Consider the following 288,358-nt stretch of genomic DNA (forward strand, 5'->3'; position numbering starts at 1 on the left):
AGAACACAACACATCAAAATTTGTTGTATACAGCTAAAACAGTATTTGAAGGCAAATTAGTTTTCAATGTTTGAATTAGAAGGAATAAAGATTTAAAATCAATGATCTATGTTTCCACCCTAGAAACTAGAAGAGTAGCAGTTAAAGTCAGTGTAAAAAGGAAAGAAGTAAAAATAAAATAATAAATATATATATTAAATACAATAAGAATACATCATCATAATAATAGCAGAAGCCAATGAAATTTTTAAAAATCCGTAAAGAAAATTAATAAAAGTAAGAGTTGGTTCTTAGAATAATTAATAAAATTGAAAATCTCCTAGGGGCTGAACTGGCTCAGTAGATAGAACATGTGACTCTTGATCTTAGGGTTTTAAGTTTGAGACTCACACTGGGTACAGAGATTACTTAAAAATAAAATCTTTAAAGAAAATTTAAAAATTATTGAAAATCTTCTAAATAGACTTGGAAGAGTCTCCAAATTGAGAAAAAAATAAGGGATCACAAATTCTCAGCCTTAGACTTGGCCCAGCCCACCAGTGGGCCAGTTGGGGATTTTTCAATGTCTTTTTTTTGGGGGGGGTGGGGGTTACATAAACACCATGCTTTTTCTTGGGAATAAAAATTCCCCAAATTAATGTCACTCAACACAGTCTATGGTGCTGTAATAGCATAATATGCAAAATCATCTAGAAATAGGCCATATAGGGATCCCTGGGTGGCGCAGCGGTTTGGCGCCTGCCTTTGGCCCAGGGCGCGATCCTGGAGATCCGGGATCGAATCCCACATCAGGCTCCCAGTGCATGGAGCCTGCTTCTCTCTCTGCCTCTCTCTCTCGCTCTCTCTCTGTGACTATCATAAATGAATAAAAAATTAAAAAAAAAAAAAGAAATAGGCCATATAAAGTTCTGCTAGGCAACATTTAAACTGAGAAAACAAGGATCCTAAATCAGTTTAAGTATTTTTTCCTGAGTGTTTTTCTCCTTATTTTCAGAAATGAAAAACAAGAATTACAGCAAAGTGCCTCCTACCTAAAATAGACCCAAGTAAGAAACTGGAATTCAATTCTTAGAAGAAATGATCTGGGTGGTACGTTTTTAGTGTTGTTGTTTTTGTTTTGTTTAAAAAAAAATGCAATCAGCAAATGGGTTAAGAGCATTAGTTAGCATCCCAGCTCCACCACTTGCCAGCGAGGTGTCCATAAACAAGTTAATTTTTATGCGCCTCTCTTTCCTTATCTCTAAAGTAGGGATTAATATTCGTATTGTATCAATCCATAATGATGATTCAAAAAGCAAATATTTATAAGTGCTTAGAATAGTGCTTGCTCACATAAATGCTCTATCACTGCTAAATCATAAATAATATTTTAGATCACATTTACTATCATCAACAATCATTTTTAATAAAGACAAAACTTTCAAGCTTGATGTTCAAACAAAACGTTTAAATAGAAATCCAAGTTTTAAGGCTTATTATCCAAATTTGGCATAAATCTCCCTCCCTTCCAACTTTCACCCATTCTCCCCATGCTATTTCTTCCCCATCAAGCCATCCACATGCAAAAGTGTGTGCCTTGTTTTGTTGAACTGACTGTTCTTAACTCTTCTTCATCAGCCTAGGAACAAGAAAAGCAAGATTGAGGCCGCTGCTATGAAACTCTTAGGTAATAAAGTTAATAGCACTGTTTATACCTAGAGCAAAGGCAAGGTGAGCCGAGGAGAGACTTTTTTCTCCTTTGTTGAAGTCCCAGAGCACAGAGGCACCTCCTTCCTGCCAGGAAGGTTTTAGCAGGAATGATACCCATTTCGCTTTGCATAAGGACCTACTGCTTAAACTAACTAGTTGGTTAAGTTACTTAACCTTCCCTTTGCCTCTGATCCCTCATCTGCAAAAAGTAGCCATTTATAGACTAGATTGTGAGATTTAGGGTTAATACAAAGTGCCTACGTATGCATGGCAAGGCAAGAATACCAGAAATGTTAGCTATTACTGCTTTGTGGGAATAAGCCGTTTGAACTTGAGCATTGCCTCTGCTTTAGGATTTATTGCAAATAACTGCATGACTTCAAAAAAGGGAGTGCGGGGAGGTGTTGGGGGACGAGTTTGAAGCTGAGGGATCGCGGGGAGAATCTGATTGCAACAGGCGTGCAAAATCTGTTAAAAATAATAATAATCAATATTAGCATGGTACCCAGAGCAGAAAGCCAAAGGCCAGCCACGTACCTAACGTCCGCAGCAGGGCCTCGGCAAAACTTTTTTGGACCGCGGGAGAAGCTAGAAAGGGGCCGGGGCCCAGCCGGGGCCGCCCTAGAGGGAGGGAGAGTTGGCCCCGGGACCTCCGCGGCCCCAGCGCGTCTCCAGCCGGCCCCGCCCCCGCAGCCCTGCAGCCCCGCCCCGGCGCCCGGCCCCACCTCCCAGCCTCGGCCTCGGGGGCGGGGCTAGCGCGGAGGCCACACCCCATTGGCTGAGGCTGCCCGGGGGCGGGGCCAGCGCGCCCCAGTCGGGGCCCCTGCAGCTCCGCCCCCTCGCGGGGCCGCCGGCGGAGCAGCCCCGGGAGGAGGAGGCGGAGGAGGCGGAGGAGGCGGAGGAGGCGGAGGAGGCGGAGGAGGCGGAGGAGGCGGAGGAGGCGCAGGAGGAGGGAGCGTCCGCTGGGAGAAGCCCCGACTGGGGGCCATGGGGGGACAGGTGAGGCTGCCGCCTGGAGAGCCCTGCCGAGAGGGTGAGTGTCTGCCCCGAGCCCGGGGAGCCTGCATCTGGGTGGCGATGAGCCCGCGCGGGGCGGGGGGGGCGTCCCGGTACCTGCAGGGAAGGGAACGACTCCCCCGACTCCCCCGACTCCCCCGACTCGTAGCGCATCACCCGGCGGTGCCCACACGCAGGTGCCCCGCGCCAACCAGACCGACTTCCGCGGCTCCCGCTCTGGCCCAGGGGGTGGACCCTTCTAAGTGACAGCGTGCTGAGTGTCAGACGGGGAGACATCAGGGTGCTGAGGCGGATCCCCGAGACACGCCTGCCAAGGACGCTGGCTCCGGCCCCCCGCCCCCCGCCCCCCGCGGCGAGAAGTCACCGGCCGGCAGAGCGCGAGCCCCGGGGTCGGGGGGGGGGACGGTTCCCGGGGAGGGGCGTGGGACCCGCATCCCTCCTGCGCCTCCAGACGCAAACCTTTGCCGCCCTGCTGGCCTAGCGTCTGACTCGCCGCGGGGTCACTTCTTGGCTCCTTAGGACGAGGGACCAAGCGGCGGGGGGACGGGGGATGGGGACGGGGGAGGAGGACGGGGACGGGGGATGGGCACTGGGGAGGAGGACGGGGGATGGGGACGGGGGACGCGGGAGGAGGACGGGGGATGGGGACGGGGAATGGGGGACGGGGGATGGGGACGGGGGAGGGGTTCGGGGGAGGAGCAGGTCCGTTCCTGCCCGCGCGGCCGCGGCCGGGTCCTGAGAACTCGCTGGGCGAGGCCACCTGCCCTGCGCCAGGTGTTTACAACCCAGGCGGACTTTCTGGAGTCCCAGGGCAGAAGGCGCGCGGGGGCCAGAAGGAGCAGGGGCGGGAACCCCTGGGAGCCAGGAAGGGTGTGTCTCAGCCGAGGTGACAGTTTTCGCCGAGCCCGGGCGGGGGCGGATCTCAGATTTACCTGGTGCAGGACCAGGAGCGGGAGGGGTGAGGGGCGTGGCGAGAATGCCTTTCCCGAGTTGCTGGCAACTTCCCGGGTTTCCTCCCATCTTGGGCTTCTCCAGATTGTTCTTTAAAAAAAAAAAAAAAAAGATTTTATTTATTTGTTCATAAGAGATACATAGAGAGAGAGAGAGGCAGAGACCCAGGCAGAGGAGGGAGAAGCAGGCTCCGCGCAGGGAGCACCACGCGGGACTCGATCCCGCGTCTCCGCGGTCACGCCCTGGGCTGCAGGCGGCGCTAGACCGCTGGGCCACCCGGGCTGCCCCAATTGTTCTTTGATGCCTAAAAAAAAAAAGGAGGCCGGAGAGTTGGGGGGCGGGGTGGCAGTGACCTAGTCAAAACTTTGGCAGCAAGGGCGGTGCGGGGGGTGGTGGGGGACACAGGGAGAAAATGCCTGGACAATTCAGGTGCCGCTCAAAAGCTGAGGTTTGGGAACTGGTTACTAAAGCGGCTGGATCTGGAATTATTTCCTAGATAGGTTGCATGACCTTTGTCTAAATAATTCCTAAAGCAGCAAGTCAGACTGTGGTAGCCGTCCACCCTGTTTACCCAGGGATCTGTAAGTAAGGAGGCTTTGTGAATTACACTCGCTTATTCCAACTTCAGTGTTTTTCCTGCTTTACTCAATGCATTTAGTTCCAACAAGGTATACTCAGGCTCAGTGCTTAATACCTGTGATTAATTATAATTAATTGTGTGGGAAAGACAGTCCTTATCAACAGTGGGAAGAGATTAGGCTTTGGCATCGATCTCAGCTATGACTTAACCTTGGGCCTTCATCGAGATATGGGAGTAATTTGTACAGTTGTCAAATGACATGAAGCACATAGTTCAGAGCTTGACGTGGAATAAAGCCTCGATTTTTTCATTTATTTGTTCAGATGACAGGAGTCTATGTGCCAGGCACTGACGTGCGTGCGGCTGTGGAGGGATCCTCAAGATAGTCTAGGCCTAGGCTCTAGTAAGCTTCCCATGCAGAAAGAAAGAGAGAGAAAGCATGAGCGGGGGGTGGAGGGAGCAGAGGGAGAGGTAGAAGCAGATCCTCACTAAGTGAGAAGCCCCACAAGGGGGCTGGATCCCACAACCCCATGATCATGACCTGAGCCAAAGAGAGATGCTTAACCGACTGAGCGCTGCTCCCCCCCCCCCCCCCCACCGCCCAGGCACTCCAAAAGTCTGTTTCTTGGTGTATCTCTCTTCTCTTTTTACCTCCTTTGCTTGTTTGTTTTGTTGCTTAAATTCTACATATGAGTGAAACCATATGCTATTTGCCTTTCTGCAACTGACTTATTTTGCTTAGCATTATGCTCTCTAGATCCATCTATGTCATTGGAAATGGCAAGATTGCATTCTTTGTTACGGGTGAGTAATATCCCATATATATACACACACACATATATGTATACTATATATATATATATATATATATATATATATATATATATATATGCTCCATTTCTATCCATTCATCAATCAGTGGTCACTCATGCTGCTTCCATAATTTGGCTATTGTAAATAATGCTGCTATAAATATAGGGGTGTCTGTTTCCCTTTGAATTAGTGTATTTATATACTGGATTGTAGGGTAGCTCTATTTTTTACATTTTGAGGAACTTCCGTACTGTGTTCCACAGTGGCTGCACCAGTTTGCATTCCCACCAACAGCGCAAGAGGGTTCCCCTTTCTCCACATCCTGGCCAACACCTGTTGTTTCTTACGTTGTTGATTTTAGCCATTCTGACAGGCGTGTTATCTCGTAGTTTTGATTTGGATTTCCCTGATGATAAGTGATAATGAACGTCTTTTCATGTGTCTGCTGATGATCTCGATGTCCTCTTCAGAGAAATGTCTGTTCATGTCTTCTGCCTGTTTTTAACTGGATTATTTGTTTTGCAGGTGTTGAGTTTTATAAGTTCTTATCTATTTTATCTTTAACAATTGAATAACTTTAGTGATATTCAGGTTGTAAAGTATGAAAAGAGCAGCAGTTTATGTAGGAAGTCTGATGGTCAGCAGTCCTAGAATACTTGGCTTCCAAACATGTTGATAGTGGTAAGACCTTGTTTATTTATTTTTTAAGATTTATTTGTTTGAGAGAGAGACTGCAAGTGCCGGCAGGGAGAGGCAACGGGAGAAGGAGAGAGAGAGAATCCTCAAGCAGACTAGGCTTTGAGTGTGGAGCCTGACAGGGGGCTCAGTACTAGGACCCTGAGATCATGACCTGAGCTAAAATCAACAGTCGGTTGTTTAGCCAACTGAGCCACCCAGGTGCCTCAGGAAGTGACATTTTAAAGTGAGACTCATGGGACACCTGGGTGGCTCAGTATGTTAAGCATCTGCCTTTAGTTCAGGTCATGATCCTAGGGTCCTGGGATCGAGCCCCACTTTGGGTTCCCTGCTCACTGGGGAGCCTCCTTTCCCTCTCCCTCTGCCGTTCCTCCTGCTTGTGCTCTCTGGCTCACGCGCGCACGCTCTCTCTCTCTCTCTCTCTTAAATAAGTAAAATCTTTAAAAATAAATAAATAGAGACTCAATGAGGAGGGGTTAGCTCTGCCTGCAACAACCAAGGCTTTGAGGTGAGAAGGAATTTGGCCTATGAAAGGAACAGGGCAAATTAAAAAAAGAAAAACCCACAATTGTAGGGAATGTGGTTAGAGAGATACTTGGAGGCAGGATTCTGTAGGCCCTTTTTGATTGTAGTGGAGGTTTTAGATTTTTCCTAAATGAGAAGGGAAGCCATTGTAAAATTTTAGAGGGAGAAATGACAAGATTGGACCTACTAATCTAAAGATTCATTTCACCTGATCTTGCCTCCTGCTATACTTTGACCTCATCTCAGGCTATCACCCCAGTCAGCCTCAAGCACATTCTTGCCTCAGGGTTTTTGTTATACATAGCAGTGAGTTTGTCCATTTAATTAAAAAAAATTCTTTTATGCTACTTTTACTGCTTTCCATGGCACTCAACGTTTTATATAGTTATTAGTTCACTTGTTTATTTTGTTCCCCTCATTAGAATAAATATGAGAGCAGGAATTCTATTTTATTTACCATTGTATTCCCAGTTTCTAGAAAATGCCAGACAGTGCATACTCAATAATGGTTGAACTAGTGAGTAAGAAGACAGCTAATGTTATTTCAGAGAATGAGTGAGAAAGAGGTATCAATATGATGTCAGAGGTGAGCAAGCTTCAGCGCATGGAAAGCTTTTATTTATTTATTTATTTTTCATGGAAAGCTTTTAAAGAGGCCAGGATTAGTTTAGATTTTCTTATCATTGCAATGAAAAGAAACTAAGCAGAGGAGTGACATAATCTGATTCACACTGGCTGATGTTTGGAGAATACATTTCAGGAGATGTAAAGAGAGTCATTGATTTTTTTCCCTATGCTAATGGGAATAGGCAGGTGTATCAGTCAGCTATAGCTACGTAATACACAGCCCCCAACTCAGTAGCTGAAAACAATCATATATTCTTGCCTATGAGTCTGTAGGTCAGCTGGTGGTTGAATGATCTAGCCTGGGTTCACCTGGGTGTCTCTGCATCGGGCTCCTTCGTGTGGGGTGAGCTTGGATCTGCTCCATGTGTTTCATTCTGGAGCTCAGGCTGAAGGGGCAGCAGCTCCTTAGGGAAGCTCTATTCCTGAGCTAGACAGAGGCACAAGAGAGTAAATATAAGTACATAAGTGCATGTGAAGCCTGTCCTCCTATCACCTCTGTGGCTGTCCCATTGGCCACCAACTCACTTTCAGCCTTGACATCAGGGGAAAGAATAGTCTGCCCACATCAGGAGGGGTAAGGGAGTAACTATTTGCTGAATAACAAATTAAACAAAAACGTAAAATAGATGATGAGACAATGGTTTCCTCAAACTGGAAATATCTTGCAGTGGTTAAAAATGCAAGTTTATGCCATCATTGACTTCTTAGGAGTCAGCTTTCCTACCGTATGTAATAAACTGAAAAAAAATTATTATTCTCTCTCTATAGGCAAATCGTACTTGAAAAAAATTATTCAAAGTATTTCATCTTTGTATAAACATTAGTAATGACTTTTAACTGACTTTATTTGTACTTTATGTTTTTACCTTTCTGACATAAAAAGAATACTGGCCTGGGAATTGGGTTGCTGCTTGGCTGTGATTTTGACAATTATAGGGCTTTGGCAAGTCACTTAATATCTTGGCATCAGTTTCTTTAAAACGTCTTTCAACTACAAGTGCCCATGAGTTTAAATCTGGTGTATCAGCAACATTTATGAGCCACTGGGATTGTAAGTAAATTACTCTGGGAACAGAGATAGCACATGATCAAATCACAGAATTATAGAAGGCATCAATGGAATCACTGAGTCAAACTCCCTTATTTCAGAGATGAGGAAACTGAAATCAAGAAGAAATATTCAACTTGTCCATGATTATAGATAGTAACAGAGCTCAAGGTGAGGCAAGGCCTTTTATATGGACGATATGTATTAAGTTCAAACGAAGCTACTGTTTTTATGGAGTCAAAAACTGTCAAGTATCATTAGTGCATGTGTTTCATCATAACGAAGAATGTTAGCAGTGCTCCTTGTGAGAATAAGAACATCGTACATTACTCAGATATCCACCAATTGTAAAATAGGAAAATCAGTTGTGAGATCATCATCCAGTGGAGCTCTGTAGAACAGTGGGCAAAAACAAATCCTACAGCCACATGCATCAACAGTGATAAATCTCAAAAACAAGCAAGCCCCCCCCCCAAAGAATACATACTGTATAATTTACATTTTATAAAGTGCAGGAGCAAAACTAAACAATTATTTAAAGATATAGCCATAAAAGGGAAATCATTTTTTTTTAAGAAAAGGGATCTTATGCAGGAAATCAGGATAGTTATTACTTCTGAAAGGTAATATTTTATTTCTTAAACTAGGTGGTTGACACATTGGTGTATATTGAATTATGTTTCTTTATAACTGACACATACTTCCTAAATATTAATTACTCAATATTTTTTTAATTACTCAATATTTAGAAAAACTAATAATAACTATACCAAAGAAGTCATACTTGCTCCCTGGTGGCAGGAGTATAAGTTGGGACAGCCACTTGGAGGGCTATTATAGTGTCTATTAAAATAAAATATAGTGAATGTAAAAATATATATATAATGAATGTAATAGTAATAGATTTTCTCTATGTTGAATAAAGTTTAAACTCCCTGGATAATAACTTTGCTTACTAGAATCTTAAGAAGCCAACTCCACTATCTCCCGATTCCTCTGAAACCCTGTGCACACATTCTACTTCACCCATCGGTTTGTATCTGGCCTCCCATTCCACGGCCCCAACCCATCCTTGTCTCCCCCACTCCCTCCTTCAGTCACATCTGCTGTAGCACCACTCCTCAACAGTCACCCAGAACATAAAACAATTTAAGTTCTAAGGTCAAAAACTTGATACAATTTTTATTATTTTTCCTGCCATAAAACTTACAGCATTAATAGCTACTGTTTGCAATAGGAACTTACAAAATCCAACAAAGATTATTTGCTTTCCCTTATCACCCTCTGCCCCCACACCCCCTGAAAGGTTGGAAATAGTTTGCTATGTCAACAGCCTAGAAAGAATATTGTTCCACTGGAATGAGACCTTCCCACACTGTTTTCAGAGATGGAGTTTTGGAATGGTTATGTTAAATACATAATAAGTAACACCAGTGCAGTCATGGAATTCACTAGCAGGTCAAGTCAGATGTTTTCTCAGGAATGAATGTAATGGAAATTCTTACTATGAAAATCCATTCTTGGGTTTAGATGAGCTGGACAGTGACAGGAACACGATTGCTAAGGGCTGGCTTATTTGAAAATTTGCAGCAATTCTTATTAAAACAACCTGCCTGGAGATCCCTCAATGTTACTGAATATCCCTAAAGTCACATAATTCTCCTTGGAATATTTAGAAGTTTTGACTTAGAGTTTCTTCTGTACCTTTGAAACAAAGTTGATTCATTTTCAATTTATCGAAATAAGTGAAATAATAATCATGAAAAGCTTGAATTCAATTATTTTACCTTTTTAGGGACCTGAACTTTATCATTGTTTCTTAACTTTGTAAGTGGTAAATTCAGATAACTGCATAATATTTTGCCAGGGAGGCATAGGTCCAGTTACCAAAACTTTGTCCCTAAGATATCATTTGATCAAACTATCTTTTGTTGATCATATGCCTTCTTAGGATTTTTGAGATGTAAAACTAATTTTTTTCATTGCATTCTAAAATTGGAGTTGATTCATTATTCTTTGCCTTTTTTGTTTAGAATAATTCAGAGTGGGAAAATGTGCTTTTTCAAAGAAAAAATAAAACTAAAAAGAAAAAGAAAAAAATGAATTAATGTAACACGTATGTTAATTATACTTGAAATAAAATAATGGGACACCCAGGTAGTGCAGTTGGTTGAGCATCCAACAATTGATTTTGGCTCAGGTCATGATCTCAGGATCATGAGATTGAGCCTTGTGTTGGGCTTCATGCTGAGCTCGGAGTCTGCTTGAGAGTCTCTCTTCCTCTCTCTCTGCCCCTCCCACTCATGCTTTCTCTCTCTGTAAAATAAGTAAACAAATCTTTAAAAATAGAAAAGTAAAGGAAATGGATATTGGGACTTCATCAAGATAAAAAGCTTTTTGTACATCAAAGGAAACAGTTGATAAAGCCAAAAGAAAACCTACAGAATAGAAGAAGATATTTGCAAATGTTTTATCAGATAAAGGGCTAGTATCCAGATCTATAAAGCACTTATCAAGCTCAACCCCCCCAAAAACAAATAATCCAGTCAAGAAATGGGCAGAAGACATGAATAGACACTTCTCCAAAGAAGACATACAAATGGCCAACAGATACGTGAAAAAATGCTCAGCATCAGGGAAATATAGATCAAAACCAGAATGAGATACCACCTCAGACCAGTGAGAATGGCTAAAATTAGCAAGTCAGGAAGCAACAAATGTTGGAGAGGATGCAAAGAAAGGGGAACCCTCTTACACTATTGGTGGGAATACAAACTGGTGCAGCCACTGTGGAAAACAGTATGGCCATTCCCCAAAGAGTTAAAAATAAATACCCTATGACCTAGCAATTGCACTACAAGGTATTTATCTAAATGATACAAATGTAGTGATCTGAAGGGTCACCTGCACCCCAATGTTCATAGCAGCAATGTCCACAGTAGCCAGACTATGGAAGGAGCCCAGATGTCCATCAACAGATGAATGGGTAAAGAAGATGTGGTGTCTATATATATACAAAAGAATATTACTCAGCCATTAAGAAAAATGAAATCTTACCATTGGCAACAACATTAATAGAACCAGAAAGTATTTGCTAAGTGAAATAAGTCAAACAGAAAGACAATTATCATATGATCTCACTCATATGTGGAGTTTAAGAAACAAAACAAAGGATCATAGGGGAAGGGAGGGAAAAATGAAATAAGACAAAACCAGAGAGAGAGACAATCCATAAGAGACTCTTAGCTATAGGAAACAAACTGGGGGTTGCTGGAGGGGAGGTAGAGGGAGGGATGGAGTAATTGGGTGATGGGCTTTAAGGAGGGCACTCCATGAAATGAGCACTGGGTGTTATATGCAACTGATGCGTCACTAAACTCTATCTCCAGAACCCATGATACACTATATGTTAATTAATTGAATTTAAACAAAACTTTAAAAAATAAAAGGGGAAGAAAAAAGTTGAGAAGAGGGTCAGAAAATCTAGTCACAATATCACCTTGTTGACAGCTACCTTTTCAAGTGGAGAACAGATTTAAAAGTTCCTTATATTGTCTACAGTGGGTTCATTTTGCGTTTTAGGGGTTTAGATGTAAAATTCCAAGGCCTTTATAATAATGGGTCTGGTTCAGTAGATTTATATGTTTATTTGAGTCTTGGTCTAAGAAAAGCCTACCGATGTTTAATTCTTTTTTTTTTTTTTTCTTTTTACTGGATTTTATTTTGTTTAGAAGGCAGATTTGGAAAGCTAAAAAAATCATTCTTTTCAGGGAAAGTGGTACGGAAACCAAACCCACTTTTTTTCCCCAAACCCCCTTTTAAACACATCTTCTGAAATGCACTATCACCCCACCAGATGGGTTAGCTAAATCTTCTGTTACATGCCCACCGGTGGATTGCCATGCCTGGCCCTACACTCAGGCATCACGAACACTACTTTCCTGGAGCTGTGCAGATCATGTGAAGGCCGGAGGTGGGTCTCGGGGGCTGTGATGAATTAGCTGAGCCCACTTCAGGTGTAGACAGCTACATGCTACTCTTGCTACTCTCATACGTTGCTGTTTTGCTGGAACAAAGAGTCAAGCAAGTAAGGCCAGATTCTCCAATTTATAAGAGGAAGGGAGACTTTCAGGTGAAATCTCTCATTTTGAAATGATGACAACTGAACAATTTCTCAAACGCTTTTAAGAACCTGTGTGAGGGGATCCCTGGGTGGCTCAGCGGTTTGGGGCCTGCCTTTGGCCCAGGGCGTGATCCTGGAGTCCCGGGATCAAGTCCCATGTCAGGCTCCCGGCATGGGGCCTGCTTCTCCCTCCTCCTGTGTCTCTGCCTCTTTCTCTCTCTCTCTGTGTCTATCATAAATAAAAATAAATAAATAAATCTTTAAAAAAAAAAAAAAAAGAACCTGTGTGAACCAAACTGGACATGTCCACAGGCGTGTGGACCGCTGGCTGAGAACTTTCCTCCACGTGGTTAAGCGGTGTCAGTACTGTCCACTCAGGTTTCTTTCTTGCAGAAAAGGAGTACATTCAGTGTATCTTTCTTTTGTGTTTGTTGATGTTTCCTTCTTTCCCTTTTTTCCAGGCTACGTGCTGTCTCTGGTCTGCCCCAACTCCTCCCAGGCCTGGTGTGAGATCACCAATGTGTCACAGCCGGTGGCTTCTCCCATCCTCTACGAGGACCTGAACTCCAGCATAAGCAACTTGGGCATTTCTGCAAAAGTAGAAAACAAGTACAGTCTGTATGTAGGCCTGGGGCTGGCAGTAAGTTCCAGTATTTTTATTGGCTCCAGCTTCATACTGAAAAAGAAGGGCCTTTTGCAACTGGCCAAGAAGGGCGTTACCAGAGCCGGTAAGAAACGGATGCAACTAGCCAAGTCAGGCCTCGGCAGCAACTGCACAAATAATCCTGTTGTGAGACCTCAGTGCTACCGTAATAATGCTTTACTGTCTCTCTCTCAGGCCTGTCTCTGTGCTTAGCAAATCTGCCCTGCAGCTTCCAGGATTGAGCCAGCTGGGGCTCCTTTCGGGTGAAACTGAAGTTCCTGTTTCCAGAGGTTTAGAGTGTGGTATGAGTTCTTCTTTCATAGCTTTTGCGTGCAGTTTTCAGTGTTCAAGGTCAGACGCTGCCTTCCTGCTTAAAACGTCGGTGGCTTTTCTTTGCACTCAGAATAAAACCCTAACAGCCTTCAACAGTCTGTGCAGCATGGCCCTTGCAACCTCTCCAGCTGTGTCCTCTGCTACCCTCCCTGTTACCTACTTTTCTGTGGTTCCTGGAGTAGACTGAGTTCTTTGTCGCCTCAAGGTCCTTTCCCTTTGTCTGGAACTCTCTTCTCCCTGCCTTCCTTTGGCTAACTCATCCTTCAGACTTCAGCTTAGGTATCATCACCTTCGCTGGTCTTCCTCTCTGGGGAGGTGCCCCTCACCACCATCCCCGTTACTCTCTATCATGGCTCTAGGGGTTTCCTTCATGGTACCCGAAATAACCTGTCACTGTACATTTATTATTTGTTTATTGATAGTAGATGCACAAGAGCAAGAACCTTTTCCATGGGACCCAATAAATATTTCTTAAATCAATAAATGGATAGCAATAGAATTAGGTTGCTATTTATAGTGACAGTTCACATGCTGCTGAGTAACTCAGTTTGACTCCCTTTCATTAACCATGAATTTCTACTCATTCTTTTTTTTCCATTTTATTAATGTATAGTCATAAATATTTCACATGTTTATCATATACAATTTGAGGAGCTTGGACATAAGGACATACCCATGATACCATCACCATAATCAAGATAATAAACATATATAACCTCTAAAAGTTTCCTTATCTCCCTTTTTTATTTTTTGTTCATCAGAATACTTAACATGAGGGCTACTCTCCTGTATTTTTTTCTCTTTCAGACATTTCTTTTTATTTACAGCTTATGTTCAATGCAAATCAATTGTATAACATGAAACATGAGAAGTTACAATGAATCAAAGCATGAATACACAAACACAATATACAATCCAAGATAGATATCCAGCATCCAGGTGTGAAACAAAACAGAATGTTCATTCACACACACAGTAGCTTGACATCTCTCCATAGGGTTGTTTTGGTGTAGGTTCCTAAGGTGGGAAAAAAATGACTTTGGCTATCAAGACCACTGTGGCCATATTAGATATTAGAACATCTAAGCATCAGTGCATGACCATGTAAACAAAAGTCCTTACTGTGTCTATTTTTTTTTAAAGATTTTATTTATTTATTCATGAAAGACACAGAGAGAGGCAGAGACACCGGCAGAGGGAGAAGCAGTCCCCCTCCCCCCACCCCGCCCCACCGTCCCATGCGGTACTCGATCCCAGGATCCCAGGATCATGACCGGAGCCAAAGGCAGATGCTCAACCACTGAGCCACCCAAGCACCCCCAGTGTCTATTTTTTAAAAAGCTTTCTGTGCATCAAGGCAAACATTCAAGAATAGTTAAGAGATGATTTCTTTAAACGTGGCTTAAGAAGTATGGACGTGTAAAGTTCCACCTTGAAAATGAGAATAGATTTTATCTTACCTAGATATAAAGGATGGGATGTGAACAGATTCATCAGTTTTCATTTGGTTCGTTAAATCCCTAAGGCCATGAAACAGGTAATACAAAAATCTTCCATGATTGTATTTATATGCACATTAGAAGGAACTTCCAGGTGTCACTGTAAATCTTCAGTGCGTTGTTTCCACAGTCCCACCTTAATGCATATGTATTCCAGATAAAGGTTTACTTTGTTAAGCTCTCACTGTTTCTTGGGAACTGAACTCTTTCCTCTGAGATTCTGTTCATTCTTTTCAAGAATATCATAAAAGAGCTAAGTATTATTCAAAGGTTCATATAGAAAAATGACTACAAGTTGCAAACAAATGTATAAAAGTACTATTGGAGGAGATTTGCACTATCAGAAATAAAACATACTATAATGCTATCTTAATTGAAACAGTTTGGTACTGGCACTAAAAAAGATAAACAAAATAGTGAAAGACAATTGCCAAGTATATATAACAATTTAATATGCAATTTTTGAAAGCGGCATTTCAATCCACTGGAGAAAGGATGGATTATTCAATCACAAGTGTTAAGACAATTGGCAAAAATTAGAGGAAAAAAATGTAAAGAGTTCTACTTCTTACCATTCAGGAACTTAAAATGAAATGATTTTTCTCAAAAAAACTAAAAGAAGGTCTTTCTAAGCATTCAGATAAAGGAAGAATCTATTCTGTATAAAGGAAGAGACTATCTGGATTGATAAAAAAAAAAATCCTACATGGAAACACCTTAACTGAAACCAAAAAGCAAATGACATATGATATATATGGGGGGGGGGGTGTTTCCAAAATATATGACAAAGGATATTAAGACCCACAGCACAGCATATAAAGAGTGACCATAGTTGATAAGAAAAAGATTAGTACCCTAAGATAAAACAGGCAAATACATAAACAAGAAACCCACAAAATAAGAAATACAAGTGGCCAATAAACATATATAAATAATTGTTATTTTACTAGTACCAAAAAGACATACCGTCATATAACAATGAGCTCCTGGGGTTGTTGTCTACTATTTTTTTCTTTTTTTTCCTTTTTTCTTTTTCTTTTTCTTTTCTTTTTTTTTTTTTTAGGGAAAGTGAGGGCAGGGACAGAGGGAGAGAGAGAGAATCTTAAGCAGGCTTCACACCCAGCACAGAGCCGATCATGATCCTGAGATCGTGACCCCAGCTGAAATCAGGAGTCAGATGCTTGTACGCTTAACCAGCTCAGCCACTCAGGCACCCCTGTAGCCTACCATTTTCATAAAGTTTTGCTTTTTCTTTAAAAGGCCCTATATTGGTAAGGGACTTTGGGAAATAATTCGCCTTCCCAAACATTGCTGAAGGCAGTATAAATGGGTACAAACTTTCCTAAGAGCAATATGGTAAAGCTTAAAAATGTCAATGTCTTATAACCTACTAATTCCACTTCTGGAAATTTATCTTAAGATGTGAACAAGGATGCCACCTATAGTTACACACCAGAATATTTATTTAAGGTTTTTATATAACGAGAACAAATGTAGACAGTGTGCATGTGTGTGTATGTGTGTAGCTGCACACAGGTTAAGTAAATAATGATATACTAGATTTTGAAATAACATTCAACCATTAAGGACATGAGAAACTATTTATGATACATCAAGTTTTTTAAAGACAGATTGTGAAATTGTAATACTCATACTCCATTTTAATCATTTGCACATTCTGTAAGAAGAAAATCCTAAATAAACACTTTGCAAGATAATCTTCACCGCTAATACATCCTGTTTAGTTTAATTATAACAAAATCAGAGAGGTCAAATACATAGGATTGAGTGTATTAAAATTGGTGAGAAAATTCCATTTCCTATGGCAAACATAACAATGACTTTAGGTCACAGATTACAGTCCAGAGAATATAACTCTTTAAATACCTCAGGAAACCTTTTTGCCTTTTTGTCCTTGTCAGTGGATTAGAGAGAAACTCAATTTCATAATGCCAACCAAGGTAAGGAATAAGGAGAGTCCAGCTGGCTAAAGCTGGTTATTCTCTGGTTGACTATCCAAAATCTCAAGAGCTCTTATGTCAACTATCTTCTTCTTCCCTTTGAGGTCCTCATTAGGTACCGATATAATTTACAATTTATGGGTTTCTGTATTTAATTTTAACTGTAGCTGAAATAAAGTATGATATTCTGTGTCCACACCTGTGGCTGGCATAAATATGGTAAGCCTAGTGATTAAATAAAATTTTCTTGCAAATGAAAAAACTTAACTTTCTGTAGAAAGCAGTCCAAGATCTTTAGAAATGGCCAAGTAAGTAAGCTGAAGACTAGCTTTACTGAGTTGGCCTTAATGTGGGGTCTGAATGGCGTGTCTCTCGATCAGATGGGGCCCCCAGATGTGGGGCAATGATAGGGTGGAAGCCAATGGTGTGGGAGGTGAAAGGATCCACCTGAAGCAGAACAAAGGAGACAGAAGTTTATTAAATACATCTCAAGGGAGCAGCGGGCAGGACAGCAGAGGAGAGGCTGTCTGCCATGAGGTAGTGGGGGGCGGGGAGAGGGCCTGTTTTTAAGGGGGGAAGATGAGAAGATATGGGGACGTGTGGAATTCTCTCGTTTTTGGTTAACTGTGCTTAGTTGTAAGTAGCCCAATGGTCACGTGGGGCCTGTGGATGTCCTGAGGTGGGTCACCTGATGGGCCTTTTCAGGCTCAACACTGCCTGAAAGTGGCTCCACATTTAAGTATTGGCTTCTCCAACCATATTCCACGCCCTCTCCTAGTGATCAGTTTTGCGAGCATTCTCCCTCCAGTTTAGAACTTAATTGTAATTTTTATTATTTTCTTAGGACAAGGTGGACATTCTTACCTCAAGGAATGGCTCTGGTGGGCAGGATTACTCTCAAGTAAGTCCTTACTGGTGAGAATAGCGTGTGCTTGGAAAATTGATACATAAATCACCCTGGATTGTTCAAGATTGATTATCTTCCTAGGAAGGATGGCATGAAAGTCTAGAAATTTTTGTGTGGGTATAATATCTTACATATAAAATAAGTCATATATTTTTAGAATTAATTCCTCCTCTTTTCTTGCTGCACCTCCATGTTCTCGACACTGCCTTGGAATGCAAGGGGAAAAGTTAACATTTAAAATATCTTATCACCCACTTCTCCTTCGGTCTTCCTCCCCAGAGCAATTGAGGAAAATGCCTTCTTCCCACATTTCCCTGCTCTTAATTCGAATCTGTGACTATTCTTGCTGCATGTCTTCTGAGGAATGGTACATTTTCCTGGTCAGGACCAAAACATGGGTATATTAAAGTCCCCTCTGGCTGCTTAGCTCCGAACAAATGGAGAGAAGATGAAGGTTGTCAGCGCTCCCTCCTCCCAGACTTGCCCTGAGGACTATATGAGACTGTTGGATGGAGACCACTCTATGAATGCTCAGATGGCGTGCAAAGGGAAGACAGTGTTCTCTCTCTCCCAGGCATTTTTGCAGATTTCTGTCTCCTCCCCTAACTCCCCTGATTTTTCTTAAATCCCAAAGACAGGAGCTCATAAACTATAGTTTAACCTCACCACCCACTACCTGACTCCCTCTGCAGCATGAAGCCTTCCGACTCTCATTGATTCCCACACCAACTGAAACAGTTCAGGACTTGTGTGGTCCTCTTGTGCAACAGAATTGGATGACTTTAATGTTAGAATCTAAAAAGATGATAAATAAAAATATTTAGATTTAAACCTGTATAGCCCTTTCAGTTGTTTAGGTGTTTTCTGTTTTCTTACTTCATCGGAATAAAAATTGACAGGGAATGTACTGAGAAGATTCCCGATAGATATTTTGGATGATTTCTTTTTTCTCCTTTTCTCTCTCTCCTTCTTGTGTCTCCCCACCCTCTACCCGCACAATAGGATGAAGATCTAAGGAGAATGTTATGTGGCTCCATTTACAGTTTTATTCTCATCATGTACAAAGTTCATGCTAGTATTGAAGCGAGAAATAGCAGAAGTCTACGACATTAGAGATTTTGCCTAGTGACAAACATACAGCACTTCAATCCTGAAATTAATATTTTCCTGGAAAGCTGTCTGTAGAGATAAAAATATAAATAATATCAAGTATTCAAGATAGGTTCATATTTGAAGAAAATTGCCATGACTCGTCTTAGAAGAGCAGTCTCCCAATTGTTCTGTTCTGGAATCTTCTATCTGTTTCATGATATTTTCCCTAAACCTGAGTACTCCTGCAGATTTGGCCGGGGGAGAGGGAAGGCTGGGGAGCATAGCAACCAGAGGGAAAAAGAAAAAATATTCTGGTGTCTTTTATCTGTCCCAGAAGCTCTCTCTACAATGTTAGTGTCTTCTTGGCATAGGTTGCCCTCATGAAATACTACATTCTGTGGGCAAATGTACAGTTGTGACCCATAAGAATAATTTAGCTCCAAGACAAGAGTCCTGTCCTTGGAGTTTCCCTCTAGAAATCATCTCACCAAAGTCTAGAGTTCCTCAGAAAAGACAAAGATCGCAGGAGCTCATCCTTATGACTTTAAAACAGCCCTTTGGATCTCCTTGATACTTCTAAGCACATTAAGGTGCTTCTGGATCATCTACAGTTCAGAGGCGCTCGGCTGCCTGGGCCTGTGGTAGGCATTTCTGGCTATCCCCTGCCAGGTCAGTAGATCTGTGCAAAGCATTCTAATTTGCCAGCAGGTATGCTTGAGCAAATAGAATAGTTCTTTGCTTAGGCCCAAACTACCTCTAATTAGATTCTGTAGAAGTGACCAAATACGGTTTTGGTTGCGACATAACTAAATCTCTACTAGAAGTCACTTACAGCGTGTATTCATCTGTCACCCCTTTTTGCATCAGCTGAGTTCCTATCACCAGGTAATCACCGTTTAGCTACATCCCTTAGTGCCAATCCTCCCCTACCCTCCATGACAAACAACGTCAAATGGTTCCTTTTAGTGGCCCCGTCAGTATCTTTGGAACAGAAGTCCACCACTTTGCCTATGTCATTCATTTTTCTTTCCTGACAAGTCCATCTCTCACATGACTACCATGGCTTGCTTTCCAGTGGGAGCCGGAGAAGCGGCGAATTTTGCAGCTTATGCTTTTGCACCTGCCACCTTGGTCACCCCGCTGGGGGCTCTGAGTGTGCTCATAAGGTACGTGAGAAAAGAGCTCGGCTTCTGCAGAGATGTCAGGGCCATGATGAATTTAAACCACAAGAAATACGTTGCTGAGCGTATCTCAAAATATCATGCAACTCATTTGAGAAGACACAAGAAAGAGCGGTAGGAGCGGGGAATAAATTGTGTCATTGTTATTTAGAAAACCTGTGAGAGTGGTCCTGGCTTCCTGCTAACATAAAGTAATCATGTGTTATGTTTGTGTTTATTCAACTAAGTCTAGTGGGTTTTTCTCTCTCTCATCTGAACACATGACCACAGTCCATTCAGTCCTTTCTGTCGTCATAGTGGTTAACGACCATAGTGATCAGAGGACTTTGAAAAGCATAGTGTTTGGGTTAAATTTCAACTTTCACTTAAAGTCTTTCATTATTTGCTGGATAGTTATGTTTGGAGACCTTTTCGTTTCTTTTAGCCCTGGAAACAGGAATAATTTTCATATTCATAGAGTGCAGATCCCATTTTTTTTAGTTGTCTTTATTATGATCCCAAATGAATGTGTTCAATGGGCACATGAACGCTTAGAACTGAGCGACTGTGTTATTCATTGTGTTTTTCTATCTCTTTTGTCTTCATTCATTATCCACCTGTAGTAGAAAGCCTATGACCAGGCCAACCGTCTTCACCTTCTTTGTAGGACTCTTGTGAGAAATAAATGAGTCAGCACACCTAGAACACTAGGTTCCACTAGCATAGCACTATGCGTGGAACCAGAACTCTTAGTAATAGCGGTGTTTTGGCTGAGGCTAGTGTCCTTACAAGTGGCCACATGAGGATGACTCTAAGAAGGTCCCAGGTAATGGACCACGGTCTCAGGTGCACATTGGCATAGGTAATACCCTGGTGGGAGTGCCAGGGCATCAAGGGAAGGAGGCTGGTGTGCGGGAGCCACAGCAAACCTATTTGGAAGAACAGCAGGATAGCATAGTCTGGAGTCCATGGTGGTGCCAACAGAACTTCCTGGGGCCATGGCACAGTAGTGGGGACTATTGGATAAATGTAGGTATCAGGGCAGTAGCAGCTGGTAAGGAAATACTTCAATATTTTGACAACCTGCATGGTAGTGCCTTACATACTAGCTAAAGATCAGCCCTGAGCAGAGTGACTCTTCTTTAGACATGTATCTTCCTTTGAAGCTTTCATGAACACACAGATTCTCAGTCATGCCAGTAAGATGTAAAAGATCTTCCATTTTGCTTGGGTTTATGGGAGAAGATGGGGAAACTGGAAGTTAATTGAGTGGGACCTCTCTTGGGAAGATGCCATGGGTACAGAATGTCTGTTAAAACTCTTTTGATAGAAAAGCAATTAAGCAGATTTAATTGACCATTTCTGAGTATTAAGACTAATTAGGTTTTTCAGCATCCTGGGGCATATTCCGATCAGTTGATTGGCAACTGGGGTAGAGTGGCCAGTACCACAGTGTGACTTCCGAGCTGCTATGGAATCCAATGTTGATTAAATAAGAGTGATTTTATTTTCTTCTCCCAACAGTGCAATATTGTCTTCCTACTTTTTAAATGAGCACTTGAACATTCATGGGAAAATAGGCTGCATACTAAGTATATTGGGGTCAACTGTGATGGTTATCCATGCCCCACAAGAAGAGGAAGTCACTTCTTTGCATGAAATGGAAATGAAATTGAGAGACCCAGGTCTGTGATTCAACCAAAAGAAACACTCTGATTCTATTCCACTTTCTCTCCTCATCAAATGAATTTGTAATAATACTGTAAAAAGCTCTCTTCAGGCCCTGTTGTGGGTTGTGAGATGCAGTAAGGTTTGACTGGATTACAAGTCTTGTGTAAAGGTGACACACAACTTAGCATTCTATCCATGCGCGTCCTCTACACAATAAAAGGAGATGGGACTAAGAGAGGCAAAAGCATGTACTCCAACCCAAACTTTGGCCACTTTCCCCCTCTGAAAATAAAGTCATTCAGGGACACCTGGGTAGCTCAGTGGTTGAGCATCTGCCTTTGGCTCAGGTGGTGATCCCAGGGTCCTGGGATCCACCTGATCGGGTCCACATCAGGTTCCTCATGGGAAGCCTGCTTCTCCCTCTGCCTGTGTCTCTGCCTCTCTCTCTCTCTGGATCTCTCATAAATAAATAAATAAATAAATAAATAAATAAATAAATAAATAAATAAATAAAATCTTAAAAAAAAAGTCATTCGGATGATACCTGCCACGGTGTTATCTGTGAAATTCAAATGATATGTTTGTGAAAGTCCATTGTAAAATACAGAGAGCCATGCAGTAAAATGTTGTTTTGTTTTTGTTGTTCTAATTTAATCTCACTTCCCTTCCTGAAACACCTACGCTTCTAAACTCATGACTAACAAGATTTCTCAAAGATAGGATCCTATTAGCATTTTCTGAAGTCTAATTCTTTTCTCTTCCAAACAGGATTTATTTCCTTTGCTGTGATCATAACTGTGATCTCGTTAGTGCTGATTTTGATCGTGGCTCCCAAGAAGGGACAGACCAATATATTGGTCTACATTTCAATCTGTTCATTGATTGGAGCATTTTCAGTTTCTTCTGTCAAGGGCCTGGGAATTGCCATTAAGGAACTATTGGAATGGAAGCCAATTTACAAGCATCCTCTGGTCTTTGTTTTGCTGGCCGTACTTGTGCTTTCGGTGATGACACAGATTAACTATCTCAACAAGGCACTGGACACCTTTAATACAGCTCTTGTGACTCCCATTTATTACGTATTTTTCACATCCATGGTAGTAACTTGCTCTGTCATCTTATTCCAAGAATGGTACGGCATGAAAGCCGGAGATATCATCGGGACCCTGAGTGGATTCTTCACCATTATCAATGGCATCTTCCTTCTACATGCTTTTAAACACACTGACATTACCTGGAGTGACCTGACATCCACTACTCAGAAAGAAGTCCTTTCTCTGAATGGTAATGAAGACAAATATGTCTTACTAGAGAACACAGAATGTTCTACCCCAGGATTCAGTGATGACATTACCTTGTTTAGTAGGACTGATGATCAAAGTCTCTAGAAACCTTGAATTTGAACCAATATAAGATACTTGGAGAGAACAAGGAATATCTGATTTCTTGAAGAAATATTAGGAGAGCTGGCATTTTTAAAGTTCTAACTAATAATCTAGATGTGAACCCCCACCCCTACCCCCAAAAATGCCTTCCTTTTTGGCCATCAAATTTCAAAATCAAGGTTTGGATCCTTCTCCAGAAGACCTCTACTGTTTCGCATGTCTACAAACCTGAAATATTCCCTAAGCACAAAAGAAGTTAAAGAGTTACAGGAGTCTCTGAGTAATCTCTTCTGGTCATAATATTTTAGCCTCTGCCAGGTGGCTCTTCATTTCTTTGGCTGCTATTCTTAGTAATTCATAGATAAACTTAACTGTGTGCTGATAAATAGAGCATCAACCATCATTCTCTGATGAGTCATCGTCTCAAATTATTAAAACTGAGAAGTGAGATTATTGATGCTTCCCCCCCACCTTCTATAATGTCCTTCTTTCTAAACTAGATAGCTAAAGAGTAGATAGAGCATTAAAAAAAAAAATTAGGCCTGCCTTGGAAATCTGCTCCTTGGTGGACTAGAATGTGCAGGACACACAGCCCATGAAGGACTTATGAATTGTAATTTATTGCCATATGAGAAAAGTTTATTACCAATTCAAAAGAAAAGAGTGGAGGAGGGAGAGAAATAGTTAAATGAAACACAGTGGGGTTTTTTTGTTGTTTTCACAAAAACAAAGGCAAATGGATTACATTCAAGGCTTCTTTTAACTCAGACCTGAGCAATGTAAGACAAAATTGAGTTTCTGGAGAAGTCCAAGTGATTTCATGTTTGGAGTTCCTTATATTCACTTTGTCCCTTTCTCTGTTACACCAAAGGCCATTTTTCCTGTTGACAGAGAGACTTTTGTAAAAATAACTGGCACATTACTTTAAGATTATATTGTACACTTCAATTTTTCTCAAATGTCTAATCCCCAAAGGGTTAAGTTTTTCACAGACTGTTTGGAAACAATTAGAAAAATCTTTGCCAAAACCTGAATGAGTTATCATAATTGTTCTCTTGGAATTTGGCACTTTTCACGTTTATTAAGGAAATTCTAGTTAGTCACTAACCGTTTTAAAATTATACATATCCTACCACAATAAGTGGCAGATTGTCTTTTTCTGTTGAATTTCATCCTGACTATATTCTCCATATGTTTTATTGATAAGCATTTTGGGAGAATAGGAAGGAACGTTTACTTCCTAGAATACAAAATATTGAGGCCTCAGGGAATGCTACAGGAAAATAGCTTTCACATATAATTTTACCGTCTCCAAGTGCAGCAGGAATAACATTGTTGGCGGGCTTTAATGTTTGTGGACACTTACCACTCACTGATTTCATGAGAAAGAAATTACATATTTCCAGGCCAAACTTATTTCTGTTAAAACAAAAATCCTAGCCAAAAAGTTACAACATTAAGGCAAAAACAAAAACAAAAAACTCTTCAAGTTGATTTAATGTTTCTGTTCCAATATAAGATGTTATTAGTTTTGCTTGTTTGTAATCTAGCTCAAGTCCATTCCAGGTAATAATAGTAAATTCTATTATCAAGAATCCTGTTAAACTGACCTTAGCATTTCCCAGTTCTGTTGAGCTCTGACTGATGTTCCCAGGGATGTCCTGAGATGACCGTGAAGTTGCAAAGGGCTGTCAACGTCTCTTCCAGCACAGCTCGGTGTTGAGTGCACTTCAGTGCGTTCTCATTTTTGAAAATTGATAATCCATGAAAGATACATGGGTTGATACCTCAGGTCAAGTATGTGTTTACTCTGCTGATTGCCGTTTCACTTTAATTGTATATCAGATATATAAGCTATGAACTCAAGTTTGTAGGAAAAGTGTTTTTGGAAAAGGTAGTGTTTAAAAATGATAGGAATTCTTTTAAGTTTTTTTTTTTTTCTATTGAAAACTTTTACTGATTCCTCCAGGACACTTTCATAGTGAGGAAATTAATGGCATCCAACCTGAGACTGTGGTGGTTCTCCACTCCAGGGAGATCCAGTGTCAGGTATTTCTTAAATGTCACCTATTACAAAGCTTTGCCCTTGGTATATTGAGCCCAGGCTAAAGGTTCGTGGAACACAAGAACTCATGTGTATCCTGGATTGGAAAATGAACCAGTGTTGACATATATGCCCAGGAGAAAGGCTGAGAAAGATTTAACAAGTTGAAACATGTTAGAGAAACAATGAAATATTTTTAAAAATCTAAAAATCCCTACTGGGTATATGCATTGAAAAGCCAAAGTGTTATCGTAAATCTAAAACTCATAATAAAAATAAATAAATAAATAAAACAATAATTTTTCCCAAATAGGAAGATATTATCTAAGGAGGAAGAAAATGCTGGATCCCTGTATTCAGACTATGTTAGTCTTAACTCACATAGATACGTCTTTATCTCACATAGATATCTTAAGATTTATTATGTGAATATCTGCATATGGGCTATTAGGGGTTACAAAGCTGTCTTCACACAGCCAGATTGAAAGCTTTCCCTAATTCTGTGAATATCATGGTTTTATTTTAATTTTCAACATTAGGTCAATGGTCATAATTTTATTCTTAGGTCAATGGTCACTTTTAGTTCAGATTGCAGAGAATGTTCTTAAAAGTCTTTAGATTTAGCAGCATGCAATTAACACCTTTAAGAGTACTAAATGACATACATGGAAGGTATCCTGTATCATGCTTGATGTGTGAGGCACTTAATAGAATTTAGTTCTCTTTGAATCAACATTTTGATTCTTATAGTCTTATTACTAGATAAACACCGTTAGTCGCCAATTTTCATACAGTCTTCATCTTAAGTCGTGTCACATTAGCTTGTTTTAAATAATCCAGGAGAATATGAACTCCATCATTGTAACTGTCTCAACACCAAAACAAAATGAATCCAACAAAAATATTTTTCCTTACAGCCCATAAAACTGAACTGAAAATGCAATTGTCACCTTCTAACAAAACTTTGTGGAAACGTGATTTGTAGGAATACATATGAAGATACGTACTTAAGAACACTTGACTGTTTTGAATAAACTCTATAGTCTTGCAATTTTCTATTTTTCAAATGTTTATACGTACTGTTCATTTTTAAAGGTTTATGAATTTTAAATAAATGTTTCTGTATTTTTTATTTGCAATAAAATGTGGTTTAATTATGCTTGTTGGAGTTCAAGGTTTCATTTATTGAAGTTAAGTATATGTAATGGCAAAAATATCCCCATTCAGATTTGAGATTCTTTTTAAGTTTTGAGGTTAAAAAAATAATCTGCACTTAGGTTAATTTTGCTGTCATTTTCCTTGAAATAGAAATCTGTCTTTTAGAAGGAGATTCTCTACAAAACCATTTCCTGTCTAATTGATTTGGCACCTGAACCAAAGGTAGGAGAAACGGTCTTATCTTTACATGATTATATTGAACAAGACAGGTGTTCAAAGCAGTCAGTATAACGAGATCTCTCAGTTCAGAAATTTAAAAGGAGAAAGCGTTATAAAACTACTTGGCACCATTGCATTCATATTAAAGTCATATTTGCAAACTCAGCAAATTGAAGAAGCAGAGGAAGAGGGAGAAGGCATTATAAAAATATTTGGTAGCATTGCATTACTTTAAAATTTACATTTACAAACCCTCAGTGAATTTCCCTCTAGCCCCACCCTAGGGAACGGACCCCCCCCACCCCCCCCCCCGGGGGGTGGTGTGTGGCTGGCTCAGTCCCAAGAACATGAGACTCTTGATCTCTATGCTGTGAGTTTGGACCCTGGGTTGGGGGTAGAGTTTACTCAAAAAAAAAAAAAAAAAAAAAACACCTTCACGTATGGACCACATCACTATGACTTTATCAATTTTCCCTATTTTGATTTGAGCTCATGTTTAAGAACAACTCTCTCAGTTGTTTCTATGGAAATGAATGGTCTGGGGTACAAAAGTCCTCTTTCTTACGGTCTCCCATGCTCCCTCTGTCCCACCATGGTATAAATAAAGAAGTAACACGCAATTCCTTAAATCACACAGTTCCTTAGGGCCAGAATGAGGACCAAAATGCAGGCTTGCCAACACCTCGACCAACTCCATCTACTGAATGTAAGCATCTCTAAGGAGGGCCTGCTGGAGTTGGCTGTGTAGAAACACTGCTCTCAGCAAAGGGTTCATCAAATGTTCATCAAACATTTCAGTACCTGGCTTCGGTGTACAGGAAGCCTCTCAGAGGTAAGCAGAGGTAAAAGAGTCTTAAATGTTATGTATTCCACCGGCCAACGTATTTTTCTCAACTGAAAGCTCTGATTGGTTGCAAAAAACAACAGAAAGCCTTTTGCGAGAGTTGGCGGCCTGAACCACCCTTTTACCCCTTCAGCTACAAATCATGAAAGACCTCGCTTCTGGAGGGAAAAGTGCATCCCTGTAAATGCCACGTGTATGGGAGAAAACCTTTGAGTGGGAAGGCAGTTTAGTTTCCATCTGTAGAACTGCCCCTGTGGCCCAGGGGAGAGTAGGGCCTCTGCAGGCCAAGCTCTCCCAGTCCTTGAAGACAAGTGTCACACCAGCTGTCTGTACTGGGGCACTCGGAAGACCCCGTCCTCCCTGCCACCCAGGCAGGAGTAGATCCCAGCAACTACTTGACTAGGGAGAAGCCGATGCACAGGGTTGGCAGCAGAGGTAACGGAGCCGCGCTCTGACTGCCGTGTCCCTAGAATCCGCTCCCATTTTCTGCTTCTGTGATCCAGCCAGGAACTCCTGAGTGCCAGTAAACAGCACCCACGCACCCTGGCTGGGGAACTCGTGCACTGCTTTGCATGGCTTCTCCAAGGACTCAGGGACCACAGAAAGCATATCTGAGGCCCTAGTCTCTAGGGAGAAAACCTGTGGATCTTCCCTAGAATGGATTCTAGGGGAGTCCTAGAATTGAGGCTACTCCTCATGACTTGAGGCTACTCCTTGAGTTCATTGCACCTAATAAACATCCAGACGGTACAGTCAAGGACATGCATGGTCTAAGCTCAACGAAACAGATTATTTCATAGACCACAAATGGGCAAAAGAGCCCTCTGTCTGGCCCAGGAAGCCCTCCCTGTCTCTCAATGAGCTTCTGTCTTTGTTTTCACCATTCACATCTCATCATATCACTAGAAGAGTTTTAAACAAAATACACTTGGATAAAGGAGATTTCTCTTCTCCTTAACTCACGGAACCAGAAAGCTGGGTTATAATGGGCGAGCCTTGGCGGAAGCAGACACAAAAATCCCTATCAGTAGAATCAGATTTTATTTACCCCGTTACCTGGATTGAACCTAATTCCTTCTGAGTAGTCTTGCGTGCACAGGGGCAAAAGGACAAGGCTTTCTACCAGTTTGGAGTCTAAGTTCAGGATCACAAGGTGCAGGCTTTGTAACGCAGCCGCTCAATCTTTCCAGCAGCGCTGAGGTGCACTGGCAGGACGGGGAACCAGCGTCTCCAGCTCCACGACCTGGTCTTACTGGGAGAACTGGTCCGGCTTAAGGAATCCAGCGCCATTCCAGGCTCACGGAGCAGGTCCCCTGCTGGGCAGGTGCCTGCAGATTGAAGATTAGCCCACGGCCAGAGGACAAATAAAAAGCGTGGAGGAACTGGTCAAACAAGGTCAAGTGGCACAGACGCCACAGGAGTGGCCGGGCCGCCCGTGACCGGCCTGCGGGCAGCCGGCGAGCCCAGGAGCGGAGAGCCCACTCGCCCACCCGTGGGGCCCGCATCTCGGACGGGCCATGACTTAGAAGCGTCGAGAAACACCAAGGATGAGCTCTGATACCTGTAGCTACGCAGAAACACGTTCGATTTTGTCACCGAGCGCACAAGACAGCGAGGCGCCCTTCGGAGTCCCAGGTGAGCTCAGCTCGCTTGCACCTGCACCAGCTGGACCGCACAGCGCATGGTCTCCTGTGAAAAGAGCTGTCCTCAGGTCCCCCGGAGCTCACATGCAGCGGGCTCCCCCGATGGGACAGAGGAGAGCCCACCCCTAACCTGCTTCTTTAAGTTCTCCTGCAGAGCCCCCGACAGCAACGGGATCCTGTCCCCAGTGAGGGGACCCTGCAAGCTCCCCGTCTCTGGGTCTCGGTCTCTTTGCAGAAATGCATTGGGTTTCCTGGACCCCCAGCCCTGGTTGCACAGCCGCTCAGTGAGGGGACCCTGCAAGCTCCCCCCACCTCTGGGTCTCGGGCTCTGCAGAAACGCACTGGGTTTCCTGGACCCCCAGCCCCAGTTGCACAGCCGCTCAGTGAAGGGACGCGGGCGCAGGTGAGCGAAGGCCCATGTCACATCGGCAAGGGGACAGCGGCAAGGGGACAGCCTGTGGAACAGCCGTCTGCCAGCAGGCATCAAGGGGACCCCTCTCGTTCATTGTTCCACCCCTCAAAAGCCTTCGTAACAAGGCTTGACTCCGAGGAAACGCGTGCACCCACACATGAAGCATCTTACCAGGTGCGATGATTTTGGGGCCCGGCCTGCATAATTACTGACCCTGAGGAGGCTTTTAAAGATTACCCGGGACCTGGGCCCAGCCCCAGACCAATTAAATAAAACTTCTGGGGGAGGACACAGGCCACAGTGTTTGTTAAATGCTCCCCAGATTGTTTTAAAAAGCAAACAGGGCGGGGAACCACTTAGATTGAAATCTAAGACCCCACCTATTATTATTATAAGTCACATCCTGATTTCAAAGTTGTTGGGTTTTTTATTATTTATTTATTCTTCAAAGATTTTATCTATTTATACATGAGAGACACAGAGAGAGAGAGAGGCAGAGACACAGGCAGAGGGAGAAGCAGGCTCCACGCAGAGGCCCGATGCAGGACTCGATCCCAGGACCCCGGGGTCACGCCCTGAGCAGAAGGCAGACGCTCAACCACTGAGCCCCCCAGGTGTCCCCAAAGTTTTTTTTTAAGTGCTGAAATAGACCCCTACTCTATGGTTGTTTTCGATGTCTTGGGCTGATTTCAACAGTCTTTGGAGTCGGTACCTGTAGCAGGTGCGTAATCCGCACGGAGTCGGAGCGCGGAGGAGGAGCTGCCCACGGAGCCAGCTGAGCTGACCTTTCGGAATGGGCTTGGCTTTCGGTAACTGAGCACCAGGCTAGTCGTGGCTTAAAGAAATAAAGGTTCATTCGTGTCATCTAAGAAGTCTGGAGGTGGACAATTCAGAGCTGGAGCAGGGGCTCCTCCAACCCTAGGAGGGACCCAGGCTTTTCTTTCTGCGCCCCGGATGGGATTGCCAGATTTAACACAAACAACAAAAATGCAAAGACAAGCAGTTAAATTCGAATTCCAGACAAACAACAAACAAATTTAAGATGCATATGTCTCACATGAAATATTCGCGAGTACTTGCTGGGATGGCTTTCTGATGTCTGCTGACAGCTCTCGAGCCCCCCTACTCCCCTGGCCTCTTCCCCCCTCCACACCTGAGCAGGCCGACAGGCCAGGCCGGCTGCTCCCCAGCTTGGTACCAGCCGGAGGTTCGACCCACAGCACCTCCAAGCCCTTCAGCTCAGCCGCACCCCCATCACCAGGAAACTCCAAGGAGTTGCCCCATCCTGCGCCCCCAAGCTGGTTTTGGAGCTCCTGGGGATGTCCCAGCAGATGTCCCCGGCAACCTTCATCATGGGAGTCATTCACCTTTCATACCCTCTGGGTACAGGTATGGTGTCAACGGCCTCAACATCTGAACCGAATTTGGGATGGGAGGGGCCCACCCATGTCTGGGGCTGAACGTGACAGGAGAGGTAATCCCAGCATTCAGGGTTCAAAATTATCTGTTGTTGATCTGAAATTTAAGTTGGACCGGACATCCTGTATTTTATCAGGCAACCCCATCCACGGGCCCTCACCTTCACTCCTGTTTCCTCAGAGTCACTGTACCTTCAGGTCTCAAAGCCGTGCTCCAACAGGAAGGGACAAAATCTTTCCTTTCTGATGAGCCTTGGCTTTCTGTTTGGGAAGGGAGGGTCTCCCCGTGCTCCTGGCTGCATTTCATTATGTGAAGCTTGCCCGTGTAGGAACACCTGCTGCCAGAGAGCCTCGGAAGCTGCGTAATGTCCCTAACGGGCACAGTAAAGGGTTGAGGCTGGCTTTTGGAAGATAAGCCCACAGCACTACTGGGAAGTTGTCTGTTGCCATGTGTAATGGGTATATTGTCAAGACATCTTTACTTTTCCATAAGTCAGTGTCCCTCTCCCTGACTCCTGTTAGCCTGCAGGCTATGGGGGTGCAGAAGGATATGATCCAAGGAGCTGCACCTTTGACATTGGCTAGGAGCTTGTAAAAATGCAGGATTCAGGACACCCGGGTGGCTCAGCAGTTGAGCGTCTGCCTTCTGCTCAGGGCGTGACCCCGGGGTCCTGGGATCGAGTCCCGCATCGGGCTCACCGCAGGGAGCCTGCTTCTCCCTCTGCCTGTGTCTCTGCCTCTCTCTGTGTGTCTCTCGTGAATAAATGTCTTTTAAATCTGAGGTCCCACTGAATCAAAACCTGCATTTTAACAAAGTCTCCAGGCGGTTGTCTATAAAGTATAAAAACAGAGACAGAAGAACACTGCAGAAGTGAGGAAGAATGTTTTCTGAGCTATTCTCAGTCCCCCCGAGATGTGGATGGGACCCAGAAGCTTCCATATGTGCTCCAGGTGGGACTTGGAAAGCTCCTGAATTAAGACCCAGAAATGCTGTCGTGGCACCTGCCATACAAGGGAGACGACCTGCAGCCTCTGCTGCGGGCCCAGCAGCCCAGGCCCTGGGACCGTGGAAGCCACGGTGGAGCCCACGAGGGGCCACTGGGGCAGCAAGGCCGGGGGGAGGTCGAGTCAGCCAGGAAGGGCTTCTGGGCCCTGACCGCTCAGGAGAGACCACCCCGCAGGGCCACCAGCTTGGTCGCCAGTGCCAGCAGGGTGAGCAGCCAGCAGGTTGATGAGAAGGATTGTGGAGACCAGAGGGGCCAGGAGGCCCTGCTCCAATCCAAACAGGCCTCGCACCCACAGCACCAGCACAACGTCACCTTCCCGGGCTGAGAGCCCCAGTCTGCACCCAGTGGGCCGGACGGATGACTGGCGGACAGGAACCCTGACCGGCCTGGGCCTGGGCCAAATCAGTCGTTGAGTACTTTGCATATCGCCCCTGGACAAAGCCACCCCTCTGCCTTCTACACCCAGATACCACCTGGGCAGACCCAGAGGGAGGGAAAGGCAAAATCTGAGCCGCTACCCGATTCACTTATGGAGACCATTTCCATTGGCATGCCGGGCTGAAGCTAGGAGATGGAGCTGAATTGAATTTCCCCAGCATAACCCAGCACGCGGGGGAAACTGAGGCAAACCGGAGAGCTGCAGACACAATAAAGTAGCTACAGGTTGTCTGCATTTGGCAGTAGAGGGGGGGAAATTTCCATCGCCGCCAGGGACATGAGGATAATCGACTTCCTCTATTAAATACGTCTCTATCTCTATGAGTTTCTATTTTTCCGTGGACTTATTCATAGGTGTCCTTTTTCTCGAATAATCAGATGTCAATCCCTAACATAATGTATTTTGTGTTTTTCTGTACGTAAGGAGGGGGAAGGGGACGTAGAGAATTATGTGCAAGGTAGATTGTTCTGGAGAAGGACACAAGAAGAACGGGTGACTCCCTGAGGTTACCCGGTACAACCAGAGGGGAGAGCAGTCCCGGGCTGTGCGGAAATGTCCCCGAGCCCCCAGCTGCCCTGCCCGCGCGGGAAGAGCAATACACCAAAGACAGGCTTTGATTAGAAAGGCACTTAGCAAAAAAAATAAACAAAAATTAAAAAAAAAAAAAGAAAGGCACTTAGCTGTGTTGGGGAGGCCACCTGGGGGAGAGGTGCAGCGCAGAGGGCGGTGCCGGCCCGGAGGACTTTAAAGGGGTGTAGTCAGTTAGGGGAGGACAGTGGTCCCCGACGCTTCTGGCTGCCGAGTGACTCGATGGCACCAGCCGCGGAGCCTGCTCGGAGCCCCGAGGCCGGGCGAGGAGGCCTGGCCCCCCGGGCCCCGGGGCTGCGCACACCACTCCGTTCTGCGGAGGAGGCAAGGGCTGCCTGGGCAGGGCGCGGTCCGTAAAGTCGTCTGTGTGACCTGCGACAGGACAAGCATGTTGCTGGGGGATGGCCGGGCTCATCAGAAAGCTGCCAAGGTGGCTCGCAGGCCTCCGTGGCCCGGGAACGTTCGGGTCCTTTCCTCCCCAGGGCCAGTGGTGTGCAGATCCCAAAGAAAGCAAACGAGTTCCCTTACAGATCGAGGGCCTTAAGCCATGGAGCAAGGAGGGTGCTAACTTGAAGCGAGTGAGCCCTCCAGACCATGACGGGGCCGGGCTCCCCCAGAAGCCCCGAGGCCAGCAGCTTGTCAGACTCACCTCCATCTCTGGCAGATGAAGTTTCTGGAGAGGCAAGCTACTCTTCCCCCCCCCCCCCCACTGGGTCATTCCATGAATATTTATTTAACTTAACTCTGTGCTGGGCCCTTTTCTGGGACCCGGGGACGAAGCAGTGAATGAAACAGAAACACCTGACCCAGGCAGCCCCGTGGCTCCGTGGTTTAGTGTCACCTTCGGCCCCAGGCCTGATCCTGGAGACCCGGGATCGAGTCCCACGTCGGGGCCTGCTTCTCCCTCTGCCTGTGTCTCTGCCTCTCTCTCTCTGTGTGTGTGTGTCTCATGAATAAATAAATAAAATCTTAAAAAAAAAAAAAAAGAAACACCTGACCCCTGTTACCGCTGCCGAGGGTGGCGGGGGGGAGAAGGAACAGACAATAGGCTAATTAAATAAGTAGAAATATATGGTTTGTTATGTAGCGTTCAGAGGAATAGAGAACAATTGTGCAGAAAAGGGGGACAGGGAATGTCCGCAGCAGAGTTATGATGTCAAATGGGGCGATTCGAGAAAGACTTGAAGGGAGGATAACATTTGAGCAACAGCCTGCAGACCTCGAGGACGCGAGGCGGGCGTGCACGTGGAAGGAGCACCCCTAGTAACGGGGCTAGCAGGTGCAAGGCCCGGGGGTGCCAGGCCGGGCACAGGTCGGGGACCAGGTCGGGGGGCCCCAACCAGGCAGCACCTTTGCCCACACTCTCCACCTTCCGGGCGACTGGTGGGACAGCAGAGGTCCCTGCCCGGCACCTGGCCCCACAGGAAAGCATCTGCGGGGGCTCTCCTGCTTCTTCCCGGGAGCGCCCCGCGTTGCTAAGCTCTGTCTCTAACCGTGAGAAAGCTTACTCGGGATCATTTCTAGAGGTTCAAGGCCTGGGGAAAACTCTTAGCATCAGCAAATTCCCCAGTTTTCTTTTGTTTTAAAGGATGTTATTTATTTATTCATGAGAGACACACAGAGAGAGAGAGACAGAGACACAGGCAGAGGGAGAAGCAGGCCCCATGCAGGGAGCCCGACGTGGGACTCGATCCCAGGACCCCAGGATCAGGCCCTGGGCTGGAGGCAGGTGCTCAACCGCTGAGCCCCCCCAGGCGTCCCTCCCCAGTTTTCTAACCATGTGGGAGCTGCTCTAGGTCTAAGAAACCCGGATCGTGGCAGGACGGCTCCAGGTGGCGACCAAGGCCGTCGGGCCACACGGTGCACGGCAGGAAGCGGAGCCTGGGCCATGCGCGACTTTCGTGCCAGCTCTGTCCACAGCCCCGCCGCCCCGCCTGCTCCAGAGCCCACAACGGCCACCTCCGAGTGGTGGCGGGAGAACAGATCCGTCCCTGGCCCTTGTGGGAGGCTGAGCCAGCCGAAGCATTCTACTCCTCGAGCTGCAGGGATTTGTTCCAGGAGGCGTGTGGCCCTGAGCCGGTGCGAGAGACCATCGGGCTCTGGTACAAATGCTGGACGAGGATGTGTTCTCCCTTTGGACCTTTGGATGCTCTTGGGGGTCAAGGCAAAGCATGTGGTTACAGCCGCCACTTTTCATCCGGGGGTGGAGAGGGGAGGCAGCCTAAGGACCAAGCAGGGGAGCTGGAAGTATGATGATGTGGTGACTTCTGCACCCCTGGACCTCACGTCAGATGGTCCGCTAACCCCCCACTCAACCCAGCACTATTGACCTGGGGCTGCATGATTCTTCTTTGTAAGGGAAGGTGCTGTGTCCTGGTGAATGCTCAGCAGCATCCCTGGTCTCTAGACGCCAGATGCCAGGAGCGCCTCCCTACCAGGGCTGATAGTCAAAAATGCCTATCTCTCTGGGATTGGGCTTTTATTTTCCCACCTCTTGTTTTGGAAGTAGAATGGAGCCACCCTGGCCTCCCGGGAGATGTGAGGCATTCACCTCTCTCCCTCCAGCTAGCGAGGTGTGGGAGCTCTGGAGGGGAAGAGAGCCTGAAATGCTCGCCTGGAGTTGGAGCCCATGGAGGTTGGAGGGGCCCGTTGCTGTCCAGCTTCCCTTTCTGTGGCCAAACGTGGGAGTGGTTGAGACTCCACTCATCGGCCCCCATCACACTCATCATAGAAGTAGAAGGCAGGTGGAAGAGAGGTCGTGCAAACCAGAACTGAGGACCAGCCCTGACAATGCCTGGGGGAGGGGGACAGAGCCGGGTCTGAGGACGGAAGGCGCCCGGGGGGGAGGTGCACACTGGGGAATCAGCCCACAGCACCGGCCAAACTGAATCCTCAAGAGGCTTCTGTTAAAGCAACGATAAGCAGCTGGTCAGTTGTGTGTGGTCCAGCAAAGACCTTTCCAGATTCAGAGACTCAGTTCAATACAAGGGTTCTTAGCCTTTTTATGCTGCAGATCACTGTGGAAGCCTGGTGAAGCCTTTATACTCCTTCTCTGAACAAGGTCTCTAAATGCATAAAATAAAATTACATAAAATTAATAAGGGAACCAATTATATTGGAAACGTTATGAAAATATTTCCAAAACACACTTGTCCCTTAGTAATATGTCTTTTTTATTCTGTTAATTCACCAAAAGACATGTAGAACGATGGTCATAGCAGCACCTACCCTATTAGCCAAAGACTGGAAATAACCCAAATGTCCACCAAGAGTAGAACAGATAAATGATCCGTGGTGTAATTATACAGTGGAAGACTAAACAGACATGGAATTGGTAAGATATAATCATGCAACATGGATGGATTAAACACATATTAAGTGAAAGAAGCCAGGCACTAAAGCGTGCATACCACAGGATTCCACTCACAGAACGTTCAAAAAAACCCCACACCAATTAATCCGTGGTGTTGGAAATTAGGATATTGATTACTGTTGGATTAATGACTCGAAGAGGAAATGAGAATGGATTCTGAAACTCTGGAATGTACCATTTCCAGATCTGAGTGCTAGTTACGCCCATCTATTCGCTTTATGACAACTACGCCACATCCACGTGATTCGTGTACCTTATTACGAGCAAAGTGTTTGCAGCAGAACTGTATTCTTTTTCTCCCAGACCTAGGTCCACCCGGGAGGGTTTAAGGTTTGTCTTCTCCCAGCATTTGAATAGCACAGTCCCTTGACCATGTCCCAAGGTCAACCGGGAATGTTGGGTCCCAGTGCCAGGCACGTATGTTGAACACCGTGAAGATGTCTGATCTGTGAAACGGCACGTGGGCTGGGAGACCTGTGAATTGCAGGCCTGCACGACGGGTGGGAAAGCATCTTTGGTTAAAGATGAACTGCACACACCATCGCCTCGCACCAGCAGTCGTACACACTCTCTCGCGGGTGAGGAGGGACCCAAGCCTCTAGGCACATGGACAACTGGGTGGCTTCTTTGAATCTGAAGGGTGTGCATGCTCTTTCCTGTCCTGAACCCCTCTAACGAGCTGAGCAAACAGTGCTGGATCAGATGCTATCGTGTCATGTGAGTCAAATGTGTTGCCAGTGCGACCCGAGGGACCATGCATTGTACTGATAAAAAGTCTACTAAGGGGAAAAAAAATCCTATGACTGTTCTTGCCAAGTGGGTATTTACACTGAACATAGTTTATGCTTGGCTCCAAATCCTTTCCATTTTTCTGGGCTTCCCCTCTCTCCTTTGACCCCCCTGTCTTCTCTATTTCATGGCTCTCACTCACAATCAACCCCTAAGCTTCCTGCCCATTTCTTTTTTTTTTTCTTTTAAGATTTTATTTATTTATTCATGAGAGACACACAGAGAGAGAGAGAGGCAGAGACACAGGCGGAGGGAGAAACAGGCTCCACGCAGGGAGCCCGACGTGGGACTTGATCCAGGGTCTCCAGGATCACACCCTGGGCTGAAGGCAGCGCTAAACCGCTGAGCCACTCAGGGATCCCTTCCTGCCCATTTCTTATGCAGAGCTGTGTCTTGCACTCTCTCACCCCAAACCATGTAAACTATCCACAGAGAACTCCAGTTGATCAATAACTAATACGAAGATTGGTTGCAAAACGTAGTTCCCTCCCAGGAGAAGCTGTGTGAGTGCTTCTTTAAAAAAATTTTTTTTCTCATTTCCTCTTTAGTCTTTAAGAGATTTTTGTCTTTTGCCAAAGAACGCTGAATGTCTGTCTAGACAAAGACATTCCAAATTCACACATCATCTGGAGCCTCAGTTACGTACATGATGGCTCCAGTTACTCCTGCTTCTCGGTACCTCAAACTTTCTAGAAGTGTTACAACAGAAGGAAGAGAGCTTGACTACCGCCACAAACGTATGTGCGTGGACATGCCAGCGGCTGTCACCGACCTCCAGGAGTGACTCATCTCTGGACTCATTCTTGGCCTGTACTCCGTCTCCCTGCATTGCCTTGATGGCAGATGCTCTCTAGTTGACCCTAAGTTTCCAGTGTTTGGGTTCTCTGATTGTCATAGCATTTACCCTCCCCCGGCCTTGGCTTTTGCTGTTTGATAGTCCCATGCTCTCTTGCACTAAACTTCTGCATATCTTACTCGATCTAAGGTCTCAGTCATAGGAGCCTTGTCTCACCTCCCGTAGTCATGAGAGAAAGCGATATGATAGTCTCAGAAACACCACAGGGTCTCGTACAAATATTTCTGAGACCACTTCTTGCATTATCAAAAAGTTGAACATTCTCGTGCCTGGTGCTCATTATTTCAGTGCACATTGCCCAAGTACCACTGATAGTCAACAATCTCATTTTTGGAGTGGGGAAATATGACTTAAAAGCCACAACTACTACTGGCCAGTGACTTAGACCATGATGCAGGATGGATGGCATACAAACACGAGGCTGCCGTTGTGAAACCCGATGGTGAAAACATTTCTACTTTCTGCCACAACCTTCTTCCTCCAGCAATTCTGAAGCACTCACAACGATAGAGATAAATTTCCAGTCAGTCCTACAAATGATGCATGAGAAGTTAAGATTGAGTTATGACAACTGGGTATTTTATCTTGAATTCAAAACCCTGTACTTCAGAAATAATGGAATGTAGGTAATATTTGGATTTCTCGGTTTTTCCCTCACTCGTGGAAAAAAACAAGTCATCTTCTAGAAATTTACTAGACGTACTTTCTACAAGAAAAATGAGGCTTCTTACAAAATCAGACGCATAATTACAGAGAATGAACTGATGGTTTCCATAGGGAAGGGGAGGGAGGGATGGGAAAAATGGGTGAAGGGGAGTGGGAGATACAGGCTTCCAGTCTGGGAATAAATAAATCATGAGAATAAAAGGCACAGCATAGAGAACACAGACCATGATATTGTAACAGCATTCGTGGTACAGGGACAGCCGGTAGCTGCACTTGTGCTGAGCACAGCATAACATAGAGAGATGTTGAATCACTACATTGTACACCCAAAACTAATATCACATGTGTGTCAACTATACTCAAGAAAGTTTTTTAAGAATTTAACTTAAAAAAAGAGGAAACCTCCAAAATGTAGAACATTTCTTTACCTAACTGTGCAATAAGCATTCTTTTACACCATGAGAAAAACAAAAGATACACGACAGATGTTTTTTAAAAGGCTTCTGAAATTGTTCACCTCCACGGACACAAATTTTAGACTGAAATTCAGGTTCTGAACCAACCCTGACAATGGATATTACTGCAAATAGAAATGTCACCAGGGCCCGTTCAAAGAACTTTGCCTTCGCAACGCTTAAAACTGGAATGTGGTGGGGGCGCCTGGGTGGCTCAGTCCGCTAAGCATCCAACTCTCGATCTCAGCTCAGGCATTGATCTCAGGGTGAGGAGTTCAAGCCCCACGATGGGCTGGCTCCATGCCTACCTAAAACACAAAAACAAAAACAAAAAAACAAAAAACCCTGCAATACAAGAAGCTATCTCCAAAGGAATCCGGTATGGGTAAAACTGATTAGTTAAATAACATAGAGAAGATTATAAAAGACAGTTTAAGAATGTTCACATTCATGTGGTTTGTAAAGGTGCATTTTCCATAAGGATCTGTACAGCTCAAAAGCATTAAATTCTTCAGGGGAGGCTCCTTTATTTCAGGAATTAGCTGAATTTCTTTATTTCAGCAAGTCGCTGAAGTAACGAATATCACTCCTCTTCAAAAAAGAAATGTCCTCAGCCCTGTAATGGGTCAGGTCTTCATTTACCCTCAGGGGCTCTCAGGGCTATTGTCACAAAGAGCACTGAAGACTGTGATGGAGCATTTTTCCCTTTTTCGCCTTTGGGACATGAAGAACATTACAGAAAAATCAGAGTTTAGAAGCCCCTCTCAAACACCTGTGCAGAAAAATTACTGCCAGACTCATCTTAAGCCTTAAAGTTTGAAAAGTCTGTGATCTCTGCACTGTTTCCAAGAGTCAGCAGCTCTAAAGGAAGGTGTTCACCATCAGTGACCCCACACAGGATTTCCTCTTGTGATAATTTTGCAAGATGACCCTCCGGGTGGGCATTCCATTCAGGTCACCAGGTTTCTGCGATCTCCGTGAGAACCTGCAGTAGCTCAGCAAATGTGGGGCGGCTTTTAGGTTTCTGGAAAAGGGAAATAGAGATGGTTAGCTCAGCCTGAAGCTCACTCAGGAATCAGCTCTGGAATTTGCAGGCAGGGACCTGGATCAGGCTGGTTCTCCACAAAGGGAAGAGGAAGAAACCTGGGCTGACCCATGGGGTGTGATTGGTAGTTGAGTGAAAAATTCTAAGAGTAGAGAGTGCTGCCAAAATAAAATAACTTGAGCTGCAAACTCAAGCTTCCTGTGGCCATTTAAATTTAAATTAATGAAAATCACATACATTTTTAAGTTCAGTTCTCAGTCACACTAGGCACTTTTCAAACCTTCAGTAGCCAGGCATGAGCACCATAATGGATGCCACATTTCCATCATCACAGAACATTCCATTGGACCACACTGCCCTAGGGATCTAGGTGGGTGACTTGATATGCATGGGGTAAAAAGGAAGAGCTGGGAGAGAATGGACCCCCAGAGTTGCAGGCTCTCAGGCTCTGCCCACTTATTTGCTGGACTTGATCCCCTGTAGAAAGAAGGATTTCAGTCAGAAAGCAAAAGGTGTGTTTTCATAAGGGACTTTGCAGGTCCTGGAGCACACACTGTGCTGTCTTAAAGGCTCAGTCAACAAAATCCCTGGTCACGGAGACAAGGATTGGAACATTTTTCCTATTTCACCATGGGATGTGGTTTGGCTCCATGAGGAAGAAAAGATGACACTGTTGGCATCTTTAAAATCCATGGGAAATAGGGCACCTGGGTGGCTCAGTGGTCATGATCCCAGAGCCCTGGGATCGAGTCCCACGTGGGGCTCCCCGCAGGGAGCCTGCTTCTCCCTCTGCCTGTGTCTCTCCCTCTCTCTGTGTGTCTCCATGAATAAATAAAAGAAAATTAAAAAAAATAAAATCCTCAGGAAATAGGACCACTTTCGTAGCCACATTCTCACAAAGATTACTGGCAGCAGGGTTTGTGGGGAAACACCACCCCCAGTGGTTTATAAACAGAGGGCATCACAGTGAAACGCCGGGACACCTGCACCCCGATGTTCATAGCAGCAATGTCCACAACAGCCAAACTGTGGAAGGGGCCTCGGTGTCCATCGACAGATGATGGATAAAGAAGCTGTGGTCTATGTGTACAGTGGAATATTCCTCAGCCATTAGAAGCAATACCCACCATTTGCTTCAATGTGGGTGGACCTGGAGGATATTGTGCTGAGTGAAATAAGTCAATCGGAAAAGAACAAACTTATATGGTCTCATTCGTTTGGGGAATAGAAAAATTAGTGAAAGGGAATAAAGGGAAAGGAGAGAAAATGAGTGAAAATAACAGTGAGGGTGACAAAGCATGAGAGACACCTAACTCTGGGAAATGAACAAGGAGTGGTGGAAAGGGAGGTGGGTGGAGGGGTTGGCACTGGGTGACGGGCACTGAGGGGGGCACTTGCTGGGATGAGCTCTGGGTGTTATGTTAAATGTTGGCAAATTGAACTCCAATAAAAAAATTAAAAATAATTAAAAATAAAATAAACCAAAAATAAAAATAAAAAATAGGCAGAGGGCATCAATAAAAAGGTCCGAGCAGAAGGGTGTGTAAGCACACATTGGAGTTCTTGAGATCCCAGGAATAATTTCTGGAATTTTTTGAGGAAGCTCATGTTCTGCAGGTAGTAGAGCCTATGAGACACTATGTGTGTATCAGTGTGTGTGTGTGTGTGTGTGTGTGTGTGTGTGAGAGAGAGAGAGAGAGAGAGAGAGAGAGATAATATAATCACATTTGAATGTAAAGGTGCTTAAGCACCTAGGGTATTTAGATCACCTTCAAAAGTTGTAGCAAATCACCTTTTGCAAACAAATATACCAGCATAACCAAAAACAATGTTTTAATCAATGCTCTGACTACAATTTGAGACTCGACATCATTTACTCTGCCCTCCTGCCAGCCACCCATTTGCTCCCTTTTCTGTTTCCTCTCCACAGATAAATAAAATCTCAAAAAGTATTGTGTTTTGTGCACATGGACATGGATGCTGTTCCACATGCAATATGTATTTCTGAGCCACTGCGTTGTTATTGCGGAGAAGCTCTCAGGACAGCCGTTTGCTACTAATGGCTCACTTGACACTTGCCTATGTTTTCAATTAGCAATAATCGCGCCTCGGATAAACCTCATTGGCTACGATACTGCCACTGCGCAAAGCTGACACTTGCCTATGTTTTCAAGGCCCCTTGCAGAGCAGTTCATCACACGTAAGATATTTTCATACATCAAGGATCTTTATAAGATTAATACTTCTCCGGAATGTGAACAACTACATTGCTCCTGAAATATTGAGGTTTTCAGGGTTCATGGGTTGTGGATCAAGTGACTTCTTTTTCAGCCAGGAGGAAACTCCTCACCCAGGTGTGGGTTTTCTGGACAGATACTGTCAGCTAGAAAGAGAAAGCTGTCAGAAATCACAGAGGAGTCTGATACGAAGGGGAGAGGTGTGTTGAGTCTGTGCCCAGAAAAGACAGGACGCATCTGACTTTATTTTTAAGCTTGGCATTTCAAGAGGAAGAAAAACTAAACAGACACCCTTCCCTCCCCAGAGAGAATTTCCTGAGTACAAGCTCCTGGCACACTTTCTGCCTTTATTCCTAATCTATCAGGAGTCTTGAGTGCCAAAAAAAGAGATGAAACCCATTACTGTTAGCCTTGGGAAAGCAAGACAAAATACAGAGGAGTCAAGTAAATAAAAACAACACCTTTCTCTTTCAATGTGGAAGTTTACCAAACCTGATTCTACCCTTAGTGTCCACCCACCAGTTTTCAAGGGGAGTAAAACATCTCATCACTGAGGCTCCACTAACATCAAGAGTTTCCGCAAGAGCCAGTCTCAGAAAAATAAGACTTGAAAAATGTGCTGAAAAAAAAAAGAAAGAAAGAAAAAAAAGAAAGATGTGCTGAATTCCTCAGATGAAAGGAAAACAAAATGGGTTCATGACTTTGTAGTGTGAGTGTCAGATAGAAATAGCACTTCTGACCCTTAGTGGTCACTCTTCAGAAACAGACCCCTTTTCCTGCCGTGATGGAGACCTGGGGTCACATTTGACCCTCAGGTCTGTTCTCAGTTGCTGGGACTGCCAACCTACCCAGGAAAGTAGGGGACACTCACCTCATGCCAGCAGCTGTACATGACTTCATATATGGACATTGGCGCCAGTTGAGGACGGTAGAGCCTGAAGCCTTTGGAAATGGCTTCCACAACTTGCAGATTCGACTTATTTTCAAACGGCATTTTTCCTTCTGTAAAAACTTCCCACATCAAAACTCCTACACACGAAATGCATGCAAACAAGAGGTTGCTTGAAAGAACGGTTTCAAACCACAAGGCCTTATTTTCCTCTTCCAGCCTTTGAATTATAATCATCCAGAATGAGAGCAGCTCTATCTAGGAATCAGACCATGTGCGTCTCCATTTGTGAACAGGCCTGACATCTGAAAATACTCCAAGTGAAAACAAGGCCTTTCTTTTCCAGGCCTTAACTGCCTCCCCATCGAAAGAAAATGCTGCCAGTGTTTTCATTTCTAAGTATGTTCGTGTCTTCGCACCCTGAGATCAACAAGCGTCTCTTCCATCCCATAGAAAACGATGGAATTGTGCGCGCGAGCCTCTGATGCCTGCCCAGGCCAAGAGTTTACCAGCCAGTAGATGGCACTTGTTCCCCTCTTCCCACTGAAAGGTTAGACAGCTGGGTAGAGCAGACTACCTAGCAGGAGCTCCGGACCCATGTAGGTGTTCTAAAATCACTGATAGGTTGATTAGTGAGACTTCCTCAAACTCCCATTTGGACTTCATTTCATTATTCACTTATTCTAAGATGTATTACATATTGATTAGAGGTCAAGCATATGCCAGAGCCAGAAGATTCTAAGAAAGAGGCCGGTCCCTGTGCTCAGGAAGCTCACTGTCCAGAGGGAGATGGAGACAAGTGGTCAGATAAAACTCAGAAATTCTAAATTGTTCTGCAACCACTTGATGAGGTCCCTGTGTTGCTACATGTTAGTCTGATTTAACTGCTCTCCTGTAGAGCTTAAAAATCTCACCTGTCAAAACCACCAAAAGGCAGGGGAGAGCTAAAGGGATCAATAATACACACTTAACCTTATGTGGACAATAAAAAATATTCGCGCCCTTTTGAGGGTGCAGAGCTCTCTCCAAACCAAAGAAGCCATCCAGGGAGGTCTGGGCTAAAGAGAATAGATAGCTTATTGAACATTTACTGCCACCTTTTTGAAAATCAATTCAAAGAATGAACTCCGCTGGATATAGGTCTACAACATCTCTTTCTCAGTGAAGAACATTACACAATATAAACTCCAACTGACAGTTCCCAAGGAGGCCGACAACTAAATTCCACAAAATTTAAAGGTAATGAAGCAAATGCTGTTGGTGCTGCTCAGTAGTTAGAAATGAAGTTTATTAATGACATGTGAAATTCAGTGACACCTTAAGATCTATTTTCCTTGCAAGTCTCTGTGGTGTATAAAAGGTGGCTGCACCTTTTGCTAGATCAGTAGACTCTATGTTATGGCTTTACTGCCATACGTAAGTTCATTGGGAAAGGTAAGATCCAAAAGGCAGACTTATATAAGAAGGTGTCTGACACCAGTTGCCAAAGACAGCCTGGGTATGTTTAGAACACCTTAGACAGTTACATGAAGACCTTTCTAGAATGCCGCATCATGCTAAAAAATCAAAGCTTAAAAAAGATTGTCTTTTTCTTAAATCAATCTCCAACAAATGAACATCAAATTTACTCACCAAATGACCAGACATCAGATTTGCTGCTGTACTTGTTGAAATGGAAAACTTCAGGAGGGGACCACTTGATTGGGAACTTGGCTCCAGAAGAACTGATATATTCATCATCCAAAACGTACCTGAGGTCATGAGATTCAAAGCACATTGTGCTAATTCCCTCCAAATTCTACTTCATTCCAACTTCCTTCATCTACTATAAGTTCTAAAAGAGAAAGCAGGGGATGCCTGGGTGGCATCTGCCTTTGGCTCAGGACGTGATCCTGGAGTTCCAGGATCGACTCCCGCTTCGGGCTCCCACATGGAACCTGCCTCTGCCTCTGCCTATGTCTCTGCCTCTCTCTGTGTCTCTCATGAATAAATAAATAAAATCTTTAAAAATAAAATAAAAGAGAAAGCAGGGTTCCCGGGTGACGCTATTGGTGAAGTGGTCAGCTCTTGACTTTGGCTCAGGTCATGGTCTCCGGGTCATGGGATCAAGCCCCCTGTCGGGCTCCATGCTCAGTGAGGGAGTTAGCTTGAGGATTCTCTCTTCCTCTCCCTCTGTTCTTCCCCAACTCACTCAATTTCTCTCTCTCTCTCTCTCTCTCTCTCAAATAAACTCTCAAATAAATAAATGAATCTTTAAAACAGAAAGCATTTTTACCCCTGAAAATTTCTCTTCTGTTACCAAAATGGGAAAATATCATATATAGTGATTCCTCCCCAAACCAAGCCTCATTTGGGTTTGAGTCTCAGAAAACTAGAACAATTCTTCAATCCAAATCAATTTGAGTCAAGAACCCACTGATTATGTTAGTTTACAAATTCTTAATTCTGCAAAGGAGCATGCTGAGTAGTCTAACAACCAGTGTCGTAAAAAGTACATAAGAGATAAATATATATGGCAAAGAATAAAGTCAAAGTTGGATGCCTTATTTTTTTCTTCATGCATATGTGTTTTATTAGGCAGAGAAATGAGAGTATTGAACATAATACATTTAATATGAAAAATGTTCAATGCATTACCATGGCCCTATATGAAATCAGGAATAACTACCACCTCCTTTTAAAAACTACAACAATATTAAACCTCTCTCTTTTGAGAATTGTAGGCAGGAACATCAAGTATGAGATCTAGAGAGAAGAGAGCCTGGAGTGTGCAGTCTGGTATTTTTGAATTATTTATTAGTGCTTCCTCACACCCTCTTTTTTTTCCCACATCCCCTACCTCACACCACCTTTAAGTGCTTTCTTGAGCCAGAAGCCATCCTACTAAGGGGGAAAAGTAAGTAATAGAAAACAAAAGGGAAAGAGCTATTTTTCATAGCTTTTGAGTTTCAAAAGTCTAGGCTTTCCAGAGAAGGAGGAGGATGGAGCTGTTAATAAACTATTTGAGAGAATGGCTCATAAAATAAGAGTAATATCACCCCCCCACACACACTCCTGACCACCACCATTCATCCCCCTAGAAAATGACCTCTGGAGCTGGGAGGTGGGAGAGGATAAAGGAAAGGCGGAGGAGTGTTAGACATCTGTGGGTGGCTGAGGCAGGGTCTTATATAGTCTTCACTCTACCAGCACTGCCCGGCTAGCATGGCAGGCAAAGAAGTCCCCACTACAGATTGCTGGGATTTAAGAGCAAAACAGAGCCTATGCCTCTTCCCCAGGTCAAGCCCCTGGAAAAGCAAAAAAAGATTCCAGAAAACAAATAGTTGCAGATGTGCCTAAGGCAACAGGGCCTTGGATATCTCCAGGCATTTTCCTAATCATGGAGAATGATGCCAGTGCAACAGCATCTTGCAGACAGAAATTGGAGATGAGTCAGCAGCCACCTATGCAGATGTTCAGCCAAGGACAAAACAGGAAGATGGTGCCCGCAGGCTACCAGTTGTCAATGGGTAACAACAAGGACCAGACATGCCATCTCCAGTACGTGGCCCCATTAGACATACAGAATCTGAATTTGACCCTAAAATGAGTCAGAGAGAAACCCTGGGTTCACGGGCACTGAATTTTTAGCAGCCTGAAGGAAAGGGCATTGCATTGAGTTGCAGAGAATGAGGTTAGATTCTCCACACTTGAGTTGTCATCTTAAAGTCAACTGTTACCCTTGATAATAGAGTATGAAGATGACATAGAACAATCAGAGCTAAACCAATTTATTTTTTTTAATCTTTCAGAAATACACATATGTCAGAAAAGCTTTTCTCCTCAATCTTATGCATATGATGAGTAGGTCGAGACATTTCTAAAAATGTTATGACTGAGAATGACCTTTTGAAAAAAGATAAGAGTTGTCTCAAGTGTCCATTTGCCTCACAGCTAACATGGGTTTGTGTCAAATTCAAAGCAGGGCAACACACCAAGCAACCACATCAACATTTTCCTCACAGGATTAAAAAAAAGAAAAAAGAAAGAAAGCAATGCTATCAACATCTTAAATCTGTTAGGAGACAGATCTAAGATTCCCTCTTATGAGTAAACAGGAAATATTTATATATTATACCTCGTCATTCCAAAGTCCGATATTTTTACTATACTTGCAGCACTGACCAGACAATTCCTTGCTGCCTATAAAAAAAGAGAGAGAGAGAGAGAGAAGAATCCATATTTGAATATAGTTTTCTTTCAAGAGTTTCTACTCTCCTTTTCCTCAGTTTACCTGGACCCCCACACTACTTCTCTGTGTGAGCAGACATGTTTCCTTGGTAATACCCATCATGCTATATATGATCAATATATCTGCCCTCATGATGGATTGTATTGATTCTTCAAAGAAATAACAAAAAAAGTAAAAAGCAATTTTAATACTTTTCCTTTTAAAAGTTTTTTAAACCCTCTCAAGAAGGATCTTCAATAAATTGGAAGACTACAGCAAAGAGATGTTAAACTATGAATCCTGAAATTTAAAAGTGTGCATTTTTAAATATGCGGAGACCATGTATTTGATGCCAAAATAATCCATTTTCAGAGACCTTCGTCAAAGAAAATCATTGATTTGGTTATTAAGCCCTATGTAAGTCAATAGTTTTATAGATTCTGTTCTCCTCTAAGATGATATGTGCTTCAGTTAGTCCAAAAACAAAAGCAAAGAACTTAAAAATGGTAAGCCAGGAGTCAGTTTAGAAGATTTTGACAAATGCTAGCAAGGGTTTCAAAACCAAACCAAGAGCTAAGCCCTTGACAGGGGAAAGGCTCATGCTTAGCTGATATATTTTAAATGGCATGAAGGTGGATAAAATAGAACACAAAAGAAAGCAATCAAGGAAGAAACCAAGGGTAGGAGGATCTGAGAGAAGCCACTTGGAACAAATAGAATGACCAGAATTATCACTCAACTAGGTTTTGAATTCTAATCCCTGTCAGGAAATACTGACCTGCAGGGACCAGGAAAGTAAGCTAGGTGGGATTGATGCCACATTCATCCATTCAAAAATGTGTTCGATAGCTAAGATTGGGAGATTGGGAAATGTGGAGATTGGAGATTGGGAAATGTGCCTTGACGGATACAGAACAATGGTCTCAACAGCTGTGGAATGGTCTCAATGGCTGTGGAACGGTCTCAGTGGCTGTGGAATGGTCTCAATGGCTGTGGAACAGTCTCAATGGCTGCGGAATGGTCTCAATGGCTGTGGAGTGGTCTCAACGGCTGTGGAATGGTCTCAATGGTTGTGGAATGGCTATTGCTGTGAAATACAGACTATTACTATTCCATAGCAATAGTTAGCATTGCTGAGCTCTTCTATATGCCAGGTGCAATTGTAAGTACTTACACCTGTTAATTCATGTGATCCTCCCAACAAGCCCACAGGAGGAAGGTGCTGTAATTGGTGCCACTGTACTAGTTAGTGAGCTTGCCCAACATCCCACAGCTAGTAAGAAATAAAGGCAAGATTTCAACCCAGCCAGTCTACTTCTAGAGCAGTGGTTCTGAGTCGTGGCTGCCTATTGAACTCTCCAGGGCATTTGGGCTAAGACAAGCCTTAATTTTTTTTTTGTTAGGATGTAACATCCTGAGCATTTCAGAACACAATGATTTAACATTTCCAGTTCTCCTCAGGAATGCCAGGAATGCCGCTGTGATACTATTGCAACCAAATCACCTCCACATGAAAGTAGTTTCATCCCTGGATGGGAGCCAGTAGAGCTATCCGTTACTCCTGTCATCTCCAGCTCCTGGCAAGAGTGCTTGGCATGTACTGGCATTCAATATGTATTTGATTATTGGTTGAAAGGAAGAAAAGTAGAAGTTAATGAAAGAAGAGAGGGAAGGTGAGAGGAAAGAAAAGTAAATTAGTTTTGGTTAGTTGGTTATCATAGTAGTTAATTAGTTCAAGGCATATTTCGGGTAATACCTTATTTGGCCACAGCATCAATGGGCAATTAAAAATAAAGCTACATTTCCCAGAGAATCACATGAATAGGAAAGTGGTCAGAAATTAAGCCAAAGAGGGGCGCCTGGATGACTCGGTTGGTTAAGCGTGTGCCTTTGGCTCAGGTCATAGTCCTGGTGTCCTGGTATCCAGAATCGGCATGGATGGAGCCCCCATCAGGTTCCCTGCTCAGTGGGGAGCCTGCTTCTCCCTCTGGTCCTCGTCCCTCCCCTATTGTGTTCTCTCTCTCTTTCTCAAATAAATAAAAATCTTTAAAAAAAATTAAGCCAAAGATATTTTATTTTAAACACTGAAAGTCCTCAACTGTCATATTCCTCTGAATATAATGAATAAAATAATCAGTGAATTTGTATCATACTTACTAAATCCCTATGAATAAAGCAGTTCCTCTCCAGATACTCCATCCCTTCACAGATGTCCTGGCACATGCTCAGCAGCATCTCCCTCGTAAGTGCTCCCCTCCTGTCTCTGAGATAGTTCAGCAGGCAGCCGTTCTCCATAAACTCCGTCACAATGTACAGGGGCTTCTGCTGTATGCACACCCCATAGAGCTGGACTAGTCTTGAATGAGATAATTTCCTGTGGAGGAAAAAAACACACCAGTGAGCAGGTTGGCTTTTCTACACTTTCAAGTGCTCAGACTCAATGGGTGATATTCACAAACTCTATGTAATTTTCAACATCAAGATATGATAAAAATTAACCCAACCACAGAGAAAGTAGGACTGTTTCCTTTCCACTGTAGGCACTGAACAAGCGGGTCACAGAGTTCAAGCAGTAGTTCCCAAGTCACTGCAGATAAAGAATATTACGTGCTCCATATTCTATTTTTTCTGTTTGTCATCCTTGTAAGTAAGCCTTTTGCTTCCTTATTGTGCCTTCTTGCTCAGGTCTTAACAGAGCTCCTGATCCTTGAGTTTCAACTTTCCTAACTGCAGCTGCTCAGACCAAAATTCAGGACAGATTGAAGGGAAGAAACCGTGATTGGTGTATGAAGGAAAGGAAAGGAAGAAAGAAAATGAAAATTAAATTCTAAAAAATAAAGGCATTAAAAAAGAAATATTTAGATAAAGTCGGAGACTGAAAAACACTGGCCAACTTGAAACCCTGCTCTGTATTTAGCAATCACACACACACACACACACACACACACACACGCCCTTGAATATTGTCTATTAAAATACACATGGAACCTTTAGTCATCTAAAATTCCAAAGTTTATTGTTCCTTCTGAAGTATAGCATTCAGTCCCTAAAGGCCTGTTATGCCAACTAGGCATCATGGAAAACAATATTCAAGTTAGTGTTTGTAATTTTTGAAGATGTATAATAAGTCAATTTCTGTTAGTCAAAAGTAACTTGAAATGTCACCTCTTTTCATTCATAGAGGCAAAATAAAATCAATGACTCAGGGAGATTATTTATCTTAAAATAATGTATATGAGTGATCAATTGACATATTACCATATAGTTAGCATGCAAAAACACTACCAGTTTGTGGGAAAGAGGAGTTCAGAGAATCTATACATGATTTTAATCTGTAGACATATATCTTGTGTATTTTATCTGATTTATCTCTCTAGTGTATAAAGATATTTTATAAATTTGAAATTTATAAAGAAAAATTTATTTTCAGTTAAGAGAGACAATTCATATGTATACAGAATAATGGCAGGGAAATCACTCTTAACATAGAATATTGATTTGCCATGAGAAAACCGTAACACTGATACCCACGTATAAACATCTGAGAACTGAAACATTACACTGTGTTTGCTTAGCAGTATCACCGGAGTAGTGACAAGGACGGCGAAGGAACTAACAAGTACAGTGAAGGTAAGACAGTGTGACCCAATTGGGTATTCTTGGCAGATGGAGCTCAGTGTGTGTCAGCTAGGTAATTTTGTAAAGATGAATGGATTTGCAACAGGGAGTTAGAAGGAAATCCTTCTGCCTCACTTTCAAAAAACAAAAAAAAATCAGCAAAAAATAGACTGTGTTCAAACCCAAGAACACAATATGTCTATCTGAACTGACTTAAAAATAAGCCATTAGCTTCATTCTCGCCTCTGTAAACATCCAGGAGCCAATGATACTTCCACATTCTGCACGTCTTCCACCATCCTCAAAATATCATCCCTGGAAAACTGTGCCCCCAAATGCCCAATAAGGCTTGATCCTTTCAGGAATCCTCTCACCGTAACATCGGACATCTCCAATTCTTTTTTGTTTCATAGAAATTCCAGTATGGCTTCAACTTTCTCTGAAGCACGTTCTTATAACACCTATCTAATCAACACAGGAATATAATGATTTGTCTCTCCTTTAGATGTAGGAAAACTAGGGTCTGATGCAGGTGGTATCAAGGAATATAGGCCAGGGGCCACCTAGGGGCACGAGATCATCTTTGGGAAGCTGATATCACTGGAAAATTGTGTTTAGCATAACTTCCCTTGAAGCTCATTTTGTTGTAACTGACTGGAAAGGGTATTTAAATAGTACATTTGGGGTACAGGTTGAGAGTCCCAAGAGATAGCATTGCTCTGCTGTTAAAGGAGAATGGGTCCAGTTAATCCCTTCTAGTTTTTTGGTTTGTCTGTTTGTTGGTTTGCTTGTTTAGTTGACATCTGTATTTTTAGAACAGAACTAAATTTCTTTGGATAACAGAATCTAGGTAATGCCATCTGGGGTTCTCAGTTTTCACCACATTGCTGCTCCTTTAAGTGTTGAACAAATACTTAAAGAAATTTGATGGCCTTGATCTGTACCAAATTGTTGACTTGTCCTGATCCAGCCCAGATTATAGACATACACCACAGCCACTTCAGCTGAGTCGAAATGTTGATCTGGGAAATCACAGAAGTGATCCCATAGGAGCGGCGTCCAAAGGGCCACAGAAGTGACTGTTAGAACTCGGGATTCTTAAATTTTCTGAAAGCAAATGCTTTATCCTTATATCACTATTTGGACAGAATCAACATTTTTGCTTCCAGGAAAAGCCAAAGAAGGAGGAGGAGGAGGAGGAGGAGGAGGAGAGGAAGAGGAAGGGAAAGGGGAACAAGAAGGGGAAGAGGGGAAAGGGAAGAGGGGGAAGGAGAAGGGAAAGGGGAGGAAGGAGAAGGACAAGGACAAGGCGAAGGAAGGAAGGAGCCCTGAAAAGAACACGCATGCTTGTCACTTTCGTGAATTATCTCATTTAATTCACACGCTGATGCAGTGACAAGGTTACCATTATCTCCATTTTGCGGGTAAAGAAATCGAGGCTTGGCAAGGTGAAATAACTCACCCAGGTCACGCAGAGGTCAAATAATTTGCCCAGGTCACACCACTAGCTTGGACAGAGTTGTGACAGAAATCCAAGTGTGACTGCCCCAAAATCCATGTTCTTTCCATGACACCCCAATGTTGTCTGCTATTTATCTGGGTATTGCTTATACTTACATCATCACTTTAGCCTCTTCGATGAAATCCTCCTCGGACATGGAGCCTTCGCTGATGGCCTTGATAGCTACCCGGATGTGCGCTCGCCATTCGCCTAAATGGACCACCCCAAACTGACCGCTTCCAATCTCCTTTACAAAAGCCAACTCAGTGGGATCTATCTCCCACTTTTCTAGAAAAGTAAAACATCCATGTTACAAAGTAGGGAAAACTTTCAGAGCTAGAACAGATTCAGGAATTATCTAGACCTACTCTCTTCTTTTATATAGAGGTTAAAATTTTTATAAATGTAAAGGGGGCGGGTAACTGTAACCATTTTCAATACTCTCATGGTGGAATTCCGTGTGCAATTCCAGAATTCAGGTTTAAAGATACAAACTTGACTTGCTTGGAGAGGAAATTATGGATATCAGAACATTCTTGCTCTTTCCAGAGACCCCACATGAAAGGCCTTTCGAAACTAAACCTACCTACCAGAACTAGACCTGGCCCCTTCCGTCTGTATGTCCCCATCAGTTTTTGTCCTGCCAAGTAAACTTGTGAGGCAGGAACATATGGCCCTGCTTCCCCATTTCACTTCCTTCTATGCTCCTCTGCCCATTCCCACAGCTAAGGGGCTTTTCTTGCCTTAGTAGGGTCTTCTCCTTGGGGAAAAGTCTAACAAATTCATCTAATAACTATGACCAACGCTAGGGTTCTAACTTGCATGTATCTACATGTACGTTTGAAGTGAAATTTGTGTTATGGTATATATTTCCTGGAAACCAAAAGAACTTTTAAAATAACCCTCTTGGAAACACTTGTGAAGGAGCAGATCTTTCCTCTTGTAGTATGTCCTTTTCTACAGCAACATTGCCATCTGCTGGAACTTTAAATAATGCGTTTAAGAGAATTGGGACACCTGGGGGTCTCAGGGGTGGAGTGCCTGCCTTGGGCTCAGGGTGTGACCCCTAGGGTCCAGGGATGGATTCCCGCATCAGGCTCCCCCTGGGGTGCCTGTTTCTCCTTCTGCCTATGTCTCTGCCTCTCTGTGTGTGTCTCTCATGAATAAATAAAATCTCATAAATAAATAAATAAATAAATAAATAAATAAATAAATAAATAAATTGCAAAGGCTAATGACCTTCAAGCCAGCTTTGCAAAGGGCTCCCTCTCCCAATAATAGGTATGTTTTTAAAGGAACATGGGAAAATATATTCATGACTTTGATATTGGCATAAATTTATTCAGCAGAATACAACCATAAAGGAAAATATTGACAAGTGACGCTCCATCAAAATCCTGTTTGTCAAATATGCCCCATTAAGAGAGGGGAAAGGTAAGCTGCAGATTGGGCAAAGATATTTCTGAAACATGTAACCAGTAAAGCATTCCTATTCAAAATATGAAAAAAAAACTAGAAAAGGGCAGATTATATTTTTAAGGGTTACAAAACGTGAATATTTTTTCACAAAAGAGAATATCCAAATAGCCACAAAACCTATAAAAAGTTCATCATAATTATTAGTCACCAGGGATATGCAAATTCCAACCACAGAGAGATACTACTATTACACACATCAGATTGCCTACAGTGAAAACCAAAGAAAAGAACCCATGAGAATACTAAATATTGGCCAAGGCAAAGGCGTGGGGCAGCGGGAACTCCCACATGCTATTGATTGAAGTGTAATTTGGTATAAGCTTTTTTGAAAACTAAATCTGAGTGTGTACGCACTCTGTGACCTAACAATTCTACTCTCAGGTGTGTGTCCAGCATTCCTGGAGCTTAAACGTGTACTGAACTTCATCAAAAGACATGTAGGAATGTCCATAATGATATTAATTATGAGGTAAAAATTGGTTACAACCCAAATGGCCACCTAACGAAGGATGGGTAAACGGTGGCATTGTCAGGCAGTGTCGCACTACACCACAGTGGAGATGAAGCAACCACACCAACAACCATGGGTGAAGCAGAAGAAGCCAGATACAAATGCATGCTGTCTTATTCATTTCTATTAAATAGTCAAAACCAGGCAAAACTAACTGAGTTGCAGGGTTATGAGTTGTATGCCATTCTACATGTTAAAAATTGAGACGTTTATTTTTTAAAAATTTGAACAGGACCACATGTAACTTAAATAAATTGTTAATGGCAGAATTTTATTATCCACATTGTCTTTAGGGACAGAGGAATAACCCAGGACCCATAATATCCTGAATCATTCTCCCATTCCAATTAAAATAGAGCCCCTGGGGTCCTGGCACAACATAACTATGTTATCATTTTCTCAGGATTTTCTGATTCTCATTAATGAAAGAAATTTAAGGGAATCGGGTGTCCTCAAATCACAAAACAGAATTCCTTGGCTCTTATTTGTTCTCACAGTTTGCAGGTATACATCTGCTAGAAGATAGTTCGGATTAAACCTTCTACAAGTTCTATTTTCAAAAGGAGAGGACGACACTTTTAGCAGCTCTTTAAAGCAGGTTCTCTTGGAGGGCGGTCATTTCCCAGCCACCTTTGTACCGGGAGAGCAACAGCTCAAACACCCAAATAAAAATGAACTAGGGGTGGTGGAAGGGGAGGAGGGTGGGGGGTGGGGGTGAATGGGTGACAGGCACTGAGGGGGGCACTTGACGGTATGACACTGGGTGTATGTTGGCAAATTGAACACCAATAAAAAATAAATTTATTATTTAAAAAAAAGAATCCTAATTTATCAAAAGAGCTCCTGCTAACGAACAAAGGGTAGTGGATGGGGAGGTGGGCGGAGGGATGGGATGACTGGGTGGCAGGCACTGAGGGGGGCACTTGACGGGATGAGCACTATATGTTGGCAAATTGAACTCCAAATAAACATATATATTTAAAAAAAGAGCTCCTGCTAATGTGTAAGGAAATTTGAAGTCAAATTGAAACATTTCTTTCCAAAGTTGAAATTGCTGTTGCGAGATGAATGTACTTAAGTATTTCAGAAAGAGGATTTAAACTTTGAGAGGAAACCTGTCTAGGCATCTCAGAAAAGCGAAGGAGTTAAAGAATGTAGAGGGAAGTTGGGACAGGTTCTTTACGGGATTTGACATTGTACTTGGGTACGTGTGCATACATTACCATAGCTAAAACCAGCTGTGGCTGGCAAACAGCTGCCCATCAGTCCAACTGGGTAGCGGAGACGGGTCATGAGACCTGGGGAGGGAGAGAAATCAGCATTTCAAGTCTATTAATTAACATAAAAGAAAAAAAACAAATATACTAGAAGACAGTGCCAGGCTTCAAATAAATTAGGCGGAAAAATATTCTACAGTATTCTATTTACCTATTTTCCCCACTTTGCATAAAGCAACATTTGCTTATTGGACATACATTTTAAAATCCAAGAAAATTTAAAGACAAAGTAAAGACCTCACAAAATCTCAGCAGCCAGAGATGCACTGTTATCATTTTGGTGAACACCTTTGCAAAAATCTCTATATAAGTGTTTGAAAGCATATACACACCCAATGAGCTTTCACAGAAAAGTAAATGTTTTGCTGTAAACTTTTTATACTCAGTATGTCATTGATATATGTTAGTGACTATCAATAGAGCTTTAAGTTATTTCTAAGATTTCACTACTGTAAAATATGCTGTATGTTCTTGAACATAAATCTTTATGTACCTCTCAAATTACTCTCTCAGAATAAATTCCTTAAAATGTGATTTCTTGAGCAAAGCATGTATAGAAAAATTGTACTAATTCATTCAACCACCAACAGTGTTTAAGTGTACTCGTTTCATTACCCTATTTTTTGAGAGTAGTTTTGTTTAGTTTTGCTTTGTTTTATTATTATTTTTTTAATAGCGTGGTAGTGGGAAGCCTGGGTGGCTCAGCATTTGAGCGTCTGCCTTCAGCTCAGGTCATGATCCCGGAGTCCCAGGATCCAGTCCCACATCGGGCTCCCTGCAGGGAGCCTGCTTCTCCCTCTGCCTGTGTCTCTGCCTCTCTCTGTGTGTCTCATGTGAATAAAAATAAAAATAAAATAAAATAGAATGGTAGAGTAAATGAGACTTCTTTTGATTGGATCAACATGTAGTATTTTGTTACATCAATTTCAATTTAGTTCAACAAGCTTTTACTATTTATTTCTTCAACTAATGTTGATTAGGGGCCCGCTTTGTGCCGAGCACTATCTAGATGGTAGGAGACAGCAATGAAGCAGTGAATAGGACAGTGACAGTCCCTGCTCCCATAGAGCTTACATTGTAGCAGGGGAAGAGAAAATAAGTGCACACACACACACGCACACACACACAAGAAGAAGCAGAAGATGATGAGTTGCAAGCAGAGTAGATAAAATATAGCTTCCAGAGAGTGGGTGCTCAGGGAAGGCCTTTCGGACAAGATGACAGCTCTGCAGACATTAACTGACAAGGAGCCATCCTACAGAGGTCAGGAGGAAGAGCATTCTGAGCAGATGGAACAGAAAGTGCAAAGGCTGGAAGACAGAAGCAAACTTGGCCAGTATAAGAACAGAAAGAGGCATCATTAAGTGCCTATTGTGTGCAAGCCACTCTTCTAGGTAGATCTCAAATATTCTGAAGGACTAAAGATGAATAAGGTGAGGACTCTGCACACAGGGGCTCCATCTCAGTGAGAGAAGACAGGCAGAGAAAGGCAACTGCAATATAGAAGGAATAAGTCCTGTGCTGGAGATACACAAGATGCTCCAGGACATAGCACCTTACACACTTTTGGATTCAAAGTAGTCTTCTAGAAGGAAATGATATCTGAGATGAATGTGACAAATGAAGTTAAGCCCTGAAGAGAATCTATGGAAAGCACTCTAGACAGAGGTAACAGATGAGATGATACCTAGAGGTAGGAAGCAGGATGGGCTATTTAAGCAAAAGGTAAGAGATAGAAGAGGCCAGAAATTATCCTTGAGAGGTAGGTTGTATTCTGGTTACGATAGGCCTTCTAAGCCATTTTAGGGAACATTACACCATCCTGCAGGTAAGAAGGAGCCATTGAAAGTCCCCAATATAGAAGTGACATCATCAGGTTTACATTTTTGGTAGATCATTCTGGCATCAGCATAGAGGATGGATTGAAGGGAAGTCAACACTGAAGATAAGACTAGTTAAGAGGCCATTACAATTGTCTGAGTGAACAATGATTAGAACAGCACTAGGAGACAGAGGCAGGAACCTATATGAGGCATACTTGGGATATGAAACTCTTTGCACTTGATAATGAACCAGAAGTTCTAGAACAAATAGTACTAAAATTTGTCTGGAATCACAAAAGGGCCTGAATAACCAAAGCAATCTTGAGAGAGAAAAACAAAGCTGAGGTAGCACACTCCCTGACTTCCAATTATATTACAAAGCTATAGTAATGAAAACAGTATGACATTGGCACAACAACAGATTGATAGATCAATGGAACAGAATAGGAAGTCCAGAAACAAACCCAAGCTTATAGGATCAATTAATCTTTGATAAAGAAGGCAAACACCTACAATGAGGAAAAGATGGTCTCTTCAATAAATGGTGCTGGGAAAACTGGACAACTATACTGCTTTTTTTACACCATGTACACATACACACAAAATGGATTCAAGATTTAAACGTAAGACCAAAAAACATCAAACTCCTAGAAGAAAACATAGGTAGTAAGTTCTTGGACATCAGTCTAAGCAATATTTTTTTCATCTGTCTCATCAGGCAAGGTCAACAAAAGCAAAAATAGACAAACGGGACTATATCAAACTAAAACGCTTTTGCACAGTGAAGAAAACTCCCAATAAAACAAAAGGCAACCTACTTGAATGGGAGAAGATATTGGCGAATGCTATAACCAAAAAGGGGTTAATACCCAAAATACATAAATAATTCATACAACTCAATATAAAAAAATTTGAGTTTTTAAAATGGGCAGAGGACCCAAAGAGACATTTCCCCAAAGAAGATATACAGATGGTCAACAGACACATGAAACCTACTCAGCATCACTAATCATCCAATGAGATCTCACCTCACACCTATCAGAATGGCTAATATCAAGCGGACAAAAATTAACAAGTATTGACAAGGATGCATAGCAAAGACAACCCTCCCCACTGTTGGTGGGAATGCAAAATGGTGAGCCACCATGGAAAACAGGGTGGAGGTTCCTCAAAAAAATAAAAATAAAACTACCATACAATCCAAGAATTCCACTTCTGGGTATTTCTCACCAAAAAAAAAAAAAGTTTGAAAAAAAACCCCACTAATTTGAAAAGACATATGCACCCCTATGTTCATTGCTGCATTATTTAAGCAGCCAAAACACAGAAGCAAACTAAGTGTCCACTGATAGACGAAGGGATAAAGAAAATGTGGCGGGAATAATAAAATATTCTTCAGCCATAAGAAAGAATAAAGTCTTGCTGTTTACAACAATGTGGGTGGACCTGGAGGGTATTATACTAAGTGAAAAAATCCGGGAAAGAAAGACAAATACTGTATGAATTCACTTATATGTGGAATCTAAAAAAAAATGAAGCAAGCAACCAAAACAAAACTGAAACTTACTCATAGAAGCAGAACAGTCTGATGGTTGCCAAAGTGAGGCAGTTAGGGGGTGGTAGGATGGGCAAGATAGGGAAAAGGGTTTAAAAGGGACACACCTTTTAGTAGGACATACAATTTTCTTGTAGGAGATAAAACGCATAGCATAGGGAATATAGATAATAATCTGTAACGACTTTGTATGGCAAGAGATGGTAGCTAGAGTTCTCCTGGTGACCCTTCTGTGACGTATATACATGTTCAATCACTATGTTATACACCTGAATGTACTATTGTATGGCAACCACACTTAAATTAAAAAAAAAAAAAAGTTTTCAATAACTAAAGAAGGAGGAGAAGGAGGAGGGCAAGGGGAAGAGCAGGAAAGGAAGGGAGGTGAAGGGTGGGGAAGGGCAGGAGAGGAGAGGGGGGCAGAGGAGGGGAAAGACATTATCCTTTAGGAAGAGTGGAATTGTCTCTTGTGACTCCTATGTTTCCAGCCCCTGTAGCCAGCAGGATGGTGACACTCTTATCTGAGATGGGCAACAGGAAGAACAGGGAGCAGGCTGGGAGGGAAGGCAGCGGTAAGATGAAGAATTCCATTTCATCGCTGCGGTTCAGGGCCTGTGGGACTGCAAGTGCCTGGGACTCCCAGATGGAAGAGTCCTGCAAAAGGAAATGTCTAGGGCGAGGAGAGAAGAGATCGGGGACAGATTCCTGCAGCATGCCAACGTCTAAGAGTAGAAGTGAGACCCGTTGGGAAGAACTTTGAGGAATGATCTGAGTTCAAGAACAAGAAAAGGCAGTGTCAAAACATCTGGAAAGCAGGGAGCTTCAAGGGGTGACACTGCAAATAGAGCAGAGAGGGCTGAAAATACAAGAACTCAAAAGCATCACCCTGTAGGTCAATTCGGGGGCCACCCGTAAAACAGTGGGCGATGGAGGCAGAAGCCAGGTGCAGACGTTTAAAAAGCAAATGGAAAGTGAGCAAGTGGAGAAAGGGGATGTGGACACATTTTTCCAAAAGTGTCACTTGGAAGAACAATGTCTAAAGGAAGAAAGGAGGGCTTTGTGGGTTTGTTGGGCTTTGGGTTTGTTGGGGTATTTTGTTGTTGTTGTTTGTTGTTTGTTTTGTTTTGTTTTTTGGCTTTTCTAATAAGAAAGTCTTAAGCATGTTTACAGGGTAAAGGGAGAAGGTAAGAAGAAATGGACAAGCTACAGGAGAGAAAGGGTGTTGGGTGGTCTCAGCAGCAGAGGAGTGGAGGGAGCAGGGGCCTAGGCTCGTCCTGGCTACTACTGGAAGGAGGGAGGTGAGGCTGAGAGCTTGGCAGTGGGAAGACAAGGTTGAGGGAGCTCATGTCAGGTGACTTCAAATTTCTTAATAAGGTGGATGGCAAGGGGTTTGCTGATAGGGACAGTGGACAACACTGGAAGTGGGGTCTTGAGGAGAATGGTGAATGTCTGAAGAGAAAATAGGAAAAGCTACTTCACTAGTGACTGAAGACTTAGCTGAGGTTGGAGCCCTCATCGAGTTGGGATCCTATAATGCATGATCCAAACGAAGAACAAAATGAGGAATTTCTTTAAGACCCTGATACTTTCTTCTAATTTTCCAAGTTCTTGTTTGCTCAACATTTTTATTCTGTGATTCTCTACCAGTGGTTTAATGAGAGTCTATCTCTCTGATAGAAGGAAGCCTGTCACCCTCTTGGCATTGTCCTTACTTCCGGGAAAGAGATGGATTGTCATGAGCTAAATAGACCAGAAGTCAAAAAGTAGACAGGATAGTCATGGGCTCTGATTCACAGCCTCCTCTGAAACTGGACCTTCCCAAGTACCATCTAATGATAGGATGTGTCTCTTTCTGGAGGCTACAGCAGCCATTGAGTGCAGACTCTGGCGCCAGTGGGTTCAATGGCTCCAATGGTCTCAAAGAGTCCTTGAGTTCCAATCTCAGCACAAACACTTTTTAACTGTGTAATTGTGAGTACCAATCATGCCTCAGTTTCTTCATCTGTAAGATGGAAATACCAACAGCACCTACTTCATAGGATCGTTCTGAAGATTAAATAAATAAATAGACATAAAAACACTCAGAACAGGGTCTGGACCAAAGTAAGTCTTCACTAAGCATCCACTATTTTGGGGTCCCATTCCTTTCCTCTTATCATCTTTCTTTCTCATTTTCTTCTATCTTTTTTTATTTTCTTTTCTCCCTAATAAAGAGCAATTAGAGTTGGAAGGTTTTCTTCTGTTGTTATTTTGTTTTATCCAGCTTTTTCTTTTCTTCTTCTTCTTCTTCTTCTTCTTCTTCTTCTTCTTCTTCTTCTTCTTTTTGTATATAATAACCTCACACTGTCTTCTTCTTCTTTTTTTTTTTTTTAGATGTAATTTATTTATTGGACAGAGAAAGAGAGAACACCTGCAGAGGGAGGAGAAGCAGCTGAGCAAGGAGCACCAATGCAGGGCTCAATCCCATGACCCTGGGAGATGCTTAACCAACTGAGCCACCCAGATATCCCTGATCCAGTTTTATTTTTTAAGTGATCTATATGGTATTTTATACATTATAAGAATAATCATGTATGCTGTAACAAAAAATATCAAACCCTAAAGCAATCTTATAAGGCAGAATATATAATCTTCCCTTACCCCAGTGTCATTCTCCAGAGGTAAACATTAAGTTTGTAGTATGTTATAATCTTATTAGTTTGAAAATTATTACCTATACTTTAAACAAAATTTCTCTACACACACGTGTGTGTATTTTTGTTTATAAAAGTGGGACTATATTCTGAGATATTGCTTTGCACTTTTTTCTCTTTACTGAACAACTTATCATTACCATCTTCTCATGTCAGCACATCTTGATCTACGTTAGTAATTTTTTTTTAACCACACTAGCATAACCACTCTGTTTCTCAAATTTTTTCTTTGAAGGGAAGGAAAAGAGGACTGTAGAGAAAAAAAATTCAGGACTGATCTGATTCTATTTCTATCTCTAGACACAAATATGTCCTCTCTGGCCCCACTCAGACTCACTGCTACTTCCTCTCTAACCAAACTCCCAGTAACCATCTGGAATATCTATGCAGATTCATCCCATAAATGTAGAAAAACCTCCTTCGATTTACTCTTGATATTTAGAACCTGTGTAGTGGAAAAGTAGCCACTTTCCAAAAGGATTTTTTTGTAAACAACTTTTCATGAGAGAAATCTAAAAAAGTACTGTATGGCAAGAAGTCAAAATAATATGAAAAGTTACAGTAGGTTCCAAATTCTATAATGTCGCAGTTAGAAGATTCCCCGATGGCTTCAAAGTGGTCAAGGACAGGTTGAGTGAGGGCTGAAGGCTAAAGCTGTGATGGTCATTGTGGTGAAACTTTCTAGAATCCTAGATCTTTCCATAGATGATACATTTGCAAAATTATTGCTAAAGTATTGCAAACACTTGGGGAAGAGGTCAAATGATGATGCCTCTGCTTTATTTAAGTCAAATTCTGACTGTGAAAGGCTGTGTCCTCTACAGCTTTTTGTGTTCACCAAACAAGAAAGAACAGAGAAGGAGATATTTTTTAAAAAATATTTTTAATTTTTTTTCAATTTATTTATTTATGATAGTCACACACACACACACAGAGAGAGAGAGAGAGAGAGAGAGAGAGAGAGAGAGAGAGAGAGGCAGAGACACAGGCAGAGGGAGAAGCAGGCTCCATGCACCGGGAGCCCGATGTGGGATTCGATCCCAGGTCTCCAGGATCGCGCCCTGGGCCAAAGGCAGGCGCCAAACCGCTGCGCCACCCAGGGATCCCCGAGAAGGAGATATTTAAGGGTAATTTTCCTACAATTGAAGTAGAGAGCAAATTTTGGGGAGCAAAGATAAGGAGGCATGATTATTTAGGACACTTGAAATTCCATTACACTTCACCCTACATAAATTTCAAGAACTAATGCATTGATGATTACATTGCCTTTTGCTTTTCTGCCAGCTATCATTTTTCTAACCTGACAGAAATGTAAAAATCAACCTACCTCTTGTCCCCTGACTAGAAAAACAAAGAAGCATCAGTGAGGGGATCTGTTCAGAACACAAGTTGTATTTCAGGCTCTTATGCATTTCTGCAGGGGGTGGGGTATTTGCTCCTGTTCAGTGTCTGACACCAAAGATGCATTGCCTGTCTGGGGCCTGGCTCCCTGCCTCCCTTCACCTGAAGCTCCTGACTTACCTGCTGCATTGTGCTGGTGATACCAGATTAGCTCAGGGATTGATGGAAAGAGGTGTCTTTCAGCCACGTACCACTGTCCCGAGTCATTCTTTTTAATCTGATAATGTTTGATGGTAGCCTCCATATTTCTACAATCAATAAAATGTGAATTAGTAAACAAGCAAAAGATCACTCTGGAACTAAGTCAATGCGTTGAGCAATAGGATTCCACCTTTAAAACTTTTTATTCCAGTGACACTACACACTGCAGAGTGGGTTAGATTCAACTGGTGCCTCACAGCCCCTGGGTAAATTCCTTAGTTATCTTATTGGGTCCATAGATTTGAACATAACTTCAGCCAAAGTTGTCTAGCTGACAATTCCAGTGTCCAAAAATGTAGAGCCCATTAGGGACACGTATAAGCATTTGAGGAATGCCAATATCAGTTCAATGAGTGAATAAATGCACCCCAAGGGGTGTAAGGAGAAATCAAACAAAGAGGAAAACTGATAGAGGGTATATGGATGAGCAGGTTTGCTATGAACTACCAGGGCTCTAGGAAGACACAAGAGACTGTGGAACACATCTGAGAATTGTCCCACTAAAGTGCAAAGGAGCTGAGGGGTGGATCTTCTATTCCTCATTGATGGAGAGCTGCTCCTAGGGTGCTGACTCTCAGGCACTCCCAGTCTACCCAGGGGGACCATGAGTTCCCACAGCCAGAGAACATCCTCCAGCAGAAAGGCACAGAAGCTTCCTGAGTGCAGGAGAACTCTCTGCAGGAAAACCCCAAGGTAAGCCAAGGAACGTGAGGAAAGCACCGCCACTGTCTACAACTAAGCCAACTTCCTCATGGTTAGGAAAAGGAGACGGCGAAGTCACTGCCCACACACAGAGCTGGTTAGGGATACAACTTGAGAGGATCAGATGTACTAACTTCCAGGCCAGCAACCTTCCATGCTAAGATCTCTCTTTCTCTACGTGATGGTGTCTCTGTAAGAAAGACTGTCCCAAGGTGTTACCTCTAAAGTGATCAAAATCATAATTGCTTACCTTCTGGCTTTTATAAACACAGAAATTGTGTAGGATCCCAAATGTCTTGAATCTCTGACAATAAATGCACCTTCTTTAGACTGCAAAAAACAATTCATTGTACACATTTATTCCTTATTAGGAAGAAAGACAAATCTACATCTCAGGAATGAAAACCAAACCGTTACTAACTTACTATATGTGAATGAGACTGTTTTCACAAATATAGGCAATCTTATCTCCCTTATACATTAAGAAGTCACACCTCTAAAAATACATAATTGGGACAAGAATTTGTAATATATGAGTATTTTTAAAACCTCGTTCCTGGGAAGCCTGGGTGGTTCAGCAGTTGAGCACCTGACTTTGGCTCAGGGCCTGATCCCGGATTCCCAAGATCAAGTCCCACATTGGGCTCCCTGCGTGGAGCCTGCTTCTCCCTCTGCCTGTGTCTCTACCTCTCTTTCTGTGTCTCTCATGAATAAATAAATGAAATCTCAAAAATAAATAAATAAATAAAACCTCGTTCTTGATTTTTCTAAAAATAATCTGCATTTTACAATCGTGTACCCCACCATTTATTTTGGTTATTTTTAATTTTTTAAATATTTTTTTATTTATTCACGAGACACAGAAAGAGAGGCTGAGACACAGGCAGAGGGAGAAGCAGGCTTCCCACAGGGAACCCAATGTGGGACTCGATCCTGGGACCCCAGATCACACCCTGAGCCAAAGGCAGATGCTAAACCACTGAGCCACCCAGGCGTCCTCATTATTTTTGTTATATTGATCAAGATAATAGATAAACATAGCTAATGAATAGGAAGCACTCTGAGACAGATTGGCAGGTTGTATTGTGGAAGAAAAACAACACAGAAGGTAGAGTGAGGGAGGCAAGGAGAAACATATCTGGAAAAGCAGGAAGTGGGGAAAGTGAGCAGAATCCATGCTAGGGATGGAGAGAGAAGCTTTGAGAAAGTTTGGAGAGAAGAGCATTGGGAATCATCTTAGTTTCTCCAGAGTATAGGAGAGACAGGAAGAGAATTGCAGGACAGAAGAATATTATATGTTTGGTGTTAGGTTATGAGTTGGATTCCCATTGACATCCTCTGGGAAATTCCAAGAAAACTGTGGATTGTTTTCAAAGGGCGTTGAATGTTTGGTTTGTGTTAGTTGTTGATACTGTAAGAAGTTTTCATCTTTACTGAATATGTTTACACTTGTGGAGAGTGAAACACCTCAGAAGCTTGCCGAATGTGTGAAAGTTGACACTTAAGAAGTGCCAAGAAGTTAAGAACTGTCCAAACCAAACACCATGATGTGACCCTTAAAATGAACACCATACATTAAGCAGAGTCTTCTCTTTCTTCTAGATGTTCACCAAGGAACAAACCTCATTTTCCAACCAAACTTTTAAGCCAAAAAACCTCTTATAACCATTTAAAATAATAAAAATCTAGCTTTTATTGAATTCCTACCATGCACAAGGATTGTGTTATATACCATAGAGGACACAAGATGTAAAATACTAAGATATATAAAGCAAAGTTTTATGTACAGTATATAGTATGTAGTGTATATACATAGACACATATGCATCATGCATTTAGTCAAGTTGTATAAGTAGTGACCTTCTCTTCAAAGTGGAAAAAGTACAAATAGTCATGATCACAAAGCAATAAAAATGGAAATTAATAACAATCCCCAAAGGAAAAAGCTACTACTACCTGTATATTTTTAAGTTCTCTTTTATATAATTCAAGGAAATTCAAATAAAAATGAAAACATCTAGAAAATAATAAGGAAATGCCATATATTGGAAACTCTGCTATTCAGTCTTATTACTTGCATCAATAAACAAAGGAGATGCAAAGTAAATGTATCTACCTCAAGAAGTTAGGACAAAAACCAAGTCAAGTAGAAGAAAGAAATGAAAAAAGACAAAAGCAAAATAACAAATTATAAATACAAAAATATAATAGAGCTGGTAATTAAAATCAAAATCTTTTATAAAGGGAAAACAAGGAAATAGGTAAATTGCTGACCAATCTAACCAATAAATAATGTGGCTTCAAAAAGTAAGCGACAAGGATCCAGAGAAAAAATGAAAGCATCACCTTGACTCTACACGTTTGAAAACTTGAACGAAATGAGTGATTAAGTAGCAAAACATAAATTTTATCAAAATTGATTCCAGAAGATCTAGAAATGTTAATGGATCTACTACATGGGAAAATGGATACGGTTTTAAAAGAGCTACAACATTAAAAACACCACAGAGACATACTGTAATGTTGCATAATTCCAGAGCATGTGAAATAAAGAGAAGCTTCTAAATTTTTACATAAAGTGGGTTTACTATCAATACCAACAACACAGCAAAGATTGTGCACAAAACGGAAATCTACTAACAAGTTTCATGTCTGCTCAAAAATCCTAACTAAATATTAACAAACTGAATCCAGTAGCACAGCGGAAAAACAATATACTATGATCAAAAGGGATTGCAAACAAGAATACAAGAGTAATTCAATATTAGGGATTTTATTATTAGAATTCCTTCTATTAATTGATCTGAGGAGAAAAATCCCATGAACATCACATAGACATTGTAAAGGCATTGAAAAATTTCAACTTCTAGAATCAGTTTTCTTTACATTCTCAGTAAAATAGTAATATATACAACAGCCCTAATTTACATTTATTCCCCAAGTCCAACATTATGCTTTCTGTGGCACCATTCCAACTAAAATCAGGAAAAAGAAATGCCCACTGCCAGCACTGGTATTTAATACTGTTCTGAGATACCAGCTCATGCAATTAAATGAGAGGCAAAAAAATAAAAGAAAGAAAGAAAGAAACACACCAAGAAATATTGTATTAAATTGTAAACAAAAAAAAAAAAAAGCAGTTGAAATCATACTGTTTGCTGTTGATAAAATTCTACCTGAAACCCATGAGAATCAACTGAAAGACTACTAAAAAAAACTGTGAGTTCACCAAAGTCGTCAATTACAAAATTAATTCACAGAACTCAAGAGCTTTCATAAGTAAAAAAAGATATACCCATTTATAATAGCAACAACAACAAAATATGTTAAAATAAACTTACAAATAAATGTGCAAGAGCTATACGAAGAAAGCTATAAAATGCTCCTAACAGGGCACCGGGGTGGCACAATCAGTTGGGTGAACACACACTCTTGGTTTCAGCTCAAGTCATGATCTCAGAGACTTGAGATCGAGCCCTGTGCTGAGCTCCATGCTCCTCCCAGAGTCTGCTTAGAGTTCTTCTCTTCCTCTCCCTCTGCTCCTCCTGCTCCTCACCTACCACATGCTCTCTCTCAAATAAATAAATAAATCTTAATAAATAAAGTGCTCCTAAAAAATACAAAGATATTTGCGTTTTTCATTAGGTTTTCAGTCTATCCAAGATTTATTTTTGCTTGAAGTAGGGACCTAATTTTAATTTTTTCCATATAAATAATTAATATATGGGTTAAATAATTAATATATGGGTTCCAGAACAAATTGGTCCCAAAACCCCACTAATTTTTTAATGTCCAAACAATTTCCCCTAGGTTATTCTGTAAATTTAAAGGACCAGCGAGAAGCTTTTTAAAACTAGGCAAAGTAATTGTGAGATCTGCATGTATAAAATACATCTCCAGAGTATTTCTGAAAAAGAAGAGTGAGGGAGGCTAGCTGTACAAAAGAAGCCTCAGTATTTGAAATATTATAAAGGCATCACCAAAATGCACGAGCTGATTAATGAAACCAAGTAGTGAGGCCGGATGTAGTCCAACATGGGAGCTGCATTTATGATGAAAGTGGCACCTCAAATCAAATATGGAAAACATAGACACTTGGTAACCATCTAGAAAAACAATAAATCAGATCCATACCTCACTCTGCATCATGAATAATTACAAATGAATCAAATATGTATATGTAAAAAATAAAACCACTAAAGTAATAAAAAAAATAGGAATTTTTTTTCATCAGCTCAGGATGGGTAAGACAATTCTAACCTGACACAAACCCTAAAGCTTTACAAAAATTTGTATGATAAATTCAAACATATAAAACTCAAGCACTATTCACAGCAAAAAAAATAATAAATAATAAAATAAAATAATATATATATGACAGTTGAAAAACTGGGAAGAGTATTGCTACATATCACAAAGAGCTAACATCCTTAATGTCACTACGTAGTCCTACAAATTGTGAGGAAAGCATTTAAACAGAAAATTTGCAAAGGATATGAATAGACAGCTTACAGAAAAAGATAAAAATATATAAACTTTCCTATGCACAGAGATGCTTAGCACTCCTGCGAAAAGAGATGTAAATGAAACCCACACTGAGGCGAGATGTCAGAGAGCAAAGTGCCACACGTTTCATTAAATACTTGCTGGACAGGTTGTGAGGAAATGAGCTCTCTTACACTTTTAGGAGGGATGTAAATTGTACAACTCCTATAGATGGCATTTTAACACCTACCAAAATTAGAAATGTACATTCCCTTCCACCCAAAATTTCTACCTTGGGGAATTTATCCTACATATATACTCACATAAATGGGAAAAGCTGTGTAGATAGGTTACTGATGGCAGCACTGTTTTAATAGCAAAAGAGTATATACCATATAAATTCCCATGAAATTTCTTTTTTTTTTTTTGAAATTTCTTTTTTTAAAAAGATTTTATTTATTCTAGAGTGAGAAAGAGAGAGAGCACAAGAGGTGGGAGGGGATGAAGAGGAGGGTGAGAGAATCCCAAGCAGCCTCCGGGCCAAGTGCAGAGTCCCACACAGGCGATCCCAAGACCCCATGATTAAAACTAATTGGAAACCAAGAGTCCAACACTCAATGACTGAGCCACCCAAGCCCCTGTCCATTAAATTTCTTAAATAAACTGTGATATGTCCAAAGTAAGAAATACTATGCAGATGTAGACACTTTCTGTGTACTGACATGAAAAGTTTCCTTTCCAATACATGTTGCTAAGTGAAAAAAGTAATGCACACAAGAATATATATAATATGTTACCATTTGTGTAAAAATAATGATATAAGAAAATATATTTCTATTTGTGTGTGTATAAAACATCTCTGAAAGGGCACAAAATAAACTAATAATAGAAGTTTGTCTCTGGGGAAAGGAATTGGTGTCTTGGGGACAAGGATGGAAGAAAGCTCCAAAATTTTTTTATTTCTTTTTTTTAAGATTTTATTTATTTATTCATAGACACAGAGAGAGAGAGAGGCAGAGACACAGGAAGAGGGGGAAGCCGTCTCCATGCAGGGAGCCTGATGTGGGACTGGATCCTGAGTCTCCAGGATCACACCCAAGGCTGCAGGCAGCACCAAAGGCTGCCCAATTTTTTGATTTTTAAACTCTATGAACATACTGTTGAAATATGAATTCAGGGCAGCCTGGGTGGCTCAGCAGTTTAAGTGCCTGCCTTCAGCCAGGGTGTGATCCTGGAATCCTGGGATCAAGTCCCACGTCGGGCTCCCTGCATGGAGCCTGCTTCTCCCTCTGCCTGTGTCTCTGCCTCTCTCTCTCTCCCTGTGTCTATCATGAATAAATAAATAAAATCTTAAAAAAAAGAAATATGAATTGAATTAATTTATAAGATACTTCTATAAAAATTAATGCAATAAATTTGAAAATAACTATAAAGTAGGCAATTCTTCACATAAACTATCAAACATCTCAAGAAGAGAAGAAAATTAAATCAGTAGTCAAATATCTATTTGAAAAAGCAGCATGTCCATACTCTTTTTATGAGAGATATATATTACTTCAAGGAGCAAATAACTTCTATTCAATATAAACTATTTTAAATATTGGAAAAAGAGACAAAACTTCATGTCAAAAACAAAAACAAAAAACAAAAAGCTTCATGTCCCAACTCATTTTACGATGCTAATATAGCCTTTATACTAAAACTAAACAAAGAGTGTAGGAAATTAGAAGCCAGGCCTCCTTGTGAGCATAATAGGACAAATGCTAAATAAAGTATTAGAAAACTCAAACTATCAATATATATGTTTTAAATGCCTCATGAACAAGTAGGGTTCAATCCAGATATTTCTCAAAAAATAGAAAAAAAATAGAAAATACATAAATTACAAAAATATGTGAAGATATATACAGGAAAAATATGCATATTTTTTTAAAAATCCCAACACATAACACACATACACACTTTAGACAGATTAAGACCTAAATATGAAAAGCAAATCTTTAACCATTTAAAAGAAAATACAAACTTCCTTCATTACTTCAGGAGAGAGAAAAATTTATTATACTAAAAGAGGAAAAAAAGAGAGATCACAAAAATTGAGACATTTGACATTAACATATTTCAAAATTTAAAATAAGAGCAGAAAAAAAAATTTAGGGTCAAAACTCAGAAGAATATCCTGGTACATGTAACTGACAAAAGATTCAGGATATACTTTAAAAATACATATTAACCAGTTACAAACGCAAGCACGCTGTAGAAGAATGAGCAAAGGGTGTCAGCAGAGGAAGCCCGACGGCCAACACACATATGCGAGGTCACTCGACTGAATGGTTAATCAAGGAAAGTGCACATTTTTATATATTTTTATAAATATATAAAATATATTTACAGCGTCTCTGAGAATCAAAGAAAAGTATGAAGCTACCAACTGTTGGCAGGAGAGTAGGGGACCAGTCTTCCCTTTCCTTGTATGAGTACAAATTAGCACAAGTACTTTGAATCACGATTTCAAAATATCTAGTAATGTCAGATCTACGTGTAGTTTCCGACCAGGTCGTTTCTGGGCCTAAGCAGAAGAAATCCTGGCCCCTGTGTACAAGAGGACGTGTGCAAGAACGTTCTCGGCAGTGTTGCTCGTAAGGCGAAGCGGTGAGCAACAATCCGAATGTTTATCAACCAGACCTGGTTTACTCCTGTAATCAAACACGGCAGCTAAAGCAATGGGTTGGCTCCAGGTGTATCCATGGCAATTAAATGGAAGTACAATGCTTCAATCAAAATCGACACACCAAAAAAAGAAAAAAGAAAAAAAAATCGACACACCTATGATCGACCTCATGTTAGAGGTTAAAACACACAACCCCGTAGGTGGCTCACGCACCTCTGCATGAGAAAAGTATAAGCACCTGGCCATCTCACCTGTCACTAGCTTGCTCACCAGGCACCTAGTGGAGAACTTCCCTTCTCTAGCTCTGCCTCCTTGGCACAACCTCTTTGTCCGTTCCAGGCCTACTAGCGTCACTTTACAGAAGCCCACCTGCTGGCACCGTGCCAGGCGGGCCCACCTTTCCCCCCAGGCAGGTGAGATTGGCTCTGGGTCTCCCTGACTCCATGTGACCAACATACTTGCCGCGCACTGACCTCCCCCGGTGTCTTGAGCCATTACTGGCATTGACTTCTTAGCTACAGAAGCGATTCTCACTCATATTTCTAGATTTCCTCAACATCCGACGGCAGTGCAAAACGACACACATACGGCTTACCTAGTTTCTAGGTTTGACTCTACGTTTACCCACAGATCATATTTACCGGCCGTTGGAAACTGTATGCAGTTTTGTTTTGTTCTGACCTAAAAGAGCAGTTTTGATCTGAGTTTGATATGCTGGCTACCCTACTGTTCCTTTGGTTTCCAAAGAACAAAGAAAGCGCAGCCCTGGGCTTGGGTCTGTATCTGTGTCCCTTAGCCCAGGTCATGAAGACAGAGTGCAGACTGTATGGTCTGTGATGCAAGGTGCACGGGCCGGTCCCCCGCTGACTCGACTGCAAAGTGCACTTTGGGGGCACGGGGAGTTTCGGTAGGTTGGATCTGAAACCGGTTCAGGAAAAGCGCGCCTCTGAAGTTACAATGAAAGTCAGTGAAAAACACGATCTGATACTAATACATCTGGTTTACAACTTCTCGGAAAATGTGCGGTACAGAGAAAGTTGTGATCGTATTTTAGGACTGAAAAGAACAGGAAGTAATAAACCTTTTCAGTTTGGTCGTATCTTTACAATGCATATCTCTGGGAAATTTCGAAAATACACGCAGGATATTCGTGAACAAACTGAATTACCTCTTGTCTCAAAACACGTTCTGCTTGATTTCTGGTAATGTTTCTGTGGTACCACCTGCGAAAGCCGTAAAAAGTCATTTTAAAAATTTATATTCCATTTTTTCCCCAAGAAAAAAAAACCCTTGCTTTCATTTCCTTCATTTGTAAGAACTTTACTCCAGAACTGATTTCAGAAAGTTTAGTGTTTTTTAATTCTGATAGACAACAAATGTATTATTCTGTGTCATTAATTCTGCATCATACAGTTTAATTAACTATAAGCCCAATACCTTATTTATTCTATTATATCTGAATTCAACTTTCTGACACATAGTTAGCATATGATTTGGAGTGGTTTGATCCCCTAAAAATTTTCATAAAAGGTATGTGGTTAAGAAGTCATCATCTTCAAAAAAAGAATTCATCATCTTCAATAAACATTTGCCGAGCTTTGGTAGACAAACCAAAAATGGGTGAAAATTGGGTTAAAAAATGGGTAAAAAATACCCATTTCTTTCTTTGCTCTCAGGAATTTCCTATCTGCATGCTTTTATATGTGCTGTGTTACCTTTCCAAAATTAAAACCCACTCCGACCCATCTAACTCCCCCAAGAATGTCACCTTGTAGTAAAGTTAGTGGTTTAATAACTAGCATACACCTTGCTCCCAACACCCTCTTATCCTTCTGCTTGTTCATCCCTCGTTGCTAAGCTCCAGCCACACTGGAGTTTTCCTTCCTCAAATTCACCGAGCCGCTTTCTGCCTCCTCTCTTGCTGTTTCCTCTGCAGGAAACATATCATTAAATGACTTCAGAATATCAGAACCACGTATGGTAAACATAATTAAATGAGTATAATTGAAGCCTATAGTTTGGTCGGACAAGATCTAGTCAGTAAGCAAATATTGTACAGGAAAGAGAGAGGAAATGATAGAACAAAGGGGACAGAAGACAAATGGAAAAGCTTTCATTTCAAAATAAGATTTTAAAAAGGAGTTAATGTAATATTACCAGAAATGCTATTTTTGTGAACAGTGAAAGGAAAAATGCATATATAACCATACGTTGAGGTCACAGTGGGTAGGCCAGAGAGCGGCTACATGAAACTCCTACATCTGCCTCTGAGGATGGAATCTATCATATCTTGTGGATTTCGCCTTCAGTAGTAAAAGGCTGCCACTAAATTAGAATGGTCAGGTATTAAAAACACTAATGGCCTCAAGTTAAAAATGAACTTTTAAAAAGATAAGCATAGAGGATGATTATAGGTGATTCTAGATGAAGTAATTGGACTACCCATCACTGGTGGGAACAGGACTTAATTGTGATGTTGGACTGTGAATATCAGTATTTTTTAATGAATGTTCACATTGAGGGAGGGACTTTCAGAATGAGTCTGAGACCTCTTGTAGAAAGAAGAAATTCTTTCAAAATAAATGAGACAGTTAAAGACATGGGGTACTAGTTTATTTATTTATTTTTAAGATTTTATTTATTTATTCATGAGAGACACAGAGACACAAACAGAGGGAGAAGCAGGCTCCCTGTAGGGAGCCCAATACGGGACTCAATCCCGGGACCCCAGGGTCATGACCTGAGCCAAAGGCAGATGCTCAACCGCTGAGCCACCCAGCTGCCCCCAAAGGGACTAGTTTAAAGATGCTCCCACTCGCCAAGTTGTGAAATGTAGGTGCTAAAAGGAAAATAATGATTACCTCTCACTAAAATATACAACAGGCTGTGAAAAGCTTAGACTGCATAATGATACTCAGAAAGTTCATATATGAGGCACCTGGGTGGCTCGGCCTGTTGAGCGTCCAACTGTTGGTTTCGGGTCAGGTCATGATCTTGTGGATCTGCGAGATTGAGCCCCATGTGGGGCTCCGTGCTCGGCAGGGAACCTGCTTGAGATTCTCTCTATATACCCTTCCCCCTACTCATGCTCTCTCTCTCTCTCTCTCAAATAAATAAATAAAATATTTTTTTTAAAAAAGAAGTTCAAAAAAAATAAAAATAAAAAAGAAGTTCACTTAAATTGTTTTTCTCTAAATGTTTCTCACCTGCACTCACACTGGTGTTAATTGTGTTGTTTCGTACTTATTTACTGTCATGATACATAATACAAGCAAATATATTAGTTTTGCCTAAATGTAAGTTAAAAATACATCCATATGTGGATGCCATTAGAACGACTTCAAAGTAGTAAGAGGAGAACCAGAGACAAGTATATGATGAATTTAATATCCTTTAAAATAATGCAGAATTTCAACAGGCAGAAAAAAGAATAGAGGGATATGATATAGGAGAGATGGGAGCATGGTGTTTCAGAATTTCATCCGGATAAATCAGATAGTGAAAGAAGAATTTTGTGGGGTTTTTCAGTAGGTAAGGCTGCAACTCTTAGACCTAGACGACACTGATAGTAAAGCCCATACTGAATGATGTGGACAGAGGGCCTGGGGCAGGGCTGCTACTGGCGTATAAAACCATCCAGTATGTAAGGAGAGTACAAATGTCTTGTATACACGTGGGCCTCAGGTTCCCAGTCTGTCTTAGGATCAACAAGTAACAGTACCGTGGCCTTGAGACTTCAACCGAGAAACCCTATTAGATCTAAAACAGTAAATCTGTGTCTCTTTAGTCATTTTCTAATCCTGAGAAGATGGAGTCAGTATAGACATAATACAATAAATCAGGCTCAGACTTCTGTAAAATTCAGCATAAGCAATATGTTTGATATTTAAAGTATTTTTTGGAATGCCTGGGTGGCTCTATCTGTTGAGCATCTGCCTTCAGCTCGGGTCCTGATCCCGGGGTGCTGGGATGGAGGTGTCAGGCTCCCTGTTTAGAGGGGTGTCTGCTTCTCCCTCCCCCTCTGCAACTCCCCCTGCTTGTGCACTCTCTCTCACTCTTTCTCTCAAAAAAAATCTTTAAAAAAATAAAATATTATTTTAAGAGAATCTGACATATTAGGTTTTTGCCTCTGATTTTAAATGCATAATTAATTTTAAACTTATAATTGGAAGTTTAAGGGAATTTGACTTTTAAAATATTTGTATGATTAAGAGAATTTGCTTACCACATTTAAGTTTAATTTATTAGATTTCCGGGATCACATGTGGACTTACAAAAGGCTATTGAAATTGTAAATTTGCCCTGCCAGGCATGTAAAATATTTAAACAGAAAATTGAATTCATTGAGTTTATTGATGCAAGTGAAATGTTTCAGGAAATTTAATTAACTGAGCTTATAAATAGGACTGATTGTTTAAGGACACTGTCAAGTTTGAATTAAAGTGACTGTTCTTATTTTTTTAGGTTTATAAACAGACTATCAAGATTTGAAGACTTACTGAAAACCAGATTTTCATGTCGTAATGTTGATAATTTGGATATTAATTTAAAACCAAAGTAGCTGGGATGCCTGGCTCAGTAGTTGAGCACCTGCCTTCAGCTCAGGGTGTGATTCCGGGGTCTTGGGATCGAGTCTCCTCGGGCTCCCTGCATGGAGCCTGCTTCTCCCTCTGCCTATGTCTCTGCCTCTCTCTCTCTCTCTCTCTCTCTCTCTCTCTCTCTCTTTGTGTGTGTGTGTGTGTCTCTCATGAATAAATAAATAAAATATTTTTTAAAAATATAATAAAACCAAAGTAGCCATAAATATTTCCAAATATAAAGGTTCCCCTGAGTGGTCAGAAGCCTATGCTAGGACACAGCATTCCCTCCCCATTGACCCCCTGACTACCTCCTACTACCTTTAGGCCTCAAGTCACTTCCTCAGGTCTTCCCCATCCCAACATCCTCACCTCTGAGCCTTCCCCATTGATTTCTCCTAGTGTCCCATCCTGTTCCTTTATAACACCACAATTTAAAATTTTACATTTATTTGTGAATTTGAGGTTAATATTTAAAGTCTATTTCCCCATGAAGCAGAAAGTTCCATGAAAACAGGGAGTGCTTCTATGCATTCCATGTTGTATCCCGAGTACCTAGAACAGCTAATACCTGGTACACCATAAGTGGACAAGAAATACAGACTGAACAGATGAAGTGACTTGGGCTGAAGTAACTATGAAATGTGGTACATCTGTAACAGCAGGAAAACTGGAAGTGCCCTTCCTGTTAGCTTCACAGTTCTAGAATGCATCAAATATTTACTACGTCCTATATGAGATGGGTATCATAGTTCCCAGTTTTCATATCATTTACAGGTTTGTAGATATTTGGTAATTTTGCCCAGAGCCCAATACTGGTCAATGGTGATATCAGAATTTGAACCCAGATTTCCCCAATTTCTAAGCCACATTCTAGTATTTCAGTGGAGGGCAGTAATTTCTACACAGTCATTAGAATGGTGCTTGGAACATAGCAGGGGTTGATATATTTTAGTGATTTATATTGATAATTGTTATATCTATATTTTAATGAACCCCTTTAAAAAGAAACAGAAATAAAAATTAATTTTCTCACCATTAGATAATTTTAAAAGATGACTTTTACAAACAGTCAAGAAAATGAGATGATTGTTCTAAATTCAGGGTAGTTTCATTCAAACTACCCAGTATCTACAGTATGAACAAGCTCTTAAGGGCAGACTACAAGCCTCATCTAAACTAAGGAAGCAGCAAGCAAATTAATTGATAATGAAAGGAAAGAAAGTCACATTGTTGATTAGTGAGCAGAGAAAGAGACAGAGACACAGGCAGAGGGAGAAGCAGACTCCCTACAGGGAGCCCGATGCGGGACTTGATCCTAGGACCCCGGGATCATGTCCTGAGCTGAAGGCAGACTCTCAACCACTGAGCCATCCGGGTGCCCCTTAATGGGAGATTTTCAAACCAAACTTCTCCAGACAGGCCTTCAGAGAGACCTATTGTGTTGTGCAGCTTCAGTTGGGGGCAGTGGTGAGCCCTCCAAGGGGTACGCTGAAGTCACAGTAGATAATCGCGAAACTTTTCTCAGGATGGTGTGTTTGGCCACAAGGGCCTTCGTCCTACTGAGCGGAGACTAGAATTTGGGGGCAGCTGAGCTAAATGACTCAGGTCAAGAGAGGGGACATGACAAGCTGAGTGCAGGAGGAAAAAAGGGTACTGAGGAGAGAGCTTTGGGACAAGGTACAGAGTGGCTAATAGAGAGGCCTGGCAAAGTCATGTGGAGGTGTCATAGGTCCTGTAGTCATCCCTTTGCCCTCTTCAATAAAGTCTACATTATTCACCAATGCTTTTAAAGATTTATTTGAGAGAAAGAGAGGGCATGTGTGTGCATGTGAGCCGGGGGCAAAGGGGAGGGAGAGAACCCCAAGCCTACTCCCACTCAGGGCTCCATTGCACAACCTGTTAGATCATGACCTGAGCCAAAACCAAGAGTCAGGTGCTCAATGGCCTGAACCACGCAGGTGCCCCTCACCAACACTTTTAGAATTGGATTTGCTTTAGGGGAGGGATAGGCTGAGTCTGGCCACCAGGTGGGGCTTAAATTAGTGGCAAAGGCAGACAGACACCTCGGGGCTAGGAGGAAAGGGTTGGTTCTCATTCAATTGCTATTTGCAGCCTGGTTCTCTGATGTTTTAATGTTTTAATGTTTTAATGTTTTAATGTTTCAACCCGCATCACCTACCTCCTCACGCTGGAAGCCCGTGCTAGTTGCAAAGCAAGGACCTAAATTGGGGGAGGAGGCCCTCAAGTGCTCAAACAGCAAACCTGAATTTATAAGAGACTGGGCCCACTCCCAGCTTTGGCACTCTCTACATGCAAATTATCCTCACAACCTCAGTTTCTGATCAGCAGAATGAGGGGGCTAGAGGAGGCACTGCTAAGATCTCCATCTTCCAGACCTATCATTGTAACCAAAAATAGGTTTCTAAGCAGAACCTAAGCAGGGGATGCTGAAGTGAACACTCCAAAAGCTCCCCCAACTAACTACAATCATTAGCCTACTTCTCATCTTCAGCTATTTCTAAAACATTTCAAAATATGAGCCAAAATACAGTTGTGTGTCTCTATTTGCTACTCGTTAAAAAACTAAGGTCATTTTTGAAATAATTATTTCTCCATTTAGGACATAGAGTCAAACAAAAGCAAATGAGTGTTTTGTTTCCATGTGGCACTGTTAAACCAAAAAAAAAAAAAGTGGTCATACAAAACAAAAACAAAAGGAAGTTTAAGAAAAAGAAGTTTCTGAATCAACCATCCAAAGGATCAAAGATCTCTTGAATTCAAGCAGCCAAATGTGTTACTTTCTTTTCCTTTTGTAGACCCATACCAGCTTCTATATACATCAGCTGCCCAAATGTACCTGATTTTCATAGATTAACCATAGAGCATATTTCGGAGGAGACTTACTCATATATTTCTAAATTGGTTAGTTTGTTTTCAGTGACATAGTTGCTGGGGATTAAGCCTTCATTCCTACAACAAAAGACAAAGCAAAAATCAAAATGCTTGGCACATTTGCGGCATCATCGTGACAACAATCCTTTTAAAACCCCAAGGACATAGGGGGGAAGCAAATTCGTTTCACTGATTTAATTGCTAAAAAAAATAAAAATAAAATAAAATAAAAGAAGCAAAAGGGTTTTTCATTTCCATATTTAACCAGAATCTCTGTATGATAAATACTAAGATTCCAACTTACAATGGAAGTAATCTAGGATGTTTTGTGACGTCAAAATTCTTCAGAGAGGAAAGGTGGCACTTATGAGATCACAGAGGTGTCATAGTAACTGGATGAAAAAGCGCAGCAATTACAAAGACATCAACTTCATTCTTTGTAATTGCTGCAAATAGAATAGATACTTGAGTTTAGCCATGTCCCTATTATAGCAATGCTGTACAGAAATACATGAACATGCTTTCCTGGGCACAGAGAGAAGTATTTCTCTAAGACAGATACCAAGCAGGGAAATTGCTGGGTCACTAAATATGTGCCTCCCCCAGGAGATGCAGCAAATTGCCACTGAAGGGAAATATATCAATTTACACACCTGTCAGTAGGGCAGGGGTTTCTCTTTTTCTATACCTTCACCAATGAAATTTGAAATTATAAAATAACAAAAAGATCTCCATGACATTATTTGAGAAATCCAAGCAAGTTTCGGGACAGTGCATAAATCATGGTAAGAATCAGGTAAGCTAAATCTGCAAACAATAACGTATATATCAGTATGTGCATGAAAGCGCACTGAAGATTTTCCAGAAGGGTACTCACTCAGTAAGTGAGTAACGGTGCTTGGGTTTGGAGGCATTATTTATCATGGTTGCATATTATAAAAAATGATACTTACTAATTTTGAAATGAAAATTAATCAGTTTTTTTTTTTTTTTAAGTCTGAGCAATACCAACATCCACCTGCAGGAGGACAAATTACATGGTCCTGAACTACTCATACCTCTTTGCCCACTCAACAGTCTCCATCATGTTAAGTCCAAACTAAAAACTGGTAAAAGAGACAAATCAGCAGGAAAATATAACTAAAGAAAGATATTTAATCTAGATCCTTCTAATATTTAGATACTTCTAATCTCCAAATCATCACAAAGAATAGAAATCAAATGCCAGCGTTCTCTCCCAGGCAGCCCAGATCCCCCTCAGGATTGTCTACCTCGGACTCCAGTCAGGTGCTACAATCTGTTGTCAACAATGACAATCTATTGCCCCTGACATGATGAAGTCTGTTTGCATCCCAAGGTATTCTTTTACCTTTGGCAAGGACTGCAATGTTTACCTCCAAAACTAGTTACTGCAGAAATACAAAAGTTAGCGAGATACTCTTTCTATTCCCATCTTAGAACTTAACCAAAAAAAAAAAAAAAAGAAGAAGAAAAAGAAAAAGAAGAAAAAGCCGAATACTCAAAGAAAGTATCAATCAGAAAAAAGAAAAAAAAAAAAAAACCCTATATGGTAGAAATTTTTATCCCCAATTTACAAATAAAGAAGCAAAAACTCATTAAAAATAGAACTACCAGGGATCCCTGGGTGGCTCAGCGGTTTAGTGTCTGCCTTTGGGCATGATCCTGGAGTCCTGGGATCGAGTCCCTTATCGGGCTCCCTGCATGGAGCCTGCTTCTCCCTCTGCCTGTGTCTCTGTCTCTCTCTCTCTCTCTGTGTCTCTCATGAATAAATAAATAAAATCTTTTAAAAAAAATAGAACTACCATATGATCCTGCAATTCCACTTCTGCTATTTATCTAAAGAAAATGAAAACACTAACTCAAAAAGATGTGTGCACTCCCCATGCTCATTGCAGCATTATTTATAGTAGCCAAGATATGGAAACAACTTGTGTCCATTGATGGATGAATGAATAAAAGATATATACATATATATATTATATATATATATATATATATATATATATATAATCAGAATATTAGTCCTAAAACAGGAGAAAATCTTGCTATTTGCAACAATATGGTGGACCTCAAGGGCATTATGCTAAGGGGAATAAAATCAGACAAGATAAAGGCAAATACTGTATGATCTCATATATGGAATCTTAAAATTTTTTAATTAAAAAAAAATCCCAAGGGATCCCTGGGTGGCACAGCGGTTTGGCGCCTGCCTTTGGCCCAGGGCGTGATCCTGGAGACCCGGGATGGAATCCCACGTCGGGCTCCCGGTGCATGGAGCCTGCTTCTCCCTCTGCCTGTGTCTCTGCCTCTCTCTCTCTCTCTCTCTCTCTCTCTCTCTCTGTGTGTGACTGTCATAAATAAATAAAAAATTTTAAAAAAAAGAAATATAAACATTAAAAAAAAAAAAAAAATCCCAAGCTCAGAGATACAGAGCGCAGACTGGTGGTTGCCAGAGGCAGGGAGGGGAGGGTGGGTGAAATAGGTGAAGGGGGTCAAAGGTACAAAGTTTCAGATATAAAATAAGTCATGGGGATGTCATGGACCCCAGGGTGACTAGAGTCAATGACACTATATTGCATAATCAAACATTTCTAAGAGAGTAAATTGCAAAAGTTGTCATCACAAGAAAAACTTTTTGTGACTATGGGTAGTGATGGAAGTTGACTACACATATTGCGGTGATCGTTCCCTAATCTATATAAATAGCAAATGATGATGATGCATGCCTGAAACCAACATAATGTTACATGTAGGTTATACCTCAATTTAAAAAAAAAAAAAAAGAAGGAAGGAAGGAAGGAAAACTCAGGGCAAGTGGCTTGCAGAAGGACACACCACAGCAAGTAAGGGCACTGATATGTGAAGCCAGGTGGGTGCAGCTCTGTGACTGCTGAAATCAGGGTGCTGGGATGCTCTCACACATAGGAGGTGTGGGGACAGCTTCTCCTCTGTGCAGGGGGAGGGATGACAAACCGAGAGAAGTCGGGCCAAAAAAACAGATTTTATGCTTCAGGAGTCCTCAGAGGATAAAAGAAGGGGGATTTGGTGAGGACTGTGGCACCAGGCTTACCCCAAACGGTCTCTCGCCTTCCACCAGTGCGGGTTATACTTCTCCAGTATCAGGTACTCCTCTGCTCTCTTCAAAGCTAAATCACATGGCTCTCTGGGCACAAAATCATAGAGCGCCTTTACTTGGATCTTCTCTTCGGTGACCTCAGAGAGTGGGAGGGGAGGCAGAGGCTTGCGTTTGGATGGCTGCGTGTGGCCTCTGTTGGACTGCAAAAACCAAGGAGTGGTTTGTGGTACTGATGTTCTAGTAATCTGCACGAAAACAGACTAGGGACACAGTACATTTCCCTGCTGCCCCAATTCTCCCCTCACCCCACCCCGCCCCCCAGCTGCACCAAAGCAAAAACCAGAGTAGGATCAACATAGGAAATGACTACAAAACAGCTTTTGAATCCAGCAACACACTCATCATTTTGTATGTTTTCAAGATCGCAAATTGTCTTGCCAACATTGCGTTGCATTCTTTAAAAACATTTTTTTTTTAATTTAAAAAAATTTTTTTAAAAAGCTCTATGCTCAATATGGGGCTTGAACGCATGACCCTGAGATCAAGAGTCTCAGGTTCCACCGACGGAGCTAGCCAGGGGCCTCCTGAATGTTTTTTAAGCCACGATTCTTAAAATTTGATTTCCACTCCAAGAGTTTCACTTTGTTTTATGAGTTTTTCTCTCTTGAGAAAAGAAAAAGAGCCCTTCCCTTTCACAGGCTGCAAACTTGTGTTTGGGTTTATCGCGCTTCTTAAGAGCAATGTTGCCTCCAACACTGAACTGAAAATGAATCCTGGGTTCAAAGTGGCAGTAGCCAGAGTACATTTTCCCCCCATTCACTGTCTAGTTTCAAGTTCTGCCGAAACATCGCCCAGTTGGCTATTGTAACTGGTCTTTTTCTCTTGGGCTTTCCTCTAAGGCATTTATTCACGACGTGTTTATTAAGCACTTGTTACCTGCTGAGCAGGACACTAGATTCTGGGTTTGGCAGCAAACAGTACCCCGAGGAGGGCAGACCCTAAACACACAAGTCTCCTCTGTTCCTTCTCCCCCATCAAGACGATACTCACTCGCTTCTTACTTGGCAATTCCCTGAACCACAGCCTGCGATGCGGAGTGTATTTTTCTGAAAATTCTTCATCTTTGCTCAGGCTTATTTGTGTTCTTACTTGTCTGAGATTGAAAAACAACCATGTTACCAGCAATTATCTGAATTCAGGGTATCCACACGTTCACCACATTGTCATGAATCTAGTCATGAAAGCTCCTGGTGTCTTTCTAACTTTTTTCTTACTCAGGAGACCTTCCATGGGCAACTTACCACCTGGAACTGCGTTTTCCTTATTGAGGAGCTAGAGGTGCTAAGAGCATGTGGAGTTGTTATGGGATAAAATTAGGAAAACATATGTCCCATGCCCACACCAAACCTGGTGCATATTGAAGTCATAAAATGATGATCATGATCATGGAAAACTCACTCGGCAGCATGCACAGCGTTGATCATTTTACATGCATGACCTCAAATGAGATATTTGATGGTATCCATTATTAGAAGGAGACATGGGGTCGCGATTAAGAACATAAGTTTGAATCTCTGTTCTACCATTTCAAAGTGTGGCCTAGGGGAAGCAATTAGAACCTCTCTAGGCCTCTATTCCCTTGTCTGTAAAATGGAGATTATAAAAACCATAGGTGTTTTTGAGACTTTGAGACTTACTTGAGCTCAAAAATGCAAATCTTTGAGCACAGTCTTACACAGAGGACACTCCCATTAAATGCTAGCTGTCCCTATTATCACAGTACATTGCATTTATTCTATACAATGGTTTGCTAGGTGTCGAAGTGCAAGAGACCCTGATCACCTGAGGGAGACAGTCAAATGAATAAGACAGGATTCTCACCCTTAAAGGGTAAAAATTATTGAGCAGAACACAGATAGACAAAGAGCACACACAAAATAATATATTAAATACAGACCCAAGCCACATGCTGGGGGAAGGCAATGGAAGGAGCAACTCATGCCAAAGGGATCCAGGATGGGTAGGGGAAGACTTACGAAATTTGACTTATGCCTTTAGATCAGTGGGCGCTCGGCAGGGAGGACACGGGAGAGGGGTTTTCTGTGCAAAGGGAACAGGAGATCCAAAGAGACACGGAGACTCAATAGGCAATGAAGAAACTGGAGGAGTTGATTTCCAGGAAGTTGCCCTGGGAAGTAGACTTACCGCTTCTGCAAGGAACAACAGCAACAGCAACAGAAAATGGACTGGATGGTGTTATCTGAAAAGCAGATCATTGCGAGAGGCCTGTAAGTCCATGACATTGGCTAGATGAGGCTGGTGGTGCTACCCCAAAGGAGGAAATTCCCAAGGGAAATTCCCAAGGAGTGTTGGGAATTATGAAGCAGAGGCTAGGTCTTGACTCTGCCCTCCTTTACTCCAGTGGCAGATGAGAAACTGTCACAAAAGCAAAAAGAAGTTACTGGTACCCTGGCTGGTGTGGTTTCCCTTCGCAGACTCCTCTAGCCGGGTCTGGTTATGCATTTCCTCTGTCTGTGAATGGCAAGTGACCACTGTATTCGACTCTACCGTGATCACAGCTAATGTCAGCTAATAAATGTGCCAAAATATAGGATTCCGAAAGCAATGTTCTCCCGGGAAATCTGTTAGGGATTTTGAGTTAGGTCCATCACATTTCTTTTAAAAAATATTTTTAAATATTTTGTGAGTTAATATGTTGTGTTCCTTAGGACCTGGATTTCCCAGTCAGCTCTTTCTCATAAAGACGGCTGACAATGACGCAGTAAGGACGCAGAGTAGGTTAGACACGAGTTCTGAGGTTAGACAGACCTAGCTTTGGATCCTCATGGTGCTGGTTACTATATCTGGGACGAGCCCCTTTACTTCTGTAAGTCTTTCTCTTCCTGCCTGCAAAAATAGGACAATCAGATCTAACCTCTTCTAAGAGAAGCCTGAGGGAGTAGAGGTTAATCTCTAACTTTGTGGGTTTGAGGAAGTTACTGAACTGTTCTGTGTTTAAGTTTCCTTGTCTGTAAAATGGGAATAATTGGATACTTAGCCCAAAAGGCTACTGGGTGGATTAACTGAATCAATTCTTGGAAAGCACCTAGAATGATGCCAGGTATAGGGAGGAAGGTAATCGAGAAGACCTGTTATTCGTCTAGGGTTGATGAGAAGATTAAATTTGACATCATTTCAAATGTCCCAGGAAAATAGAAGAGAGTTGCAAACAGAAGACGCGCAGTACAGTCTACTCCCAAGCATCTACCCTGTGCCCCCAGAACAGGGGACCAACGGAGTTTCATCAGCCGTCATGTCAGCACCCGGTGATGTACTGCCATCTGAAGCTTAGTGCATTAACCATTAGGATACTTTAAGGTTAAGGGACCCCGGAGGGGCTCAGTGGTTGAGCGTCTCCTTCGGCTCAGGTCGTGACCCGGGGTCCTGGGGTCAAGTCCCAGGAGCCTGCTTCTCCCTCTGCCTGTGTCTCTGCCTCTCTCTCCGTGTCTCTCATGAATAAATAAATAAATAATCTTAAAAAAAAAAAAAAAGGTAAGGTAGGGAAGGAAATAAAGAGAAAAGAAGAGTACATAAAACATAGCTGCTACAATCCCCACATCTACAGCTGTCCCGAGTCCTAAGCTGGTGATCACAGATGCCTCTGTCACTATCCAGCCCATGTTCCCCTTCGCCTTTGCCAACAAAGGTAAAGAAGAAGGTGCTCTATCTGGTAGAATAATGTGCGTTCCTGTGGGATCCTTGTTTTTGGTCTTGTTTTCATGAGGCTTTTATAATTTTCCACTGGCCGGGACTATTTTGAATATTTGGAAATACAGCTGGTAAATTCTTGGAGCTCCAAAGTCCTCTTTGTCCTCTCTGTGAGGAACAAACCCAGTTCCTTCCCGGTAATCAGGATACTCATCCCAGCTGCACTGACCCCTTTCTGGTCCTATCAATTTAATGATACAAGGAATCCCAAAATGGCCAAAGGGCAGTCTCAACTTCCAGTATTCCCTAAGAAAGGGATCCTTCTCCAAACCCACCGAACCCAAGGTCACAGATAAAAAGATCAAGAGTATTCCAGTGGGTTATTAGATGAAGTGGTGAGGGGGCCACTCCTTAGTTCCCCAACTCACACACGCTGGCTACACATGTGCTGCTAGTTTAAGACATTTATTGCATCTGGGGGCACCTGGGTGGCTCAGTGGGTGATCCCAGAGTCCTGGGATCGAGTCCCACATCTGAGTCTCTGTTCAGTGGGAGCCTGCTTCTCCCTCTGCCTATGTCTCTGCCTCTCTCTCTGCCTCTCTCTGTGTGTCTCTCATAAAAAAATGAATAAATGAATGAATAAATAATAAAAATTTTTAAAAAGACATTTATTGCATCCTATAGAATACCACTCCAACAGTGCAAGATGTTACCTCCCAGATGTTATAGTAATAACCTGGCCTTTAGCAGACTCTCTGTCCTCTATCCTATTAAGCCAACTGCTTCTGAATTATGCAACATCATGGTTAAGAGTATTCAGAGAACCACCGAAGAACAAATGAAACTGAGAAAAGGCTAACAGAATGGATCCTTGTGTAGACTTCAGATTTTTATCTTCCCATTCTGTCCCCATTCCAAGGGTTTCAGCCATACCTCTCCCCGGATCTTGTCACAAATCCCCTAACCCTGTACTTTCCATGTTCCCAACTAGCAAACCAGCTTTTGGTTTTTTTTGCCATTGCCCATTAGTTGTTATAGATCAGTATCTCAGACTATCTTTTCCTAACGAAGTATAAACAAACTAAGGCATGTTTTGAAGTGCTGGGAAGATTTTATTTCAGCACCGTCTTCCAGGAGACCTATGAATGTGGCCTAGCACAATGGCTGTTTATTTCCCATTCACATGTGCTCAGGATGCAGATCTGTCTACACATCAGGCTTGTTGAGGAACTCCTCTTGCAGCCTCTTGTGTGAGTTGAAGAAGAAGCAGAAAGAACAGGTACTATGTGAAGATAAGTCACCTGCTCAAGAACTATCTTGAGCCCTCTGGATCTCCTGGGGCCCACTTTCAAATATACTGCTTCCCTATTGTAACGGATTACTGCTGTTCGTGGCTAATTTAATGGTTCATTGAATCAGATAACATTCTGTTTATGATAGGTGGTTTGAATTCCATAAATGTTTCATGATCCGTGGTTGACCATTCAGTCTTCACCAGTAGCAAGCCAGCACCTACTTTTCTAATTAAAAATAATTGTCAGCACAGTGTCAAGGCATTACTCCTAATTCCTGGGGATTGTGCTATGATTTTCATCCTGAGACTTTACAGAAGCTCCACACAGCTAGCGTTTTGCCCTTCATTCCAGGCTGCGACCAATGATAATTCCAGTAATTGACAATTGAGTTATCTTCCACAACAATGAGGTTTCCTCTAAATATGACCAAATAAATCTGAGATCCAATTTTGACTCGTTTTCCTGGGGCCACTTCTGATGCCAATTACTGTATCAGTCAGGGTTCCAATATGACACGTGACATATTTAAATTAGAATAATTTTTAAAGGGTTCATACACAGAGAAACTAATAACAAAGGTGTCGATGGGGGTAAGGGAACCACAAAGGATTATAGGAAACTGGGTCTAACAGTAGTGGAATTGTCACCATCCCTCGGTCCAAAAAAGACCAGGAAAGTGAGAGAGAGTGAAGTAGATCCAAGACCTCTTTGATAGGAGCAATGATCTGTTGGTGAGGGACACAGCCAACTCAAGGCAGCCTCACCATAACTTCCTTCCAGGACTCCCCATTAGTGTAATCCAACCAGAAGCCAGGGCTTGGAAGCATATTGATCCAACCTTTCCAAATTAAGTTCTCCAGGTGGAGAAGAAGGAATACCAAGAGACTGGGCTCACTGAGCCATCTTGGAAGCTAGCCACATATTTAATCCCTGTGGATCATCTTTCCAGGGTAATAGGATAGAAAAGAATAAAGATACTTAACACTATAATAAGTGTATGTTAGCTCCATTTCCTTTCACAGAATTTGACCTTCCAAATCTAGATCCATGCATTAGTTACTTGCCTTTCTCTGATTTGGGCTACAGAAACAGTGGTGGTCCAGTGGTAAATGTCTCATTTCACCGTGGAGACATAGTTTCAGTGCAAGCCCAGATAAAGACTCATCTCTCCTCCCACTGCTTGCTTATCACTCACCCCTGACTTCATAACTTTCTCACTTCTTTTGCCTGCACCCAGAAATCACCCATTTTCTAAGGATCATTCCAAGGTTTCTAGACATGAAAATAAAAAAAAATGACTGAGCTCCCCAAATCTGCATTATATTGTGTATTATTAGGTTTGGGGATTTCAACTGCTTCTGTCAGTTTTCTGGTAGTGTCTGCCAAATGGCCAAATGGCCAAAACGCTCCAGAAAAAGAGGGTACATTAGCCCTAAGGGGCTCTATTTTGGTGGGACTGGGTCTAATTTACATTCTGGTCAGTTGATTCCAGTATTGTTTTAGAGCCCCGTATAGATCTGTATCTAGCCAGGCCAAGAGTTGCAAAGTCAAATGTAGGTTACACAAATGAGTGAAGTGGGTCAGAGTATGGTTTAGAATGTGGCAAAAATCGCCTCTCGGCCTCTTGTCTAAGATCAAGTGTAGAATGTGGCAAAAACACTGTGGCCTCACATAGAGGTATTCACATTCAAAGTTTTAAAAAATACTTCTCCCCTCTCTGGTACCACCATTCCCCTCTCCACTGCATTCTTGCCATCAGCATATGCATATGCTGTGACTTCCCTCATTAAAAAACAAAAGAAACTACTCTTGATCTTATTTCCTTGATCATGTTTGCTCCCCATTGACAGTAAATTCTAGAAATGAGTAGTCTTTACTTGCTGCTTCCAACTTCCAGTTCTTCTCTCATTTTCTCTTAACCCATTCCAGTCAAGCTTTTGGGCCTCCCACTTCCCCCAAACTGCTGTCGTTAGGGTCACCGGTGACCTATGCACCACTCTATCCCATGGTTAATTCTTTGTCCTCAATCTTACTTGACCTCTCAGCAGCACTCGACACTCTTCTTCTCTTGATTTTCTCTTTTCTTGGTCTCTTTTGCCGCTTTCTTCTCTTCCTTCCTACCTTCTCGGCCTGCCTCAAAGCTTTTGATCTCTTCTTTTCTCTGTCATTCACTTCTTTGATTATCTCATCCCTGTCTGTGTCTTAAAAACCATCTGTCTGCTGATGCATCCAAAAGCATACCCAGTTCCACAACATTCCAGCCTTGCGTACTCAAATGCAGTCTCGTTTTCTGCACTTGGATGAGTAGTGGACACCTCCAATTCACACGAAGAAATCTGAGCTCTTTCTCTTCCTTCCTTCCCAGACTGGCTCCACCCATCCTCTCCATTTTGTCAAGAGCAATTCCATTTTTCCAGTTGCTCAGGTCAATAATCTTGGAGTCGTCCTCGACTCTTCTCTTTCTCTCAACCCTAGTCCAATCTGTCAGCAACATGTTGACTCTGCCTTAAAAAAGTATCCAAGAGTTTCTGTTTGGGATGATGAAAATGTTCTGGAGATGGATAGGGGGATGGTTGCATGATAATTCAAACGTACTTAATGCCACTGGACTGTACACTTACAAATAGTTAAAATAGTAAATTCTGTGTTATGTATATTTCACCATGGTTTAAATCTCAATCTCTCTCTCTCTCTCTCTTTCACACACACACACACACACACACACACACACACACACACACACAGAATTTTACTGCTTCTCCCACCCTTCTGTTCCTACTATGGTCTAAGCCATCATTCATCTGGATGATACCAAGAGCCTCCTGACTTCTTCCTGCTTCTGACCTAAACTCCCTATGGTTTCTTCTCAGCATAGCGGCCAAAGTAATTAATTTAAAATCTAAGCCGGATAGTGTTGCTCCCTGTCTCCAAATCCCACAGTGACGCCTCATTTCACTGACAGTTACAGCCAAATTTCTCACACTAGCCTATAAAACCGTCTGTGATCTAGACTCTGGTTGCCTCTCATTTCTGTCCAATATGCCCTTGCTCACGTCACCCAGCCACACTGCCCTCCTCACTGCTTCTGAGGCACGCCAGGCCTGCTGTCCCCACATTCTTTGCTTTTGACCACTTTCCCTTCCAGGCGTCAACCTTCTTTTTTTAAGATATTTTTTAAATTGAAGTATAGGTGACATAAAATATTGTATTAGTTTCAGGTGTGCACCACACTGATTCAACAATAACATACATTATGTAATGTTCATCACAGTAAGTGTAGTCACCATCTGTCACTATACAGAGTCACTACAATATTATTGACTATATTCCCTATGCTGTACTTTTCATCCTTGTAACTTATAACAGAAGGTTTGTACCTCTTAACCCCTTTCACCTATTTTGCCTATGCCCCCATCTCCCTCTCTTTCTGGCAACTACTAGTTTGTTCTCTGTATTTATGAGTCTTGCTGTTTTTGTTTGTTCATTTGTTATGTTTTTTAGATTCTACATGTATGTGAAATCACATGGTATTTGTCTTTTCTGTTTTGTTTCACTTAGCATAATACTCTCTAGGTCCCCCCATGTTGTCATGTTGCCATGAACAGCAAGATTGCATTCTTTCTCATGGCTGAGTCATATCCCATTATATATATTTACCACATCTGCTCTATCCAGTTACCTATCAATGGACACTTGGGCTGCTTCCATATCTTGGCTGTTATAAATAATTTTACAATAAACATAGGGATGCATATATCTTTTCAAATCAGTGGCTGTTTTCTTCAGGTAAATATCCAGAAGTGGAATTCCTGGATCATATGGTATCAGGAAAGGACCAAAAAAAAAAAAAAAAGAAAAAAAGGAAATCACTGGGACTACATCAAACTAAAGAACTTCTGCACACCAAAGGAAACCATCAACAAAATAAAAAGGCAGCCTACCAAATGGGAGAAGATATTTGTAAATGATTCATTGGATAAGGCGTTAATACCCAAAATATATAAAGAACTCATGTAACTCAAATCAAAAAAAACTCACATAATCCGATTTAAAAATTGGCAGAGGATCTGAATAGGTATTTTTCCAGAGACCCATGAAAAGATGCTCTCAACATCACTAACCCCAGGGAAGTGCAGATCAACACTACAATGAAATGTCATGTCACACCCATCAGAAGGGCTATTATCAGAAAGACAAGAAATAATAAGTGTTATAGAGGATGTGGAGAAAAGGGAACCCTGGGCACCATCGGTGGGAATGTGAATTGGTGCAGCTTTCATGGAAAACAGTATGGAGACTCCCCAAAAATTAAAAATAGAAATACCATCCAACTTTCTTAACTCTCTCCACTCCTATCTTCTCAATGAAGAGTAGGTACCTTGACTGATTATGGCTGCCACCTGCACTCCCTGACTTGGCTATTCCTTACTTGGCTCTACTTTTTCTTTTCTTTCTTTCTTTCTTCTTTCTCTTTCTTTCTTTCATGGCATTTCTTACCTTCCAACATACTATGCAATTTATTTATTTATTTATTTATTTATTTATTTATTTATTTATTTAAACTATCTGTCTCCTCTACTGGAATGTAAATGGGGATCTTTATCTATTTTGTTCAGTTATGTCTCAGGAGGCTAGAACAGTTGTTGACATATAATATATATCCAGCAAATATTTGTAGAGTAAATGGATACATTTAAAAATTCGTTTGAAGGAGCATAAAATTACACACCTTTTCAGAACCCCCGCCCATCTTGATTCAGTCCCAATGAGAAAATGAAAACTGTATTTGAGGACAGAATAAGCAGGTACAATAGGAAGCAGTGAACAGTTAAGAGGGGTGATGTAGGATTAGATCATGAAAGTCCTTGAAATAAGGGAGGATAAGACCCCAGGTGCCCTGAGTAGGAAGTCTTTTTAGATACTGAAGATGAGAACAATTTAGCCATGGGCCAGAGCAGAATAAACTCTGTACTCCATCTATAAACCTTTGTAAGATGGTCCAGCAAGGCGAGCGATGACCATCTATGGCCTCATGCTCTAATATAAACTAAAACCATTTAGTATTGTCAAGGCCAGGAAGGGTCTATAATGGTCACTTTACTCCTTGAATAGTCACTAGCATGCTATAGTATTCTCTTTATTTGTCCAAATGCTTGAAATATCTCAAAACTAAAATTTATAGATTAAAAAAAATTATAGAAAATCAGATAGGTCTGTGGTTCAATAGTCAAGTGCCTATTTCAGGACTGAGAACTTTTTACATGTACATGATTTTTAATGATAGTTGAAAGTCTTATTTCTCTAATTCAGCCACTGACTCACCATTTGCACAACCCGAATTCTCATCCTCCCCACGAACTCCAATAAGGAATCTATCCTCCCCACTCCCCGTGCCCCCGTCTCTCTTCTCTGCACTGGGAGCTGCTCTCCTGCCACAGCCCCTCATCTCCCGAAGATCCCCTCTTAGATGTTGAGCCGGTCAGTGTCCACAGTGGTGCTAAAACCACCAGAGACGCTGATAAATGAGGGTGTCAGCAGCCTGTCAGCCCCACGTCACCTGGCCTCACTTATTCCCAGCCACAGCTTCTGAACCAGTGCCATTTCAAGGGACACTGATAAAGCAGCCAAGTCCACGGGGGCTGGTGGGGCTGTGGTAGGAGTGACGGGCTCTAGGACTGGTATTGGGCCTGTGTTTGACGGCTTCACATTGGTCATGCCAAGAACCCCCTCTGGAGCAACAACTCTTCTCCTACCCCATTCTGGGCTCTGTCCTCTTGGCGGTCATGGGGCTCCTTTGCTTGATGGTGGCCTTTCTCATCCTCTTTGCCATGTGACAGAGCCGTCTCCACCTCCCCATAGGTCTTTTTCCTGTGTCTCATCTGCCCTATATATCCCATTTCCTATACTTCTCCAGGCAAGCTGGGGAAAGTGGTTGGCTCAGGGTTTGACAGAGAGAAGACAAATAAATACTGTATTAATAGGGAAAGAGAGAAAGAAAGAAGAAAGAAAGAAAGAGAAAGAAAGAAAGAAAGAAAGAAAGAAAGAAAGAAAGAAAGAAGAAAGAAAGAAAGAAAACTACACTATTGATTCTCCTTTCTAATCTTCCCAAGTCTGAGTATGATTCCGCCACAGAAATCTTGAATTATTCCTAGCCCCATCCCTTATATCCAATCTGCCACAAATCTCTTCAAATTGTTTGGTTGTTTACTTCTTCTCTCCCCTGCTACCAATCTGGTGCAAGCCCTCATCGACCCACACCTGCATTTCTGTGAGAACTCACTTAATCCTCATTTAACCCTGTGAAGTAGGTGCCACTTAACAGATGAAGAATCTGAACCACAGAGGGGATCCTCCCTGCCGAGAGCCAAAGCGCTTTCACGTTGACAGCCAGGATGGGACCCAGGCAGCCCGACTCCAGAGACTCTGCTCTCAACCTCTGGGCACCGTGTTAGCTCCATGACTGAATGAATGAAAGTCCCTGCCTCTGAGCCCTGCTCTTGAATGTTCTCTCCTTCACTCCACCCTCTGAGTTCATTTCCCTAAAACTCTGTCTCAGCCAACTGCTCTCCATCCTCAGCTCCTAAAAAGACTCTCAACTACACATGGCATCAAGATTACACCTTCCTCTATGTCCCTTATGTCCATTGCCTGCCATGACCTGGCCAACTTCCCTCTGACTCTCCATGTTCACTGTTCCTCTTGCACCAGCTTCCTCCACTTGCTCTGTTCTCACAAACATCTTGAATAGTTGTGCCTCCAGCCTGAAAAGGACTTCCACTGCAATGCACTCCCATCTCACGGCCCTCTGGGCTCCCAGAGCACAAGCGATCGGTCCTGCCCTGTGGCTTGTAATTGGGCGCCATGTTAGATGGCCATTTAAATGACCATCTTTGTGTAGGCTCCATCTCTCATTGGGTTTCTCAACCACACCACAATTGACATTTTAGATTGGATGGTTCTTGGGGGGTTGGGGGATGCTGTTAGTTGTAGGATGTTTAGCAGCACCTCTATGCACTAGGTGTCAACAGCAACCCCTCTCACCCTTTTCACACCCACCCACCCCCCTTCTCAGTTGTGAAAACCCAAAAAACTCCTAGGCATTGTCAAATGTCCTCCTGGGGCGAGGGAGGTAGCAAATTCCTTTGATTCTGAGAACCACTGAGCTACGCTGTAAGCAATTTGATTTCAGTGCTTCCCCAGAGCATCCAGCATTGGTGCCTGGCCACACAGCAAGAACTCAAAGAACAGGCCTCACCAATACCTACACCACCACATGACACCTCTACTTTTCAGTAGCTCCTTCTACCACAGGACATCTCATGGCTCGATGCCGGCCACAGAACAGGCTAGGTTGACCACAACCTTTTGACTAAGTAGAACAGCAAAGTTGAAGAAAACAACTTCCGGAGCTCTGGCTAGTACTTGTAGGTCATAAGTCCGACGTGCTGCCCCAGAAACATTAAATTAAAGAAGTAACTTAACCAAAATCAAGCACCCATCCCTGAGATGAGAAATGAAAGAGCGAAAACCCCTCTGGTGTTCAACTGTTTTTTCCATATTAGGACAGCGCATGGGGTGGAGTGGATTTTAGGGTCAGACCACCCTGCAGTCAAATCATGGCTCCATTCTTTTTGTGGCCACAGTGTGATTCCTGGGCCATCACTCAGCAGCCTTATCTGAAAAATATAGGGATGAGACCTATCTCCTAGGAAAGGCAGTTCCCCAACACAGCCCTTACTGTAAGCAGGCGCCCTACTAAGATCTCACCATACTAACTCAGGCCCTGAGGTGAAGGCAGACGCTCAACCACTCAGCCACCCAGGTGCCCAGAAACTTATTCTTGGTAAGGTAAAAATGACATCATAAACAGATATAATAGTAAACAGGTTGTACTACCTTGTGCTTCTTTTAAAGGCATTTTCGTGTTTGTAAGCATAGCACCTGTGTTAGGGGGAACGGAGAGGTTCATTTGCAAGGGATTGGTCCACATGACTGTGGGGACTGGCAAGTGCAAAATGCAACGGGGTGGGCCAGCAGGCTGGAGACTCCACGAAGAACTGGGTTTGGGGCTAAAAAGGCACCGCTGTCAGAGTTCCTTCTGCTCAGGAGAGGTCAAGCTTTGTTCTTCAACTGATGAGATAAAGCCCACCCACACTGTGGAGAGGAATCTGTTTTACTCAAAGACCACTGGTTTAAGCCTCGACTTAACTCTTCATCCCCCAAACACCTTCACAGAAGCATCCAGAATAATGTTGACCCACCATCGGGGCCACATGACTCAGACAAGTTGACCCATAAAATTCCCTGTCTTGATACTTCCCATCTAAATACAGAGAACCTTCCCGGAGGAACTGCGGGTGTCAGTCCACGGGTAGGAAAGCTACCTGGGCACTAGGATAAGGCCTTCCCCTACTCCCTGGAAGGACTACATGCCCGCAGGGTGGATTATGAACCCCACAACATCCCCAGGGTTACTTGTGCTCTCTTCTGCAGTCTGGGATTTTCAAAAATACTTCATTTTCCAGATTCAGTGGCGAAGACAGTTCCCTTCAACTAAAGGTGCAGACCCTCTGCCGCCACTGATTTAAGTATGAGAAGGTTCTTCTTCTCCCCTCATAGACCAAGAGCCGCTGTGGCGGGAAGGCCAGCCCTGCCTGGGTTCCGCTCCAGCCTCCTGCCCAGCTCAGCTGCTGTCCAAGACAATTGTTGAGCAAATGAAAAAACAAATCGTGACCCCTGAGCGGCTCCCCGGTGGCCTCTCGTTTGGCACGACTTTCCAAGCCCCTAGGCATCTTTACTTATAGATTGAAATACCGATGCCCTCCAAAGCAGGCATCCACCGTAGGAGACTCGCAGGCGTCTTCAGTTTGCAACAGGACACAGGTCTTGAGGTCTGTGAACACGCAGGGCCCCCTCGGCCCCCCTGATGACAGAAACCCCAGCGAGCAGGCCGCCTGCAGGGAGAGAACCCCTCGGTGCCCTTGGAAGACGCCCAGGTTAGGCGGGAGCTCCTGATGTCCCAGGCCTCTGCGAGACTAAGATGCCCCAGGGACAGGCTGAGGCTGAGGATTACCTCGGGAGGCAGCGTTGCCGCCTCTCTCCATCTGCGCGGACCTTTCTCACCTGCTCCGTATTCCCCAGCAGGTAGCTCTAATTGCACATCGGTATGGCCAAGGCAGGAAAAGGGCACTGCATCCTGGCCTAATCCCTGTGACCTTTCTGGACGCTGGCTCTGTTTCTCGCGCCCCTGCAAGGTGCGGCTCCCCACCTCCCCTGGGGGCTGGGGGGAGGGGGGGTGGGAGGGTTAGGCTGTAGGAGAACGGGCTTCCAGCAGGGGGCAGTGGAAGGGAGCAGCTGAGAGCAGCTCCACCTGTCAGGACAGCTCTGCGGGAGGACGCCTGTCCCTGCCTGGCACCCACACCTGTCCTGCGCACCAGCACCTGTCCTGCTTACCAGTACCTGTCCTGCACACCAGCACCTGTCAGGCACCAGCACCTGTCCTGCGCACCAACACCTGTCGGGCACCAGCAACTGTTCTGCTCACCAGCACCTGTCCTGCGCACCAGCACCTGTCCTGCTCACCAGTACCTGTCCTGCACACCAGCACCTGTCAGGCACCAGCACCTGTCCTGTGCACCAGCACCTGTTGGGCACCAGCAACTGTTCTGCCCACCAGAATCTGTTCTGCTCACCAGCACCTATTGGGCACCAGCACCTGTCGGGCACCAACACCTGTTCTGCACACTAGTGCCTGTCGGGCACCAGCACCTGTCCTGCACACCAGCACTTGTCGGGCACCAGCACCTGTCGGGCACCAGCACCTGTCCTGTGCCCCAGCACCTCTTGGGCACCAGTACCTGTTGTGCACCAGCACCTGTCCTGTGCCCCAGCACCTGTCGGGCACCAGCACCTGTTGTGCACCAGCACCTGTCCTGTGCCCCAGCACCTGTCGGGCACCAGCACCTGTTGTGCACCAGCACCTGTCCTGTGCCCCAGCACCTGTCGGGCACCAGCACCTGTTGTGCACCAGCACCTGTCCTGTGCCCCAGCACCTGTCGGGCACCAGCACCTGTTGTGCACCAGCACCTGTCCTGTGCACCAGCACCTGTCGGGCACCAGCACCTGTTGTGCACCAGCACCTGTCCTGTGCACCAGCACCTGTCAGGCACCAGCACCCATTGGAGGAAAGCTGTGACCCCGCCGTCTGCGAAGCAGCGCCGGCGCCTTCCCTCCGTTTCTAAGGCTTGAGGTTTACACCAGCGTCACGGCGCCCTCCTCCCCCGGCCTCTCCGACGTCACTGTTGCGTTTTGAGCCAGAGCCTCAAGTGAAATTCAGTCCCCCCGAGTTTGGTCATAACCGGCAGGTGGCTGCCGACCTTTATTCGAGAACGTGACTAAGTGGCTGGGCTTCAAGAGCTGCCTGAACCAGGGACCAGGCTGGCGGCCCGACGCACACGGCCGGCCGTGGTGTTCAGGCAGGAATGGGGGCGCCCGCGGCCCTCCGCTGGGCCGGGAGAGGGAGCCTGTGGCTGTGGGCGCGCACCGGGCCTCCACCTGCCCTTCAGGACGTGCGCCGCCGTTGCCAGAAGGAGAAGGCCAAACTCCGGACGATCACAAATCCCCACCAGGAGATCTGTTTCTTAAGGACCTTTTAAAGTCAGACACATTGTGGGGCTTTTGGGGGACCCTGCGGTTGAGTGTCTACCTTGGGCCCAGGGTGTGACCCCGGGGTCCCAGGATCGAGTCCCACGTCGGGCTCCTGCATGGAGCCTGCGTCTCCCTCTGCCTGGGTCTCCACCTCTCTCTCTCTGTGTGTGTCTCTCATGAATAAATACATTTAAAAAATAATTTTATCAGACACATTTGAATTGACTGAAGTGACGTCATCTGGGAGGTGTGACACCAGCTAGCTTTTCCTTAGCGTGAAGTTCCACCTCTGATCAGTTACCAGAAAAGGTTTTCCAGATGCCAAACCAAGAACCCACACCAATGAGGGAGAGGGAGGGAGGGGGGGGGAGGGAAGGAAGGAAAGGACAGGGAAAGGACAGACAAACGGACGGGCAGGAGGGAGGGAGGGAAGAAGTAAGACACCGAGAATTTCATAGAGATGATTATTCGATTTAGAAATCGATCCTTTATCCTGGGTGTACACTTAATATACCTGAGGTGTCAGATTATGCCTGTTTTGTGCATACACTTCCTCTTGATATATTTTTTTAAGGTTTTATTTATTTATTCATGAGACACAGAGAGAGAGAGAGGCAGAGACACGGGCAGAGGGAGAAGCGGGCTCCACGCAGGGAGCCTGACGCAGGACTTGATCCTGGGACCCCGGGGTCACGACCTGGGCCCAAGGCAGGCACTAAACCGCGGAGCCCCCAGGTGCCCCTCTTCTTGATATTAAAAAGAGGCCCCTTCTAGGACAAATCCTCTAAGAACACTCCAGTGTGTTGCCTTTGGACATTAAATTGTCCCTGCTCCTAAGAAATGAGGGTCACCAGAGAGATCAGCGCTTTTGAATGTATTGACAAAACAAGTTAACAACCCTACGTGAACCCCCAAACCAGTGGTTTGACATCATCTCGGCCCGACCTTGAAGGAGGACAAGTAACCACTCGAGGGGGTTCATCGGTCACTAATAGTTAGTGGGTTCGGAGCTCATGGGACCCTAAACTGGTCAATCTGGTGGAAGACAGAAGGGGCCCTCGGCCCGGCGGGGGAGGAGGTGCTGGCGCGGGCGAGGCCTGAGGAGACCGTGGAGGCCTGAGACGCTGGGTGGGGGCTGTGAGGGAAGGCAGCGCCCCGAAGGCCGCCCGGCTGCCCCCCAGCCCGGCCTCCCTGCGTCCTCTGTGCAGGAGCACCCAGCTCTCCCCGGAACGGGCTGACGTGAGGCCGGCCCTCGTGCACAGGGCCCCTCCCGGCCCCCACATCCCAGAGCACTTTCTGGAAGACTCACGTCTGTGACCTCCAAACTCATGGCGAGCTCACAAACCCCGAGCCAGCTTGTGGGGCGCCGTGTTGAGCCCCCAGGCCCCGGCAGGGTGGCCCGGCGCGGGGGGCAGGAAGGGGCAGCAGGGCGGTGGCCGCACGAGGACGACGCGGGGACCCGAGCGAGGCCGTGGGGGCGGCGACGCCCTTGGCACCTGGACCCGCTCTCCGCAGGTGCGGGGCAGGAGCGCGACGACTTACCAGCCCAGAGGCCCCCGGAGTGTCCGTGATGAAGGCGAAGCGGCTCTGTTCCCAGGGGACCGGCCGCCGCCTGAAGCGCTGTCGAAGCGGCCACGTTTGACTGTGGCCCGTGGCCCTCGTCCCTCTGCCTCGGCACCCCGCCCTGGCGGCGGGGACAGACCACTGGTACCCCCGGTCCCCGGGGCCGCAGTGAAGGCGGGAGGTTCCTGAAGGCCGCGGCGCGGCCCTGCTCCCCTGCGCTCTCCTCTTGAGAAGGGGGCTCAGCCCAGAGACTCGGGGACACGGGCTGCCCAAGGCAGCAGCGCTGGGGCCTTCTCGGGGGAGGCCAGGCAGCTGCCCCCCGTCTTCATGCTAATAAGAAGGTAAGGACAGAAGACGGCGGCTTGTAGGGTTGGTGTGGAAATCGCATACAAGGAGGAAGGAGAGAGGGCTTTACAAATAGGGGCCCTACATGGGGCACCCGGGGCGCTCAGCGGTGGAGCATCTGCCTTGGGCCCAGGGCGTGACCCCGGAGTCCCGGGATCGAGTCCCACACGTCGGGCTCCCTGCATGGGGCCTGCTCCTCCCTCTGCCTGTGTCTCTGCCTCTCTCATGAATAAATAAGTACAATCTTAAAAAAAAAAATAGGGTCCCTAGAAAGGCAATCAGGGGTGCTTACCTCACCCCCAGATCGAACCATGGAGGGGAGTCTGGAAACCGGCGTTTTATTGGGATGCGTGCACCCTCCAGGCACGCTCAGACTTAAGAATCACTGATACACATCATTATCTTTTTTTTTTTCCCCTTCTACTTCATAAACAGAGAAGAAAAGATAGGCAAGGAAATTAGGTGAAGGGGAAGGAAGCCGTGAGTCTTCGAAGCCCCAGTTCTTCTCCCTGGGCTTGGTCTTCCAGATAACTGTGCTGGGCGGGATCTGTCCTCAGGGCCGCCGTCGGGGGGTAGAAACCTTGACCGTACCCCACTATGCTTCACCAACTGAACTTCTCCAGCGCAGGCCCCCGAGGGCTCGCTCGGGCTCTCCCACCACTCAGGAGGGCAGCATCTCACCTTGCCCACAGTCTCCTCCCGCCTACTGCAGCCTGTCAGGCCAGGCTCCTGGGGCCGCTCTTTTTTTAATTTTTTTTATTTTTATTTTTTTTAGGGCCGCTCTTAAAACAGCAAACACGTCCGCCAAATGACCCTGGCCTGGCAAACACACACAGACCTTTGCTGATTAGCAGTAATACACCTGGAAGCATCTCTTGGCTTTCCCTTATCAACGGGAAACACTTAGTGTCTGACCCAGAAGCAAGTAGGGCCACGTCTCTGTGTGGTTCACGGCAGGAATGCAAAAACGATTCTCACATCGAACAACTTACCAGAAGCTGGAAGGAATGGTGAACATTCATCAAACCATGCCCTTCCAGGCCAGCCAGAATGATCCTCAAAACTGTCTCACCCATAGGCAGGCTCCTATTTAATTCCCTGGGCCAAGCAATCCTGTCCCAACCCTCACCATCATTTATTTTACGTATAACCAAATCTTTCCTGTTAAAATTAACAGCCTTTTCTCTAGTTCTGACCTCAGGAGAAATGAAGAACAGATGCTCACATAGCTTTTAATAAAAAGGTTATGAAGTCACTGCTCACCTTTGTTCTACCATTGGAGGCGGTAGGGACACAAACTGTCGCTCCTTAGCTCTGTTTGCTTGGCTGTGGTTCACCGTATTTCTTTTTCTTTCTTTTTTATTTTATAAGATTTTATTTATTTATTCATGAGAGACAGAGAGAGAGAGAGGCAGAGACACAGGCAGAGGGAGAAGCACGCTCTATGCGGGAAGCCCGATGCAGGACTCGATCCTGGGACCCTGGGATCACGCCCTGGGCTGAAGGCAGATGCTCAACTGCTGGACCACCCAGACGTCCCAGGTCACCGCATTTCTGATAACAGGCAGCCCCATTTTGTCTTTGAGTGGATCAAAACTGTAAGTTATACTCAGGTCAGCACAGCTGCAAGAGTCTGCTTTATTTTTTTTACAAATTCTACCAACAAGTGTTGGGTCCCCTGAGGTGATGTGGCTTAAACAGATGACATTTAAAAAACTGCCATCAGTTTCTCCTATTGCCTCTTTAAAGATCAGAAATGTAAAAACTTTGCGAGCTGGTCCCTGATTGCTTTTATCTGGTATGGCCGAGCTTCGTTAAAACTGGGTGCTATAGTCCTTCAGAGCTAAAAGCAAAGACAGTATTTTCCTTTCTTATTTTGTTAAAGGATTTTTTTTTTTTGCACCTTAAGGCCCTCATACAGAGCTAAATTAATAAGCATTTTCAAAATTGCACATGGAACTGAACAGTCTTCCAAAGCAACTCCAAAATTACACTCAGGAAGGATGCGTCATTTTTTAGCTCCTGTTTATGGTACCTTGTTGGGAGGTGGGCAGAAAGAGGGCACCACTTTACAGATAAGGACTCGATAGGAGAAGTTGCCAAAGGTTGACCCAGCAAGGCGGCTGCAAATCCAGAAACTAAAACTTGGTCTCCCAGCCCTCAGCATCTGAGTTCTTTATGCACAATATCCCTCTAAAACCCAGCACTTTTCAAACTGCAGTTCCACGGAGAGATTTAAGGACACGGTTTTGTCTCCCTTTGCATTCTCAACGCTGAACACTATAACTGCCTCGCTGTGATGGTCATCTCGAACACAAAACCCCGTCACTGCATCTGGGAAAATTATCCGCAAGGCTCCACAAGCCTCAGCTCAAGAGTAAGTAACACCCCCAGAACCGGCCCTGAAGGTGCAGGACAAAGTCATCTTACTTACAGGTGGAAAGAATCATGGCTGGGCTTCTGCAGGGAGCAGACCAAACAGCCTTCAGTTCTCGAGCGGCGCTCCAGTCACAAAAACACATCTTTTAACTGAAATCATAGCTCGCCCGAGATGTTTCTCACAAGCAAAGTTAACCCCACCTATTTTCCTGTTCTGAAAACCTCAGAGAAGTGTGTGAATGACAACCCGATGGCCTATATAAGAAAAGCTCAATAATCTACATCCAGATCTCTGAGGGTAGTTGCGATGGGTTCCTCATTCCCAACTGTGTGGGTGACTCCAGCAAACAACATTTTCAAGAAATCACAAAAATATTCATGAAAGGGACCTTAAAAAATAAAAAATAAAAAAATAAATCAAATCCAACTGCCCTCTCTGGACCGAGAAGGAAATGGATACGCCAAGAGGATGAGGGACACAGTGGCAGAAACAGGACGAGATTCTAGGTATTGAAATCTAAAATCTAGAATGTTCTGTCCTCCCACTCAGTACTGACAGTTCAAGGACCGTATTATGAAACTTCTTTGTGTGCGTGTGCGTGTGTGAGGATGGAAAGCCAATGCAACAATACACCTAAAAGGGGAGTGAGCCATGGCTGGGAAATGCAAAAACAACATCGATAAAAATTGCACTTATGGGTTGCACTTCATCCCCTTGGAAAACACAACCAAAAATTGAAACTAAAGGGAACAATTCTAATGAGCGCGTAGCATCTTCGTATTGCTGCCCTTCCTATTTCCTGCTTTATAGATTAAGATCTCTTTAAGCATTCGGGGTGGATTCTTCTATTTTGACTTCGCTGTTTGCCTTTGTTGTGCCTTTATACAAAAACGGTTTTTAAGTCTTGGTGAAAAATGGAGAGAGTTTTGAGGACCACGTGTCCCAAATGTTGCCAGGTATTGTCCATCTCATGTCCACATCAGTAGTGTACGTAACAATTAGTACAAGGACTATCCTTTGGCCCCGCTTTCTCCAGTACCATCCGGCACTCTGAATGCAGCTCCTCCAGCTGAAAAGGGAAGTATGGGACTGGACAGGGATGTATGGGAGGAGGCAGGATGAAGGAGAAGAGGAGGAGAAAGACATCATAGACGGTACTGAGACTCCAGGCTAACGAGACTGACCAACTCCAACGAGTCAGTTAAAAGGTGCGTATGTTTTTGCGATGGGGGTACAGCTACACAGGAAGGTGAGGAGGAAGGTGGCAAACAGACTGTAAAAAGCCCTAAGATAATTTTTTTTTTCCATTATAGGGAGGTTAAGGAAGGGTAGACGATAGTTCTCGGTGGATGGGCAGGCCAGGAGGGGAAGAGATGGGTCTCCAGGGTCGCAGGGAGACGCTGCTCAGAGCAGCCAGCAACAGCTCTACGTTCACACAACAGCTGTGCTACAGGGGACACCACGGCAGTCTCCAGAACAGTTCAAACTCCAGAAGAAAGGCCCTGCATGTTGTGTGCACCTCGGCTTCCTACCCCCCAAATACCAAGAAAAATGTGTGGGGCCGTGCACGGCCTTGGCTACTGACGGCAGAGGCTGTTTCTTTCTCCTGGGCTCAGGGGGAGAAATGAAGGTTCCAGCTCAGCTGGTGTCTTCGTCAGTGACCGTAAGGGTAAGAAACCCACTCAAACTTGACCACAGGGTCTACCATGAGTCTCTAATAGGCCATCTCACGGATCCAGGAACCTAAGTCCATCCAGATCTCCCTAAAGCCGTCCAGGAGACAGCTCAATAAGCCATGCTCTCCATTTTCCTCTCTGCCACAATGGGAGCTTGCTCCTGGGTCTTGCTGGCAGTGGAGGCGGCTTTGTTGGGAACATCACCTCATCATGCTGCCCCAGAGCCCAGCACCTCCACTGATGGCATCTATGTCCTGGGGCAGATTCTTAAGATGTAGAAAGTCACTACTGGTTGGGATGCTTGGGGGGTCAACGGTTGAGTGTCTACCTTTGGCTCAGGTCATGATCCCGGGGTCCTGGGATCAAGTCCCGCATCGGGCTCCCCACAGGGAGCCTGCTTCTCCCTCTGCCTGTGTCTCTGCTTCTCTCTGTGTCTCTCATGAGTAAATAAATAAAATATTTAAATTAAAAAAAAAAAAAGTAAGTCACTGATTGCCCTTCATTCAATTTTTTACCTAACTCCAATTAGTTATGTATACTAGGGGCAGGGTCACTCAGCCCAAACATGGGGCTGGTTGGGGACACCCCCAAACGTGTCTGCCTAAGTGGGGAGGAGGCACTAGTGTAGAAGGGTCCAGACTTCTTTCTCTTCAGTAAGGCATATTCGATCCCTGGGGGAAGAGAAATTGACAGCTGCAAGGCACAGCCCCTAATCCTAAAAAGGTAAACTCTTATGTTACAGAATTAGAATTTTTAATTAAAAGACAACTCATGTTTCTTATAAATATATATCTTTATATATTATATATATTTACAATATATACAGCATACAAATATTTTTTAACGTAATACTCATGGCAGTCTTGAAAACAGATGTTTTCAAAACAAAGGATGAGTTCTTATCCAAGGTGGGTTCCTGATTCACCCAGAACCCACATTCTAGACAATGCCTCAGGCCCAGATTTCTGTAGAAGTCGAAGGAAAGAGAAAGGCTGGTGGAATAAGATTCTAATTCCCTTTTCCTTCCCAAATAGCCTGACCTTCCAGTGTACCGGTGTACCAGCTAACGTGGCCCTCCATACACCCCTAAAATGGGCAAAGCGTGGGGCCCGGGCATAGTACCTAGCACACGGTGGGCACTCAAGTACTTGTGGGATGGATAAAAGCGAGTGTTCTTAATCACCCTCCCTAGGCAGCATTTCCATAGTTGGAAGGATTCAGTCCCAGAGCTCCCATTTGGGCTAGAAGCAAATGCTTTAGGTGTTTCCACTTTGTAAGTAAAACCATCTACATGTCCAAGTACTAAATAAATTAAAAGTTAGCCACAAAGGGCCATCTCTTCCTCATGCTTCGGAAGCTGGACGCCACGGATCACAACACCACTCATCGTCCAAAAGTTTCTTCGCACTCGACTAGTTCATCTATCGTGCGCAGCAAATCTTCAAAGGAAGGCCTTCCCTCTGGTTTCTACAATTAAAAATCAAAGAGAAGCTGTGGGTTCCAGAATTCATCCCCCAAATAATTTCTCACTGCTCAAACTCACGTCACATAGCACACATTGCTTCGGGTCTAGAGCACTCAGGTGTCTCCAAATGGGTCTACTCTACCCCGCACATACTGTGGCGAGTGGCGAGACGAACCTTTCTATACGCTGCTTGTGGGTCTCCGTTCAAGGTCTGACAGAGCTCCTTACTGCCTGCAACACCAAGACCTGCTGACCTGCAGCGCCCCCTATAACTTGTCCCTCCTGCACCCTCTTGCTGCCCAATTTCATTTCCCACGAGAACCCTCATGTGGGCTCTCTGCTCACTCAGACCAATCTGTACACACCCTGCACTCACTACCACCATCTGACCTTTGCTCCCACCGTCCTCTCCCACCCCCAGCAACACTTCCTGCTCAGGTCTCTCCATCCCAATCAGTGTTCTTTGGAGACATTATAGCAAGAGTTCAAGAGCATGGGCTCTGCTTCTCTATAGCAAAGTGGCCTTGGGCAAGGGTCAGCTTCAGAAGCCCTGGTCTTCTCATCCACAAAGTGGTCACAGTAAAAATCTCTGCACCTCAAAAGGTTCTTCTGAGAATGAAATCTAAAGCACGTAGTACAGTGCCTAGCACACAATACATGTGAGCTGATATTATATAATCTTTCCAAAATCATTTTGGTGTCTCATCTATGAGGTGACGTTTCAAAACACCAGGAAGGAAAACTTCCAAAGGCTGTGAGGAAAGAGACCTGGGGGAAGTCGACGTTTGGTGAAAGAAACCCTCTCTGGTTGAAGAGTTTTATACTTCAAAAATCCAAGCAGTCCGGTGAAAGAAGAGCTACTTCTCCGGACTTATTCCCTGAGTCCCTAACTCGGGCAACTGTGACAGGATTTCCACTTGGGCGTGGGGAATTGTTGACTGAATGTCCACAGTTGACTGAATTTATGATCTTAATTATTATCGTTTTCCACTTCTTCACCACCTTCTTCTCGTTATTCAGAACTGACTTGAGAGGATTGGCTTTCGACCTAGAGTTTGAAACCATATACACCACGTACTAACTCACCAGGCTGCAAAGACTATACACTCTTAATCCACCAAGCCCAGATCCCTAAATGTTTTAGAGATTCAGAAAGAAAGCACAAAAATTTTTCTACCTCCTGCCAACATCTCAGCATCACCTCGTATACATATTTGGACGCCAGCTTCGGCCTGTAGAGTCGGTGGCCCCGGGTAACCATGGTTACCACTTCATAGTTGGTGTTTTTCTCAAAGGGCATCTTGCCTTCAGTGAATATTTCCCACATTAAAACACCTAGGAAAGGATAAGGATTACAAAGGATGCATCCACTGTCTCATCCGAGGAGAGCTGAGGAAAAATGAACCGTGTTCTTACCAAATGACCAGACGTCCGATTTGCTACTAAAGCGGCTGTAATTAAACACCTCGGGTGGACACCACTTCACTGGAAATTTTGCACCAGAAGAACTTGTGTATTGATCATCCAGGACATACCTAAAGTAAGACAAACCATAGGCTTACGCCTCTGAGTTACGAATTACATGTTGTACACGTTCTTTACATTTTTTTGTTCCTCTTAGAATCAAAAACACAGTTGACTGAAGTCCAAGAAGCATCCGGTTGAAGCTAAATGTTTGCCTCAGTGGCCACGCCTGGTGATTTCCATCTTCCTCTCAACCTCACTTATGTCTTGAGATGGGTGCCCTGTAACATCAGAATCTACACTTTCATTTTTCTGTGCGTTTTTCTTTTTTATAAGGCGATAGGGGCAGAACACATTTAAAGAGTTAGCAAAGTTTTTTGTTTTTTTTGGGGGGGAGGGGTTAAGCAATTTTGTTCTTTAAACAGAATTTAACCCAAAGGCCCCACATGTAAAACATCTAAAGCGGAGCTGCTCTAAAGGAAGTGGTGCAGGGCGTTTGGAGACACACGTGCTTTGGGCCCCCACGATTCCACAGAGTACAATTTACACCTACTGCAAATGAAAAAAGCAAATTGCAAAATGACATATGTCAATGGTGGCGTATATATTTATATACCATGACATCCCTCCCACACACGCACGCACACTCACACACTCACACTCTCACATACACTTTCAAAACAATACTCTGTGATCTTTGCTATGCAAGCACACTTACATCTTTCTGGAAGGACACACGCCACCTGCAAACTTCAGCTACCTCTGGGCAAGACCCGTGAGCAGGTGGGAGATACGGAGAACTCAGCCCTTCCTGTGATGTGCTCAGTATGTATTCACAAGAGGAATGCGTTTACGTAGGATTGGAATGTGTAAAGCTAATTTCTAAAACCTCCGTGAGAAAACATTCAAATAATGGCACAAACTTCCTTTGCTGCATGGTAACCAAGCTGCCACGAGTTGGCTTAACTTGCCTGTCTGTCGGGGTGGGGGGCGGTTCTGAATTTAATGTCTAACGAGTGTTTTAGAGGGTCTGGTGCAAAAGCACACATTTTCTGAAAGCCAAACACATAAAAAAAAAAAAAAAAATCAAACGTGAAACTAGAGGACTGTCAGGAGCTAAACGTGGCCTGTGTGTCCTGGGGCCGACGTGCCTGGCCCTGGACCAGCAGCCCTGGCCCTCTCTCAGCTCCTTGAGTAGGCCACGCGGGCCCCAGATTTTAAGCTTTTATACTCGCTGTTTCCTCCACCTGGAAGAGTTTATCCTCAGATCTCCACCTAACTGGCTACTTCTGTCTTTTCGGTCTCTCTTCAAGCATCCCAGTCTCGAAGGGCCTCCCAGAGCTCCAGATCTGAAGCAGCTGCCACTACCCCACCCTGCACCATTGCTCAGCACTGCACCCCCCCAGCCCCATGTGCCCCCTACCTTAGGGGTGAGAGCATTTTTTCTGTAAAGGGCCAGATGATGAATATTCCCTATTTCTCGGGCCATACAGTCTCTGTCACCGCTATCCAACTCTGCCTTTGTCGTGTGAAAGCAGCCACAGACAATACCCAACGAGCGGGGCTGGGTCCCAATAACATCTTATTTATGGACACTGACACCTGAATGTCATATGATTTTCAATGTATCCAAAAATTCTTTTCATTGTTGCTGACCATTTAAAAATTGGCAAACCACTGTTCGCTCACAAGCTGACAACAACAAAAAAAAAGGTGTTGGGTCACAACCTGGGCCAGAGGCCTTGGTACACTGACCCCGCACCGGCACATCACTGTGTTTTTCCTCTCTTGGCCATCTCTCAGATCTTCTGTCTCTCTTTCTCCTCCTGAATATGAGCTGCATAGGGGCAGGGGCTCATATGCCTTATTCTCTGCTATGGGTCAGCCTAACACCTGGGTACATGGTAGGCACCTGATGTTCTTACAGAGGGATGTAGGGATGAGTGAATAGAGAGGAGGGAAAGGACAAACAATACTTTCTAAAGGTCTCTTCTAACACTCTTTTAAAAAATGACAAAAATTAAGAGAATGAAAACACAACAGACTTGGGGATTCTAAGGACGTTTACCTCTTAACACATTTCTGTGAAAAAAGACTAGGAACCCAACTCAGGTCAGGGAGAAATGAAAGTAGTATATTTACCAGGCTCTGCTACCACCTAGTGGAGAAAATTACTAACATCGCAATGTATATACGCCTTTTTTTTTTAAACAAATTTATGTATCTCACAGCAGCTAAGATTTCCTTGCTACTTCATCAGTGCAGATTACCCCCCGGGTTTATTAATTCTACAAGCTAATGTGACTATTACCGGACGCCACATAATAAAGCATAAACAGTTATTATTTCTCAACAATTTGTTTACCTGAGAAGCAGCCCATGGTAACAGTCAAAACGGATACATTCAGCAAAGAAATTTTTCAAAATACAGATAATCTAATTTATTTTATTGCCCTACATCAAAAACACACGAAGAAGCAGAAAAGTCAATTAGTTTTCCCATGAAAATGACGGATCCTACAAATATTTTGCTAACAGAACAAAAGATGTGGTTTAAAAACAGCTCTTCGGCAGCCCTCAGAGAAAGAAGCTGACACAGTCAAACTCCCAAAAAAAAAAAAAAAAAAAAAGGTCAGGCTTTCTGTGCCTTCAAAGGTACGTATTAATTTAATCCAAAATTGACAGAAAATATTCACATAGACTCAGCCTTACCTGGCCATTCCAAAATCTGACACTTTCACAACTCCTGCCTCATTTACTAGACAATTTCTGGCAGCCTGGAAAGTAACATTTCAATGGTGTATTAGTTACAAAGCTTTACAGGGTAGAAAAATATAAATTCCATTTATATTAAATTTAGTACATCCCAGCCAACATGGACAGAAGGTGGAAATGTCTCTTGATAAATTGGATTTATCGCTATGGAAATGTCTTCAACATATATTTGAAACAATGGGTAGAAAAATCAGAAAGACATAAGTGCGATAAGACTTGATTACATGACTTTACCAACTATCACACCTAAACGAAGACTAACCTGCTTTCCCCCCTCCCATTTCTCTTTTTACTAAATTGTTAGGTTTTCTTATTGATGATGACATCTCTTGAAGTCCTTGATCCAGGTTCTCACTAGGTGAGTTTAATAACACACAACAAAGTGATAGGTAACTGATCTTTTACCCAATAGGTTTTGCTCAGTGATTGATCATCCTGATTTCAGTCAAAAAAACAAAAACAAAACAAAACAAAACAAAACAAAAAAACGCCAGCCACATGTAACATAGTTGCCTTGTCATTAAATAATCCAGTATATTGTGATATGACATACGAAATTAGTCAAATGTAATTCTTGATTATTTAATGTATATTTTCTTACCCATTCTTTAAGGGTACAAGACTCAAGAAAACAGTTTGGTAAAAAGACATATTTCTCAGAAGGAAAATAATATCTTTAATGCCATAACCTGTGGACTAAGACGCATTTTTATTCCTGACACTTCTAGCATTTTACTCTCTGTAGGTGGCAGTTCCACTTATATGAGATTATTCCTGCTGAATGTATTTTAAGAGTCTCTTCTCAAGTTCCCCAGATTTGCCCCCCGATCTTCCTATGGAGATACCTTATAATTACTTCACTTCATGGTCAACAGCATTCTTTGCCCAAAAGGAGCATCACAATCCTCCCCTCAAGGGTGATACAAACTTACTATTGTGATGTCAGTATAACGAGCGCAAAATTATCAGAACTGCTTCCACCAAGATATGATCTGTGTGGACAGATGCAGTCTGCCATATGCAGGTAGGCACTGGACTTTCAGTAGTTTTGAAAGTATAAAATAAAAGAGGAAGGTGCTCAGTTCACAACTTCATTATTTTTTTTTAAAGATTTTATTTATGTGACAGAGAGAGGAGAGAAAGAACAAGCAGGGGGAGTGGCAGAGGGAGAGGGAGAAGCAGGCTCCCCACTGAGCAGGACCCTGGGATCATGACCTGAGCGGAAGGCTAACACTTAACCGACTGAACTACCCAGGCGCCCCAGTTCACAACTTTCAATATGACAAAGAGACATTCTTTATCATCACTGAGCATAACAACAATAATGAATGTTATATATATCGCATCTGTTTTACAGACTCTTTGCCCCAATCACATAGTTCGATCTTTAAAACAGTCTTGTACGGGAAAAGCCCAGGGCCAGATAGCTTCACTGTTGAATTCTATGAAACATTTGGAGAAGAATTAATGCAAACCTTCTCAAGCTCTTCCAAAAAATTGAAGAGGAGAGATTATTGTCAATCTCATTTTGTGAGGTAAGCATTACCCTGACACTAGAACTAGATGAGGATACTACCAGAGAAGAAAAGTACAGGTCAATATCCCTGATGAACACAGATAAAAAGAAATCCTCAACAAAATATTTGCAAACGCAATTCAACAGCACATTAAAGGGACCATACATACCTCATGATCAAGTGGGACTCATCCCCAGGACACAAGGATGGTTCAACATATGCAGATCAATAAATGTGATATACATACCACATTAACAAAATGAAAGATAAAAATCATATGATCATCTCAATAGAAGCAGAAGAAGCATTTGAGAAAATTCGACATCCATTTATAGAAACTCTCAACAAGTCAGTATAGAAGGAATATACCTCGACAAACCAAATAAAGGTTATGTATGACAAACCCACACCTAATGTCATACTTAGAAGCTAAAACCCTTCCTCTAAGATCGAGAACAAAACAATGATGCCCACTTAACCACATCTATTCCACATCACTGAAAGACCTAGCCAGAGCTACTAAGCAAGAAATAGGAACGGCATCCAAATTGGAAAGCAAAATTCAAGTTTCTGTTTGCAGTTGACATGATCTTAGGTATTGAAAACTCTAAATACTCCACCAACAACAACAAAAAAAATAGAATAGATGATCTCAGTAAAGTTGCATGATACAAAATGAACACACAAAAATCAGTTGCATTTCTATACACTAACAATGAAATAGCTGAAAGAAATTAAGAAAACAAGTATACTTATGATAGCATCAAAAACAATAACATACTTAGGAATAAATTTAACCACAAAGGCAAAATCCAGACCCTGAAAACTATATGACTTCTGATGAAAAAAACCTGAAGACAACACAAATAAATGGAAAGCTCCATGTTCATGGGTTGGGAAAATTGATATTAATTAAAAATCTGTACCACCCAAAGCCATCTACAGACTTGATGTAATCTCTTTCAAAAATCCTTTGGCATAGTTCACAGAAATAGAAAAAACAATCCTAAAATTTATATGTAACTACAAAAGACCTCAAGGAGCCAAAAACAATCTTGGGAAAGACTGAGAACAAAGCTAGAGGCATCACATGGTCTGATTTCAAACTGTATACAAAGGTATAGTAATCAAAACAGTATGGTACTAGCAGAAAAACAAATACAAACCATTGGAAAAGGATACAGAGTCCAGAAATAAATCCATGCATGCAACTAATCTTTGACAAAGAGGCCACAAACACACAGTGGGGAAAAGACAGTCTCTTCAACAAATGGTGCTGGCAAAACTGGATATTCACATGCAAAAGAATGAAATTGGATCTTGATCTTATACCACACAGAAAAATTAACTTGAAGTGGATTAAAGACTTAAATGTAAGACCTGAAACTATAAAACTCCTAGAAGAAAACACGGAAAAAACTCCCAGACATGGTCTGGGCAATGAATTTTTGGCATGACACCAAAAGCACAAGCAACAAAAGCAAAAATAAATAAGTGGCCTACATCAAACTAAAAACCTTTGCACAGCAAAGGAAACCGTCAATGAAATAAAAGGGAAACTATGGAATGGGAAAACATATTTGCAGAACCATATATCTGATAAAGAGTTAATATATAAAATACACAAGGAACTCATACAACTCAAAAAAGTAAATAATCCAAGTTTTACAAGGAGCAAAGAGCCTGAATACACATTTTTCAGAAAAAAAACCACATATACAAATGGCCAAGAGGTACATGAGAAGGTGTTTAACATCATTAATTATCAGAGAAATGCAAATCAAAATCACAATGAGATACTATCTCACACCTGCAGGATGGCTATTATCAAAAAACGCAAGAGATAACAAAAGTTGGCAAGGAAGAAAAAATGGAGAAGGGGGAGCCCTTGCATACTATTTTCAGGAATGTAAACTGGCACAGCCATTATGGATAACAGTATGGAGTCTATTAAAAAAAAACTGAAAGTATGATCCAGTAACTCCACCTCTGAATATATACCAAAGGAAATGAAATCAGAACCTCAGAGAGATCTCTGAACTCCCGTATTTATAGGAGCATTACTCACAACAGCCAAGCCAGGAAATAATCTAACTGTCCATCAACTGATGAGTGAATAAAGATGTGGTATATCTATACAGTGGAATATTATTCAGCTAAAAAAAAAAACTTTAGGGCAACATGGATGAACCTGGAGGGCATTTGCTAAATGAAATAAGCCAGATAGAAAGGCAAATATCATATGATACCATTTATATGTGAGATCTTAAAAAAATGTAGAAGTCAATATGTTCTGAGGATCTAATGGATAGCATGATACCTATAATTCATAATACTTTATTGTTTACTTGTAATTTACTGAGAGTAAATCTTAAGCATTCTCACCATAGTGAGGTATGGATACAATAAATATGACTATGATAATCATTTTACAATGCATATATATAAATTGTTATTATGTTGTTTACTTTAAATATAAGCAATTTCATCAATTATATCTCAATAAAGCTGGGTGGGGAAACAGTCTTGTGAGCAAATGAATATTATGACCCACTCACAACTTATAAATACAGAAACAGATTCTAAGAGACATTCGGTAACTACACTACAACACATCAAGAAGTCAGGCCTTCTATTTACAAACTTTCAGCTCTTAATTATGCCCTAAGTTCAGAGAAGAAAAAGAGAGGGAAAAAAAAAAAAAAAAGAATGGAGGACATAGGGAGAAAGAGTAGGAGAAAGGAAAGATTGTTTCCATCACCATATTTTAGAACCAATAATATTCCTTTCTCTAGTATTCTCAGGAGTTAACATGAGTTTCCATGTTTACCAAGTGATTTGAGAAATCAGAAAAATAAACCAAGGATTTCTGTTATAGCTTCTGCTTACACTGTGTAAGGTGGAAAAGAGGTCAGGATTTAGTGAAAGGATTTATACTCCCACATTTATCACCTTACACAAGTCATTTCACTTCTCTCAAGCTAATTTTCTTATCTGTGAAACAATGATGATCAGAAAGCCTGTTGCGACTATCACATGGGATTCTTTTGGAGACCAAATAGTTAATATATGTTTAAGTTGCTCAGGAACAGTGACCTATATAATTATGTATTCTTTATAAAACTGCCTATGTAATTATGTATTATATGTATTAGATTTAATCAAGATTTTTCTGTCAAAATTATGAGGCGAGTTAAATTTCCCAAGTTTAAAGATAATGGTAAAACAGTGTTGAAAACAATTGGAGGGGAGCCTGGGGTGGCTCAGCGGTTGAGCATCTGCCTTCAGCTCAGGTCATGATCCCAGGGTCCTGGGATCCAGTCCCACATCGGGCTCCCTGAAGGGAGCCTGCTTCTCCCTCTGCCTGGGTCTCTGCCTCTCTCTCTGTGTCTCTCATGAATAAATAAATAAAATCTTAAAAAAAGAAAACAGAATATTGGATATTAACACGTCATTGCTCATTTGCTGCCCCAGTGTGACGAAGGACTTCGGCCAGGGATGAGAATACAGGTGGTTATGATTACCAGATCTCTGTGGATGAAGCTGTTTCTCTCCAGGTACTCCATCCCTTCACACACATCTTGACACATGCTCAGCAGCATATCTCTACTCAAATGACCTTGTCTCTGTCGGAGGAAATTCAGAAGACAGCCCCTTTCCATGAACTCAGTGACGATGTAAATTGGTTTCTGCTGGGTGCACACACCGTAAAGCTGCACTAGCTTCGGGTGTGTCAGCTTCCTGGGAGGGAAGTCATGCATACATACCATTAACTATAGGAAAAGAAAACCGCAGGCCTATTAGGCTGGTGAGGGGCTACTTTCTGATGCAAAAAGAGGAATCAGAAAGCACGTGGTCACTTACATCATCACTTTAGCTTCTTCTATAAAGTCTTCCTCACACATGGCACCTTCCTTGATAGCTTTGATCGCCACCTTGTACTGGGCTCTCCACTTGCCGAGCCTCACCACTCCGAACAGTCCGCTCCCCAGTTCCCTCATAAAGGTCAGCTCTGAAGGGTTGATCTCCCATTTTTCTGTCAGACAGAGGGGGAAGGTGATAACGTTTAATAAGGAGAACACAGCGTGAATCAGCGGGAAGCAAAGAAACTACAACCAAGGGCCATGTCAAAGTTACAGGATAATGCAATTAGCAGTAAAACATAGACTTGCAACCTGCATCTAAACTACAGAAGGTGGCTTTCCACCCCCTGGGGAGGATGCGTCCTTCAAAGCTGTCACAGTGCAAGTAAAACAAACAGGAGAAGGCAAAAGATGCTGAGTAATAGGCTAATAATAATAGAGCTTAAAGGTACTTAGGAATAAACCTAAAATCAAATACTACCTTCTTACCATTCTTCCCCCACCCCCACCCCCATGACATCAGCTTGGAAAGAATTTAATCTTCTGTTTAAAAGGCTTTTTGCTAGAAGCAGCAAAGACAATCAAGCTGGATGCCTTCTTTATTACCTTGATCCTTACTTTCCTGTGAGTAACCAATCAAGCTGGTGAGAACCACAAAAGGATTTGATTTATTTTAGAAATGACATGGTAATGCTTATTCTTCACCCAGAGGAAGTTTTCTGCTGCATTATGAATAATGATGAAAACAGAAAACCTAGGGTTACCATAGCTACTAGTATAATCCCCTAAAAACCCGTATTATAAAACTATAAAAGCAGTTTCACTTATGTGGAATTCTAAACCTCTAAACTGGTCTTGTGGTAATGGTTTTTTTTTTCCCCCAAGGAAAATTAGCCAATGCAACTAAAAAATGAGTTACCATAGCTGAATCCTGCAGTGGTTGGTGCATTCTTCTCCTTCGTACTAACTGGGTACCGCAGCCTCGTGACAAGTCCTGGAAGTCAGAGAAAGCACTGTGATTGAATTCATTCTAAATCATTCTGCATGGAAATGCACAAACTTAGATGCTCATGTATAAAGGTCGTTAATTTATTCACTTAGTGCTCATCCACTGTGTGTACACGCAGCACTCTGCTATATGCTAACAAAATATGAAAAGAGAAGGCAGGCATGAAGAAGATGATCCTGTTCTTTGAACTGACAATTTCATATTTTTATGGAACATAAAAAACTTTTTAAAATACATTTTTATTCACCCAACAAACATGGCCTTTTCAATACTAAGTGTTTATCGAGCACTCTGCTAGCATATTCTCAAACATTTTAAAATTCTTTCATGTTCTTTTCCAATGTGATCTAAACTATGAAAGGGAATTACAGTAGTCTCAAAAATTAACATGAGTCACCGTGAGTAACTCAACACTAGCAATCTTATCATAAATATGGAGCTCTAAGATATCAACAGCAGGGACCCCAAGTTGCCAAAGTAATGCTGAAAAATAAAAGCAAAGCTGGAGACATCATGATTCCACGCTTACAAGCTATATTACAAAGCTATAATCATCAAGACGGTATAGTACTGGCACAAAAACCAACACACAGATCAGTGGAACAGAACAGAAAACCCAGAAATGAACCCACAACCATATGGTCAACTCATCTTCAACAAAACAGGGAATAATATCCAGTGGAAAAAAGACAGTCTCTTCAACAAGTGGTATTGGGAAAACTGGACAGTCACATGCAGAAGAATGAAATTGGACCATTTCCTCATACCGTACACAAAAATAAATTCAAAATGGATAAAAGACCTAAATGCAAGACAGGAAATCATTAAAATCCCAGAGGAGAACACAGGCAGCAACCTCTTTGACCTCGGCTGTAGCAACTTCTTATTAGACATGTCTCTGGAGGCAAGGGAAACAAAAGTAAAAGTGAACTACTGGGACTTCATCAAGATAAAAATTTCTGCACAGCACAGGAGACAATCAACAAAACTAAAAGGCAATCTATGGAATGGGAGAAGATATTTGCAAATGACATTATCTGGTAAAGAGTTAGTATGCAAAATTTATGAAGAATTTATCAAACACATAATCTAGCAAAGAAATGGGCAGAAGACATGAATAGACATTTCTCCAAAGAAGACATCCAGACGGCCAACAGACACATGATAAGATGCTCAACATCACTCATCAACAGGGAAATACAAATCAAAACCACAATGAGATCACACCTCACACCAGTCAAAATGGCTAAAATTAACAACTCAGGAAACAACAGATGTTGGCGAGGATGTGGAGAAAGGGGAACCCTCTTGTACTGTTGGGGAGAAAGCAAACTGGTGCAGCCACTCTGGAGAACAGTAGGAAGTTTCCCTGAAAAGTTAAAAATAGAGCTACCCTATGACCCAGCCATTGCACTATTAGGCATTTACACAAAGGACACAAAAATACTGACTCAAAGGGGTACATGCACCCTGATGTTTATAGCAGCATTATTAACAACAGCCAAACTATGGAAAAATCCCAAATGTCCACTGACTGATAAACAGATAAAGAAGATGGGGCGTATATATACAATGGACTATTAGCCATCAAAAAGAATGAAATCTTACCATTGGCAATGACATAGATGGAGCCAGAAGGTATTATGTCAAGCCAAATAAGTCATTTGTCAAGACAAATACCACATGATCTCATTCATATGTGGTATTTAAGAAATAAAACAGATGAACACATGGGAGGGAGGAAAAAGAGAGAAGGAAACAAACCATAAGAGACTTAACAATAGAGAACAAACTGAGGGCTGATGGAGGGGGTGAGTGGGGAATGGGCTATATGGGTGATGGGTATTAAGGAGGGCACTTGTTGTGATGAGCACTGGGTGTTGTATGTAAGAGACAAACCACTTAATTCTACTCCTCAAACCAATACTGTATGTTAACTAAGCAGGATCAAATTAAAATTTGGGGAAAAAAAAGGATATAAAATATCAACAACTGGGAACACCAACTACTGGAAATCAGTGAGGTAGGTTAGACACACAGCACTAAACATGAAGAAATGGCAGGTATCTCTCCTATAAACACCCAGAGCACTCTGTATATTTTCGGTTACAACATATCTCACAGTAACTTTAAATTGTTCTATATTTCTGTGTCTCCCTCACCAGATGGTAAGATGAGAGACAGGATCAGTGACTCCACCATAATCTCCCTAGAGCCAGGCAACAGTTCCTGGCATGTAATGGGCACTCGATACATGTTTGCTAAATGAGTGAATTTAGATAATGGTGAAGAATAAAATTTATACAAGAACACAGACACATAAAGAAATAAGGGAATGTGAACAGTAAAAAAAGAAAATAACAGAAAAAGAGATCACAAAAAGTTCTTTGGGGGGATAAATTGATATATAAGTAGCTCCCCACATGTTAAACACAGAATTAACACATAACCCAGCAAAATCACTCGTAGGTAAGCCACCAAGAGAAGTGAATGCAAAAACTTGTACACAAATGTTCACAGCAGCATTATTCAGAACAGCCAAAATGTGGAAACACCCCAGATGTCCACCAACTGATGAATGATGACAAAATGGATAAACGAAATTAACACAGTGGATTCTTATTTTTCAATAAAAAGGAATGGAGCACGTACAGAGGCTACAATATAGACAAGTGTCAGAAACATCACGTGAAGTCACACAAGCCAGTCACAACAGACCACATATTGTATGATTCCATCTATATGAAATGTCCAGAATTGGCAAATCTGCAGAGACGGCAGGTAGATTACCGGTTACCAGGGGCTAGATGAATGAAAGGGGGACAAGGGGTGACAGGTGATGGGTACAAGATTTCTCTTGGGGATGACAAAAATGTTCTTAGATTACGGTGGTAGTTGGCACCACTCTAAATCTACTAATGACCATTGACCTGTATAGTTTAAATGGGTATATTTTATGATATTTAAATTATGCCCCAATGAACTAGTCCTATCATTAGCTAAGGAAATGGGTACCAATGCGGCTTCTGTTTTTGGTGTTTGGTTTTTTCCCGTTCTGGTAGTGAGTATAGCAGAGATTCAAGGAGATGGAAAACTTCATGTCCAGGACATGATGACTCCAGTCTTTGGAAGCCAATAGCATAACCCTAAACCCTGAGCTTGTCTGGCAGCTTCGGTAACAACTCTAACATGGACATACCTTGGGTGTTCATTTCATACCGCTGAAGAAAGGAAACTAGTCAACGACACTTCTATAGGCGATAAGGCACATTTTATTCAGGACCACTGTGATTGGAATATGGACCACTGCAATGGGGTTTTAGAGCTTGAGAGAGATTGGGCTCAACTCCAAAGCATGGACAAATGGGAATTTATAGCCAAGGAGCAGAGTAGGAGTCAGTGAATGGAAAATTACTAAGAGAAATGTTGGGCAGTAGGGGTTTCTGGGATACACCAATCTAACAGGATCTTGCTGAAGACAAGCCAGGGTGACCAGACATCACCTGGTGGAAAATAAGGAACCTGATCAGATATTGACAATGAGCGGACATCAGATGTCAAGGTGGGAGTTCTGGTTCAACTGACTTAGCAGAGTTATTTTGAAAAACTGGATTTTACAAGAAAGCGCACAAATGGGTCAGGCAAAGAGCCTTTGTCAGCACCAAGGGTATAAATCACAGAAATGTGAACATTTATCATATATAACAAGAATAACTCATGTCATAAGGTCAAGACAGCTTTTTATGGGATTTAATATTACTTCTATTTTTCTTTGTGTGTTTATATATATATATATATATATATATATATATATATATATATCTCACTTCCTTAATATGCAATGATTTTTAATCACATTCTAAAATTAACTATAAACTGAAACTGCTCAAGGCAGAGTTCATCACAGTGTCTGTTCATTTTAATCACTACCCTCTATTTGAAAAATGTTTTAATAGATCACTTACCTGCTGCGTTGTGCTTATGATATTCAATAATCTCGGGAATTGAACCAAAAGCATGTTTTTCGGCCAGATAATACTTCTTTGGGGATGTTGTTGTTTCCTTTATATGATAATGCCTGAAACCTGATGAGCCCTCCCTGAAACGGAAATCCAAATGTGTTAGCACCAAGCTGGAATCACGTAACTTCATTCTTAAGATATTTTCCACCAGGCAGCCACAGGTCCCTACACAGAGTCCCTTCTATTCTCTGTACGACTTTATTTTTCCCCACATTCTTCTTAGCTTCACCTTTCACATTAACAGGTGGAAGTTTTTAAAGTGGTCACTGATAGTGTACTTGGCCCTTGCGTGAGATTATGAAAGAAAAGATTTACCAATTCCATTTACCAACAGTTAAAAGTCTTAAAGTCGCTATATTAGCTGGCTACTGTTCTTTGCCTTTGCTATTTTTTAAAAGATTTTATTTATTTATTTGAGAGAGAGAGAGTGCACGAGTGGGGAGAAGGGCAGAGAAGCAGAGAGAAGCAGACTCCCCACTGGGCAGGGAGTCCAACCCAGAGCCGGATTTCAGGACCCCGGGATCATCACCTCAGTGGAAGGCAGCCACTTAACCAACTGAGCCACCCAGGTGCCCCTGTCCCTGCTAAGGAGGCAAACCTGCAAACATCTAGAAGACCTATACTTCTAAAAGTGAAAAAACAGACTTATAAAAAGTGTACAAATTCTATTTTAGAAAGCTTTCTAGAACACAGATCAAGTCATCCCTGGCCAAAAATCCTTTCAAGAGAACTGCCTCTGCTCTTAAAATAAAGCTTCTTGACATTGACGTGACCTGACCTCTACTTTTATCTCTTAGGGTTCTCTTTCCTCCCTACCCCACCCCTCCCATTCTGGCTATAATATGTTTTTGTCAGTTCCTGGAACTCACCATATTCTCACTCAATTCTGGGTCCAAGCAGTTTCCTAAATCAGAAACACTCTTTCCCCTCCCTCTGACTTCTGCCTGCATCACCCATCAGGTCTGGCTAGATGTCTTCAGACAGCATTGGCGACTGACTGGGATACCTCTGGGCTATGGTACCCCAACCCCCTCCTGCCGCCATATACACACATTCTCTCCAAGCATAGGACTTTATGTACTACCTTAAGTGCCTGTTTGCTTGTCTGAATCCCCCACTAAGCTATTGGAGGGCAGGGTCTTGTGTCTACTTTGTTCACTGTGGTATATTTAGTGCTTAGTGCAGCACACGGTAATTATTTCTTGAATGTTGCTAAAGTTTCTGTAGACATTCTCAACAGATATGAATGGAAAACCATAAGAAAATTACCAGGTATAGGAAATATGGATATAAGGAAATATGAATATAAAAAATAGGGCAGACTTTAGAAACCAAGTTTAGGGGATCCCTGGGTGGCGCAGCGGTTTGGCGCCTGCCTTTGGCCCAGGGCGCGATCCTGGAGACCCAGGATCAAATCCCACATCAGGCTCCCGGTGCATGGAGCCTGCTTCTCCCTCTGCCTGTGTCTCTGCCTCTCTCTCTGTCTCTCTGTGACTATCATAAATAAAAAAAAAAAAAAAAAAAGAAACCAAGTTTAGATTTCCTTGTTTAATGCTGAAATGCAGCATATTTTTTAAAAATTAGGAATGCATACAAACTATATAGGAACTTCATACAAAAACACTTAGAGAGAGATGATTGATTGATTGATTGATCACTTACCCTCCAAACTTTGTATAAAGGGAGACGGTGTACATGCCTGGTTGACTGGAATCCCTTACCATAAAACCACCTTCTTTATCCTAAAATCCAAGTCAAAAAATTTTTTTCAACCCAATAACAAGTATCAATGCCATAGAGAAGATTCAAGAAACCAATCTTACAATTTCACGATTATTCTTTGCCTAGAAAATCTGCTTTGGAGAAGCACAATTTACAAACAGGGTGCATCTGCATGACTTTCCCCTTCACATTACTGTGCTACGAGATTAGCTAAAGAATATACTCTCCCAATTCCCCACAATCACAAATCTTCACATACACCAGCATGAGACATTTCATCAATAGATCTCTCAGGGCCCTTCCAGAACCAATAGACAAGATTTTGCAATTCCTTTAAGTTGTGGACATGTGGGGAAACATTTACTAAAAAATGCATTTCTTAATAACAGGGTTTCATTTCATATACTTTTCATGTTTGCTATAAGCTTTGAATCCTCACTCAATATCATCTTCTATCCACATAGCATTTTCCCTGTAAATATCTCAGTGCTCTTTATAAGAACATTTTTAAAAAATCCCTAATTCCCCTGGAAATCAATGTTAAATATCACTGTTCGGAAAAGGAGAGATGGAAGCACAAGTAAATCAAGCAGAAAAAGCCAAAAGCCAAAACAACATGGAATGACTAAAAGATAAGTCCTCATCAGGTTTGAAGCCAAAGAACAAGAAGCAGAAGCTAGGAACCTCCCATAGCTCTCCACCAATAACACCACAATCAGTCTCCAGCTCTGCAATTGCTTTAAGATGAGAGTGTGTTTAATAGTTGAAAAACAAAATAAATTTTATCATTCAAAGGAAAGACAATGAATTAAAGCCCCACAAATAAATCTGATGAAAACAATTAGATGCAATTAATGATCATAATAGTTTACCGATCAGTAAAAAAGCATAATAGCTACCATATATTTATTGAGAGCTTACTATGCTTTGGTGTATGTTCTAATATGTGGATCTATTTAATCCTCATAAATGTCCTATGAGACAGGTATTACTATTAACCCTGCTTTACTTCACAGGTAGGGAAATGGGGCACAGAGAGACTGGATACCTTGCCCTAGATCACACGGCTAGTAGGTAGCAGAGCCAAAATCTGGACCCTAGGCTTTTTGCCACCCACCCACCTACAGCTGCCTCTCATTGCGAGGGGTCACAGGCAGGCATATAAGGGGAGTAGGTATGATAACATATCATTTGAATCAAGTAGTCACCTGCTTTTGCTCTCTTTTTTTCTTTAAAGATTTTATTTTTATTTATCCGAGAGACACACAGAGAGAGGCAGAGACACAGGCAGAGGGAGAGGCAGGCTCCCTGCAGGGAGTCCAACCTGGGACTTGATCCCAGGACCCCGGAATCATGACCTGAGTCAAAGGCGGATGCTCAACCACCGAGCCACCCCTGCTTTTGCTTTCTTAACATAAACTACAGATATAAGTGTCTAGCAAAACCCTGACTGGTGGTAATAAGCAGGAGATAAAAAGAGAGCATGGGTTTAAAAAAATTGAGAATTACTAAGTAGAATAACAAGATCATAAATGCAGATAATTATACAGATCATCATCTAATCCAACCTCCTTATCTTACAGATGGGCAAAAGAGACTAGAAAAGTCACAGCTAGACTCAGGTCTCCTGACTTGGTCCACTGTAGCTTCCTCTATACTATATCTTATCCTTTCATTTATTTATTTTTAAAGTGTAAGAATATTAAAACACTTATTATTATTATTAGGCATATTTATCTCTAAAGGTAACTCAATACTTATTAAAACTTTATTTATAAAAGATATCAGGTAATACTGATGTAAATTTTTTTAAAAAAGTAACTTCAAACAAAAGGGAAAAACACATTTAAGTACTAACATCAAGGTAGCAAATAATAAATCAGTGAGAAGGTAAGTAATGAAAATGTTACCAATGTATTAGCTGGTACCTATTTTTCAAATGTTGGTCATTAAGCTTTAATTAATTAGCCCAAATATATTAATTCAATTAACCTACTAGGTATAACGGTATGGGTTCATTTCCCCCTCAAAAGAGGTACACTGGAGCCCTAACCCCTAGTACTTCAGAATGTGACCTAATTTGGAGATTTACAGAGGGAATAGGGCTGAAATGAGATCTTTAGGCTGGGCCCTAATTCAATGGTGGGATCCTTAAATGAAAGGGAAATCTGGACACAGAGACAGACCTGCATGGAGGGATGAAATACAGGGGAAAAGGCAAGAAGCCTAAAACAGATCCCTCCCTCACAGCCCTCAGACGGAGGAACCCTTCTGGCATCCTGATTGCAGACTTCCATCTAACTCTAGAACCATGCAACAATACATGTCTGTTGCTTAAGCCACTCAGTTTGTGGCTCCTTGCTTTGGCGGCCCCAGAAAACTAACACTACACCGATCCTCCATTTTAAATGATTAAAAAGAACCACTTACATCACAGTGTTTTTTAGACTAGAGAAACAGTTGTGTGAAATCATTTCTCAGAGATTTGTCATAATTATTTTGTGCTGAAACCAAACCCACAAAACAAGTACAAAACACTTACTTCACTTCTGAGAAGCTGCTCTGCTTTGCTTCTGTTCGTGTTTCTGCAATACCACCTGAACAGAAAAAGGATGTTGAAAACCTTGGGTTTTTAAAATTATTTTTTATTCTTTGTAGGATTAACAAGGTAATACTGCTCATCAACAACAAATAAAATTAATAAGAACAGAATGTTACTCACAAGCTCAATAATATAAGCAACTGCTAGTAACATTTGGATACATATGCTTTCAGACTTCTTCTACCCACCTCTTTTTATGAGGATACACACACATGCCAACATTTGTAATTTTTTATTAAAGTGGGATCAAATGATACTTGCTATATCATAACCAGAATTTTTTTAATATAACAGTATATGAGACATTGTTGGAAAGCAATCTAGTTTTCTACATCATGGTATGGATATGCCATAACTTATTTAAGCTATTCTTTATTTAAAACAAAAATCATTTCCAATTTTTCACTATGGTAGGGATAACAAGAACAAATTTCACTGCACAAATTCCAACATGTAGGAAACATTACCTTCCTTTCATTATTGTATTTAATTCAAAGTAAATCTTACCCAAGCCCCCATCTCACCAATAGGCTGTAGATTTCATCTCAAGTCTAAACGGAGGCTCCTCCATTGAATTTCACAAAGGTCCCAAGTGCCAAAAGAAGCAGAGCAAAATAGAAGAGTAGGCTTCCTGGGTCTTCTAGACTTACTAGTTGCAACACACCTCCCACCCCTCGGAGGACATCCGAGGCTCTACTGTAGGGATCGTGCCATAGCCACGCAGCAATGCCTGCCCTCTCGCCAGTCCTGCCACCACTCCATGCTACAACCCCAAACCCTTGCAGCTCAAAGCTCCTTCTTAATCCTTGGGAAATCTTTTCCAAGGAAAGGTGGAAACTGCCATGGCCCACCTCATCCTCAGAGACACTCGGCCCTCTCCCTGCTTCCCCAGCCCAGTCTTTCCATGATATTATAAGTCGGCCAAAGAACATGAACTCAGACCGTCTTCTTTGACTTTCTGTTTTAAACTTTTTATTGTTGTTTGTTTTGGTCGGCTTGCTTTAGATGTCCTTTAGTGAGCAGAGAACCTTCCACCACAGTCCAATTTCTTGAGGCTTCCAATGTTATGAAACCAGAGTGACCCCTCTGGACATTTTTGTTTCCCATCACTGGTTCAGCCTTTTATAAAAGAACCAGCACCTGTCTTTGACCCAGCAAGCACCCTGAGACAAGCGAAAATAAAGGCCTTCCCTGATTGTGGAAGGGAAAATACAAAGAACAAAATATAAGATCTTTTTTTGGCCTAGATTCTTTATGCACTTGTAGCAGTCAAGCTACAATCTCAATACAGTAACTCTTATTTTATTTGGAGCCTGAGGTGATTAACTGGAGTTGTGGGCATTAAGATCTCCTTGCGGTGGACCCCACTTTATGAACTGAGACCGAGTTTAACAAAAGTGCAGCTGTAATCAATCAATTTCTGGATGCAACAGAGATACAGTAAATGAGGAGAATGGAATGGATTCTGTCCCTAAGCTTTTCCACTGATACAAGACACATTTGTCAGAATGTCAAAAAAGTCATAAAAATTAATTAAGGAAAGGCAACTAGAGCTCTCACGGTGTATTGTAAACCAGCAGGACCTGAAAGACTGGGGAGAAAATTATCTTTATAAATAACAAAGACCCAACCCCGTATCTTCACAGCAAGAGTAAGCAATGGAGGTTTAGGGTTTAGTCTCACATTCAGATGGAAGAAATCAGCAAGGCTATCTCAAGAGGAAATTATATTTAAGATATTCAGAGACAGAAGGAGGTCCTTTCCCATCTAGTACATTCAGCTCTTGGGAAGGACAAGGGAATATAAGAAAGAAAAGGAGAGACACCTGGCTGGGTCAGTCGTTGAGCGATTGCCTTTGGCTCAGGTCGTGATCCTGGGGTCCTGGGATTGAAACCCACATAGGGCTCCCTGATGGGAACTGCTTCTCCCTCTGCCTGTGCCTCTGCCTCTCTCTGTCTCTCATGAGTAAATAAATAAAAATCTTAAAAAAAAAAAAAAAAAAAAGGGAAGAAAGAAAAGGAATCCATGCCACAAAAGGCAGGTAGGCTTTTTAAAATCCTAAATAGGATCATTCTTTATGGCATTTGCAGATTCCCTGGAAAGGATATTTTTCCCTTCCTAGGATATAAAACCAGACCTTTGAGAATATGTTGAAGGAAGGAAAGGAGGAAGGAGTGATAAACAAAGAGATGAATCAATTCATGGTGTTTCCCAATGGCCTGTTGTGAATTCCCTCCCTCCTCTGTGATACTTCTCACTAGGGGAGAAGGGAGGGACAGTGGTGCCTCTGCAGCACTCATCCTGGCAAGAAGAACTCTACTCAGAGGTAATGGTGAGGGAGCCCACCTGGTGAGCAGGAGCCTTGGCGCAGATGCCAGCCCACCTCCATCTCTCCTTGCCCGTTGCAGAGACGCCTCTTTGAGAGAGAGTGTAGTGAGCTCCCCCTGATGAAGGAACTCACTCTACACCTAGAAAGAATAGCCTAGGATCTGTAAATAACTTGTCAGTGCATCTGTCCCTAGATATCAAAACCCGATGTGAATGAGGTTTTTAGATTGGCTAGTCATTTCAAAAACATTCTAGAGGATCAGGACTTCACAGTGGTGTCCGAATAGAAAAGGAGATGTGGGGACACTCTGTGTTTTCTGGGAAGTTCGGATGCTTGGCAAGCTTCTTGGGGAGGATGTGTTGAATAAATCACAAAAGGAAGACAACCAGTTTAAATGAGGGAAAAACAGAAACCAACAAACCAACCAACCAACCAGCTATAAACCTTTGCTGGTTCTCTAATTTGACCCTTTCCTCCTGAGCCACCCGCTCAAAAGCCTTATCCTAGACTTTGCCCTGTTCTAAGGCCCTTTCCTGTCTGTCACCTCCTGCCTTTAACATCTTTCCATCAAGAACATGTCATGACCATCACCAAGATCCCACTTTGTCTCCTGCAGCAGCTCCTCTGACCCTCTGCTCTTCAAACAGGAGGAGCCTGGGTGTTGCCTCGGTGTGGAGATCAGAACTAGATTCGGATAGCCCTGGGAGCCTCGGGCCTGGCAGTCCTGTGTCCAGCCCTGTGGACAGTCTGTTGCCTGGGACTCCCAGGCCCAAACAAACAGCAGAAGAACTCTTGATTCAATAGCTGGCAAAAGGTTTTTAACCCTGGGGACATTCAAGACGTGTTACAGCAGGGGCTGTAGCAAAGAACAACACAAATCTTGGCATGGGAAGAGAGTGAGAGAAGACGGGGGATCTCCGATGTTCTACTCTGAGAGGAGGTTTCATCTTTCTCATTGAGCGAGGCACGGCACATGCCATGTGGAATTCCTGACCCTGGGTGGAGGGCTGCGGGTATTCCCACGCCAGACCCTACACAGCAAATTCACTTAGTCACACTGAGGAAGAGGGGAGTCCCTTAGAAGAGAGGAAATTTCCAAACTAAGATAAATCCAAAAAACTCATGGCGATGAATCATAACCTCCATAAAATCCTTATTTGTAATCCCATGAGTCCAGGGAGTTCTCAGTTAGATAAGGATTATGTGGCTTCCAAGCACAGCCCAGAAACATTATTTATTTTACATATTTTTGTGCTGTTACCTATTTCTTAAACAACTTCAGGGGAATCACATCACTGCGTGCTATTCATCTTTTTCTAGATTTTAAGGTACACTCACATTACAGAAAGTGCTATGGACGGAAGACACAGCTTTTTAGTGCTGGTGGTGGTGGTGGTATTTTTTTTTTTAAGATTTTATTTATTTATTCATGAGAAACAGAGAGAAAGAGGTAGAGACACAGGCAGAGGGAGGAGCAGGCTCCCTGCATGGAGCCCGACATGGGACTCGATCTGGGGACTCCAGGATCATGCCCTGGGCCAAAGTTGGTGCTAAACTGCTGAGCCACCCGGGCTGCCCGGTGGTAGTATTTTTAAATAAGTGAATGAAGCATCAGAATGACCACAAAAGTCTATTTGGTGTATATTAGCCTCTTCTCATGCACTACTAGTGGGTATAAAAATAGTATGCCCATTGCTTTCTCTGGAAAGTAACTGGACAGCAAGTATTAGGAATCTTTTTTTTTTAATATTTTATTTATTTATTCATGAGAGACAAGGAGGCAGAGACATAGCAGAGGGAGAAGTAAGCTCCTTGCGGAGAACCTGATGTGGGACTTGAGCCCAGGACCTTGGGATCACGACCTGAGTCAAAGGCAGACGCTCAACTGCTGAGCCACCCAGGCATCCCAATGCATTAGGAGTCTTAACAAGTTCATAACTAGCCTTTAGCCCAATCCATGTTTTTAGAGATCAATTTAAAACAATAAGCAGAAAGAGGTTATCCTGGTTATTATTACATAGCAAAGATGCCAAACACCACAATACCGTACAAATAAGGAAATGGTTACACAAATTATTGCACATCCATGTGCCATGTGCACATCCATGTGCCATGTTCCTGGTTTTATCTGCTAAGTCCTAGCACAGTGCCTCAGACATCCTAAGACCTCAGTAAATACTTGATGAATTTATGACTGAATGAAATATAATGCAGTTACGAAAATATTTTTGAAGACTATCTAATGGCATGAGGAAAATTCACATTCTATATACTGTGAAGTAGAATAAAGGTGATAGGACACATACACAGCATGATTCCATGCTGTAAAAAAATTGAAATGAAATTCTCATGTTAACAGAGGTCAACTCTAGTTGAGTTAGGGGTAATTTTTCTTATTGACATTTTTCATATTTTGAAACAATTTTAAAAACAGTACTCATATATTGCTATTATAGTTAGAAAAAAAGCAACAAACATTTTTTTTAAGATTTTTTTAGTAATCTCTATACCTAATGTGGGGCTCAAACTCATAATGCCAAGATCAAGAGTCACATGTTCCACTGACTGATTCAGCCAGATGCCCCCAAAACATGTTTTTTTTAAAAGGCTACTCTTGGAAACTGTATTCTGATTTCTTGAATGAACAACAATCTGTATTTCAAAGTCAGCTAAACTTGATTTGTTTACAATCAGTTCAATTGTATTTGCCCGTGTAACTCCATTCATACACAGTTCCTTCAGGTAACATGTATTGCAGGAACTAATTCTCACATCTTTTACCACTCTAGAAAACTGAGTTAATGGAAACTATCCATTAATCTCCCAAATGCCTTAAATAACTAGGAAAATGAAAACATTTTTTGGTTCTCCACATTCACAAAACAACCATTTACTTACTCATATTGGTCTAAGTTGTTTGATTTCTTTCCTGTTACATAATTACTTGGGATATATCCTTCACTCCTGGAAAAAAGGAAAATGCTTTAGGTAAAGTGAAACTATTTTACTGAGAGGTTATTAAAAGAAAAAATATTGCTCTTACGAAACAATTAGAGCATTATATTGCTTAAAGCTTTAAGTAAAACTAGTCAATTCCCAAGAATTCAATATATCTATAGCATTTGATGCTTTACAAAGTATTTCCTCATTTGACCTTCCCTACAATTCTGAGGTAGGCAGGCACTACTGTCCCCACTTCCTGGTGGCCAAATCAAGGCTTAGAAAGATTAAGGGACTTTCTCCAGGTCCCAAAGCTAGCCAGTAATAGGGCCAGAACTTAAAATCTGAACTTGTGACTAGGTACGGAGCTCTTCTGAATATTCCATGATGCTTCTCTGGAATTTACAATCTCTTGGGATGTTTGAAAGAAATCACTATTTTAGAAACATTGAAGTGTCAGAAAAACACCCATTTTGCCAATACTCCAACAAGTGCATGTAGAACACTATTTCATAGAGGGTAGTCCCTGGCCTCTACATCAGCATCATTTGGGACACTTGCTAAAAAGACAATTCTTGAGTCACACCCTAAGAAAATTGAATGAGAAGGTCAAGGAAACTTCAGTTTTACCCCAGATGACTATTACACACGTTAGAGTTGAAGAAGCCCTCATACTTGAAACTTGCTAGAGAAAAATCTCAAATGCTCAAGTGAGGGCTCTTTTCACTTGATTGTGCAAATCATTTCGCAATGCATACATACATCAAAATGTCATGTTGTACACCTTAAATACATGTAATTTTTATTTGTCAATCTTACTTCAATAAAACATAACATTTTAAAAAATTAAAAGAGAAGCAATCATAATAGGTAGAATCTTGGTTAGCAGTCAAGATTTGTAGTGTAAAAGACATACATGTATAAAATTTTAAAACTGAGTAAAATCCTTGTAATCTTAAATTTGAATTGGAACTATTAGTAAGAACTCATAATACACAAACACACACACACACACACACAAGTACATATATGTAGCTCTGTTGTACTGAGAAAGGCCTAGAAACAATGACATTCTAGGAGTAATTAGAATCCTAGCAATCCAATTGTTGTCCAAACACTATCTCACTAAAGAAAAGCCAGGATTCCTTGGGAAAATGGCACATTGAAGGTCTGGCCAGGCAAAATACAAGATGAACTTGAGCTGTTTCATTTTACCCAGAAAGCAAGGAAGCTAAGAAAGATCAAAGGGGTCCCAACTAAAACCAGCTATCACTGACCTAAGATAATAGGTCAATTCAAGCAAAAAAGAATAACGACCACAATGGTTGCAATATGCATCCATAATAATCTTTAAAACAATTATTGGTTACCACTGTTATCACTAGAGGAGGCTCAGTCATCAACCGATTATCATTCTGAAAATTGGTAAAAGGAAAAAAATCAAACATTTTTCTTGCCTTTGTTGTATAAACTAAATAAACTGGTTGATGAGGCAGTTCTTTAGAGAGTCAATAAATGCAGACAGAATGACAGAGTTAGAAAATTACCATTTTACAACCCCTAATGAAATAATGGATCTAAGCACTAATCACTAATGAATGCCAAAATCATTAGATGAAACCCTGATGAAGAACTTTATCATCACCTGGACCACTGAGTCATCTTCACCTCATTAGAAGTGGGACAACCAGATATCAACTTCTAATGATCAAGCCTCTAGATTACAAGTTATAGGAAATAGAGGCAGAGACATAGTAAATGACACCATGTGAAAGCAATTAGCTTAATCTAGATTGTGGCTCATTTTGTGGGGTAAATGACCTGGTTTCATCAATAAGTCAAAAATGGGGGGAAAAAAAGGATGACCAGAAGGTCCCCTGCCATGACCTCACACTTTCAAGAGATGCTAAAGTCTGTGTTCTCTCAGCCCTCTTCTAGATCATCATCTGGGTAACGAAGACCCCCAAATTCTCTGTCCATTGCTAAGGCCAAAGCAGACCTTTCCACCTTTCATACTCTGAAAAGCAAATTATGCTGGTTATGTGCAACTCCATCTAGCCCAAGTCCAAGGAGTGATCAAGCTGGGAAGTGGATTCTACAAGAGTTGTGGACAGAGCTTGGACATATGGCTGGGAGATCCACATGGTGCATGTGGGTAGGTGCTGGGGAAGAAGGGAACAGGGAAGGAAAGCACCCCAGAGAGCCAGCCCTCCATGCACAGTCACATTCAGGCATGGGACTCTAATTCAAACCTTGCTTCCTTGTCATTTGGAAGGTATATTTGTCAAGTGAAAGGATAAATATTATTTTATTTACCAGTTTGTTAGCCTGACTTAGGGTTTCAAAATATTTAGATATATGACATGCAGACTTTCATTTGTATTCTTCCCCCAGTCCTGAAAATGTTAGGGGAAAATCTACAGGTGGTATTTATTTGATTATTATTAAGTATGATAATGACATAGCAGTTATTTAAAAACATCTTTAGTAGTTAGACTTAGGGGTGAAATGACAGAATGATTTGAATTTACTTTTAAATACTCTAAAAAAAAATCACCAAAAAACAATTGGGAGGATTGGGAAATAAGTCCAGAAGTGAAGTGAGGAATAGAGAATTATAATTGGGGGATGAAGCAAGGAGGTGAGAAAGCAGATTTGGAGGGAGGGTATGCTCTGGCCAGGACAAAAAAAATTCCTCCTTTTTTCATCCATAAGAACTCAGAATTTAAACAGGATTATATTTCAGAGATAGGCACAGGATATTGTTTCTTTAATGAAGCCTAAAAGATACCCCTCTCCTACATTTACCCATATTTACTCATCACTTACCAATGCTAAGGTTGAAACGACTATTCCCTTAAATCCAAAATTATCTTGTACAAATAATGCTTGTTTTTAAGCATTTCTTTCTCTTTTTTAGATTTTTAAATTTATTTTAGAGAAAGCAAGGAGAGGGAAGAGCAGAGGGAGGGGAAAGAAACTCAGACTTCACGCTCAGTACAGATCCTGATGCAGGGCTTGATTCCACCACCCTGAGATCATGACCTGAGCTGAAATCAAAAGTCAGACACTCAACAGACTGAGCCACCCAGAAGGCCCATTTTTAAGTGTCTTGCTTATATGTGTATATATGTATTTTATACAAACACACACATGCACGTATGTGCACATACATATACACATATACACATTCTCTATCTCAGAAAAATGTAAGATTACTTACCTCAGGTGAGAAAAACCTACAATGTCACTCCTCCAGGATCAAAATAATCGATTAAACATATAATGAATGAGAAAGAGACAAATGTAATACATTCTAATTTCTAGAAAGAAGTGGCTGATCCATTTACATTTATTGAGTCATGACTAAGAATACGTTGTGTTACTGCAAAGTAATAACGTGTACTTTCATTTACCTTTGGCTGAACTAGTCTCATTACATAATAGTTACAGATGATCCTTTTCTCACTCAGCACTTAACTTCCAACCCAACCCACCCACTGCGTGTCATACACAGAGAGGAAACCCTTACCCGTATTTATCTCTTGCTCTCCACCAATGAACATCATTCTTTTCTAATATAATATACTCTTGTCCTCTCTCTAATCTGAGATCATGTGCCTCTGTTGCTTGGAAATCGTACATGGCTACAACGATTTCTTCACTATTATCCTCTTCTTCAGGTGGAATTGGTGGGGGAGGCCTTCGCTAAGGAAAGACAACAACATATGAAAATTTAGTCATTCTGTTTGAAACTGGGTGTGAAGTAAAACATTAAATGACTCACACACCACCAGAGAATAAAGCAGAAACTTCAAGTCTACCTAATACAATTTGGGGAACCCTCTCGTGACTTTGATGATATGGGTGCTACTGGGTTTCAGAATACAGGACATGAGTAAAAACCCTCTTTAAACATTAGAAAGCCTTTGTTCGGTGTCAGGGTAGCCCTCCCAGGACAGCAATGCACAGTATGTGAGTAGAAACCAGAGGACTGGGCAGCCCCAGTGGCTCAGTGGTTTAGCATGGCCTTCAGCCCAGGGTGTGATCCTGGAGACCTGGGATCGAGTCCCACATTGAGCTCCCTGCATGGAGCCTGAGCCTGTGTCTCTGCCTCTCTCTCTCTCTGTGTGTCTCTCATGAATAAATAAATAAAATCTTAAAAAAAAAAAAAAGAAAAAGAAAAGAAAAGAAACCAGAGGACTAAAGGTAGACCCACCATTCAAATGGCCTGCAAAGAGGAAAAGGTACACTGGAAAATGAGTCTTTCATCAGGTCTCCTCTCAATCAGAGCAATCTGCATTTCTTTGTGCCTACTATGTGCAAGACATGCACTTAGTACCTAAGACACTTTTTCTCATTTATTCTTAATATTGATCCTACGAAACAGAGCATATAATTCCCATTTTACAACTGAGGAAATAGTGGTTTAAGTAATCCACCCAGAGTCACTCATACCACATCACATTGGATCAGGTGCTATCTGGGTCCCAAGTACATGTGTTTCTAACCCTCCCCCACTCTTCAAAGGCATATCATTAGATCACTGAAGTCACTTCTTTGTCATAATACTGTGGTCTTAAGACTGAAATATTCCTTTGAAGTCCCACACTTACAATTCCTGAGGCCAAAATACAAGCAAAATGCCAGATGAAGAGAGGGCTCCAATGATAATCTCTGATATAATTAAGTTAATATTATTTGATACCAAAAAAAAAATCAACAAATCCTTAGTATATCTGTTTCTGATATGATATGTGGGGAAAAAGGGGCAGAATCATGTGAATGAGCATAAACTTAATTTATTCAAGCTGCAAATACTTCCGAAAGGTAAAGACCACCTACCTTCTTTGTTTCTGGTGCTGGAGGTAGTGCTTTTTTTATACCTGAAAATGACAACAACAAAAGTAGGTTAAAATGCCAGCTACCAATGACTGAGAGTTTTAACAAAAAATGAAAATGAACACATAGACAAGAAATCGACTTGGAATCTCTCTACTCTGGTGCACGTTGCTTGTATCACTATTTCAGAGAAGAATTTAAAATGCTATAAGCTTGTCTGTTTTTTGCCTTCCTGAATGGGCTAAATGCCAGAGGGATCAGGGCACCATTCTATTCTTGGTAAACAAGTGAGACTGCGACAAACTAAAAAGCTTCTACTCGGCAAAGGAAACCATCAACAAAATGAAAAGGCAGCCTACAGAGGAAGAGAAAATACTTGTAAACCACATATCTGATATGGGGTTAATATCCAAAATATACAAGGAACTCATGTAACTCAAGAGCCAGAAAACTCAAATAACTCAATTAAAAATGTTGCAAAGGGCCTGAATAGCTATTTTTCCAAAGAAGACATTCAGATGGCCAAGAGGTACAGTAAGAGGTGCTCATTGTCATTCATCATCAGGGAAATGCAAATCAAAACCACAATGGAATGTCACCTCAAACCTATCAAAACAACTACTATCAAAAACACAGGAGGTAACAATTGCTAGGAAGGTGTGGAGAAAAGGGAAGCCTCGTGCACTTTTGCTAGAATGCAACCACTATGGAATACAGTATGGTGGCACCTCAAGAAATTAAAAATAGAGTATCATATGACTCAGCAATCCCACTCTGGGTATATACACAAAGCGAAGGAAAGCAGTAACTTGAAAAGATATTTGCATTTCCATATTCATAGTAGCATTATTCACAATAGCCAAGGTATGAAAACAACCTAAATGTCCAACAACAGATGAATGGATAAAGAAAATGTGTGTGTGTGTGTATGTGTGTGTGTGTGTGTGTGTGTGTGATGGAATGCTGTCCAGCCTTTAAAAAGAAGGAGCAACAGCACGGAGGGCATATATTAAATGGATAAGCCAAACAGAAAAAAAAAAAAAAAAAGACAAATATTATATGGTATCACTTACATGTGGGATTAAAAAAAAAAAAAGTCAAACTCATAGTAACAGAGAGTAGAAAAAGTGGTTGCCAGGAGATTGGCAGTGACGGGAGGGAAATAGAGATGTTGGGAGAGGGCACAAAGTTTCACTTTTAAGTTGAATCAGGTCTGAGGGTCTAATGCATAACTTGGTGACTCGAGTTGACAACACTGTAATGTGTAACTGAAATGTACTAAGAGAGTAGAACTTAAATATTCTCGCACATACACATAAAAAGGTAAAAACATGTAAGGTAATGGATGTCGTAACTCCAAGGAAGAGTTCTTTCATGACACATAAGTATACCAAATCATCACACTGTACACTTTAAATAGCTTGTAATTTTATTTGCCAATTAGACCTTAATAAAGCTGGGGGGGGGGGAAAAGCTGCTGATGGTGCCACACTAGGTTCACACTTGAATAGGGTCGCTTTGAGCAGGCTTCCATATTGTGATAAAAGCTCTAGGGGCACCTGGGTGGCTCAGTCGATGAAGGGGCTGCCTTCAGCTTAGGTCATGATCCCAGGGTCCTGGAGTCAAGCCCTGCACTGGGGCTCAGCAGGGAGCCTGCTTCTCCCTCTCCCCCTACTTGTGTTCTCGCTCACTCTGCACACTCTCCAATCAATCAATCTCTTGAAAACAGACCTTTTTATTCCATGGAGACAGCCCCACTGCTAAATAAACATAATTATTCATACAAAATACACCCACTGGGGATCCCTAGGTGGCTCAGAGATTTAGCACCTGCCTTTGGCCCAGGGTGTGATCCTGGAGACCCAGGATTGAATCCCACGTCAGGCTCCCCACATGAAGCCAGCTTCTCCTTCTACCTGTCTCTGCTTCTCTCTCTCTCTCTCTGTATCTCTCATGAATAAATAAATAAAATCTTTAAAAAAAAAAAAAACACCCACCCTACACTTACATGGTGCTATAAGGTGTAAAGGTCATAGTTAACCAACATCAAAATCAAAACCAAGCCACTTTCACGCTATACCAATGGTATGTATATCCTGCACACATATAATTACAAAATAAAATAAATACTTACTACTCTCAAAAAGATTATATTTTTCACATCCAGGGGCTAATTTTTCAGTTTGTCTGCAACACTGATAACTTCCGTCTGCCCAGAATTTAGGATGATATTTAATCATGATATTATTGTTGTTCTTTATTTCTGTAATTCACAGACACATTAAATGATTAGTGATGTAAAAACAGAAATGACAGAGTGTTTTGTACATAACACTGTCAATCATTCTCGATTTCTCAGATGCTACATTTATTAGGAAAACAGCTCATAACATTATACAGCCTCGCATGCAGAAAATCTCTATGCTTCTCTTTGACCTTCTTATTTTCACAAAGCCCCCTGTTAGCAGAAGCGACCTCTGCTCTACCATGATGGATAAACACAAAAGTCAGCCTACACCATTCTGTTCAGCAGAAGAAGGGATGGGACCGGCCCGGTGCAAATCACCCATTTAGACACTCTACACGCAAGTCAATTCATCCACACTAAACACTGACTACATAGACAATTTCTTAGAAAATAAAATCCTATTATCTTAAAAGCCCAGGGCTTTCTCATCTTCAAATGTATTAGACATTAAATGAAAGCAGGCATTTTTTGGAAGCGATGTGTATACCCCTAGAAAGAACCAGATTATAAAAAAAGGAGGTGGTCTTCAACATGGATCAAAGTTGCAGGATGTCCTTAAGAGAAACACTTATCATGGATTAAAAGATTATAAATGTAAGATACATTAGCTGTATTTCTCTTTTAGTGGTAACAATGTTATATCCTAAAATTATGTGCAGTTAATATTTCATTATGAGTTTTACCTTCTTTTAACTTCTTCACCCACCGGTCCCTGCTTTGTGCACTAGGTGCAAAAACATAGAGTGTGTTGGCATCGTGAACCACCTAAAATAAAACAAACGATGGGATAGGTGAGAAATACTTCGACACAGCACTACTATCTAGCGCAGAGCCCTTGGAACCAAAGGCATCCATAAATGATTCTGAAGTGATCAAATACAAGTGACTTACCTCGGATCCAGAGAACCTACATTCCTTTCTTACGAAAGCTCTATTCTTCGTGTCTAGATCAAGTGGGAAACACATTTTGCAAGGGACTGTGTTTTTATAGAAAAATAAATACACAGAGGCCAAGAAGCTTCACTAATCTTATTTCTTACAATCTAATTAACTGAAGATCCTTGTTTGATGTAGCCTGGCATTATTCTAATCTTGTATTTTTCTGAATAATATTTTACACGAATGGACTACTCTTTCAGCGTCACTGCTATACCTCCCTTTTGCCACTATAAATAATGGCAGTAGCTAATTTTACTAAACACTATCCCGACTCTATACTATGTGCTTTATAGGCATTAATGCAATTAATCCTACCAGTGAGGCATCAGTATTTACATTTTACAGAGGAGGAGACTAAAGCTGCCCCCCAGACCTTCCACTGCTGTCTAAATCCAGGCACCATTCATGTACAATACACTGCACAGGGTGCTCCCTAATGTTGTGCTACTTAACCTGGTCCATCTCATCTGGCTAGTAATCCAGAAAACCAGGATCCTGACTGCACAGCCCACTCTGTGAACCACAGTACCTCTTTTAGAGGTAACTCCTGATGCGAAAGTCAAGTCTTATTCTTAATATATATTTTTTTAATATTAGTAATAAAATTCAGCCTGGGAAACTAACCCCCACATTTTTCTTTGGTCTGTCACTTTACGCTTGATCACAGTCACAAGGCAGGAGCACCCTGACTGGCTAACAAGAAATACAAGGCTAGAAACCCCCTCCCTTCTGACACAGAAGGACAAATACTACATGATCTCACTCTAGGTGGAATCTAAAATAGTCAAATTCATAGACGCAGAGTAGTGGTTTTCAGGGACGGGGAGGAGGGGTAAATAGGGAGATGTTGGCCAGAGCATACAAAGTTCCAGTTAAGCAACACGAATGAGTTCTAGAAATCTAATGTACAGCATGGTGACTACCGTGAACGGTACTGTATTGCATATCTGGAATCTGCTAAGAGGGTAGGTCTTAAGTGCTCACACAGTAAAGGAAGGAAGGAAGGAAGGAAGGAAGGAAGGAAGGAAGGAAGGAAGGAAGGAAGGAAGGAAGGAAGGAAGGGTAATTATGTAAAGTGATGGATATGTTAATTAGCTCAACTGTGATCATTTCACAATGGATACATATATCAAAACATCAAGTTGTACACCTTAAATATATACAATTCCTATCTGTCAATTGTACCTCACTAAAGGTGAAAAAAAATTTTTTTTAATCAATCAACAAAGCAATGGCAGGAAACTATAATGTCAAATAGTAAGCATGACTAAAAGCCCAGAGTTACACTGTGGCAAAAAAAAAAAATTAAAAAAAAATAACATGTCAGCTCACCTGAAATGGGTATTTATTTTGGCAGGGAATAACAACATCATCATTCTTCACTATTTCCACACACTTGATTTTTGAAACATCAATAAATCCCTTCCTGTATTTTTTCTGTTAAAAGAAAAAAAAAAAAAGAACTATTGCAATCATAACATCTAAGAAAAAATGTTATTAATAGAAATGTTTGTTAATGAAATCATGGATTCAAAATATTACAATTTTCTCAATAATTATTACCTAAATCATGTCTCCATTTATTGTCAAAACTGTTCAAAATACTAACATTGTCAGAACTGTAATAAAAGAGATTATTTTTTTTTAAAAAAGCGATTATTTTCATTTATTTCTAAAGATTAAATTTTCCTATCCTTGCCCCCCAAACACTCTAGAACACAGGAATGGACTCCTTTTTGTCACCTTCCCCTCTTAATTCAATGCCTTGATGACAGCACTCCATCCCCACTCCCCCACGCCCAACACTGAAGACCAAACCAAGCAAAACTCCAGGTACTTGCAGGGGCGCCTGGGTGGCTCAGTTGGTTGCTACCTGACTCTCGGTTTTGGCTCAGGTAGAGATCTCATGGGTGTGATCTCAGGACTGTGAGGTCAGGCCCTACCCTTGGGCTCCATGTGCAGTGTGGAGTCTACATGAGAGTCTCTCTCTCTCCCTCTGCCGCTCCCCCCGCAACCCACGTTCTCTCTCTCTCTCTCTCTCTCGCTTGCTCTCTCTCAAATAAATAAATTAAAATAATAGGGATGCCTGGGTGGCTCAGTGGTTGAACATCTGCCTTTGGCTCAGGGTGTGATCCCGGGGTCCTGGGATCGAGTCCCACATCAGACTCCTCGTAGGGAGCCTGCTTCTCCCTCTGTCTGTCTCTCTCTCTCTCTGTCTCTGTGTGTGTGTGTGTATCTCTCATGAATACATAAAATCTAAATTAATTAATTAATTAACATAATACTAAATCTTAAAGAAAAAAAAAAAAACTCAGGAGGATGTGAGGTGGACCTGGGGTATTCACATAGAACTTCCATTCAGATTCTATTGTTGGATGTTCTACTTTACTTCTCTATTGCCCTCTTTCTGCTCACTGCAATTCTACCTGCATCAAATAACTAAGGACATATCAAGACCTCCCTCCACCCTTAAGCATAGTAATTTCACACCAGAGAATTTATCAAAGGGAAAAAAATCCATAAGGATACATAGTAGCATGTGCAAACATAAGTTGATAAAATACACCCATTAAAATCCCATTACAAACACAATGTAGAAATAAAAAATGTTTACTGCACAATAGTAACTGATATATTCCACACACACACACACACACACACACACACACACACAAACTGTATAAAGACTAAAGTTACCTTTGGGAAGAGGGCAGTAGATATTCACATGATAAAGAATAGAAGGAAAAGTAGAGAAAGGAAGATCCCTGTAATATTTGGGGTAACCCAGCCACCCCCTGGCACTAGTCATTCAAAATTGCTTCACTGAATATTCTAAAATTGTCCTCTGGTCACAACCTTTGGGCCCCCTATCTGGCTCCCAGGAGCCTGCTCTGGGAGGTCACCCTAAGACTTTCAGAGCTTCCCACTCTCCCAGACCACCAGCTCCCATCTGACTGACTAGACGATTCCAGAGGTCATTTCATCATTTCATCTTTCTCTCTCTTTCCTCCCTCCCCCACTCCCTGCACAAATCCCATATATCCCTTGACTATTTTGTTAGTGCCTAGTTCTACCCACACCGTCCTTATTCCTTCACACCTGATTGCAGAAGGTCAATGATAATCCTAATTTTCTTTTCTATGCTTACCCAGGCCCTCAGTGCTGCTCCTCATCTCCTTTGTCTATCTCTAGCGGAGAGAACCTGGTGGCCTCCATGGAGAACACCAGTCTTATCAGAACTACAAACCCTTCCCATTCCCTTTGTCCCAGCAGATGAACTCCCTCACTGCTTTATGGGGAAGAGAGCAGCCATCCCACAAGCACATCCTCCAACTTCTTTCATCTGGAGATCAAAAGCATTCTAAGATTTATCTTTTTTTTTCTCTCTCTCTCTCTTCTCTTTTATCCTGTCTCTTGGAGTAGTTAAGGAAACTGCAGCTCAGACCAACTAAATATATTACCCAAGAACCCCAGCGGACTCCAAAGCCTACTGGACCCTAGCATATCCCAACTGCAAACAAGTAACAGCACGAATGGAGCCAAGTCCCCAGGGAAGGGCAACAAGGATTCTGAGCATGGACCAAGCTTCAGCCAGGGTAGAGAGAGGAACATTCTCCCCAGCTGTGCTTTTCTGAGGAATTTCCTTCTACCTATAGACACATTTGGGCCTCCCATCCATACCAAGAACCCTTCTTCTGGTCCTGCTATCGCCCTCACTTTTCTCTTCCCTTCCTGAAATAGAAGACGACTACACCCTTAGCCTTCATTTCCTTCCTGCCCACTCCTCCTCCTTAGCCACTCACAATCTACCTCCCACATCACCACAGCCTGCTAAGCCGGTCTCAAACACATCACCAGTGATCAAACCCAAAAGCCTTTGCTTGACTGTCACCCACTCACATGAGGTCTTTGAAAGTGCCACCACTCTATTCTCCCTGAGTGGCCTTGACTTTGAGTCATCCTAGGTTTTCCTACTCTCTCTTTCCTTCTGTTTCCCACATGACAATACCTGTCCTGTGTCAGCAACCGTGTCAAGGAATACACAGCCTGAGGGGAGCTCACTTCCTGGGCCTGTAGCTCAAATATTATGCCATTTAGTCCTCACAAACTCTGTGAGGGAACTATTACTAGACGCATTTTACAGAGGGAAGGAACTAAAATGAAGGAACTTGCCCAAGAAAGACAGTATTGAGTATACCATGTTGTAAGTACTATATATAAAAATGATGCACAAAAAAAAAAAAAGATGCACATGGACACAGAGGAGCTGGAGCTGAAAGGCCAATTCTGGAAGAGAAATGCTGATACGACAGGGAGGGACTGAACAGCACAAGACAAGGAAGGAGTAAACAGCACCTACGAAGAAAAACATAATCCAGAGTGACCTTGGCTGCCTCATATGGAAAACAGGAATAATAGCAGCTAAGAGAATTAAATGACTTAGTATTTACCAAGTGCATAGAATAGTGTCTGGCTTAGAATATGATGTCTGTAAGTTTGCTACAGGAAATAAGTAAGTAGCAAAAAAAGGCCAGCGTGGCTGAAGTACAGGGTGCATGAGGCAGCATGGAAAGGTGAGCAGGCCTGAAATACCTGAGACATGGCGTTAAGAGGTCTGGTCAGACACCTGACCCACCCTGCTCCTGGGGCCTGTGCCGGGCAATGGGGTGGAAGAAATTGCCAGAGCATCATCCTCCTATTAACAAATCACATGTGTTCACTGTAGAAACCTTAGAAAATACTAACAGCCTGAAGAAAATCAAACGGCCTTTAGTCTCCCAACCCTGGAGAAAATCACTGTTGACATCATGGTGTTTTTCCCGACATTGCTCTCAGGGGTCATTTATCACCTGACAGCCTCTTCACCCTTGAGCAGCAGGCTATATATGGTCTGTTTCTGAGATACTCATCTCTACCCACCACCTGCCCTTGCAACTAAACACAGTCGTTAAATGCAGATCAATCTATACCAGAAAATTTAGGATGGCCTGTATATTGGGTTGACTTATGCCCCCTAAATTCATGTTCTGTGATATACAATCTATTCATGTACTGTACTAATATTGGGATTTGCAGATAAAGGTTCAAATGTAAGCTGCTCATCCATGTTTTTAACTACCGCTCCAGCAAACCCTGATCACACACCAAGCATGACATTGTGTGCTGGAGCTTCAAAGTTACAGAAGGGGGTTGAGGGTCTCTCTAAGAGGGGTTCACAATAATATACTGGGTGAAAGGAGAAGAGACAAATGATTCATATCAAATAATGACAAACCCATGTGAACTCATGTGTTATGGAGTGGGCCAGTGATTGGGCCAAGAGAAGGTGGAGAAGTTTCAGGGGGGAAGTATCACTTTGATTTGGTTTCTAAAGGATAAGTAGGAATTTTCCTGTAGAGAAAGTAGAGGGGGAAAAACAAAAACAAAAAAAAACTTCAGGCAGAAGCAAAAAAGCACTCATTTAGGGAACAGAAAAAAATTCATCGTGGCTCAGGGTGGTTGAGGGGAAGTGTAGGAAACGACACCAAAAAGATTATTTAAGACCAAATTAGGAAGATGCCGACATGACCAGCCAGATTTAGGAGTTTGGAATGAAGAATGCTGTGCTGAGGTTTGTTTTTGAAATGGCAAACGTTAATGGCAAGGTGACAAATGGATGGAGACAGGGAGGCTAGCCAGGAGCCTGCTGTGGCAGTTCAGGTGACGGATGATGAGGTCACGAACCCAGTCAATGGTAATAAATCGGGTGAGGAAAGCAGGGTCACCCGAGCATTAGAAGAGAGAGTCCACAAAACTCAAAACTCTGGCATCAATTAGGTGTGGAGATTAAGTGAGAGGAAGGAGGCAGGAAACCTCAGGGATTTTGAGCCCGAGTGACCAGTAGACACCAACACCATGAACCACCACAAGGAACACAGAAGAGTCAGATTTGAGACAACGTTGGGACATGTTGTCTGAGTTGACTATTGGACAGCCCACTGGAAATGTTTGGAGGGAATTGAAAATATGAGGCTCGTACTCAGTAATGCTTATCAAAATCTCTACAGTAAAGAGAATTCTCAACACATATGTTGTATATATAGCAGAACCTTTTTCTAGTCATACCTCAGGCAACCCTGGGAAGTTAGGTAAGGTTGAGGAAGAAAAGGTTTGGAAGGATTAGGAGACCTGCCTTAGGGAACCCTAAGAGTTAATGAAAGAACCATGTGCCTGCCCTCTTATTTATTTTTTTTTTTCTGCCCTCTTAACAACACCTGGTCTTCACACTCTGGTGAACCAGAGTTTACACTGAGAAGAGACATATAACAGGTTTTTTTCTCCATTCAGACTATTTATCACTGCTTCGTGATTACTGAAGTATGCTATACAGTACTGTTACTATTGTGGCCCAAGGAGAAATACCCAAGGTCGTTACAAGTTTCGTGAGAAGTTTCCCTTTTATTTCTATACCCTCATTTGCTGCCCAGATTGAAAATCACGATTAAGCCAACACGTCACCTTACTCATGTTTGAATCACGCAAGCTGAAAAATCTATCTGGCACTTAGCAGATGTTCATTAAACGTGTGTGCTGAGCTAGTGTGCAAAGAAGTCTGCGTGACACTGTGTGTGTGTGTGTGTGTGTGTATAACACAGGAGATATATATCTCCTCTCTTGCATGCATATCCTCTATATACTTTACCAAGCTTGAAAACGAGTTATGTAATAGCCATTTTACACATTTCTAAACTAGCACAAGTGGGGAAACTAGATCTAGAGATGAACTATAACTTGCTTCAAACTATGCATCAACTGAATGCCAGAACTAGGAGGTAAATGCAAGAGATCCTGTCCCCCAGCAAGTCTTAAAGGTATTCTGTTTCCCTTTAATTTCCAGAACACTAGTATTTTAAGAATATCAATCCTAACTTAATGAAATGACATTTTTTTTAATGTATGCAAGCATCCAGGGCTGGTTCCAGGTAAATTTGGGAAGTCAGCCATTTATCTTCAGGACACCCTTTGTCCTCCCTACTCCCCAGGCATTCGAGTCCCCATTAGGCACAGTGAAATACCCAACCAAAAATGTCCTCCCATCTTACAAATGATCCCTCCTCTTTTCCCATCACAGCTTTTATTCCTAATGGGGCTATTCTCAGCTGCATGCCACAGAAGAAATGTGCTGGATGAATCACTCTTACATTGCCATGGGATCTCAGGAAGAGGTCATGAGCTATGGAAACAGGGAGACCCTGAGAGCGGGCTCTGCTTTGCCACTTAGAAGCTGTATGGCCTAGGGCAAACTCTGTCCCAATCTCTCAGTTCCCCTGTCTGTAGGAAGAGGACACTACTATTCACTTTGCTAAGCTTTTAGCAGGAATAAAGTTAATGCACATAGGTGCTTAGTACAGAGTATGGCATATGAAGTCATTCCCCTAAATGCAGCATTTACTATTAATTAGTTTTCACAACAACTCTGGGAAGTTGTTATGAAACTATGAGCAGTTACAAGATTGGCTAAGAGGTGAGCCACAACTGAACCTAGAGCTCTCAAAAACAAGAATGCGTTTACTTGACTCCAGGTCTCTCAAGCTAGAATATTTTTCGACTCTTATGATAAAAATTAAAATTATGTCAAAATCTAACAATTGTGGAGCACTCACTATGAATCAGGCACTTGTTAACCTCTTCACAGCGATGATTCAATGAATTTTCACAGCATTATTTGAGAACTGTTGTCACCGCATTTAACAGATGAAGAAATCAAGATTTAAAGGGCATAATTGCCAAAAGTCACACAATGAACCAGGATTTGAACTCTTGTTTAATTTCTCATCTTGTCACACACACTTGAGTAACTTGATATCACTTTACTAACTACACACATAAAATAAGTGGAAATTTCTTATGCTTATGGCTCTTAATGCCTTTAAGACCAAAGCTAGTTCATAAATTAAATACAAACAAAACTACACAAAAAATAAGATTTAAATTACCATTACTTGAATGTGATGCATGGATGTTTGCTGGAGTTGAATTTCTGTCCCAAAGCCAGTTCTTTTGGCATCTACAAGCTTGTATTACTATAGCCTGTGTGACAACCACCTCCACCCTTTCTCTCAATTTCAATACGGGAACCTCTGCTTATACACACACTGCCATCCTGGCATTAGGCCTCCATTTGGCACTACTAAATTGCTTAGTGTTCAATCAGCCACTGTTTCTTTCTCAATAGACCACAACAATTAAAACATCATAAATACAAACCCAAAGATGGGCTGCTGACATGGCATATTCAGTGACAAGGAACTACCCAAAAAATACAGACAAAAAAATGTAGACAAAATACAGACAAAAAAATTTTTTATACGTGTGTGTGTGTATATATATATGTATATATATACACACACACACACACACACGCACACACACCTATTATATTGCTGGGGGAGTTGTATAAAATATTGCCATCAAATTAAGAAAACAAAATTTTAAATTCCTAGAACCTGCGGTCCTCAGCAGATAGGTAGCACAAAAGCTGCTGTTAGCACTCACTGCATTCCATCAGGAGGGTGCTTTCATTTAGCCACATTCATCAAAGACAGGTTTGGCTTCCCCCTACCACCCGCAAGGCACAGATACCAAAGAACCATGATGGAGATGAACAAGTACAGAATCTCTTGGTTTTAAGGCATTTACAATCAGACATTTGCTAAAGGTCAAGGAGAAGAACAACAGTCGTTCACAATGAAAGTCCAGATGAGTCAATACGACATAGCTAAACAATTCCTGTCAACTCTTAAAAAGGAAAGGAACAGGGCGCCTGGGTGGCTCAGTCGGTTAAGGGGCTCCCTTTGGCTCGGGTCATGATCCCGGGGTCCTGGGATGGAGCCCCATAGTAGGTGCCCTGCTTAGCAGAGAGTCTGCTTCTCTCTCTACCCCTCCCCACTGCTTGTGCTCTCTCTCTCTCTCTCTCTCTCAAATAAATAAAATCTTTAAGAAAAAAAAAAAAGGAATGAAAATGACGTAGTCTACAAAAAATCTCCAATGAGCAAGGCCCATTTTATTCATGAGGGTAGTTCTTTTCCCTTTCCCCTCAGGACACAGTTCAAAGAATGGGCCTAAGAGCAGCAGGACACATTAATCATGAGAAACAAAGAAAACCTCAGGATAGATTTGACTTTTGTGTGTATGTGTGTGGATACTGAGAACAATTTGAAGTAGATCTCTATGGCATCAGGAGAAGTAAAATAAATAAAATTTATGGCATTTCTGACTTGATGGCTGTATGATAAAATGCCTCCTTCTTTACCAAGGGCTGAATTCTATTGAAAAATGAAAAAAAAAGTAAAAATGAAAACTTGGCATCCTTTTTTCCCCTCCCTTTTAAACAACTTATAATAGCAATTGACCTAAGTGCCTCACATTTTGTAGAGTGCTTTTAAACACACACACAACAAAACAAAACAACAACAACAAAAACCCACAAGGTTTCTGGAGATACTATTTTTACCGTATTTAAAAAGTTTTTTTCTTTTCTTTTCTTTTTTAAGATTTTATTTGTGAGCCTGATGTGAGACTCGATCCCAGGACCCAGGACCCCAGGATCACGACCTGAGACAAAGGCAGACGCTCAACCACTGAGTCACCCAGATGCCCCCCAAAAGTTTTTTTTCTTGAATAGCCATTCCCTCTTAGGACTTTTCTATACTTCTGGCAACCCCCTTCCCAAATAACTTTTGTGACCCAAAAACATTTCTAAAAACTATTACCAGCTAAGTTTATTACAGTTGAAAGCAAAACTTATTAACATGTGTGTTTTGAAATAATTCTAAAAGTGATTTTACTAGTTTAATTTTTTCAATAGGCAAAAATTAGAATGAGTTAGGTAGAAACCAATACATATGGATCCTTTAGTTCATAAATTTCCTCTTAACAGACTTCAGAATTCAAGGAATTCCAGACTTACTAATTCAATCCAAAGATTATAAACCCCTGGGAGCAGAGACGATGCCAATGATCTCAGGTCGCCACATTTTCTTCTTTCTGGGTGCCCAGCTCTACTGCATTTTCTCATCATCATGCATTTAGGTGAGGGCATAGAACTGAACTCTAGCCAGGGGAGTGCACGTGGAAGTGATCACTACCTGTCCTTTAAAACCCTGCATACCATCCTTCATGTTTTATCACCTCCTTTGTGATCCAGTTGGATGAGAAAATCCAGTGGAAGATTCAGGGGACCACAAGACAATGGAGTGCTGACAGGCATAAAACTTCTTTTTAAGAGGCGTGTGCCTGGGTGGCTCACTCAGGTCAGCATCTGACTCTTGATTTCAGCATAGGTCATGATCTCAGGGTCCTGGAATCCAGCCCTGTGTCTAGCTCCATGTTCAGCCAGCAGTCTGCTTGAGATTCTCTCTCTCTCTCTCCTTCTCCCTGTGCCCCTCACCCTAGGCACACGCACGCTCTCAGCTCTCTCTCTCTCTCTAAAATAAATAAATAAGCCTCAGCTACCTCTCTCCTCAAAGATACACATTCCTACACAATTCCCAATGCCTACTTGTTCCTATTCCACCGAGTTTCAATAGTCCTTACTTATAAGATCCAGAAAATGCAGAAAATAAAGAATAGGTTTTTACAGCAACATTTGAATCGTGGGGCAGTTCTCTTGTTCAGACACATTTACTGCTGAGACTTGTGCACAGGTATATCTTTTAGTGGGAAGTAAGAACTTATCTGAAACTCGGTGTTAGGATTTGGGTTCTGAACCTGACAGCATAGGTGTGAAATGATGAGACGCCCTGGGTGAATAATTGCATAATAAACACAATAATAGGTTATTTGAATAATAAACATATTTGAAAAATGCAATAATAGGTTGACATGCAGAACTATGTGCCAGCGACTGTCCTATGAATTGATAAAGGCAAACTCAGTTAAGCTTTCTAATAACCATTAGAATAACCATTATTATTATTGTTGTTATTGTTGTTATTGTTATTAACCATTATACTACTCCATCTCTCCAAAAATGTCAAGAGCAGAACACTGGAAAATCTGCAACCGGGCCACAGAGGCAGAAAGGGCTCCCACATAGCAGAGTGGTCAGAAAGCACAGCCCAAAAAAAAGAAAGGACAGCCCATAGCCAGTACCTAATATATGAAATACCATATGTTTGGCGTGCTGATCTAGATACCATGGGATTCAGGATGCTTACCACTGCCCAACGCAAGTGATGAGGAGTATAAAAAGTGACTTTAAATATAAAGTCAGAAGTTATGGGGCACCTGAGGAACTCAGCGGGATCAGCATCTGCCTTTGGCTCAGGTCAGGATCCCAGGTTCCCAGGATTGAGTCCAGCATGGGGCACCCTGCTCAGTGGGGAGTCTGCTTCTCCCTCTCCCTCTCCTCCTCCTCCTGCTCATGCACTCACTAGCTCGCTCTCTCTTAGTCCCTCTTCCTCTCTCTCTACCTCTCAAATAAACTTTAAAAAAAAGAAAAGGAAGCATCCAACTCTTGATTTCAGCTCAGGTCATGATCTCAGGGTCATGAGATGGAGCCCTGCTGTGTATCTGGCTCCAGGCTTAGCAAGGAGTTTAAACGTTTAGTTTAAATGCCAGCTCTAAGGCTCCATGCAAATGAATTAACCTCTTTTAGTTTCCATTTCCTCATCTGTCAAATGGGGATATTAAAATGACCCAACCTAAACGAACTAGGGGTGGTAGAAGGGGAGGAGGGCGGGGGGTGGGAGTGAATGGGTGACGGGCACTGGGGGTTATTCTGTATGTTAGTAAATTGAACACCAATAAAAAATAAATTAAAATAAATAAATAAATAAAATGACCCAACCTACATTATCACAAGGACAAACTGTGATATGCTCATAAAGCACTCAGCATAATATCCAGCCTGTCATAATCATTAATAAAGTTTATTTTGGGGCAGCCCCGGTGACCCAGCAGTTTGGCGCCACCTTCGGCCTGGGGTGTGATCCTGGAGACCTGGGATTGAGTCCCACGTCAGGCTCCCTGCATGGAGCCTGCTTCTCTCTCTCCTTCTTCCTGTATCTCTGCCTCTCTCTCTCTCTCTCTCTCTCTCTGTCTGCCATGAATAAATAAATAAAAAATCTTTTAAAAAAAAGTAAAAAAATTTTCTTAAGTTTATTTTTACATAATTATTTTTTGCCTTTAAAAGTAAGATTTCTAAAAAAAATTTAAAATTCAAAAAAAATAATAAAAATTAGATTTCTAAAAATTTTCAGCATTGAAATTCTTTTTTCCCCCAAAGATAGTCTCTATTTTTGTTACAGATTTCAATAAGAAAAAAAAAGATTTAATGGAGATCTTTTGAATATTTTACTAGCTTTTACATTATTTCTTTGGGTAACATACCAATATTTCTTCACTTTCTCCATTGAGGAATTCAGTGAATTCAAAAAAACTTTGAAAGAACTTCAAAAAAAATTTAGGAGTAGACAATTAAGCTTGACTCTAGTGTATAAAATACCACAGAACATACTAGGGAAACAGGACAATAGCAGAACTACTCTTTCTCTTGAAACAAAGCAATATTTTAGGTAGTAATTTTTAAAAGTGCGTGAGTCTTAACCTATCAATTACCACAGAAAAGTAGGAAAAATCCAGCAAACTCTTAGGACAACATTTGCTGGTATCTACTAGATGCTAGATAATGTGCTAAGCACAAGAGATATGGAGATTAATACAATACAGTCATTGTATTAACTCAAGATAAATGAAGGCATCTGAGCGCACAAAGATATGCACAAGAATATTCATAGCAGCTTATTTCTAATAGCTGAAAACTGGAAACAATCCAAATGCCCATCAATGGATGAATGGATACACAAATAGTGTTACATCCATACCGTGGAATATGACTCAGTAATAAAAAATATAATATTGACATAACAAAATAGATGTATTTCAAATTAATCTGCTGAATGAAAGAAGCTAGTTTAAAAAGAGTACATGGTAAATGACTTTGTTTATTATAGAATACTTGTACATGCAAACATGCTAATCTATAGTGTCAAAAATCAGATCTGCAATACCTAGGGAAAGTGGGACTACAAGGAGAGGTAATGAATTACAGAGGGGCACGAAGAAGCTTTTGGGGATGATGGATGTGTCCATTATTTTATTACAGTGATGGCTTCACAGGTGTGTACATATATCAAAACTCATCAGATAATACAATTCAGGGATGTGTGGGTGGCTCAAGTCAGTTAAGCGTCTGACTTCGGCTCAGGTCATGATCCTAAGAGTCCTGGGATCGAGCCCCATGTCGGGCTCCCTGCTCCAGAGGGAGTCTGCTTCTCCCTCTCCTTCTGCCGCTTTCCCCTGCTTGTGTTCACTGTCTCGCTTGTCTCTCTCAAACAAAATCTTTTTTCTTTTTTCAAATAAAATCTTTAAAAAATAAATAAATAAAAAAAAAAGAAAAACCAACAAATTCAACAAGAGAGAAAAAGAGAGGTGTCAAGATGAAGCAAAACAACCTCACTTTGGCATTTATTCCAATTTGCAAACAACTCATCTGCCCGTCTAATTCATCCAGCATTAAATGAATTCCTAATGGAGAAGTAGGATTGATTTTACATCTTCCCCCAAATTTGGTACCTGGCCCTACCCCTTTTTTTCTTCTTTCTTTCTTTCTTTCTTTCTTTCTTTCTTTCTTTCTTTCTTTCTTTCTTTCTTTCTTTCTTTTCTTTTTTTCTTTCTTTTCTCCTTCTTTCCTTCCTTCCTTCCTTCCTTCCTTCCTTCCTTCCTTCCTTCCTTCCTTCCTTCCTTCCTCTTTCTCTCTCTCTCTCTCATTACTCCCCTCTTTGAGGCAGGCATGGTGAAGGCTACCAACCGGAAGCTCAGAAGGGACAGGCACCCTGCCCCGCAGCACCTACACGATGCTGGCCTATGAGCCTGGCGCGGGTCAGGTGCTCACTGACCCCGGTCGAGCAAGTCATGAGCCAGTGAGGACACACATGAACAGAAGGGCTGCAGTCCTAAGCAGGACTTCCTTGGATTGAACTTGCATTATTCAGCCAGAACCACTACCGGACTCTCCGAGTTCACAGGACAGTTGGGCTGCCTGTCTTTTTGCCACAGCTCTCTCGGGAGCCGGCCAGGCAGCCGGTCGCAGGTGCCCTGCTCCCTCGGCCCCTTGCCCAGCCCAGCGAACGCTGCACCAGTGAACACCCAGTGCACAGTGAAGGTCCCGTCACCACCGTCAGAGGCACTCGTCTACTGTCAAGGGATCCGTCCTCGACCACGGATGGTGATCACTGGCTACGTCACTGCAAATCTCTCTGCTGTCGGTTCTTGTGTCTTGGGGGTTAACACCGACCAGCAGCACTTGGTGTCAGGACTAGGGATGCTGAGAGCCGTGTGTACGTGCGTGTGTGTGCGTGTGTGCACACGCACGAGGCTCTCCAGCAGACACGTCACATGTGCAGGCTTTTTTTAGTGACACTTTTATCTATCTTTATGACAGCGGAAATACCTAGAATCACACAAACATGATCTCTTGTTAAAAGGCACTTGCGAGAGGGAAGCTTTGGGAGCTTCACGCGGGGGAGGGTCAGGTAGCCGACAGGGCAGGACAGAAAGTGCAATTTCCGGGATAGGTGGCTGGTGGTGGTGGCGACTGGCAGACACGCAGTGGCACCTCTGTGGCCTCTGCCTGCAGCACGAGCGGCACGATGCCCACCCGACCCCGCACCCCCGTCACGGCCCAGTGGGCTGATGAAAGCCAAGAGCGGAGAAGGGCAGCCCTGGACGTGGGAAAGCCCTTGGCGGCCGCCCCACAGCCGCACCCGAGGCCACGCTGGGCCTGAGACACAGCACCGTGTTTCTGCACAGGTGCAAAGTGGGGAGGCCCCCCAGGACGCTCCTTCCTCACTGCCCACACCCGAGCAGTTCCTCCACTAAGAGACCCCCCCCCACATGAGCAGGGAGGGCAGAGCTGCCTGCACACCCGTAGGAAGTGGAAATGCGAATTATTTAAAACTGAACTAAGCTTTGCTAGGATCCCCCCAAAACAGAACATTAACTTGGTCTTTAAATCAACTTCTCTACACTTCTCTAGTTCTCTCAAGTGTTAAGAGGATCACTCTGCAGTTTGTTTTCTAAATCTCTCAAATGTTAAGCTGCACATATTGGCAGCTTCTCTACACAGGGCCAGTCCCATTTCTTCCTTTTTTTTTTTTTTTTTTTTTTTAAATCTCAGTGAAGACAATCAGCCACGTTGGGAACAATACCTTCCTTTTGCTTCTACCCAAGCCTGGGGGGTGGGGATGGGAGAGAGGAGAGGGTGAGGGGAGGAAGGAAGATGGGGAGGGAGGTGTGGAGAAGAAATCACCACAAGAACAAGGGCAAGAAAGACAAAACATCAGTCTTAGTCTGAGGTCTCTAGTAAGAGAAGAACTGCGACTCTCCCCTCTGAGAGATACTCAAAGGAAAATGCAGAATGGCCTCACTATGGGTTTCTGTGGGCCTAATGGGTACTAATCGTTCCTTTACTATGGTTTCTATAGGAATATTCACTTTGTGTTGCAAATAATTTGCAGAAAACTTTTGTAATACAACCTCTCGACTGGGAACCCTCTATAGATAAAATTATTTTTTAAATAATTTCTTCCGATGACTGGGTGCATAACGCCATCAAGGAAGCTCTGTTGATTATGTTTTGGGGTGAGAGTATTATAAGTTTCTATGTAAGATGGATGCTGCCTATCTTCTAGAGATGGGTACTGAAGCATCTGTAGAAGAAATGACATGACTTCTACAAGGTAATGGGAGCGGTGGGATTTGCTACAAGGCAATGAGGGTGGAGTGAAGTGTGAGTCAGGGCTAAGGTGGCTGGGTGCTGGTACATGGGGGTCACTGTGCCACTCTGCCTATTCGAGTACATTTGAAACGTTCTGTGATAAAAGGCAAAAAAATACTTTATTCCATCACATTTTTCTTAAAAGCCTTTTTGAAAAAAAAAAAAAAAAAAAAAAAGGAAGCTCCACACAGGGCTTAAACTCATGACCTTGAGATTAAGGCCTGAGCTGAAATCAAGAGGCAGATGCTTAACCAGCAAAGCCACCCAGGCACCCCTACATTTTTGAAAATCATGATCAAAGTTGTAGGATCTTCTAATGAAAAAATTTTTTGTGAGAACACAAGCAGCACCCATTACGAATCGGTAAAAAGGCAGAGATCATCACATCATTTCGTCGCCACTAATAAAGCCTGGGCTACATTTGTGGTAATGGGTACACTGGGATTCAGAAGTGGAAACAATCCCAGATGTTCACACAACTGCTCTCGAGGTCACAGGTACACAGCTTCCTGCATCCATCAATCTGAAAGGGCTCAGCAATTAGTTCTAGAACTGCTGACCCTGCTGCAGTAATGAGTTATTTAGCCATCTGCTTTTTGCAATGGAGTAAATAAGGCACTAAGGTCAAACAACTGACCAAGGGCAAATGGAGACACAGAAGTCCAGGTTGCTCCACCAGGCCCTTCGTGGCTATCACAGCTGGGGGCCATCGTTACACTATTCACCCCTTCCTACTTCGCTATTGCTAATGCAATCAGCTCTCGAATACTCTGGCAAAAGTTCATTCGTGTCGCCGAATGCATTCTAAGAGATTCTCCCAATGCCAAATACAGGATCCCCGTGGCCCAAGTAGCCAGTCCACTCTCTGCGAGTCCACCAGCACCTGCAATGGGGACGATATCTGCTTGGTTTTCTCTTCTTCATTCCCTTATCTCCCTTCTGGAAGGACAGAAGCACATCACACCACCCAGACACCAACCAGCCTAGGGAGGCTTTCCAGGAATGCGTAGGAGTCTAACTACAGTAACTCCAGTGAGTAGATCTGAAACCTCCATATTACCATGCACGGGCTTTTAAGTGGATTCAGAAAGAGAGGTGGCATTTCTCATCAATTCACTAAGGTAATATATCAAACCATAAGAAACTGCCAGTCCAAAACGATCAGAGTGGTGTTTCCTGATTGTTCAACTTAATTACATTTCACATATTTAATACACTTTGGTCCTACTCACACACCTCACACTCTGAAATACAAACTGTTTGTACTGTTCCTAATTTCTACTTAATCATAATGGTAGTTACGATGTGTGGGGCTCTCAGTAGGTACCCGATGCCCATAACAGACCGAGCAATGCATGAGAATGGGAACAGTGCCCCCCTGTAGTGATCACCACCAGCACTCAGCGCAGTCAGAACCCAGTCAATAATTCATACTGACGACCCAGGAAAATGCTGGAATTTGAATTAGGTTTAAGTTAGACAAATTTTAAAAATCAGTTCATCTAGAATAACAGCAGTTCTTCTAAGTCATACACTATTTTGATCACCAACTTGATAGGTCTTTCACCGTTGCGTGTATCATGGCTACCGCGACTATGAACTTTGCAGTTTGCAAACTTTTTATTTGTTTTTTAGATTTTATTTATTTATTCATGAGAGACACAGAGAGAGGCAGAGACACAGGCAGAGGAAGATGCAGGCTCCCCGCAGGGAGCCCAATACAGGATTCGATCCCAGGATCCAAAGATCACAACTTGAGCCAAAGACAGATGCTCCACACTGAGCCACCCAGGTGTCCAATGTGCAAACTTTTTATTCCCAGTTATGGATGGAAGCAGGTCACACTGAATAGTTTATGTCCCCAAATCAAATATCTTATATGGCCCATAGACAAGATAATAAGTAAAGTCAGAAACTAACTGAAATAGTCTCACGCCTTCTATTGTCTCCCTGATGCTGCCACCTTGCCCTTTTCATTCTTCTGGACAACATTTATGTAGCATCTGCTGCTCTCGCCCTAAGGAATTTCCAGTGACTGGGAAGAAATGATTACTCATAAGGAAATGAAGAAGACGTTAATTCCTCCAGAACAAGAGTCAGAGAAGGCTGCATCAGAAGGTGCCTCTTTGAGCAGAGCCTTGAATCACAAATAAGAGTTTTCTCAGCAAAGAAAGGAGAGAAGATTGTACAAAAAAGAGCATCACAAGCAAAGGCCTGTAGTTGCAAAAGAGCGTGGCAGGTTTGAGGACTGCAAGCATGTCAGGGTGTGGTGTGTTGAGATGCACTGAGGGGCAGGCCGGAGAGGCAGGAGAAGAAATCGAGAGGCTGAATCGGGATCATCTTATGAATGGCTCTGCATGTGGTGCTAAGGAGTTGCATTATTAATCTTCCAGGCAATGAGGAACTGTGGCCTCATGTGATTATATTTTAACTACTGCCAAAGAAGGAAAGCTAAGCCTGGCTCTGTTATTTGGGGTGCTGCTATTCTTCAGAGAGAAGAAAAACTGGGTAGCTTGTTGACAAAATTAAAGGATGAACCACTTTACTTTGTCTTACATATCCTATTATTTCCTTAGACTAAGAACCAGCAGGATTCTGCAACAGAGCTCTTAACTGCTTAAGGGCAAAAACTCTGTGGCCAGACAGCTTGAGTTTACATCCTGACTCCTCTGCCACTTATTTACTTGCTGTGTCTCCTCAAACAGGTTACTTCACTATTTTTTTTTTTTTTTACTTCCCTTCTTTTTGCTTCAGTTTCCTTAGCTACGCAATGGGAAGGAATGATAGCAAATAACTTCATGCATTTGTCATAAGAATTTAAGAAGTCACGTCATGTTCAGCTCTTGGAACAAAATGGACAAATGGTTAAGTGCTCAATAAATTTAGCTATTAGAATATTTTTTAAATTTCTTTTTAAAGATTTTATTTATTTATTCATGAGAGACAGAGAGAGGCAGAGGCACAGGCAGGGGGAGAAGCAGGGTCCATGCAGGGAGCCCAATGCAGGACTCGATCCCAGGACTCCAGGATCACGCTCTGGGCTGAAGGCAGGCGCTAAACTGCTGAGCCACCCAGGCTGACCATAGAGTATTTTTTTCAAACCATATTAACCATAGGGAAAATAAAGGCAAAAGCCACTAGTTTTGTTTAAGGCAAGTCCCTCATACCCACCTTCTAGGCTCCAAGAAAGATCTTCTGGGAATGATATCAAATTTGACTTATAAAATAAAATGAGTATGAATGAGATTATTCCTTGGGCTTTGACAAATATCAGTACCCTAAAATGACAGGACACAATAGAACCGACCAGTATCTATCAATATCTACTCTTTCCAACCAGAAAAAAAAAAAAAAGAGAGAGAGAGAGAGTAACCTTTACGGTTTTACAATTCTGTTTTTAAGAAGGACGGTTGATGCTTCATGTGACTGTGCTATTTTTACTCTTTGAAGCTGTTATTTTAGTTCTGTCTTACAGTATGAAACCAATACTGAATCAGCAAGCGACTTATATTGGCACTTCCTTTTTACGTTAGAAACAGTTAATCTCTGGTAACTCACAGCCTTAACACACAACAGCAGAGAGCACATCTGGTCAAAATTTGGTCAAAGTTTCTCTTCCTACAGAACGTAATAGTAGTTTTATAAAAACACACCTTTCCCAGTCATCAGGCTTCCCTAGAGGCTAATTCATGGTCTAATGACTATAAAGATTAATATGGGTCTGATCCTTACGTAAATACACATTAAGCTAGCCAGAAAGTCACAGAATTAACCCAGAAGCAGTGCAGTGTCATAGTTCAGAGTCTGAGAATCAGACAGCCTGGGCTGGGCTCATAGTAGCTGCTGTGAAATCTGGAGCAAGGTGTTGGACCTCTCAGGACTTCAGTTTCCTGAGCTATAAAATGGGAATGACAACTGTATCTTCCTGACAAAGTTAAAAGGATCACAGTTAATGACTAGGAGGCCCACAGACCCTGCAGGATACGTGGTAAGCACTATGGAAGATCTTGTAAATTAAAAAAAAAAAAAAAACAGTGAAAAAAAATTTAATTTAATTTAATTTAATTTAATTTAATTTAATTAAAAAAAAAAAAAGGCTTACAAAAATCTCCAAATCCCTCTCCTCCCAAGACCAAACAGCAATCTTTTATGTTCGCAATGCAAAAGGATGTATGCTCTGGAGGACCAGAAAGTGACAGAAGGAATGTTCTCATTGTCTCTGCTTTTAAAATAGGAATATCTTCCTTCTTAAGGTTGGTGGGTTTTGGTTTTTTTTTTTTTTAACCAATCAGACAGAAAAATTTGCAATATTGCCACCTGCCAGATACTCACATACAAATGACCTTGCAGGCCAGGTATTTTCTCCAATGGTAGACAAAGAAAATGAGACTCAGAGGGTTTTATCAACCGTCCCATGTCACAGCTGGTAAAGGACAGATCAGGTTCGGAGATCTGTCTGGCTTCAAAGCCCACTGCACGTCCCATCAGGAAGCTGCCTCCTTGTGGGACAAAGGGCACTAAGCGGACTAGATCTGACGATTTCAGATTTATTTCTCGAATCCCAGCTTCTCACTTGCGCCTGATTCTGAGCATCTGACTCCATAGCAGATACCTGTCCTTCGGTCGTTCTCTTCCCTCTCTGTAGCGCGATTCAAAATAAACCTGATATATACATCCTTGAACCTAAATCCCACTCAGTCACTCAACAACCAGTGATTACTCGCCACAGGTTGCTACGCAATGCCCCCCCCCCACCTGCCCTGTGAAGTTTACAGATTACAGAGAGACTGAAAACAATTTTTTTTTATGTAGAAAGAGGTGATAACAAAGTAAAAGTGAAAGATGAAATTCTACAGGGAAAACGGATCTAAACTGGAAGATCAGAAAGACTGTACGGAGGAAGTGATATTTAAGTTGAAACCCGAGGATGTCAGCCAGTGGAGGGAGGGGAAGCGTGCGTTCTCGACGGAGGACACAGCAAATGTACATGCTGTGAGGATGGAAAGGAGCAGGATGCCTTCCAGGAACAGAGGCACTGGTGAGCTGGCAGGCTGCAGCGAGGAGCAGAAGGGACAGCTGATGACCACCGACAGGCGGGCAAGCCGCTGGACCACAGGCCATGTTGAGGACTTTCAAGATTTGACCTGGGGAAATGAGAAGCTCCCAAAGGGCTTTAAAAGCAGGGGAAGGACATGATCATATTTGTGTTTTTTAAAGATTACTATGGCCTCTGGGTACAACAGACCAGAGAGGGCACGCACGAAGAGAGGGGCCTTTTAGGACATGACGGAGATTCCCAGTTGCCTGCCCCCAGTACCCCCTTCTCATCGATAATGGAACCCCGACTTTTTGTTGGGTACGCTGATACTGAGACTAAAAGATACTGACACTGTTTCTCAGCTGCCTTTGCAGCCAGGTACGGGCCATGCGGTTACACCGTGGTCACTGAGCTCTAGGTGGAAGTCCTGTGTGCGGCACGAAGCTGGTAAAAAGGGACTTCACTCAGAAGGGAAGAGTCCTTTCTTGCTTTTCCATTCCTCCTTCCTCCAGCCTGCAATACAGTCGAGATGGCTGGAACTCCGGCAGTCATCTCGAGCCAAAATAAAATCTATAAGCTAGAGATGATGGAAGGGAGAGGCAGGATCCAAGATCCCTGGGTTAGAGCCGCCACAGGAGAGCCTGCTTCCAGCGTTCCCACCAACAGCAACAATCCCCCACCCCACCAATATTGAAAAAGAAAAAAAAAAATCTGTTTTGTTTAGGCTACTATAATCTAGGGGTCCTATGTGCTCTCTAACCTCAATCAAAACTAACCAACACAGAGGCTGCTGTGTTCACTCAAGAGGAGGCAGTGGCAGCTTGGATCGCGGTGGTAAAGAGATGAAGAGAAGGGCCAAAGTGAGATATATTTGGGAGATAGAATCGGCAAAGCCTGTCGAGGGTCCAGACATGAGAGAGGCGGAGGGAGAAGGGTCAGTTCAGACCAACTCCCAGGCTTCCGGCACGAGCGACTGGGTGGACAGGGTACAGTCACTGAGCTGGAGACGGCGGGGACAGCTTGAATTTCTTTTCAGATATTTCGAATTATTTGAGATGCGAAGGAAAAAAAAAACCACCAACCTCTTAGACCACAGAATAGCTATCAGGCTGGGAGATGCGGACTGGAGAAGTCATCAGCACACACTGGCCGTTCCCAAAGCCACCGGAAGGGATGATGCCACCCAAAGCGAGTCCAGAGCGAGAGAAAAGGCCATGGAAATGGACCCTCGAGGGAGGCCAACTCCCGAAGGAGACAAGAACGAGGAGCCAGAAAGGAAGCCCGCATTAGGAAAGAAAGGCCAGCTCCCCGTGGCACGAGCAAGAGGGCTTGGGGCTCTCACAGGGGCAGGGGATCACTTCCACCTGCGGCCCTAAGAGCGCGTCAGCAGGATCTAGGAGACACAGGGAGCCGGAGGAAGGAAAAGGAAAGAGGGGAAAGGAACAGGGGGCACCCGGGTAGCCCAGGGGTTGAGCGTCTGGCTTTGGCTCAGGGCGTGATCCCGGGGTCCTGGGATTGAATCCTGCATCGGGCTCCCCCACGGAGCCTGCTTCTCCCCCTGCTTGTGTCTCTGTCTCTCCTGAATAAATAAATAAATCATCTTGGGAATCCCTGGGTGGCTCAGCGGTTCAGCGCCTGCCTTAGGCCCAGGGCGTGACCCTGGAGTCCCGGGATCGAGTCCCACGTCGGGCTCCCTGCATGGAGCCTGCTTCTCCCTCTGCCTGTGTCTCTGCCTCTCTCTCTCTCTCTTTCTCTCTCTATCATGAATAAATAAAATCTTAAAAAAAATAAAAGTTTAAAAATAAATAAATAAATAAATCATCTTATTTTAAGGAAGGAAGAAAAGGAAGGAAGGAAGGAAGGAAGGAAGGAAGGAAGGAAGGAAGGAAGGAAGGAAGGAAGGAAGGAAGAATGTTCTGAGTCTGGCCTGGCAGGCGGGGCCTCGGAGACTCGAGACTGGGAGGGGGTGGCACCGCTGGGAAAGGGGTGGAGAAGTGGCCTCCTTTCTCCGCCAGAAAACCAGGAGCCCAGTCAGGGGCTGCCCAGCTCCCAGGGCAGAGCCGCAGGCGCCGTCCTGGCCTGGCCGGTTCCAGCACACGGTGGCTGGTTGTCAGGTGAGCGCACGAGAGCTTCTTTCAAACAACAATCTTAGGGTTTCCGTGGTTAATTCCATAAAGTTTTAAAGGAGTGTGGGGCCCAGGGTAAGGGATTCAATGCACTCAAAGCAGCAGAAGCAGTCAAAAAGAGCAGATTTTTACATTCCCCGAGGGTCTAACCCTAACAGCACCGTCACCAACTTTTCTTCCAGGCCCACTCCAGCAGGTTCTGTTTTACATTCCTTTAGTGCAGGTTTTAGATGCATATCTCAACTGAGTCCCCTAACAGCCCTAGGAGGTGGTAACCACTAGGGTCCCCATGTCACAGAGGAAACTGGGGTGCAAAGTACTGAAGGTTCCCTTTAATCTTGACATATACACTAGTGAGTGTCAGAGCCTGGGATTTGGACACCAACCGGCTAACATCAGAACCAATGTTTCTGGTTTTACTCAGAAAACTCACTTCTCATGGGGCCCCCAGGGGGGCTCAGAGGTTGAGTGTCTGCCTTCAGCTCAGGGCGTGACCCTGGGGTCTTGGGATCAGCCTGCTTCACCCTATGCCTGGGTTTCTGCCTCTCTCTGTGTCTCTCATGAATAAAGAAATAAAATCTTTAAAAAAAAGAAAGAAAGAAAGAAAGAAAGAAAGAAAGAAAGAAAGAAAGAAAGAAAGAAAGAAAGAAAGAAAGAAAGAAAGAAAATTTGCTTTTCTTAACTCTTAAAAAAGAACATTTCCAGCCATTATATTAAAGAAGTTAGTGGAAAAATAATTATGCAAAACCATAGGCAAGAAAATAATTTCTACTTCACTTGAAAACTGAGATAACTGGCCAAAGAGAAGGTAAGTTGTTTTTCTTTTCTTTAATCGGTCTGTCTGGTAACCCAGAAAAAAAAGGGAACCCAGGTCTTAGTCAGCTCATGGTATCCTGGTCTGCTCTTCCCCAGATCTGTTCCTCCAGAGCAAAGCCCCCCCTGGAGGTGCCTGTGACAACCGGGGACCGTGCACACAATTCGGTCACCCCCCGCCCGTGGGAACAGGAACGTGTGAGCCCATCGCGGGACCCAGACGCGGAGGAGGCGGCCAGGTGCAGGAAACCGTTCCACTTTTAGCCAAAGTACACCGATGTAAAAGTGAGTCTGAAGCAGTGTGTCTGGGGCACTGGAACAAAAGAAACGATGTTTCCACCGGAGACCCAAATCGCAAGGCTCGGTGTGTCGAACCAAGGCCTCCATCTCGGGGCAGAAGAGTCGCTGAGAGCTCAGAGTCGGGTCACCAGGCCACAGTGCGATGCCGGGGCTACACGGTCATAACTGGGCATGATCTGGGTCAAGACAGAGAAATTTGCAGGCAGCACCCACACGTGCACACACACACACAGAAGCAGAGTATCAGACTGAGGACGTGCACAGCTCCGTGAGCCATTAGTAGAAACCCACCACACGTCGAGTTGTACGCAGGCGCTGGGAGGGGGGAGGCAGAGGCAACAAGACACAAACAGGCCCAGTCTCTGGACTTTTCTCAATCTTCTGTTTTTGCATTTAGTTAACGTGCTGAGAAGAGTTAACGGTGCAGGCTTGAGCAAGACTGCTACTCTTAGAAAGGCCTCCTTGCGTTGCGACAGCAGGCCCTTGGTTGGCATCGGGGGACGCAGGCCCTGAGAAGCTCCCACCATTCCCAGCACTGGGAGCACAGCTCACTGTGCCTAAATCGATGCTACAGACAATGTGGCTTATGCTGAGCACCTGCTTGGCCTTTGGGACTCTGGAATTTTGGTACACGCTAGACAGGGGGTGCCCCTATCCCCAACTAGTCCCCAGTAAAAAAAAGCCTTGGGCACTGAGGGAGTCTCCAATGAGCTTTCTTGATAGACAATATTTCGCACATTGTCACAGTTCCCTGCTGGAGGTTTTAAGCATGTCCTATGTGACTCCACTGAGGAAGGGCTCTCGCAGGCTTGCATCTGGTCTCCTCTGGACTTGATCCCCTGTGCCTGTTCCCTTTGCTGATTTTGTGTTTGCTGTAATAAATGATAGTAATACAGGGAGTCCTGTGAGTCCCCCCAGCAATGAATGGAACCTGAGAGTGGTCTTGGAGACACCCCCTCCATCCCTCTGAAGCCGTTGACGAACTGGTGTAAGTTTTAGAGTAAGAAAGACCTGATTTAAATCCCAACTTTGGGGGCACCTGGGTGGCTCAGTCGGTTGGGTGTCTGCCTTTGGCTCGAGTCATGATCCCAGGGCCTGTGATGGAGGCCTGCATCGGGCTCTCTGCTCAGTGAGGAGCCTGCTTCTCCCCCTGCCCCCGCCTGCCGCTCCCCCCTGCTTGTGTACTCTCTCCCTCTCTCTCCCCCTCTCTCTCTCTTTCTCTGTCAAATAAATAGATAAAATCTTTACTTAAGGAAACAAGATCCCCCAGGGTGATGGGTGTTAAGGAGGCAAATTGAATTTAAATTAAAAAAATAAATAAATCTTTAAAATAAATAAATCGATCTTTAAAATAAATAAATGAATAAATGAAGAACATCCCAACTTTGATGCTTATTCAGTTGTGAATCATGAGTTAATCAACATGTTCTCTAACCCTTGGATTTCTCTGACAGTAAGATAGTAAAATCTGCTTCAAAAGACTGTGGGGGGATCCCTGGGTGGCACAGCGGTTTGGCGCCTGCCTTTGGCCCAGGGCGCGATCCTGGAGACCCGGGATCGAATCCCATGTCAGGCTCCAGGTGCATGGAGCCTGCTTCTCCCTCTGCCTGTGTCTCTGCCTCTCTCTCTCTCTCTCTCTGTGTGACTATCATAAATAAATAAAAATTAAAAAAAAAAACACTGTGGTGAACATTAAATATGTGGTAGATGGTCTATGTATACAATGGAATATTACTCATCCGTTAGAAACGACAAATACCCACCATTTGCTTCGACATGGATGGAACTGGAGGGTATTATGCTGAGTGAAATAAGTCAATCGGAGAAGGACAAACATTATATGGTCTCATTCATTTGGGGAATATAAATAATAGTGAAAGAGAATAAAGGGGAAAGGAGAGAAAATGAGTGGGAAATATCAGAAAGGGAGACAGAACATGGAAGACTCCTGACTCTGGGAAACGAACTAGGGGTGGTGGAAAGGGAGGTGGGCGGGGGGTGGGGGTGACTGGGTGACGGGCACTGAGGGGGGCACTCGATGGGATGAGCACTGGGTGTTATGCTATATGTTGGCAAATTGAACTCCAATTTAAAAAAAACATGAAAAATTAAAAAAAATCTACGTGGTAGACACTCAATGATATTATATCCTTTCCTCTTGAGACTAATGTGAATGGCAGCCCTACAGTTGGGCAGTGCCCACCCTGCACAATACCAGGGAGCCCTAAGGAGGCTCACTTTGCTCCACTGATGCACTAGTCAGCTCATGCCAGCTCATGAGAGCCTACTGTGCATACCAATCCCCTGTTCCACTCTCAATGTCCTGTTGGTGGCTGGCAATCTGCCATGGTGGGAGCATAGTCTCTGGACTATACTATTTTCAGCAAACGCTGAAAATCAGAGCTTCTCCCTCAACTATCATTGCTAAACATTTACTAGGACACCACTGTGCCCTTCGTTCCTCTCAGATAGGTGGTTGTGTGTGTGTGTGTGTGTGTGTGTGTGTATGTGTGTGTATTTTTTTGGGGAGGGGGGGCTAACCAAAGATGGCAAGTATATATGCATTTTTAAAAGAAATAGGCTGCATGAAAAGATGTTCAACACAATTAGCCATAAAGGAAATGCAAATCAAAACCACAACAAGCTACCACTTCACACCAAGTAGGATGGCTAGAATCAACAAGACCGATAATAACAAGTATCTCACCGAGGATGTACAGAAATTGGAACCCTGATACATGCCTGGGGGGGAATAGAAAATATTGCAGCCCCTTTGAAAAACAGCCTAGCATTTCCTCAAAATGTCACACATAGTTAGCCAATGGCCCAGCAAAGGAAATGAAAACATAGGTCCACGCAAGAATGTGTACATGGATATGCAGAGCAGCTCTAGTCACAACAGCCGAAAGGTGAAAACAATCTGAATACCCATCAATGGATGAATGAAAACATGACAGAATATTATTTAGTCATAAGAAGGAAAGGGGCACTAATACATGCTACAATATGAATGAACCTTGACAGCATTATGCCAAGTGAAAGGAGCCAGACACAAAAAGTACCATATGAGTCTATTTATATGAAATATTCAGAAGAGGTAAATCCATAAGGACAGGAGGCAGACCAGTGCCAGGGGCCGGGAGGAGGGGGAAATAGGGACTGACGGCTTGACACATATGATCGAGCTTTCTTTCTTTTTTCTCTTTTCCTTTCCTCCTTTCTGTCTTTCACTTCTTTCTTTTCTTTCTTTTCTTCCTTTCTTCTTCTTAATCCATTGCTTTCCTCTCCTGGCCCTCATTGTATCATCTTTAGGATTCTATAATATTTAGTATATGTGTTTACATGGGCAGCTCTTCCCTTTGAATATTTTAGTCACCTTCTAGATAGCTTCCAGCTGTTTTCTTTCTTTCTTTTTCTTTTCTTTCTTTCTTTTCTTTCTTTCTTTCTTTCTTTCTTTCTTTCTTCCTTCCTTCCTTCCTTCCTTCCTTCCTTTGTTTTGAGGAATGATCAAAGCTATACGTAGTTTTTTTTCAAGTGTTAATTATGTAATTTTGTGCCATCTGGATTTACATGATCTAATATTTTCTGACTTTTCAGATGATTGATAGATAATGGCAATTAAATGAGCATTAATAAAACTTTTTTTAAGATGCAAAATATTCTCATCAATGTTTTTTAATACAATTTTCACAACTGTGTGAAATAGGTAAGGCATATGTTACTCCCCCTGCCCCTGCTCTTTAGGTACAAATGATTGAGGTTCAGAGTAATCATGTGACTCCCTGGTCCCAAAGACCAAACCAGCATGAGACCTCAAGTTAGCTGACTCCTGATTCTTAAAATTGATAATCATAAAGACTCTCAAAAGCTAGAGGTAAAAGGGCAGAATGTTATAAGTAGAGCTTAATAATTTAAATTGAGGGACTAGAAATAATTAGCAAGAGTCTATACCTCTTTCTAAATAAAAACAAAAAATATTTCTGGTAATGGGCAGGTATCCCGATAAAGGTGAAAGCTACATGTTGACATGCTCAGGAAGCCTCATTTACTCTTGTGCAATGTTTGTGAATCTTAGTGCTGAGAGAATTTTACTGCAATTTAGGAACCAATGGATCATCTCACAGAATGTATGGGAAGCGGCTCGTTTTTACTTTCAAAAGATGCTTTAATGAATTTTTTATGTAAAACAAGAGAAACTATGAATTCTAAGTGTGGGTGTGAATTTTTTTGCTCCCGATCACTTTATTTAAATGATTTTAAATATCTCACCTCCTGCTGTCCTTCACCATTTCTCCCACCCCAAACTCCCACCTTGGGCAACCACCAATCTGTCCTCTGTAGCCATAAGCTTGGTTTTCTTGTCACTGTTGGGTTTTGGGTTTTATTTTTAGATTCCACATATAAAAGAACTCATACAGCATTTGTCTTGCTCTATTTCACTTAGCACAAAGCCCTTGAGGTCCATCCATGCTGTCACAAATAGTAAGATTTCATTCTTTTTATGGCTGAAATACTCCACTATATATACATACCACATCCTCTTTAGCCATTCATCCATTGATGACTACTTAGGTTGTTTCTTTACCTTAGCTATTGTAAATAATGCTGCAATGAACATGGGGGTGCCTATGCCTTTTTGAGTTAGTGTTTTTTCCTTCAGGTAAATACCCTGGAATTGCTGGGTTATATGGTAGTTCTATTTTTAATTTTTAAAGGAACTTCCATATTTGTTTCGTAGTGTCTGCACCAATTCACATTCCCACCAACAAAGCACAAAAGTTCCCATTTCTCCACATCCTCATTAACACCTGTTACTTCTTGTTTTTGTGATAATAGCCATTCTAACAGGTGTGAAGTGATATCTCATTGTGATTTTGGTTTGCATTTCCCGATGGTGAGCATCTTTTTCATGTACCTGTTGGCCATTTGTATGTTTACTTTGGAAAAATACATTTTCAGATCTTCTGCCTATTTTTTTAAAAATCAGATTGGTTTTTTTGCTACTGACTTGTATTTATATATTTTGGATATTAACCCTTTATTATCTACATGACTTGCAAATATTTTCTCCTATTCAGTAGATTGCCTTTTCATTTTATTGATGGTTTCCTTTGATGTGCAGAAGATTTTTAGTTTGATGTAGTCCCCTTTAGTTTTGATTTTGTTGCCTTTACCTGTGGTGTCATATCCAAAAAATCATTGCCAAGACTACATCAAGGATTACTACCTATGTTTTCTTCTAGGAGTTTTATGGTTTCAGGTTTTATGTTCAAGTCTTTACCTATTTCGAGTTAATTTTTGTGTATAGTATAAGAAAGTGGTCCAATATCATTCTGTTGCATGTGGCTGTCCAATTTTCTAAGCACCATTTATTAAAGAGACTATCCTTTCCCCGCTGTATATTCTTGCTCCTCTTCATAAATTAATTCACCACATATGCTTAGGTATATTTCAGGGATCCTATTCCCTATTAATCTGTATGCCTATTTTTATGCTGTACCATACTGTTTTGATTACTATAGCTTTATAATATAGTTTGGAATCAGAGAGGGTGATGCCTCCAGCTATGTTCCTCTTTCTCAAGATTCCTTTGGCTATTTGGAGTCTTTTGCGTTTCCATACAAATTTTAGGATTGTTCCATTTCTTGAAGAATACCATTGGAATTTTGATAGGAGTTGCACTGAGTCTGTAAATCACTTTGGGTAGTATAGACATTTTAAAAATATCAATTCCTCCAATTCATGAAGATGGAATATCTTTCCATTTATCTGTATCTTCTTCAACTTTCTCCATTAATGACTTATAGTTTTCAGCAAATAGGTCTTTTACCTCCTTAATAAAATTGATTTCTAGGAATTTTATTCTTTTTGCTGTAATTTAAATAGGATTGTTTTCTTAATGTCTCTAATAGTTTGTTATTAGTTTGTAGAAATGCAACAGATATTTTTATTGACCTTATGTCCTGCAACTTTGCTGAATTCATTTATCAGTTCTAACAGTTTTTTCATGTACTCTTTAGAGTCTTTTACACATAATGTCATGTCATCTGCAAATACTGATAGTTTTACTTGTTCCTTTCCAATTAGCATGTCTTTTATTTCCTTTTCTTGCTAATTGTTCTGGCCAGGACTTCCAATACTATGTTGAGCAATATTGGTGAAAGTGGGCATCCTTGCCTTGTTCCTCATCTTAGACGAAAAGCTTTCAGCTTTTCACTACTGAGTATGATGTTACCTGTAGGTTTGTTATATATGGCCTTTATTATGTTGAGATATGTTCCCCCTATATCTGCTTTATTGAGAGGTGTGGGTTTTTTTAAGATTTTATTTATTTATTTGAGAGAGTGTGTGCATACACACACGACTGGGGGTAGAGGGAGAGGGAGAAGGAGACCCCCCAGTTGAGCAGAGAGCCTGATGTAGGGCATGATCCCAGGACCCCGAGATGGTGATCTGAGCCAAAGGCAGACTCTTCACTGACTGAGCCACCCAGGCACCCTGTTGAGAGTTTTTATCACAAATGGATGTTGAATTTTGTCAATGCTTTTTCTGCATCTACTGAGATGATCAAAGATTTTTATCCATCATTTTGTTAATGTGGCATATCACATTGACGGATTTGAAGATGTTGAACCATCTTTGAGTCCCTGGAATACATTCCACTTGATCATGGCATATAATACTATAAATATACAGCTAAATCAGTGTACTGATATTTGGTTGAGGATTTTTACGTGTATGTGCATAGGGATATTGCTCTGTAATTTTCTTTTCTTGTGACATTCTTGTCCGGTTTCAGTATTAGGGTAATGCAGGCCTCATAAAATGAGTTTGGAAGAGTTCCTTCCTCTTCTACTTCTTGGAAGACTGAGAAGGCAGTTTAGCGCCGCCTTCAGCCCAGGGTGTGATCCTGGAGACCCGGGATCGAGTCCCACGTCGGGCTCCCTGCGAGGAGCCTACTTCTCCCTCTGCCTGTTTCTCTGCCTCTGTGTGTGTGTGTGTGTGTGTGTCCCTTATGAATAAATAAATTAAATCTTTTTAAAAAATTGATAGTATATAATTGTTCATAGTAGTTTCTTAATATTCTCTGTATTTCTGTTTTTACTTATTAATAGCACTTTTGTTTCTCATTTTATTTCTTTGAGATTTCTTTTTTCCTGATGAGTTTAGCTAAAGCTTTGTTGATTTTATGTTTTCAAAGAACCAGCTCTTCACTGATCTTTTCTATTGCTTTTTGAGTCCTTATTTCCTTTATTTCTGTTCTAATCTTTGTTATTTCCTTCCTCCTAACTTTCTGCTTCATTTGTTCTTCTTTTTTTAGTTCCTTAACGTATAAAGTTAAGTTGTTTGTTTCAAACTTTTCTCATTCTTGAGTTAGACATTTATCACTATGTATTCCCTCTCAGAACTTTTTTGTTGCATTCCATAAATTTTGGTATATTTTTATTTTCATTCATCTCAACATATTTTTTATTTCTCTTCTCATTTCTTCATTGATCCATTAGTAGTTCAGTAGTATTTGTTTAATCTCCTTATATTTGTGCTTTTTCCAGTTTTCTTTACGTAACTGATCACTACTTTCATACCACTCTGGTCAGATGCCTGATACGATTTTAATTCTCTTAAATTTATTTAGACTTGTTTCAGCAGTTTGCAGTTCATAAGAGAGTGACACGATAAAATCAAAGAGCTGAAAGAAAAAAACTTCCAACCAAGAATATTCTACCCAACAAAGTTTCTCAGAATCTTTGGAAAAGCCAAAGGAGTTCATCATCACTAAACTGGCCTCAAGAAATGTGGGTTTGTTTGTTTTTTCAAGATTTTTTTTTTTAGATTTTATTTATTTATTCATAGAGATGCAGAGAGAGACAGAGAGAGAGAGGCAGAGACACACGCAGAGGGAGAAGCAGGCTCCACACAGAGAGCCTGACGTGGGACTCGATCCAGGGTCTCCAGATCACGCCCTGGGCTGCAGGCGGCGCTAAACCGCTGTGCCACCGGGGCTGCCCTGTTTTTTCAAGATTTAATTATTTATTTGAGAGAGAGTGAAAGTAAGAGCAGAGGAAGAGGGAGAGAAAGAGAAAGAGAAAATTTCAAGCAGATTCCTCCACTAAGTGCACAGCCCAATATGGTACTTGAGCCCAGAACTCTAGATCATGACCTGAGCTGAAATCAAAAGTTGCTGCTCAACTGACTGTGCCACCCAAGCACCACATGGCCTTACAAGAAATGTTAAAGGAACATCTTTGAGCCACAAAGAAAGGGTACTAATGAAGAACAAGAAAATATATGAAAGAATAAATCTCACTGGAAAGGTATATATATATTAAAAGTAATGGGTTAATTATTTACAAAGGTAGTATGAAGGTGAAAAGACAGGAGTATTAAAAATAACTACTTAATTGTAATAATTGATTACAATTACTAGTAAGGGATACATAAGATTAAAAGAGTAAAAGGTGACCTCAAAAACATGAAGCATGGGGGAGAGTAAAAATGTAGTTTTAGAATGTGATCAAACTTAAATTGTTATCAACTAAAAATATATAAGTTGTCATATGTAAGCCTTGTGATAATCACAATGCAAAAACCTACAGTAAATACATAAAAGATAGAAAGGAACATAAGTATACAATTAAAGAAAGTCATCAAACAACAGAGAGAAAAGAAAAAAAAAAAAAAAAGGAACAGAAAAGGAACTACACAAACAGCCAGAAGACAATTAACAAAATGGCAATAAGTACACACCTATCAATAATTACTTTGAATGTAAATGAACTAAATTCTCCAATCAAAAGACACAGAGTGGCTATTTGGATTTAAAACAAAAAAAACAAAAACAAAAACAAAAAAAAAACAAGACCTATATATATGCTGCCTACAAGAGATTCACATTTTTTTTCTTGGCTCTTTTCTGTTTATTGCATGAAGGAGTTACACCATTCCAAGTTAAAAGCAGATCCCAAATGGTAAGAGTCTAAAAGCTGTGAAGTTTTTAAACTTGTGACAAGAGACAGAAGGGAAATTTGACCCATTTCAAGGAAATCCTCACTTAAGCTTCAGTGAGCCAAAAGCACTTAAAACCATGAAGCTTCAGCTGGTTGTCCTCAGCAAGTCCAATCTCTGTGAATTAGCATATGTTCTTGTGCATTGATCATCTTGGAGCTGAATTACTTCTCCATATTCTGGATGCTCAATTACAGTACCATTACAAGTAAATTTCTTCTTAAACACCTTTTTATGGTAATCATAATGGATCCCTTGGACAGTAGTAAGGGTCTTCCTGCCGTTTCTCTGTTGAATTCGTATATGGATATAGTCCTCAGTGTCAGCAGGAAGCAGATCATCACCCTTAACTTGAATCAGAAAAGAGGTCAAGAGAGTGGAGAGTCCAGATAGCAGACATAAGATATGACTAATTTTTCTGGATAGAAATGGCCTGCAGAAGGTGGTGGCAGGAGAAAGCCAGCATGGGGAAAGAAGCATCAAGAAGCAAGAAAGCTCAAGGGGGAGGCTGCTGAGTCCTTGGAAGTGGCTCAGTGACTGGGGCCAAGAGACTCACTTCAGATGTAAAGAAACAGACTGAAAGTCAAGATATGGGGGACACCTGGGTGGCTCAGTGGTTGAGTGTCTGCCTTCAGCTCAGGGCATGATCCTGGGGTCCTGGGATCAAATTCCTCATCGTGCTCCCCGCAGGGAGTCTGCTTCTCCTTCTGCCTACATCTCTGCCTCTCTCTCTGTGTCTCTCATGAATAAATAAATAAAATCTCAAAAAAAAAAAAAAAAAAAGAAGAAGAAATGGAAAAAGATATCCATGCAAATAGGAACCAAAAGAGTGTTGGGCTAACTATACTTATATCAGAAAAAAGACTTTAAAACAAAGACTGTAATAAGAATCAAAGAAGGCCATTACATAATGATAAAAGGGTCATTCCAACAAGAGGATACGATATTTGTAAATATTCATGCACCCAACATAGGAGCACCAAAATACATAAAGCTCCTACAAAATCCAAATACAAAATACATACTAATCGACTTAAAGGTAGAAATACAGTAATAGTAGGAGTCTTGAATACCCCACTTGCATCAATGGATAGAGCATCTAGACAGAAAATCAATAAGCAAATGTCAGCTGTAAATGACATGTCAGACCAGATGGACTTAAGAGATATTTACAGAACCCTCCACCCAAAAGCACCAGAATACACACTCTTCTCAAGTGCACACAGAACTTTCTCAAGGTTTCTGTTTGGGGTGATGAAAAGCTTTGGAACTAGAGAGTGGTGATTATCACACAACATGATGAATGCACTTGCTGCCACTGAAGTCAAAAACGGTTACAATGGTAAATTTTATCTGTATTGTACCGCAATAAGCCAAAAAAAAAAAGGCAGTAGGAGACTTCAAACACAAGCCACAAAGTGGAAATAAGTATTTGCAAAGCATATATGGGCAAGGAGAAAATAAAGAAGAAAAAGTAGAAAGTCTAATTGAAAAAAGGAGGAAAAATACCTAAATGGGCACTTCAAAAGAGAGTACATACCAATGGACACTGAAAATATGCAGACTTGCTCATCCTCTGAAGTAATCAGAGAAATGCAGGTAGAAAAGACAGTGAAACACCACTATACACACACCCACACATGGCGGCTCAGAGGCAGGGGTGAGGCTCAGGGCTGAGAACAGGGAAGTTCCAAAGTCTGAGCAGAAAGTAGGTCTTCTATTCCCCATAGCCAATAACTACTGCCAATATGGTGGACACTTAATAGCTATTTAAAGATCTGAGAATCATATTTGGCCATGAAAAAGATTCTGGTGAACTATTTGCATAATCCAGAATCCTTATTTTAAGGTAGAAACTGGGGCACTGAGTGGATTAATGACCTCCCCCAGGTCAAATTGGCTAGCAGAGCTGAAACTAAGCCTCAAACCTTCTCACTGCCAATTCATCTCCCCCTGTGCCACAGAGTCTTGATGTGCAAGGGCCAAATTTTGTCACTCCCCACTCATAACCCTCTAAAATCTTCCTATCACATTAAAAAAGAAAAAAACCCAAAGTTTTTTCCGTGCCCACAAAGCCATTCATGCGTGGGGTGTGGTGACTGGGGGCCTCCTCCCCAACACATCCCACCCCACCCCTGTTCCACTTCAGGCTCTCTGCAGTTCCTTGAGCAAGGAAGCACCTGCTGACCCTCTTGAGGTCTTGCATTCCTGGCTTCCCCTCCCCCAGGGCTTCCATGTGGCCTGCCTTGCTCTTTTTAAGATCTCCATTCCTCCCACCATCACCTACAAAAACAAAAACAAAAAAAAACAAAAAAACACACATGCATGCAAGGCTCCACCTCTCCTATCCTGCTTTGCTTTACATCATGGCAGGAGATATTTATTGGCTTCTTTTGTGCTACCTTTCTCCTCTAAAATTTAAGTCCAGGAGAACAGGACATATGTCTTATCTACTCCTTTGTGGTCTCACAGCCTAGAGCAGTACCTGCCACAAAAGAGGCATTTAAAATATTTTTGTTAAATTAATTTTTTCAAGTAAGAAGTTTTGCTGTTGTGGTTGCTGCTTTTAGCTAGAAAATTAGGGTAGAGGTGTCTGGGGAAATGGCCCAGGTTTGAATCTTATTACCCCACTAATTGGTAGTGATTATGAATTACAAATCTAGATTTCTCTGCCTTTACATTTTATATTTCAGTCGATTCAGAAAATTTGCAGATATCGGTTATGTACATTCTTCCACCATCCCCCATCAATCTTTCCCTCCAGCATACACCATTTATAGCTTGCTCAGCAAAGAAATATTTAATCCCACCCACCCTTTTGAATATTTGTACTTGGAATTTAAGATGCTTTTATTTTTGTTAACTTTTTAAAAACTGTTTTCTTCTCATTATTTGGATTAAATGTAACAGAAAATAACCCTTTTCTTTTCAAAAGATTTTATTTATTTATTCATGAGAGACACACAGAGAGAGGCAGAGACACAGGCAGAGAGAGAAGCAGGGTCCTTGCAGGGAGCCCGATGCGGGACTCGATCCCAGGACCCCGGGGTCAGGACCTGAGCTGAAGGCAGATGCTCAACCGCTAAGCCACCCAGGTGCCCCAGAAAATAACCCTTTTATAGCAAAATTGGCAATAGAAAATTGTGCCTCTATGTCATATTTAGAAATAGCACAGTATACTGGTTAATTACACAATAGATTTATAAAGATCCAGAGCTTGATTATATGTTCACAATACCTAATTCAAACATTCTATGAAGACCTATAACCATAAACACTCAGGAATTCATTTAACAAGAAAAGTACGGTACTTTAAAAAAACAACTCTGAAAATATTAAAGAGAAATAAATGTAAGAGAGGTGGACATATATCACTCTGCTCTTGAAAGGAAGACTTTTAAGAACATAAGCTAATTAGAAATGTGCTTGATTCCTTAGTGATCGTACAGCAGAGACGCCTGCAAGTATTTCACTGACAGAATTTGTAGACACGGTCAGATATTAGAGCAAATAAAGCCTTCTCTGCTCTGCAGAAACAGATCCAGGGTTTGTTATTTAAAAAAAAATTTTTTTATTGAAGTTCGATTTAGATCCAGATTTCGAGTGGCCTGATGCTTATACAGGTTAAGTAGAAGGCTCTCTTTTTTTCAAGTGCAAAATTATGAGTAGAAAATTGCTAGGATCTTTCCAGGACCCTGAAAAAGGGTTCTGGAATTAAGCCTCTAAGGCTTGCTTTTCTCTAACTTCATAGTAGATCCACCTGCGGTATATGAAAATGTCAGACTGAAGGAACAGTACGTCTCTCACGAGCACTACGCTGTCACGTGCTCCACCAACACACACACCCAGGGGAAAACATTCAGAGCAGACGGTCCCCAATGAGAGTCCTACCAACACAGGCCCCGAGATGCCTGGAACGTGAAGTAGCCCTGCTCTGCGTATGCATTTCCACCAGTTACCCCAGTCCCAAAATGCAACTGAGATCAATGGGAAGAGTGGACCCCCTGCGACACCAGGAGAACGGCACAGCTATACTTATTGCAAAAATGTCTGGATCTGGGAAAAGTCAGATTCAAGAACAAAAACCCTGAAATGCATTCCAAAAAAGGACAAAAGCGAGTGACCGGGCAACCTGTCTTGTGTGTATAGCTATTACAGCAACTGCAGGTGATTATATGGCACTTGCTGTATGCCAGGAGCTGTCCTGACCATTTCACTTGTAGTGACCCATTCACTCATCAAAACCTGGGATGGGGTACTACTTTCTCCCCAGTTTGAAGATGAGAAAAGTGAGGCATTGACCTTAAGTAACTTGTCCAATTATACAAGCTCAAAAGTAAGAAATTTAGGATTTCAATCCAGGTAATTTGGCTCCAAAGTCCATGGTAATAATCTCTCACTTGCAAACACAAAGAAATTCTTGTTAACTTGGAAATGGGCTGCAGACCACTACTGAAGTTCCCTATTATTAAGAGGGAACAGAAAACTGCTGATAGCAGCTGATTCCAGAACCTCAGGAAATATACTATTTCATCCACTGGATGTTGGTTTTGTTTCCTGTAGATATTTCAGTCACAACCTCTATCCTTAGAAAGTGATTAAATGTGACATGTGAAAATAATGACCCTGTTAAAAAGAAATTCTGAATTACATATTTGACCTTTAGCATAAAGCTACTCATTCTTTTTCCAAAAAAATTCAAATCTCTACCATTTATTTTGATGATGTACTATAATCAATCCTAGTCAGGACTGAACTAACCCCAAAATCTGCTTACTCTTGTAAAAAAATGTTAAACTTAATAATCTATTATAGAAGATTTAGAGAAGGTCCTTCTCAGTGGTGACACTGTTCTCTCCTGTTAGGGTTGACTATGAACGTGAATACATTCATACTGAATTGAGTTACTTGAAGAACAGCTTTAAGTATTTCTGCAATGAACTATTTAACCAAATCCACTTTAAAGTTCTTAAGAGTTACCATCTGAGTATAACCCTTTTTTTAAAAAAAATTTCATTTATTTATTCATGAGAGATACAGAGGCAGAGACACAGGCAGAGGGAGAAGCAGGCTCCCCGCGGGGAACCCGATGTGGGACTCGATCCCAGGACCCTGGGATCATGCCCTGAGCCAAAGGCAGATGCTTACCCAGTGAACCACCCAGGTGCCCCTAAGTATAACCCTTTTCAACTTCTTTCATATAACCATTCCCAGAAATATTTTCTTCCTTCTCTTCCACAAACTCCAATTTACTTGCCTGCATAGACTCCCACCACCTCACAGTGGAACAGTGACGAAAGAAGAAACACAAACCAACAATATTAAAAGAACTCCCTTTTCAAGGGCTGATACATAAAGCCAAAGCAGGGAAGGAGGAAGGAAACTATGTATACAGGTGGTCAGTGGAGTTATGTTTAAGGAAGTCCCCCTTTGCGGTCAGTAGCACAATGTGGTTTAACAGATAGCACATTAGCCAGAAAGATAAGACATGTTGGTTCACCTACTCAAGTGGGATGTCGATTCAGAGAAGCTGACCTGACTTTGTCCCCCAGTTTCTTCACTTATAAAATAAGTGGTGGGTAAATGGGTTGGTTATCTACAGATACACTTAATGGGGAGGCTACAGAGAACACAGCATTGCAAGCATGCATGCAAAACCCTTGTACTTTTGTGAAATCTACAGAAAAATGGAAAAACAGAAGGAAACCCTGAAATCCTGTATGTGTAACTACTCCATTTACACCTGGAAACCCAAGGGCAAGTGAAGTGAAAAGTCATAGGCCAAGGCAAACAATAGGTGGAGCAGAAGGATGAGAACTCCAGCTCCAAAGTAGAGCAGATACAGCATAAGAAAGTTGGTCAGGGGGCACCTGGGGGTGCTCAGCGGTTGAGCGCCTGCCTTAGGCTCAGGTCATGATCCTGAGGTCCCGGGATCGAGTCCCGCATCAGGCTCCCCACAGAGCCTGCTTCTCCCTCTGCCTATGTCTCTGCCTCTTTCTGTGTCTCTCATAAATAAATAAATAAAATCTTAAAAAACAAAAAAGTCAGTCATTATGAGCCTATAAAAGTAGAGCTATCTCTTACCCAGACTGTAAGCTTAACAAAGCCAGAATCATGCATCTTTTAATTCCCCAGTCCCTAGCATACTATACATAGTAAATCTTTGTTGTACCACTAATGAATAAACTAAAACAAATAAGGTGAGTCCCACATAACAAACAAAAGTGTATGGACTTATGGCCTCTCTTCTGCCACAAAATATACAAATAAAAAACATATTAATATATATTTAAATAAATATATTTAATAAATATATAATTCTTTGATATATAAGTTCTGTAACTTATAAGTACACAATTCTATATATAATTTATAAATATACAATTATATATGTAACTTACATATCCCTCTAAAATAAGAAAAATTCAGGGGATCCCAGGGTGGCTCAGCAGTTGAGCGCCTGCCTTTGGCCCAAGGTGTGATCCTAGAGACCCGAGATTGAGTCCCACATCGGGCTCCCAGCGTGGAGCCTGCTTCTCTCTTTGCCTGTGTCTCTGCCTCTCTCTCTCTCTCTTTCATAAATGAATTAAAAAAATCTTTAAAAAAATAAAAAATAAAAATAAAAAATAGATAAACTAAAATAAGAAAAATTCACATTACAATCTCATGAGCCAGGAATTATACCCATTCATGTTCCTTTTTTATGGCAAATAAAATTAAGGCACAGCTGTACCTATGTGGTTATGTGGAATCAAGATAGAATGGAAAAACATTTTCTCATACAACTAGGATAATGAGGGGGAGGGGATAATTTTTAATCTATTAAAAATCTTGAGAGATTTAAGTCTCTTACACATTTAATTTTATTTAGCAAGCAACTACATTCGGTACAATTTTTCATTTTAGGTGTTTAGTAGTGTGGAATCATGTAAGCATTATAGACAATTCTCTATGATTAAAAATTTTTAAAGTAAATGGCTTTAGTAATAAGACAATATCAATGTTTTTAACTATCTCAAGTAGTAATTATCAAACTTCAATATTTTATCTGAGAAGAACACTGTATTCACAAAACCTAAATGCCAACAATGGCAGGAGTTCTCCTATTAGTCAGAATTAATTGCTGAATAACACAGGTGTTTCTAAGCTCCCTTCTGCAGATAATCCTCTACAGGCACCTGACCAGCATCGACCAATGGCTAAGACTTAGCATGTCCTGAACAGCCCAGAAACAACTCAACAAGCAGTTTCACTTTCTTAAATTGCTGGGTGATTTCTTCTGACAGTTGAGACTCTGGTTGTTTAAAATAATGTCCACATTTCCATTTGGGGGAGAGGATAACACTAATAAATACCAAATTAAGAAAGAAGTTTTGTTTCTACACTTAAATAATGCATCTCCTAACTAAAACAACAACAACAAAATTGCATGAGAAATAACTATCACAACGTCTTTAAAGATCTCTTTGCTCCTCAGAACACTAACGGACCACCACCATCATAATTATTGCCAACAAAGACTTTTTTGAGACCCCAATGGGTACAAGGCATTGTGTGATATGTTTCAATTATGAGGCAACAACCTTTGCCCTTGAGAAGATTATTATGTAGTTCATGAGGGGGGAAAAGGCTATAATAATAAAAATATAAAGAAATTTAACAATAATTTTAAAAGGGCAAGACACTTTCGACTGATGGGGGTGGTACTACAGTTACAGGGAAGAAAACTATTACGTGCAGCAAGAGCCTTTGCTCTTTCTCTGCAAAGGCAGAGAAGTGATCAGTATTTTTAAGCAAAGGTACCTGAAGAATCACTGGATAGTGTCTAGTCTGTGAATGACCATATTTTACCATCTGTGTAAGTGCTCTCACCTACTTGGGCAACCCAAACACATCCCTTCCCGAACTAAGGCAGTACAATCAGAGGCTAACTCAGGAACATTCAGATCCGGGTCTTGGTCCAGGCTTAGCAATCAGCTTACTGGGTGAACTCGAGCAGATCACTTCCTTAACCTCAGTTCTCACAAGTGAAAAATTTGAGGGTCATTCTTTAAAATACCTTCAAGCTCTAAAATTATATAATTATTACTAACAAACCAACTATCCCCTTGTATGGGCAACTGTTACAGAAATCTATATAGTTCTAGAACAGAGCAGTTCCACAAACATACCAAATCCCCTTCTACCCCATGGCCTTTGCACATGCTGCTCCCCCTGCATGGAATAGGCACTCCCTGGCCAACATTGCTCATACTCCAACCCTTGGCCAAGTAGAGGCCTCCAACCCTTCCCCAACCTCCGCCACCCCCTAAAATCTACATTTCTGCCACCTCCACACATATAATTTAATAATTTAATAATATAATTTAATAATCCACCTTCAGCTTCCTCCACACATATAATTTATTTGGCCTCTTCTTTGTCCCTCAGGATAAGTGTCATCATACTTATCTTCATCAACAAACACTAGAAACTACTAATTACAGAAGTAGCTTCAAAGACTTCTAAGAATCCCCAGCCCAGTAGTTCATGATGCAACAGGGAAAAAATAAAACTCATATGTTACAAAATTCATGATGTCAAATATAGTTTTGTTTTGTTTTTTGTTTTTTTCAAAAACTGCAACAAGTTTGACACACTTCCAATGAAGAGAAGTTTCTTTCAAGATAGGCAGGTGGGAAACCAGAGGTGAGAAGAAACACTATGTTTATTTCTTCAACAGTGATGCCATTTCCAAACATTCTGGGACTTGGTCTTTTCCCAACTGCCTTCAGTGCCTATGGCACAAGTCTTTTGAATACATTCAGTGGGAAAGTCGCTAAATAAAACTTTGAGGGAAATCTGATTTTTTGATATCACTAAAAAATGCTGAGAGCTAAGTCTTTCTTGAAAGATTTATTTATTTATTTTAAAGAGAGAGTGAGAGTGTGTGCACACGCGCACATGTCGGAGAGGGACAGGGAGAGACGGAGAGAATCTCCAGTAGACGCCACACTGAGCGCAGAACCAGATGCGGAGCTTGATCCCACGACCCCAAGATCATAACCTGAGACAAAACCAAGAGTTGGACACTTAACCAACTGTGCCCCTCAGGCACTCCGCTGAGAGCTAAGTCTTACGAATAAAATAAACTAGGTAATAGCCTATCTGAACAAAAATACTGATTTTCCTTATACTCTGTCTCAAATAATCAATGAATAAAATACGGTGAGGATAGCCAGATCCAAGAATGTTTTGCAAAATGTGAACTATTTTTATTATTTCTACTTTTAAGTAGCACAAGCACCAAACCTCTGATTAAACTCCTACTTCATTGACTAATAATTATTAATACTATACGGTCCTTCATAATATGCCTTATGTGCCTAACAACTGTTTTAAGATGGTGGAATAAAAACTTAAAACTGAAGGTGGGAGGAACATATGGAAACAAGAATAAGTCATTTTTACTCATCCTAATGGACCAGGCTAAAATAATCTCTTTGTCAGGAGGGGGATCTTCATCTCCTAATGATGACCATGAGAATGAGAGAAGAACAGACTATAACGGTGTTTAGATCTGATTTCATGTTTATGGACGTTCACACACAAAAAACCTGATTTCATGTTTATGGACGCTCACACATAATCACTGAGTATTTGTAAGATAGCTGGCATTCCATAGTATGTAACCAAAAAACAGCATTTCTTCTATACAACTCTTCTCCTTGCACCACGGACATTTAAAAACTTTGTCTTGACCAACAAAATGCAATATGTAAACTGGTATTGGATCTTGAACTTGGCAAGGGGAGGAGGTTGAGAAATAGCTATGAAGTCATTAGTGGCATGATGAAGGAAATTTGACCACAGACTGGATTTGATCAAAGTGTTATATCAGTGTTAAAAGTCTTGACTTTGATCATCATACTGCGGTTATAAAAAAGAATGGCTGTGTTCCTAGACAAAACACAAAGACCCTTTCAGTGGTAAAAGGGGCAATGTCTACAACTTTCTCTCAAATGGTTCAGAAAACAACACACAAAGAGAAAGAGACCAAGGGAACGAGAGAGCAAATGGGGCAACTGAGATTCATGAATCTCAGTAAAGGATACTTGAGAATTCCTTGCACTATTCTTCCAATTTTTCTTTAAGTTGAAACTACAGCAAAATAAAAAGTTACCCAAACAATTTCACGAGTGGCATTTTCCCCCTCTTCTGTCTTAAATAAGTTTCAGGATGCGTGGGTGGCTCAGCGGTTGAGCATTTGCCGTCGGCTCAGGGCGTGATCCCGGAGTTATGGGATCGAGTCCTGCGTTGGTCTCCCTGAGAGGAGCCTGCTTCTCCCTCTGCCTGTGTCTCTGCCTCTCTCTCTCTCTCTCTCTCTCTCTCTGTCTCTCATTAATAAATAAATGAAATCTTAAAAAAAAAAGTATTATATAAGTTTCCACTTCCTAGAGAAAAAAATAGTAACTTATGACATAAAAATAGATTAATTTGGCAAATTAAGGAGGTAAAGGACTTCAGACCTGCATCTTCCCCCTTTAACATGACTAATGATGAGGAAACTCAGATCCAAGTCAGTAGAATATAAAACAGATACAACCGAGAAGTAGGAGAAGAGACACAAGAAAGGAAACTGAGACACAAGACATGGAACTGCTACAACCTAATTTCAGAAACAAGGAAGCTCAACTGCCAATAAGAAAATGAGTTTTCATGGGATAACATGGCTGAGAATTTCCAAAGCCAAAAAAAAAAAAAAACCCTAGTACACTATTATATTGTCTGTGGAGTATTTAGAGCTATCCCATTTTTTACAAGCTGGTTGAACTACCTAGTAACCTCTAAGTCTGATGCAAATGCTTCCAATTGACCTGTAAAAGAAATGATTTTCCCCACTCCACACCCACTCCCCAGAATCCTAAAGAAATGCTAGAAGTCATACATGTTCAGATAGTTATTAGAAGGGCCCTGTAACGCTATGCTTCCCACTGGGAGGTCTACCTCGCTTAAGATAATAAATAACTAAAAAGGAAACATCACATCATCTCAGAACCTTAATAGGCTCTTATCTCTATATCACTAAGAGTCTCCAGGTTCCCAGGCTTGGTCAAGAGAACAACCCTATATGACCCAAAAGACAGAAATATGGGCGGCTGACCAGGGTATTCAAGGAACGTGTGTCATTGTAATTATATAACTCATTGCCTCTACCATCCTAACAGTTAACCTGTGTAAAAGATTAAAATTCCAATAATCTCATTACAAAGGGTACGTGAATAAAGCACGGGAAGCACCTGTGCATTATAGGAGAGCCTCAAATCCTGTCTCTTCTACATATGAGCAGTGTGACAACCTTTCTGGTTGATCATGACGTATGTTTAAGATAAACCTGTCCTGCCTGCTTCTAAAGGATGAGGCTTGCCCATTCCTCCTTTGATCCATCCAGCCATCCATCATGTACTTAGTAGTCAGCTCTACACTAGACTCTCAGAAATACAAAGATGGAAAAGCTACTAGCCCTGCCCTCAAAGAGCTTCAAGTCCAATGGGAGACACAGATATGTAAATAAAGTCAGGTAACCAAGATGCCAACAACAAAAGTATGTACACACAGGGTGCAGAGAGCTGAGGTGGGCAGAAGGGATTCCCCCTTTGGTGAGAGGGATACAGGAAAGGCTTCAGAGAAGATAGGCACTGAGGTGAGTCAGAAAAGATGAGCATTTGCTAGGCACTCAACACATTTCTGATGGATAAAATAGATAATGGGATGGACAGATGGATCCTCACAGGCTGGTACAGAAATACATCACTCCAAGTACACTGAAAAATATTAACAAAGGTATATTGAGAAAGAGAAACTGTAGGTAGAAGACACAATAGGAGGTGGAGAATGGAAAGAGGGAAGACATGGAAAACTGGTATCAAGTACTCTGTTCTCCAAGCTAAGGAGTTTTTACTTGAATCTAGGAGATGAAAAGCTACAGGTTTTAAAAATCCCAATGATGGCTGCATAAATAAAATATTAAGGTCTAAGAGGAGAATCAAATAGGGAAGTAATCCAACAAGAGAATGGAGTTGGGAATGGCTATAAGGTTGTAGCTAAAGGAGGGTGAATTCATGGCAGTAGGTTAAAGATCAGATGTGTGTTGTGTTGAAATAGAAATGACAAAGGAGGAGTTGAGAGTGTAAAGAGATATATGGGTTGAAGAATATTATTTATAAAGTCCAATTAGATAGTGGCAGAGCCAGGACAAAAACCTTGCCTAGCAGTGATTTTCTTCAACCAAAAAGAAGTTTTTTTTAAAATTATAACCAAAAGTAGTAAATAAAAATATTCTCAGGGCACCTGGGTGGCTCAGTCGGTTAAGTATCTGACTCTTGATTTCAGCTCAGGTCATGACCTCAGTCATAAGATCAAGCCTCACATCAGGCTCCGCACTCAGTGTGGAGTCTGTTTGAGATTCTCGCTTTCCCTCTCCCTCTATCCCTCGTCCCACTCGCTCTAAACAAACAAATAAATCTTTTTTAAAAATTCTCAAAAGCTTTAAAATAAAGCTTATCTGTGTTACAGAGAAACCTAATAGATTTTTTTTCTTATTTTCCCCAGAGTATCACGGTTGTTTCAAAGATAGACTTTAAAAACATATCCCTGCAATTCACTAGTGAATGACCTTGTACAAGTTTTTAAATTTTCTAAGCCTTGGTGCATTCATTTTTTTTTTAAGTGGGAGCACTGATAAGATGCTTGTTTTGGAGAATAAATGAAATAATGTATATAAAGTACTTAGCAACTGGTCTATATGTGATACTCAATAATTTGTGTCACTATTACTACTAATGTGCAGACAATGATCCTAAGAGACTGCTACCTGAGAAAGGCCTGCTTATCAAGTTGGCCCTTGACTGACATCTGGTAACCTGGACTTTGAGAGGGTCCTACTACTCCCAGCACTGATAAAAAGAGCTCAATGTGCCTATGCTGCTTGTACAAATAATATGGTTTATGCTGAACACCTATTTCCCTTCTGGAGTCTAGAATTTCAGCACATGATAGAGACAGGGTGCCTATGTGACCAGCCTCCAACAAAAACCTTGGATGCGGAGTCTCTAATGTGTCTCCCTGGTAGCCAACATTTTATAATTGTCACAATTCAATGCCAGAAGATCTCTGCACACCCTTTGACAACTCCACTGAGAAAAGACTCTTGCGAGGCTGTGCCTGGTTTCCTATAGATTTGCCCCATGTGCCTTTTTCATTTGCTAATTTAGCTCTATCTCCTCCCATAGTCACAAATTCTAGCCATAGCGACAACTATATGCCAAGTACTGTGAGTTCTGGTGAATTAGGGATCCCCAAGCCTTTCCCTGACAAAACCAGTCTCCCTACTCCTCAACTTTATGAATTATTTGCCAATTTCCATACTGGGGAAGTATTACAGACAACAAACCAATGAAATTAGTAGTACCAAAGTCCAATTATAAAAATTTCCTGGGGCACCTGGGTGGCTCAATGGTTGAGCGTCTGCCTTTGGCTCAGGTCGTGATCCTGGGTCCTGGGATCAAGTCCTGCATTGGACTCCCCTCAAGGAGCCTGTTTCTCCTTCTGCCTGTGTCTCTGCCTCTCTCTCTCTCTCATGAATAAATAAATAAAATCATTAAAAAATAAAATAAAATAAATTAAAAGTTCCCGATTTCTTAGCTAATGATAATTGATTTACACACCACTTGAATTTTTTTATTCCAAATCTCAACACCTAGAAATCTCTCCACCCCTTGTTTTCTCACCATTGTTTGTTTATTTTACCATTGTTTAATATACCTTTTTCCTGATTAAGCTCCAGCCCTGCTCTTCCCTGAATTCCATCTCAACTCCACATGGAGGTTCCCCTACCATGTCAGGGGGTCTAACCCATGTGTCATTTAGTTCCCTGGCCAGAGAATAAGATCACTTACAAAACCCCTAAACTTACTCATAATAACAGCTCTGGGTATTATGAGTAAGATCAAACAGCATTATTGCCAAGAAGATCTCTTATCGGTTCATTAAAAAATGCAGAAACACGAGCTAATTGAGGGCAGTAAGGGCAAGGAGAGAAAACCAAGAACAGCCCACAGCAGAAACACAACTTTGCCAATATCTGACTTGGAAGAAACAGCTTGGCTGAATTTCTCATCATTTAGCACAGAATTCCTTAGCATACTTTGAAAAGCACAATAAAATATATTTAATAGGAAGAAAAGCTTGTTGCCATCATGTTGGAGGAGCTGGGTTCAGAGAACCAGGGGAGCATGGATGTCTGAGTCACAGTATGATTAACTGAGAGTTTTCATAAAGCATTAATGGCACTTAATTGCCACGAAGACACTAGGAATCATAGTGACTAGATCAATCAAGAGCCTACCACTATTTTTCTTTTAAAAACAGAACCATGAACAACTAAAACATCTCTAGGGCTATTTATCCTCACCCCTGAATGACACCCAGGGGTTTTTTTTGGGGGGGGGGGGAGTTAAGATTTTATTTATTTGACAGAGAGCGCACAAGCAGGGGGAGCAGCAGGCAGAGGGAGAGGGAGAAGCAAACTCCTCGCTGAGCAGAGAGCCTGCTGCAGGGCTCAATCTAGGGACTCCAAGATCATGACCTGAGCCAAAGGTGACACTTAACCGACTGAGCCCCCCAGGTGCCCCTCCCATGGTTTTTCTAATCTACCTCTAGTCTTACATGTTTCAAATACCTATGATTCTTACATGAGTTACCTACATCACAGCCCCTTTTGGGTCAGAGCTTCTAGGGCTGGGAAGATGGAAACCGGAACATTCGTCCATGGAGGATGAATGAGAAAGAAAGAAAGAGAAGACATTAACTGCAACCGGGAAGAAACACGACAATGGAGCACTAGGGGGCTTACCCAGAAGCCAGGCCAAGAGAGTTGTCATGCAGGAACTCAGCCCACTTTTGTCAGACTTTTATCTTTACAAAAATTTGAATACTTATCTTAAAATCCCTTACCTTTTTAATATGGACAATGATGGGCAGCCCAGGTGGCTCAGTGGGTTGGCGCCTGCCTTGGGCCTAGGGCATGATCCTGGAGACCCGGGATCAAGTCCCATGTCAGGCTCCCTGCATGGAGCCTGCTTCTCCCTCTGCCTGTGTCTCTGCCTCTCTCTCTGTCTCTCATGAATAAATAAAATAAAATCTTCTTAAAAAAAAAATATGGACAATGATTTGTTTTTAACTGTGAGAGGCAAACAAATCTGCAACCCCGTTTCAAGCTGAAAGTCCTAAATATATTAGTGACCTGAGAAAAAGTAATTCAGGCGGGATCATGGGATGAGAAAGGGTTAAAACAGGACTAGACTCCCTGGGCTAATCAGGTCAGAAAGGAGGTGGATCCTGATGCTAGGTGTCAGGAGCGGGGTATTGTGACAACTTCCTCCTCCTGTCCTTTCTGATTCTCTTAGTGGCTAAGGTTGCTCCCAGGCAAGACAGTGGGCCAGGTTCTGAAATAAAAAAAAGGTTCCACTGTTCTCTTTATTCCACTTAATCTAAAACAATTAGGGCACTTTTAATTTCATATATTTACCATTTTCAAAGTGACCTAACAATTGAAACATCTCAAACGTATCAGTCCATATTTCTAAGCAGGTAATATTGGCTTCTGAGGTTTTTTGGTTAAGAAACTATTAGGCTTTACCACTTCCATAGTTATATTTCTATTCTTTTCTTAGACTTGGTACATTAAATTCAAATTATAACAAATAATTGTCATACAGTAAAAACATTATTTTCCCTGAAAATCTAAACTAGATTTTAAAATAATTTTATTTCTGTTCTTATATGAAACCCTTTTGGAACTCTGAATTTTTCAGATTTAATAAATGAAATATAGCACAAAGGGGCACCCGGGTGGCTCAGTGGTTGAGCATCTGCCTTTAGCTCAGGACGTGACCCCAAGGTCCTGGGATCGAGTCCCGCATAGGAATCCCCCTGGGGAGCCTGCTTCTCCTTCTGCCTGTGTCTCTGCCTCTCTCTGTGTCTCTCACAAATAAATAAATAAATAAAATCTTAAAAGAAAAAAAAAAGAAAAGAACTATAGCACATATACAATATACATATACTTCCAGTGGGGACTGGCATAGCCCCACATAAACAAACACATTAATATTTCTGCATACATACGTGCAAAAACACCCAAAAAGTCCCGGTGACTAGGATAAATTAAGACCAAAAATAGTTTTACAACTAAAAGAGTTTTTCCAAGTTTGTGTCTTCAGCATTTCAGGGATTTAGGAAGTTTCATAATTATATGAACCTACAGAATTCCACAAGTTGGAATGACAAGCCGCAGCAGAAATTAATTTCAGGACAACCAGAAAGAAGCAGATGCCATTCTCCCTGAAGTAGGAGAACATAAATACAGAGAAATCAGTGGGAGTTAAAACAAACAAACAAACAAAAAAACAAACAACGAAAAAGCAAATCATTTTCTGAGGAAGGCACTCTTAGGTTTAAAAAAAAAAAAAAAAATCAGAATTAAATAAAACCAAAGAATAGGATCACCAAAAATCCGCTGTAACCAACTAGACAATAGCATGTGGTGAACGAGGACAACACATTCTCAGTCATTCCCTGGAATCCAAGAATATTTGTGGTAGGGAGGAGCATGGCTGGACTTGTGGTCCTAGATGCTGCACTCCCAAGATGTCAGGAGAAAAAAAAAGGTTGGCCAGAGGCAACTATACATTCACATGCCTCCTCTAGTGGTAAAACCAGAGGCTAAAACAACTAAAAAGCAAGGAGCTGAGTGACAACTTGCCCTCTCTATGCCACATGCTCACTGATTAGGCTTTCAGCAAGCCACTTCTCCTTCTCCCATAAAAGGTACTTTGCGGTAGCTGCTTATCACACACAAACACACACACACACACACACACACACAAAGCAGTTCTGCTTTAGCTCAACCTCAGTAATGTGCTGGATCCACCTAATCACTAACCAGTTTTAAATAATTTCCACTTAATAATGAAGAACCGTTCATATAAAGTAATGGACACAGACACAGTGTATATGTACTAAAGAAGACTTTGATACCAAATACAGTCATTTATGGGAAGGAGCCATGTGTATACAATATATTTAATGAATTCCACGAGGATCTAAAACCAATACGGAAATCTGTATCCTTGAACAGATTAATTCAGTAGGCTGATATAAAATGTAGACCTATAACTACTAAACCGTAAAAAGAGACTTAGGAATAATTTCTCACCACACTCTAAGTTCTAAGCTTTATCATTCAGATCCAAATGATAACAAATTATTACCTTAACTTCTTTTACTTACAGCTTATTCCATAAGATTTGGGGGGAAGGGGGAGATATGATAAAATATTACCCACATAGAAAGCCGCAAAGTAAATTTTTATTGTCTCCTACCTCTGCTCGACCCTCATAGTAGGTTAACATGGACTTTGTTAGCACAAAAAGTCTCTCTTTGTAGTTTAAGGGCGATGTCTTCTTTTTCTGCTGTGACCTTTTAATAAGAATCTCTTCTAGAATAGTGTTAAAATTCATCTCGGTCTTCTGATCACTCTGTCTCCTGCCATTGAAGATCCCAGTATTCTAAAGTGAGAAAATAAACAGTTGAAATAAAATGCAACATCTTAATTTTCCAAAGCTGTTCTCATCCCAAATTACCAAACTAGAATTTACCCTCACCGCAGCTGGAGCTAGTGAATGTTAGTCTACGAACCAGGACTAAAACTGCCCAGGGCACAAAAGCTCAACCTCCTCTTCATCCCCAGGCTTATCCTGTTCTTCCATATCCAAGCATCTCACAAGAAAATCAAATCACGGATTGCCGTGATGATGAGTCACTCCTTTGTACCTTCCCAGCATCCCTTAGGTTTCTGGCACATTCTTCTGCTATCTGACTGCAAGGAAACAAGCATCTCGGATGAAAAAGTACATTTCATCACCTGCTCAGCTGATTTAGGCTGGTATTTAAATTCCCTCAGGATCCTGGTACACAAAACAGATGAGCACACAGACCCAGTGGACGTGTGAACACAGTGAATTTCCACAGTGGTGGATATGAGTCAATCTCCAGCTCTGATAAGAATGTAATCTTGATCAAACATCCTAGTTGCCAGAGCCATGAGAATGTTCTCTAGTGTCTACACCATGCTCCATAGTTCTCCTTCCTATGGCTCCTGTCTCAATCACAAGAGAAAAGGAAATCCACCTGGTCACAGCTAACCTACTCAGAGAAGAACCTATCTGGACAAGGTCCTCAGCCCTATATTTGGATCCCCACACGCCGATGAAGCCTTTTAAATTCAACAAAATTTAGGTATCTGAAAAACCCAAAAATACTCAGAAAAAATACATTAAGATTCTTATTTGGTAGAAATTGAATTGACAACAGCCTTTCTTTTCTTCCTTTCACCACACATTAGAGTCACTGTACATCAAACCATACAGGTAATAGGAGTCACGCGAAGAACACAAACACAGGTTTACCTGGGAGCACAGCCAGAGCCTTGACACCGAGTTAGCCACTAGAAATGCTACCATCTCCACATCCAACCTGATGCCTTGGAAGAACCCTGCAACTCCCTATTCCCAATCTCTCATATCCAGTCAGGACCCCCATTTCTATAAGGTTACTTCACAACAGTTTAACCTCTGTAAGAAAGAACTTGATTATAATGAAAACTCTATACAACTGTTTACTATAATTGTTATTTTTTTTAATTCCACTACCTTTTTCCTAGCTCAGAGCATTATAGTCTGGACCACAGTAGCAGCTTTCCAACTGGTCTTTCTTTTCACAAGCTCTTGCCTCATTTTGTTCAAATGATTATACCCCTCATTCCCATTGGATCAATCTTCAAAGACACTGCTTGCACCATGCCAGTTCATTCACCAGAAATCCTCAGTGCCTCCTCAGAAGCCTCCCTACCACCTGTAGGATTAAGTTAAAATTCCCATACTGACACAGACAATCACAATCTGTCTACAACCTATCATCCAATCTTTTCTTCCACTGCTCTTCAAACAGTTCCACACCCAGTCAAAATAGTTGGCATGAAAAGTCCACTAGCTCAAAACTCACTTCCTCGATGAAGGGTTTCCTGATGACTCCAATTAATTAAATGCCTTCCAATTCATGCACCCATGATCTCTGTATCACTTATCATAGAGCTCATTATAGTCTTCCATATTCTACAGCAATTAATGTACAGTTTTTAACTTTCACCTAGATTTAAAGCTCCTAAGAAAATAGTTCTCAACCTTAAGTGCACATTAATATCACCTAGGGAGGGGCATCTGGGTGGCAGAGTCAATTAAGCATCCAACTCTTGGGATTCAGCAATTCGGTTCAGGTCATGATCTCAGGGTTGTGAGATTGAGCCCTGGGGTGGACTACACACTCAACACGGAGTCTGCTTAAGACTCTCTCTCCCTCTCTCTGTGCCCCGCCCTTGACCTCGAGCACACTCTCTCATTCTCTCAAATAAATAAATCTTAAATAAATAAATCACCTAAGGAGATGTTTTGAAATGTTCAGGCCCCACCCCAGATATTTTTATTCAATTGGCCTGGGGTGGGGCCCAGGATATTATGATTTAATGTACAGGTGGATAGGAGAGCCACTATCTTAAAGGAAGAGATTGGGCTCTCGAACTAACTATATATTTATAAAAAGCACTGTTTGTATTTATGGTAGCCTCTCAGTAAGCAGCTGGATAATGGACCAAGGAAGCCATCATTATTCTAAGAAGTCATAGAAAAGCTCTTGCTTCAGAGAAAAGCTGTGTTCTTTTGCATCTCAGTTGATCCTCCTTATTCTAAATTAAAATTTTAGTACTCTTTTTTTTTTTTTTTCTGAGACATTGGTTGACATGTAAATACCACTTCAGAAATCACCTTTTCATCTTTGTACAACACATTTTTAATGCAGGTTGAAAACGACAATTCAAAGAATGGATTGTAAGCGAAAAGCAGGCTATGCCCTGGAAAACAGGCCATATGCAGACATGTAGTTCCTAGGCCAGCGAGTAATACCAGAGTTACCAAATAGAAGGTAGATTTTTGGAAGGCAGTCATAGGGTGTGGTTCATCTGGAGTTTTAGAAGCAAAAGATCTCAACATCCAGGAGCAGGAGAAAATACATCATGTTAAATGCATTGAAAAAAAAAAAAAAAAGCCCCTTATCTGACTTATAGGAGATATTAGTAGTCTTACAAAGAACACAGTTTGAGTTGAAATAAGTGTTAGCCATCATCTAGCTTACTCATTTTGCAAATTAAGAAGCTGAGGTTTAGAAAAGTTTAGCAACTTGCCCAAAGTCACACAAACCAAGACTAAAAGAAAAGTCTGGGCAGCCCGGGTGGCTCAGCAGTTTAGCACCACTTCAGCCCAGGGCCTGATCCTGGAGACCTGGGATTGAGTCCCACGTCGGGCTCCCTGCATGGAGCCTGCTTCTCCCTCTGCTTGTGTCTCTGCCTCTCTCTTTCTGTGTCTCTCATGAATAAAATAAATAAATAAAATCTTTTTTAAAAGAAAGAAAGAAAGAAAGAAAGAAAGAAAGAAAGAAAGAAAGAAAGAAAGAAAGAAAGAAAGAAAGAAAGAAAGAAAAGTCTCCTGGCTCCAAGTGAAGGGCTCTCTCCACCATTTGATACCATACAATTAAAAGCTCACTGTTGTTTTAATAATTCATTGTTTAATGGTAAATCCTGGCTAAAGGAAATTATTGAGGTCCACAGAGGTAAAAACAAAGGAAAATTCTCCTCATGTAGACTTCCAGCTAAAGACAGAGGGTTGTATGTGCACAGTAGCATTAGCTCCCTTCTGAAATCCCATTAAATCAGTCCTTTGTTGTTGTTGCTGTTGTTGTTCTTGTTGTTGTTGTCATGAAGAAATTAATTCTTGTGGAAATAGAAAACAGGACAGGAGATAACAACAAAGTTTGGGAAACTGATAAGCAAATAAACATGTGGTAGTTCCCAGCTGCAAGGAAGCCTAGAAACAACCCAACTTATGCTGCAAAACCTCCAAATAATTCAAGAATCAGTAGAACTTGGTATGTCTGTAAGTGGTGGTGAAGAAGACTTTAAACAAAAGGATTGTTTTCAGGTCTGTATAAGAAACAGGCTCCCCTCTCCCATGCCACATTACAGCTAGGTGACTAATCCTCCCCAATCCTAGGAGAAAATTGCAGGGTTATTTTCTGAAGGCCATAAAACAGAAGGTCTCTATCCTGGGAGAAACTACAGTTGAGGTGGTACCTCATACTGCAAAGGGGGGCTTAAGGAAACCTGTACAATCATATATAGTCAATGTTGAGACCACTCAGCTCTCTTCTTCCACCTGACTCCACAATACTGGATAAGGACCAGACTAAGAGGAAAGCCCTACCGATACAGACACAGGAGAGCTCCTGTGGCCAGAAATGGCCCAGCCAGATCACCCTATAGGAAGTCAGCAAGTGCCACCCACAGCACAAAGCTTCCAATAGACTTTTGGAGCTCAATTCTTGAATGAGAGAAGGCCAAGAATTACCAAACTAAGGAAAGATTCTAATATGAATTCAAGGTCAAACAATAAAAGGTGGGGGGAGCAACTTGTAGGAAACAAAGACTGCAGAGAAAAGAAAATGATTTAAAAAAGAAAAGTAATAGGGGCAGCCCAGGTGGCTCACCGGTTTAGTGCTACCTTCAGCCCAGGGTGTGATCCTGGAGACCTGGGATTGAGTCCCATGTCAGGTTCCCTGCATGGAGCCTGCTTCTCCCTCTGCCTGTGTCTCTGCCTCTCTCTCTCTCTCTGTCTGTCTCTCATGAATAAATAAATAAGATCTTTTAAAAAAAAAGTAATAAGAGTTAAGGGAAGATACTGTGTACATGAAATGAAGCGAGGATACAGCTAGAATAAAGAACAGAGAACCAAAAAAGAGGAGCATTGGCAAAAAATAAAATAAAAAGCTCAATAGAAGGAGAATATAAGCTGAGCAAATCTCTCAAGAAATAAAACTAAAAGCAAAAATATATATATACAAAACTGGAGAGGGGATATAATAAAATTAGAGGACCCATCCAGAAAGTTCAGCAATTGAAAAATAAAATAAAAAGGAGTTCCAGAAAGAGAAAGCAGTGAAAACTAATCAGAGAAGAAATTTAGGAAAATTTCCCCACAGAGAAGGTTATTTTCAAATTAAAATAGAACCAATTCAAGGCACAACTCAAAAAAAATTTCAAAATCATGGAGACAAACAGAAGATTCAGCAGGCTTAAATGTAGGTTTCATGGAAAGGCTCACACTTCAGAATGGCAATCATCAGGCAACATTGGAAGCTAGAAGATAACAGAGAAAAATGCCCCTCCAAATTCGATCTCTAACCTAAAATTCTATGCTCAGCTAAACTATCAATGTGGTCATAGGAGAGAAAAGACACTTTACAAATATGCAAGGCTTTACAAAATTTCTCTCTTTTTACCCTTTTTAAAAAGCGACTTGAGGGGTGCCTCTGTGGCTCAGTCGGTTAAGTGTCTGCCTTTGGCTCAGGTCACAGTCCTCGGCTTCCCCTGCTCGTGCCCTCTCTCTGTCAAATAAATAAATACACTCTTAAAAAAAAAAAAAGCTACTTGAGAATGTAGTCTACCAAAATAAAAAGTAAACCACAAAATACCTGGAATCCAGGAAACAAAGGGTTCCAGCACAAAAGAGAGGTTAAGGAGGGGGCACCTGGGTGGTTCAGCCAGTTAAGTGTCTGCCTTCAGGTCAGGTCATGATCTCAGGGTCCTGGGATTCAGCCCTGCATTGGGCTCCCTGTTCAGCTGGGAGTCTGCTTCTATCTCTCTACTCATGCTCTCTCTCTCTCTCTCTCTCAAATAAATAAATAAATAAAATCTTAAAAAATTTTTTTTTAAAAAGAAGAAAGGTAAGAAGAATCTCCTGGATGATGGTGAAGGGACATCCTAGGATGACATTCAGCTGCAGGCCAACAGAACACTCAGGCCACACTAGATCAAGTTAGAAGGTTCTCGAAAAAAATTCTTCCAGGATATGAACTTGAAAGCACTGGGAGAAGATCTGTAATGAATTAGTAAAACTTAGCCAACTTAGGAACACCTGGGTGGCTCAGTGATTGAGCATCTGCCTTCAGCTCACAGAGTGACCCTAAGGTTCCGGGATCGAGTCCCTCATTGGACTCCCTGCAGGGAGCCTGCTGAGTCTCCCTCTGCCTGTGTCTCTGCCTCTCTCTGTGTGTCTCTCATGAATAAATAAATAAAATCTTAAAAAAAAAAAAAAGCTTTGCCAACTTAAAAAAATAAAATCAATGCATCCCAGTGAAAACAAAATACTGTGCAGAAATGGAAAAATAATCATTCTCCAGGGTTCATAATAATGTAAATAATAAATAATATTCTTCTTACTGGTATAAATATATTGAGGGTAAGTGAGTGCAGGAAATGTGCTCGTGTGTGGGTGGGAGGGTAACTATGAAAGAGCTGTATTCTCCATGGTACTAGTAGGAAGTCAATAGATCATACCTCAAACAGAAAAAGCAAGAAGTAGCAACTTACATATGTTACTTAGAGATGGACAGTACAAAAATATTATTAAAAAATAAGAGTGATTGCCTCTTAGAATGATTGGAAGATGGCAGTGTAAAGGCATGTGTTCTCTACTCTCTTCCCCTAAAAAAACTCTATTAAAACAATAAAACATGAAAACCAGAGGAAAATAATCCCATCGTCCAATGAACAGAAAGATGGTCTTAACTCCAAACTTCAAACTGTGAATACATATTCCTGAAATACTCTGAAAAGTGGACAAAATTGGGAAGACAGCTATATAAATTTCCCTAAAAATAAACATCACTGTCCTAAAAGGTCAATCTAATGAAATTTTCACAAGATCAGTGAAATCCAGAGAGATAAGCAGATCATGGGAAAATTAGGAAGTATCCCTACAGAATGACTATTTATACAGAAAAATAAATAAAAATTATTATAATCACCATTATCAAGCAAAATAGTATTTTGCCATGTGTTAGTACTATTCCAAGCACTAAGCATTTGTGATGGATTAAGTCACTTAATTCACTCAACAAACCTTCTCCAGTAGGTACTATTACTATTTCTATTTTACAAGTCACATTGTAAGAATAAGAGCCAGGTTTTAATACAGCCAGTCTAACCACGGAGCCTACTATTAACAGAAGGAGAGGGAGAACCCAAGGAAAGAGCATAGTTAACAAGTCACTTCTAGCCTCCTAGTTTAGAGAGATTGCTAAAAGCAAATTACTTCAACAGAAATAATTTATGACTTCCAAGGCATCACTAAGAGAGAGTGCACCATCCACTCAATTCCAAAAACTGAAGGGAAATGTTCTGAGTGAAGGAAATAATTGGTTTGATAGTCTAAATTAGAAAGCAAAGATGAAACAAAATTTCAGAGTTCCCCAGCTTACTCTCCCAGCTATTCTCCACAAGACAAAGAGCTGACCCACTCAGAAGTAAGAATCACGGGGTGCGTGGGTGGCTCAGTCAGTTAAGTGTCTGCCCTCAGCGCAGGTCATGATCCTAAGGTCCTGGGATTGAGCCCCACGACGCCGCCACCACCACCACCACCACCACCACCACCACCACCACCACCACCGGGTTTCCTGCTCAGCAGGGAGTCTGCTTCTCCCTGTGCCTCTCCCCCACATTTGTGCATGTGTGTGCACATACTCTCTCTCCCCCAAATAAATAAATCTTTTAAGAAAAAAAAAAGAAGAAGAATCACAAAGGAACCAACGCTAGGTTACAAATATCTGCTTAAATACAAGGCAAGGCAGAGCTGCAACATAAGACCCTTGTATCTGTCCCATTGGAGATGAACAGAAGAATGCTATTCTCTTTACCCTGGGTGCTAATGATTAAAAGTTTAGAAGACTTAAAGAACAATTCTAAAATCTCTGTGGAACCATAAAAGACCACACATAGCAGAAGCAATCTTAAGAAGAACAAAACTGGACTCATCACACTCCTTGATTCCAAACTGTATCGCAAAGCTGTAGAAATCCAAACAGCATGGTATTGGCACAGAAATAGACACAAAGATCACTGAAACAGAATAAAGAGCCCAGCAATAAACTTACACAAATATGGTCAATTAATTTACAACAAAGAAGCCAAAAATATACAAAGTGGAAAGGACAGTCTCTTCAACAAATAAATGGTGTTGGGAAAACTGAAAGGCCAGATGCAAAAGAATGAGATTGGACCACTGCCTTATACATACACAAAAACTAACTCAAAATGGATGGAAAACTTCCACATAAGATCTGAAACCATAAAACGCCTCATAGAAAACACAGGCCCTAAGCTCCTTGACACAGGTCTTGGTGATTTTTTGGATCTGACAAAAGCAAAAGCAATAAAAGCAAAAATAAACAACCAAGACCACATTGAACGAAAAAGCTTCTGCACAAAAAAAAAGGAAACCTTATCAACCAAAGGAAAGGGCAACCTATTGAATGGGAGATAATATTTTGCAAATTGTAATTCCAATAAGGGGTTAACATCAAAAATATATAAGGAACTCCTACAACTCGGTAGGAGAAAATCTGATTAAAAGCATGGGCAGAAGATCCGAATAAACATTTTTACAAAGAATACATACAGATGACCAAGGGGTACATGAAAAGGTGGTGTTCAACACCACCAATCATCAGGAAAATGCAAATCAAAATTGCAATGAAATATCACTTCACACCTGTTAGAATGGCTATTATAAAAAAAATGAAAATAACAAGTACTGGCAAGGACATGGAGAAAAGAAAACTATTGTGTAGGAATGTGAATTGGTTCACCCACTATGGAAAACAGAATGGTGGTTCCTCTAAAAATTAAAAACAGAACTACCACATGATCCAGCAATTCCATTTTTGGGTATTTATCTAAAGAAAACAAAAAACACTAACTCAAGAAGATATATGCACCCCCATGTTCACTTCAGCATTATTTACAATAGCTAAGACACCAAAACACCTAAGTGTTCACCAAATGATGAAGAGATAAAGCTGTGGCGTATGTATATATACAGTGGAATATCACCCAGTCATAAAAAGGAATGAAATCTTGCTACTTGCAACCACACGGATGGACCTCAAGAGCATTATGCTAAGTGAAATCAGGCAGAAAGAGAAAGATAAATATCATATGATCTCATTTATATGTAGAATCTTAAAAAAAAAAAGAAGAAAGAAAAGGAAAGGAAAGGAAAGGAAAGGAAAGGAAAGGAAAGGAAAGGAAAGGAAAGGAAAGGAAAGGAAAGGAAAGGAAAGGAAAGGAAAGGAAAGGAAAGAAAGAAAAGAAAAGAAAGAAAAGAAAAGAAAAGAAAAGAAAAGAAAAGAAAAGAAAAGAAAAGAAAAGAAACCCATCCCAAGCCCGTAGATACAGAGAACCCACTGGTGGGGGATGAGTGTGGGCAAAATAGGTGAAGCGAATCAAAAGCTACAAAGTTTCAGTTATAAAATAAATTAGTCCTCAGGATATAATGTACAGCATGATGACTATAGTTAATAATGCTCTATTACATATTTAAAAGTTGCTAGAGAATAGATCTTAAAAGTTTCCATCGGGGGGGAAAAAATGTGTAACCATGAATAGTGATGGATGTTAGCTAGACTTATTATGGTGATCATTTTACAATGTGTACAAATACTGAATCATTATGTGGTACAGCTAAAACTAACAAAATGTAATGTACTCATTACACTTCAATTTAAAAATTTTTAGATAAGTATATTTTTAAAGTTTGGAAAACTTAACACATCACTCATTGAAGACCAATATTCCAAAGTAGACAACAGGACCTGTCACTGTTTCACAAATGAGAAACCCAAGCCACCAAGAAGTTATATTTTTTTGTCCAGTGTTGTAAATCTGAGTACCAGACTAATGGCTCTCAATTTCATGGTCTGGTAATTCCAGCCAAAAGATCTTAGAACCTTTTTCCATCATGAAAGATTCTGAGAAAAAAAGGATTTTTTTTTAATTTAAGTAAGAATGTACTAGGACTGGCCATCCTAATCCATACAACTTTTCATAATATTTTTAATCAAAGAACAGAGCTGCTAACCCAGAAAGGTAGTCAGAGACAGACGAAAACAAAGGTGATTATGAGTTATCAAATGATAGGATGGTAAAGAGCCCAGGAAACAGGAAACAAATAGCCTAGTTACCAGAGGAGGGAAAGGATGCACTCCTTACAGGGAAAAGCAAAGAGTGACTTAAGGTCATTGAAATTCTCATCTTATTAGGTTGAATCATGAAATGGTCAGTATCCAGCAGTATTTCATCTACAAAATCATCAATATGATGCAATTCAATCTAATACTCGCTGATGCCCTAAGGTTAGTAGAGCACTAACCCCCCGGTTTCAGAACTTCATCAGAACACATTGCCTATTACACATCTCCTCGTAGGTTTGTGACAAGGTTTCTATTTGTGATTTTGGGAAAGCAGCATGAATACACATCAGAACGACATCCATCTGAGAAATCAAATACTCTGCGCCTGCCAACAGGATCTGTAGGTTTTATTTCAGTTACAAAGTACCTAAAATAGGTAGCTATTATACAAGAACCGGTGTAACCATGTTCTCTCCTGCAAGGTTTCATCTCAGCATAAGCCCCGATTTCCTTTTGTAAAAGGAGGAATAAGTAGAAGTAATACAAGCAGAAGGAAAAAAAAAAATATTAGGGACGCCTGGTGGCTCAGCAGTTGAGCATCTGCCTTTGGCTCAGGGCATGATCCCAATTCGGGGATCGAGCCCCACTCTGGGCTCCCTGCAGGAAGCCTGCTTCTCCCTCAGTTTCTGTGCCTCTCTCTCTCTGTGTCTCTCATGAATAAATAAATAAAATCTTAAAAAAAGAAAAACATGTTAGGATGACTTCAATCAGAATAAAGAGTACATTCTCGGCTCCCCATTTAACAAGACAAATTGGATCTATTCCTAGATTAGGCAACACTTGAGCTCTCAGAAGAAAGCAACCCTCTGTCTTCCTAATCTATTAAAAGAAGGCCCCCAGACAACCTGTATGTTCTTAAAATCTTAACTATTCTCCCTTTCAGCCATCTGACATGTAGTAGACTACACAGTTTTGAGTACTTGACCTACTGAAGCTGAACCAGTGAGGAGGAATCCAACCATCAAGACATCTAGCAGGGGTGTCTGGGTGGCTCAGTCTGACTCTTGATTTTGGCTCAGGTCATCGTCTGAATGAAGGTCATGAGATGGAGCCCCCATTGGGCTCCACACCAGGGGTCGTACCTGCTCAAGATTCTAGCTCTCCCTCTCCAACCCCTCCCTTCCTACGTTCACACTCTCTCACTAAAAAAACAAAACAAAACTAGTAAAGCCATAATCACTTAGTATTAACAACATCTAAAAACAAGGTAAGAGGAGACTCGATGGGTGAAAAGGCAAGAGGCCAGCTGACTTGCCTCATCTCTCCTGGCAATCCCACCCCAGCCCACTGCCATGTGGTGGATGATTAAGGCACCAGACTGGGGCAAGGGAACCCAGAAATAGACTAAACAGGGCCACACTAAGGACAGATCTTGCGCTCTGTCCATATCACACTGATATACACATTGATCTAACACACACTCCTTAAGAGAGGTTTGGATCTCACGTTGTAGTTTCCTCTTGTGGTCTTTGGCTGTAATGGGGTGGGGAGCCTCCCCACTGGAAATAAAGAAGGAAAAAAAAAAAGAGATAAAAGGAGTAATGAATAGAGAAAGATGTCTTGAGAAAAGAAACCATGTGTGATACCTCTATGCACTGAGAAATATAATTACTACACAGGAGATTCATAGTTAAGTGGTTCTAGAGAGAAGGAGAAATTGTCGGCACATGAAAATATTCATTAATCAGCTTGCCCATGGGCCTCAATCAAATAGTCCTTCCATGGTACCAGGTTCTGCTTCTTTGCTGGTCATTCTGTCTCACTGAATGAGGAACTGCAACAGTCAATAATATCAAATATTCAAAAGATAGGGGCCAATATGGGAGTGATGGTGGAGAATTGCTTTTTTTTTTAAAGATGTTTTTATTTATTTATTCATGAGAGACACAGAGATATAGGCAGAGGGAGAAAGAGGCTCCCCGCTGAGCAGGGAGCCCAATGTGGGACTTGATCCCACGACCCCAGGATCATGACCTGAGCAGAAGGCAGATGCTCAACTCCTGAGCCACCCAGGTGTCCCAGTGGAAAATTGCTTTAAACATACTCAATGCCACTGGCAAATGAGGACCTTGCAGTTATAGTTAACTTGTAAAAATAATGAAATAATGAAATGAAATGAAATGAAATGAAATGAAATGAAATGAAATGAAATGAAATGAAATGAAATAAAACAAAACAACAGAAGTACCAAAACATGATTTAAAACTAAAATGCTAAGATACACCATGACAGGCTATCTCTTGCATCCTCTCTGCCCTACTCCCTCGCCCCCTCCATTCCATCCTTCCTGGACAGATGGGCTAGAGGTATTTCCCAGCCTTCTCTGTAGTCAGGTGCGGCCATCTAAGTTACAGCCAAAGGGATGTGTGCAGAAGTGGTAAGTGGGCCATCTTCAATTTAAACACAAGCTACTTTCCCTGGATTTGGAGCATTCTCTACCTTCTCACAAGCTGGCACATGCACTTAACAAACTCAACTCTCCTGAGGCATTCAAGACATTTTGCAGGTCCTTAAATGACTCCATGGAGCAGCGCTGTCCCACCAACCTAGATTCACTAACCTACTTTGGAAAAGAGGAATATACTTCTATTTTATCTTAGAAACTACATATAACGGTTTCTCTGTTATGGTGGCTTAACTTTGATTCTACTCCACAGGTATACCTTTGTAAAAGCCAATAAAGCTTTCTAATGCTTTTTTTTGGGGGGGGGGGGGGGGAAGGGACGCCCTCCTTAGAACTGTGCTGATGAATTCAAATATTAAGTGGTCAAATTTTTGGCTGTGCATTTTCATCGGATAAATTATCTCAAGGAAACAACTAATACTTGATTCACACTTTGTTCTAAGAGTTAGCAATTATAATCTAAATGGTGCCACATAATATGCTTTCATTTGTGAAATGAAATGAAGGAAAAAGTCTGAATCATAACAGTTTTTTTTTTCTTTTACTACTTACTATGTTATGTAACTAGTAGATTCACTATAAGCGACAATACTCTGGCACTGATTCTCCTCCCATGAGGCATTTGCTGATACCCAACAAATGTTTCTCTTTCTGCTTCTTGCTGCTTCAGAGGGAAATAATCACCAGTAGAAACAAGCCATAAAATAGGTAGATGATTTTTAGCACCTTTTACTAGGAGAAAATGTGAGAATTCTTTTAAAAAGTAATTTGGAAGTTATATATAAATACTCAAATACCAATATGTGTTCCCTGGTTGTGGTATCCTAAATTGTTTTTGCTATGAAGCATTCATCTGTGTCAATTTATTCTTTTCTTATTGCATTCAATGTTTTTACAGAGTGAGAACGTTTCTTAACAGAAAGTTTCATGGGGGCACCTGGGTGGCTCAATGGTTGAGCATCTGCCTTTGGCTCAGGGCGTGATCCCGGGGTCCTGGGATCGAGTCCCACACTGGGCTCCCCACTGAGAGCCTGCTTCTCCCTCTGCCTGTGTGTCTCATGAATAAACAAAGTCTTAAAAAAAAAGTTTCATGAACAAAAGCAGAGAGAGATAAAGGAGGACCCAGGAGATTTTAAAAATCTTCGGAGACATCTTAGCCAGCTGAAATGTAAAGGATGACTGTGGCAATGGTGAAATGAAGCTTTGCTGGTAAGATCTGTCTGGTGGCATTAGGAGTTGATAATATTAAGATAGTTAGGTTGTTTTAGAGTTTTCTGAAGTGTGGTAATGGTATTGCAATTGTATTTTTAAGAGTTCTTATCTTTAAGAGACACATACTAAAAAATTTGCAGATAAAATAATGTCTGTGACTTGCTTCATAATCGAAGGGGAATCCCAGGGTGTAGACAAAATAAAATTGCTCATGAGTTGCTAACTATTGAAGCTGAGTGAGACATACGGAGTTCATTATGCTATCCTATTTTTGTTTGTGTTTGAAATTTTCCACCATAAGACGTTTCTAAAATATTCTTAAGGAAATAGCCCGGTTTTCCATGTGCCTGTTATTCAACGCTTTGCAACCGGGTAAGAAAGAGAAGAGAAAAAGGTAAAAAGAGGAAGAGAAGGAAGAGAAGGGAAGGAGGGGGGAGAAAAATAAGAACCGAACAGACAAATAGAAGCAGAAAAAGGTGAGTGGGCTCTTCTTCCTCTAAGATGTTATTGCTTCCTATAGGTAGCTCATCACAAAAGCTCTTCCACTGATTCCTTGAGTCAGCAGGGCCCCACGATAGTATAACGTGATACCATTTCTTCTCTGAAAAACAGGAATATGTGGTCTGCAGCAGCCAAACATAAAACCACAGTCCACGCAACATTTGTCTTTGTTATAACTCCTCTCTCTTCTATTTCCATTCCTTTCCCCTGTTCAAATTTTTTTTTTTTTTTTTTTTAGTGGTATCTCGTTATTTTTTCCCCCTGTTCAAATTTCATGGAGGCAGAAGTTAGCTTTCCAAGTCTACTGCATGGTAAGAGGAAAATCCTGTACAAATTAATGAAGTACCAAAGCACAGCGAGCAGTCAGGTGAGTAAACTCAAATTGCAGCCTTTTTGTAAAAGAATCCTCAGAGGGGCACTGGTGTGGCTCAGCCAGTTAAGCGGTTAAGCGACTGCTTTCAGCTCTGGTCCGTGATCCCAGGGTCTGGGATGGGGCTCCACGTAGGCTCCCTCCTCATCAGGGAGTCTGCTTCTCCCTCTCCCTGCTGCTCCCCCTGCTTATGCTCTCTCTGTCTCTGCCAAATAAATAAATAAAATCTTCAAAAAAATTATTAGAAAGATCACGACAGTATCACAACTGAAACACAGAGCACACTAAAGGAAGAAGACAAATTTGACCAGAGAAATATCTACCCTTGGGGGGTTGGGGTGACTGGGTGATGGGCACTGAGGGGGGCACTTGATGGGATGAGCACTGGGTGTTATGCTATATGTTGGCAAATTGAACTCCAATAAAAAGAAATAAAAAAAAATAAGAAGAAAAAAGAAATATCTACCCTTGCTTCTAAAGCTTGTGGGGCTCAGTTAATGGGGAATTCCCAAAACTGAAATGCCAAGTACTCTACACTTGATCTCTACAAGGAAAATTAGTAAACCGATAAAAATGCTAATTTCAAAGAAAATATTTTCATACATCACTTGTAACAAATAAAAATTATAAACCACATTCAAAAAGTATCGTGAATATAAGTCATGTTCTAATGATTGTTTGAAAAATGTCCAATGACCGTTTTCATATGTCCTATCTCTAATAAATTGATCACTGATAATATACTTTCCTGTTCTTTGCTTTATCCAACGTCATCATCATCTGGCCCATTTGTGATATTGTAATGAGGCAGTTTTAGAAACAGATGCAAATTCATTGACACTCCTCCCATTGAGAGTCAGGGTCTACATCTCTTTCCCTTGAATCTGAGTGGGCCTTTGACTAATATAGGAGAGCAGACAGGATACAATCCGATCCCTGAGGCTGGGCCAGAAAAGGCCAAGTACCCCATCTGGCTCTTTTGGACTTCTTACTCTGGACAGTTCATCTTGGAATGTAGCCACCATACTGAGAGAAGCCCCTGCCAAGTGAAGAAGCCACACGTAGGCGTTCTAGTGCTTAATTCCCACTGAGCCCAGTCTTCTAATCATCCTAGCCCAGGAGCCAGGCAAATGAGAGACATAACTCTCAGATGATTCCAGCTCCAAATGGTCCAAATCATCCCCAGCTTTCAAGTTTTCCAAGAAAAGAGATATTATGGGGTAGACCCAAGACATTCCCACTGCACTGTCCAATTCTTAACCTACAGAATCCACCCATGTGATGAAACGGTGGTGGTTGTGTGTCTGTACAGTTCAAGTGGTTTGTTATATAGCAACAGTTAACTGGGACATATATATACCATATCATTCTTGACTAGCCCATTCCCTCATTCCATTCATCTCTAATCTGTCAGCCTTCTTCCTTCCCTTAGAATGTTTCCTCTTCCTCACTCATCCATCTTTTTACCATTCTCGGTTCATGAGCTAATTTGTCCACAGGAACAGTTTTAGACACTCATGTAATCATGCATTCTGATCTGACATTTATAGCACAGTCATAATGTATGAGGAACTATGCATTACAAAGATGAACAAGACATGATCTTTGCTCTAGGGAGGCAGGCATAGGAACAAGTGACTTGAAAACAAAAAGCCACAATATAGTCTGTTAAAGGCTAGAAAAGTGGTATGGGCAAAGAGTTTCAGGACACAGCCCCCAGAAATCGCTAATACATGATCACTGAAGGGGAAACCATTACCCCTCTTCTAAGTATTGTGGATCACTTCAATAAAGAAATGACATACGAACAGGATTTTGACAGTTGGCTAGAGATACATCAAACATATGAATAGAAGTAGATACTAATGTTTGGCCTTTATGATGACTTTCACATATAAAGCATATAAAGATTCTTTCCTAAAAATAGTTTGACGTTAGGGGTGCCTGGCTGGCTGAGTCAGTAGAGCATGAGATTCTTGATCTCGAGGTTTTAAGTTCAAGCCTCATATTGGGTGTAGACATTACTTAAAAAATCTTTTTAAAAAGTTGTTTGATTTTGATAACAACTATTAAGAGGAAATACAAGTTAAAAATGGCGAGTGTATGGGTGGCTCAGTCAGTTAAGCATCTGACTTTTGATCTCAGCTCAGGTCTGCATCTCAGGGTCATGGAGTTCAAGCCCAGTGCATGTGGAGCCTACTTAAAAAAATTTAAGGGACGCCTGGGTGGCTCAGTGGTTGAGAGTCTGCCTTCCGCTCAGGGCATAATCCCAGGGTCCTGAGATTAAGTCCCACATCGGGCTCCCCTCGGGGAGCCTCCTTCTCCCTCTGTGTCTATGCCTCTCTGGGAAATAAATAAATAAATAAATAAATAAATAAATAAATAAATAAATAAATAAATAAAATCTTTTTAAAAGATGTTTTAAAGTTAAAAATGGCACGTGTTCACTATGTCATACTCAAGTTTTATAGTGGCTCTCCACCATGAGTTTTAATTTGGAGTATTTTGTTAATGTAGAAAAGAAAGAGAAAATAGCCCTAGTTATGGAAGAATGACTTTTTTTGAGTATAGATGGAATGCAATGTTATACTAGTTTTAGGTGTTAAACATAGTGATTTGACAAGTTTATACATTATGCTACGTAAGTACAGCTATCATCTGTCACCCCACATCACTATTACAATATCATTGACTATATTCCTTATTCCTATGACTATTCACTCCATAAGCAGAAGCCTATATCTCCCACTCCTGACTTCACTTCACCCATTTTGCCCAAACCTTCATTTCTCTCCCCTCTGGCAACCATCAGTTTGTTCTCTGTATGTTCAGGTCTGATTCACCTTTGGTTTGCTTATTCATTTTTTTAAAAGATTTTATTTTTGTTAAGTAATCTCTATACCTGACGTAGGCCGCAAACTCACAACCCCAAGATCAAGAGTTGAATGCTGTACCAACTGCTCCGGCCAGGTACTCCCATTTTTGGGGGTTTTTTGTTTGTTTGTTTGTTTGTTTGTTTGTTTTGTTTTGTTTTTTGGTACTCCCATTTTTATTTTAGATTCCACTTATGAAATTATATGGTATTTGTCTCTCTCAGTCTGACTTCTATCACTTAATATAACATCCTCTAGGCCTGTCCATGTTGTTTCAAATGGCACAATCTCATCCTTTTTTATGACTGATAAGGAATGACTCTTAATTATACAGATTCTTCACTTAAGAGACCAGATGCCTTCCAAATACATGGCTGAAAGATTAAAATAAAATTTAACTAGAATAATTTTCCTATTTGGATTCAACTACATTCCCATAGGAAAAAACATTTATTCAGTACACATGATAGAAACCTTCAGAAAGAGTAAATAATGTTGGAATCCAGGCCATCTGCATGTTAGAGAATTGAGGAATGGTTTCAGAGAACTTCCAGGATTTGTCAAAGGCTTAAACTGAAATCTAGTATTTTACAGAACTTTCACTTCATCATCATCTGACTACTTTCTACTACATTCTCCAGAACAAATATTTCTCACTCATAAATATCACGTAACCATACAAAGATTTTCAAGCTAAATACTTTTTTAGGGTGATATCTGAGTATTAAATCTCAATCTTACGTTTTGCCAACAGAGGATCACATATTTCAGTGAGCCTGGAAATTTCGATTATTTGGGAAGCCATCTTCTATTAAAAAAAAATTAATGCCCAATTTTTTCCAGTGTGAGATGAAATTCTGAAAATCAAATTTACCTAAATAAGAAGAAATGTGTGGGAAATATCAGAAAGGGAGACAGAACGTAAAGACTGCTAACTCTGGGAAACGAACTAGGGGTGGTAGAAGGGGAGGAGGGCGGGGGGTGGGAGTGAATGGGTGACGGGCACTGGGGGTTATTCTGTATGTTAGTAAATTGAACACCAATAAAAAATAAAAATAAATAATTAATTAATTAATTAATTAATTAAAAAAAATAAGCAGCACAGATAGCCCCACAACACAACTTATTAACACAGGTTAATACCTGCATATACGTATGTGTATACCTGCATTACATACACATATAAATCATTGCTTCACAGAAATTTCTCAAAAACATATTTCCAAATTGTTTTTCCCCTCTGAATACTCTTACACAAATCAAACACAGGAAAATATAATAGTTGGCATGATCTAGCAACCAGTTCACTACCTGAAACACAGCATATATTCAGTAGGTACTGGAGGACTTAATGATGTCGCTTTATTTACGCCTCGATGGTATTTACTTCAGAAGCCAAACCTCAAAGGCAACGGAAGGATCTACTTCAGACCCTTCACTATTTTTAGTTGCTCTTATTGTCACTGGACAGACTTAAAAGAAAAACTTCATATCAAAAGTATATCCATCTGCATTTTAAATCAGCAGGGTCGTAGAATCACAAATGATCAAACAATAAACAGGATCCTTTTCCACTCAGACAGGCTCCTGAGGATGAATTCTGTCCCAGGCAAGAGGTTCTCTTTTCCGAAGGGGCTGACAGCTTCGAGCTCACACGTCACAGAGGCCCAGGCCTGAGTCCCCTCCATCTCCCACGTGTCAAGTGGCAGTGTGTCCATCAAGCTTTTCTGCTCTCATCTCCTGAATGTGACAGGTCTTTGTCCAGCCCTATTCCAAATCCCCTGTTAAAATGTAAGAGTATGCCTCATGGTGTAGAGGAAACTTCTCTGCCCTCAACTGAAAATGCAATCGAGAGCAACCGCACAAACTGGGAGGGCCCTGCGATGTCATCTGGGAGATTAATGCCCTGAAGCTGATATCTCTAACAGAGTTTCTGGGCCCTAGACATTCTAGAAATCCACCTGTTCCCCATACTACTACTACTACTCTCTGAAAAACAGAAAATTCGACCATTTAGAAGACAGGTCTATAACCTTTCAAAATAATGAACTATCCAAATTTTAATTAATTCACCTGATAGAGCTGGAAATACAAAAACAGTGGTTCTATCAACATGACCCTAAAGATGTCTTTCCCTTTGTCACCCTCCATGATCTTATTTCACCAATTACTTATGTTGGAACTCCTGGCTGAACAGCAATGAGTTAGTGGAAGGAACCTGAAGAACCTGACAGCCTGACCGACCTGGCTCTAAATTGTAGCTTTGCCATTTATTAGCTGTTTAACACTATGCAAGTTACTTAACCCCTCTGAGATTATTTCCTTATCTGTAAAATGAGGACAGTGGTACCAACCCTAAAGGAGCATCAAGAGGTGTAAATTAGAAAACTCACTTAAGGCTTCCTACCCAGGGCAAACACTCAGGAAAGCTGCTGGCCAGTTAGTGATTGCCTTACCTTTGTTCTGAACTCGTACACATTTACACATTCAGCAACTATCAACTGAGAATCTGTTGAGTGCCAGACATGTTATCAGGCTCTGGGGCACAGAACGAAGCATGAGATGCCCACAGCCTAGGAGAGGAACAGATATGACAAAGCTAACAATTTGTTACCATGTAATAAATGCTGTATCATAGATGCATAAAGCTTCAACTCTGTCTGGAGATGGGAGATGGTTAAGATCATCAGAGAAGATGATGTCCAAGTTGGGCTAAAAAGCTGAGGTAGCCATCACCCGTGGAAGATGGTGAGGCAAGGGCACATCACAGACTAAGGGCCTAGCGTCACGAAATGCAAGGTGAGTTTAAAGACAAACAGTAAAAACAGCTTCTATTAATTGAAGTTTATCCTATTTCAATAATCCTTCCTCTTTCCCACACCCACCCAAAGACACACAGATACTCTCAAAGGAAAGAATGCTTGTTTCACTATTAAAAAGAAATAAATAAATAAATAGTTGCCCAAAGGTTAACATATAACCCAAAATTATTCATTTCCAGCCTTGTGTTTATCTGTTCATTCATTTTTTTATGTTTATTTATAATCTACTCAGTATCAAGCACTGTGGCGGGGATACAATGGTGTAAAGGAAAACACAGGCCCTGCCTTTGTGGAGCTTATGCTCCAATGGGGTTTCAATCTGATGTCTTAAAGAGCCTTCCCCTGCAACATGCTTCTTCTCAACTCCCACACAGAGGATAGGGGAATGTATCAAATCCAGGTCATTTGATTACAGAAAATGAAGTTGAGGCACTCTAATAACCAGAGATCACTGCTCCAAACCTCTCAATTGAGAGAAAAATTAAAGTCCAGAAAAGGTGATTGGATAAATACTACCTCCCACTCTTTGTTCATTAATACTATTATCAATATCTTACTTTTTAAAGATTAATTGTTCACCATTGCTATTTTTTGAGAACCCTGGGTTAAAATTATGTTTTTTCTCCCAAAGGTCACTCAAAAGGTAAGGTTTCACAGACACACACACACACACACACACAAACCACATAGTCCTTTAACTTTTAAAACTATACCCACTCAGTATTTAATTTTATTAAATAAGTTAATAAACATAAAGCACTCAGAACAGTACCTGGCACATAAGGCACATCTGCTATCAGCCTTATCGTTTTAATTTCCATATTATCACTACCAATCACTAACAAATTAAAATCTGAAGGAATAGATGATACCTTGGCAGGTACCATTTCATAAATGAATAAATAAAAACAAAGAGATTGTAACTGAAATAATAATAAAACCTTTGAGACCAGAAATCTAGTATCCTTACTCCCAGATTTCTGGAATAAAAGTCTGGCTACATTAAATAGCTGAAGAGTTACACACACACACACACACACACACACACACACACGAACATTTTTATTGAAATCTAATTGTACCTTGTATACATCCAGAGATAAATTGAAATACTTTACAATAAAAATACATGAACAAAATTTAACCAAGAAAGTGCAAGACTTGTGCATTGAAAACTATAAAACATTGCTGAAAGAAAATAAAGAAGACCCAAATAAGTGGAAAGATATCCACATTCATGGATTGAAAGATTTAATATTGCTAAAATGGTAATCTTTTCCAAATGGATTTACAGATTGAGTGCAATCTCTATCAAAATTCCAATGCCTTTTTTTCTGCAGAAATGGACAAGCTGATCCCAAAACTCATACAATAATGCTGAACTGTCAAATAAATCTTGAAAAAAAAGAACAAAATCAAAGGACTAACCCCCCCACTTTCAAAACTTAGAACATTACAGTAATTCAAACAGCATGGTCCTACATAAGGATAGATGTAGAGGCCAACAATATAGAACTGAGAGTTCAGAAATAAACCCATGCATCTATGCTCAGTTGATTTTTGACAGGGGTACCAAGACCATTCAATGAGGAAAGAATAGTCTTTTAGACAAATGGTGCCGGGACAAGAAGATGTGAATGACTCTGGACCCCTACTTTATACCATATACAAAAATGATCTCAAAATGGATCAAAGACTTAATATAAGAACTGAAATTATAAAACTCTTAGAAGGAAACATAGCTGTAAATTTTCATGACCTTAGATTAGGGAATGGTTTCTTAAACATGACATCAAGAGCATAAGCAAGAAAAAAAATAGATAAATTGGACTTCATCAACTTAAAAAGCTTTGTATGTCAAAGGACATGATCAAAGAAGTGAAAGACAACCCACAGGATGGGCATCTGTCTTGAGCTCAGGTCATGATCCTGGGGTCCTGGGATTGAGCCCCACACTGGGCTCCCTGCTCAGCATAGAGCCTGCTTCCTCCTCTCCCTCTGCTGCTCCCCCTGTTTCTGCTCTCTCTCACTCTCTCTCTCTGTCAAACAAATAAATATAATCTTTTATAAAAAAATAAAAATAAAAATGGGAAAGAACTTAAATAGACATTTCTTCAAAGAAGATGTACAAATGGCCAATAAACACACGAAAAGATGCTCAACATCATTAGTCATTAGGGAAATGTAAATCAAAACCACATGAGATACTACTTCACACACACTAGAAGTTCTGTAATTTTTTTTAAGGGGAAAATAAGAAGTACCGGTAAGAATGTAGAGAAAACTCATACATTGGTGGGAATGTAAAATGGTATAGCCACCGTGAAAAATAGTTTGGTAGTTGCTCAAAGGTTAACATATAACCCAGCATTTCTACTCCTAAGTATAAACTCAAGAGAACCGAAAACCTATTTTCACACAAAAACTCATACATGAATGCTCATAGTGGCATTACTCATAATAGTCAAAAAGTGGAAACAACCCAAATGTCCACCAACTGGTGAAGATATATATATATATATATATATATATATATATATATATATATCCCTACAGTGTAATGTTACTCTACCATAAAAAGGAATCAGGTTCTGGTACATTATACAATGTGGATGAACTCTGAAAACATTATGCTAAGTAAAAGGATCCAGACACAAAAGGCCACAGATAGTGTTAATTCCACATGTATTAAATGTCCAGAATAGGCAAATCCACACAGACACAAAGTACATAACTGGATGGGAGGAGGGGAGAACTGGGTATGTAGGGTTTCTTTTTTGGAGTGAGAGAAATCTTCTGGAATTAGTGGTGATGGTTGCACAACATTGTAAATCTAAAAACCACTGTGTTGTACTCTTTAAAAGTGGTTTAAATAGTGATTTTTATTCTCGATAAAAAAAAAAAAAAATTTAAGGGGACACCTGGGTGGCTCAGCAGTTGAGTGGCTGCCTTTGGCTCAGGGCGTGATCCTGGATTCCCAGGATCGAGTCCTGCATTAGACTCCTCATAGGGAGCCTGCTTCTCCCTCTACCTATGTCTCTGCCTCTCTCTGTGTGTGTCTCTCATAAATAAAGAAATAAAGTCTTAAAAAAGAAAAAGAAAGAAATTTAAGAAAAAAAATGCACTACAACATGTCAACAATATACAGATTAAGAATTAAAAGCAAAAGGACAAACCAGAAACCAAAAGGCAGGAAGACACCAGAGTGGAAGCCAAGCTCATGTGGGAGTTGATTCTCGCATAAACACATAAGGCAAAAACTGAATACAGTCAGAATTAGCCTTGACTATTTCCCAGAAGATAGCCACACTGGAGACTGACACGTGGTCTCTGCAGATGTCCAAGAGCATCAGCAGAAATGTCTACTAGGACTGGAAGTTATATCAGCATTGGCTTTTGAGAAGAACAACTGCCCAAAAACCCCATTCCATAATTAGTAGCACAAAAACAATAAAAAGGTCTCATTTCTCATGATCCTATAGGTTGGAGGGGCAATTCTAACCTAGCTGTCTAGAATGGTCTCACTCCCATTTCTGATACTTGCAGGCTATTGGCCAGGGCACTTCAGTTCCCATCTATGTGGCTTTTCAACAGGACAACTTGGGTTGTTTTTCTTATAGTTCTCAGGATCCCGTGAGCAGTAAGAGGGAGCAAGTCCAGTGCATGACAAATTTCACATCTCCGAATGCTTTGCCTTTGCTACTGTCTCTTTGGCTAAGCCCAGGGTCAGTATTAGAGGTGACCACTCAAGATGGAGTAGATATGGGGTGGGGAATTATGGAGGCCTTTTTGCAAACAATCTAGCACAGAGAAAAGTAGATTTGGGGGCTTGGGGTTTGCATTGGAGAAATTAGTTGGCTTGAACTTAGGGAAGAGTTGGCGTGAAAAGGTACTTATGTCTAATTACTGAAATCACGTTCAGCACTGTGAGATGCTCATAGAAAAACCTTTGCAAATTATGACCGAGAAGGGAGAAGTAAGCGTATACATCTTTCAATGCTCGCTGAGTAAAACAGACTCATCCATCCTCTTTCAATTGTTTCTTTGCTCTCTTTCCTTTGTCGACCCACACAAAGTTGAATTCTCTTAAATCAAATGTACATGTCCTAACAATTCTGCTAAACACACTGATATCTGGAAGTCTGAGACATGTAATGCAATTGTGCATTAAATTTGGAGCTTCTCAAAATCCAGGAAGCAAAGGATAATATAGAGCCACAAAGAATTGTAATTTTTTTATAAGAGATACTGTCCAAAAGAAAATTTTTTCCTGTGATTAAATTCTAAGAAGACACAAGTTTGTGGGATCGTAAAATGAAAGATAATACATGCTACATCTTCAATAAGTTTGGGCAGAAATGATAATATTCCTCACCTGGTTATTTCTAATATTAACACTTGATAATAGCTTAATAAATAAATCCTTGTAAAAGCATTTCTTTGTGGGCCAAGCTAGCTAGGTTATGCCCTTATTAACTCAAGAAATAGGAATAAAGTATAGAAATAGGTAAATAAGTAATATGATCCTTGGCCTCTATCTGTTATGTATTATCTTGAATGGAATTCAGTTTATTTGTTCTCCAATATGTGACAGAAATTTTAATATTATGTCAAGAATAGATAAAAATAGCATATTTATTGTGAAATGTTTTAAAGACTAATATGTATCTTGCCACGTATTTTCAGATGTGCGCTTCTGAACAACCCGTTATAATAGAAAACGCCAACAGTTCCAAAGATCTATAGCTTCACACAAGAAGCATTTACATTTTAAGATTCTGATTTTATCTGATTTAAGCCCTGCTTCTTGACTCCATGGTATTTCTATGAACACTGAGCCAACACTCGTCAGACTGCTATATATAAGAATTATTAAGACTCTGGCAGGTGTCCTTTTCAGTATTATTTCTGCCAAGTCAGAAAGCTCTAAAAGGCAGAGTGGCAACAGATGTGGTTCTCAGTTCACAATATGAATTGCACAAGTGGATACTAATATTTTAAATGAGTGAAAGAGCAAAGCAGACTCGAAGCAATTGAACAAAAATCCTCCAAAGCTGTCAAAACAACTCTAAGATAGGGTACTGCATTTTTTCACACCACCATCCTCACCCACTAAACACAGGCCACATACCCCAGGAGGGTTGATGAAAATAGTTCCTTAAATACCACCAAATGTATTCTTGAACTTACACAAAATACATTTTATTTTTTATTTTTTATTTTACAAAATATGTTTTAAATTACCACTTCCTTAACACATTTGCTTTACATGACCCCCCCCTTTTTTTTTTTTAGATTTTATTTATTTATTCATGAGGGCCACAGAGAGAGAGAGAGAGGTAGAGACCCAGGCAGAGGGAGAAGCAGGCTCCATGCAGGGAGCCTAACGTGGGACTCGATCCTGGGTCTCCAGGATCATGCCCTGGGCTGAAGGCGGCGCTAAACCGCTGGGCCACCCGGGCTGCCCTACATGACCCTTTATTTATTTATTTTTTTTCATGACCCTTTAAAATTGAGTTTACACAGCTTAAAAAACATAAAAAGCAACATTTCTATCACTCAGCTAGAATTCCAGAAGGCATGCCTTATCTAGGATCTACCGAATGGCATTAGCCAATCACCCTAAAGTCTGCTAGTTTATCCATTAATGGTAATACCTATATTGCTGGGTGTAATTGGTTCTTATACCAGTATTCCTGGACAAGGAAATGGCTTGTTAATTTACATTCCCTTCTGAGCTCTGCCCGGGACCTGCCTAACTTGCTACCCATCTCAAAATCTAAGAAACTGAATTGATGGGTTTCACTATCATTATAAGAAACATTGAGCACCACCTACAGAGACAGAATGATTCCAAGGAGGTCTCTCCTCTACAACGGTACCTGAGTGAGCCTGATACAGAAATATTCAATCTGCCCAGTATGACAATAGAACTCATACTTCCCAACCTTGGCTGATGGCTGGAAGGATTCCAATAGTGGATATACCCTTCCGTCCCAAAATTAGAAATAGAAAATGGAACCCAAATATCCCTTGAAGAAGGTAACACACGGACTCAAGTTCATTATAATTCTCAATCCCATCCTCTCTTGCCATCTCAAACACTTCTGGGCTGCAGTTACCCCATCCCTACAGTGAACAGGATCCCCTCTTGGGTCACCCCCTTTGGCATAGTTGACATCACTTATGTTCCCGAACAGAAGCTAATCTCTTGACCCACATTATCCTCCAACAACCACATCGCTTCTGAGTCTCTATAGCAGAAATTCTTGAAAGACAATATTAGGGTTACTCTCACCCCATGTGCTTTCCTCAAATCACTCCTGTTGGGCTTCTGTCTCCATTATTCTACTAAGACTGCATTTGTCAAGGTCACCAAGGACTTCGTTGTTGCCAAACTCAGGGGTCACCTCTCACTTATCTTACCTCCCAGGAGTGTTGAACATAGCTGACCATTCTCTCCTTGAAATGCTTAGTTTCTCTTGGTTCTCTATGAAACCAATAGAGACTTTGGACTTTTTTTTTTTTCCCCAATCTTAAAGGCTGCACCTTCTTAGTCTCTTTTGCCAGCTTCTTTTTTTCCATTTTACTTGTAAACACTGTTATGTACCAGAGCTCTATCCTGAGCTTGCTCGCCTTCTTCATCCATTCTCCTCAGGGGTGGTTGCATCCAGTTGCATAGCTTGAAAGGCCATCTACATGTTGCTAACTCCAGAATCTACAACTTTAACCCTGTCCCCAGGAACCTCAGATTCATTTATCCAACTGCAAACCTGACATCTTCATTTGAATATCTAACAGGTATCTCAAACACAACACGTCTAAAACAGAATTCTAGATACTCCCCTAAAACTTGCTCTTTACCCAGTCTTCACCATCTAAGAAAATGGCTTCCCCATCTCCCCAGCTACTAAGCCAAAAATCTGAGTTATCTTTGATTCATTCCTCTCACACCTCAAAATTAATTCATGACCATGTTCTTTGGACTGTACCTCCAAAATATCCTAAATCTGAATATTCAAGTCTTTACTTTTCTCCTCATTCATGCACTCTATTGCACTAATGGCCCTGATTATTCATACCTCTTGGTACCTTTTCACACCTCTCGGATCCTTGTCCCTTTGACAACGTCCTCCCACACTAGCTTTGGGTGCACCCACAAAACTTGCCTTGACCAATGGGACAGTAGCAAGCTTGACACAAGCTAAAGTGTTAAAATCTGCTTGCTTGTTTCTACTCCCTTCTGCTTCTTTGCAATCACTATGAGATTATGACTGGGCCAGCCTGAGAATAAGCCCAGGCTACCCTACACAGCTGGCAGTCTGATAGCCCTCACAAACACACCAGAGAACCAAGGCAATATTGCAGAGCTCCCTAGCTGACTCAGCAATCAGCTGAGCCTGACCCTGAGCCATATCAGAACTACCCAGTTATTCCATCACCTCCTTACTCCTGTACCCCATTGAGTTTATGGGATGTTTGTTACATGGGATTACTGTGGCAATACCTGATAGAGCCACCATCATCCCTTGTCGAGACGACTGCGATATCCTAATAGATCCCCTATTTTCTGGTATGCCAGGGTGGTGCCATCGGTTAAGTGCTCCGCTCTTGGTTTCGGCTCAGGTCACAATCTCAGGATCATGAGACTGAGAACTGCATCGTGCTCCATGCTCGGAGCAGAGTCTGCTTCAGATTTTCTCTCCCTCTGCCCCTGCCACTCATGCTCTTTCTCTCTCTAAAATAAATAAATAAATCTTTAAAAAGGAAATGGATCCACTACTTCCTTCCATATTTTCTTATAATCCTTTCTCCACATAGCAATCAATGCAAATGTTGAAAAAAATTAAAAGATAAAAAGCATAAATCAGCTCATGTCCCTCAGGACTTTTTTTTTTAAGATTTTATTTATTCATGAGAGATACACAGAGAGAGAGAGAGAGAGATAGGCAGAGGGAGAAGCAGGCTCCCTATGGGGAGCCCGATATAGAACTCGCTCCCAGGACCCTGGGATCATGACTTGAGCCAAAGGCAGATGCTCAACCACTGAGCCACTCAGGTGCCCCCTTCAGTCCTACTTAAATCCTCCAATAGTTTCCCCACCCTTAGGCCAAAACCCTGTCTCCTTAACCCAACGTACCACTTACTTGTCCAGCTGTATCTGGTACCACTCTCCCCTGACCCACTATTATTTAACCACATGAGCCTTCTTCTTGCTCTTCAAACACAGCAAAGTCATGGCATGGTGGTATCTTTGTACATGATGCTCCCTCCACCCAGAAAATCATTCCACCTGCCCTCTGTTGCTCTCTCCCTAGTTAACAACTTCCTGTAACTCCCCTATCAGCTTAAATGTCACTTTTTCCAAAAAAGACCTTCCCTTGACAACCCAATCTAAAGTAGATAACCAGTCACTTTCAGGTCTCTATTCTAATGATTTTAACGATACTGATCATGTCAACTGTACTCAAACAAATGAGAGAATAAACAAATGAAACTTATATCTACATGATATTTTTCTTGATTATTTAAAATCGTGTGCTCTCCCCACTGATTGTTAAGTTCCACACAAGCAGAAACCTAGTCAGTGTATTCATCACTGGATCCTCACTATCTAAAATAGTTCCCTCACATAGTAGGTACTCATTAAATACCTGCTGAATGCTACCTGACTTATGGAATAAATGAATGATCAGATCCTTTCTGAGATTAGGTGTTAATAAGGGAGAAGGAGCGAGGTAAGTTGAAATATAGAAAATGAAGGTAAGAGTTTGGACTCTGGGCATCTGGGTGGCTCAGTTAGTTAAGCATCTGCCTTCAGCTCAGGATATGATTCCAGGGTCCTGATACTGAGCTCTGCATGGGGCAGGCAGGGGGCGAGAGGGGGGGTTGTCTTGCACCACGGGAGTCTGCTTCTCCCTCTCCTGAGTGCTTTCCCAAGTAAATAATTATTTTTTAATCTTTAAAAAAAAAAAAAAAAGAGTTTGGACTCTGAAAATAGCCTAGTATGGAAGTTTGGCTCTGTTCCTTTGTAGCTGTGTGAACATGGACTCCCCAATCTGAGCTTGTGTCTTCATCTATGAGATTATGACTGGGCCAGCCTGAGATTATGACTGGGCCAGCCTGAGAATAAGCCCAGGCTACCCTACACAGCTGGCAGTCTGATAGCCCTCACAAACACACCAGAGAACCAAGGCAATATTGCAGAGCTCCCTAGCTGACTCAGCAATCAGCTGAGCCTGACCCTGAGCCATATCAGAACTACCCAGTTATTCCATCACCTACTCCCCAATCTGAGCTTGTGTCTTCATCTATTAAATGGGGTAATAATTGCTACTGGATTGATATAAAAATTAAATAATAAAAAATATATAAAATGCTTAGTATGATACATGGATCATGACAATTACTCAATATTAGTGATAAAAATGGCGGTAGTAGTGGTAGTGATACTTAAGTCAGCCCTACCATTATTGATTAACTTGGCATCATTGATGGCATCTCACTTAACCTGTTCAGTCTATCGAATTTTTTTTCAATTTTCAGGCATTTCAAATTGTTCCTTTCACCAAGATTGGAAGGAGCATAGAACCTAGAGCCACAGAGCTGGGTCCTGGTCCTTGTTCTGCCGCTTACTAGCTGGATGACCTCGGCAAGTCACCAACTTCTGAGACCTGAAAGTGACTTTGTCATCAGCTCTGTCCATGCCCAAGGCAGGAGATGCAGGAAACATTCTGTGGAGAGGTGAAGGAACTGGTGTAACACAGAGACATGGAGGCAGAGGGACAAGCAGGCAGCCAATCACTCCAGTCCGTTCCACAGCACGAACAGGAATACATAAGCATCTTAACTCCAGGCTTCCCAAACTGTATTTCTCAGAACACTAGGACCTATCAGGTTACACCAGACCATAACCTCACAATAGTAGGGACACTGGCTCATCTTATCCTCTGCCACAGGACAAATGGCAGTGCCCAGAGCATACTACCATATGGCCAAGACACATGAAAGATGTTCAACATCACTAATCATCAGGGAAATGCAAATCAAAATGACAGTGAGATATCACCTCATACCTTGTCAGAATGGCTAAAATCAAAAAGACAAGGAATAACAAGTGTTACTGAGGATGTAGAGAAAAGGGAACCCTCCTGCACTCCTGGTGAGAGTGTAAACTGGCGCAGCTGTTGTAGAACAATATGGAGGGCCCTCAAAAAATTAAAAATAGAACTACCACACAATCCAGTAATTCCACTACTGGGTATTAATCCAAAGAAAGCAAAAATACAAATTTGAAAAGATATCTATACCCCTGTGCTAACTGTAGTATTATTTACAATAGATAAGATATGGAAGCAACCTGACAGATGAACAGATGAAGATAGGGTATATATACATATCAGTGGAACATTACTCAGCCATTAAAAAAAAAGAATGAGGGGATCCTTGGGTGGCTTAGCGGTTTGGCGCCTGTCTTCAGCCCAGGGCGTGATCCTGGAGTCCAGAGATCAAGTCCCACATTGGGCTCCCTGCGTGGAGCCTGCTTCTCGCTCTGCCTGTGTCTCTGCCTGTCTCTCTCAATCTCTGTGTATTTCTCATGAATAAATAAATAAAATCTTTGAAAAAAAAAAGACTTAAATAAAAATAGAAAAAAAATTTAAAAAGAATGAAATCTTGCCATGTGTGACAACGTGGGTGGACCTAGAGGGTATCATGCTAAGTAAAATAAGTCAGACAGAGAAAGGCAAAGGCCATATGATTTCACACATATAAAAATTTTAAAAAATAAATAAATAAAACAAATGAACAAACAAAAAAAAGCAGAAGAAGACCCCCTCCCCCCATAAAGAGAACAAACTGGCAGCTGCCAGAGGGGAGGGAGATTGGGAGGATGGGGAAAATGGGTGAAAGAGAGATGGACATACAGGCTTCCATTAATTAATTATTAATTAATAATTAATTCCATATTATTATGGAATTAATAAGTCACAGGAATGAAAGGTACAGCATACAACGGTGTTGTAAAAGCGTCGCATGCGGACAGATGGCAGCTATTCCCGTGGCGAGCACAGCCTAACACAGAGATGTCAAACCCCTGGATTACACACCTGAAGCTAATGCGACATTGTGTGTCAACTACACTATAATTAAAAATAAATAAATAAAAATGAGGTTTTTCTTATTTATAAATAAATAAATAAATAAATAAATAAAATATTTAAACCAAATCAAAACACGCTATCATAAGATGTGCTTACCGCAGGCCTGTTGAATGAATGGACAAATATATTCGGGCAAAGCTGTATTACACAATGTCGAACTGGTTTCTTTCTTTCTTTTTCTTTTTTTTTCCGAACTGGTTTCTTAACGTGCGTTCCTCGTGGCCTTTTCTACACCAACAGGCTCCGTGAACCACAGAGAATGCAGCCTTCCCAGCCCTACTTGATCACAGAACTCACTCTCCATCCCTTAAACCTCATTAACAGCTCCCAGAGTTGTAGTATTCCATAAAACAGTTTGAGAAACACGTTAAGCCTACATAATTTCAGTCATTTTCGCCATCGTAAAACATACAAGTTCTCTCACAATCAAAGGCCAGCTGATCTGACTCAGATCTGGTCTGAGCTGTTTCCTCGACCTTCCAATCTCGCGCCGCCCCGCAGGGCCTCCACGCCGCTGCCCCTGACGCGGCACGTGGCCTGCCCGGTTTCTCTGCCCTGTTGTAACCAGTCTGCTCTGCAAATCCTTCCACTTTTTTCTTTCACTATCCCTCCTCTCTACATCCCCAGACTTCTTATGAACTTTCTTAAACTGCTTTCAATTTACTCTTCTCTTTTTCCAATCAGCCCAATGTCTCAACCTTGTAATTTAGAGTATCATTCCACCTCTGCAACTTCTCCAAGTACTTCTTCCTTTTAGAATAAAGGCTGTTCCTTCCCTTGCATTCTCTACATTGGACTCTTTTCAGGGCCATTCCTTAATCTTAAGTAAACGTAATCATGTCAGATCCAGCCTGGGTTCCCCCCTTCCTTTCCTACCATTTATTTCCAAGAGTTTGAGAAAGCAAATGCACTAGGCCTTTTCACATCTCCATGCTTCTTTGCTTGAGTTATTTGACCTGCTGAAATGATATTCATTTTTTTAAGGCCCTGATCACAGGTAGTCTCTTTCATGAAGTGTCCCTTATTTTCCACTCATGCCATAATTAGCTATTCCCTCTAACCAGACCAAAGGCAACTGGATAACTCATCACAGACATATTAAGCGAGTTGTGTAGATGAATGCAGAGATGGCAGTTTGGAAAGATCATGAACCAAGAGTCTATCAAGAGGTTGGTGGCAAAAGGAGAGACCACGAGGGTGTCTGCATGAAGGACTCTACCTCTAAAAGGGAAAGCAGCAAAGGGACACCAGAAGGCTACAGCAGAGAGAGCTACAGAGAAGGGAGTGTTCTCATCATGTGAGGAGGCTGGGGTGTGGGAGCGTTGATTCACAATGGAACAATGCCCTCGGAGGCCGGGAGGAAAGATTGGGAAGGAAGCCAGCAGAAGAATAGAAGTTCAGAATCATAGGGAAGTTGAGAGTATTTAGGAGAGAGCTGATCAGAAAGGCTAGGAGCCAAAGAAACTGGGGTTAAGAAGCAGAGCCTAGGCCTAAGCTGGCTGAGATCCCAGATAATGTCAGAGGCCAGATGAGTTAAGCATTCAACAGTCTTTGATCAGCATTCAAAAGTAGGTTGATGAGTAATTTTGTAATGTCTACAAAAAACAGATTTCTCCAATGATATACCCATGGCATAATACTTATCCCTGTGTGTGGGCTCTGTAATGGGGGGGGAAGAGGTGAGGGGAAAGGGGTGAGAAGGGGGTGGGTGTGGTATCTCTCTTCCTTAGGGCAGAGCTCAGAGACCTAAAAGGGAAAAACCAAGATAAATACTCAGAGTCTCCAGGGATCAAAGGACTCCAGGCGAGGTACAGGCTACAGTAGGCACCAAGGCCCAAGAAGCAGGGGGCTCATCCAAAGAGTAGATCAAGAATGACAATGAGGAAAGAATCTATTTATCTTCTGGAGAGTCTGTACATTAGGCAGGGCTTTGTCAATTGTAAATAACTTGATTTAAGTAGACAGCAACTAAAAAGGAATGTACTGGCTCACAAAACCAAGCAGTCTTGGGACACTTCAGGCACATCTGAATTCTGGGTTGGTTTTTTCCTTTTTTCTTTTCTTTTTTTCTTTTCTTTTCTTTTCTTTTGAGAGAGAAAGAGAGCACCAGGCGGTGGGAGAGGGGGCACAGAGGTAGAGAGAATTTTAAGTAGGCTCCATGCTCAGCACTGAGGCCAGTAAGAGGCTCAATCTCACAACCCTGAGATCATGACCTGAGCCAAAAATCAAGAGTCCAACGCTTAACCAACTGAGCCACCCAGGAGCCCCTGAATCCTGGGGTTTAAACAGTGCTTTCCAGCACTACTGGGTATTACTCCAAAGATACATTTGCAGTGAAATTCCGGGACACCTGCACCCCAATGTTCATAGCAGCAATGTCCACAACAGCCAAACTGCGGGAGGAGCCACGATGTCCTTTGACAGATGAATGGATAGAGAAGATGTGGTCTATACAGACAGTGGAACATTACCCAGCCATCAGAAAGAATAAATATCTACCATTTACATTAGCATAGATAGAACTGGAGGGTATTATGCTGAATGAAATAAGTCAATGAGAGAAAGACTACTATCACTTAGTTTCACTCACATGTGGAATCTAAGAAATAGTGAAAGGGACCATAAGGGAAGGGGGGAAACTGAGTAGCAAAAAATTAGAGAGGAAGACAAACCATGAAAAACTCCTAACTCTGGGAAACAAAAGGTTGTAGAAGGGGAGGGGAGGAGGGTGGGAGGATGGAGTAACTGGGTGACAGGTGTTAAGGAGGGCACATGATGAGATGAGCACTGGGTGTTATACTACATGCTGGCAAATCGAATTTTAAAAAAATAAAAAAATAAAAATAAATGGCACTATCTGTGCTCCCACCACTGCTCAGTGCTACGCCTCACTGCATGCCCGCCTCATTCATTCTCTATTACTTCAAACAGCTTTCCCCAAAGAGCAGGCAAAGATGGCCAGCAGGAGCTCCAAGTCAAATCACTCTAGCAGGTGGAAAAAAAAATCCCAGAGGAAAAGAATGTCTCTCTTCCTAGCAGAGCAGAAATGGAGCTTCACTGAGCAAGGCTGGGTCATGTGCTAACCTCTGAACCAATCACTTGGTCAGGTGCAGGCTCTTCTCAGATAGGCCAAAACGAAGTCACATGGCCACCCCTGGGGTCCACCCCACCCAAACCATGTGAACTATGGACGGAGAAGTTCCCCCAAAGGAAGGAAGTCCGGGCAAACAAGTCCACCAAGGTGGAGTCACTTGTGAGTCAGGCCCCAGATAACAAAAGAGATGCACAGTCTTGCTACTTCAAGCATAAAAGGATGCGGGGAACAAAGGCAAAAATAAATGTAGATAAAATTAAATGTCCTTAGAACCTGCAACTCTGACAAATACTGGAGGCTGGCCCAGTACAGCATTCCTCCAGGAACTCCCAATCTTTTTTTTTTTTTTTTTTTTTTTTTTTTTTAAATTTTTATTTATTTATGATAGTCACATAGAGAGAGAGAGAGAGAGAGAGAGAGAGGCAGAGACATAAGCAGGCTCCATGCACCGGGAGCCCGACGTGGGATTCGATCCCGGGTCTCCAGGATCGTGCCCTGGGCCAAAGGCAGGCGCCAAACCGCTGCGCCACCCAGGGATCCCGGAACTCCCAATCTTAATGGGAATGCCTTGCTAGAGGCAAAAACAACCTCAGCTGGACAATAGCTAGGCCTCCAAGATCCCATGTCTTCTTCAGCCTGTGAAAGTCATTCTGGAAACTTCCCTTTGTCTTTACCTGCTCTGACTCCATAGTGTAAAATCAATGACATTCCTCACATTCCACGGGCAGCCCTTTCTACCCAAGGGTCCTGTCCCCAGGCTTTAATAACAATCACTTTTTTTGGCACAGAAGACATCTCAAGAATCCTTTCTTGGCCCTCGGCTCTGAACCCTAACATTTCCACATCAGAAGGGCTTTGAAGTCAGACAGAACTGGTTTTACATTTCAGCTTTGACACTTACTAGCTGTGTGACCTCGAGTAAATGACTTAATTTCTCAGTGTCTCAGTTTCCTCCTTATAAAATGGGAATAATGAGAGTACCTACCTCCTAGAGATGTTTGGAAAGAGTAAATGGAACAATGCACATAAACTGCTGGATACAACGCTTGACACAAAGTGATCAATAAATGGTCGCTATTATTAGTAATAATAACAATAATGACAGTTATTGTTTAGAACCAGGGTACCACATGAAGGGTGAGCTGTGACTCGGCGAAGAGAGAGCCATGTCAGCACCTGGAAAATCAGCCCTGGGTCAAGTTTCATTAAGAGCAACTCAGGACACAAGATAGGGGCCTGAGTGACACTGGGAGAACCACTGAAATCACTAAATGTGTTGAGCACCCACTGTGTGCCAGGCACTGTGGACACAATCATAAATAAGACACACAGGGCTCGGAGGTAAACTACCTCGAAGACTGCAACTTGGTGACATTACTGGGGGAAGGCAGGTGGGAGAGGCCCACCTCATTGCTGTGAGCACTGGAAAGTGCTCAGCACACAACGGAGCAATGCCTGGGCCCAACTGTTGGAATGCTAAGAAGGAATGACGTGAGTGACAAACAAAGGCAGAAGAAAAATGATTAAATTAAAATTTCTTTACTACTTACGACCCATTGACAAATCCTTGAAACAAGCAGAGTGACCTTCCTCTGGGATCTCAGCTGCCCCCATGTGAACACTTGCCGAGGGCAAAAGGCAATCATAGGCTGACCTCCAGGATCCTGTAAGTCTACTTAATATATAAAAATTCCTTTGGAAGCTTCCTTTATCTCTACCCCCCAAGGTACATATTGGTGATCATCCCTCAAGCACATGACCCACCGATATACATCTGAAGAGTCTTATGACTGAGTTTTTTACTAAACAGTAATAAATGACCTTTTCCTAACAATAGCTAGCCCCCCTCCAGGTCCTGGAAACCTTGTTTCCAAAATATCTGGGAGGCTCACGCTATCCCTAACTCTCTACCAACTTGAAAGTATATCATGGGCCACTCCTCATGACCCTAACTGCAGCTCTTTCTGTCCGCAGGTCCTGTTCCTGTGGCTTTAATAAAGCCACCTTTACACACCAAAGACATCTCTGGAATTCTTTCTTGGCCATCGGCTTCTAGCCCTAGCATCTTTTCTACATCAGGAAATAAGAACTACAATTACCTCCCCCCAAAAAAATGCCTTTGCATGAATTAGAAAAACTGTCTCTTCCTTTAAAAACTTTACTTCCATCTTCCAATAACCTGTCACAGTAAATAAACAAATCTCCTACATCTGCAATGCGAATGACACCCCAGAGTTTTACAGTGCATAACCTGCACAACTGTACATGATGGCCCTGGGCAGAGGCAAGCAAGTTGAGCTGGGGACTGAGAGGGGTCAGGGCACAGGGGTGGGGATGGAGTATCTGGCAGTCTTGGGGCCTTTGAAAAGAATAGGGGCCTTTGAAAAGAGAATAACTTTGCTGCACCAATCACTAGGGTAGCCACTTGCCACAAACAGCTACTGAGCCCTTGAAATGTGGCTAGTGCAAACGAGGAGCTACATTTTGAATTTTATTTAGCTTTAATTAACTTTAATTTAAAATTTAAAACTGAAGCAGTATGAAATGTTTCTCTCTTAACCGCAGCTTTATTGTTTGGTAGGACAACATTTTACATTATCCACTGCACTGCACAAGACACTGTCTTGCACTGCATTGTACTGCTCATAAGCAAGCCCCCGAGTTGTTTCTGGCATCTCATTAATAATCACTGTATGATTAAACCGTGAAATTAGAATGTTTCTTAGCTATTGAGCTACACAAAATATCCTATTAAAGTGAACTTCACCTAGTGTGTTTGGTTTGTTTCATGTGGCTGGTAGGAGCTTTCAAATCACAGAGTATTTCCATTCAGCAGTGCTGCTATGAAGACATCTCAGAATCTTCAGGGTTAAGGGGCTTGGAGGGATACCCAGAGGACCTGGTTGCTTTTGCTTTGTTTGATGTAGGCTTTTGTATTTTCTTCTAGAAAATTCTGTTTTGTTAATGTTTCCATGGCGGGAAATCACAAGAGGAGAGGAGGGTCGCTCAGTGCAGATCCTCAGTGGAGCTATAAAAGGACCCTCTGGAGTCAGACTGTACTGTTGTCGGGCTCCACCGCTAGGCCACATTTCCCGGAATCTCCAAGCTTCACGCTCTTCATCTGTAGGATGCTGAAAATAATCTTGCCCACTTCGTTGGATTATAGGGTGGGTTAAATGCGCTAATCCATGTAACGAGCCCCAAGTGGAGGCTGGCACATCTTATGTGCTCAGAAACAGTAACTACGGGGGAACCCTGGGTGGCTCAGCGGTTTGGCATCTGCCTTCAGCCCAGGGCGTGACCCTGGGGTCCCAGGATCGAGTCCTGCATGGAGCCTGCTTCTCCCTCTGCCTGTGTCTCTGCCTCTCTCTCTCTGTGTCTCTCATTAGTAAATAAATAAAATCTTTAAAAAAAAAATAACTATGGGTGGCAGGTGGTATATTATTTGGGACTAAAGAAGGTGCAAATGAATGGTCTCCCTGTATCACCAAGCTCTGCTTGCCGTGGTACAAGAAGGCACGCCCTGTCCCTATGTCTCCTACCCATTTATGCTTCTGGACCGAAGAATTCAATGGGAGTATTTTACTCAATCTTCTCTGCCACTGATAGATATGTTTGCTTTTCTCAGAGTCTATTATGACTTTAAGGTACACTGATGAAAAGATCTTAAATGCTGAAACATGAAAATGGGTAGAATGAATTATTTGTAACAACATCCATGATTTAATTAGTGTTTTTTTTTCTTTTTTGCTCCAAGTCATACACTTAGTGAATCTCTTCAGTTAAGAGCTCACAGTCATAGTGAATCTCTTTTCTTGCGTAAAAAACTGGAATGTCCATTTGCATAAATAGATGGATTCATTTGACCTAAATGCATTCTTCACCACTGCAACACCTGAGACCAGCAGTCTGGCTTTTGGGTGCCCCAATATGTCCATGTTGACTGTCAACTTGGGAGTTTACACTGTGTACTCCCCCTTCTACATCTTTTTTTTTTTTTTTAATAATAATGAGACTAGTTTATTCACATTTGTGTTCTAGGAAATGTCCATCTATGCCTACCCTTTGTGATATCCTTGCCCCCCAACCTCCATTCCTGATTTATAAAAACATTTTTCAACTACTCCTACTGACTCAATTTATTTAACAGCCTTTGTGTCCATCGGGTCTTTTCAAAGTTACTTTGAAAATCGCAGTTTATCTCTAGTTTCCAAAATTATCTAATGCCCTTTAAGAACTCCAGTGGATGTGTCAAACAGGATCCCCCCTTACAAAGGAGTAGCCTATGCTTATCCCCGCAGAAGGTTGTACTTGCTTAAAAAGTGCAAAATCCACTTTCCCAACACATACACACGCACTTACGCAGAACTTATTTTAGATTCCACTTGTTCCACAAAGGTCAAGAAAAATTTCATAGACAGTACATGAAAGTTGCCCTCTGGTTCTCAGCAAGCTATTACCCTCTCAGGCTCACTTTTCTCCTCTGTAAAATGGACAGACTATCGATGCCCTCTGCTAAACAGAGCAAGTCATCTCATTATTCATAAATGTATATGAAACACTCTGAGAAACTCAAAGTCCTTTACAAGCATTAGGCCATGAATCTTTCTGAAGTGGACTGTTAATTAGGTGTCATTATGCTTTGTTTAATAGGTGGAAACCCTGAGGCATGGGAACATAATACCAGTTAATAGCCAACTTAGAAATCTAACCCAAGCTTTAAACATTACACAGGAAGATATCAAGGGAAAAATCTGAATAGGAATCTACTCTGCTCTGGTTCTTTATCAAGAAAGGACATTAATGCAAAATTCCCTAAAGTTGCTGGCTGACCTGTTCCTCCTACTTCCTCTTACAGTCCAAGAATGGGGAAATGGGTGGGAGGGCTGATGTTCCTGTAGGCATATAACGCCTTCCCCTGCTTACACAAAGGTTCATGAACCCTAGGCCAGGTACTGAGGTCAAATGCTGTTTCACAGATACCATAACAACCTCTCCACCTTTTGTTACTGATCCCTGGAAACTTTTCCCACCACATCCAACAAAATGAAATGCTATAGACATGACGAATCAGAACACAGCCTCTGCAAAGGGACCTGTTGGGTTACTCCGACTTTTTTATCTGGCCTACAACCTAGTCTATAACACGGCCTGAGTAGCTCCAGCTACACTGTATTTCTTCAACAAAGTAGATACTGTTGATCTAAAAGGCCAAAAAAGAGGATAATGGAACTTTAGATAACTTGACATACCTAGTCAAGGTACCTAGCTTTTTCAAATTATTATTTTGTGTCCTTCTGACAATGATTAATAGAAACTAGAAATCCTTAATCCCAGAGTAGTATTTTGAGAAAAACTCAGCAAGAAAATAACCCCCTAAGGGGAAAAAGGGATATCAACACTACTCACTTAAAAAAGAGAGAGAAAGAAAGAAAGAAAAAAGCAAAGAACCTCAATTGTCCAACAATTGAGGAATGGTTCAAAATACCATTGTACATTAACAAGACAGTCACCTAGCTATTAAAAATGATCATTATTGCTACAAGAAAATGCCTATATGATATACTGTTAGCCAAAGAACCTTATGCCAGAACTGATTATAATCTCAAAAAGTAACTGCAAAAAAAATTAAAAGTTAAATAAAAAAGTAACTGCATATATAGAAATAAATATATACACAAAGTATAATATATATATTTTTTATATATTGCATATATATAAAGATGATGGAATTCAGTTACATTAACAGCTGCACACAATACTCCTTAAGCTAATTAGTTTCTAGAAAGTTGTGGAAGATTTTTAACAAGTCATATGATGATAGAGATGACTGAGAGGGGTTCACCAAGATTCTCTCTGAAATGGTTTGGGGTTGTTTTAATTTCTTCGTAGGCTTCAGCACTGTTTAAAATTTTTAACATTGAGTATATATAAGACAATATTTTTGGGTGGCACCAGGGTGGCTCAGTCAGCTCAGGTCATGATCACAGGGTCCTGGGATCGAGCCCCACACTGGGCTCCACGCTCCGTGGGGAGTCTGCTTCTCCCTCTCCTTCTCACTCTCCCTCTGTGCGTGCACGCTCTCTCTCTCTCTCTCTCTCTTCTCTCAAATAAATAAATAAAATCTTTATATAACTAAATAAATATTTTTAAGTGATGGAAGAGAGAATCCACAGAGCATGCTGAGAGCTGAGGAATTTCTGAGGCATCCAGGGATTTATCCGTAGTCTAGGTGAGGCAGGAGGGATGTGTCACCAGCTCTGAACCCAAAGCCCTTTCAGCTACGACTCCAGAACCTGTGAACAAGGATTCTTTAAGGCAGTGCTTCTATAACTGGTTTAAATGTCTAACAAATTAAGATGACAATCCTCTAAAAAACAAAATTAAAAAGCATTCATACCTAAATTTACATATCTTTTTCATTCATAACTCAGTTAAGTTGTATTTCTGCTTATCTACATGGCTACAAGATCACGCATTTTTACCAGTCAAGGTGGGAAAATAAGAAAGCTAACCATCTTCTATGAAACAAAATAACCCCAATGGTATAAACCAACTCGATGCACACTTAAATTATGCTCACGGAAAAATAAACTTTCAAATCACTCCTTTGTAAGGAAACAAAAAAAAAAAAAAAAGCATGATTTCAGGGACCCTGGGTGGCTCTGTCGGTTGAGTGTCAGACTCTTAATTTCAGCTCAGGTCCTGATCTCAGGGTGGACAGTGTCCCATGTTGGGCTCCTACTCAAAGGGGAGTCTGCTTCTCTCCCCCTCGGCTCCCTCTGCTCCTCCCCCCACTCATGCACCTCTCCCTCCTTCTAAGATAAATAAATAAATCTTTAAACACACACACACACAATTTCATTTTGGGATTTTGGGGGAAGTCCTGTGGAGAGTCTACATGTTCTGGTTGGAATATAATATTGGGGGGGACATGAGGACATGAGAGTTTCTAAGGAAATAGTAACAGAAAGAATTTGTTGGAACTCTATTCAGGACAAAGAGAAGTTAAAATCTTTTCTTATAAAATCAGGCTAGAATGGAGTAGGATATTCGACAGAGAGTTCTACATTAGAAGTATCTTATGTAGTAAAAGACAAATTAAAATCTGTTACTTTGGGGGCACCTGGGTGGCTCAGCAGTTGAGCATCTGCCTTTGGCTCAGGTCATGATCCTGGGTCCTGGGATCTAGTCCCCCATAGAGCTCCCTGCGGGGAGCCTGCTTCTCCCTCTGCCTATGTCTCTGCCTCTCTCTATATATCTCTCATAAATAAATAAGTAAAATCATAAATAAATAAATAAATAAATAAATAAATAAATAAATAAATACATCTGTCACTTTGATACTCTGTAGCCAATCATTTCAAAAGCTTTTAACCTTCAAAAATAAATGACATGTGGGATCCCTGGGTGGCGCAGCGGTTTGGCGCCCGCCTTTGGCCCAGGGTGCGATTCTGGAGACCCGGGATCGAATCCCACATCGGGCTCCCAGTGCATGGAGCCTGCTTCTCCCTCTGCCTGTGTCTCTGCCTCTCTCTCTCTCTCTGTGACTATCATAAATAAATAAAAATTAAAAAAATAAAAAAATAAAAAAAAATAAATGACATGTAGTTACAAAAGGATATATCTATACACTGCTGAAATCCAAAGAGATCTTCCTCCTTTAAAAATGTTAAAATTCACCAGTCTAAACAAGCTAATCAGCATGTATTCCCTCCCTCCTCCAAAAGCCACTCTTCTTAGCAATAAGAACCAAGACAACCATAATGCTATGCTAAGAGAAAATACACAGGTGAGAAAAAAAGTAGTAGTAGTAGTAGTAGTAGTAGTAGTAGTAATAGTAATCCGTGTTGTCCTTTTAAGAATGTTTTCAATGAGGGGTGCCTGGCTGGTTCAGTCAGTGAAACATGAGACTCGAGATTGTGAGTTCAAGCCCCACACTGGGCATCGACATTACATAAAAAATAAAATCTTAAAAAAAAAAAAAAAGACTGTTATCAGTGAGAACTATTTCTAAGGAATACAAGAAACAATCCACATGAGAAAACCTATACTGAATGTTCTATGTTTCAGTCTATACAGCAAAAATGAAGTGAAAGTCTAATCCAAAATTTAATGAATTTAGGCTATTGGGTCCAACTTCGATCAAGTATCTTTTTTCTCCTAACGGCCAAGTGTCCACAATTATCTGGAAAAGTCATTCAGTGCATTCACTCGGTATTTATTAGGCGGTCTCCTCTCCTAACTGTCTCCTAGGACAGTTTACAATCCTGCTGAGAAGAATTTAGGGGAAGCACTTAGCACAACAGAGAAAAATATACCGCATGGAAAGAGAGGTTGCAATGGTTTCAAAGGTTCTATTAGAAAAGGGAAGGGAGCTCCGAGGGAAGAATGAGCACTTGCAGGTATTTCCCCAGGGGCCAAGTTTCCGTTCATCATGGTACCTAGCGGGCTCCAGCATTTCTAACCATCTTATTATTTGCTGTCACCCCCCAGAGAGCAAGTCACTCCTACACTCACTCTAAGGTAGTGACTGCCAGCCCTGGTGCTCTGTATTCCCAGTGCATACGCATCACCTTGGAGCTAGAGCTTTGCTTTCTCTGCACAGATAAGATGGTTTGAGAACAATGCTCCTCCGACAGTGGAAGGTGACCCTCATCATTCCTCCGCATGTGAGCATCAAGTCAGGTGGATGTTGCCAATCTACCTGCAAGATCACACTGAGTTACAGACGCCTAAGGAGTGATTCACTCAGTAAAATGGGGTTGGGAAAGTTGTGATCATCCACGAGGCACTGGAGAGAACAGTCACCGCTGGTCAGCCCAGCCAGAAACAGGAACTGGGTGCACATTCCAAGAAAGACATGAGCTTTGAAACAGGAAGTGAGGATGCTTCTGCTGGTTAAGGCAGTGGTGTGATAAACTGGCCTCCAGAAGGAAACGATGATAACTTCCACTGAGGCCATGCGGCCACCAACGACACCCACACCCGGCCTGCCTTTCAGATTAAGGTATGAGACCTACTGACGACAAGTTTCACCAAAAGGTAAGACAGTCAGAGGTCAAGGTGACAGAAGGAGTCCTCCCAGACTCGGTGGACTGGAGAAATAGGAACAGGGAAGGGCTCGATGGCCAGAGAGCTATAGATGGTCCACCCGAGGTCTAGAGGCTTGCCTCCCATGACGACTGGAATTTGCTGGAAGCGGATGCTTAAAGTGGTAGAAGAAGAAATCTGAGGTCCAACCTGGTCAGAGCGTGCTTACTGCTGGTAAAGGCAGGCAAAGAGCAGCACAGCGCTGAGCCACACACATCTCCCAGCCAAGGCTGGTTAAGGCCCCAATGGCAGATTGAACAAAACCTTTCTCTCCCTCCTGAAAGCCCAATAAAATGACAACAAAGGAATCTTTTTTTCCCCCCTCTAATGTCTAAACCCACAAGGATGGAGGAAATGGAAGAAGAGAAAATAGTAAAACATCTTGGTGGGGAGATAGCCCCCCTGCCTATCCTTGCAAAAACACCTGGAGTTTCTTCCCCACCTGCTCTCCCAGAGAGGGTCCTGGAACCGGGTACAACAGGCACAGCTCAGGGGCTCAACTGGAAACACCGTGGAGGGGTTGCCTGAACATGTGGATGCTGAGACTTCCAGCCTTCTTCTCCACCTAGTTCCCAGATCACTGGCAGCCAGGCTCCCTTGCCACCACCCAGGAAAAAAGAGTGGAAGAGCGTTTTCTGAGGACTCTCACAGTTTCTCCAAATAAAAGCCCCAGCCATATCACCAGACAGTGACGTTCCCAGCCAACAAGCCCATATACACATCTTCAGCTTTTAAACCCCCACTGAAATGTGAGCAGACCCCACAGGGTGTTAGAAATATGAAGCAAACCTCTAACATGAAAGATAGAGACCTAAACAAATAAACAGACAAAAGCAACTTGGGGAAAATGAGTCTGCGAAGGAAGAAAAAAAACTTTCAAAAAAATGAGACTCCTCAGAGAGATAAGACAGATAAGATACTGAAACCATAAAACAAAAGCAAGAAATAGATATTGATGGGGCCAAGGGCAGGCCACCTCAAAATGCATCACTTTGACATGCTGATTATTTTTTCTTTTAATATTTTATTTATTTATTCAGAGAGACACAAAGAGAGAGGCAGAGACACAAGCAGAGGGAGAAGCAGGCTCCATGCAGGGAGCCCGATGCGGGACTCGATCCCAGGACTCCAAGATCACGCCCTGGGCCAAAGGCAGACATTCAACCACTGAGCCACCGAGGTGCCCAGCGTGTTGATTATTTCAAATAAAAGTTACTAAGAGACAGCCAATGCAAGAAGAACACTCAGACCCTCCTCTGTCTCCTGAAAGCAGGAAATAAATCTCCCATGTGAAAGGTGCCCTCCCTGTACCAGGAGGTAAAAAGACATCCTTATCGCCAGAGATGGGAAATTTAGGGCTGAGAAGGTTGTATAAAGAACCCTTGTTACTTTTTACTCTTTTACTACCACAGCCCAAATTCTGTTCAGAATTCTTTACTAATTGAAGCTCCCAAATTTTTCTTTGTCCTGTTAATTCCCCAAGATTTCTTGTTTCTTTCTCCAATCTATATAAAAACTGCCTGCTTTAGTTATTTCCTTAGGTCTCAATTTCATAATTGGGCCTCTGTGCCCTTAGAATAAAACTAGGTTTTTCCTCTGTTAATCTGTCTCACTTAAATTTAATTCTTAGTCCAGCTAGAAGATCTTGAGGGTAGAGGAGAATTATTCCTTTCCTTTAGCACACCACACATAAACACACACACACACACACACACTCAAAAAACAAAAAGAGCTTTTAATTTAAAATATTGAAAATGTGATTATACTTATTAAAAACTCAGTGGGAGGACTGGATAATAAAATTAAGACAATCTTCCCAAAAGCAGAACCAAGATACAGAGAGAGGAAAGAAAATATAAGAAAATTAGAATATAAGAAATATAAGAAATATTACATAAGAAATACAAGAAAATATAAGAAAATATCTAATACATGAACAAGAAGAGTTTCTGAAAGAAACATCATAGAAAGTGGAAAGAAGGAAATCATCAATGAGTAATTTCAAGAAAACTTCCCAAACTGAAGGATATAGGTTTCAGGATCCAAAGAGCCCAGAGCAGTAAAAGAAAGTAGATCCATACCAAGGTACAGCATCATGAAATTTCAGAATTATGGAGACCAAGAGAAAATTCTATAAACTTCCATAAAAGACTCAGAAGCCTTGTAAACTGTACACAAAACACAGGCAAAATTTGAGGAATCAGGACAGTTCTGAATTTCTCAACAGCAACACAACCTGAAGGCAAGGAAGCAACGCCTCCCAGATTTCCATTCTAAAATTCTAAACTGTACATTGTCTGGTCGAAAGCAACTACTTCCAGGCATATGCGGTCTCAAAAAAATTCATATCCTATGCATCTTTTCTGAAAAGCTCCCTGAAGTTGTGCTCCACCAAAACAAGGGAATCCACACCAAGATAGAGGAAGACATGTGCTTAACAAGAGATCCAACACAGGAGAGAAATGATGGGGATCTTCAAGATGATGATGGACGTCTTCAGGGTGACCGCTGGGCCCCACGTGTAGAGGGCAACTGTTCCAGATTAGGGCAAGCCAGGAGACTCACCGACAACCTTTCCAGGACAATGAAATTGATGATACCTGATGCATATGAAGCAAGTTTCAGAAATCTGGCCAAGAGTTTTGGGCCAAATTAATAAGGACATACGAAACTAAATAAATGAACAAACAAAGCAATTATTAACTCCAAAGAAGACAAAAAGTTGTGCTTGGCTTAGCTATGAATATTGATCTAACCAAAATTACTGTTTAACTACTGTAAGGATGGGAAAATAAGGAAGCTGTGGTCAAGATGGGGGCGAGAGGAATAAAGGCAGCCACGTCATCATCTTCCACGGTGGGAAGTCAACAGATAATACTTCAAACTGCAAAACTCAAGAAGTAAGAACTGCAAGCAACAGATACCAAAATAACCAGCTCAAAGAATTACAAGTGGTTGTTTCCAGAGAGAGAGCAATGTAATTTAGATTAAAAGTTTATAATTTTTTTTTAAAAAACTATATTGACTTCTGTGCCCAGGCAGTTTTACATTTATTTGCTTTCACTTTGTCTCCCTAATAGCAATTTGGCAAAATTCCATCCTCATTTTTCCCAACAAAAGAAAATGTAATTCTCTACATCTAGCCCACAGCAGCTATTGTCATCTGAGCTCTGAGCAGTCAAATGTGGTGGGAAAGGCAATAGTTCTAATCCAACCCAAGGAAGGACTGGTTGAGCTAAGGCAGAAACACAAAGACAAGTCCAGGTCAAGACGACTAAGCCCCTCTCTTCTGGGGTTCTTTTCAACAAAGCTATTCTCATGGCATAATCACGTGGTACAGGATAATCTTACAATTGCCAACCACCATGAGCCAATTTCACTCCTATCTAATGGATTCAAATGTCCCCCTTTATGACACTAATCCAACCAAGGCAGCTGGCCCCTAAACCAACTGATCTGAGTTCAACTTCACTCCTCTTTACCTCTGTAGTCTGAATAACAAGAGAGAATAAGGGGCACTTTCCTCAACAGACATTTACTAAAGCATCCACGGGGGACCCAGCACCAGGCTGGATCAACATCCCTGAGTCAACTATGCAGATCTCATCTCTCTGTCCTGAAAAGTAAGTTGCTTCTCCCTAAGGGTGGGAATCCAGGGAAGGGTGGAGCCGGGGTGGAAGCCACAAAACTGGAAGAGCTGGGGCAGGGAGAGGAGGTATCAGCTGGCCAACCTGGAGTAACCTGTAAGCAGAGGTGTGCTTGGAGGCCCAGGACTCAGGCTCCTACTACTTTGGATATGCAGAGGAAGGCAGGGAGTCCCACAATTCTTCCCCAAGCATAAAAGTAGACACAACCCTTCCAACCACCCTATCAACGGTCAACTTTCCAGAGTGAAGGTTACCATTCTCTGAGCTTTACCATGCTTTGATAAAATATAGCCCCTGCCCTGAGTATCTAGCTGCTGAGAAAACACGCTTAGTACAGAATAATTAAACAGGTTGAAAGTGCTAGAGCATACATTTATATTCCATATTCTTTTCTATTTGGGAAGATGTGAAATTTTTAGTTCAAGGACCAATGTGAAGCTAAGGTTTTGCCAACTACAGCAGGGCACTGATGTGCATGAGTCTACAACACCTGCCCTGTACAGTTCCAAAAACTGAAACATATTCACACCCTTGTGGGAAGAATCAAACTTAAAAAAAAACAAAACAAAACAAAAAAAAGAATCAAACTCATTAGCATAAATACACTGCAGTCAGCATCATGAATTGGCAGGACGAGTAATATATTGATCAGATTAATTGGAGTACAGGGAAAGTATAGGTCTTTCCTAAACACTGAAAACGAAACTGAACTAAAAAATGCTTTCAGGGACACCTGGGTGGCTCAGTGGTTGAGCATCTGCCTTAGGCTCAGGTCATGACCCCGGGCCCTGGGATCAAGTCCCAATTCAGGCTCCTCACGAGAAGCCTGCTTCTCCCTCTGCCTGCGTCTCTGCCTCTTTGTCTCTCATGAATAAATACATAAAATCTTAAAAAAAATAAATACTTTCCAATACACAATAGGAGGAAAATTTCAACATACTTTCTTTTTCTCCGTGTAAGTCATGATATTCCATACCACATGTGACTCCTGCTGGCTGAGCTACCAATGTCACAAACCGATCTGTTTAAACCTAAACTTAATTGAGAAAACCACTGGTTTGTTAAGGTTGTTTTTTCCTCCTCAGCCTTTTAGGGCAGAACCATCTCAAAGAGAGTAAATTCTCAGAATTTCCTAAGAGGAAAATGGGCACTCATTGGAAAAATACAGGGTATAGCTTAACGATTTTGGATAACCTTCAAACCCACTTAGCCACCAGCCCATCCTGTTGTTCCCAACCCTTCTAATCAAATATTCCAGTTTCCAAAGAATGGCAATAGACGAGGCTGTTTCGAACCTGGTGCAGAGAAATGTGTTATTATTCTTTCTTGGGGCGGGGTGGGGGGGTGGCGGTGGGAATCAGATCAAAAAGCAAATTTAGGATCCAAAGAAAAGTGCACACTCCGGTCAAGGTCCTAGTGTTTCCAATGCATACATTCACCGACTCCTATTTTCAAGATTCAAACTATTTCCCAGATTTAAAAAAAAAAAAAAAAAAAACCACCTGTGAGGTTGGTGGGGTGAGGCCCTCGGGCACGTACGACTGTGGAATGTCTCTGCGGACTGTGCCAACTTTCAGCGGAGCCTGCGCGGCCGCCCAACCGGAGGGGGGGACCCCACCTGGCCGCGCCGCCGGGAGGTGACCCCAACGCCGAAACCCGCGCCAGGTGGCCTCGGCCCCGGACCCGAAGGAAAAGGAGGCGGGTGCTCCCCGGGAGAGGCCAGCGCCCGAGCCCAGAGGCGGGCGGCGGGGAGGCGGCGGCCGCGGGAGCGCGCACCTGTCCCTTCCTCCGGGACCCGAGGGCCCGGGTGCCTCACCTGGCGTGCCGACCCCGTGCGCGCCGCGCTGGGGAGAAAACCTTCCTCCTCCCGGGAGGGTCGGCTCCGGGCTCGTGGCAGCCGCCTCTCGCCTCGCGTCCGTCCTGCCCGGCCCTGCCCGCATTTCCGCAGTCCCCGGCCGCCCCTGCGGACCCGCCGCATCCTTACCTGGCGGGAGCGCGCGGGCTGCGCCGAGCCGCGGACACTGCGAAGTCCCGAGGGCCCCGCCGCGTCCGCAGCCTGGAGCCCGCAGGCCCCGCCCCCGCCCCGCAGGCCCCGCCCCCGCCCCCGCAGGCCCCGCCCCCGCCCCGCCCCGCAGGCCCCGCTCCGCCCCCGGCACGCAGGCCCCGCCACGCCCCTGCCACGCCCCCGCCACGCAGGCCCCGCCCCCGCCCCGCAGGCCCCACTCCGAGCCCGCCCCTCCCAGCAGGCCCCGCCCCGCCCCGCAGGCCCCGCCCCGCAGGCGCCGCTCCGAGTACGTCCCGCCCCCGCAGGCCCCGCCCCCCGCCACGCCCCGCAGGCCCCTCTCCGCCCCCGCCACGCAGGCCCCGCTCCGCCCCCGCCACGCCCCCGCCGCGCAGGCCCCGCCCCCGCCACGCCCCCGCCCCGCAGGCCCTGCTCTGAGCCCGCCCCTCCCGGCAGGCCCCGCCCCCTCAGGCCCCGCCCCCGCCCGCGGCCACAGGTTCCCACGAGCCCTGCCGAGGTTTTGAGCCCGGAGGCGGGAGTGTCGGGTAAGTGGGGAGCGTCCCTTGTGCTCCCGAACGCGGCGCTGGGACTCCCTAGGCCTAGGCTTCCTGCCCCAGGAGGACCGCCCCGCGGGCTTTGGGACCACCCCGGCCCGGGAGAGCCCCGAGCAGTGCCACCTGTGGGTGACTGGGGACTCGGTCGGAATCAGGGGCCGCACCTCCCCTTCCGCTAAGGGAAGCGGGCCAGGCGGGTGACACGGTGCAGTGGAGCGAAGCCACTGCACGAAGTTTTACGAAAAGAAAAAGTCTTTTTCTGTCAAGCCTAAGGCATCGGAGCGTATCTGATACACCTATAGGGTCAGGTGCATTCCCTATTAATATATTAATACTTCGTTCACCCACTGAAGAGTGGCAAACAGGACTTGTATAAGACTAGGTGCCCCGCACTATTTCCATACTTTACAGGTATTCACATTTCTGCAAAGTGTACATCAGAATCCCCCATTTTACATGTGAAAGTGAGGCACAGAGAAGCTGAATAACCAACCTCATGACACCCGACTTAGTAACCTTGAAAGCTGGTATTTCAGTCCGGGTCGTCCTCCCCGGGAGTCTGCCCTCTGAACCACTGCTACCCGGACTCACCAAAATCTGAGCGTGCACCAGGCCTGGTGAACAGTTACAGGCCTGGGGGACACAAGGGCTCTGTCCTCCAAGGGCTTTTTATTCTAGTCTGGGGAGAAAGACAGTAAGCAAGTACAAAATGGAACCACTGCACCTACGAGAAGTGTTTCGACTATAATGGATAGTGATGGGGAGAGAGAGGCTACCTTACACCTAGTGTCCTGGAGACTTCCCTGAGAAGGTGACAGCAGCGCTCAGCACTGAAGGAGAGGACAGTCCACCTGAAGATGAAGCTAAGGGAGTGGCAAGTACATTAATAGTTATTATAGCTCATGCTTGTTTGGGACTTTAAAACATATATTATCTCTCCTTTGACCATGCAATCACCTTGAGAAGCAGTCTGACAAGATTCATTTTACAGGGGGAAAAAAAAAAACCATAAACCTAAGGGTTGGGAAGTTTAATGACTTGCCTAAGTTATTAGTTAGGAAAAGGGGGTGGGGGTGGGAAGAGGGCGCATATTTGAACCAAGGCCTGATGCCAAATCTTTTCTCACTCTGGTGGAGTCCTTGAGTATAATGACCTGTACTTGGGATCTACTGTCTCTTGCCAGCCCCATCTCTCCTGCCTCTTATCCCATCCAGAAACTACTGTTGACTCATTGACATAATTTCCCCCAGGGCAGGTGTTCTTTGAGGGAGCAGAGGTGAAACTATAGGCAAAAAAAAAGAAAAAAAAAGAAAAAAGAAATAAAATTGTGTGTATGTAGAGAGAGAGAGTTATAATTATTTATTATGGTGATAAAGTTGGTTTTCTCCCAAGAAAAATGCTCATAAACATATAAGTGAGAGGACTTAACACTTCCATCAAATTGATCCCAAAAAGGTAGCAGAGCCACTGTCTTAAAGGGTTAGTTGATATTGTGGTGATTAAAAGTTCTCCAGAAAACCAGAGACAACTGATCTGTAAACAAAATATCTAGATAACAGAATTCATTATCAGTGATAGTTGAGGTAGTTTCCATGATGTTATACTGTTTCCTGAAGAAGACATTCATCATATTATCAGCGTAGGTAGGTGGTTGCCACAGGTGTATCATGCCCAAAGCATGCAGTATAGAGTACTGGCAATTGTTTTCAGCAGAAGGTTGATAAGAAGAGAAACAGAGATAAAGACAACAGGAGAAACTTTTACAGAATTTCAGCTACACCAGTGAAAAGGTGTAAAACTGAACTCAGGATGTGGTGGGCTACAAAAACCATTTAATCTTTATTATTTCTTATGTGGCAAGTTCAGTGGCTTTAATAGAAAATGGAATACAGTTTAGGCCCATATAACTCAACTTTTACACTGGGCCCTCATGGAAAGAAGGAATCTGGTCGTGCCAGACTTTAAAAGACTTCTGCCATCAAAGAGAAGATTCCAACAATATCATTACTGTCTTCTTTATTTTAAAATAACATTGAGGAACAGGAAAAAAGGCATTAATGTAGACTTCTTGGAGGCGGGGACTCGCTTCTTACAAGTTATCGCTGTGGCTTCTATAAAATTTGTATGTTAAGATGAGCAGTATCAGGTTGACATCATTTTGAGTGAAGTTCATCATTCTTTGAGTGAAGAAAATGTCTCCTTTTAACTTGCACACGGATTCCACATTGTGCATTAAAAGACACAATCAATGTGGAAGGTTTATAAATAAAATGATGTTTGTATTTGGAGCTCATCACACTTTTTTTGTCTTTCTTTTATAATTTTCTTCCTACCTGAAAAAGACCTGACCCACCCTGCATGAATAATTCATGTTTGTTGAATGAATGAATGATGATGACAATGATGAAAGTAGTATAGACCTTATCAGTCTTTTATCAACAGTCTGTTCCTAGGAGAAAATGATGACTTCACTGTCGTGGTATGATATGTCTGCTTCTCTTTCCATCATGTACTGAAAATACTTGTTTCTTTGAAACTACATAGAAGGAAAGAAAGTTTTTTTGGTTGTTTGTTTGCTTTTTTAAAGTAAGCTCCCCACCCAACATGAGGCTTGAACTCACAGCCCTGAGATCAAGAGCTGTACATTCTACCCACTGAGCCAGCCAGGCACCCCCTGTAGGAAGTTATTTTTTAAGATTTTATTTATTTATTTATTTATTTATTCATTCACTCATTCATTCATTTGAGAGAGAGCAAGCACAAGAGCGGGGAGAGGGGCAGAGGGAGAGGAAGAGAGAGAATCTCAAGCAGACTCCCTGCTGAGCATGGAGCCTGATGTGGGGCTTGATCCCAGGATGCTGAGATCATGACCTGGGCCAAAATCAAGAGTCAGGCACTTAACTGACTGCACCATCCAGGTGCCCCAGGAAGGAGTTTTAAATGTTGGGTGCAAAATCAAGAATTATACTCCTGCAAACAGTTGCTAAATAAATCATTCAAAAGAAAGAAAAAGCATCAGATACAAAGTATGTTTATAAGATCATCACTAAAAAAAAAAAAAAAAATATCATCACTAATAATGAGGCAATAATTAAATGCTCAATAACAAGGCAATATTTAAACAAAACTTATCAATAGTATAGTATGTCAAGCTGTCACTAAAAATAGTATCTAGGTTAATAAAATAGAAATGAAGAGAAAAACATGAACATTAAGTGAAAAAAAAAGTAGAACACAATGCTTTATGTATCCTGTGATTGCAACTGAATAAAAAATCATGTGGGAAGAAAATCGTTGGGTGGAAAATAAGAATAATGATGAATAGTTATTGAGCGGGTTGCAGTGTGCCAGCCTCTGTTTTCAGTACATTAGATTAATTCGTCTAATTTTCACAACAGCTGTGTGAGGAAGGTACAGTTGTTATTTTTGTTTTACTGATGAGGAAACTGAAACAGGAAGATCTGAGTAATTTGACCAAAGTCACACAGTTAGTAAGTGGCAAAGCTAGGATATGAATATAAAGCAATATGACTCTAAAGCTTTCACGCTTATCCAGGCAAATCTGGCAGAGAAAATAATGTTTGAATCATGGATCATGAGTTGTGGGGTGTTTTTTTTTAAAGATGTATTTATTTATTTTAGAAAGCATGTGTGCAATCATGCACCCATAAGGTGGGGATGGGCAGAGGAAAAGGGAAAGAGAATCTTGAACAGACTTCTTGCTGAGTGTGGAGCCTGTTGTGGCCCTGAGATCATGACCTAAGCCCAAATCAACAGACTTAACCAACTAAGCCACCCAGGTGCCCCAGATCATGGTTTTGTTGTTGTTGTTGTTGTTGTTGTTGTTGTTGTTGTTTTAATATTTCCTTGTATAATATTTTTATGTTGATTCAATCGTAAGCAAAAACTTTAAATTGCAGAGTCAGAAAACAAAGCATAGAGGCTAGACCAGATTACACTCAGAAGAGAGATTCAAAGGTAAAGATGAGAAACATACTGAGTGAAACCCTCTGGGTTGGGCCAGTTTATGTTTTGGATTAGGATCTAAATAGTGTTTTCAAATGGGTACAATATATCAATGACTTGATAGTTTATGAGAATTGATATAAAATGAGCTATGAGACAACAAATGTTATATGCATTATTATTGGTATGAATAAAAGTATATGCTGGCCTGATATTGTACTTGCTTTTCTTTCTGCCTAGGATGCTCTACACTCCGGACTTTTTGAAGCTACCTTCTCAACAGTGACAGTCATGAAAATGTGACCATCACTGCATTAGCAGAAAACTGAGAAAACCCTGCTGAACAATCCTGAAAAAAAAATCCCTATTATGGTGGAGTGTACATTCTAGGGAAAGGTCAGTCATTTAAAAATTGATTTACAGAGCACCTGGGTGGCTCAGTTGGTTAAGCATCTGCCTTCAGCTCAGGACATGATCCCGGGATCCTGGGATCGAGCCCCAGATCAGGCTCCCTGCTGAGCGGGGATTTAGTTGCAAGTAAATGATTTCCCCTCTGGTAGGTGAATAATGGCCTCCAAAGATATCCACATCTTAAATCCCTGGAACCTAGGAATATGTTAATTTACATGATAAAATGAACTTTGTAGATGTAAGTAAGTGAATTATCTTCAGATGGGGAGATTATTTGGGGCTATCCAGGTGAGCCTAATGTAACCACAAGAGGGAGGCAGGAGCTTCAGAGCCAGAGAAGGAAATATGATAAGAGAAGCAGAACACAGAGAGCAAGAAAGAGATTTGAAGATGCTACACTGCTTGCTTTGAAGATGAAAGGACCACAAGCCAAGGAATGGGGGCAGCTTCTAGAAGCTGGCGAAGGCAAGAAAATAGATTCTGTCCTAGAGCCTCTGGAGTCAACCAGCCCTGCTGACAACTGGATGCTAGCCCAGTAAAATTGATTTTGGACTTCTGACCTGAAGAACTGTAAAAGAACACATTTGTGTTGTTGTAAGCTAGTAAGTTTGTGGTAATATGTTCCCATAGCAGTAGGAAACTAATAAAACCCTTAGTAGGAGTTTATTTTTCTTTTATCTATAAGAAATCTATGTCAGACTGGCATGATGTCCATAGTGTCAGGGCCCCAGCTCTTTCTGTCTTTTCATGTAGGTGAGAAAACATGGACGGAAATATGAATATCTCCAGAGACTCATGATTTGGGGATCAGACCTTGTAGTTACCCACATCAGTGTTTCTCAAACTGGTATATGGTATAAAGACCTCTAAAAAAAAAGAGAATTATTGACTTTAGAGAGATAGAACATGAGCAGGAGGGGCAGAGGGAAAAGAAGAGAGAGAAACTCAAGCAGACTATGCTGAGCACACAGCCCAACACCAAGCTCCATCTCACAACTCTGAGATCACAACTTGAGCCAAAACCAAAAGTATAAAGCCCTTTTAAATAAAAACATTTTCATTTTTAGTCAGTTAACTATATGTAAATATAAAACTAGTCATGCATTACTTATGTTTATAGCATTTTATACGTACTTAAAACCAAAATAGATTTACACAATAAATTCAAACAAGAATGCAAAACCAATTATTGAGGCCACCCACATTCCCACGCTGTAGTCACTGGAATTCACATAAGGAGCACTAACAAGAAGTTCCTATCCCTCTCAGCCAGGGAGGCATCACTGAAAACCTAAGAAAGAGCTGGAACTCCCAACCCCATTAACAGAAATGGGGAGTACCTCCCTTGATTGTCAATGAAGGAAAAATGAAAGTGGGAAACCTGAACTTCTAATTCCAACTGGCCTCTCACCTTCCTCTGCCAAAGCAGTGTGAGAAGAAGCCGGTTACAACAAAGGCTTAAATCTAATCCAGAATATCATAACACAATTCCCCAAATGTCCTGGTTTCAATTGGAAATAACTTGCTATATTAATAAACAAGATCTCAAACTGAATGAAAAAAAGATAATTAATAGACACCAACACCAAGATCACAGAGAAGTTAGAATCTTGTGACAAAGATTTTAAAGCAGGGGCTCCTGGGTGGCTCAGTGGTTAAGCATCTGCCTTTGGTTCAGGTTGTGATCCTGGGGTCCTGGGATTGAGTCCCACATCAGCTCACTTCAGGGAGCCTGCTTCTCCCTCTGCCTGTGTCTCTGCCTCTTTTTCTGTGTCTATCATGAATAAATTTTTAAAAAAAATCTTAAAGAAAAAATAAAAAGATTTTAAAGCAGCCATCATTAAACCAATTCAATGAGCAGTTACCAACATGTTTGAACTAATTTTTTTAAAATAGAAAAATCTCAGCAAGGAAATAGAAAGTCTCAAAAAAGAAATAGAAGACCTAAAAGTTGACCAAATAGAAATTTTAGAACTGAAAATACAAAAACTAAAAATTTGTAATGCCATGGATAGGCTTCAGCAGAATGCATGAGATATAGGAAATTAGTGAACTAGAGGGAGCAATACAAGTTATTCAATCTGAACAAACAGAAACAAAACAAAGCAAATCTGTGAACAGTCCTATGAGACTCTAACAAAGAATTTTGCATTTTTATCTTCAGAGTATAAGAAGAAGAGAAAGAATGGGGCTGAAAAAGTACTCAAAAAATAATAGCTGAAAACTCCATATTTTACCAAATCTATAAACTTACAGATCAAGAAGTTAAGCAAACTTCATGTAGGATAAAGGCAAAGAAATCCATACTAAGCCACATAGATCATTATCAAACTTCTTAAAACTAAAGAAAAAGAAAAAAATCTTTAAAACAGTGGGAGCGTCATAACATCTTACCTATGGAAGGAATATAATTCAAATTCAGAAACCATGCAGAAGGAAGTGGCACAACAGTTTTGAGTGCTAACATAAAATAATGGCCAGTCAGCCCACAGTCCTATACCCAGCAAAAATATCCCTTAAAAATGAAGGAGAAATCAACTCATTCTCAGATAATGGAAAATAAAGCCAACCTACCCTAAAAGAATGGCTAAAGGAAGTTCTCCGAACAGAAAGGAATTGGAAAAAGAAGGAATTTTGGAATATCAATGAAGAGAGAGCACAGTAAGTAAAAATATTTGTAAGTGCAATAGACTTTCCCTATTCTCTTCCTTTTTCTAAATTATAATGGATGGTTGAAGCAAAGATTATAACATTGTTCAAGTGGTTCTAAAAGTATGTGGAAGAAATATTTAGGACAATTGTAAATAAAAGAGGATAAATATATGTAAAGGGAGTTAAAGTTTCTACATTCTCTTCAAACTGGTAACACAATGACATCAGTAGAAGTTGTGTATATATGATGTATAACCTAGAGCACCCACTAAAAAGCTCTACAAAAAGATAAATACTCAATATTTAAATTGAAATGGAATTGTAAATATTCTACTTTCTTAATAGTTGATAGAACAAACAGACAGAAAACTAGCAAGGATGTAGAAAAACTCCCAATACCACCATCAACTGAGAGATTCTAATTGATACTTGCAGGATGCTCCACTCAATAGTGGAATACACATCCTTTTTAAGGGTCCATGGAACATATACCAAGATAGATTATATCCTGAACCATAAAACAAACTATAACAAATTTAAAATAATTGAATTCATATGGAATATGTTCTCTGATCACAATAAAATTAAACCAGAAATCAGTATCAGAAAGATATCAGGCAAATCTCCAAACAAATGCTTGGGAATTAAACAATGTATTTGTGAATAATTCATGTATCAAAGAGAAAAGTAAAAGGGAAAATAAAAAATAAGTGGAATAAAAATGAACAATGTATCAAAATTTGTAGGATACAGCTAAATAGTGTTGAGAGAAATTTATAGCAATAAATGAATACATTAGAGGAGGAAAATTCTCAAATTTAAGCTCCCTTTTTAAGAACCTAGAAAAAGAAGAGTAATATAAATTCAAAGCAAACAGAAGGAAACAAATAAAACTAAAAGCATAAATCAATGCAATTGAAAACCACAAAACAATAGAGAAAATCAATGGCAGAGCTGGTTCTTTAGAAAGATTAATAAAAATGATAAAACACCTAGGAAGACTCAAAGATAAAAAGAAAGAAAATCCAAGTTATCAGGAATGAAATGGAAGTATCATTACAGACCACTCCAACATCAAAAAGATGATAAAGAAATATGACAAAAAACTCTATACATATAATTTTTAAGTGAAATATAATTGATATTTAACATTATATTGGTTTCAGGTATACAACATAATGACTCAGTATTTGTATATATTGTGAAATGATCACCAAAAGTCTAATTAATGTCCATCACCATTACATAATTACAATTTTTTGACAAACATAAATTTGACAATTTAGATGAAATAGACCAGTCATTAAAAAGTACAAATTATGGGATCCCTGGGTGGCGCAGCAGTTTGGTGCCTGCCTTTGGCCCAGGGCGCGATCCTGGAGACCTGGGATCGAATCCCACGTCGGGCTCCTGGTGCATGGAGCCTGCTTCTCCCTCTGCCTGTGTCTCTGCCGTTCTCTCTCCCTCTCTGTGTGACTATCATAAATAAATTTTTAAAAAATTAAAAAAAAAAAAGTACAAATTATGGGATGCCTGGGTGGCTCAGTAGTTGAGCATCTGCCTTTGGCTCAGGTCATGATATCACGGTCCTAGGATCAAGTCTGGTAGCAGGCTCCCTCTGCCTATGTTTCTGCCTCTCTGAGTCTCTCATGAATAAATAAATTACATCTTTTTTTTTTAAGTGCAATTTACTACAAATAACCTAAAAGAAAATAAGTGGGGAAACCTATTAGGAAACCTATTAGGGATTGAAGATATCATTTTAAAGCTCCCCAAAAGAAATCTTCAGGCCAAATGGTTTTGCTGGAAAATTCTAACCAATATTTAAAGAATCAACACTAATTCTTCATAATCTCTACCAGAAAATAGAAGAAAGAACAATTCCTTGTTAGTTTTATATAAAGCAAGCATTACCCTAATGCCAAAACTAGAGAAAAACAGTACCAAAAAGAGAAACTGAAGACCAATATCGCTCATAAATATAGGCATAAAAACTTTTAACAAAATAGCAAAGAGAACTCAGTTAAAAAGAGTTATACACGATGACCAAGTGTGATTTGTTCCGGAAATTCAAAATCGCTTTAGTATTTGAAAAACAAAAACAGAAACAAAAACTTTTACGCCCTGGAAAACATTTTGCAGTTTGTCAAAAAGTTAAACAGATAATTATGATAAGACCCAGGAAAAAAAAAAAAAAAAAGACCCAGCAATTTCTTCCTAGATATCTCAGAGAACTGAGAACAGGTTCCCAAGTAAATGCTTATCTGCAAATTTTCATAGCAGCCTTATTCAAAAAAGTGAAGACCACGAAAATGTCCATCAGTTGATGAATGGATGAACAAAATCTCATACATATACCATGGACTATTATTATTCCACCATTAAAAGAAATGAAGTACTGATACGTGCTACAACATAGATGGACCTTGAAAACATGTTAACTGAAAGAAGCCAGACACAAAAGGCCACATGCTGTACTCATTTCATTTATAGGAAATGTCCAGCATAGGAAAATCTATAGAGACAGGAAACAGATTACTGGTTGCCAAGGGATAGAGGTAGGGAGGGAATTTAGGACAAACTGCTAATAGGTATGGGGTTTCTTTTGGGGGTGATGGAAATGTTGAGGAATTAGGTAGCTCTGATGGTTGTACGATAGTGTATAAAATTTAAAAGACAACCTGAAATCTACATTTTAAAATGGTGAATTTTGAGTTATGCAAATTAGATCTCAATTAAATAAAACTTGGGCTTTGTGGAAGTCCCTGTTAAGAGGCTGAAAAGACAAGCTACACACTAGGAGAAACTGTGTGCCAACTGTATATCTGATAAAGACTAGTATCTAGGCTATATACAGAGCTCTAAAGACTCAACAGCAAAAAAAACCCCAAACAACCCAATTAGAAAACTTTCTGGGCAACCAAAGACTTGAAGCGACATTTCACCAAAGAGCACACACAGATAGCAAATCAACACATGAAAAGATTTTCAACATGATTAAATGCTTGGTAAATGCAAATTAAAATTATAATGAGGTATCACTAAACAACTATCAGAATGGCTGAGATAAAACATACGACACCAAATGCAAGCAGGATGTGGGACATTGCTGGTGGGAATGTTCAATGATACGGCTCCTCAGGAAAATGGTTTGGCAGTTTCTTGAAAAACCAAACATCTTAGTATCATACGACCCAGCAATTGCACTTAGGCATTTGTCCCGGAGAAACAAAAGCTTAAGTTCACATAAAAACCTATATTCAAAGTTTATAGTAGTTTCTTTATAATAGTCAAAACTTAGAAAAACCTGCCTGTCCTTCAATGGGTGAATAGTTAAACTGTAAACTGTATATTATACCAACTGGTCAGCAATGAAAAGAAACAAATTATACGCTCGTTTGACACACTCAGCCAATCTGGGAAAATCTCCAGCACTGTTATGCTGAGTGAAAAGAGCCAATAAAAATGATTACATACTATATGATCCCGTTTATATAACATTCTAGAAATAACAAAGTTATAGAAATGGAGAACAGATCAGTGGTTACTAGGTATTATAAGGAAGTGGGGGAGGAACAACACGAGTTTGGGTAGAAAAGGGCAATACTAAGGATCTTCCTGGAGATGGGAATGTTACTGTGACTTTATAAATATCAAAATCCTGCTTGTGATATTGTAGAGAAACTGGGAACTGTGAGACCTCTCTATAGTTTTGTCTTATAACTACGTGTGAATCTATAATTAACTCAAAATGAAAAGTTGAATTAAAATCTTAATTAACAGCTGATAATGACAGTAGCCAACAATTACTGAGTATTTAATACTAAGTGTGGTTCTAAGCACTTGATCCTTCCCAGAAACCCAACAATATAAACATTTTGGCTAAACTTGTCTCAAGAAAAGCCAGTAACTCAAGAGGGTCTGGAAAAGAGAAGGGGAGAAATTTATTTAGGGTGCCAGGGAGCCGAGGGAGGTGGCTGATTCAAGCCTTGACAACTGACTTCTCTGCCTGCACGATGGACACCTAGAGTTTTATAGGGGGAGGTTCAAGGGGTACGTGCAAGAGAACACAGGGAAAGCAGGTGCTCATGGGTGGGGAGTCTTAGTGCTCAGCAAGGATCATGGGCAGGGAAGGGCATACGTGCTCTTCTAAGGTGTTCTGTTGCTATCAGGGCCTTTCTGGCCAGGCGGTTGGAATGTTCCAGTCATGGCCAAACACCTTCAGCAAAGTATGATGAGAAATAAGAAAGATGGGCTTAAAAAAAAAGAAAGAAAGAAGAAAGAAAGAAAGAAAGAAAGAAAGAAAGAAAGAAAGAAAGAAAGAAAGAAAGAAAGAAAGATGGGCTTTAATTAGAGAGGGGTTTAAGCAGTCTTGTCAATGTCTAGTTTTCGGTGTTGGGTTCTGACACAAGGACAATCCTTAGCCCCACTCACAAGGTGAGAAAACTGAGGGTCAGAGCATAGCTAAGTAACTTGCCCCAGGTCGCATGGTTAAGAACGGGTAGGAATGTGATTCAACTTCAGGCCCCCCTGGCTCCTGAGTCTGTGATCTTAACCACCCCTCTAATAATCAGGCAACTTGGCATTCTCAGGCTTCGCAGCTTTCCTGGAAATCATATCCTCCTTCCTACTGCGACAGGTGCCTGAGGATCAGTAGCTGCTGCCCCCTTCAGGCAGAACATTGTTGCACATTTGTCACAATGCCCCTACCCTACTCAATAGAGTCCGTTTTGTTACTCTCAGTTCACTTCGCCCATGGGCGTTACCACCAAGTCCTGCAGACATTTAAGTTTTATCCCTGGCATACATTACCTTGCGCCTGCAAAGTGGAAAAATCCACGGAGAGGGGGAAATATATATATATTTAAATTACACTGATTTAAACCTAACAAAGGAGCACCATTAGAATAATATGAAGTTTGAATTATAGGATATTTTTTAAACAACTGTGATAAAACAGATGCAGATAGGTACTGCTAATATTGGAGCGTAAGTTTGATTTGTTAAAAATAAGGGTCTCCTGGATGGCTCCGTTGGTTAAACTTCCAACTCAGGTTCGCCTCAGGTCACGATCTCAGGGTCGTGAGATCCAGCCCTGCATGGGGCTGCACGCTGAGCATGGAGCCTACCTAAGAGCCTACCTAAGATTCTCTCTCCCTCTTCTGCTGCCCCCTCCCCATCTTAAAAAAATAAATATATATATATGTATATATATATATATATATATATATTAAAATAAAACAAAATCTGAGATCCCTGGGTGACTCAGCAGTTGAGCACCTGCCTTCGCCCCAGGGCGTGATCCTGGAGTCCCGGGATCGAGTCCCACATCGGGCTCCCCGCGTGGTATTTACCCTCTAGTTCTCACCCATCACTGGCTGGTGGCAGCTACCTAAGGATATTCACTGGTCCTGGCATTTCTGGCCTGCTACCTCTAGAGGAGCCAAGAGAAGGTTTTCAGGCAGAAGGTGCTTGAGAATGATCTTGTCCCTCCAGGGGAAAGGTGAATGCCCAGGGGATATATGTGGGACACTGACAACTACTACAGTGGGGTAAGGAAGGGAAGAGAGAGTAACAGACGTTAGTTTGGAAGAGGGACGAACTAAGTAATTAAAAGCATGAGGAGAACAGGCCCAGAGAAAGATTTTGTTTTGTTTTATTTTTTTAAAGATTTTATTTATTTATTCATGAGAGACACAGAGAGAGAGGCAGAGACACAGGCAGAGGGAGAAGCAGGCTCCCTGCAGGGAGCCTGATGTGGGACTCGATCCCAGGACCCCGAGATCACCCCCTGAGCCAAAGGCAGGTTCTCAACCACTGAGCCACCCAGGTGTCCAACCTGGTTGGTTTTAGATGGAGAGATAAGCTTTGACTTAAGGAAGAAGGTGAAACAGAAACATCTGAAATCCTAGTTCATACCCTTTCCTCCTTACCTCTGAATTCATCTAGTCTGAATTTCCAGTCACTTTACACAAACAAGTCTGCCCTGGGGCTCCAGTTACTCCTTTAAGGACAACTGTTACAGGTTGAATTGTGTCTTCTCTCTCCCCCCAAATTCGGAGACTGAAGTCCTAACCCCCAATGTGACTGTATTTGCAGAGAGAGCCTATAAGGAAGTAATAAAGTTTTAGTCATAAAAGTACAGTCTTAATCCAATAGGACTGGTGTCCTTCTAAAGAAGAGGAGGAAACACCAGAAGGATGTGTGCACAGAGAGTAGACCAGTGAAGACACAGCAAGAGGGTGACCGTGTATAAGTCAAGGAGAGCCTGCAGGAGAAACCAAGCTAGCTAGCACCTGGATGTTAGACTTCCAGCTACCAGAGCTGTGAGAAAATATAACTCTATAGTTTAAGCCATTCAGACTGTGGTATTTTTGTGTCATCCCAAGTTGACTAATATAGCAACCTTCAACAAATGGGGGATAATATTTGATGTACATATACATTTTTCTACCTCCAGCCCTTTGAACCAACAATGGGAAGGAAGTCAACGTCTGAGGAGTAAATTTTGGCCCCCTCTCCAAGCCCTTAGGATAGTGTAAACCTGTGGTTCTAGTATGATTCTGTGGAAAGGAGGACAGGGGCTTAAATAATAACTGAGATTTGATTTTCTGCCAGGTAAATGGGTGAGGGCTCAAAGCTGATGACATTTGGTTTAGAAAAATAAGGACTATGAGTCAACAAAACCAAAAGGCAACCAACAGAATGGGAGAAGATATTTGCAAATGTCTTATCAGATAAAGAGCTAGTATCCAAAATCTATAAAGAACTTACCAAACTCAACACCCAAAGAACAAGTAATCCAATCAAGAAATGGGCAGAAGACACGAACAGACATTTCTCCAAAGATGACATACACATGGCCAACAGACACATGAAAAAATGCTCCAAATCACTTGGCATCAGGGAAATACAAATCAGAACCACAATGAGATACCACTTCACACTGGTCAGAATGGCTAAAATGAACAAATCCAGGAACAACATATGTTGGAGAGGATGTAGAGAAAGGGGAGCCCTCTTATACTGTTGGTGGAAATGTAAACTGGTGCAGCCTCTCTGGAGAACAGTATGGAGTTTCCTCAAAAAGTTGAAAATAGAGCTACCCTATGATCCAGCAATGACACTATTTGCATAGTAGGTATTTAACCCAAAGATAAAAGTGTAGTGATCTGAAGGGGCACCTGTCCTCCAATGTTTATAGCAGCAACGTTCACAGGAGCCAAACTATGGAAGGGGCCCAGATGTCCATCGACAGATGAATGAATAAAGAAAATGTGGTCTAGATACACAACGGAATATTACTCAGCCATCAAAAAAATGAAATCTTGCCATTTGCAATGATGTGGATGGAACTAGAGGGTATTATGCTAAGTGAAATAGGTCAAGCAGAGAAAGACAATCATCATATGATCTCACTCACATGTGGAATTTAAGAGACAAAACAGAGGATCGTGGGAGAAGGGAGGGAAGATTAAAACAAGACATAATCAGAGAGGGAGGCAAACAGCAAGAGACTCCTAATCCTAGGAAACAAACTGAGGGTTGCCAGAGGGGAGAGGTGTGGGGAGATAGAATAACTGGGTGGTGGGCATGAAGGAGGGCATGTGATGTAATGAGGGCTGGGTGTTATATAAGACTGATGAATCACTGAGCTCTGCCTCTGAAACTAATGATACACTATCTGTTAATTAATTGAATTTAAAACTTTAAAAAGAAGAAAAAGAAGGACTATGATGTCTTATGCCCTTGGTGTCATGGACTCATTAATAGCTATAACTGGTGAGGTGCCTGGGTGGCTCAGTTGGTTAAGTGTCTGCCTTGGGCTCAGATCATGATCCCAAGGTCCTGAGATCAAGCCCCGAATTTGGAGGGGGGGGCAGTCCCTGGTGAGCAGGGAGTCTGCTTCTCCCCTCTCCCTCTGCCCTCCCCCTGCCACTTATGCACGCACTCTCTCTCAAATAAATATATAATATCTTTTAAAAAATAGCTGCAATTGGTTGTATAAGAAACTGAGATCAAGGAGTGCCTGGGTGGCTCAGTCACTTAAGCGTCTGCCATTGGCTCAGGTCATGATCCCAGGATCCTGGGATCGGTTGCTCATCAGGCTCCCTGTTCAGCAGAGAGTCTGCTTCACCCTCTATCCCTCCCCCTACTTGTGCACTTGCTCTCTCTCTCAAATAAATAAATTTTAAAATAATAAGAAGAAAAAGAAAAAAAAAAGAAACTGAGATCAAGGCATGTTCTCCATCTCCCATAGGTTTCCACCCAGAGGTACTCAGCCAAATTAGCTCCAAATTAAGGAGATTTTGTACTACATGTATTCATAAAATAGGAGAAACATGTTTGCCTCTTCTGTTCCCTTTTCCCCAAGGACTAATTTAAATACAGAAGAAATAAAGCAGTTGTGAAGAACCCCCTCTTTCTGTACTTTGTTTTTCTAACATTGTTTGTTATTTCATAACATTGATAACACAATATGATGACCAAAAACAAGCTGGGCTTTTTCAGTTCAACTTCATTCTTGGCTTCTGAACAATAGTGGGAACAAAGCCCATAGAGAAATTTGGCCAGGCAGGCACATTGTTGTCACTTATTAGGGAGTCTGTTAGAATTGATAGCGGACCTCTTGATCTTTTTTAAGAGGTAAAAACAAACGCCTTTCTCTTTTAAAAGAAATTTCTTCTCCTGTTTGCTAATTTTCAGTTTCTCCATTTTTGAAATTTTCAGATACACACTCTAAAAATTGTCCTCTGTGAGATTTCCTCTTCTTTTTTTTTTTCCCCTTAGGGGTTATAATTAACATATAACATTTTACCGAGGTTTCTTCTCAACTGCCTGCAAGATTTCATGAAATTAGCACCTACTGTATACCTTCACCTTGCACCTAGCCGGGGAACTCTTTTCAAATTGCAGAACGAGTGAATAAATAAATTTCTCTTTGTGGAAGAAGAACTCAACTAAATGAACTCAACTCTGTTTTCAAAATTGCCTTCATCCTACGGCTGTTTTTCTGCCCTTTATAATTTTCTGCATTGTGAACTTTAACAGGAAAAAAAATGTTTTCAGTAGAATTCTTGTACCCTATTTAAACAGAAAGTGCTGGAACATCTTTACATAATAATGCAACCGGAGTCCTCAGGGACTGATAGAAACTTTCAAAAGGACAGCTAAGCAGATTACCAACTCCTCTCACAGGTCCTAAGTGTGGGACCTTTGATTAAGTACCAATAGCAATGCAGTGTGAGAAAATGACTGCTGTATAGACAATGTTAGGGAAGAAAGAGTGTGGGCAGCCTGGTTAGTTTCTCTCCTTCCTTGGATGGCCAAAAAGTTGGCTATCCCCTGATGTGATGGAGAAAATGAACCCCAGGCCCTAAGAAATAGAAAACTTTGATTAAGTACCAATAGCAATGCAGTGTGAGAAAATGACTGCTGTATAGACAATGTTAGGGAAGAAAGAGTGTGGGCAGCCTGGTTAGTTTCTCTCCTTCCTTGGATGGCCAAAAAGTTGGCTATCCCCTGATGTGATGGAGAAAATGAACCCCAGGCCCTAAGAAATAGAAAACTTAAAGGGCAGCCCAGGTGGCTCAGCGGTTTAGCACCGCCTTCAGCCCAGGGCCTGATCCTGGAGTCCCAGGATTGAGTCCCACGTCGGGCTCCCTGCATGGAGCCTGCTTCTCCCTCTGCCTGTGTCTCTGCCTCTCTCTCTGTGTCTCTCATGAATAAATAAATAAAATCTTAAAAAAAATAAAAGAAATAGAAAACTTAAGAATTTGCAGTAAAAACTAGCAAATAATATTATAATACATATTATATATATCAATGGTTTTATTCAAAGAATCTGAAGGAAACAATCACTTTGATGTAGAAATAACAAACCTCAGTTGCCATATACACACATCCACAGACCTAACTGTACTAATATGTTTTTTAATTTGGTCACTTAGATAAATCTACTTAAGAAAACAAAATGCAGAAAACAGTGTGGAGGTTCCTCAAAAAGTTAAAAATAGAGCTGCCCTACGACCCAGCAATTGCACTACTGGATATTTACCCCAAAGATACTGATGTAGTGAAACACGGGGACACCTGCACCCCGATGTTTATAGCAGCAGTGTCCACAACAGCCAAACTATGGAAGGAGCCTCGGTGTCCATCGAAAGATGAATGGATAAAGAAGATGTGGTCTGTATAGACAAGGGAATATTACTCAGCCATCAGAAAGGACAGATACCCACCACTTGCTTCAGGTATGGGGGATCCCTGGGTGGCTCAGCAGTTTAGCACCTGCCTTTGGCCCAGGGCATGATCCTGAGGTCCCAGGATCAAGTCCCATGTCTGGCTCCCTGCGTGGGGCCTGCTTGTGTCTCTGCCTCTGTCTCTCTCTCGCTCTCTCATTAATAAATAAGTAAAATCTTTTAAAAAAACTGGAGGGTATTATGCTGAGTGAAGTAAGTCAATCAGAGAAGGACAATCATCATATGGTTTCACTCATATGGAGAATATAAGAGATAGTGAAAAGGATTATAAGGGAAGGAGGGGAACTGAGTGGGAAAATTAGAGTGAGTGACAAACCATGAGAGACTCCTGACTGGGAAACGAACAAAGGGTTGCAGAAGGGGAAGAGGTTGGGGGGATGGGGTGACTGGGTGACAGGCACTAAGGAGGGCACTTGATGGGATGAGCACTGAGGGTTATACTATATGGTGGCAAATTGAACTTAAATAAAAACAAATTTTTTAAAAAGGAAACAAAATACAAAGATCTGCTCTCTCCTCCTTCTATTTTATCTACTCTCAGCTTCACACTGAACTCCAGCACCCTGCACTGAGCTCCCCACACAGCCCCAGCTATTGGCCATCAGAAAGATCCTCTTCATTTGCCTGGGCCAGAGCCTTCCCTAGTGGTCCCAGGTACAACTCCCAGCATGGTGTGAGAGTGGAGTGTTGGGATGGACAAGAGTTTTTTCAGGTGCCACCTGTCCAGAGCAGCACTGTTGAGTAGAAATACAATGTATCCCGCAAATAAATGCAGTTCATGCATAATGGAAAATGTTCTGGGCAGCCCGGTGGCTCAGCAGTTTAGCGCCACCTTCAGCCCAGGGCATGATCCTGGAGTCCCGGGATCGAGTCCCACGTCAGGCTCCCTGCATGGAGCCTGCTTCTCCCTCTGCCTGTGTCTCTGCCTCTCTCTCTCTCTCTCTGTGTGTCTCTCATGAGTAAATAAAATCTTAAAAAAAAAAAAAGGAAAAAAAATGTTCTAATAGCCACTCTGAAAAAAAAAGGAAAAAGAAACAGGCAAAATTAATGTTAATATATCTTATTTCTTTATTGAAGTGTAATTAATATACACTGTCACCATAAGTTTCAGGTGTACCACATATTGATTTGACATTTCTGTATTTCACTCAGTGCTCACCATGATAAGTGTAGACACCATCTGTCACCATGTGACATTATTACAGTATTATTGATTATATTCCCTATGCTGTACTTTTCATCTTGGTGACTTGTTTATTTTATAACAGGAAGATTGTACCTCTTACTTCCCTTTTTCTATTTTGCCCATCCTCTTCATCTCCCCTTTGACAACCACCAGTTTGTTTTCCGTTCTTAAGAGTCTGTTTTTTGTCTGTTCATTTGTTTTGTTTTTTAGATTCCACATATAAGTGAAATCATATGCTATTTGTCTTTCTCTGCCTAACTCATTTCACTTAGCATAATATCCTCTAGCTCTGTCCATGTTGTCACAAAGGGCAAGATCTCATTTTTTTTTGTGGCTAAGTAATATTCTTGTGTGTGTGTGTGTGTGTGTGTGTGTGTGAATCTTATTTAACTCAGTTTGTCCAAAATATGATCTTTTATACACATAATACAAAAATTACTAGTGAGATATGTTATATTTTTTCTCTTTTTATACTAAGCTTTTGAAATTTGGTATCTATTTTACACCTACAGTACACCTCATTTTGCATTAGCCACTTTCAGGTATTCAATAGCCATATGTACCCAATGGCCCTATATTGGAGAGTATGGGCCCAGAGCACACCATGGTCGTACATTCACAGAGGGGTAGGCAGGGAAAATGACATTACCTTAAACACACTAGCCATCACACTTGGGGAAACACTGCCACTGGGTTTTCCACAGTCTGAGTTCATAATATTAAGGGATCTCTCTAGACTGAATAAGATTCTGTAGTTGACCCCTAAAATCACCCACAACCTCCTCAAGGATGTTTCAGGAACTCCAGACTAGGGCTTGATTACCCCATTTTAGAACAGGTACTTCAAACCAGAACAGTCCTGGTGGGATTCACTTTCATCTAAATTGCTACTCCTTTGTGTCATTGCTGAAACTACACAAAATTCTGGGCTAGAGGTTGAAGAGCACTTTGTTAAATGATGGATTTTATATTTTCCTCTCTCTCCAGGCAAATTTTGTGATTTTACAATCCAAGCTTTCAAAGTAGTTGATTGTCAACGAGCTGCCCCTGTAGTATTTCTACCATACTCTAATTCTATTTAATTCAAGCCATGTACACAGTCAATATGGAGTGTGAAAAGACTGTTTAAAGCATAAAGCCATTTTTTAAAAAAAATGATCCTTACTACATGTAAAAATAGCCCACATTCTGTCATCTTGAGTGAGAAAGCTCTGCTGTCTGAATCTACTCAGCTCTGTTTCCATTGACAATATAGGGCTGGCCTAACTATGCCAGGTTTGTGGGGGTTTTTAAATATTTTTCTTAAAATAAAGGAAACAAAATTTAAATATGAAAAATAACTAGTTTTGAATATTTGGGCATTTGTAGTCATTGAACTACATATGTCATAAAATGTTGGATTACATATTTTCATAGATGGGGAAAAGCCATCCAGGCAAAACCCTTTATATTGTAGATGCAGATAATTTTCCTTAAGATATTTAAAAGTCTTGGGGCACCTGGGTGGCTCAGTGGGTTAAGCATCCCATTCTTGATCTCAGCAATAATTATAATAATGTAGCAAAAGACATTTAATGACAATAGAAGGAAGACTTCTAACCAAGAAGGTTACTAAAACACTACCATGGCTTACCACAGGAGAATGGGATCTTTATGTATACATAGAGGTTATTTCTTTATCCTTCAAGGTCCATTCAAGGAAATGTACCTGTAAGCAATGAAACTTGTTCTAGTAAATTTATTTTCTCCTATTTATGAAAGTAGTTACAAGCATTTTGGACAATGTAGAGATAATATCTCAAGCATAATCCCACAGCTCTAAAAGTACCAAGATTAGCAATTTAGTATTCCTCATCTCTGTCTTATTTCCTACATAGACATTTTCATTTCATATGGCTTTAGTCACGGTATAAATACATTTTCCTATTATTTTCACTTATTACAACATAACTGTTTCCTCCTGTAAAATATAATATTCATGAGCTCTGTAGTGGGATTGTTCTGTGAGGGGTTAGTCCATGTATTTTATTCCCCACACTATTGCCTACAACCTCTCTCTTCTTTGGGCAGCAAGACAAGACTCCACTTTCTGGATAGGGAAGTGGTCAGTGCTGGATGTGAAAATAAAGACACTGAATTATAACTTTCTAAGTTTAAAAGGAATATCCAGATGTAAGCTCACACACACACACACACACACACACACACACACACCAAAAAATTAGAAAGCAAATGTATTCAAAGAAGCCAGTTCCTTCCCTATCACCAAAATCCAAGATAGAAACACTCATCAAACCTGGGGAGAGTGGAGAAGAATTAAGGAGAGCCCATGGGGCTTAGAAGTTGGTCAACCTCCCTCACTCCCCATCCCAGTTCCTGTGCATGTTGAGCAAGGGAACAGATATTGGCAATGGACCTCCCTTCCCAGGGGCTTTTGAAGCCTAGAGTAGAATAGAATGTGCCTCAATGGTCCTGCCTAGAATTCTGGTAGTTCCACCCAGACATGGAGGAGTTTATAAGAAGCTTAAGGGAAAGAGTTTAATCTTTAAAATTTAAGGGAGGGAATGGGGCGGAGGGGACCCTGTTGGATTCAAGACTTTCACAGGTCTTAAGAATGTTTACTTAAATCTAGCCCAGCATTCACACCTCTCTGATGCTCTCCCTTTTAGGCAGGTGAGCCTGAAGTGGCATGGGGACAAAAAGGTGGCTTGTGCAGTCTTAGCTTAATTACCAGCAGTTTTGAGGAGTGCTGACAACACTAGCTGCTCAATATCGGGAAGCTTTGTGGGAAGATGAGTTTGGGTATAGTATTCCCACTGTAGAGAGAGAAAACCTCCAGCTCCAGCTATTGTCATTTCTAGAACTCCAGGATCATTCACCAATCATATATGTCTCCACAAATATCAAAGATTTAGTACTCCTTATATTCTTTTGTAATTTAAGCATCATTAAATTCCAACTCCTTGCTATGTGGAATATGAAATTGCTAATAGAAGATTGTAGAAAAAAAAGACAAAATCTTTAACTGGCACATATAGACACTCAATATTTGTTGAATAAGTGAATGTAAAGACAATATAATATAATAAATTCCATTTGGGATGAGATTACTAGGCTATCTAATATTTATGATGAAAATAGTTCATGGGAAAGTGTTGCTCTATGAAATAATCATATATACTTAATCACAAATTGAAGAGTCAGTCATTGTTGAGTCTTCCATGAATTTATCTAGATAATTGTAATTTCTGTGAAAGTTGCATAGCTTATAGGATTTTTAGGAATAATTTCCAAATGTTTAGATTATACTGTAAAGATATACTTCTGTTCAAAAACTTCCATTTTTACTAGATGTTGGCAAACTGAATTTAAATTTTTTAAAACTACCATTTTTATATCTCTTACTTATACTCCAATAAATATGGTAGTTTGGGCAGGGGGAGCATTTTCCTGGATATGTTCTGAACTAATTCATGGATTAGTTTTTAAATTTATTTTTCATCTTCATGTAATGCTGGAAATGGCTTTCAGATTAAGTGATCATCTAGTATATGAAGGAGACTTCTATTGGATAGCACTAAACTAATTGGATGCTAATGGATCAGTAGTCCATTGGATTATTAAGCATAACATGTATTATCTATAGAGTAGGGCAAACAAATCTAAAATCTTATGTGTAAGGGAGTAAAAAAAATGATTAAAATACTTTTAAGTGCATAAATTAAATAAATTTTAGGAAGGGAAATTTTAAAATCAATATGAAAAGCCTTAAAAATTTGTGAGCAATTTGATTGAGCAATTCCATCCTGGTGTTACAGGATTGCAGGGTTTCTGTCTCATGAAGGTGAAGATCATTCTCATGGACATGAAAGTGAAGTGCAAGTTTTTTAAGTGAAGGTGAGAGCAGAAAGGAAAGGAAAAAAAATCTCTCTAGAGAGAGAAGGTCCCAAATGGGTTGCTACTGAAGGCTTTTAGTGGCAGTCTTATTGAGAACTGACTGGGAAACTTGTGGCCTTGAGATTCTTGTGCCATCTTGATTTGTTCCCTTATCTCTAGCTCCGCTCTGTCTCAGCATCTCCACCACCAGGAATAGTTTCCAAGTCTAGTCAGGGTAGTCAAGGGCCTCCTATCTCTCCTGCCTAAACCTTAACCTCTTCCCTATTCATGGGACAGGACCTGTGAGCAGAAAGAGCTGTACTGGGATTGTGAGGAGTGACTGACTATATACTTTTTAATTAGTGGGGCTTAGGGATAGCACAAGTCTCCAAGGAATCTGGAAGAAAGGCTTTCAGAACCTTGAGGGGCTAGCAGCTGCCAAGATAAGGTTACTTTTAAACAGGAAGGCACTAAGGCAGCCATGAGCTCCTTGAGGAAGATCACACTCTGAATGTTTCAGGTATCTTATCAGTGGCTGCAAGCTGTAAGGAGATTTTAATTTAAGCTACATTATTTTTGGCTTTGTTTCCCACATCACTGTGACTATCTCCTAAAGAAATACTCATGGATATGTGTGAGAAGTTATTAAAAGAATGAGCTTCATCATCTAGAGAACCCAGAAATAGACCCTCAACTCTATTGTTCCATGGAGAAAAGAACACTTCAACAAATGACGTTGGGAAAACTGGACAGGCACATGCAGAAGAATGAAAGTGGATCATTTCCTCACACCATACACAAAAATAGATTCAAAATGGATGAAAGAAGGACACCTGGGTGGCTCAGTGTTTGAGCATCTGCCTTTGGCTCAGGTCATGATCCCGGGATCCTGGGATCAAGTCCCGCATTGGGGCCCCCTCCCCATAGGGAGCCTGCTTCCCCCTCTGCCTGTGTCTCTGCCTCTCTCTGTGTGTATCTCATGAATAAATAAATAAAATAGTTTTAAAAAATGGATGAGATATGAGACAATAATCCATAAAATCCTAGAGGAGAACACAGGCATCAACTGTTGTGACCTTAGCTGCAGCAACTTCTTACTAGACACGGTCTCCAAAGGCAAGGGGAATAAAGGCAAAAATGAACTATTGAGATTTCATCAAGATAAAACGCTTTTGCATAGCAAAGGAAATAGTTGACAAAACTAAAAGATAACTGACAGAATGGGAGAAGATATTAGCAAATGACATATCAGGTAAAGGGCTAGTGTCCAGAATCTATAAAGAATCTACCAAAGTCAACACCCAAAAGACAAATAATCCAACTGAGAAACGAGCAGAAGACATGAACAGACATTTCATTTCAGACTCCAAAGATGACATACACATGGCCAACAGACACGTGAAAGAATGCTCCACATCACTTGCCATCAGGGAAATACAAATCAAAACCACAATGAGATACTACCTCGCACTGGTCAGAATGGCAAAAATTAACAAGCCAGGAAACAACAAATGTTGGTGAGCATGCGGAGAAAGGGGAACTCTCTTATATGGTTGGTGAGAATGCAAACTGGTGCAGCCACTCTGGAGAATAGTATGGAGGTTCCTCAAAAAGTTGAAAAGAGAGCTACCCTACAACCCAGCAATTGCACTACTGGGTTTGTATCTCCCCAAAGATACAGATGTAGTGATCCGAAGGGGCACCTCGGTGGCTCAGGGGTTGAGTGACTGCTTTTGGCTCAGGTCGTGATCCTGGAGTCCTGGGATCGAGTCCCCCATCGGGTTCCTTGGAGGGAGCCTCCCTCTCCCTCTGCCTATGTCTCTGCCTCTGTGTGTGTGTGTGTGTGTGTGTGTATTTCATGAATAAATAAATAAAATCTTTAAAAAAAAAAAAACAGTCCTTAGTACAGGCTAGAGAGATTATCATAAAAACTGAGGAAAGCCTCACTTGTAAACATGCAAGAGAACATTAAAAGGCAGCGATTCTCTCGGCCCCACCTCTCTGGAAGTTGAATATCTATGGAATATCAGTAAAGTAAGGGTATAACTGTTAAGTATTAACAGTGATTAGGTAGTTGTTCTTTAATTTTCTTTAAAACAATTTGCATAATGAGGAAAATTCACCAAGGATTTTAAAGCTTGGCTTGATTTACCCAGCTAGTCTTAAGGAGAAAGCAACTTTTCTGCTTCTCATAGTCATTAAAAAGGAAGCTATGCTACCTTTTTCTCCCTTGTGGAAGCAAGATAGGTAGTGTGTCATCGGTGTATATACATCCTACTGTTTAAGCATTCAGCAAGGCAAGTTTGTTATGAGCTGTTTCATTATGGATATGAAAAGTAGTGACTCATCTAATCTTTCCAGGAAAGAAATTTCCTAACAAATGACATAGCACTAGGCATCAGGTGTTATAAAACCCCAGCTGTCATCCACAGAACTAATAGTGATGTGGGAAGCAAAGGTAAAAGAAAATTTAAGTTTCTTTACTACCTACAGCCCACTGAAAGTCCTTGAAACAAGCAGAGTGACATTCCTCTAGGGACTCAGCTGCCTCGGACACTTTAAGAGGGCAAAAGGCAATCTTAGCCCCACCCCAGGATCCTGTAAGTCTCCTTGACATATAACATTTCCTTTGGAAACTTCCTTTGTCTCTACCTGTCAATATACATGTTGGCGATCATCCCCCAAGCACATGACCCACCGATACACATCTGAAGGGTCTCATGACTCAGGTCTTAGTAGACATCGGTAAATGACCTTTTCCCAACCATAGCTAGCCCCCTCCAGATCCTGGAAACCTTGCTTCCAAAATTCCTTAGAGACCTACACTATCCCTAACCCCGTCCCAACTTGAAAGTATATCATGGGCCACTCGTCAAGACCCCAGTGCAACTCTTTCTGCCCTCGGGTCCTATCCTTGTCCTCTAATAAAAACCACCTTTTTTTTGTACCATGGATACCTCAATAATTATTTCTTGGCCATTGACTTCGAACCCTAAAATCTTTCCTACATAAGTAGGATGTTATGAGAGATATCTTGACAACTCCTATTCAGTAATGTGTCTCAAGACCTAATATTAAAAAAAAAAGACCTAATATTTCTTTGTTAAGTTTTTCTTTTTTAAAGAGTAGCATATTCCAGATTATTAGTACTCCCCATTTGCATCAAAAAAATATCTTTTAGAGGCACATGGGTGGCTCTGTTGGTTAGGTGACTGTCTTTGGCTCAGGTCATGATCTTAGGGGACTAGAATCAAGCCCCACAGACTCTCTGCTCAGCGAGGAGCCTGCCTCTCCCTCTCCTTCTGCTTACCACGCTCCCCCTGTTTATTCTCTCTCTCTCTGTCAAAAATAAATAAATCAGATCTTTAAAAATATGTATTTTTTAGAAATAATGTGAATGATTATCATTGTTAAGCAATAAAAGCCCGTCTGTCTAATTCAATTCCTGCCGTCCCCAAAACAAAACAAAAACTGATACTGTCACCAGCTAGACCTTAAGACCTGAACTTTACTGCTCACCCGCTTGTAACCACTGACCTTTGTCCCACATTTTTCCGTAAGCTCTTTTTTCCAGCTTATCTCTTCCTTAGGCAAAAGACCCGACTAGCCTCCTGTGATGGAAACCGAAACCCCTTGAGCAATAACTGCCCAGATGAAGAGCTCCAGCAGCTCAGACCACCCAGACCAGTTTGAGTTTAACTCCTAACTCAACACCTACACAGATGGACCATGGAGAGACCCATGGAGAGACTGACACTACCTCTACCTCATCATAATACTGGAGTCTCCACCCAAAGAGGAGCACAAGCCTCATTTCCATGACTTACAATGTACTTATAGGCATGTGTCCTTAAGGTGCAAACTTGACCGTATGCCTGCCTCTACAACGACAAGGCTCTCTTTCTAAATATTCATCTTAACCCTAAATAAAAGGAATCCATTCACCCTTGCTTGGGGAGTCATGGCTTTGGAAGTTATTCCACATGATCAACTGATTGCTGCAAATAAAGATTCCATTGTGTGATAACTCCACCTGGTTTAGTTTTTATTTGTGACTCACTGAGGAACAAACTCTCATTAGTTCAGTTACGACGTGTACTAAAACTGTGAGTTGGTGAGAACCTCCTCCATTTAGGCCAGGGAAAACATTTGCCCCACGTGCTGCCAGTCTTAAGATTACCCACTGTCTTCAAGCTCTAAGAATCTGTTTCTTCTGCTTCCAGAGACATTTTAGAGATATAGAACCAGGGAATGTATAACACAAATAGGTCTCATCTGGGCAAATTCTCTTAAGTACTTTGCCAATTGTCCAGTCTTTAAAACATAAAATAAGTAAAATGATATGATTAATAATAATTTTAGCTACATTAAACTTAAAATTTCTATTTATCTAGAGCCTTATAAGCAAAGTAACCAATTTAAAGGAGGGAGAAAGTTTTGCAAGGCATAGGAAAAGATTAAAATTCATAATAAAGAACTCATACAAAGAATATGATAACTCAAACAAAAATAAGCAAAGATATAAACAGGTATATCACAGAGAAAGAAAACCCAGTAGCAAAAATATGAAAAAAAGCTCTGCCACTACTAATTAAGAAATTGGTGTGACCACTGTGCAAAGCAGTATAGAGTTTCCTCAAAAAATTAAAAATAGAAATACCATACGATTCAGTAATTCCAATAGCATGTATTTAATTAAAACATTAATTTGAAAAGATATACACACCTCTATGTTTTTTGTAGCATTATTTACAATAGCCAAGATATGGAAGCAACCCAAGTGTCCACTGACTGATGAATGGATATAGAAGATAGGATGCTACTCAGCCATAAAAAAAGAATGAGATCATGACATACACAACAACATGGATGGATCTTGAGATATCGTGCTAAGTGAAATAAGTCAGATGAAGAGCAATAAATACCATATGATTTCACTTATACGTGAAATCTTAAAAATAAAATAATGATAAATAAAAAATAAAAAAGCAGAGACAGAACCATAAATACAGAGAACAAATTGGTGGTTGCTAGAGAGGAGGGGTATAGGGTGATGGGTGGAATAGGTGAAGGAGATTAAAAGGTACAAACTTCCAGTTATAAAGTAAATAAGTCACAGGGATGAAAAGTACAACATAGAGAATATCACCAATATTGTAATAATAACATTGTACAGTGACACGTGGTAACTATATAGTGAGCATCCTGTAACGTATAGAATTATCAGGTCACTATGTTGTAGACCTGAAACTAAGATGACATTGTATGTCAACTATACTTCAATACTTCATTAAAAAAGAGAATGCAAATTTAAGTAATAAAAGATCACTCATATCCTTCTAGTTGGAAACAATGTATAGTCTGACAGCACCAAGTATAGGAGAGGATGTGAATTGCTGATAGGGGTTTAAATTGGTACAACCATTTGGAAACCAATTTGGCAATACCTGGTAAAACTGAAGATGTGGTTATACCATGACTCAGGGCTATTTTTGTTTTTTCTATATAGAAACCCGCCCAACATATACATAAGGAACATACAAGGATATTTATTACACCTTTTGAGCAATAAACAAAAAAATTAAAAGTCTCGTTCTCTATCAACTGGGAAATGAATAAACAATTTGTGATTATTCATACAATGGATTTCCATAAATAGTTAATATGAGTAGATCATATCTACATGTATCAAGGTGGATATATTTCCGAAATATTAAGTAAAAATGAAATTAAATAGTAATAGGATACTTTTGCTATGATACAATCTATATATAATTTTACATACATAAAACAATGTTAGATAAGTGTGTATATTTTTTTATTTAGAGAAAAAAACATTCTTTTTTTTAAAGACTTATTTATTTGTGAGGGAGAGAGAGTCAGAATGAGAGAGCACAAGCAAGGGGAGTGGCAGGGGGAAAGGGAGAAGCAGACTCCCCACTGAGCAGAGAGACCAACATGGGGCTCAATCCAAGACCCTGAGATTATGACCTAAAACCAAAGGCAGACACATAACCTACTGAGCCACCCAGGCACCTCTAGAGAAAAAAACATTCTTAAGCAAAGATGATAAAATGCAAATATTTAAATTCAGAGTGCCAAATAAATGGTTGTTTGTAATGTTATTTCCTGTATGTTTTAAACATTTAATAAATAACTTTGTTTATGTTATTAATAAGGGAAATATTCAAATTTATCTGGAGAAATACAAAAGCAAGACATGGAAGCAGTCTTAGAAGGCTTAAACTCTTTAGTAGAATTCATTTCATTCCTGTGACAAGTTCTTGATGGGAGATTAAGCTCCAGTTAAGCCTATGAACAACTTTTCTCAAGTTTACGTTGGGTGGTGGACACTTTTTATTTATCTCCCCAGGCATGCATGACAAATAAAATTTAAAGGGTTTCTCAAAAACCCTTAACTTACAGTTACTGATTAAAAGGAGGGTTAGGGCAACCCTCTGGGGTCCCCTCCCTCCTTGGGAGCTCTGTACTCCATCATTCAATAAACTTTACTGAAAAAAAAACGGGGGGTGTTAGGCAGTGAGAGACTTGCTCATTCTGACTTCTAATTAGTCTGTTCATTTTGCAAATTATTTGTCATTGCCACTCCGCAGCCTCTTTGGCTTACTGATTTGAGCTGTTTGATTTTCTCTGGCATTGTATACATATTATAAAGATGTAAACAAAATATATTTTAAAGAAATGCAAACTAAAAAATTCCTTTATGCTATCATTTGGTAACCATCACAGTAATCATTAGTTCAGTCAAAAATCATCAATGGATGATTGCGTGAGTGAAAGTTGGATGAGAAACAAGATACAATCTCAAGGGACACTTGGGTGACTCAGTCAGTTGGGTGTCCAACTCTTGATTTTGGCTCAGGTTGTGATCTCAAGATTGTGAGATCGAGCCCCACAGCAGGCTGGCACCGGGCAGGGCTCCTGCTTAGGATTCTCCATCTCCCTCTACCCCCCCTTCCCCTCTCTAAAAAAGAAAAATAAATCTAAAAATATCTCCCTACAAATTACTTTTTAATTACAAAGAAGAAAGCATAGTAACTTTATGGTGGAGAAACCACTCAGACATTGCTCTAACTCAAGTAACTGCAGTTAGCATCATGACTACTGGGGCACATCAATATATGCAGGACATGATGCACTGAGAACACAGCATTGCTTCTGTGTTACTCCTTTTTTTAAAAGATCTTATTTATTTATTTATTTATTTATTTATTTATTTATTTATTTATTTATTTGAGAGAGAGAGAACATGTGCATGAGCCTGGGAGGGGGGCAACGCAGAGGGAGAAAATCTCAAGCAGACTTTCCCTGAGCATGGAGCCCAATGCGGGGCTTGATCTCATGACCATTAGACCATGACCTGAGCCAAAACCAAGAGTTGGTCACTTAACCGAATGAGCCACCCAGGCATCCCACTTCTATGTTTCTCCTCCACCAAACACATGACCAGAGTCTAAGCACAAGGGACCACCAAACAAATTCAAATTGAGGGACATTCTACGAAGTAACCAGCCTGATGCTTCAAAAATATCAGTCACAAAAAAACCTCAGGAATTATTCAAGATGAAAGAAGAATCAAGCAGCACATCAACTAAATGCAGTTATGAAATCCCAGATTGCGTTGGATCCTGGACCAAAAACTTATTTTTCTTTTTGTTTTGAATGTTGTCATAGAGTAATTGGTTGCATCTTGTTGCTTTTGTTAAGAAGTCTCAGAATGCAAATTTAATCTGTGCCACGTAATGAGAATAAAACTGTGAAGCCGCTGCAATCTCATCTTGCCAGCCCTAAGAATGATCCAATTCAAAAAGGTAGTTCTTCATACTCTGCTCTCAAGAATTACAAAAAAGTCTGTCGTAGCAAGATTGACAGAGAATTTCTAATATTTATAGGCCTTGTCTACAGATTCCATATCATAAACTTTGGGGCTATTGGAGGGAAGCCCATTAGCTGATCTCTCTACTGTAAAGCTGAAAAAGGAGAAAGGTCATTAATAAGACTGTCAGAACCAAAGAACACTGAGTTTCACAGCTGCACTTAGACACGCAGCTGCAGGGGCGCCGGGGGGGCTCAGTCAGCTACACATTGGACTCTTGGTTTGGGCCCTGGTCACCATCCCAGGGGCCTGAAATCAAGCCTCACATGGAGCTTGGTGCTCAGCCCAGAAGTTGCTTGTCCTTCTCCCTCTGCTCCTCTCCTTGCTCGTGCTTTCTCTCTTGCTCTCTCTCTCCATCTGTCTCTAGAGTGAATAAATACAAAAATCTCAAAAAATAAAAAAAGAAACACATCAGCAGTCAGTCCAGTGCCTTGGCTTTGATGCAATGAATTCTACTTCCTGTATCTTTTAAACTTAGTGGAATCGTTATGAAGATGTGTGCTATGCATCCCAGTTTCTCGGATAGTGTTCTTCATAATTTTTATATGTTGACTGCAATATATAAAGTGAGTTTTTAGCTTTAGTTTAAAGTGAGCTTAGGGGCATCTGGCTGGCTCAGTTGATAGAGCTTGCAACTCTTGATCTCAGGATCATGAGTTCAAGCCCCATGTTGAATGCGAAGCCTACTTAAGCAAAAAAAAAAAATTTTTTTTAAACATAAGTTTATTGGGACGCCTGGGGGGCTCAATGGTTGAGCGTCTGCCTTTGGCTCAGGCCGTGATCCTGGGGTCCTGGGATGGAGTCCCGTATTGAGCTCCTCACATGGAGCCTGCTTCTCCCTCTGCCTGTGTCTCTGCCTCTCTCTGTGTGTCTCTTATGAGTAAATAAATAAAATCTTTAAAGAATAAAAATTAAAAAGTAAGCTTATTTTTCATTAATCATGTGACTTGAAATTAATTACTTGATTTTTTGAGTCAAAGAGCTTTCATTTGCTAAATGATAGAATCAGAGATTTCTTGCCTCTGAGATTCTTTCCAGTTCTAGTTGTGGATTATTCCAATTCTTTAGTCAATAGCTAGATTATCAATAAAATTAGTATATTTCTTCTAAAACCAAAATAGAAAACCCATTTTCTTTAAAAGAAATTCCTTGTGGCAGCTTATTTTATGAAATATGTTAGATGCATGAAATGTATCATTAAGAATAGAATCCACCATCCAGCTAAAATATAGAACATTACAGTTTTTCATCTATCATGTTGGCAAAATCCTCAAGTTTGACAAAAAAAAAAATCTTACTGGCAAGTCTGCAGAGAAACAACGATTGTCAAATAGTGCTGGTGGAAGTACAGAAATGGTAAAAGGAGAATTTGACAATATTTAGCAAAATTACATATGCATTTAACCTTGCATAGCATATAAATGGATCTCAAAGACATACAAGCAGAAATATGAAACGATGTATGCACCAGGCTATTCACTGTAGTATGTTTTTTAAGATGTCATTTATTGATTTGACAGAGAAACAGAGAGGGCACAGGTGGGACAGAGGGAGAGGGAGAAGCAGGCTCCCCACTTGGGAGCCCCATGCAGTCCTGGGATCATGACCTCATCTGAAGGCAGATGCATAATCTACTGGGCCATCCAGGTACCCCATTGTAGTATTATTATCATAGCAAAAGTTTGTAAAAAAAAAAACTCTATAAAATGCTATGGAATATGTACAGTATGCTACCTTCTATGTAAGACAGAAGGACTATGAATGTGTGTGTATTATTTTTTAAAGTAACAACAGAAGGATGAATCAAAAACCAATATAAAATGGTTACCTATAGTGGAAGGAAAAAAAAAAAAACAGGAAGCAGGAGATGTCAAATAAACATGAAAAGATGCTCAACACCATGTGTCATTAGAGAATCGCAAATTTAAACAATAATGGTATACTGCTACATACATATTTGAATGGCTAAAATCCGAAACACTGACAACACCAAATGTTGGCAAGGATGCGGTATAACAGGGACTGTCATTCATTTCTGGTAGAAATACAAAATGCTACAGCACTTTGGAAAATAGTTTGGCAGTTTCTGACAAACCTAAATATACTCTTACCATATGATCCAGGAATCACACCCCTTGGTATTTCTACCCAAATAACTTAAAAACATATCCACCCAAAAACCTACACATGGATGTGTATAGCAGCTTTATTCATAATTGTTAAAACTTAGAAGCAACAAGACATCGTTCAGTAGGTGAATAAACAACTGTGGTACATCCAGACAATGGAATATTACTCAGTTCAATAAAAAGAAATGAATTATCTGGTAACAAAAAGACATGGAAGACTCTTAAATGCACATTGCTGGGGCACCTGGGCAGCTCGTTGGTTAAGCATCTGACTCTTGGTTTAGGCTCAGGTCATGATCTCAGGGTCTTGGGATAGAGTCCTATGTCAGGCTCCCTGCTTGGTGGGGAGTCTGCTTCTCCCTCTTCCTCTGCCCCTCCTCCCCACTTGTGCACTCTCTCTCTCTCAAATAAATAAATAAATAGTCTTTAAAAAAAAAACATTAAAGAAAGAGAAATAGCTAATTTCAGAACTAGAACTGGAAATATCCCTGGTGAATCTGGGGCCTGAAAACCAGGGAGCTGTCAAACACTACAGGGGTTATGTCAAAATGACCAAAGAACCAAACTAAAGAGGCTCTGGTGGCTAAAAATTGGCAACAATATGCGCATCAAAAAGAATAATAAGGCACTTATCATATGATCTAATCAAGTAAAATGATTCAGAGAGATGATTTCAGTTTTAAGAATTTCTAGAAAAAGCAAATGGAATCTATAGTGACAGAGAGCAGATCAGAGGTTGCTTAGGGTCATGGATGGGATAGGACCACCTGACTACAAAAGAGCACAAAGCAACTTTTTTGATGGTGAAAATATTGTTTTGTTTTGTTTTGCTTTGTTTGATGGTGGAAATGTTTTATATCCTGATTGTGGTGCTAGTTACATAGGTATGTACATTTTTCAAGACACATTCAATTGTACTCTTTACATGGATGCACTTTATTGCACATAGATTATTCTCAAAGGTAATATATTATAAAGAAATAATCATTGCCATGGGTATAAATCAATTATATAAAAATCTTGGAGTTCTTAATAATTCTTTTTTTTAAAGATTTATTTATTTATTTTGAGAGGGACAGAGAGTGGGAGGGGGAAGGGCAGAGGAAGAGGGAGAGAGAGAGTCATAAGCAGACTCCATGCTGAGTGTAGAGCCACACCTGGCACTTGGTCTTATGACCCTGAGATAAGGGCCCTGAGATCATGACCTGAGCCAAAACCGAGAATCCAATGCTTAACCAACTGGGCCACCCAGGTGCCCCTTAATAATTCTTCAAAAAAAAAAAACAAAAAACCTTTTTGGTCACCAAATCACTAGGTTACTAGCTCATTATTCTAAAAATTGATATAGGGAAATTATCAAACATATACTTCTTTTCCTACACGAGCTGGACTTTAAGGGAGCTACTCATTGATGAGAGAAAGTTCTTTATAGAAGCACTGCAGTTAATAAATATAGAAGGAATGATAAAATTAGATTACTAGTTTTGAATTTTTTATGAAATGATGGATCTAAGCAATGATTATTAAGGGTTGTTAAAACCATAAAGTGAATGATTGATGAGGGACCTTATCATTACATGCATTTTTGGATGAAGTCGACTACTTTTGAATCTACTGATTGCCAATCAGACCTTATGTGCCTCTTAACGTGATATAACAGATCGTATATAGCATTGTATGTGAAGTAGCCTTGCCTAAATAAATAAACCTGAATCTAAAACAAACCTCTTGGTCTCTTAGTGGGGCATGTGGGTGGCTCAGTCAGTTGATCATCAGACTCTTGATTTTGGCTCAGGTCATGATCTCAGCATTGTGAGATTGAGCCCTGCATTGGGCTCCATGCTCAGCAGAGTCTGCTGGAGATTTTTTTCTCTCCTTTTCTCTCTCTGTCCCTTCCCCTAACTCTCTCTCTCTCTAAAATAAATAAAAACAGAGAGGGAAGCAAACCATAAGAGACTCTTTACTATAGGGGACAAAATGAGGGTCCCTGGAGGGGGGCGGGGAGGCGGGCTGTACGGAGTAACAGGGTGATGGGCATTAAGGAGGGCACTTGATGTGATGAGCACTGGGTCTTATATGCAACTGATAAATCACTAAATTTTACCCCTGAAACTAATAATGCACTGTATGCTAACTAAATTGAATTTAAATTTTTAAAAAATAAGAAAATAAATAAAATCTTTAAAAAAATAAAATAAGCCTCTGGGGGTGCCTGGCTGGCTCGGTTGGTAGAGCATGTGACCCTTGATCACAGGGTTGTAAATTCGAACCCTATGTTGAGTGTAGAGATTACTTAAAAAGTTAAAATCTTAAAAAAAAAAAAAAAAAAGAATTAGCCTGTTAAACTAACTTTGTTAATAGGACATACCATTCTATATTCATTAAAATGATAAAACTTGCTAAGTCTGATCTTAGCAAGCTTGAGGGAGATGTACGACATCAAAAACTGTCACATCCTACTGGTAGGAAGAGTACAATTTGGCTCATGCTCTTTGATTTTTATCCATGGGAAAAATCCTTAACCCATGGGAAAAATCACCTTCTTGCCACTAGATGGTGCCTATTGGCTAATTGGTTTATTGCATTGTCTTCTATTACAACTGCTTCATTTCTCTTATTACTAGTACTGGATCTCTGGAGAAAAGGACCAGCATCTCACCAAGAACTTGTAATCTAGATGCAGGCGGCTGTATCAGCCATATCTGCTTTCTGGTTGTTGCACAATGTTGGCCCTGGGGACACATCGCTGACACTTGCTGTCTCCCCAAGGCACTTACTTTCTTCAGCTCCTTAGCAATATCTATCTTTAACGCTATGTCAAGAGTATTATTCTGAAGAATATGTTCTTCAATATGTTTTTATTATTTTCAGTTAGACCATAATAAGAATAGCTACATTCTCTATGTTGGTTTTGTTTTTGTTTCTTAGTTTGAGATCATTTTATTTTACTTTATTCCTTATTTTTTATTTTTTTACATTTTTAAAATCTAAATTCAATTTGTCAGCATATAGTATAAAACCCAGTGCTCATCCCATCAAGTGCCCTCCTCATTGTCTGTCCCCTAGCTACCCCATCCGCCCCACCCACCTCACCTTGCACCACCCTTTGTTTGTAGGACTCTCATGGTTTGTCTCCCTTTTCTCATTTTTCCCACTTGGTTCCCCTCCTTTCCCTTATAATTCCTTTCACTATTTCTTATATTTGAGATCATTTTGAAGTAACAGTAAAGGATACAAAGAAATCCTGTTTACTCTTTACCCAGGACCCAAGTTCTCCTATTTATTAATATTTCACCATTCTCTTCCTCCCCTCTCTCACTTTCTTCCTCCCATCCCCACCTTCTCATTATTTCTCATACATAAATATACAAGATATGATCATATATAATTTTCTAAGCAATGTGAGAATAAGCTGCAGACATGATGCCCCATTGGCTTTATAAACAAGGGCACTATTCAACACAACTACAGCATACCTCTCAAAATCAGAAAATTAACATTGATACAGTACCATCTAATCCGCAGACTTCGTCCATATTTCATCAATCATCCCAATACTGTCCATGATAGCAAACATGAAACAAAACAAAATAAGCAAAAAAAAAAAAAACAAATTTATAATTAAAAAAAAACCTTCCTATTTCCACCTTTCCTTTCTGTTCTAGGACCCAACCCAGAAGCATGCACAGCATTTAGCTGTCATGTATTTTCTTCAATCTGGACAGTTTCTCAGGCTTTTCTTGTCTTTGGATCTTGACATTTTTGAAGGTCGGACATTTTGAAGACTTTCAACTTGAATTTGTCTATTGTTTCCTCATGATTAGATTCAAGTTATGATTTAGGGGGCAGGAATATCACAAATGTGATGCTGTGTTCTTGGTGCATTGTATCAAGAGGGCTATGATGTCAATTTGCCCTGTTACAGGTAATGTTTTTCCACTGCAAAGCTAATTAATTAGTTAATAATCTAAAAATAATTTCTAAAAAAGATAAAAAATAAAAAACATAAAAACAACTTCCAAGTCTTGTATGGTGAGATATTTTAGGACTATGTAAATATTCTTTTTCTCATCAAACTTTCCCCCACTGTTTTGCCTGAATCAATAATTACGAGGGTTGTTATCCCAAGGTGATTTTCTAATTACATTATTCCTTCTACATTAATTAGTATGGCATGCTACCATAAAGTAGAGCTTTCTGTTTATTTATCCATTTCTTTGTATCAGCATAGATTTATAGATTCCTATTTTATTCAGTAGTCTATTATCTATCACTAATATTATTTATTTTGGTGCTTAATTTGTTTCGTATTTGGCCAGCAGAAGCCTCTTCAGATTAAATCCTGTATCTCCCCCAATTTTTTTTTTTTAAGATTTTTATTTATTTGAGAGAGAGAGAGAAAGCATGAGTGCAGGGGAGGGGCAGAGGAAGAGGCAGACTTCCCACTGAGTCCTGAGGGGCTCCATCCCAGGACCCTGGGATCATGACCTAAGCTGAAAGAAGACACTTAACCAATTGAGCCACCACTGGGAGCTACCCCAACATGCTCCCAATATTTTTTGAGAGCTTCCTTATTTTCTGGAGCAAGCAGATGCTTCAGACTCCCTTTGTGTTTTCCTTGGAACAGCCCTGGAATTGGCAACTTATCCAATGAACCCTGGTTCCTTTAAGTAAGGTGTTTAGAAACGACGATCTGCATGCTAAGTTGCTCTTTGCTATAACAGCACCATTGGTTTCAGGCCCCTCAGGAAAAAGAGCTAGGAAAAGTTCTACGCCTACCCAACATCTATATCTATCTATACATTGAAATAAGCATGAGTTCGCAACATTCCCTGTACATCCAACTCAGTTCCACAGAGTTTATTCTAGTCTTCCCCTTTCCGTATTTTTACTCCTTCTCTGATAATGAGATAATTGTCTCCCATCATCATTAATACATTTATTTTCCCTTTAAGTAACCAATGTCCAGATCAAGGGAGCCATATCCTCCATCTCGTTGGTTGACACCACCAAACCAAATCCATAGGCCACCTTCTCAGCGCTGGCCCTGCCATACCTGCCAGTGACACTGTTCAATCCCTATGACCCCAGGCTCCAGTCATTCATGATCCTCTCTCCTCTCTACTATGCTCTTGTGATCAACCACAAAGCCCTGATTATCCTGCCTCCTAAATATTTCCTGAATCTGTCTCCTTCTCTCTACTCTTTCCATGGGTGGTATAACCAGGAAAACTGTACCAACTGCCTAGCAAATCATCGATGTAATTGAGGGAGCTAGTAGATTCTTTCTCCTTCCCCCTCTAATGTTTTTCGGCTGCTGACCAATTATTAAGGACCTTATTAGCCATAGTTAAAGAGCAACATGTTTCCCAGGGCATGCTTGCTCTCTTTCTGATGATTTTTCAGAGCCAGGAATTGGATGGGAGGAGTTGAGCCTTGGCCCTGGCCTGCAAGGTGGACTGCAAGGACTCAGATGGCAGAGCTGTTCTGGTTGAAGGATGGAGGAAGTGGCAGATGAGAGGCAATCTCTCTTAGTTCAGCCCCACTGGTGGCTTGGTATCTTCTAGTTTCCAATCTTAACCTCTGACGGGCAAATTCGAAAGCCTAGCTCTTCTCTGGCTGGCGTTTAATGCAGCATCAATCAGCTACTAACTAATTACTCAGCTTCTGTGGGTAGGTGAGTGCAGCTCAGCTTGATGCTACACCCTCTTTTCTATTAATTTGCTCCAGGAGTTGAGTTAACTTACCTGTCTTTTAACTATTTCCCATTGTCACTAACCTTACCTTATCAGCTCAGAGTTGATCTAAGAAGTGGAGGTGAGGTAAGGTTGGGAAGGTGGCTTTCCTTCTGATTATAAATCATTACTTTCCAAAACTTTGGGGGAAGTGAAAAGAAAACGAGAAGACAAGAGTCATCCGTAATACCACGACTCTCTGATATAATTTCTTCCAGTTTTTTCTATACTCTTACAAAACAACTCGATATTATGATAGGCATTTCCTTTTATGTCTTATTTTTTCTTTATATTATGGTATCAGCATTCTTCCATTTCATTTAAAATTCATTGAAAATGTTATTAGTGAGGGGATCCCTGGGTGGCTCAGCGGTTTAGCACCACCTTCAGCCCAGGGGTGATCCTGGGGTCCCGGTATCGAGTCCCACATCGGGCTCCCTGCATGGAGCCTGCTTCTCCCTCTGCCTGTGCCTCTGCCTCTCTGTCTGTGTCTCTCATGAATAAATAAATAAAATCTTTAAAAAAAGAAAGAAAATATTATTAATGAAAACATAGATGTGTCCTAATAATATCTGAATTTTTACATTGAGATTGTTGTTCAGTTATTTTATAATCATTGCTGGAATAAACATTTGTGTACATAAATCTTTGTCCGTTGATAATTATTTTCTTATGTTAGATTATCAGATGTAGCATTATCTAGCCAAAGTCCATGAACATAGTTAAGTTCTTAGAGCACATTGCCAAACTGTTTTCCAGAAAGCTTGCTGGAATTTACACTTTCATCGGTCATGTGAGAAAGTGAATACCCTTTTCACTCCAACACACTGCACCATAAAGAATAGGATAAGAAGCAAGATAGGAAAATAAAAAGGAAGACAGATGGAAAAAAGAGATCAAGTAGTCATTTGAGGAAGAACATTCATATCTGACTTCTATCTTTTTATATGAGGATTTAATGGTGGTGTGTAGCTGTTCTGATTTTCTTGGGAGCTTTTAGTTCTGTCCTACATATACATCAAGGGAAAGAGAGAATTCTAAATTGTAAGATGCTCTGGTGGTGCTGGACATTCAGTTTCATTATTTGGTAGGAAGGTAAAAGGTATTGAATTGCCTGAGCTGGACACTTTCGAGCATCTTCTCTCCCCCTTTCTCTTACTCTTCACATTTGATCAATCAACACAACCAGCCACTCTGCTTCCTCTCCATCTGTGTCCATGTCCTCACCCTATTAGCTTCTCTGGTTCAGGCTGTCATCACTCTTCACCTGAACAAACGCAATAGCCTCCTAACAGATCTGTCTCCAATCATCCTTCACATAGAGCAATCTGTCTAAAGCTGTGTCATCTTCCTGTTTAAACACCTGTAAGGATGCCTGATTGCCTACAGAATAAGAATCATGCTCTTGATCCCAAAGACAAGGGTATTGTCTCTTCCTCCTGCCACTACTGCTTCCTTTCTATCACCCTGGGCCTTATACCTCATAAATAGCATGCTATTTACTGCCCAAACATCATTCTATTTCTTGCCTCTAATTTGCTCATTCCCACTACCTAACACACCTTTCCTTCCTCTCTGATAATGATGGGGTTACCCTTATTTTTCCAAAAATAGTAATTGCCCCTCCTTGGGATCCTATCACATATCAGGTTTGGACATATGATTTGTTTTGGCCCATAACATGTGAACAGAAGTTATATTTGTCACTTCCAAGTGGAAGTTTTAAGAGTCGCAGTGTGGCTTGCTGTGCTTTCCTCCCGCCCCACTCCTGCTACTGTGAGATCAGCAGTGTTCCAGGTAGAGACTGCGTCATCAGCCTGGATGCTAAAGTGAAGACAATATGGACAGTCTGCAATGGACGTGAGTGAGGGATAAACTTTTGTTGCTGTAAGCCATGGGGAGTTTGTAGTCATTTGTCACTGCCTCCTACTCTGAATGATGAATCCTACTCTGACAGATACAGTAGCCATCTCCTAATTATCCTTCACCCCAGGTACTACCTCTAATGAGGTTCTATAGTACATGTATGGCTGCCATATTTGATGATGCAAATAGACTTCCTATTTGGGAACCATCATCACATGAGTTTGGGCAGGAGGCAGTGTCGGCCACCAAAGAGGCCGAGAAGAACCAATACTTGTCCCAGATTCCTCACCGCTAGGGAACAGGCTCGTGACCTAAGGTCAACCATCTGGGAACGCCCTATAGGATTTGGAGGCTTGATACAAGGAAGCAAGAATGGCATATTACAGCTTTAATTCTGGTGCTGGTGGCAGCATCCGGTGGAGTGACAGCAGTGAGAGCAGAGTTAAGGGGTGAAGCAGTGAATGTCCAGTAGCCACAAGATAAGCAGACTGTTCCTGTGGTATGAGCCAGCTGTGTTCCAGACTGCCTTGTCCCCTTAGTTCCTACTCATTTTCAAAGCTCATTTTGCCAGTTTTCCTACCAATTTTTTGATGTACCCCAAATGTCCTTCCAATAAATCTATTTTCTTAAATTATTCACTATTTAGTCTATTGTCTTCAAGGATCTTATTCCCCAGGGCTCAAAGTGACCTGGTCTCCACATGGAGTCACATTATAAAAGGCTAGTGTTGCATCCAAAAAGAACTTTAAAAAGAATTCCAATATTTAATTTCTCAGAGGAGTATTAAAAAGGAATCCCATTTCTGATCCATATTCACCCACACTTACTCATGCTTTTTCCTCACCCACCTCCGCCCTGCGAAGGGTTCTCACTCTTGGAGTGTCTCTGGAGTCTCAAACTCACAACCCGCCTACCTCTTCACATCCGGATTGCCCAACTCCAGCATCTCTTTTCCTCTTACCCTCTCTCTCTCCCAGCTCTTTGTTAGCTAGATCATCTTACCTCACTTGCTGAGGTCCTTCTGTATTTTATTTTTACCACCCAGACCTTGTACCTCTCTACTCATTTTCTCAACTCTGCATCGTCAGTTCTGCAAAAAGGTCTGTCGCTGTTGTCTTAATATTTAGAATATTTAGTTGCCAACATTTAACAGTGGGAGAATTTCAACACAAAACCTAGATTTTTCAGAAGACCTGGCAACATTGGGATCCCATTGTTCCACAGTAATAGTCAAACTGAAGTTCAGTAGCAGCTGCCCCTTTGACGGGGCATCACTCCAGGTCTCCATGATCTCTGCCCAGTCTTCTCCACTCAAATTATCCTTCTGGCTCCTACAAGCATTTGGATTTTCAATCCCTACTATATAATTGTCCAGCACCAAGGGCAGGAAGCCTCTGTGAGATGAGCATGTATTTCCTTTAGGGATGGAGGCATAGAGTGAAAAGAAAGACAAAAGAAGGGACTATTTCACATATTGTAAATCCAGTCCTTTTACAATAGGACTGATGGAAAAAGAAATGCTCAGGAGAAAGTAAGGCAGCTGCAGGGGGGCCAGGAGGCAAGACAAATGGATTAAGGTGGCTTGTGGGTGATAACTAAAAAAAGTACCATATTTACAACTTTCCAGGAGCTTATATTTTGTTTTGTTTTAATTTTTTAATTAATTTTTTAATTTTAATTCCAGTATAGTTAGCATACAGTGTTACATTCATTTCAGGTGTACAATACAGTGATTCAACTGTTTCAGGTGTACAACACAGTGATTCAACTGTTCCATATATTAGTGCTCATCAGGGTAATGTACTCTATAATCCTCATCACTTATCCCCTCCCTCCACCGGCCCCCCCACCACCCCTCTGGTGACCATCAGTTTGTTCTCCATAACTAAGAGTCTATTTCTTTGTTTGTCTCTTTTCTTCCTCTCTCTCCCCTTTTTCCTTTCTTAAGCTTGTATTTGGGAGGCCCTCTCTCTCTCCTCCCACTCTCCACCCCTACCAATCCCACCCCCTTCTCTATACCTGAAAGGCATCATCCTTGATAGTCCTCCAAGCTGCCAAGGAAGACATATAGTGCCTATAATTTAGTAGCAAACTACATTTGATTCCACGTTAAGAGTATACAGGGTTAAGTTTTTGAAAGGAATCAAAATATTCTAAAAGGAATACTTATTTTCCAAAGTTTTCTCATATTTCTTTAAATCCTAATTTACATATGTTAAAGTGTTAAATTTGTTTAAAGGTAGATGGATCAAAAGTACCAAACAACTAGGACTAAAATTTCTTATACCAAATTTATTGTTTTCTTGTGTTTTTTTTAAAGATTTTATTTATTTATTCATGAGAGACACAGAGAGAGAGAAGGCAGAGACACAAGCAGAGGGAGAAGCAGGCTCCATGCAGGGAGCCCAATGCAGGACTCCATCCCTGGACTCCAGGATCACACCCTGAGCCGAAGGCAGACGCTCAACCGCTAAGCCACCCAGGCGTCCCAAATTTATTGTTTTCTTACAACTGTATCCTAGTTCTTCACTGAGAGAACTTACCTGACATCTATATCTCTATATTGTATCTGTATTTGTATATAAAACAGAGTGTCAACTCTTTAATACTCCATGGTTGAGAGAGAAAATAATAAAGTTTGGGCTAGTAGAGAAAAACCTATGGCAATACTTAAGGAAGAGAAGGTCAATGAAATACTAGATTATTAAGGAACTCCACCTTAGGGGCACCTGGGTGGCTCAGTTGGTTAAGCATCTGCATTCAGCTCAGGATGTGATCTGGACTCCTGGGATCCAGCCCCTGCCCCCTCATCCTACCCCTCACCTCCCCCCACTTCCCCACCCAATGCCACCCTGGGACAGGCTCCAGGCTCAACAGGGAGTCTGCTTCTTCCTCTTCTTCTTAACAGGGAGTCTTGCCCCTCCCTTGCCCATTGCCCCCACCTGCTTAAGTGCACTTTCTTTCTCTCTCTCAAATAAGTTAGGGAAATAAATAAAATCTTAAAAAAAAAAAAAAAGAAAGGAACTCTACCTTAACATGAGTTGCCCTTGTAGAAAGAATTCAAGGATTTTAATATTTATAAATAATATATCACACTCATGTTTTTCGTGGGAGAGCTGAGAGTTCAATATAGCTTAGAAGGAAAGGAGAGCTAAGTTGAGGAGAGGAGAGAATTACTGCTTTATCTCTGTTGCATACACTTAAAAGAGAGAAGTTACAAATGGCAGATTGGGGTTACTTTACTACTCTATTTAGTTTTCATTTCTAGTCACTTTATTCTCTTATAGTATTTGGTTACTTCATACATTGTTAACGTGGACAGCAGAATTTTTTACAAACTGATTTCTTTTTTTTTTTTTTAAGATTTTTTATTTATTTATGAGAGACACAGAGAGGGGCAGAGACATAGGCAGAGAGAGAAAGAGGCTTCCTGATGCGGGACACAATCCCAGAACCCTGAGATCACAACCAGAGCTGAAGGCAGACGCTCAATCACTGAGCCACCCAGGCATCGCTACAAATTGATTTCTTTTTTTTTTTTTTAACATTTTATTTATTTATTCATGAAACACAGAGAGAGAGAGAGAGAGAGAGAGAGAGAGAGAGGCAGAGGGAGCAGCAGGCTCCAAGCTGGGAGCCCAATGAGGGACTAGATCCCAGGACTCCAGGATCGCACCCCAGGCTGAAGGCAGGCACTCAACCGCTGAGCCACCCAGGGATCCCCTACAAACTGATTTCTTAAAAATAAATGACACAACCATTTTGGAGGATGGCTGGGAATATCCAGTTAAATTGAAGATACACATGCCATGTGACCCAGAAATTCCTCCTGTATGTATATACCCCTAGAGGAACCCTTACATATGTGTACAGGGAGACCTGTACAAGAATATATGGTTATTAGAAAATAAAAATAGTTAGTACTAAAGTGCTAAGATAAATACATGGTACCTGGCACCTGGATGGCTCAGTGGTTGAGTGTCTCCATTTGGCTCAGGTCATGGTCCCAGGGTCCTGGGATTGAGTCCCACATTGGGATCCCCACAGGAAGCCTGCTTCTCCCTCTGCCTGTATCTCTGCCTCTCTCTGTGTCTCTCATGAATAAATAAATTTTAAATAATCTAAAAAAAATACATGGTACTACTATTTTTCATAAAGTGTATATTGAATTAAATTCATGCAAAAAAGACTATATATTCTGTAAGACTATATATGTATATTAGTAAAAGCAAATATACATGAATGGAAATGAAAATACAAATTCATAATAGTGATTATCTCCTGGACAGAGAGATATTTCTGGAGCTGTGATGGGTACATGAGTTGTTTTTTTTTTTGTGTGTGTGTGTGTATGGTTGAACTATTTCATGATACATTTTAAGTCAAATGAATGAAATCTACTTTTAAAACTATCCACACAGTATAACGAAATTTCTTTTTTTTTTAAGATTTTATTAAAGATTTTATTTATCCATTCATGAGACACACAGAGAGAGGCAGATACACAGGCAGAGGGAGAAGCAGGCTCCCCACAGGGAGTCCGATGCAGAACTCAGACTCAATTCTCAGAGTCAGGATCATGCCTTGAGCCGAAGGCAGACACTCAACTGCTGGACCATCCAGGTGTCCCTATAACCAAATTTCTGAAGATTTGGAAAATAGAGGGAAAAAACACCCCAAATTACACCATCTTAACCCTCAACTTAAAAAATTAAATAAATCTTTGAACATCTGAGTGAGGTTGGTGAATACAAATGTTATTTCTGCAGCTATTCATAACATGCAAAATCAACTCAAATGACCATCAATGAGCAAATGGATAAACAAAAAATGTAGTATATCCATACAATGGAAGGAAATTCAGCAATAAAAAAGGAATGAAATGCTAATATATAATATAGCTTGGATGAAACTCAAAAACATTATGCTCAGTAAAAGGAGCCAGACATAAAAAAACCACATGTGGTATGATTCCATTTATATGAAATTTCTAGAAAAGGCCAAAAAAGTGCCAAAAATAGATTAGTGGTTACCTAGGCCCGCAGGGGAGGGAACAAGGAGTGACTGCAAATGAGCACAAAGGTTGTTCGGGGGATGATGGAAATATTCTACAATTCAATGGTGGTGATGGTTGCACAACTTTGCATATTTACTAAAACTGATTGAATTGTACACCCCAATGGATGAACGTTATGTGGTATGTGACTTATATGTCAAAAAAGCTGTTTTAAAAAACAGTCATTTAGGGCCACCTGGGTGGCTCAATCAGTTAAGCACCTGACTCTTATTTTCAGCTCAGGTCATGATCTCAGGACTGTGACATCAAGCCCTGCTTTGGTCTCTTCACTGAACGTGGAGCCTGCTTAACTCTCCTTCTCCCTCTGCCCCTCCACACACTCTCAATCTCCCTCTCAAAAAAAAAAAGAAAAAAAAAAAGAAGAAGAAAAGAAAAGTCATTAGAGAAGAAACAGTTATGCTTGAGGGAGGAGGAAGGGAATGTTATTTCAGTTTATGGACATGAAAGTGATAGAATATAAACCTGAAAAAGGACCCCGAATCCTAGCCCATTAAACTACGTCGGTTGGAACCTTCCAGGCAGGTGGAGGTGGAGTCTGAAAGCAAAGCTTCCTTTCAGTCAGGGACTCTGGAAAGAGGCTGCCCTTTAGGAAGACCCTTACCAACATGAAACAGTCATGGTAGAAAAAATAGTAATGGTGGCCCCGTTGGGTAGAGAGAGATCTGAAGACCGTGTTCCTGGTTCTCCAAGTTCTGTGGGTGGTTTGCTGGAGATTCAGAAGTTCCTGCATACCTCGAATTGCGGAACGTGGGCACTGAGGCTTAGAAAGAGAATAAACTGAAAGAAGACTTAAAGATTAGGAATCCTGGAAGCAAATACCATGTACATATCAATGACCTCCCCCCACCCCACTCCCTGCCCAATTTATATGTCTAACTTGGATCTTGCATCTAACTCAAGGCTCCCATCTTTAGCGGCCAACTTGATATCTACCCTTGGGTACTGCCCAGAAATATCAAACTAAACATAGCCCAACATGACAAATTTGATTTCTACAGACCCATACTTCCCTACCCCACCCCCAGTCTTCCGGGTTGTCACTCCCACCCACTTCCACTGTTACAGTCTCCTCAGGACATGGAATCTACTTTCACTATCTCCGCTGCCACCACTTGTTTTTTTTTTTTTTTTTTTATGATAGTCACAGAGAGAGAGAGAGACAGAGGCAGAGATACAGGTGGAGGGAGAAGCAGGCTCCATGCAGGGAGCCCGACGTGGGATTTGATCCCAGGTCTCCAGGATCGCGCCCTGGGCCAAAGGCAGGCGCCAAACCGCTGTGCCACCCAGGGATCCCGCCATCACTTGTTCTTGGCCACCATCATTTCTCTCCTGAACAAAGCAACCACCTCTGAAGTGGCCTCTCCATTTCCGCTTTTGCTTTCCCCCAACTATCCTCCACACAGCAAAAATCTCTTAAGTGTATTTATTTTTTTAGTAAACTCTACACCCACTGTGGGTCTCAAACCCACAATCCCGAGATCAAGAATCAAAGGCCAGCCAGGTGCCCCGCAAAAATCTTTTTTTGTGTGTGTTAACTTGGGTCCTGTCACTCAAGGGCTTAAAACTCTTCAATAGCTCTTCATTGGGGGCATCTGGGTAGCTCAGTAGTTGAGCCTTCAGCTCAGGGCGTGATCCTGGAGACCCGGGATTGATTCCCGCATTGGGCTCCCTGCACGGAGCCTGCTTCTCCCTCTGCCTGTGTCTCTGCCTCTGCGTGTGTGTGTCTCATGAATAAATAAATGAAATCTTAAAAAAAAAATAGCTTCTCATCATACACAGAATAAATCCAAACTCCTTTGTTGGATGGTAAGGCCCTGAATAATCTGGCTCTTGCCTTAAGTTGCCTCTGTACCACCTGGCATCGGAAGAATGCCTACACTACACTTACTCACATTTGTTCTTTTCTCAATTTTCACATTTCTTAAGCTTTTCCCATGTCAAGGCTCTTACTTTTCCTTCCATTTGTACCGATCATCTGCCTTCTAATCTGCCTCATTTCAGCTTAAATCTGCCCCTCTCACAGTCACCAGTCACTCTCCGTAAGGTGACCTCCCTTTCTATTCTGTCTTTGGCCCGGTTTTGTTTTCTTCATAGCACTTTGTAGTATTTGCAATTATTATGGTTTACTTATATTCTGGGCTGCTCCTCTTCTGAGAATTGAAACCCTATGAGTCATATATGCTGTTTACTACCGTAGCCCCAGCGTGCAGCATAATACACAGAACGTTGTAGCCGCTCAACAAAGATTTGTTGAATGGAACCACTTAGAAAACCACTTGAATATTTCCTCCTATTGTTCAATTTTCAGAAAGAAACGCGTTTTCTTGGCGGGATCAGACTATTTTTGATTATAAGGAATGGGAGCCCATTTAAGCTTCACTAAAAGGAAGATGTATTGTGCAGACACAGAGTTCTCTCCAGAAGCTGAAGGGGAAAGGTACACATGTGTCTTAAAAAAGAAGTCAAACAAATACCCACCATTTGCTTCAACGTGGATGGAACTGGAGGGTATTATGCTGAGTGAAGTAAGTCAATCGGAAAAGGACAAACATTATATGGTCTCATTCATTTGGGGAATATAAATAATAGTGAAAGGGAATAGAAGGGAAGGGAGAAGAAATGGGTAGGAGATATCAGAAAGGGAGACAGAACATGAAGACTCAACTCTGGGAGACGAACTAAGGGTGGTGGAAGGGGAGGAGGACGGGGGGTGGGGGTGAATGGGTGACGGGCACTGAGGGGGGCACTTGACGGGATGAGCACTGGGTGTCATTCTGTATGTTGGCAAATTGAACACCAATAAAAAATAAATGTATTATTAAAAAAAAGATTAAAAAAAAGTCAAAGCAGAAACTAGGGTAGTGTAAGAAACTTAGGGATTTTGCTCTACCAGCAAGCTAACAAGTTAGCCTGCCAAGCTTCATGGACACTAGCAGAAGACACAAGACTCCTGCATTAGAGAGAGAGAACAATATATCATTCAGACCAATAGTAGTAGCCAGAGTCCCAGCGTTTGCACTGGCTCTAAGCTCTGCTTCCCACAGGGTGGGACACTGAAGAGAGCCACGTGGTGTTTGCACATCCAGGGAGCTGTGGTACAGGTGAGAACCCCTGAGTAAGGGGAGCTAAATTTTTTTATAATGGGTAGTATGCACGCCTGACCTTGACTCTAGGAAGACGCGTTGGCTTTATCATGCTGGATAGTAAACAGACCTACTCTTTGTTCCCCAGAGACACACCATCTCTATATTCCAAGACTGTTTGCTGTGTAAACATTCTTGAAAAGATAATACAGAACAAGGGCAACTCACTCACAAGCTATGCAGAAATGCAAAAGATCTAGGGAGAAACATCTCCCACCAAGCAGGCAGGTGGGGCAGCGGGAAGAGGATGAGCTAAGCAGAAAAAACAACAGACATCCTCTATATATACATCCTCTATATATACATCTCTGGAAAATGCTTTCAGAATGGTGAAGGGAAAAAGTGCAGCACTTTTTACAAGTGAATTTATTCAAATTTATTTACTCATTTGTAGCTTGTAAAACCTCTACCTGCTTTTCTCTTCTTTTCTTTTAAGATTTTATTTATTTATTCATGAAACACAGAGAGAGAGGCAGAGACACAGGCAGAGGGAGAAGCAGGGAGAAGCAGGCTCCATGCAGGGAGCCCATTGAGGAACTCCATCCTGGGACCCCAGGATCACATCCTGAGCCAAAGGCAGACGCTCAACCACTGAGCCACCCAGGTGTCCATAGACCTGTTTTTCCTAAGAAAAACATTGATACCTCTTTCTAAAAGGTAGGGAATATTTTGAAAACAATATTGTATTTTCATAACAATTGGTATGGAGAACAATTTAAATTCCTGGCAATGATGCATTTGAAATAATTCTTTAAAAATAGTTTCTCTGTTTTTAAATTTTCTGTGTGTGTGTGTTATTTAAAGAGCAGATTGTGGCCAAGGGTCAAGGTGGGTATTGTTTTGTTTTTCCTGCTTCAGGGAATGTGAACTATTTTGATACTGTGTGAATAAAAACAAAACCTGGAACATTTATAACTATCTTTCAAAGAACTCCAAGGCAGTAATGGGTACCTGGGTGGCTCAGTCGGTTAAGCGTCTGCCTTCAGCTCAGGTCATGCTCCCAGGGTCCTGGGATGGAGCCCCTTATAGGGTTTCCTGCTCAGCAAGAAGTCTGCTTCTCACTATCCCTCACCTTTTCCCCTGCTTGTGCTCTCTCCCTCCCTCTCTCTCAAATTAAAAAAAAAAAAAATCTTAGAAAAATAAAATAAAATTAAAAAATAAAAATAAAAGAAAGGTAAGGGAATACTAAGGGAGTTAAATGTTCCCTTCTAATTCCCCACAACCATTTCAGATATTTTTAAACTACATCTATGTATGAATTTAAAATCTGGTTACCCAGAATTCTGTGGATAAAGAAAGTCATACAGTCTTGGGAAATAAACCAATAGTCAAGGCTTGCTGCTACCAGAGTAATCTTATTCTATGATTTCTCTCAGATCGATGATTGTAGAGAGGTAGTTTGTAAAGAACTAAGATTTATTTATTATTCCTTATAGTAGTTGTTACATTTGTCTTAGATGATGAATCTATAAAATATTGGGCTTAAACCAGTTTAATTCTCTGTATAGAGAACTTAGCATTACAATTAAACTTAACTACTTGCTAAACTAAGAAAATAGTCCTCAAAAAAAAAAAAAAAGAAAGAAAAAAGAAACGAAGAAAAAGAAAATGGTCCTCAAGTCAACTACAGAATCAGGATTTTAGATCTTTATGAAAGGTGAATGTTTAGAAACAGCCTTCCCTGTAATTCAGTGTGAATGCTTTTTCTTTGTCTTTCTCTGAAATTTAAGAAAGATAATTCCTTTTCCCTTTGTTTCTCCCATTTCTAACCCAAGAGAAAATCAGACCTATTTCGGGTATAGTTAGCGGTAGAGCTAATCTGTAACAGCAAATCTAAATAGAACAAATTACACATTGTTGTTCCTGTGACAAAATATGTCCTTACCTAGGGAACTACTTCAATCAACAAGGGTTCCTTAGAAACTACATGCAGGTCACTAAACCTATCTGCTGGGAAGAGTGAGGAAAGTACAAACAACAACAACCTAACTTCCTTTCTTTAATGTACTCATTCAGAATATGAAATATCATACACCTGCTGCCATGATTGCAAAATGTAGCTACTATTTGGATAAATGAGTGTGCTATTTAAAGTGTGGAACTGCTTGTGACTAGTGCCTAGTAAGTGCACAGAAATGGAGACCACGCATTCAGAGACTTTTTTAGCACTTTGACAGAATAATTTTCTGTGTGTTGAATCTAATTGAAAAAAAAAAGGTTTCAATTGTGTATGTCTTAAATTTAGTTGTTCTCAGAATTCAGTTTCCTTCTATTTTACAAAAGTATTATTCTCCTTACGGTTTGAAAGTAAAAAATAAGAGAACTGGTCCTTACCACAAATAGTTTTAGAAGCTGTTTCAGCACAGGGCATTATAAAGTCATCTATTATTACTACTCCCTGTAAGCGGTCACTGAGCACTACATCAGTATGATGTGATTATAGGTTTGCTTACTAAATAAGCTAGATTTATTGACTGTTAGGTATGGACTAAGAACCCAAAATATTTGGGGTACCTGATGAAGTTGATGCGCCAGCCATTACCTCTCGGTCTATAATCCCTTCTGGGAAATGTTGTGGGATCCCGTTCACATGTGAGAGCTGGCCTCAGCTTGTTCTACCACAGTGGACTAATATTAGTTAGACTAAATAATATGTGAGTCTAACATTATGTCACCCAAGAATCTGGAATTAGGACACTGAGAGACTGAGTGATTAGGTCACAGTCGGGCATATGAGCTGAAATGTCAACGGTTGTTACAACACCAAACCACATGGAAGCTGATGTTATGAAGGGAACACAGAAGCCATGAGTAAGCAGAAGTTTTGCAAGAGAATAAGGGGAATGAGAAGCTGGCAAATGTGCAAGAAGCAGAGAAGAGAGGGATCTTATTCAAATATAAATCAGGTTATATCACTTCTTGGCTCAAAATCTTCCCTCTTCCTTCTCTTTTAGGTAAAAGTCAGTCTTTACAATGGCCTACTCAGCCCAATAGAATCTTTCCTCTATCTCTCTGACTTCATCTCTTCTGATTCCCCCCACTCCCCGCTCTTCATTCACTCCAGTTTAGCCACAAATAACTTATTCTTCCTTAAAGCTTGCACATTATGGCCTCAGGGCCTTTGCACTTGCCATTCGGTTCTATTTCATGTTCTTCCCTAGTTACCTGTGTATCTTGCTCCTTTACCTTCTTCACACTTTTGCTGAAGTGCCATCTTCTCAGTGACAGTTTGCCTGGCCAC

At 41.4% G+C, this 288,358-nt stretch overlaps 3 protein-coding genes, 2 long non-coding RNA genes and 2 pseudogenes across 11 annotated transcripts; 2 read left to right on the forward strand and 5 right to left on the reverse strand.

The window, feature by feature from the left end:
* Window positions 1-1,384: 1,384 nt before the first annotated feature.
* Window positions 1,385-2,950, reverse strand: LOC111098469. Of its 2 annotated transcripts, none has more exons than XR_005369006.1 (2): window positions 2,803-2,950; window positions 1,385-1,618 (listed from the first exon to the last, which is right to left on the reverse strand). It is a non-coding gene; the product is annotated as an uncharacterized LOC111098469 (long non-coding RNA). The 2 variants fall into 2 exon arrangements; XR_005369007.1 differs by lacking the exon at window positions 2,803-2,950 and adding an exon at window positions 1,695-2,220.
* NIPAL1 (NIPA like domain containing 1) lies at window positions 2,592-25,923 on the forward strand. Its single transcript, XM_038556031.1, has 6 exons — window positions 2,592-2,722; window positions 12,531-12,797; window positions 17,350-17,406; window positions 19,580-19,670; window positions 21,189-21,349; window positions 22,104-25,923. The coding sequence occupies exons 1-6, from the start codon at window positions 2,677-2,679 to the stop codon at window positions 22,721-22,723; spliced, it is 1,242 nt and encodes a 413-aa protein (XP_038411959.1). The 5' UTR covers window positions 2,592-2,676; the 3' UTR covers window positions 22,724-25,923.
* A 12,144-nt stretch (window positions 25,924-38,067) lies between these two features.
* TXK (TXK tyrosine kinase) lies at window positions 38,068-101,595 on the reverse strand. Of its 2 annotated transcripts, XM_038556038.1 has the most exons (15): window positions 101,491-101,595; window positions 83,704-83,758; window positions 82,549-82,651; window positions 81,493-81,698; window positions 78,414-78,479; window positions 72,098-72,152; window positions 64,024-64,103; window positions 62,991-63,118; window positions 55,345-55,419; window positions 52,248-52,419; window positions 49,170-49,386; window positions 46,920-46,984; window positions 44,435-44,553; window positions 42,785-42,942; window positions 38,068-39,655 (listed from the first exon to the last, which is right to left on the reverse strand). In XM_038556038.1, exons 1-15 carry the CDS (start codon window positions 101,576-101,578, stop codon window positions 39,587-39,589), a joined length of 1,656 nt encoding a protein of 551 aa, XP_038411966.1. In that variant the 5' UTR covers window positions 101,579-101,595; the 3' UTR covers window positions 38,068-39,586. The 2 variants fall into 2 exon arrangements, with proteins under 2 accessions (XP_038411966.1, XP_038411967.1); XM_038556039.1 differs by lacking the exon at window positions 101,491-101,595 and having other exon boundaries at window positions 83,704-83,965.
* Window positions 41,593-41,828, reverse strand: LOC119876954 (annotated as a pseudogene).
* Window positions 101,596-104,495: 2,900 nt separating the features above from the next.
* Window positions 104,496-236,433, reverse strand: TEC (tec protein tyrosine kinase). 5 transcript variants are annotated; one of them, XM_038556033.1, is made up of 19 exons: window positions 236,346-236,409; window positions 207,000-207,116; window positions 187,373-187,558; window positions 138,182-138,286; window positions 136,594-136,675; window positions 135,797-135,925; window positions 133,666-133,706; window positions 132,353-132,528; window positions 128,779-128,844; window positions 123,492-123,546; window positions 120,890-120,969; window positions 119,171-119,304; window positions 115,116-115,190; window positions 114,198-114,369; window positions 113,858-114,074; window positions 108,754-108,818; window positions 105,994-106,112; window positions 105,755-105,912; window positions 104,496-104,579 (listed from the first exon to the last, which is right to left on the reverse strand). In XM_038556033.1, exons 3-19 carry the CDS (start codon window positions 187,508-187,510, stop codon window positions 104,496-104,498), a joined length of 1,896 nt encoding a protein of 631 aa, XP_038411961.1. In that variant the 5' UTR covers window positions 187,511-187,558; window positions 207,000-207,116; window positions 236,346-236,409. The 5 variants fall into 5 exon arrangements, with proteins under 5 accessions (XP_038411961.1, XP_038411960.1, XP_038411964.1 ...); XM_038556032.1 differs by lacking the exon at window positions 207,000-207,116 and having other exon boundaries at window positions 236,346-236,433; XM_038556036.1 differs by lacking the exons at window positions 207,000-207,116; window positions 236,346-236,409 and adding an exon at window positions 236,178-236,307.
* Window positions 169,999-170,352, reverse strand: LOC106559633 (annotated as a pseudogene).
* Window positions 236,434-236,837: 404 nt separating the features above from the next.
* LOC119865421 lies at window positions 236,838-241,238 on the forward strand. Its single transcript, XR_005368366.1, has 2 exons — window positions 236,838-236,908; window positions 241,124-241,238. It is a non-coding gene; the product is annotated as an uncharacterized LOC119865421 (long non-coding RNA).
* Window positions 241,239-288,358: the final 47,120 nt, after the last annotated feature.

The sequence above is a fragment of the Canis lupus genome, chromosome 13, assembly GCF_011100685.1.
Source record: "Canis lupus familiaris isolate Mischka breed German Shepherd chromosome 13, alternate assembly UU_Cfam_GSD_1.0, whole genome shotgun sequence".
Taxonomy (NCBI): Eukaryota; Metazoa; Chordata; class Mammalia; order Carnivora; family Canidae; genus Canis; species Canis lupus.

Coding starts and splice junctions, on each gene's coding strand:
- NIPAL1 (XM_038556031.1), top strand. CDS start 2,677: ATGGGGGGACAGGTGAGGCTGCCGCCTGGAGAGCCCTGCCGAGAGG. Junction 12,798..17,349: donor GAAGGGCGTTACCAGAGCCG/GTAAGAAACGGA, acceptor TTATTTTCTTAG/GACAAGGTGGACATTCTTAC. Junction 17,407..19,579: donor GTGGGCAGGATTACTCTCAA/GTAAGTCCTTAC, acceptor CTTGCTTTCCAG/TGGGAGCCGGAGAAGCGGCG.
- TXK (XM_038556038.1), bottom strand. CDS start 101,578: ATGTGTTTTTGTGACTGGAGCGCCGCTCGAGAACTGAAGGCTGTTTGG. Junction 81,699..82,548: donor AATTGCCAAGTAAGAAGCGA/GTGAGTATCGTC, acceptor TGGTTTTTGCAG/TCCAACAGAGGCCACACGCA. Junction 39,656..42,784: donor TGTACAGCTGCTGGCATGAG/GTGAGTGTCCCC, acceptor TCCCTTTTCCAG/AAACCTAAAAGCCGCCCCAC.
- TEC (XM_038556032.1), bottom strand. CDS start 187,510: ATGAATTTTAACACTATTCTAGAAGAGATTCTTATTAAAAGGTCACAG. Junction 133,707..135,796: donor ATATAATCTTTTTGAGAGTA/GTAAGTATTTAT, acceptor TGTCATTTTCAG/GTATAAAAAAAGCACTACCT. Junction 106,113..108,753: donor TCAGATTTTGGAATGGCCAG/GTAAGGCTGAGT, acceptor GTCTTACTTTAG/GTATGTCCTGGATGATCAAT.